General features: G+C 42.7%; 4 protein-coding genes across 5 annotated transcripts; 3 read left to right on the top strand and 1 right to left on the bottom strand.

Moving 5' to 3' along the window:
- Positions 1–26,633: 26,633 nt before the first annotated feature.
- Positions 26,634–76,670, top strand: FAM83B (family with sequence similarity 83 member B). Its single transcript, XM_083431542.1, has 5 exons — positions 26,634–26,868; positions 38,791–39,294; positions 66,057–66,221; positions 70,437–70,561; positions 73,915–76,670. Exons 2-5 carry the CDS (start codon positions 38,851–38,853, stop codon positions 76,340–76,342), a joined length of 3,162 nt encoding a protein of 1,053 aa, XP_083287668.1. The 5' UTR covers positions 26,634–26,868; positions 38,791–38,850; the 3' UTR covers positions 76,343–76,670.
- Positions 76,671–112,740: 36,070 nt separating this feature from the next.
- HCRTR2 (hypocretin receptor 2) lies at positions 112,741–135,794 on the top strand. Of its 2 annotated transcripts, none has more exons than XM_083431703.1 (7): positions 112,741–113,201; positions 123,549–123,709; positions 126,327–126,570; positions 131,103–131,218; positions 132,614–132,834; positions 134,128–134,249; positions 135,159–135,794. In XM_083431703.1, the coding sequence occupies exons 1-7, from the start codon at positions 112,907–112,909 to the stop codon at positions 135,401–135,403; spliced, it is 1,404 nt and encodes a 467-aa protein (XP_083287829.1). In that variant the 5' UTR covers positions 112,741–112,906; the 3' UTR covers positions 135,404–135,794. The 2 variants fall into 2 exon arrangements, with proteins under 2 accessions (XP_083287829.1, XP_083287828.1); XM_083431702.1 differs by having other exon boundaries at positions 123,549–123,727.
- A 1,066-nt stretch (positions 135,795–136,860) lies between these two features.
- GFRAL (GDNF family receptor alpha like) lies at positions 136,861–156,341 on the top strand. Its single transcript, XM_083431670.1, has 10 exons — positions 136,861–137,547; positions 141,318–141,452; positions 144,166–144,315; positions 145,457–145,855; positions 149,633–149,683; positions 150,088–150,418; positions 152,072–152,325; positions 152,874–152,969; positions 153,338–153,419; positions 154,474–156,341. The coding sequence occupies exons 1-10, from the start codon at positions 137,526–137,528 to the stop codon at positions 154,598–154,600; spliced, it is 1,647 nt and encodes a 548-aa protein (XP_083287796.1). The 5' UTR covers positions 136,861–137,525; the 3' UTR covers positions 154,601–156,341.
- Positions 156,342–157,040: 699 nt separating this feature from the next.
- Positions 157,041–216,006, bottom strand: HMGCLL1 (3-hydroxy-3-methylglutaryl-CoA lyase like 1). The gene is made up of 9 exons (XM_083431726.1): positions 215,771–216,006; positions 206,380–206,457; positions 205,709–205,816; positions 198,862–198,957; positions 196,384–196,532; positions 186,365–186,428; positions 182,300–182,488; positions 166,465–166,590; positions 157,041–163,215 (listed from the first exon to the last, which is right to left on the bottom strand). The coding sequence occupies exons 1-9, from the start codon at positions 215,885–215,887 to the stop codon at positions 163,114–163,116; spliced, it is 1,029 nt and encodes a 342-aa protein (XP_083287852.1). The 5' UTR covers positions 215,888–216,006; the 3' UTR covers positions 157,041–163,113.
- Positions 216,007–240,725: the final 24,719 nt, after the last annotated feature.

Here is a 240,725-nt window from a genome sequence, read left to right as displayed (position 1 = left end):
AAGCTAACTTCCAGAATGTCACTAATTTGCATGTGGGATTCAACCACACATCAGCAAGTTAAGGTTATACAATTACTCTGGTTTTTGCATTCTTGCACAACAAAGCACAACATTCCAGCCAAGCAAAAGCACTTGAGGAGGAGACAGAGGAGAGCTGGTGATAGGCATGTTGTGAGATGGGGCAGGAGAGAGGCCTGGAAGGCTGTGTCTGGTCCCTGACGTTCTCCACTCCTGGGCTAAAGGTTTATTCCGTCAACCCACCTGTACACATGTTCACTTGCTATGCCAGAGACCCAGGGCCGGATTTAGTTTTGATGAGGCCCTAAGCTACTGAAAATAATGGGGCCCTTTATATGTCGAGCTGTCCTTTGTCAACAACAAATTGTCGCTGTTTTTTGTGTTGAATATATGCTATATGGTAATTTATGGACCTAATAGGTATCTAAAGCCATTTGCACATAACAAAATATGTATTTTATCAAAGTAATTGTTGAACTGAAATTACGAAGAAGTATATTAATAGTGAAATACAATTAAGAAGTATATTAATAGTGAAATACAATTAAGAAGTATATTAATAGTGAAATAATTATTAAGCTAGGGATGCGGGTGGCGCTGCGGTCTAAACCACAGAGCCTAGGGCTTGCTGATCGGAAGGTTGGCAGTTCAAATCCCCATGACGGGGTGAGCTCCCGTTGCTCTGTCCCAGCTTCTGCCCACCTAGCAGTTTGAAAGTACGTCAAGTACAAGTAGAGAAATAGGTACCGCTCCGGCGGGAAAGTAAATGGCATTTCCGTGCGCTGCTCTGGTCTGCCAGAAGCGGCTTTAGTCATGCTGGCCACATGACCCGGAAGCTGTCTGCGGACAAACGCCAGCTCCCTTGTGAGCGCGCAACCCCAGAGTCATCTGTGACTGGACCTAACGGTCAGGTGTTCCTTTACCTTTAATTATTAAGCTCTAACTTAAAATGATTTTTTATTCATAACAAACTTAATAATGCAAACACATTGGCATTTGGCAATAACAAAAGTTCCTTTAGAAACACAATTTTTGGGAGGCCCCAAGAGAGTGGGGCCCTAAGCTATAGCTTGTTTAACTTATACGTAAATCCAGCACTGCAGAGACCACAAGCTTTGTGGGTGTTTTTACTGCCCTCCGCTACTTGTGCATTGACAAAGGGGGTCAATGCTAGGAATATCCGGAGTAAAAACACACCATCAACAAAGGATTAGCACATTCGCCTTCCATTGCCTTCCCCTTCTCACTTCTCAAGAGGCAGTCACTATGTCTTCTGGAAGTAGTTCATGGATCTAAGTATCCGTGGGGCCCAGTGAATGAGAGCAGTGGAGCAGGGGCAGGAGAGGAGCTGCTGCTTCACCCTTTCCACCTCCTAGAGGTGTCAGAACCAGAGAGTGGGAGGAGAGAAGGGCCAGCCTCTTCCTGCATCCCGCTGGCTGTTTACACAGGCATTCCTGTGATCTCTTGAGCCACTGTCTCCTGCTTTAATTGGCGTGTTGTTTAGCAGGATTGTTCCTCTGCACATTTTAATCATGTTTTAATGAGGTTGCTTTATTGTTTATTTTAATTATAGTGCATTTTTAAATTATTCTGTGTTTTAACAATGTCGTGCAATGGGTTTTAAAAAATGCTTTGTAAATTGCTTAGGAGGCATCTGAGTATTAAGTGGAATATAAATTATCCAATGCCACTTCGTTCTCCCACATTTCCTCTACACCAATGGCACAGGGAAGATCTGTTCCAACCAGCCTAAGACCATAAGACCATTGTTTATTTGTTTCTTTCCTATTGACCTTTTGGTACCTGCTCTCACATTTTCAGGTCCATCTCTGCGAAGGGTCCTTGAGGGGTTGAACCATGTCACCATAATGTGTTTTTCTTTTAAAAAATTAAAATTGGCATGCTCGTAACACTAGGAGCATCAACTGGGCTCACAATGAAATTTCAGTTTTTGGTATTTTATGATGCAATCAAGTGCAAAATGCAATCAATCAATCAATCAATCAATCAAACAAACAAACCCAAAAGATCAATCAAATTAGTCTGCATCTGCATAACTGGCAATCCTACCTACCTGAGTGCAGCCCACTAGGGTCTCAGAAAACCCCCTGCTTCCTGCCTGGGACTTTTTGAAAGGGTATGTATACATTCGTGCACCAAGTAGCTGCCTGCAATATGTGGCTGGAAAACGATGTTCTAGTTTGTGCATTAACAAATAGCTCTGATGGCAGATGAGCAAGGATGCATCTTTACTGCCATGCAGTAAAGTCTACCCCCAGAGAGATATCCACCAATGGCCCAGATATTGACCCTGGAGTTATTCCCTATTCAAATATGGATTGCCAGTAATTTGGCTGCTATTTAGCCATTTGTCCACTGATTCGATTTTTGCCATTCATGTTTACAAAGCAGTCTTACATACAATTCATACATGTCATTAATGGATGAAGCACATAAAAAAAAGCGCACAGATTGTGGTGGTATTGGTTGTTCAAACAGAATGTTATGTGTCCCAAACACATTGTGGTTTTAGGTTCCAATCCTTTACACACTTACCTGGGAGTAGGTTCCAGAAAACACAGTGGATATCCAGTAAAGGTGAATGTTTGTTGGAAGGTTCAAGGTGGAGAAAAGTAAGTGCCTCTTGATGCAGCAAATAGTTAAATGATGGAGCTCTCTCCCATAGGCAGTAGTGATGGCTGCCAATCTAGATGGCTTTAAAAGAGGATTTGACAAATTCGTGGAGTAGGAGAGGGCTCTCAATGGCTACTAACCCTGATGGCTATGCTCTGCATCCATCCTTGAAGGCAATAATGAATACCAGTTGCTGGAAACCAGAGGAGGGCAGAGTGCCCTTGGGGTCAAATCCTGCTTGTGGATTTCCTGTAGGCATCTGTTTGGCCACTGTGAGAACAGGATGCTGGACTTGGTGGGCCATTGGCCTGATCCAGCAGGCTCGTTCTCAATACACTGTCATAAGATGGAACTACTCTTGATTTTAATCTCAATTGCTAAAAATGCATTGCTAAAGACAGACGTCATACACTGGGCTTGTATGTTGTGCATTGAAATTTGCCTGGCCATTGTTATCTTCATAAAGTTATAGGGTTGCCATCAAATGATGCACCATGGCATGGTAGCATTTATCCAAAATGTTCTGTTTGATGTGCTTGTTACCAAAGCTTTTTGATCATATGTCTTATTTAAGCACTAAAATTAGCATCTGGGGTAATATTGATAGCTGAATTAAGCTGCCTTTGATCTGTCTCATTGCTCTAAGCACAAGAGCAACTTTAATGATAGTTTAATCTGTTTTGCTGGGAAACCATTCATTATTTTCTTTCACCGTGTAAGCCAGTCTGTAATTTTGCACTATACTACATGTCTCCAGGGTAATTTGAAAAGGATAACATCATGCTGGCCATTGCCCAACTCCTTTGGGCTACTGTGTGAGTGGGGAAAACTGTAGTTAAACTTGAAGTTAGGAAACACACTGATTGCACATAGCAATGTAACTCCTGAATTCACTTTGCAGAAGATTGATCAGTCTGTCTTCCAGTACATTGAGAATGAAACACTTTGCTTTTTCTAAGAAATACAGTCTGCCGTAACAAACGGGTGAGCTTTTCACAATAACAAGCCCAATTATAAAGTGTTTGACATGTGTAATTCTTTTTCCTTTTTTATGACATTTTCTAATGCTACTTGTGTTATTACCCCATTATTTCTACTATTTTCAAGAATCACAGAAATGTAATAATGATTCTGAAAATTTTTGAGTTTGGCAGGGAGGGGGAGACAGTTTGGCGCAGTGCTGATTATGTACATTGGTACCTTGGGTTACAGATGCTTCAGGTTACAGATGCTTCAAGGCTACCGACTCCGCTAACACAGAAATAGTACCTCGGGTTAAGAACTTTGCTTCAGGATGAGAACAGAAATTGTGTGGCAGTGGCGCAGCGGCAGCGGGAGGCCCCATTAGCTAAAGTGGTACCTCAGGTTAAGAACAGTTTCAGGTTAAGAACAGACCCCAGAATGAATTAAGTTCTTAACCCGAGGTACCACTGTATTTTAGTTTAGCATAGTCTGACCAAACTAAGTCTTCTAGAGCAAATTATACATCAGGATGCTTAGTTTGGTCAGAATCGAGTATACACTTCCAGAGTTAACACGGTAGATAAATTTAATAAATACTACTAATAAAAATATATGTCACAAAATTAGACACAGGAACACCTATATCAACCTTAATTGTCTTTTCCAAGGATACACTTGAAGATTCACTGTATGCCTGTATGCCACACATTCTCTCTGTCTTTGAAATACAAAACAATGCAAATAATTTCCCTGTTAAAAAACACTCCTCTGGGGTCATTACAAAAGGCTAGTGAAGTTGTTTTGAGTGTTTATGCCTTGACACCTGCTTTCACAGCAAAAACAACAACCAATTCACAGTCTCATCAGTGTCGCTAAACAATAATAAAAAAGCCTGCACTAGATATCAAAACAGCAGTGAGAGAAATAAAAGGCAAATGTCATTTTAGAAACTCTAAACATGACATCTCAGGAGCTTGTCAAAACACTAACTGAATCGTAAAGTGGTTGTTAAAAGGGCTGTTTTTCATCTGTTTCCTTTATGTTTGCTAGATCTGTTGTAGCCTTTTCTGACATGTTTTGTGATTGGCTATTTTATTGCAATTTTTCATGGTTTGTTTGGTGTACTGATGAAAAAAGAAGTCAGGGAGCAGCTAAAGAGGGGGTGGGAGTTGAGTTCATCATAGATTAAGGCTAATATCCAATATTATGTATCTGGAAGTAAGCCCCATTGAATATAAGGAGGCGTACTTCTGAGAAGACATGTATAATATTGCACTGCAATTCATTTGAATTAGGCTGGGTACACATTACTGACTTAAAATTCAGCCACATTGTTCTTTTTTCTCAATTTGAATCGAAGCTGGTTTTGTGGAGGGAAACACATCAAAACACACTATTTTATAAGGAACGACATGACAGATACAGAATACATATGGATTATGGTTAACATCATGTGTAGACCAGTTCCCAAACCATCAGTGGTGGGAGAGCAATAGCTGCAGAGTAAATGGGAGTGTGTCTAGCCACTTAGTAGCTGAATGGTGATGGCAGAGAAATTCTCCTATCCAAATTACTCCCTGGTTTGGGGTTGTGTGTAATGGTTCTGAATTTCCTGATCCCCATCCTAGTGATATCAATGCATAAGTGACCACCTGAAGGAGCATCTCCACCCCCATCACTCAACCCAGACACTGAGGTCTTCCTCCGAGGATCTTCTGCTGGTTCCTTCACTACGAGAAACGAAGTTACAGGGAACCAGGCAGAGGGCCTTCTTGGCAGTGGTGCCTGCCCTGTGGAATGCCCTCCCATCAGATGTCAAGGAAATAAGCAACTATCTGACTTTTAGAAGACATCTGAAGGCAGCCTTGTTTAGGGAAGTTTTTAATGTTTGAAGTTTTATTCTGTTTTAGTGTTCTGTTGGTAGCCGCCCAGAGTGGCTGGGCAAACCCAGTCAGATGGGCAGGGTATAAATAATAATAATAATTGTTGTTGTTGTTCACTATTTCCATATGATACTCAGACTGCTGCACATGTTCAATTTGCAGCAGTTTTTCTTTGATCTCTCTCCTCACCCTTTGTTGTTGTTGTTGTTTAGTCGTTCAGTCGTGTCCGACTCTTCATGACCCCATGGACCAGAGCATGCCAGGCACTCCTGTCTTCCACTGCCTCCCGCAGTTTGGTCAAACTTATGTTCGTAGCTTCAAGAACACTGTCCAACCATCTCATCCTCTGTCGTCCCCTTCTCCTTGTGCCCTCCATCTTTCCCAACATCAGGGTCTTTTCCAGGGAGTCTTCTCTTCTCATGAGGGGGCCAAAGTATTGGAGTCTCAGCTTCAGGATCTGCTCCTCACCCCTTCTGATTACTAATGTGTTGGTATGTGTTTGCACATTGATTAAAGCCAGTGCTATTTTTCTAGAAAAAGAGATACCGGAACTCATGGGCGTAGCCAGCACTTTTGTTAGGACGGGGCTAGACTTTGTTAGGGGGTCAGGGCTTTTGGTAGGGGGGAGAACTGACGTGATTGGTCAGTTAGTTAAGTATTTCTTTTTTCTTTTTTTACTTGATCTAGGGGAGGCATGCCAGAACTTATCTTATTCTCTTAGGCTAGATCTAGACACTTCAAAGAAGCTATTCGGTTAAACACGTTGTAAACTCATACAGGGAAATCCAGTAGGGAAAGACGGAACTCCACAGTGCCATCTGGTGTTATATCACATATAAGGTAAAGGTAAAGGTACCCCTGCCCGTACGGGCCAGTCTTGCCAGACTCTAGGGTTGTGCGCTCATCTCACTCTATAGGCCGGGAGCCAGCACTGTCCGGAGACACTTCCGGGTCACGTGGCCAGCGTGATAAGCTGCATCTGGAGAGCCAGCGCAGCACACGGAACACCGTTTACCTTCCCGCTAGTAAGTGGTCCCTATTTATCTACTTGCACCCGAGGGTGCTTTCAAACTGCTAGGTTGGCAGGCGCTGGGACCGAGCGACGGGAGCGCACCCCGCCACGGGGATTCGAACCGCCGACCTTTCGATCGGCAAGTCCTAGGCGCTGAGGCTTTAACCCACAGCGCCACCCACGTCCCATATCACATATAGGTCCAGAGAATGGCAATGACGTCCACCTGAGAGGTGCCAGAACTGAGTTCCAGTGAGTTCTGGATGAAACAGGTCTATATTTTCTGGGATTCATGGCACTAACCTGGGATTGTCAACACTGAATAGTCACTGTGTCATAAACAGGAACTACTTTGTGGTGTATTAGTGTAAGTATGTTTGTGGTCACTAGAGGGCTGTACAGTTAAAAGAGCCACATGGGATTAGTGTTGCTGAACTTGTCCTGCAGGCTGCAATCTGGCTTCTTGCTACCTAGAAAGCAAGTGTTTCATAAACCCACTATACTGAGCACTCCAACAATGTGGGTGAAAAGAGAAAAGAGTGGTAAAAGCAGCAATACAACAAACAAAAATCAATAAAAGACCACAGAGTCAGAGCATTTCAACAATGCACTATATTCATCCATGCCAAGGGGAATTTTGCAAACATTTCTGTAAGAAAAAATGCTTGCCAACCAGACCCAAAGGCCATCTTGTTCAACTTCCGTTTTTTTGCTGCAGCTGACTGGAAGCTTCCAGGAAGGAAAGCAAGATGAAGGCCATGGGCCCTTATGTAAATGGTATCCTGTGATACAGTGGTACATCGGTTTAAGAACAGCCCTGTTTACAAACTATTCGGTATATGAACTCCGCAAAACCAGAAGTAGTCATTTGGTTTGGAAACTTTACCTTGGTCTACGAACGAAAACCGAATGGTGGAAGGGCACCGGACGCGGGAGGCCTCATTAGAGAAAGCGAGCCTCGGTTTAAGAATGGCCTTGGTTTAAGAACGGACTTCCGGAACGAATTAAGTTCATAAACCGAGGTACCACTGTATATTGTTTCTGGACAAGGAAGCTTCATCTTAGCTAGCATACCTAATAGTGTTGACAGATCGTTCCTCCATGAAGTGTTTGAAGTCAGCGGCAACCATCAGACTGATTTTGTGTTCACTTCTTGAAAGCCTGTTTTGAGCACGAAGGAAAAGGAAAATGTTTGTCAAGGCTGGGAAACCAGTCTTCTTCAAGAAGTAAAACATGGACTGCACAGAAACTGAATCTCAAAGCAACTCATTTTACAACCAAGATAAGCCATCACAAGTTACTTGCTGCTGTATGACGAAAACATCTCAGTCCTAACCTGCAGGGAGTGCCCTGGGTGTATCTAGAGGCCTGCCTCTTTCACATTGCTTAACTAGGCAGAAAAGTCTCTGGCAAAGAGAAGTTTTACCAGTTCTAAACAATAACAGACCCTCCAACACTGTTAATTGTTACAATTTATCGTCCATTAACAATTTTGTTCAGAAGGTTTGCCAGGATCACTTCAGTTCAGGTCATATACAATGGTATCTCAGGTTACATACGCTTCAGGTTACATACGCTTCAGGTTACAGACTCCACTAACCCAGAAATAGTACCTCGGGTTAAGAACTTTGCTTCAGGATGAGAACAGAAATCATGCTTCGGCAGCGCAGCGGCAGCGAGAGGCCCCATTAGCTAAAGTGGTGCTTCAGGTTAAGAACAGCTTCAGGTTAAGAACGGACCTCCGGAACGAATTACTTAACCCGAGGTACCACTGTATTTGGCAAAAATGTGAGGGGTAGAAAATCATCAAGGAAATCGGAAAACAATGACTGAGGCACCATTTGCACCATACATTTAAAGCGCTTTTATACTGCTTTAAGCAGTCACTGTTTCCCCCCAAAGAATCCTGGGAACTGTAGTCTGCTAAGAGTTGTTAGGGGGACGCGGGTGGCGCTGTGGGTTAAAACCTCAGTGCCTAGGGCTTGCCGATTGAAAGGTCGGCGGTTCGAATCCCCGCGGCGGGGTGCGCTCCCGCTGTGCGGTCCCAGCGCCTGCCAACCTAGCAGTTCGAAAGCACTCTCAGGTGCAAGTAGATAAATAGGGACCGCTTACTAGCGGGAAGGTAAACGGCGTTTCCGTGTGCGGCTCTGGCTCGCCAGAGCAGCGATGTCACGCTGGCCACGTGACCCGGAAGTGTCTTCGGACAGCGCTGGCCCTTGGCCTCTTTGAGTGAGATGGGCGCACAACCCTAGAGTCTGTCAAGACTGGCCCGTACGGGCAGGGGTACCTTTACCTTTACCTTTAAGAGTTGTTAGGAGACGCCTGCTTCCCTTACAGGGCTACAATTCCCAGAGTAGTTTAACAACCAATCCCTAGGAATTGTAGCTCTGTCAGGGGAATGGGGGGGGGGGGCTCCTAACAACTCTCAGCCCTCTTAAACAACGACACTTCCCAGAATCCTAGAAAATCAGGGTTCTAAAATCTCATTGAGAGTCTCCATAAGTGCAGCTCCTCACTTCACAAGTTCAGCTTATGAACGCCAATGGAAGCAGCCGTCTGAGAGAGAGGCAAGGGCATGGCTAATGTGCTTCTCCCCGAAGCGCCCTCCCCACCACGGCTGCTTTGAGTGTCAATTCAGTTCCTAATCAGGATGCTGAAGAGAGCTGATGCAAACACTCCATTACAAATTTAAACATACCTTATCTGGGATTGCGCAAAGTTTTGCAGAAAGAAAACCAGCCTTTCTCAGCTATCAGATAATTGCCCTAAAATATTTTGTGTTTCACTTCCATTACAGTGGTACCTCGGGTTAAGTACTTAATTCGTTCTGGAGGTCCGTTCTTAACCTGAAACTGTTCTTAACCTGAAGCACCACTTTAGCTAATGGGGCCTCCCACTGCTGCCATGCGATTTCTGTTCTCATCCTGAAGCAAAGTTCTTAACCTGAGGTACTATTTCTGGGTTAGCGAAGTCTGTAACCTGAAGTGTATGTAACCCGAAGCGTATGTAACCTGAGGTACCACTGTATATTTTTTCAAGATTAAGAAGCAGGAATATAATGCCTTTGATTTCTTCCTGCCAGATGTCATACTCTCCAAATGAGTTGCAATTGGGAATTCAAACTATGCTTAAATATACTGCTTCTTATTACTTATCATCTTTCTTCAGATACGAGGGTTTGCTTCCCTTTATTTACGTTGGAGGCGGCGCTGATGTCTGACAGCTGCAGGTCTTAAAGTTTAAGACTTTAAAGCTTTCTCTGGCGTTTCACAAAGGGCTGCTGCTCAGGGTGTAGGTTGCTTGTTTTGCATTCAGAATGTCCCAGAATTAATCCCTGGAATGTGCAGGCCAGAGTCTGGAAGGAAAGATTCCTCTCTGAAGCCTTGGCAACTCCTGTTAGTCAGTGCAGACAATACTGAACTAGGTGAAGCAATGGTCCCTTATGTTCCTAAATTTGATGCTGGCTGACTTGCAACAAATCAAATGTGTCAGAAGCTGGAAGTCAGGGCTCTGAGGCAATAACACTTTAATTCTGTACTCAACAAAAGCAATGAGTAGCTTGGGAGCAGATTAGTTGAATGGCCCTCTCTTCCAAGATGATACTAGGGAGAGACATTACCCCATATCCTGCCGCTATCAGATATGGGACTGACTAGAACACAGAAGAGAGTCCTCTCAAAGGTTGTGAAACAACTTGCACCATGAGATCAGCCCCCTTCCAGATCACGCTGAGATGACCGTATAGCGCTAATGTACCTCTGGTCCAATGGGCCAACTCTTAAATGGTTTCTCCTAGCTCTGTTGCTGTTGACCAAATGTCTTGTTGATTCCTTGCTGCGATGGCTTACACTTGTAACATTTATTATGTGATTTATTTTTAAAAACAATTGTTGATGTTCATTTCCCAGAGTGCCTTAGGGCTCAGCTACACTGGACTAATTAAAACGTTATATGTGCGTTATAAACATGTGAAAAAGGTGCTGTAAAGCTGCAATATGTCCCAAAGAGAAAATGCTGTAAAGCTGCAATATGTCCCAAAGAGAAAATGCACTGAGAGCTTTTTTATAGAGAGAGTTTTTAAAAAATAGTGTTTTCCAATTCAGTATAGGGCTGGATCTACACTGATTGTAAAGATGTTTAAAAAAGAAACATTAGTGCAATTTTACATTGACGATTTTACACTGCCCTACAGCGCCCTCTGGTGTCATAGGCTTATAATGCATTTATAACGTTTTAAGTCGACTAGTATAGATTAGTCCTAGATCAATCCTTAATCTTAGATGGAATATGGCATGTATATATTGGGGAAAGCTCTGTAGCTCAATAGAGCAAGTCCAAAGTTCAGTCACTGACATCTCCAGGTAGAAAACCCTAAAGTGTCCCACCACTAGTCAGTGTAGATAGAACTGAGCAAGATTGCTGGTCTGACTCAGTATAAGGGAACTTCCTGTGTTGGTACGTTTTGAATAAATACGATGTCAGGGACCAGGCAGAGGAGGAATAGTGGAGACTGCCTCTTCAGCCCAACCCTTCCGGAGAAGAAGAAGACAGTTCAGAATTACAACAGAGGTTTGAGGGAGATCGCAGCTCAGAGGCAGATGAGGGGAAAAGCTGGGAAATAATGGGAGAAGAGGAAGAAGAAGCACCAGAGCTGATGGACACAGTGTCTTTAGAAAGCATTCCAAACTCCCCCTCTCCCAGAAGCCGGCAGGCATTGAAAGTTGGAGAGCAGAGAGCTCAGAGGTAGAAGGCATATCTCAGCACCCGTAGTGATGACACATGAAGGGAGAAAGTGGAGACTCACTCGAAGCAATACCACACCATTACTCCAAGAGGCTGTATTTCTAAGCTTCTCTCTGTGAATATTGAATAAATAGCATTGGTAAAAACTTTCCTTGTCTTATCTGTTCCTGGCAACCTACTGTGGGGGGTTGGGTCCTCTCATGCCTGGCTTACATATATAAATAAACAGCTGCCACTTCATTGGAATAAATAACTGATAACTGCTTTCATTTTATATAAAGTGAAATACCGTATTTTTCGCCCTATAGGACGCACTTTTCCCCCTCCAAAAATGAAGGGGAAATGTGTGTGCATCCTATGGGGCGAATGCAGGCTTTCGCTGAAGCCTGGAGAGCGAGAGGAGTCGGTGCGCACCGACCCCTCTCGCTCTCCAGGCTTCAGGAAGCTATCCGCAAGCCTTGTGCGCCCGGCGGGAGTTCCCGCAGGCTCCCAAGGCTTGCCGGCGGCAGCCTGCAGCCCGGAGCATGAGGCGCCCTCCAGATGTAGCCCCGTGCTTCAGGCAAGTGTCCGCAAGCCTTGCGCAGGCGCGCAAGACTTGTGGGTGGCAGCCTGTTCTGCGGGCTGGGGTCGGGGGAAGCTCGGGCTTCCCCTGCCCCAGCCCCGCAGCTGGGGGGGGGGGAATATATTTTTTTTATTCATACCCCCCCCCATAAACGAGTTGCGTCCTATGGGCCGGTGCGCCCTATAGGGCGAAAAATACGGTATATATAAAACTGCATTGCAATCACTTTAGGGAGGTTTTGGGGGGGGGTTACTTCAAAGTACTTCACGCATGATCTGAATTATAGGATTGCTGGAGGCATCTCTCTTATAGTTAGCAGGAACGAGGAGGCTCGTTCTTTTTTCCAGAAGAGAATCCCAGTCTTTTGAAACTGCAATGAAACTAAAGCAGGACAAGCCCAATGGTACCTAGCCTTACCTCAAGGATATGGAGACAGCAGCCAAACGAGTCAAACCTGTCTGCTTTCCCATGCTGCTGAGATTCATCTGGCAAGATGGGACCTCAACATCAAGGAGTCGTCCGGATTCAGTGCTAACTTTCCACGTTAAGAGTTTGAGACTGTGCTAACAGCGAGGGCGATTGAGAAATAGTGTTTCAGTCCCATATCCACACACCCTATTCATTGCTGTATAATTCAGCTTAACTGGGAGAAATACAAGTGCTGATGAAATATTAGTCCAGAAATCACAGACGTTACTTGGCAGGTAACTTTTCCAACAGCTTAGTGAATGAAAACCCACAGAAACAGGCACTCTGTGGGGGCTTAAAAAATAATAATATTCTACTACGCACCTAGTGAAATTCTTTGTTCTTTTGCACCACAAAGGATTTTTACTACCTGCAACTCATGTGGCCTTAATTATGCTAATTTTTTTAATTGATGCATTCAATTCTGTTTAGCATTAATTTTAGAGGCAGTGAAAACTGTCTCAATGGATTTTCTCCCTGTGTGGAGTTAATTTCCTGCCTTCATCATCCTGTTCATAGATACGAGAGCAGATGTGATTTTTTAAGAGACTCTGAGAATCTTTAATTTTTCACCTTACAAAGGGGGAGCTCTTTGATATGTAGTGGAATATCCTGAAAGAAGCCACGACCGGCTTCAGTGCTGAACAGGAACATTCTATGCTGCAACATTCTGTTGGAGGTCCCGCTTGTTACGACGTGTGTGTGTTTATTATTTGTTCCTCCTGCAAATACTGCTCTTTCTTTGGAAAGTTCAGAGCAATTTAGACAGGCTTCCAGGGCTTCCCATCTAGACATAGGTCAAGTTCTCATTTCCCTCTCAAATCATTCTCATGAACGGACAAAGGGAATTTATGTTCTGCAGTAGACTGGATATATACTTTGAACACCTTATCTCTGGTTGGTAAAATAGATTGGTCTGCATTTTTTGGAAATGATTTTACATTGCTGTTATCTGTCTCTTTAGGGATAGTAAATGTTAAGACAGGTTTCCTTTAAATAGTTCAGCTTTAGAGCAATTGGTTTACTCATGTGTAGGAGCCACTTACGGGAATAACAGCTGTTGAAGATACATGGATTGGCAACTTGATATAAGAGCTCAGCCAAATGTCATTGTGTTAAGAGCAGTACATGAATATTAGTATGAACAAGGAGTATTTGCTCCTTGCCTACAATTCAGAAATGGTTCACTTTTGGACTACAGGTTTGAATTTGATTTTTTTATATATACAGTATGTTATCTAAGAAAGTTTGGAGAACTAGTATTTGTGTATTGTAGTTTTGTATCTTATACATGTATACCTATATATATTCTTAGACGTGTAGCCTTTTTGTGTTTAAAGAATCATTATTTCTGGAAACACTTCATTGTCAGTTGGGTTACTGTAACTTTGTCTTTTACTACCTGAAATAGACTGTAGGCGTATTTCCTTTTCCCAGGAGTTACTAATCTATAGTTCAGTATCGGCTGCGGTAGAATAATTCTTATAAAATATATAAAGTCTGAAAGCTTTTCTTGGTTTTTTTTAAAAGATATAATGAACAGAAAATGATTCCAGCTAGCTGATTTGATAATTTCAACCAGGAAGTCTCACTGTTAAATAAAAGCTGGCAAGGATGACTTGAAATGAAGCCAATCCATGAAAATCAGACACACCCTTTAATCTATCGCTTCAACGTATTCAGTATTTCACAAAGTCCCTCCTTTAGTGCCAACAGACTCCAGTTCAGGTGATTACATGTTCTGGACATAAAGGGAACTTTTTTTGCTTTGTGGTAGACAACTGTTTTATCCTGCAGTGTATTATGTTATTAAATAGCCGTATCCTAGGTATGGACTTAATTTCTGTTTTCTGATTCTATTATTTTATTCATTTGGTGGCTATAACAGCGTTTGGATCTGTAGACGAGAGAAAACGAAAAGAAGCAATTTGTGTGATCTAGACGGGCACCAATGGAAAAACTCCCTATGTGTAGCCACTTCCTGTGTACATGGGTCTGTGTACACACACACACACACACACACACACACACGATGGGTGCTGTTTGCTTTGCTATTGCCAGGCACCTGTTGGAAAGGGAGTAGCAAAGGTAGCAAACGCTGTCACAAAGTAGATATGGCCCACTTTGGGCTGAGGTAAAGGATGTGGAGATTCAGCCAATGAGAATAACAGACACATCATGTTTTTGCGTGTTGAGTTTCCATTATGGCAGGTGACCTATTTCAGTGCTTGGGTCATTCTTGCTGGACTAGAATGATGGTGTCTAATATTTTGTTATTGGGGTCAGGAATGGGGAACTATTGTGTGAGACGATGTAGAAATATTGATGAAGTCATCTGACCAGTAGTGAAACTGACAGGCACGGAGCATCAGAATAATATTATTGGAGTTCTAGAAAAACAAATGATCCACTTCCATCGCAACATGAAATATCATAACTTCCAGCAGGGAATGAACCACTTGGCAGTATGAAGCAATTTAAAATCCAATCAATATGACACAATATATCTAATGATGTGAACAGCAGATGATCAGGAATTATTTTCTGTTTTTCTTTAACAACTGCATAATCAAGTTTTTTAAAAAACAAACATTTTCTTCCTGTTTCTCAATCCATCTTCAGCCCATGACAAAATTTAGGAATACAGGAAAGACATGTTCAAATGACCAAGCAGGAAAACTGGCTATTGTCTTGGGGAAATTCTGTTGTTCTTTTACAATTGCAGCAACTCAGGTGGTGGTGTTTTTTAATGGTTTGGAAATGGTGAAGAATGCCTTTTGTGTCTATTTACAGTAGTTTTTATATATGGTAAATAAGAGTAATTTAATAAAATAAAATTCATTTTTGTAACTTTTCTTTACATCCTACAGCCCCCCCCCCCCCCCCGCAATATTTTGTCAACCTCTGTGAAGTTGGATGGACAGATGATTACTGGCCCAAGGCCATTCAATGAGCTTCATAGCTGTGCAAAGAATAGAACCTGTGTTATGCAGATCCTAGTCCAAAATTGCAACTGCTACACCACGCTGGCCTCTCAATAAGCTTTATGGCCAGGCAATTGGGTACAGGATTGCAGCCCACATATCTTTTTTCAAATGTTTTGAACGGATGTTATACAATATGTTGAAATCATGCAATAGATCACTCCAAACTATCACAATTGGTTTATCATTCCAAATTAATATTTTTGTGCTTTACTTCTTGATCATATTTACAAGAAGTATGTATGTGATGGAAGTAACCACACATTTTCTTTTTGATAGTTACTACTTCTGTTGCTGCTTGTTATATATATATATATATATTTAAAAAGTTGCTTTCACATCACAGAATTTCTTGAACTTCACTCCTAAATTAGGGAATCGTGTTCTCTTTGAGATTCTGTGAGGCAAGAATTTCTGCTTTTCATTAGTTTTTTTTTAATGAAAAAAGCAACAACAACAAAAAAGGCTTGAAGTCTTTCGGTGATCACAAGTACCAATAAGATTGTCAAAATACTAGCAAGCATGTCTGTACATGAATGTTTAGAATAGAGCTGGCATAAAACTGGTTAATATTTGCATTTATCAACTTTCCTCTGTTTGCCTAAGGAGGAGAATTTTGCAAAATACAGATAAGACAGCTTGAGCTTACATAAAAACAGAAATGAAAACGGGCAACTGGTGTTTCTGTTAACCTGAATTTCCAGTGGCTCAGAAAAGCCTTATAGGATACATCTGAAACAGTCTTTCAGTGATGGTTCTTAAAAATAAAAATATCAATATGTTCTGCTACATTTCCAGTTCAATCATAGGAGAGCAAGGATAAGCAAACATTGAACTGGTTGCCTCTCTTGTGTTAGCTTCTTCATTTGGCCTGAAGTCAGATATTATCTCTTTCCTCACTTTTTTTTATGCTGAGAAAACAACATATGATTTGCGTCACTCTCATAATCATCCTGATTCAGGGCCCAATGAGATGGCGTGTTAGCTACCTATCTGTGTACCCTAATTCTCAGTGTGGGCCCCTATCAAGATCAAAATACTACTGTGGAGTTAGGGGACTTTGACTCTCCCTTCCCCCTAGTCCTGATCAGCGGTAGTTTACATCAAATATTCACAAGAAAATGGCAGTGACATCAACAGACTTCAAACACATGTAGTCATTACAAAATTATGGAAATATAGATAAAACCCACATTTTAGGAAACAAATATGTAAGTTGTTACTAATTTATTCCCAAATTGGTGGCATTTAAAAAAAAAGCAGTTGCAGAACATTTATCTCCAGTAATAGCAGGCAAAATGCCCCTGAGTCTTTTAGGGGTTCCTGTGCCTTTCATTGAAAGATTCCTGTTTATAAGACAGTCCACTTTATTCCATTGTGTGCTAAATAGACTGGGAAATTAAATTACTGATTTCCTTCCATTACATGTTCAAACAGAACTCATGTGATGATATAAGGAAATGATGTAAGGAACGAAATCATTACCTGCACCAAAGAATCTTGGAAACAATTCCCAGCACCCTTAAAACTAGTTCCCAGGGTTCTTTTGGGGAAGCTGGATAATTTAAAATTATGGTGTGGATATGAGATATGTTGCTGAATGAGCACTCCCATCATCTCTGACCATTGCCAATACCAGCTGGGGCTGAGTTCAACAACACCTGCAGTAAAAGGAAGGGGATGAAAGAGATAAAATGAGTTAAGCAATTGTGGGTGCCATGCATTTGTTATATGAAACAATACAGCATGGGTGTTAATAAGTACAGAGTATTCGCCTTATTCATCTAATATCTTAGATTATGCTGGTGTGTCATCATGCCTGCATTAATCTTTATAAAAAACAAATTAAAATAATATAAATGCAAATTAAGGAGGTAGCACCCATCAATTATATGTTATTAAGACTATTTTATCAGTTAGGATACAGTGTGCATTTGCGATAGTTTTGTGTGTATTATGTGTATTTTTTAAAAAACTGAATTATCAATGTAGATGCTGGGCAAGAGACTTTATAATATATGCAATGCAGTAACAGCTATTTACCTATTTTTGCTCCAATCAAACTACTTTACCACAAATAAGTCTTGTGATCATTCTAACCGCTTCCCTTTGTATAGGTTTTCCTTTGATTTCACATTCCGAATGGGACTTTATTACTGATTCATAATCTATCCAAAACTTCATGACATTGGTTGTTAAATGATTGCCTTGCTAATCAACCAGGAGGACAATAGTCTTTGGGGGGGGGGCAATCCTGTGGCATACTTGCCATTTCCCAAGCCTCACTATAGCTGTGGCAGATGTATGAACTGAGGTGAAGTGGAAGGTTTTCCTGTTGTTGTTTTTAAAAAATATCATTCCAGTAGGAGGTATATTACTGCCCTCTTGACCCAGGATTCTGGGCCCTTTTCAGAGGCATATCGGGGGAGCAAAAAGGCTTGGGATCGTGGATCCTGTCTCATAGCTGTCAACTTTTCCCTTTTCTTGCGAGGAATCCTATTCGGAATAAGGGAATTTCCCTTAAAAAAAGGGAAAAGTTGACAGCTATGTCCTGGCTCCATAATGCCGCCATTTCAGTCTCTGCTTGCAACAGAACATTGCCAGCAGGACACGATGGCAGTGGAGCTTCTCACTGGTGTGTAAGGTTCTTCTGGCACCATAAGTGGTGTTCTAATGGCACCACTTCTTCACAGGAGAAGTAACCCTTGCACAGCTTCCTAGGCAGCTGAAAGGCAGCTGTAAGGTTGTTGCGTGCTGAGGTCCCCCAAAACACCCTAACCCAATAACTCACACTTCACACATTATTTTTGTTTAAGGGTTTTGGCATAATTTTGGCCACAACTTTATTATCATACAAATTGTGAGTGGTTGCTTAGGCATTGGTTATGACTAGCTGTCCCCCCCCGCCTTGGGGACAGCACTGACTCCCGGACTCCGGCGGGAGCCAGTGTGGAGGAACAGGACCCAGGGATATCTGGAGCTGCGCCACAGACCCTCAGTACCATCCCTGCCTGCTCCCAGGAGCTTACTCGGCCCGCACCCTGCACCAAGGGTTTGGACGAGGGGGATGGTAAGCCCCTGAATTCCTTTAATGGAATTCCCGTGCAGCAGCAGCATTGGAGGGGTAGGCACAGCCAATCCACACCCCTCCACCAACCAATTTTAACCAATGCCTAACCGCCAACCTTACAAGTTGTGACGATTTGCTACGCAGTAGGCAAAACCCAATTGGCACACACTAATCAGCCAAAAGGTAAATTCCTACCAGGCCCCCACACCAATGCAGGCGACCCCTAGACAGGCATAGCAAGGTCAAAGCGCAAGCCCAATCAAGGGAGGGCGGGCAGGTGATCCGGTGCCCACAGCGAAAGAGAAAGAGAAACGCTGTGCCCCTTGCTTAAATAAGCACTGATCCCACCCCTAAATTTGCAATATCAAATTTACCCCAGTAACACCAACCGCCAATCAAGTTCCAACCCTTTGAAACTAGCCTGCCTGATAACCCTGGGTGCTTTGTCTGGCCCCATCCGCAACACGTGCTCTCCTTTATTGAGAACATGCTTTCTCCAGAAATCCCTCTCTTATTTAAAGGATTTATGTACCACCTTTCAGAAAAACTTCTGAAAGCTTTACAAAAAAAAACCCACCACAATAAAATACAAAAATCTTCAGGCTTACAGATTAATAAAAAACTAGGAAAAGTTACTGTTTTATTTCAGATGAATAGTCCAACATGTTTTTCATTCAGTCGATTTTATATCTTGCATATTTTAATGGTCTTCGATTTTTAGGCAGTTTTGAAAGATACAGTTGCATGGTATTTAAATCCTTTCTACTAACTTGACATTTTCGTATCGTCTTGGTGTTCTAGATTTATTGATTTAAGCCCTGCAGCAGAACTGTAGCTGTTGCATTGTATAACACCGCTTTTAAAATGTCTGTTTCTTTGCTTGCCTATCTCATTAAAACAACAACAACAACTGGATCTTATGTTTCACTTATTATCCTGTTTCTCTGTGGCAACTTATTTACCATGCATTAAATAACTGGCGGAACATACCAATATAGTTTTCTGAATGAACAGAATGTTGATCCAGCGAAGGATCTTACTTTTTATTTTATTTTTTGCCTTTTCCAAGGACCAATGTAAACATTACAGGCTCATAAAGTGCTCCTGTGTAGTCTGAGCCACTTAAATCATTTAGGGCTTTTTAGTTTAATAATAATAATAATAATAATAATAATAATAATAATAATAATTCATTTATATCCCACCCTTCCAAATTTAAAAACTGGGCTCAGGGCGGCTAACAGCAAATATAAAACATTGATTAAAATGTGTCTTAAAAACAGCATAGAATACAACATATAATGTAGCATCGATATCAATAAAATTCAAAAATTCAGGGGTCATTTTTTGAAAATAAAAAACCCCCAGTCAGTAGACATTGAATGATCACCAGGGCTAACTGGCCAAGTTGGTCCTACTAGGGCCAGCAAGGAGGTGTGTGAATAAGAATTTAAATGTGGGGTCCCAGGAAGGGTTTCTTCATAGAAGAGGAAAGGGAAAAGGGAACAGAGGATCAGGCTAATTCAAATTGAAGGCCAGGCAGAATAGCTCTGTCTTACAGGCCCTGCAGAAAGAGATCAAGTCCTGCAGGGCCCTAGTCTCATGGGACGGAGCATTCCACCAGGCTGGAGCTGTCACTGAAAAAGCCCTGGCCCTGGTGGAGGATAGTCTGGCTTCCTTAGGGCTAGTTTAGAGAAAAGGTAAGTGGTGACAGGTACAAAATTATCCACGGCAGGAAAAAAGAACGCTTTCCTCCATCTCTCATAACAGTAGGAGCTAATGCACCTCCAAGGAAGCTGAATGTTGGAAGATTCGGGACAGACAAAAGAAAATACTTATTCACAGAGTGCATAAATTATGGAACATATTTGCACAGGAGGCAATGATAAGCACCGACTTGGTTGGCTTTAGAACCTATACTTTGCCTTCATGGTTACAGGCAGTATGCTTCTGAATACTAGTTGCCAAAAACTACAGGAGAGGGTAGTGCTGTTATGCTCCAGTTCTGCTTGCAGGCTTCCCATAGGCATTTGGTTGGCCACTGAGAACAGAATACTGGTTTAGTTGGGCCACTGGCCTGATCCAGAAGGACTGCTGTTATGTTTTTCTGTTGTCCCAAATGTCAATTAGATCATATGTCTTTTTGTAGTTTTTTTTTAGTGATTGAATTATTGGAAGAATTGTAGAGTTGGACCATGAGGGCTGTCTAGTCCAACCCTGTCCAACGGGGTCTTTTAACCAACATGGGGGTGGAAGCCAAGACTATGAGATTAAGAGTCTCATGCTCTACTGACTGAGCTATCCTTGAATACATAGGAACCAACTCCTAGGGCCCAAGGGGTCTTCAGGGGGCCCATAAAACATTTGAGGGGGTCACCCAGCCTAAAGTTGATGGGCATTGCCATTCCAATGGTGTGCATGTACTGTATCATGTGATCAACTATGGAGGGCGGGGCTTACCTGCCCCCCCCCACGCAAATATTTTATTCAAGTTGGCACCCCTGCTTGAATGCATGATATTGTATTACTTTTACAGTGGTACCTCAGGTTAAGTACTTAATTCGTTCCGGAGGTCCGTACTTAACCTGAAACTGTTCTTAACCTGAAGCACCACTTTAGCTAATGGGGCCTGCTGCTGCTGCCGCGGAGCCAGAGCACAATTTCTATTCTTATCCTGAAGCAAAGTTCTTAACCTGAAGCACTATTTCTGGGTTAGCGGAGTGTGTAACCTGGAGCGTATATAACCCAAGGTACCACTGTAGTTCTTTCTTGGGGAGGCAATAAAATCAGACATCCATCACTATTGACCTTATTTACTGTGGATTGTACAACTCAAACTCTGTTATAAAAACTTTGTGCTAACATTTTTGATTCTTTGATGATCATCTTGATCATTGCTTTTTTCTGGGGGTACTCAAAGGTATGCAGTACCGGCAACCCCCCCCATTTTAAAAGTGTGGCACTGTAACAATTTCATGATGAGTACAGGCACCTTTATAAATGCTTGGTGTGTAAAAACTGACTATATGGTCAATTATTCTTCAGATGCATGGGGTTGTAAATGTTGTATCGAAGAAAAACAAACTGTTGCATGTATAGATTAGCAGTTTCAGACCCCTATAGCTATGTTCACCTGACCAAATAAATAAATAAGCATAAATGGCAAATCCATACTCAGAGTATGGGAGGAGTAATTTGTTTCTCTGACGCATTATAGAAATTCATTAACTCAGCTTCAGGCAAAAGTAAAAAGGAATTGTAAAATGTTTGGAATTTAGTAAAACATGTCTGGGCTATAATATTGTGTTGTCAAGAAGGAGGTATATGTAAGTGAAGAAAGCCAAGCAAAACTAATTATGCCGCCTATGAGGACAGCAAAAAAAAACAACCCTGAATGTAACATGAAGAAACCTTCAACTTCATTAACTGCGTTTAAAATAGAAGTGAAAAGGCAGCTTTCTCAGCAACTGCTGAACAAGAATGGATTATGAAATTTTATGCAGCCTAAAGGCATTTTTTAAATACAGGGAGGTTTCAGAATTCTGAAGGTTTTAAAAAAACACTTTGGAGAGGTTTGTTTGCAAAAGATCAAACAAAACTGCCATGCCCTGAATGATGATAATGGCACCGAATTCTGAACTTAGGCAGGCTTGCTGTACGTCAGGAAAATTCCTGACATGTCCTGGTTTTCAGGTGTAAAAATGGCACGGGGGGGGGGGGTATTGCTAAATCTGCAAAATGTCAGGGGAAACCCAGATCTATGGCAACATGATGGAAAAAGCAGCGGAAACAGTTCCCAAAGCTCAGAATCACTGTTTTGGGGGGTGTCAGGAATTTTACTTTTTGAAATATGCCAATCCTATATAAACCTGACCTCACTGGGAGGCAAGCAACCATCTTATATGCATATAAAATATTTAGCCTAAACTAGCACACAGTGATCTCATCAATGAAGAGTGAAGCCCTACAGAAACAATAAAAATATCAAGAAATGAGGGGGAAACAGATGTCATCCACAAGCAACAGACTCAATATGTAGTTAAAAAAATCTGAATTTAACTAGAAACCAATTGAAATGTCATAGCTTGTAGTATTCTGTGACAAGCTCCCTGCTAATAATAATAATAATAATAATAATAATAATAATAATAATAAATTTATACCCCGCCCATCTGGGCAGCTTCTAACAAAATATTAAAATACAATAGTCTGTCAAACATTAAAAGCTTCCCTAAACAGGGCTGCCTTCAGATGTCTTCTAACACATATTACATTTGATGATTCATTTAGAATGGCTTTAAAAAAAAAAAAAAAATTCCCTGCCCTGTTTGTTGTGGCATATTTGAGTATATGAGAGTTCCCAAGATGGCAGTGGGGATCTTTGTCTATGTTTGGCCACCAGACACCAATTTAACTTAAGATGGGAGATCAAATATGACTTTGGCGTGACAGTTAAAAACAAGGCTTCCTGAGTTGGAGAAAATGGCTTCTATGTATGTTTAGATATCATCAGGTACTGTGTGTCACTTTGTGAGTGTGTACACAGCCCCTAACCTCACAAATCACACTTCCCGTTTACACTTTTCCCCCCCCCTTTAAATTCTTGTATTTCTTTGAATCCCCGGGCATACCCTGGGCACACCCTGCTTAAAGTGCAAGATTTCAGGAGGCACTAAAGGGTCAGGAAACAACATTTTCTATCAAAGGATAACTGCTAGAATAAGAACGTTCCCATACAAAACTTTTCTGAAGGAGACTACTAATTGTGACCTCCTAGCCTAGAGATTAAGCAGAATGGAGGGATCCTATTGTGCCCATTTTGGAATTGGCCATGCTGTGCCTGCAGAGACCTCTAGTTGCCTGTACCACTATAAGTTTATGATGACATTTGCCAATAGCAATACACCCTGATATTATGAGCTTTTGATAGATGGTATGCTAGAACTGAGGACACGGGTGGCGCTGTGGGTTAAACCACTTGTCGATCAGAAGGTCGGTGGTTCGAATCCCCGCAATGGGGTGAGGTCCCGTTGCTCGGTCCCAGGTCCTGCCAACCTAGCAGTTCAAAAGCACGTTTATCATGCCTCTGCCATGTGCTTCATTCTCTAAAATGTGGTCTGTTCATCACTGTTACTGTTTAGCTTGGTGTTTCTTTCACTGACTGTGAAATGGGCTTTTGTTAAGCTGTTGATAACACAAACTTGTACCATACTCTGGGATTGCTCTCTTTGAGGCTACAATTTTATACCCATGTTCCCAAGAAGAAGCCTTACTAAACTAAAAGGGATTTGCTCCTGAATGAATGCATAGCAGTGCACCGTTACAAATTCTCGTTTGCTTGTTTTTTAATTAAGAGAAGCGTTTGCTCATCATGGACCAAGAAACATAGAAACTGTAATTTATGGCTTGTGTGTCATCTTCTGTGGCGTGTAAGCTGAACACAGAACAAAGAGAGAAGGCATATATCATTAGAAAAAGGAGGAGATGGAATATAAAAGGTGTTCAGGAAAGTAAGCTTATTAGTCCACTGTGTTTTGAAAGACTCTTTGTAGAGCAAATAACATAATAGAACTCTGCTTCTAGTTGAATAATCAACAACCCCTTTGTGTGCTGGCCATCCTTCCTAAAGCAGAGCAGAAGAATGTCGATCAGATAACCAGGTAAACTCTATCTCACAAAGGGTTTTATAAACAGAAATCCTTCAGAAGCATATCCATAGTTTTTTACCGCCACTGCAAATTCTGAATATTCATCCCTTAAAACTGTTAAAAAATCATCTGCTAGAAGCTTCTTAGAAAACCAGTAACACAGCTGAAAACCTGAGAATGACTGCCTTGCCTCCTGCTCATTGAATTGTTAAGCACCACTTCCTGAAATTGGCTTTGGAAATGTTACATATGCATTTAATTTAATTAAATGGTGCTAGTGCTTTTAATTGGATTGCTATAGATTAAATGTTCCTCTTCACATAAGAATCAGACTGTTAGTAGAAAGTTGCTTTTCATTTCAACATCCTCAAAACTACTGAACTCTTCAACCAAATAAACTTTTTAAAAAATCAAATTAAATATTTTCCCTATTCCCCCCCCCCTCTTCTTATTCCCCCACCTACCCATTGTTAGCTTTCACTTCTTTTTCTGGTGAGAGAGGCATCAAGTACGCTTGTAGAATGTTACTGTTCTAGAGTAAGAAGGAAGTCCTTTAAAATAAATCAGTTCGATGGAAGTGTCTCTGACTTCCTTAATCCAAAACATAAAAGCTTTTATTGAGAGTCCATTTCCCTTGATATATGGTTTTAGGAATGTCATTATCTTTTAGCTTCAGTTTCCCTTTTGTAAAATGGAAATAATAATAATAATTAATAATAATAATAATAGACACAAGTGGTTACAGTTCTCTAATAAATAGAAATAATATGGGCAGCCTAAATTTCAGACAGTTAAAATCCACATACCAACAAAGTGCTTTCTAAGGTGGCTTTTTTGCATAAACTTTAACTCCGGGTGTGCAAATCACTTTCACGTTTTGTGTACACATTTCAGGATTTCCACATGAAAGAGGTTTTTGAGCAGTACTTACATGTGTGCATCATGAGCACAAACATAACCTGGGAAGACAACTTGTGCATGTTTCTCCATTGTTAGCAGACACGAAAGAATTCTTGTGAGACTTCATTCATTCTTGTATGCAAATATACGAGAACTCAAGCTTGGTGCAATCATTGCCAAAACCATGATCACAGATGAGCCAGTGCCAAGGCCCCAGTGCCTTGAGAGGACCCACAACTGCCAACTTATGACTAGTTGTAACTGAAAAATGCACCATTGCTAGTGTGAGAGAACCCATTGGGAGATTTGGGCCCTCACAGCTAGTTAGTCTTCACTCCACCTCAGAGGCAGGAAGCAGGCAGTGCAGTCACCATTCACTTTGCTCACTCTTTGTTATCAGTCTCTTTCACCACAAGTCTTGGAGACACCAGATGATGAAGCAGCAGCGGTGACTTTATTTTTCCATTGGCAAATAACCATTTGAACTGAATCAATATAAACCAGAGGAATTTACAGATCACCCTGAAGTGACCAGTGGTGGCCTGACCCATTTTGCCGCCTGAAGCGAAACAGGAAGGTGCTGTCTCACCTGGCAACTGCCACCTCTGCCATTCCCTCACCCCTGAACCCAAGGCTGTGCACAGGACTTGTTTTTGAGACGGAACTCGCAGGAACTTGGTTCTGGCACCTTTCAGGTGGGCGCCATAGCCATTGTAAGAGAAGAAGGCAGGACTTCATGGTGAGTTCTGGTATCTCTTTTTTATATAGAGAAAAATAGCACTGGTTGCACAGCTTCCAGCGGTGAAGACACCACCAACACAGGAGGAGTGATAGTAGCTTCTCCTCGCTTCGCTTATGACGCTTCTCTTATGGTAGCAAGGAGCATCTCCACCCCCATCTTTCTGCCTGGACACTGAGGTCCAGCTCTGAGGGTCTTCTGGTGGTTCCCTTCCTGTGAGAAGCAAGGTTACAGGGAAGCAGGCAGAGGGCCTTCTCGGTAGTGGCACCCACCCTGTGGAACACCCTCCCATCAGATGTCAAGGAAATAAACAACTACCTGACTTTTAGAAGACATCTGAAGACAGCCCTGTTTAGGGAAGTTTTTCATGTTTGATGTTTGTTGTGTTTTTAATATTCTATTGGGAGCCACCCAGAGTGGTTGGGGAAACCCAGCCAGATGGGTGGGGTATAAATAAATTGTTGTTGTGGAGGCAGAGGCAGTAGAGGACTTCTCTGGCACCACAATAAGGTGCCTCCTGCCCACCCACCCTCACCAGAGAGACAAGGAGAAGCACCTGCAGGTGACTGGAACCTAGAACTTCTCCAGTGAAGGGGGCACTAAGAGGGTTGCCATACGTCCGGAAATATGGCAACCCTGGCAGGAGGCACGTATCGTGGAGCCTTAAAAAAATGAGATGAATGCCTGGATGGAAGCCAATTCTTGTGAGAGCTGGCTTCTCTGTGGGAGGGGGCCGTCGCCTGAGGCAGCTGCCTCGTTGGGCCTTACAGACGGGACGGCCCTGGTGAGACCCTAAGAAGTCTCCCACTTCCTCTGAGGCCACCTTCTTGCCCTCGGCGCCCTTCCAGCACCCGCCCCTCTGAAGCCGCAGCAGCTGCTGAGCTGACAATGGAAAGGAGGCATGTACTTTGCTCGGGAAAGGGCTGGGTCTTTTGGGTTCAACCAAGCTCTTGCTCCACTTCTGCTGCTGCTGCTTTTCTTTTCTTTCCTTTTTGGCGGCGGCCGCCAGGGCTGGGTTTGCGCTTCTCGAGCATGTTGGAACTGGTTTCCACGCCCATCCCTGCCCACAACGCTCCTGAGAGCGAGCGCGAGGAGGACGGGAAATACCTGCGAGGAGGGGAGCCGTGTTGCAACTTGAAGCTCGCCACTTTTCCCCCATTGCGCGCAGTTGCCTCCGCGCTAATTCCCATGCTAGGCGAAGCTTCCGAGGGGACGGACGGCCAAGCGCGCGGGGACGCAGCAAAGTAAGTGGTCCCGAGTTTCTTTTCCAGCCTTCCCCTCCGCCCTCTCAGTTTGGGCGAGTTTCTCTTGAAGGTGCACGGCAGGCAACGGAGGGAGTTTCCAATTTGCCAAGACACCAGCCTAGTCCCCCCCCCCCCTTTTTTCCCGTTCTCTTTTTGAACAGAAGCCGATGCGCGCCTGGTCATCTCACATTCCACTCCACTGACGCCCTCTTTCTGTCGACAGGGGGGAAATGTCTGACTCCGGTTTCTAGTGCTTTTTTGTTTGCCCAAGTGTGTAGACATTCTCATGGCTCCTAGTTTAAAATGGATGGGGCTGCTCTTCCGACGTGAGGAGAAAATAAAACCGAGGACTCCAAGGAGGCTTTTCTCACTCCAGCCCATAACGGACGCGGCACAAGCCCTGGAGTTAATGGTCTTGTAAAAGGGAAGGACGTTGCTTTGTAAGGAAAGGACACCCGGTTGTATATCTTAGAGGGACTTGGCAGGACAGGAAAATAAGAGAGCTATCCAACAAAGTTTTGACTAGGGCTGTGTTCTTCAACCTTAAGTTCTCAGGTGTTGGTGTACTACAACTCCCATCATCCCTGACCATTGGCTAAATTGTCTGGGGAAGATTGGAGTTATAGTCCAAGATCATCTGGGCACCGATGGTTGGAGAGACCAAGGAGTAAGGATAAGGTGAAGAGCTACCACATGATGGGAAGGGCAGAGTTGGTGTGATTTGGTTGTCTCCCTTCTCACCAGATAAAAATCATTCCTGTTTCAAGTGCCACAGTAATATTTGATGTGTTTCATGTGGAAGAGAACAGGGTTAAGAATTCCAGGCTATTTTCACCTGTTAGGCTAACATTTGTCTTTTTTTGTTTTTCGTTTAACTGATCTGGAAGGCAAATGCAAAACCTACATGGTTAATGGTGTACATTCAGGTTGTAAGGCTACTTGGGAGTAAGTCATTCAAACATGGTGGGCTTGCTTTCAGCATCTGAGTCTAGCTTTCAAGCAGTACTAGTAGAAAGACTGGACAGGTGGAAAGCAACCCTCGTACATCAAAAATGAGAGCCCAGTGGATGAGGCCAATGGCCCACCTAGTCCAGCATCCTGTTCTCACAATGGCCAAACAGATGTCTTTGGAAAGCAGGCAGGCCCAACCTGAGTGCAATAACACTGCCCACCTGCGATTCTTAGGAACTGGTATTACAGTGCATTTGTTTTGCTCTTAAAATCAGATTCATCCACCAGCTGCACGACAGGAGCAGAAGCAGAACTAGTCACAGAGTTCAACCTCTGTTAAATCAATAGTCTCACGAAGGCTCTTTTATTGAGGTTTAGATAATTAAAAACCACACAATTAATCAACCCAAAAAATCTTTACTTGGTTGCTAGCATGCTAACAGCCATCTAATTTTGCAACACATCATTTGTTCATCTATAACCAGGCTTTGGCGGATTAATATTGCATGACCTCTTAAATGTGTTGGGCTATTTTTTTTTGGGGGGGGGGTGTTATTGCTTTGTTTTTGTTTTATTATGGATTTTGTGTTCTTGTTTTGTATTTTTATTTTGTGAACCACCCTGGATCTTCAGATGATGGGCGGTATACAGATGAAAGAAATAATAATAATAATTTGTTTTCATATTGCGTGATAGTGGATAAATTAACTTCAATAGTGAAACCCTTAAGGTCAAATGGGTAGAGCAATAGAATGCCTAGAATTGGGGGGGGGGGGGCTGGTGTCCTTAAAGTTTTTAGAAAAATAGCAGTAATGTAAAACCAAGGCTGGCTGATGAGAGGCATACTGTTCATTCAAACTTGCAGTCCACTTATTTTTTCTCAAGGTGCCTTATGTTTTGCACACCTCCTTTTAAGCCATTTCTCAAGGCGACTGTACATCTTACGTGGGCATTTATGTACATGCATACTTTTAAATCACATGTCCCAAATGTCATGGATGCTTGGAGGACAGAGTCATCTGGAAGCTAAACAAGAACTGTGTTATTTTTCTCAAACACAAAAAACAACACAGCCACAGGAAACACCCAACTCTACCTCCATCCTGTTTCTTTTCCACCCGACTCTACCCCAGTACAATTAAGTCTAGTGCCTCCTAGAGAACAGAGGCAATATGACACTGTTATGGTTATACAAAAGGGCCTGATTTATTTAATTTTTTTTAAAAAAAATTGTTTGGAGGACATCAGTATGTACCCAAAATACCCTCTTTTGGGTGTTACATTAATACTGAACAAGACACAACAAACTAGGGGAGTGTTGGGTGTTGTGCTTTTTTTGCTCCTGGGTTCTTTTAATATTTCCCATATACAATATTTGCTTGCACTTTTAACCTGTAGCTAATTGAGCCCGTAACAATGAATTTCTATTATTCATATCAAAGAACTATATGTATTAATGAGATGAAATCCCTGATTCAAAAGGTAAGTTAATATGGCTTCAGTGGGGGGCGGGGGGGAAATGTTTTAGACAGTGATCTTAGTGTGATCTCCATTAAATTCAAATGCCTTGAGCAACTTCTCCATGAGCAGTTTGATTCAAGAATACATTCCCATTAGACACCTAAGCTTCAAATAAAACAACGTTGCGTATTAAATTTCAGTTCTTTCTTTGGATTTGTTCCCATCTGCTATAAGTGGTCTTTGCAGCTTGATCACCAGGCAGTAGCCTGTTCTGCATGCTTACTTGGAAGTGGGTCATACTGATTTCAGTAGGCTCCACCTCCTACTGGAGCCTTACAGCACGTTCTTGTGCATGTTTATAAAGAAGTCCCTCTGTATCCACTGTGTTTATTCCCAAGCAAGTAATATAATAATAATAATAATAATAATAATAATAATAATAATAATAATAATTTATTATTTGTACCCCGCCCATCTGGCTGGGCTTCCCCAGCCACTCTGGGCGGCTTCCATAGAAACAAAAATACAGTAAAATATCACAGATTAAAAACTTCCCTGAACAGGGCTGCCTTAAGATGTCTTCTAAATGTCAGGTAGTTATTTATTGCTTTGACATCTGATGGGAGGGCGTTCCACAGGGTGGGCGCCACTACCGAGAAGGCCCTCTGCCTGGTTCCCTGTAGCTTTGCTACTCGCAATGAGGAAACCGCCAGAAGGCCCTCGGAGCTGGACCTCAGTGTCCGGGCAGAACGATGGGGGTCTCCTTAGAATTGAAGCCATAATATTCAAGCTTTTAACGTATATGGATACCTGTGCCTAACAAAATCTGATTACATTTGTTCTCCCTTTTTGTATAAATGGTAGATAATGTATTAATATACATGTTTAAATATAGGGCAGTAGGTCTTTTGCATCAGAGTTTTTGATACTTTCCTTGCTTTAAACCAGTGGTTTTCAGCACTGTGGCGTGGCACCCTGGGGCGCCTTGAATGATGATCAGGGGTCCCGCGGGCAACACAGGCCTGTGTCTTCTGATGCCCTCTCACAATTCTGTCTGCCAAAGGCTTGCATGACTGTGTGTTACAGCAGCCCTGGTTCCAAGCTCCCCAGGCAAATGGTGCCTCTGGGGCTGGTCAGAGGCTGCTGGTTGCCAGAAGCTGAGGCATCCTCAGAATAAGCAAGGAAGCAAGCAGGTGAGGGAGGCCAGCCAGCCAGCCAGCCCTTGCTGTTGGGAATGGACACACAAGTCCCAGGCCCTTGTGGGGCAGTGTGAGAAGGCACCTCTCTTTGGGGTGAAAGGGGGGCAACTGAGAGACCAGGGGCAGCAGCAGCAGCTGCCCAGAGGACTCCCAAGAAGATGGGAGAGAGGAGGAGGCTGAGGAAACACTCCACAAGGGAGGGTGTCTGAAAAAGGGTGAGAGGCTGGCAGCTTTGCATGCAAGGGGTGACATAACTGGGCTCCTGAGCCCCACAAGGGGGGCACAGAAAGAATGTACTTGGTCAAGGGAGCCGTGGACTCAAAAAGTTAAGCCTCTGCTTTAAACAGATATTACTAATCTGTTTGTTTTGTTTTAGAGATATTTTTTAATGACCTATATTATAAAGAACTGTTTCTCTTTTTTAAATAACAAATTATGAAGAAAGACAGTAGGGATGAAATAACACTTGTGGTACATTAGTATTGGTGTTATATAGTAATTAACTCAACAGTGCCATAGGTGTGGGTAGGTCTTAGTAGACATTTATTTGTTGTGTTATTAATGGCATTCTTTTGCAACAGTGTCTGGAACAGTTATTGTTGCTTAATGAAGCATTGTTTTAGCAAGACTCATAATGTCCTAATTGGGTGGGGTATTATGTTTCAGAAGGGGATTTGAGAACGTGCTAATCTGCGTGGATCACTTAAAACTGCTGCATTTCTTGTTTGGTCTTTCATGAAGAATAGGCAGGGATTTTCCGAGGTGTGGGTTTTGGAACAAAACAGGTGTGCTGTAAATCAGTTTTAACAGGGATGCATACATTTGTTTTCTGATCAAAACAATGGTGTTGGTCTCTGACCCTATGAAAAAGTCCAAGTTTATTTACTATGACCATTGAACCAGCTATAAAAGTACTTATTGGTTCCGTTCAGCTTCTTCCAGGGATCAGCTACAATGCCAAAAGTTAAAAGACACTGTAATTTAACATTTTGATTTTCTATAGAGGATTTGTGTGTGCGTGTGTATGGGTTTAATTATTATTATTCCCGTAAAGCAGATGGGATACTAGCCTGAGACCTAGTAACTTGCCTAAGGCCACTGATGAGCTGTTGCTTCCAGCTGTTCCACACACCTCCCAGAACCCAAAGAGGTGGCAAATGTTTTTATTGAACTGTTTTATAATGCAGCTGTGCTCTGTTCTGTAGTTTCCATTTCATTCATTATTGACACTTCTGGAGCCTGTACTGATGAGTGCCTTAGAAATGACTGGTAGATTGGGTCTAAGCATAACTTGATTTTGTTGGATTTTTGTTGTACTGTATACTGTTTTGGGCAGTAGAATCTTCAGCTAATTTAGTTAATGATCCATAAATAACCAACACCAATCTATGAGGAAACTGTTGGATTTAATTCAGTGATTTTAATAACTGTCACATAATTAATTTTTCTTCACATCCCAGTTTTTAACCACATGCAGTATAATGTGGGTAACACATCTGCCTACCAGATCATGTGTGTGGGATTGCTGCCTTAAACGTATACAAATGCGATTCATTTACATCTATATTAATATCTGCTTGCTTTTTGTATTCTGTGCACATTGCTTATTATGGGGTGTGAGGCACAAAATACAGCCATCGGTTTGCACAGATCTGTTCATAAGCTAAAACATTTGTGTATTCAATTGCTAATAGATAAGCTGATGTTTTTGAGGATCTGTTTGATGTCAGTAATGGTCTCTATAGAGTCTATACCAAACCAAAGTGAGGTGAAATTTAAGTTTGCTAGAACTGTATTCTGTGTAAGAAACATTTACTTCTCACACTTATAGCACAACTTTCCCCCAATAAGATAAGAGTGGCATTTCCCCCTGTGAAGTAGGATAGTCTTGAATGTGCTAAAGGATTACTTTAGCAAGCTTCATGGCTGAGCAGAGATTTAAATTAGTTCCACCTAGTGCACATCTGTCTAGGCCCTATGTTACACTCTCTCTAACCACTGAAAAACCACACTGGTATTAAATCTGAATTTTCAGCCTGGGTAAAGTAATAATTCTATTTTCCTACACTTTCTCACTAGGTTCTGTCTAGGGCTGGGCAATATATCAATATATCCTACAAAACTGGTTTGAAGTCTATATGGTGTTACTGGTTTCGGAGTTTTGGACCTGGCAATACATCGCGAATAATGATGTGTATTTCAGCTGGGCGATATTATCATCCAAATCTGGTTTCAAGCCCATATCATGATAATTGGTTTCATGATGTTTGTTTGTTTGTTTGTGTGTGTGTGTTATGTAAAAATCACAATGTGAGAAAAAACATGAAGCCAATCAATGCCTCTACATAGCTCCATCCGTATTTCAGACATTGTGATATATATCGCAATGTTTAGCTTGTGATATATCGTGATGTTGAAAACCAGAATATCGCCCAGTCCTAGTTCTGTCATGGAGACTACTAGTAGCTCTTCTGTCCTACAAATGCACACTCTTAAGGACAGTGGTGGGGTACCTGTGGCCTGCCAAATGTTGCCAAGCTCGCTTCCCATCATCCTTGACCCACTGGCCATGTTGGCTGAGGCTGTTGAGATTTGGAGCCCAGCAGCACCGGGGGGGGGGGGCACAGATTATTACTCATGGTTGTAGATGGATCTGTACTAAACTGAGCTGAGTGTTCTTATAGTTGATTGCGCCATTGACCAAGAACATAAGAAGAGCCTACTAGATCAGGCCAGTGGTTCATCCAATCTAGCAACCTCTTTCTCGCATTGGCCAAACAAATGCCTATGAGAGGCCAGCTGGGAAGACCTGAGTCCAACAGCACTATTCCCACTTGTGATTCCCAGATTATGAATAGATAAACATGTTGGTAGGTGGGAGCAGGATTGGGGAAAAGGTGAATTCCAACTAATCTACAAGTGTCCTCACGGAATCTGTGAAGAACTGGAATAATGACCAAAAGAAACTCTCAGTTTGATGTTTTGTATTTTGTTTTTGAAAAAGGACTGCCTCACTGTGGTTAGAGATTTTGTGGCTGGTGAACAAATTGAAAGTTAATCCAGAGAAAACTGATGATGTGATACTACAGTGCCTGCCATGTTAGGCTGTGTTTATTTAAGATATCTTTGTACTGTCTTTCAAAGCCAAAGGTACTCTCAGGGTAATTTAAATAATAAAAAGTTAAAACATAAAGCAATTAACCATGCCACATAACGCCGTAGTGAAGGCACCAGTTTTATTCAGTTAGAAGCAACTTGGAACAGTCAGGTAAACAAGGTCCATTGAAAGATAATCACGGAAGGAGCCACACAATAGAATTCCACAAGGATGGGGCCATTACTGAAAAGGCCCAATCTCTTGTACTTCACCCCTCAAACCTTCAGGGTTGTAATGGTGAGCTGGTGAGCAGGGCATCTGTGGCCAGTTTTATGGCCCAGAAAGGCTAGTTTTTAACCAATTAACTGAATAATAATTATTTTTTACATTTCTAGTTATGTATTACAAATCATTTGAAGATCCTGATAGAATGAAACAGTTTGTCTTATATGTAAGAACTCCTGATGTAACAATTAAAAAGTTGTTGCACATGCCTTTAAAGAAAGGCACTATTTAATACCGGCATCCCCAAACTTGGCCCTCCAGATGTTTTGCGACTACAATTCCCATCATCCCTGACCACTGGTCCTGTTAGCTAGGGATGATGGGAGTTGTAGTCCCAAAAACATCTGAAGGGCCAAGTTTGGGGGTGCCTGATTTAATATATCAACAGTGAAATTAAGTACCCAATACTAAACACATTTTAAGATGACATTAGTGTAAAATATGTGCTGACATTGGCTTTGAGGAAGAAATATCTTCATTTGCTTTTGGGTTTTATTGCTAAAAGAGATTTTAGAAGAGTTTCGTGTTAAGTAGAAAATATTTCCCAGCTTTGTAAAAAAACAAAACAAAAACAAGACAGAAGAGAGAGAAAATCATTAAACTCCATCAAATTTGGCTTGGGGAGAAGAGAGATGGCTCTTCTTGTGTGGCCTTTACAGAAACCAGCACTTCTGTAATTGAAAGTGCTGAAGTCTTAGCTTGTTGCTAGTCTCTCCGGTTAATTGGGATGCAGATCTTAAATCTACAGCTAAAGCTTTTCCCTGGGTGAGTTATCTTCATAAACTGCCATTCTGAACCTAGCCCACCCAAGATGTCAAACAATATAAAGGCTAAAAGCAAATAATAATAATAAATTTCAAAAGCTGAATGAACAAACAGTTGATTAAAATAAAACTCAACCTGTATAATTATAGTAATAAGTAAAAAAAATAAATTGTCATATATAATACAATGTGCTCAGATCATTCTAACCAGTCAATGCATATTAATAAAAAATACCTTTACCCCATGTCTTCTACAAGAGGGTCTTTAGTATTTAAGCACTCAGCTTGCCATGCATGTAACAATTTGGTTTCTTCAACCTGCAGAACTTGCACTTCTGCAAGTACCCCACATAAGGTCTATTTCTGAGGAATCTATTGTTATGTTCTGGAATTCCCTACCAATTTAAATCAGCCAGGAATCCTGGCTATATTGTTTTAGGTGCCTGTTGAACACTCTTTTTCATTTATTTTTGTTCCGCCGAGTCTACCCAGACACATATATTATTGGATATTTGCTTTTTATTGGTTTGTGGAATTTCTTTACAGTTTTATTTGTGCCCTTCTTGGAGTGACCCTTTGATCAAGTGGTACAGAGATTCTCTACATGAGTAGGGTTTGGCTAGGCTTTGACTGCAGGCTGAATGTATCTCATAAGGGAGGAAAGTGATGGTCGTTAAGAAGATGCTTTCAGGGCAAGAGGGTTCATAAGAGAATGAATCATAAGGGAATTCTGCTGGGGCCTTTCAATATGGGAATACGGAGATTATAGATTGAGTTATATATATGCAAAACAGTTCCTTGTATTTGAATCAGTCAAAGCTTGCTCTTGGGTCCCATGGGTGCTTCACGGGGAAAATGTTCTAAGCCAGTGGTTGCTGCAGTGACTATTGGACTTGACCTGTCCTTCTTGGCTACTTGTATGTTGGTAGAAGGAAGTGCTATCTTGAGAGTGTCCTGCATGTACAGTGGTACCTCGGGTTACAGACGCTTCAGGTTACAGACTCCGCTAACCCAGAAATAGTACCTCAGGTTAAGAACTTTGCTTCAGGATGAGAACAGAAATTGAGCAGTGGCAGCAGCAGGAGACCCCATTAGCTAAAGTGGTACCTCGGGTTAAGAACAGTTTCAGATTAAGAACGGACCTCCAGAACAAATTAAGTTCTTAACCAGAGGTACCACTGTATCTTGGTATTCCACTGAAAGATGGCAGCTCTGTTAAATTACCAAAGCTAATTGGTCCTCCACAAGCACTGGATCTCATTCTCAATGGGTGCACAAGACTAGCCAATCAGATAATTCCCAATGGCCAAGGTATGCATTTACTAATGTGCCAGATCATTAGCAGAAGGATTTAGAAGCTCAGCCAAACGGAGCTCACAGGATTGTTGTGAGGATAAAATGGGGAGAGGCTGAACCAGGTACACTACCTTGAGCTCCTTTGAGGAAAGGTATATACAAGATTTATACAGGAAAGAAGAAGAAGAAGAAGAAGAAGAAGAAGAAGAAGAAGAAGAAGAAGAAGAGTTTGGATTTGATATCCCACCTTTCACTCCCTTTAAGGAGTCTCCAAGCAGCTAACAATCTCCTTTTCCCTTCCTCCCCCACAACAAACACTCTGTGAGGTGAGTGGGGCTGAGAGACTTCAGAGAAGTGTGACTGGCCCAAGGTCACCCAGCAGCTGCATGTGGAGGAGCGGGGAAACGAACCCGGTTCCCCAGATTACGAGACTACCGCTCTTAACCACTACACCACACTGGTGACCAGCATGATCAGCGATTTGTATATGTTTAGTAACAAATGTAGCACAGTGTTATTTTCTATGCATTTCTCTTTCTCAGCAATTAATTTATCAAGTGTATTGTCGTCATAAGGGGTGGGTGTGGGTGTGGCTATGTGTGGAGTGATAGAGAAAGTTGTAGCCAACAAAGTTGTCCTGTTGGCACTTGTTCAACAGAACTCCCTCTCCCTCCTTCAAAGGCAAATCACACGAATGTAGACTATTTCTTAAACTCTATAAAAGATTAGCAACGAATGTAGGTTTTACATTGAACCCTAATTGGTATCTCTTCCTGTGGCAATACTGAGCGGCTTTTGCTTGTAATGCAAGACTTAATGAACAAGTTTTGATATCGCTACAGATATATGTTGCTGCTTTCGAGAGCAATCAGGGTGGATACCTGTAACCACCTTGCTGATTCAATGTCTGATACAAGGTGTGGGAGAAAAGCAGTTCTTAAGCGTTTCTCTGCTAATTAGTCATGAACGAGATGTAGGGTTGTTGTGGAGGCAAGCAGAAAATGGATTAGATCAGCATGGGAAAAGAAAGAGGAATGTAGTAAACTCAAGGGCACGTTCTAGGGAGCAGTGGATGAGTTGTATCTCCTTTCTATAAACTGTGTGCAGGAGGCATGAGAGGTGGAAAGTGTTTGAAAAGGAGAAGGCAAGGATGGGTTTTTACAATGCTATTCTGTGCAAAATTATGTAGAAGTTCTGTTGAGTTCAGTGTGAAAAAATCACAGAGAAGTATACATTCAGGTGCTCTTAAGTCCAGCCCATAAGGCAAGATGAGTCAGTCACCTCAAGCTGCAGATGTGGTGACTGAGGAGTATATCACTTGTAGCTCTCTGGTCTTCTTTTATTGGTGGTGTCAAATGGCAAAATGTCCTGGCTGGCCCTGTCTATATCTAATGTTTAGGGACCAGCAATAACCCTGAGGGACTTCACAGGGAATATCATGGATTAACGACAGGCACCTTCCTGTCTTAATTTTCTGGAATCTCTGCACCAAATGTTTCTTAACATACCTGTGAAGTCTCATGACACTGTCATGCACATTTCAGCCACATTAAATGCCACAACTGGGTCAAAAGGGTACAGTTATACTTCCTTATCAGTCTCTAGGTTAAGATTGACAGCCGCTGCCATCTCAGACCACACCACTCCCCAAACCAGGCTGGCAGAGGTCTGGAAAGTTTGATGAGACCTGGGTGTGTCAGTAGCTGGAAGGCAATTGCTCATGCTGCAGACTCGCAGGTGGCAATATTGTTCTCCTTGTTCCCAGCCATCCTACCCATTCTCTTGTAATAAAGTATCTCTGTCTCCATTAACCATTTCTAAAACGCCTTGTCTATTTTGTGTCCTGCCTCATCAGACGGGCATCAAGTGCCACTGCAGTTCTAGACATTAACTGGATGCCATCTACTATTACTTGCAGCCATTGCTAACTGTTTGAATGCCTTCAAGCTAGTCTTCTAAGAAGCAGGTGCTTAGGGTGATGGGAGATGAGGCTGGACAGGACAGTAATGGAGCCAACTTAGATCTGTGAAGTGGCCTTGATGAACATTATAATCAAATGATGATAAACTCGTAATAAGACAACAGTGATGGTTGCAATGTGCATGTGTTAAAAGCGCCATCAGTGAGAGACTAAAATGGTCAGTCTGTCCATGATATGCTCTTAGTCACTGTGCAAAGAAGAAAATGTTTAAAATGACATTTGTAAAAAAACAGCAACACCAGAAGCATTTTTGTTAGGGATTGTAGGACAAGACCTGCCAAGGAAAACAAAGAACTTATTTATGTATGCTACAACAACAGCAGCAAGAGTCTTAATAGCACAAGGATGGAAGAATGAGGAAACCCCGACAAAAGAACAGTGACAAGAGAATTTGATGAACTATGCAGAACTGGCTAAATTGACATATAAACAGTGAGACAAGGACAACTGTGACTTTAAGGAAGAATGGGAACTTTTCATAAATTATTTAAAAAGACAAAATGAATTGGACTCCTTGGCAGGTTTTGAATAAACATACACAAATTTATTGGTTGATAACATCGTAGATAAATAATTTAAGGATCTGTGTAATTTTATAACAGCAGATAATAATATGTGCTGAAAAATCAGAGAGAGGAGTTGAGGGAAGTCTCAGGGGGAGGGTTTGATGGGCGGGGAAGGGGGGAAATAATGAATATGATATGTTTTGATATTTTGGTATGTTGAAATTGCTAATAAAAACATTTAAAAAGAAAAAGAAATGTGATGATAAAACAAGAGAGGTCTTTTCTCTCGCTTGGCTTCATATTATATCTGTACAGTGCTTAAAATAATGTAAATATTGTTGCACACACTATTGACTGTTGTTTGTTTCTGTTTTGTTCTCAGATACATCCCATAGTGCATGAATGGGCATTTAAGAAGCCTTGCTCCTAAATTACTGTGAAAATGGAAACCTCATCTCTGCTGTCATCCTTACATGATGATTGTAGATCAGACAACTACCTTGAACCGCACTACAAGGAGTGCTACAGGCTTGCCATTGATGTGTTAATTGAAAGTGGTTCAGAGGCTTACCAAGAATTTCTTTCCAAGGAGAGATGTGCAGAGTTTCTAGCCGATGATGAAATCAATTATATACTGAACACAGTTCAGAAAATCCCTCAAAACACAGTTTGTGCTACTGACAATGCTGCTGATGATACCTCTTCCTCAGGAACTTATTGGCCGATGGAATCAGATGTGGAAGCTCCTAATCTTGATTTGGGTTGGCCTTATGTAATGCCTGGAATTAATGGTGGTACAAATATTGAGTTGCTCTTCCATCCCCCTCGAATACAACCTTTTACAATAAAGGAAACTATTAGGAAGATGGTAAAAGAAGCAAGAAAGGTAAACTTTTATAGTTTCTTTTTTAAGCATCTAATTTATAATAGATAAGTGACATTTTTATTTCATTATTCATATCAATGTGAAACTGAAGTTCATAACAATGCAAAGGGACACTTTTATCTGCCAGATTACTTAAAGTGCTTCCACTCAGATTTTGAACTTCTGTGAAAGAATCATAAGAATGTAGCCATCATGGCCACATGGTCATTGAGATTCTTTTTTTTCTTTCTTTCTTTTTTGCAATTTCAGCCGGGCTTTTAAATTTAATTCTGATTTAATAGTTAAAGCTCATTTTTACTGTTATTGTACTGGACCTCCTATACATTGCTTTGAGATGACAATGATTAAGCAGCATACGAATAGTTGAAATCAATAAAATAAATTAGGAATGTAGTAGTAAATATATAGAAAACCAAGAAACAGAGAAGCAAGCAGAAAAAATAAACTCTAGAGCAAAACATCACCAACTCTGGTGTTAAAACTTTCAAAACGATTTCCTTTTTGAAAAAGCAGCTTCTGATATAGATTGGGGTGTGTGTGATCTAAATGTTTAAGCCCACAAGTTTCCCCCCTCCATAGGTAAGCTGTGACTAACTACAGCTCAATGTGGTTGCAGACTATCTAGATAACATAGCAGAGGAATGGTTAGACTGTCCCATGTACTGTGCCCCCAGTCTAACATGAGGGGCCCATGGGTGCCTTTAGAAAGAGAAAAATAGTTGCGGAGCTCCAGAAATGGATCTCCAGTATAGCTTGGCATTTGGCCCCAGTTTCTTTATTTTCTCAAACTATTAAACATATTTTTAATGCTGGTGGATTTCAGTGAAGGAAGTTTACCACTTCTGTAGCAAAATCAATGGGATTTAATTGTGATTTCCTTTGGATGGGTTGCAGAAGTTTGGAACATGAGAACCACCAGTTGTACGAAGCAGGAAAGCAATATTTGTAATCATCTACATTTTTGTTCCTTGATTGTGGTATGTTTAAATTCAGTGTGAACTAATTTTGGAAGAGACGAATGTTTGTGTATTTAGACCAGCCTCCCCTCTGCAGTAGTATTAGTAGCAGATAACCTTGCAGGCAACACAGATGCATTGGCAATGGCTGTCCAGGTTTGGCTTTGCAACATAAACTTGAAATACCAGAATATACCTAGCTAAAAGTGTAATGTCTCTCTCAAAGGTATTACTAACTCACTCGCACTCATTTATAGCTCCTTCCCACCATAAGCACCCACAGTATTGACAGATGTGTGCAAAATTTATGTGTGTTCCCCTCCCCACTGTATGTCATCTTTTTGCATTTTTGTTGCTACCTCCCTTTTTCCTCCTGGCGATTTAAAATTTAAAGGCATATTCATTCCTTCTGTGCTGCTTTGTGCCTATTTAGCATTCCTGTGCCTTCTAGGGAACTTTTATTTGTTTCGGGAGAGGTGAAGAAGTGATTTTCTGCTTGTGCCGGATACCTTGGGATGCAAACCATGGGTTAGATCAGTGGTTCCCAAACATTTTCAGGCCACAACCACCTTCGTTCCATATACTCATGCCTGGTGCCCCATATTCTATTCTGTAAAAAGCATTATTAAGAATAGCAGGTTTCCCAACCCACTAAGGTGACACAATAGCCATTTTTAAAACAGCAATTAATTGCCACATTTATTCAAAATCCAGTTGAAACCATTTAGCTTAATAAATTCAACAACATTGAATTTATCAACATTCACTTGATCCAGTGATACCAGCTTTTCAAAGTTTGATAGCCATTGACACCCCATTACTCCCCTCCTGCCCCCTTCCTTCTTAGTGGAATGCCAAGTAACCCCAGTGCCTCTGAGAAGGTGCTACCACCCACTGTGGGAACCACTGGGCTAGATCTTTCCTGTGAAATAAATGGCACTCGCAACGTTTTTGAACTCAGATGGAACTCGGGATTGAGTCATTGTTTTATTAAGCCGCTTCTGTAGGATTTAAGAGGACAATTTATTTAATGACCTCATTACTAGCTGACAAGTGACTACAGATGAGACGGCACAAAGGTTGTTTGGCTACTACAGTATACCTCAGTCACTACAACACAAAGTGAAAAACATTGTCTTTAAGACCATTGTCAATGTTGTGTGGATGGATTGACCAACTGAGTTAATCGCTCAGACTTGAAAGTGGAGAAAGAGGCTTATTTGAGTCTTGTATTGTAGAACTTTCCTATGAAATTATCAGTTGCTCTGATTTACAGTTTCTTTTGGGTACTGTGTCAGTGCAGGTTATAAACTGTGTAAAGAAAACTTCCCTTTGAAGAACTTCAAATGAGTGAATGGTTATAGGTGAACTAAAACAGTGAAGTCTGTTTTTTGTAACCCAGCTCAGAAGAGCACATGTGTCACCTTAAATGAGAACTGGAATAAGATCAGCCCCCTCCAATGACTATTCTACATTCTACATTCTAGCTTTATTCAGTAATTTAAGAAACTGTAACTTGGGCTGAATTAGATACATGTAGGATTACATTTATGCAACTATGTGTTTTGTAAATAGCTACTGCAGGGAAGGCTGAGTTGCCTCAAGATAATGGAGATGGAATTTTAACTCTTACCCTGCCAGGGTTTCAAGTAAAATTGCCCCTCAGAAGCTGCTATTGGCATTTCATTTAAAATTTAGAAAGCTTTTTGTAAAAGCAATAATAAACATCAGCTTGAGTACAATCACACAATTATCCTCTTTCCCAGTACCACTTGTTCATGATGTAGAGCTTCACTTACCCCTTCCTCCCTGACAGGGAGAGGGGAACCATTTTGGGGGTTACCTTAGGTGCCAAAATGTCTTGGGCTTTATTGACGCTGTTAGAGCTTCTACATGGCCCCAAGATCTATACCTTAAGATGTCCATCAATACACTTGTTGTTGTTTAGTCGTTTAGTCATGTCCGACTCTTTGTGACCCCATGGACCAGAGCATGCCAGGCACTCCTGTCTTCCACTGCCTCCCGCACTTTGGTCAAACTCATGCTGGTAGCTTCGAGAACACTGTCCAACCATCTCGTCCTCTGTCGTCCCCTTTTCCTTGTGCCCTCCATCTTTCCCAGCATCAGGGTCTTTTCCAGGGAGTCTTCTCTTCTCATGAGGTGGCCAAAGTATTGGAGCCTCAGCTTTAGGATCTGTCCTTCCAGTGAGCACTCAGGGCTGATTTCCTTAAGAATGGATAGATTTGATCTTCTTGCAGTTCATGGGACTCTCAAGAGTCTCCTCCAGCACCATAATTCAAAAGCATCAATTCTTCGACGATCAGCCTTCGGCGATCAATACAATACTGACCTTTAAAAATGCCTTGAACTTACACTTGTTACAGTTGGCTTTTACGTGAGGTAATTTCTAGGTCACGGCTGTTTTGGAATATAGGCTTTAATCTGCTGGTTTTCAGTTTGTTTGTTTTTTCATATGAGGTTATTTTATGCTGGCCTATCATGTTCTGGTAATCCATCCTTGCTGCTCATTGACCTATAGAGTGCCCTAGAAATCTTTTAAGTACTGTTTTTTTTTAAAAAAAATCTTTGAAATACAGATAGGAATTTCTTGACCCATTCTATAAACATAGGCTTTGTGCCAGCACAGAGGCATGTTTGGAACTTTATGAAGCTAAAGCCGTTGAATTTTGTGTAAAGAACTCATTTCCTTAAGGGGAATTTGTGTCTTCACCCACATACCTAAAGGAGCAGGGCAAGCACCATCCTGCTCTGTTTTCTGTCAGCTGACACAGCAGCAGCAGCATGCAGGCCTGCTCTTAAAAGGTAAAGGTAAAGGTACCCCTGCCCGTATGGGCCAGTCTTGACAGACTCTAGGGTTGTGCGCCCATCTCACTCAAAGAGGCCGAGGGCCAGCGCTGTCCGAAGACACTTCCGGGTCACGTGGCCAGCGTGACATCGCTGCTCTGGCGAGCCAGAGCCGCACACGGAAACACCGTTTACCTTCCCGCTAGTAAGCGGTCCCTATTTATCTACTTGCACCCAGGGGTGCTTTCGAACTGCTAGGTTGGCAGGCGCTGGGACCGAACGACAGGAGCACACCCCGCCGCGGGGATTCGAACCGCCGACCTTTCGATCGGCAAGCCCTAGGCACTGAGGCTTTAACCCACAGCGCCACCCGCATCCCTAAGCGCCACCCGCGTCCCTGTTCTTAGGCCTGCTCTTAGGAGGCTTTGAATTCTTCTCTCTTCAGCAACCTAAAGGCTTATTTTAAGACCCTTTCTCCCCTCTTCATTTATTCTATTCCCCCATTGTGTATCATTGCATTTTCTTTTCCCAGTTTTCCTCCAAACCTCATTCCTATTGTGTATATGCATATAGCATTTTTGATAATAAAAAAACAAACCTAAGGTATTCAAGAAAGGGTTGAACCCATCCATGTCCTTTGATGAAGCTATGAGAGACTTTAGTTTAAATTGGTTACTTTTCTCCATATAAAGGTTGACCAAAAGAGATGGCATCTATCAAGAAAAAAAAGGGGGGGGGATTAATATAAAGCAGTCTCCTCAGGGTACTTTGCATAAAAAAGCAAGTTTATAATTTTAGACTTCCTAACTTGAAACAAATCACATACTTTTGTTCTTTCATGTTTGGAAAAGGACACACAATAACAAATAATAAGTTGAAAAACTGACCTTGAAACAATATAACAAATAAATTGAAAACCAATGAGCACAGTTATACCAGAGACCACTCTGAAAAGGCCAGTACTGTCTGCCTCAAGGTAAACCTTTCCTTAAATCTTTTCAACAGCAGTGTTAATCGCTGATCTGGGAAAATAACAATTTATACCAGTGCAGGCATTTTCATCACCCCTTTGCTTGGAAATGCCATGAAGATGACAGCTACTAAAATACTGTACTGACTGGTGGAGAGTTTTATACTACAAAGGTTGTTTGGGGTGTTTTTGGTGCCTTGGTTATATCATAGCACAGATCTAAGGAGTTGTGGAGGAGATATACATTCCTGAGAGTTCTTGACTGAATTTATTGAAATACATTTTCAAGGAGAATTAGACAATATGTTGCCATCAGCGCTCTCTTTGTTGCCTATCCATGTTGGAACTCCATAGTGGTAATGATTCACAAATGGGGTCCTCTTGATGTTGGACGAGTGAAATGGATTGCAACATGTTTTCAATAAAGTAACATCAAAGGATGCAACTATTGACCAGGATTCCACTGGACAACACCCAAATAATTTTTTTTTTATGACAGAAAAGCAAATTTAATGAAGGTTAGAGCAGCAATATTTGGCTTCTTACATGGACATCATAGGAATATTGTAAAACTGGCCCTGTAGTTGCTGGACTACAACTCCCATTATCCCTGACGACTACTTATTTTATAAAGATATTTTTATATCACCCTTCACAACTGTCACAGGTGTTAGGTACCATCCAAAGATAAGTTTCATGGTGAATTCCCTTCTTTTGGTTGAGGTGGATTTAAAGGGAGGTTTAGAACATTGTTCCATTGGGTAGGGTTTATTTCGTAGCCTATGCTATACTTCCATTGTTTTTAGATTGCGATGAGAGGTTTGGTGGGATTCTGGAGCAGTGTTTTTTATATTGTGGATCCTAGTCTCTCTGATGTCAGAAGAAGCCGCCCCTCCTCTCAGTTGTAATGATAACTAATAAAGAATAGAAAGGGAACCTTTCCCACATGACGCCAACACAAAAACCTGGCACATATACCATGTAAAAGAATGAAAGTTTACTACCCCCTTCTCTCTCCCCACACCACGCTGTCTCCCCAACTCTCTTCTCCCCCAACCTTATACTGTATAAAACATCAAAGTCTCATATTGAATATAACTGATCTGTACAATCTGAAAATAGTGGCTATGTATGTACTTTTGTAACCCCAGAAAACCTTTAATAAAAAAGCAGTTTTAAAAAACAGTCACAGGGTAGAGTACAACAAAATAAAACACAGCAAAACATTAAAAAAAAAAAAGATTCACATGAAATTGTCAAGTAATAACAGAGTAAGTTGCATCATACGTAAAACTGACTTCACCTAACACAGCTCTCCAGCTCTAAAAGCCTAATGTAAGAGGTTTCTTCACATGTTGAAGTGAATATACTGTGGGTTCAAGGCACACCTAGGGAGATTATTCCCCAGCCATGGAGCATCTACTGAAACATGCTAGCTTGTTCTGTAAATGTATTTTTGACTGGGGCTGATGAGAGTTGGGGTCCCAGAACATCAGGGGGGTCAACACAGGTTACCATTCCTTCTCATAAAGGTTGAATTCATAGGACTATGAAAACTATATCTGATTGCAATTTCACAAAAGCTGCTGTCTTTCTGCTTGTGGTCACACCAAATGCACAAATCGTTCAGAATGTGGGTATGTTTGCTGAAAAGCACTGTGGCATCTATTAATCATTTGAAAATGGAGACATGTCACACTGCGAAAAGAGAGGTGTTGGGCTGAGCCGTCCTTCCACCATATAATCGAATTAGAGCTAATGAGAAGTCTGAAAACAGTGGGTGGACAATGAGTAGTAGCATGGCAGCGTTCATTATCAGGGCTGTTATATCCAGTTGGTTCGGTAATTAATATTCTAATGGGGAATATGATGAAGGCATACTGTGAACAGCATAAACTGCTGATATAAAGGAACAGTGTGACTCCAAGCTCACAAAAACTGTTCTGATTTTTTTTTTTTTACAAGATGAATCTCTCTTTTTTAAAGACCAATATCATTTAAGGAACTTGTGATGGCTTTGGCCGCTGTTACTATTGATGCAGCTATGGAAGTTAAACAAAAAACTGGAAGCTGTGAGTGGGGAATTCTTTACTCCTAAGTGAAAACACTTAACACCAAAATGGCAACTAAATAAATGTGGTATGTGCTTAAACTATTGCTTGAAGAGTAGGAATCTCAAGTCCTGAATGTCTGCAATAGATTTTCACCTATCAAACATTGTTTTGTGAGTCCATGACAATTCCAAGCAAGAAAGAGTTCTGTTGGTTTCTTTTGGTTTGTTGCAAGTTTCCCCCATATTTCCTCTGTATGCCTTCTATGATAAGTTATTAAGTTTGTAGTCTGGTATAGATGGGTGCTATTACAGAGAGTTAGTAGGGTGATACAGTGGTTTTAGGAGAACTAATGTTTCTTTTTAATTCAAAAACCAGAGGCTGTCCCCCCCCCCCTTTATTTTTATTACAACAAAGCTTAATAAAAATCTGCTTTCAGATCGGAAAAAAGCATTAATCAACTTCCAACTAATGATAAATATGTTCTATTATAGGAAGAAAACAGTAGAGCAGGTTTTGAGAGCATGTGTGTAATTAATGATCAGTAGTGTTCCCTTTATGTCAAGATGTTTAAAAAGCACCACTGGACACAATAATCATACCCAATAAATGAGAGACTGTGGCTGGAAAATTGTTCCAAGAGAACAAAAATGAAAGTCAATATAAGCCCTTGACTCGACTCAGCTCCTGAGATGAAGTAGTATTGCAGGGATTGTCATCTTTATAAAATTGACTCCACATTTTCACAAGCCCCTTGGATGTGCACAGCTCTGGAGTGCAATACTGGATGCACGTGCTTTGCAACTTTAATTCTGCCCCCCCCCCCTGGAGTAATTATGACAAAGTGTACAAACATCTGCTGTTGCTGCCCTCTGTAGTACCGGTAATTCAGATTCTGGAATAAGGTCACTGTGTCTTCTAACTGGGATTTTCTCTTCTATTTGTTTGAGAACAAATGTTGTAAAATTGCGCATGATTCTGTGCCTGCCCTGAAGACTCTCTTCTTGAGGTCTCTATTAATATCTGCTACAAGGTTACAGCACATTTGGCTTGCAGACCACGTAGTATTTCCAAAGGCACATCAGTTTAGCTTTCTTGATTCCTCCAGACAACTTCAATTTTCAGTGTGAATCCCTGGCCCTCTCTCCCCCTCTGAGTGATAGACAGTGATTGGTACAAGGGCAGCAGAAGTTCTCAGTCTTCTGTGCTCTGCTATGGAAGTGAATTCTGCTTTGCAAACTGGCCACCTCACATGTGATGAAAATTGGCACCATTTAGCAATAACAGCATGCCAAGAATGATGCACCTCCTCCATTCGGGCATAGCATACCTACACACATGTACATCTTGCCTACAAGCCTTCAAAGAGACATGCAACATTAAATAGTTAAATATTCCTTAGCCACTTATTAAAGATTGGGTCTATCCTTGGAGGATAGGCTTATCAGTGGGCATCAGCCATTATGAGCATAGGGAACATTCATATTCAGTATGCTTCTGAATACTAGTAGCTGGGGAACCACACTGAGAAAGGGCTATTATTTTTGTATCTGTCTTGTGGACTTCTAAGAGGTATCAGGTTGGCCACTGTGGGAAAGAAGGATGCTGGACTAGATGCTGGCTTGATCCATTAGGGTTCCTCTTATGCACTTAAATATCCCATCTGCTCCTTAGGAGTGGGAAACTGGGTGAAAACATTTCACCATATCTTGATTAAAAGTAGGCCTGGTTAGAATCATAGAGAATCATAGAATCATAGAGTTGGAAGAGACCACAAGGGTCATCGAGTCCAACCCCCTGCCAAGCAGGAAACACCATCAGAGCACTCCTGACATATGGCTGTCAAGCCTCTGCTTAAAGACCTCCAAAGAAGGAGACTCCACCACACTCCTTGGCAGCAAATTCCACTGTCGAACAGCTCTTACTGTCAGGAAGTTCTTCCTAATGTTTAGGTGGAATCTTCTTTCTTGTAGTTTGGATCCATTGCTCCGTGTCCGCTTCTCTGGAGCAGCAGAAAACAACCTTTCTCCCTCCTCTATGTGACATCCTTTTATATATTTGAACATGGCTATCATATCACCCCTTAACCTCCTCTTCTCCAGGCTAAACATGCCCAGCTCCCTTAGCCGTTCCTCATAAGGCATCGTTTCCAGGCCTTTGACCATTTTGGTTGCCCTCCTCTGGACACGTTCCAGTTTGTCAGTGTCCTTCTTGAACTGTGGTGCCCAGAACTGGACACAGTACTCCAGGTGAGGTCTGACCAGAGCAGAATACAGTGGCACTATAACTTCCCTTGATCTAGATGCTATACTCCTATTGATGCAGCCCAGAATTGCATTGGCTTTTTTAGCTGCCGCGTCACACTGTCGGCTCATGTCAAGTTTGTGGTCAACCAAGACTCCTAGATCCTTTTCACATGTACTGCTCTCAAGCCAGGTGTCACCCATCTTGTATTTGTGCCTCTCATTTTTTTTGCCCAAGTGCAATACTTTACATTTCTCCCTGTTAAAATTCATCTTGTTTGTTTTGGCCCAGTTCTCTAATCTGTCAAGGTCGTTTTGAAGTGTGATCCTGTCCTCTGGGGTGTTAGCCACCCCTCCCAGTTTGGTGTCATCTGCAAATTTGATCAGGATGCCCTTGAGTCCATCATCCAAGTCGTTGATAAAGATGTTGAATAAGACCGGGCCCAAGACAGAACCCTGTGGCACCCCACTAGTCACTCTTCTCCAGGATGAAGAGGAACCATTGATGAGCACCCTTTGGGTCCGGTCAGTCAGCCAGTTACAAATCCACTGAGTGGTAGCATAGTCAAGACCGCATTTTACCAGCTTCTTTACAAGAATATCATGGGGCACCTTGTCAAATGCCTTGCTGAAATCAAGGTAGACTACATCCACTGCGTTCCCTTCATCTACCAGGCTTGTAATTCTGTCAAAAAATGAGATCAGGTTAGTCTGACATGACTTATTTTTCAGAAATCCATGCTGACTATTGGTGATCACAGCATTTCTTTCTAGGTGCTCACAGATTGTTTGCTTAATGATCTGCTCCAGAATCTTCCCTGGTATTGATGTCAGACTGACTGGGCGGTAATTATTTGGGTCCTCTCTTTTCCCCTTTTTGAAAATAGGGACAACATTTTCCCTCCTCCAGTCTGCCGGGACTTCGCCTGTTCTCCAGGAATTCTCAAAGATGATTGCCAGTGGTTCTGAGATCACATCTGCCAGTTCTTTTAATACTCTTGGATGCAGTTCATCTGGCCCTGGAGACTTGAATACATCTAAACTAGCCAAGTATTCTTGTACTATCTCCTTAGTTATTCTGGGCTGTGTTTTCTCTGCTGAATCATTTGCTCCAAATTCTTCAGGTCAGGCATTGTTTTCTTTATCGGAGAAGACTGAGGCAAAGAAGGCATTGAGGAGTTCAGCCCTTTCTGTGTCCCCTGTTTGCATTTCACCATCTTCTCCTCTGAGTGACCCCACTGTTTCTTTGTTCTTCCTTTTGCTACGAACATACCCATAAAAGCCTTTTTTGTTGCTTTTAACCTCTCTAGCAAGCCTGAGTTCATTCTGTGCTTTAGCTTTTCTGACTTTGTGTCTACATGTGCTGGCTATTTGTTTGAAGTCCTCTTTGGTGGTTTCCCCCCTTTTCCATTTTTTGTACACATCCTTTTTTAATCTTAACTCAGTTAAAAGTTCTTTAGATAGCCACCCTGGCTTCTTTAGGCACCTTCCATGTTTCCGTCTCATTGGTATTGCCTGAAGTTGTGCTTTTACTATCTCCCTCTTAACAAACTCCCAGCCATCATGAACTCCCTTTCCTTTTAGTATTACTGTCCATGGGATCTCACCCAGCACTTCCCTAAGTTTTATGAAGTCGGCTTTCTTAAAGTCAAGAAATTGAGTCCTAGTATGCTTGGCTGCTCCTTTCCGCTGGATAGTAAACTTCAGAAGAGCATGATCACTCGCGCCTAATGATCCTTCCACTTCTACCCCATTAACCAGGTCATCAACATTGGTTAGGACCAGATCTAAAATGGCTGTTCCTCTTGTTGCTTCTCCCACTTTCTGGACAATGAAGTTGTCTGCAAGGCCAGTGAGGAATCTGTTTGACCTTATGCTCTTGGCTGAGTTTGACATCCAACAAATATCCGGGTAATTGAAGTCCCCCATTACTACTATCTCCCTTCCTTTTGCATGCTTGGCCATCTGTTCCAGGAAGGCATCATCTATGTCCTCCGTTTGGCTTGGGGATCTATAGTAAACTCCCACAATGAGGTCACTGTTATTCTTCTCTCCCTTAATTTTGACCCAAATGCTCTCACTTTGGCTTTGAGGTTCTAAATCTTGGATCTCTTCACAGGTATACACATCCCTGACATATAATGCCACTCCTCCTCCTTTCTTGTCTGGTCTGTTTCTCTGAAATAGATTGTATCCCTCCATTTTTACATTCCAATCGTGGGACTTATCCCACCAGGTTTCAGTGATGCCTATTATGTCATATTTAGTTTGCTGTACCAAGAGCTCAAGCTCATCTTGTTTATTTCCCATGCTTTGTGCATTAGTGTACAGACATTGAAGTCCATTAGTCATTCCCCCGTGTCTCTTATTTAAGGATTTTTTCCTCCCACCACTAGGTCTGCTCGCTGTTTGCTCCATTTGGTCTATGACATTTGGATGATCATCTTCATCAATTGATAGACTCCTACCTTCAGGAGCACTGTTCAGGAGCACTGGTTCTCTGGGCACTCAGGAAAAAACTATCTCAAGGACCAGATCCAGTCTTCATATCTCCACTCACATACCCTACTTTGCTAGAAGCAGCTTTTTGATTCTCCTTGAGATAGAGACCACAAATCCTAAAGATACCCAGCTGCTTTCTCCATTGTTTTCCCCTCTTCGGATGGGAAAAGCTCTAAGTTCTGCCAAGCCTAACCTGTCTTATGATCCTAGCCTTAATCAACCTCCTGCCCTCCTGCTGTGCTGCCTAGGACTGATGGGAGTTGTATTCCAAAGCAGCTGAAGGTCACCAGTAGGGCTGAGCAATATCTGCTTTTCAGCATCGCGGCATATCACCAGCTAAACGTTACGATATAATGATATGCCACGATGTCTGAAATAAGGATAGAGGCATTGGCTGGCTTCCCAGTTTTCCCCATTTCATGATTTTTGTATATATCACCCAGTCCTAACGCATATCATGATTCACGATACATTGCCAGGTCAAAAATGATGAAAATGATATCACCCTATGGACTTCAAACCAGTTTTGGATGATATATTGATACATCTCCCAGCCCTAGTCACCAAGTTGGCAAGGTCTGCTTCATCCTATGAATGTTTTTTCAGAGCAAGTTCCATTAGGTTCAGTGGGATTTAACTCCAGGGTAAGTGTTTAGGATTGTAGCCTAAATTAGACAGCCAGCTTAACAGTATCTGAAAATACTGTTTCTTGTTTCAAATGCTTTTGCGCATGATGAAATTGCTAATGGGTTGCTAACATTTTATCTGGCCTTTAGCTATCCTTTTTAAACAGTGACACTGAGATCGGCATTTACCTCCATTCTGTGAAAACTTTCATCTGTTTATTTCTACACACCGAGCTGCTGAGAAAAGCAGGCTAGGTCAATTTTTCTCTGATCAGTTAAGAATCTCACTGATTGCTAGTGAAGATTGTGAATAGGCTGGACCTGCATTGAACTTGTCTGTAAAAATAAATGTGTATGTGTGTTTTTGAAGTCATGACAGAACTTGTGTACTGTCAGTTTGATATGACTTGAAAGAAATGCAAGCCCTTGCAAAAACACAGCTACTTATGCGTGCCTTAATTTAGCTGGATTTAATTAGCCAGATCTAAGTTTCAGCATAACAAGCCAGTAAAACAAAACCTGCTTGGGTTTGTGTGTTTTTTTTGGGGGGTGGGACTTATTTCCTTTTGCATTTCCAAGACCTAGGCATTCAACTTTCTGAAGTCTAGTGTATACTAAATATACGGTTTTAATTTAAGCACTGTAAATTTCTGCATCTGTATTAAAAGGAAATGTTTTGTATGTAGAAGGAAATGTATTGCAGGAGATGGGTGTGGAAGACTGGATTGAGAAATTCCTTTTTTCATCATCTCAACAGGATTCTTTGCCAACTCTCTTGAATATCACTTAAATGCAGACCCAAAACTGTGAGAACACACCTTAGCCTAGTTTATTTACTGATGCCCTCATATGTGTGAGAGAAAAGAGTCTGCAGGAAGATTTGGTCTGGAGGACCTCCCCCCATCCCACCAACAAACAAACACAAATGTGGAATCTAAACCTGCTGTGAAAATGCTTTTAAAAAAAGTTTTAAAAATATATTGAATTTGCCATAAGCCAACCATCACCATCTAGAGTCACATTTGTAACGTGCACTTAAAACGCACTTAAAACATTATATTTGCAGCTCTGTAGCTGAGTCCATATTCTGCTGGTGGTGTGGTGAACAAGGAGCTGGTGGGTGACTCTCCCAAAACTGAAAGGTAGCAGTAATAGTGGGAGTTCATGACCTTTCCAAGTCAAAACTTCTTTCACATCCCCCCCCCCAAAGTTATTTCTCCAAGTTTGTAAACATTTTTTAAAAATTGCTTTGCCTAGCACCAATGCGAATAAAGTCCATCATTATTATCTCATATTGCAAGGGATAGGGTTGTGGCTGAGAGAGGTTATATCAGTCCTGTGGAGTATTTAACTGGGTGGAGGGGGAAATTAAAATAGTGTATGTCAACAATGAAGTCCAGTCCAGCGTTGTTTATCTTGGTGTGTGGATGCTGGGTAAATGCAGTGTGGGCGTTAAGTTTATTTTAGCAGCAGGGCAATTAAGGACTGGAGGGTGTCAGGAGGTAGGTCAATTCATAGGTGAAAAGCAGTTCTACCCAATGAAAAACAACAAAGGACTGGGAGATGGGGCTAACCTGGAATACTAGTTTCTCAGAGGCCAGGTCTACTCAGACCTCACTGCAGCTCAGTCATCACTTCTTCCAGCAATGGTAGGCCAGTTCTCGGATGCTAGTGATGAATGTTTGCAGTATTACCCCTCCCCCCTGGAAAAAAAATCCGCAGGTGTCCATGCTAATACCTCATTGTATCCTTCTCTTGTCGTCCTGTCCATGCTACTCTGTACGCAGAGCTGCCAAAGGCCTTGCTCGTGCATGTACAGTGCTTTGTATATCCACAGGACTGAACATGTGCATCTGTCACACATAGGGAACAGATTAGACAATCCCCATAGACAAGGATGATAGGAGCTGGTGGTTACATTCTTGGTTAGGTTCAAGTGAGCCTGTATTAAACTGGAGTGCTTAGCTCTTTAAAAAATAAAATAAAAATTGCAATTAGATGAGCCTCCTAGGTACTGAAGACATCTGAGTATGCTAAAATTATAATCAGAATTCAAAATATTCTTCACACACTATATGAAAATTATGTGCTTGTGCATTCTGGGATTTAATTTAGCGTTTGCTCTATGCACCAGTAATAAACATAATTGAACAAGTTCAGCAATATGGCACATGTCTTCATCTTGTGTAGTTATTTCATATTTGAAAATAAATTAGTGAAGTGTTTTAAGTGTCCCCCCTCCACCGCAAACAGTGGAATGGATTTGCTTGGGAGGTAATGGACTCTCCTTCATTGCGAGGTTTTTCGCCCCCCAATATAATTTGGGGGGGGGGGGTTTCCAAATGTTTACAAATTAACTTCAAATTAAATAGTTATATTGCTTTAAGTTTTGAGATTTATACAAGTTACTTTCTTTTCATATATACATTTATAATTATGTGTGTTTGTGTGTGTATTTATAATATATACACATACATACATTTATAAAGCAATGAGCCCATTTCAATGCATCATTCCATAGAGAATGATGTATCTGCACTCCCAGGAGTTTGTCAGTGATTGTGTTGATAACACAAGGAAAGAATGCTGCGAGATTTGAACAACCGGTAACCTATGCAGTCTTATTGTCCAAGGAGTCATCCTCTGTTAGTTTTTGGATCAGCTTGCATCACTTTAAGAATATGCAAGTGTTCAGCTTACATACGACCGGACCAGTCACTTAAATCTTGCCTAAACACAAGGCTAAGCTACTAACAAATGGAAAAAGTTTAATTGTTGCTGCTTCACGGGGGCCCAGATACAATATTTAAGTTCTTAAGTCTATTGATCAGTGATGGCTCCATGTTGCTGTGATTACCCCTAAAGCCTGCTATCACTGTTTAGCCAATTGTGTTTTGTTCAGCTGTTGATGATTTTAAATTCCTAGATATGCTTTTTTAAAAAAGATTGCACCAGTTCATTTTTTAATGACAATAAGTGGAAAGCAATGTCACTTAGGATTGGTCGGCTAGACTTCTAGTTAGCCACCTATTCTTCTGGCTGAGTAGATTACAAGACCTGTACTCAAGGCACCTTCTGACTATACAGTGGTACCTCGGTTTAAGAACAGTCTGATTTAAGAACAATTTGGTTTACGAACTTCACAAAACCTGAAGTAGTTTCCTGGTTTGCGAACTTTACCTCAGTCTAAGAATGGAATCTGAATGGTGGAAGGGCACTGGCAGCGGGAGGCCTCATTAGGGAAAGTGCTCCTCGGTTTGAGAACAGTTTTGGTTTAAGAACGGACTTTTGGAACGGATTAAGTTCATGGGATGCGGGTGGCGCTGTGGGATGCGGGTGGCACTGTGGGACACGGGTAGCGCTGTGGGTTAAACCACAGAGCCTAGGACTTGCTGATCAGAAGGTCGGCAGTTCAAATCCCCGCGACGGGGTGAGCTCCCATTGCTCGGTCCCTGCTCCTGCCAACCTAGCAGTTCGAAAGCATGTCAACGTGCAAGTAGATAAATAGGTACCGCTCCGGCAGGAAGGTAAACGGCATCTCCGTGCGCTGCTCTGGTTCGCCAGAAGTGGCTTAGTCATGCTGGCCACATGACCCAGAAGATGTACGCCGGCTCCCTCGGCCAATAAAGCGAGATGAGCGCCGCAACCCCAGAGTCAGCCACGACTGGACCTAATTATCAGGGGTCCCTTTACCTTTACCCTTGTATGTACCACTGCACATACAAGTAGGCGGTAAAAATGCTGATTAAAAAAAAAGTTACATTTTATTTCGTACTTACCTGTCATGCTGTTACCATTATAGTCTGTTTGTTTTCCAGATACACTGTCCACAAATGTAAGACTTTGATCTTACTTTGGAATCCATGAACATTTTCTTTTAAAAACTAATAACAATCCAAGCAGTTCCACACTGCAACTCTGTGACCTATGAGTACCAAACACTGAGATTTCATGTTAGCAGTAATTTATGCTCAGTGGGGAATAAAACGCCATGAGTTATTGAATTTCAATAATTAAGTCCAGGCCGGTGGCCCCTGTACTCCATTTACAGACGGTACATGCCCAGGCTGTTTTTCAAATAGCACAGCCCATTTCCAACCCATGCAATTTAGCATCTGTGTGTGTTTTCCTAATCCAGTTTCTGTCACCTTTGTGAATTATTTCCAGAAATGTTTTTCATTTTAAGCACGTATGCTCCTATCCACTCAATTTCCTTTCGCCTCTGGCAATATAGTCCCTCTGAGGACACATATTTATTTAGGGAGGTAAACACTTTCTGGCAGCTTCTTTTTAAGCTTGGTAGCTAGTCTTTGTTGAAAATACTTTGAGAAATGCACTGTACTTTTCCTTAAAGCCAGCCAGGGGTGAGGTGGCATTGAATACCTGCTAGTTTAGTAACCACCATGCATATTCATGACACCATCTTGAAAAAAATGGCCCTTAGTTTCCATTTTGGAGATGACTGGCGATTTGTATAGATTATGCCTTGCCAAGGAGCTGCGAGCATAAGCAAATTTGTACCTTGCAGTAATGTTTTCTTCTTATTATTGTTGTTGCAAATAAGTGGCATTGGTTTCCGTTCTGTCCCCTTGGTCTGTGCATGATAGATAGCAAATTGACCAGGTTTAGCTGCATGAGCTAAGGCAGCTAAACCATCATGGCAAGACTTCATAGGAGCAAATCTGACTGCTATCAGATTCGTATCCAGTGATATAGATTAGGGCCAAACGGTGGTGCTGTGGGTTAAACCACAGAGCCTAGGACTTGCTGATCAGAAGGTCGGCGGTTCAAATCCCTGCGACGGGGTGAGCTCCCGTGGCTCAGTCCCTGCTCCTGCCAACCTAGCAGTTCGAAAGCACGTCAAAGTGCAAGTAGATAAATAGGCTCCAGCGGGAAGGTAAATGCGCTACTCTGGTTCGCCAGAAGCAGCTTAGTCATGCTGGCCATATGACCCGGAAGCTGTATGCCAGCTGCCTTGGCCAATAAAGCGAGATGAGCGCCGCAACCCCAGAGTCGGCCATGACTGAACCTAATGGTTTACCTTTACCTTTAAAAACAGTGTTAAATGTTTCTTTGTATTTAAAATTAACATATTTTTAAAAATACAAATAGCTGCTGGGGAATGGGTATATTTGGATTGCAGCCAGTTGGGGTGGGGGGGGGAGTTTAATCCCTTTGCCGCTCCTGTGGTCCTTATGAATATTGCTCCCTTGCAGAGCCTATTTACATTGGAAGAAGTCTCTCACTGGCACCAATGAAGGGTAATATTATTCATTATTATTATTTCTTAAATTTATATACTACCCTTCACCCAAAGATCTCAGGGCGGTTCACAACCTAAAAATTGTAAACCACCTTGAGTGCGTTGCCAGAAGGGCAGTATGCATTAATACAGTGAACAATCAACTTTTACTTCTTAATTATAAAATAATCACAATACCCAGACCTTTCCCAATGAAATAGTTCCAGGAGAGGAAAAGTTAACCCACTTGCCCACTTCCTGCTCTTATCCTGATACCTGGCAGGCAATTCAACTGCTACTCTTTGCATTTCCTCTTTTGCATTTCTGTGCATATTAAATACCAAGATGTGTTGAACGTGGTAGCGTGCTTGGCTCTGTGTCTGGGTCCCTAGGAAGCATTCCTTTCTCCTGTACTCCACTCCTTGGAGAGGAGAAGCATCTCTGCCCCAGCCTGGTAGGTAGTAGCTCTGCAGGACTGTTTCACAGTATGGAGTAGCACTCCCCCCCCCCAAAAAATGTGTGGGGTACCTCTGCCCCACCCCATGTTGCTGGACAAGGACTGCCATTGCATATCATTGGCAATGTGCTAAATCATGTGCTAAATCTGCTCCTACTGATGGGATTGGCTCTGGCGGCAACCACTGTTTTTACCTTTGCAGCTTGGCTTCTTCCTGGGTCAGAGCACTGTGAAGGTGGCTTCATAGGAAAAACACACAGTGTGAATGCTCTCTATCTCAGTGAGGCCTTCCTGGTTGCCCTAGATCTACAGATAGTACGTTCACAGTAAGGGCGGAGCCATGCAGCAACCGCTACTGACTCATCATATGTAGGGATGCTAACACATTTAGGGCATTTAATGAAATTTCACAGTTTGTTTTGAATAAGGCATAAGGGATCATAAGGTTTCTTTTCAAACTTTCTGTTGTGTGATGTGCACAGTTCTAGACAATGCAAAGCCTACACCAGAAGGCTTGAAATCCCAATAAAAGTAAAAGACAGGAATTTTATGTTTTTTCGCTTGATGCCTTTTATGAACTTTGGAACTTTTCTGAACAGTGTATACACAATATTGTGTTCAAGTTATTTTATTTTATTTTTTAAAAGAAAGATTGCAGTGTTCGAAAATGCTGGATTACTTTTTCAATAGTGGCAAAAGTTCACTCATACATGCCAAGGTTTTCTTTTTCATTTTTCAATAATATTGAGCTGCTGGATTCAGATCTCTTTTCCGTGAATGTCCTGTCCTGTTCTATAAATAAGTTTCCCCCCCTATACTATACTTATCTTTTTTCCCTTTATGTACACAGAAAATGCTTCTTTGAAACATAATGTCCGATGCTCACAGATTTTTGGAGGAATGTATTAAGATGTAGAAATACTACAGTCGTACCTCGTGTTGCGTTCCGCTCTTGTTACGAACTTTCAAGGTACGAACGCAGCAAACCCGGAAGTGTTTACTTCCGGGTTTGCCACTTGTGCAGTAGCGATCTGCGCACTTCACGCATGCACAGAAGCACTCGATCACGCCACACACATGTGCAGAAGAGGTGCTCTAGTTTTGGACTTTTTGGGGTGCGAATGGCACCCCGAAATGGTAACTAGAGGTACCACTGTACGTTGTGGGAGATTAAATTGTCAGATGATAATATTATCCTACACCACATACCAACTATATGTGGTTTGACAGAGGGTCAATATAAATGGTCTCTTTGTGCCCCTACTTCTGCCAAGAGACTGATATTTAAAAATAACACCATGGCCCCCTTTGAACAACGAGTAGAAGATATGACAACTTTTGCAGCATACAGACGGATTGCTTTTAGATGTAGATTGTATATGGCTAAATATCAGGGGTTGTCAACCTGGTCCCTACTCTAGGTGGGCAGTAGGGGGTTCTACGGCACAAACTGAATCCTCCTTCCATCGAGCACTGGTAAGGAAATTTTACCATCAAGAAAGATGCATTAGTGGGCGGTAGGTATAAAAAGGTTGACTACCCCTGGCTAAATATAATGATATTTGGAATTCATTTATAAAAAGCACAATGACTTGTTAATAATTTTATACCCACTAGAATAATCATGCTACTTATATACAGTACCCATATTTTGTACTGTATCAGTTTCAAACACATTTTTCTTTGTTTCTTTTTTATTTTTCTTCACCTTTTCCACCTGATTTCTCTACTGATTTTTTTCCAATAAAATATAAATATAAATAAAACATACATGTTAAATCTGTACAGTCCCCAGAACACCATTAATTAGTTAAAAGTGATTGAACACTTACTTTACAGCACTTTCTTTTCCCTTGCTTTACAATAGAAGGCTCTTGGGGTGGGCATGATTTGTTTACAATTGGGGAGAATCAGGATGTGGACTTGTGGATTTCACAAAGGCCTCTCCTACCCTTTTCTTCAATAAATTAAACATTTATTGTTTATCTTAATATTTATTCAATAGTCCACCCTTTCTCCCAAAGAAGCCCATTTGTATTTACTTTATCTGCTGTAGCAATAATGACAAAACATTACTGGTTTGTTTGTTTTTAACTGCACAGGGTAGTTGTTTTGCTTAAGGAAAAGTATATGCCTCGCCCCAAACTGTGTTTAGAATACTTAGGACAGAGAACTGGTTTCTAATGGTGATCCCATCTTCATCCCCAGACCCTGAAAGCATGAGTCTTCTTGTGAAGATGAGGCAACCCATGGGGGGTGGGGAGTAGTGACAACATACTGTAGAAATGTAAGGGTGGGTAGGGGACTTTTTAAGCAAAAGTTGATGTCAGGAATTGTATTTATATCTCTTGTAAAATAAGTGAGTCATAGGAAGCCTGCAGCTCTGAAGGTGCAACAGTGAAGGTGGGGTGGATTGGCAAAATGTTTGTAAAATCAGGGCTAGCACAGGGCAATAGCCAGGGCTTTTTTCCAGCCAGAATCACCTCTCAGGTGGACTCTGTTGCCATTCTAAGAGAACATAGTGAGTTCTCTTTTTCTAGGCGGCGGGGGGGGGGGGAGCACTGGCAATAGCAATGTAACAAGCAATGCCTATTTCAGTAAGCCTAATGCCTATTTTAGAAAGTGTTGAGTTTTAAAACCATCTGTAACAACAGAGTTCCCATCAGCATAAATAACTGTGTGTTGAGGTTCAGGATTCCTTTATTGGTTTGTTTGTTTGTTTGTTTTTGTTTTAAGTAACTTGACTGGCACTCCTGGTGCCCCTTTTCATTTTGATGCGTATCTTTCCCGCTGGCACTAAACACTTTTTCTGCTGTGTTCCAAGGATCTAAGTAAAGCTGCTCTCTGCAGTTCCCTTGCAGTCTGTTACTAGAGTAATAGTACATTTATAGTCCAAAATGGAAAGCAATGATAATTTACAGTCAACCAGGGATCCAGAACTGGTGGGCTGTGCATCTCCTGAGGATCACAATCTCCTGCACCCCTTAAGGAGGGGTCTGTGGGGGATGTGGTGGCAAACCCAGGGAGCAATACAGGTGACCTGACCCACCGCTCTGTACCTCTGTACCTATAATATATATAAAAAATAATAATACATTTTTTTAAACTTCCCTATGCAGCACTGCCTTCAGATGTCTTCTAAAGGTTGTACAGTGGTACCTCAGGTTACATACGCTTCAGGTTACATACGCTTCAGGTTACAGACTCCACTAACCCAGAAATAGTACCTCGGGTTAAGAACTTTGCTTCAGGATGAGAACAGAAATCGTGCTCCGGCGGTGCAGCGGCAGCAGGAGGCCCCATTAGCTAAAGTGGTGCTTCAGGTTAAGAACGGACCTCCGGAACGAATTAAGTACTTAACCCGAGGTACCACTGTATTGTTATATATCTCCTTGGCTCAGGGGTTGCATGACTCCATACCCACCAATATTTCTCTAATGAAAATAGGGACGTCCTAAGGAAAAGCAGGACATTCAGGGATCAAATAAGAAACTGGTATGGTTTCTGTGAACCCAGGACTTTCCTTGGAAAATAGGGACACTTGGGGGAGGGTCTGTCATTGTATTTGGCAGAACCACACTGCAGAATTATGTTCTGTTTTTAGAGGGCAGAAACACCAGAACTTTTTTGCCGTTTGACAGAAGATTATTTTCTTGTTTAAAGGTTACAGTCTTTCCTGTTAAATGTTGCAGCTGCTATTGGGAAATCTGCATGGCAAGCTCTGTATTTCCTTGGGGTTTTACGCTGTCTCTTTCCCCATTTTGGCTAATCAGTCCACCGTGCTACATGATAGCAGAAGTAATTCCACAATGTGTTTACAAGCACATTTACATGCCTGGAGACCAGGGGCTTTTCCAACTGCAGCCTACATTTCAGGTTTTATCTTATGGATTCTCTAGGTGGAATGTTACTCCATTATGGTAGCTAGAAGACAAGGTCAGCAGCTTTGCTTGACTAAGTGGAATGAGTAAGATAATAGGATTTTGACTGATGTGTGTGTTGTCCCAAGGGCTTAGAGATCATTGGTTTCTTGATGTTGTGAGTCATGACCGACAGTCAGTCATGCAGTGAACACTGATTTCAACCCCTGTAAATTATTTTGTTTTGTTTACAAGTCTTTTTCCTACTGGTTTCCCGAAAATAAGAAGCAAATGAATATGGTTAGAACCTACAGTTGGTAATTGCAAATCACACCTTATTGTTGTAAGGTCAAAGAGGGGGAAGAAGGCTGCTCTACAGCTAAGCACAGTAACGGCAAGAATTACTACTAGTACAAGAACAATTACATTGATGCTGCATAGTTATAGACACACACAGGCAAAGAATTCCAACCTCTCACACATGTGCCGTGGTTATTATTTGCAATCAGCTGATCATGACCAAAGGTGTTAAAGCTGTAGGAAGGTCCATTCTACCTCGTATCAGACCCTTCTCAAAATAAATATCATGGAGGAAAAGTCCAGGAGAAGCTTTACATGTGCAAGTTCTCAAGTTCAGTCCCTGGCATTTCCAAGAACTGGCTCCCAAGAAGCCTATCTGAGACCACAGACAATTGCTGCCAGTTGGGGTAGGCAATACTGGGATCAATAAACCAATGTTCCGACACTCAGTATCATCGAATGATGAAAATAGGACACCAAATAACCTTACCTCCCATTGAGAATGATGTCCATCATATATGGAAGCTTCGGTTGGTGAGTCCATAATGTGACAAAAATGGATGCATCTTTCCTGGGTCTGATCTGCTGCTTCCCTGGCACCAAATGTCATTGTACTTTGTGTGTTCACTGTATAGGCCAGGGGTGAGGAACACTGGACCTTCCAGATGTTGCTGAACCATAACTCCCATCATCCCTGGCCATTGGCCCATGCTTGATGTTATAGTTCAGCAACATCTGGAGGACCAAAGGCTTCCCACACCTGGTACAGGAGGAATATAAAGTGGTTTGTTGTTTGTGTATGACAAAGATATGAGTAAAATGGAGCTATCCTATACGAACCAGAGCTGAACTCTATGAACAGAAGTCGCTGTATATATTTTTCTTGTTTAAGTTCCTTATTACTATCAATGAATGTTCTGGGAGGGGGGTGTAATGAAAAATGTTCATCTTAAAAACTTTTAACAAAATACTTTGTATATTTTAGAGCTTGATGCATAAACATTTTGTTCACTCAGACTCAAAGCAATAGCATTGGTTTTTGTTTTGTTTATTTTTACATATTTCCACAAGGAGCTATGAAGAGACAAATCTAGGGTGCTGAGATGTTGTTACTCTGCAAATCATTCAATGTAGTCTTAATTATCCCTAATCTCTCATTTGTTTCCTTCCTGGTTTCTCATGACATGTCTCCTGAGATGCACTATCACCTATCTATCTATAATCTATCTATATGGTGCAAGGTTGCTGATCATATTTGAAGAATGGGGTTTGCTGAACTGCTTCACCCAAGTCATTTTCTCAGTTTATACCTCAGGTTGACATGAAGCTAAAATCTTGCTCTAATCCTTGGAGGGATATAATTACACAAATAAATGAATAATGCTTGAATCTTTTGCTTTATTGCTCTTTCACTCCTCCACGCAGACTTATATTGCAAACTCATGCGGAAGATGCAGGGGAACCATTCAGATATTCTTCCTGCTGTTTACAAACAACCAGTCAGAAGTCTGACTAATAATCTATGCTGTGTTAGCTGGTTGTGATTTTCAAATGATTAAGAACAAGCTCCATTAGTTCCAGAGAGGTTTCAACAGAGTTTTTAAAGTGGATTTTCCAGCTTCACAAATTCCCCATCCATCGCCCCACATTGAAAAAACCCCAAAGCCAAATTAACACAAAGTGTTCTTTGCTCCTTGCTTGCACCCTGTACCAGTGGCGGTTTCTACACAGGAGCCAGTCATTCTTATTGACTATGCAGTAACAAATAAGGCAGTCCGGTGGCCCTTGCAGCAATGAAGATCGAAACTCAGTGACACACCAATACAAGGACCATTGGATCATCCTGAAAGCTATCTTACCTATTCCTGCTGATTCATCAAATTAGTGCTGCCAAAATTGATACCTCTCAAACACTTCGCTTTTCCAGTTTTCACCAAGATTGCCTGTTAAGTACAACTCTGCTGGTGGGATATGCGTGTTCATTTTATGCTGCAGTCACTTGGGCCCACAGTGCAGTCTTTCAGTATTGACTGCCATCACGGTAGCTCCAGACATCACGTGGTATTATTCTTTGGGTATTTGTAGGCTCTATGGTGGAGGGCATACATATGAGTAAAGAAAGAGCAAGGTAACCACTCCTTCCCCTTCCTGACTAAAAACATCCCTGTATCATTGTGTCAGACACAGACCTTGACTTGTGCTTGTTCTACCCCAGGCTATTGTTCACCTCTGCCACCTGGCATATATTTATGCAACGCCCATGAGGGTCATCTTGCTCAGCCTTGGTTCTGCTATGTTCTTACAATGATGAGTCACTGCCCATTCTCTCTCAGTTTAGAAAAATATCACAGGACAGGCCTCAGCTTCAGGGCTTCCAGGTTCCTCATCTCTCCTCCTCCAACCCATCTCCTCTCAGTTTACAACAGCTTGCAAGCACAGCACAAGCTGAGAGAGGCTCCCAGGCTGACGTCAACTAGGCCAAACAGACGGAGGCCCACAAGGTTTCCAGGCCGCTTATCTGAAAAATACCTTTGAATGAGATAAGCTTACCGATAAACTGGCCTTGCAGTGGATTTTCAAAAAGCATTCCTCAGCAAAGCAATAAAGTTGCTGCTTCAGCCAGGTGACTCAGTGGCGTCAAAGCACAGCCAGAGCCAGGGCAGCAGTAGGGCTCTCCATTTGGCAGAATGGTCTGCTCAGCGTCCTCTGCCAGAGTATTTTGTCTATGTCTGCACAGTCCAAGTTGTAAGCCACTGAAGTATTCTTTTTCAGAGGATTTCTAGATTGTCTATTCAGACTTGGTTCATGATGATTGGTCTATCTGAAAGGCCTGGCTAGCAGACAGAGCGGGGTTAGTGGGCAATACCATATGGATTAATAAATTAGTAGCAGATTTCTCTGCCTCACTTACTGAATATCTTCTGCCTCTTGTACCCAGTAGAGCTTCTCTCTCATATTTATGTGTTGTGGTATGGGTGGATGTGGAGAAAGGAAAATAGTGTGCATAGCACTCTTCCAAGAAAGCCAAAGGCAAACGGAACCTGTTTTCATTGGTCATATTTTGGGCATTGAATGTGTTGACAGTGTGTTGTACAGTGGTACCTCGGATTAAAGACGCTTCAAGTTACAGACTTCGCTAACCTAGAAATAGTTACTTGGGTTAAAAACTTTGCTTCATGATGAGAACAGAAATCGCAAGGTGGCGGTGGCAGTGGCAACGGCAGCAGGAGGCCCCATTAGCTAAAGTGGTACCTCAGGTTAAGAACAGTTTCAGGTTAAGAACGAACCTCCAGAACAAATTAAGTTCTTAACCCAAGGTGCCACTGTATGTACAAGCTATACATTTTAAGTGTCTCAAAAGCACACCACCATACCCCAAGAATGAAGACAGGAATGCCTGGCATGCTCTGGTCCATGGGGTCACAAAGAGTCAGACACAACTAAACGACTAAACAACAACATACCCCAAGAATCTTGGCAAGGGTAATTAACCTTCACAGAGCTACAAACTACAATTCCTAGGGTTGTTGGGTTTTGGGGGGTGGGGGTGGAAGGGAGACTTTAAATATACAACTATAGGCAACCAATGTCAAATTCTTTGCAGGGCCCCCCAACGTATTGTCATGATCCTCACCCATACTTGTTGCCAAGCCCCATTGTTCCAACCTCAATACCGTAGACAACCAAGTCTAGACATCTAATTTTTATCTAACTCTGAGACGTGGGTCACCCAACCTTTGCTGAAGTGGGTTGCCCACTCAGTTCCTGAAAAAAGACATTGAAGGTGATTTGTTCAAAACCAAAGTCCTTGGCTTTTGCCAATGTTAGTCCTTTTTTTAATACAAACTAATAGTTTTAGGAGCAATCTACCTTCTTGCCTTCTTTGGGTTGTGTATATTGCAGTAAGTGGAAAACTGACCTCCACTCCAAATCTTCCACCCTCTCCATATCAACTATACTGTGTATTATTGTTGTATGTGTGAGAGAGAATTCATTAGTGCGTCTTTCTGTAAACTCCTGCATTGGCCATTTCCCCACAATGATCACCACCTGGTGGCTGTGAACAGCAAAAACTCCCTAATGTGAAGTTTTGTCATCTCAGTCTTCCAAAGAAAATTTTACAACACAGTACAATTTGCTCCAGAAGAGTGGCTGCACTATTCTATTGCAGCAAAACAAAACAAAACAAAAAAAGAGTCTTGTGAAACCTTAAAACTATCATTGCCACAATAATATGTGCTAATATTTTAAGGTGCCACAATACATCAACTCGCCAGTTAGGTGTGCAGTGCAATGCTTATGTCTTTCTTTATAAGTAAGCCCTTCTGAGTTCTGTGGGACTTGCTTGGAATAAGTATGAGGGGGTTTAAAGTCCTATGACTTAAGTAAACATATACTTTACGGCGCTGTTTTTCTAGAAAATAAATGCCAGAACTCACCACGAATGCCTCCCTTGTTCTCTTATAATGGCAATGGCACCCACCTGAGAGGTGCCAGAACTGAGTTCCAGCAAGTTCCGGCTGAAAAAAAGCACTGCTTGTGAATGACATTTAAGCACAAGAATTTAGAAAATAACCAGTTTCCATTTTCCTGTATGAGGAAGAAATGTTCAGTACATAGAGCTTATGGTTCATTGCAGATGTCATTAGCAATACTATGTGTAGGGTGCACATTTTAAATTCTGTAATGTTTCATAATGGCTATCATCATCAGTACATTAAATGCCATCAACACTTTTTGCTATCCGCAGGTTGTTGCCATCGTTATGGATATGTTTACAGATGTGGATATTTTTAAAGAAATTGTAGAAGCATCTACTAGGGGAATTTCAGTGTATCTTCTACTTGATGAATCTAACTTCAACCACTTTCTGAAGATGACAGAGAAACAAGGCTGTCAAGTTCAAAGGCTCAGGGTAAGTAATTTGTTCGGTGAGAGAGGAAAATAGTTGGCACACAAGTGCTCCAAAATAATAAATTGACATGTTAGTTGCAAAAACTGAATATAGCAATGTCTGTAAGGGAAAACTTTCTCTGGGGCTTGCAAATATCCTACTGCACCTTAAAATCTGCCTTTGCAGTGATACTGACAAGAGAGCGAGATCTTTCTAACAGCACAATCCTATCTGTGTTTACTTGGGAGTAAGTCACACTGTGTCCAATTTGAGCTTTACCCTCCAATAAGTGGGTTAAGGAGTGTGACCTGGCACCCTTTCTCAAGTGCTCATTAGTAAATTCCATTGAAATTAATTGGATTTCTTTCTGAGCAAGCATGGGCAGGATAAAGGTGTGCAGCTGTAATTGCTTGCAATCTGATGGGCTTTATCTGGGACGTGCAGACAGTGCACCCCAGGATCTCCAGGGAGCGAGCTGCTTAAAACTGTTGATGCAAGGAAGTGAGCAATGATGGGAGCAAAAAGAAGGAGCCACGGGCTTTCATCTCCTCCTGGAAGTAGTGTGTGTTTAGCCCAGAGGGAAAGAGCAAATGAATGGGCAGGAGAAACAGCAATGAAGTGGAGCTGGGGCTGCCGTCCTAAAGATATCTTGCCCAATAATATTGAGTTGGAAACGTGGATAAAATTATGGAAGGAGGGTTTGAGATTTACTGGATGTATGGCTTTGAAAGAGAATGTATTAAAAATGATGTATAGATGGCATTTAACGCCAACAAAATTGGCTAAAATGTATAGAAAGAGAGATAGAAGATGTTGGAAATGTAAAGAAGTAGATGGCGATTATTTTCATATGTGGTGGACCTGTGATAAAGTTAAACAATTTTGGGAATCAATTTATAATGAACTTAAAAAGATATTTAGGTACACCTTTCCCAAAAGACCGGAAGCTTTTTTGCTAGGTCTATTGGGAAGGGAGATTAAAACAAAAGATCAGAATTTGTTTATGTATGCCACTGCTGCCGCAAGAACCCTACTGGCCCAAAAATGGAAAACACAAGATATACCAACCATTCAGGAGTGGCAGGTGAAGATGACAGACTTTGGAACTTGCCAAATTGACAGGGAGGATCCGGGACCAAGAAGACCAGAGATACAAGAATAATTGGAGTAAATTTATTGAATACTTAAAGGAGAACTGTAAAAACTTAAAGACACTAGCAGGACTGGAATAATACCTTCAATGTAAAATAGTAGTGATATAAGAATAATATACACGATAAGAATGTGACAAATATACCAATTGCAGGGAGGGAGGGAAGTCAAGACTCTGCAGAGTCAAAGGGAATATATGGTAACAATAAGGATTGTTGAATATTTAAAGAAAATAATAAAAAAGATATCTTGCCCAAGAACCAAACAAAACCTGGAGTCAATAGCATGGGTGAGAATAGCGAGGAGAACTGGGGGTGGGGTTTTTTTGCCCCCTTCCATCCATTTGCATCCATTCTTTTGAAGACACGCAGAAGGTATTTCCTTCCTTAAAGAACTTTAGTAACCAGAATCCAGTGCTGTGTGATTAGAACAGCAATTGCATGTTCTGCTGGCTCTCTGATTTTAAAAAGAAATGCTTTATGATCTTCAAATGGAACATTCCCTAGGATACCAGCTTCAAGCTGCCACAAGGACATTTCACAAATACAGGTTTTATACTGGCAAAGAGATAAACAGGCTGTATCTCCATGCGGTCAAATTTTAATTGGCTACTGTGGTATCATTGCACTGATCTGACCCAACTGCCCTTAACAGAGGGTGTTCCTGTTTTGTTTTTGTTTTTTAATAGGTTCCTGTTTTCCCCCCACACACTGCTGTGTTGGTTTTACTCCTATAAGTCACTTGTGTTGCACCTCTTATAGCAAATTGTACGCAATTATAATGTATCAGGGTGACTTAGGCTGGCTTGTAGTTGACCAATTATTTGGGTGGAACCCATGAAGCAACACCAGCTGCTGCATGAAGCTCCTTAGTAGTGATGCAAACCTTAGTAAAATAATATTTTTATTTTATGCTGCAAAAAATTACATACCACAGTTCTAGGGTGGTTTACAAAGAAAATAAAAATAGAAAATAGAAAAAAAAGTTATCATCCCTTTGCACTCTCTGAAAATCTATCTCAGAAGGTTAAGAGACTTTCTGGGACAGTGTCAGAGGTGTTATCTGGAGCTGCTGAGGAAGGGAGGAATTGACAAAAGTGACAAGCCCTCTTCCATCAGCAAGATCCCTTCATTTGATCAAAAGACTATGGTAACCAAAAGAGCAAATACGTTTTGCCTATCAAATATATGCTGTACAATGGGGTGATTAACCAGGAAAAGCATATATGAGGGTCGCTCATTGTTGGTTTAGTATGTGGCAGTGAGAAATTCCATGTTAGAGAGCCCTAGGAGAGGAATTGAAAATAAGGCTGGTGATATGGCGCTGTGGGGACGCGGGTGGCGCTGTGGGTAAAAGCCTTAGCGCCTAGGGCTTGCCGACCGAAAGGTCGGCGGTTCGAATCCCCGCGGCGGGGTGCGCTCCCGTCATTCGGTCCCAGTGCCTGCCAACCTAGCAGTTCGAAAGCACTCCCGGGTGCAAGTAGATAAATAGGGACCGCTTACTAGCGGGAAGGTAAACAGCTCGCCAGAGCAGCGATGTCACGCTGGCCACGTGACCCGGAAGTGTCTCCGGACAGCGCTGGCCCCCGGCCTCTTGAGTGAGATGGGCGTACAACCCTAGAGTCTGTCAAGACTGGCCCGCCCGGGCAGGGGTACCTTTACCTTTAATAATGCCATTATATAAATCGATGATGTGACCACAGTTGGAATTATGAGTAATATCTGACTAAATCAAGGTAGAAGTAAATGGATTTACTTATCTGTATTGATTTTAGTGTGTCTGCTCTGAGTACGGCTTTTCTGAATATCACTAACTATGGCCAGTTCTGGTCACCACACCGAAAAAAATGATATTGTAGAGCTGGGGAAATGGCAGCAATGGGCAACCAAAGGCTGAAGGGTGGGACTGACACTACTTCTTCACTTAGTAACTAACTAAACTGCGGAATTTGCTTCCGAAGATGGCTCTGAAAAGAAATTAAACAGATTCATGGAGGGTAAAGCTATCAGTCTGCCTACAAGTCATGATCATTCCAGAAATAGATGCAGTATGCTGTTGCCTTCATGCCTCAATTACGGGGTACCTTGGACCACTGTGGGAAATGGGTTGCTGGCCTAGAGAAGCCTTTGATTCAGCAGGACTCTTCTAATATGTTTCTATTCATATGTGTAGTACCAGAGCACTATGGGCTTACCTACACTTACCTTTTCCCCTACTCTTTCCAGGCAGAGATCTGGGTTTTAATGCTCAGTCTGTGAGCATTGTCTTTTTGTTGTTGTTTCCCTAAACTTTCTCTGTGGAAACCCACTCTCTAATCAGAGCAAAAGTCAATTTGGGTTTTGCACAGATTGATGCTTCCTCTGATAGAAGTTTAAAGAGTGTTTTTTGGGTTATTTGTGAGGAAAAACTCTGGGGCCAAAAAAAGGAGGCACTTGAAATTGCAGCCTGGAAAGAGCAGAGGAAAGATAAGCATTGATAAACCCTGTGATCAGCCTCAGCTATCGGTAGACACAGTGGGTTTTTTCTAAAAAAAATGTTTAGGGGTACTCTCATTTTGACTCAAGAAAACCACCATTTTATAGTTCAAACCGGGGGAAATAAATACAGTTAATGGACAAAAGTACAAAGATTCACAAAATGTTTAGGGATATGCGTACCCCTGCATACCCCCAGAAAAAAAGCGCTGGGTAGACAGATACACTCTTTCGCTCTCACTTTCTCTTTCCCAATCTTTCTCTCTCACACACTATTTTATGGTTCCATCTTAACTAATATGGATATGAAAACCTCTTTCTGTGGTGTTGTCTGGATTAAAGAGATTAGGGTTCCTTCTACATGTAATAAGAATGGTGAAGTGTTTTAAATCCAATTACTAGATAGTTAATCCAATTAAACAAACTAGGTTTCCCCCCCTGCATTAACATGCTTTGGATTTCTCAGCACAGGTAGTGTTTAAAGCTGCAACTCTCTGTACCCTCTGATTAAACTGGAAAATAGGCATAAGACCGGGTTGTAAATTGTTCTGTATTTGTTTATATTAATGCATTCCGACTTTTTCATACAATTTCTCATCTTTTTTTTCAGAACATGAGGGTGCGCACCGTAAAAGGACAAGATTATTACTCCAAGTCAGGGGCGAAATTCCATGGGAAAATGGAACAAAAATTTCTTCTCGTTGACTGTAAGAAAGTCATGTATGGTAGTTATAGGTAAGAAGCTATGCACATGTTAGATATAATTTATATATCTTCAGTGTAATGTTGCTGTGTGTTCTTGTCCACAGGAGGAACATGTGCTAGGGTGGTCTTGGGCCAAGAGACATGGTGTGCCATGGGGACAACTGAACCTAAGTAAGGGGGTTAGCAATGGAATGAAGAGCCGGGATCAGGGTTATTACAGGAGTGAAAGATTATTTACAGAGACCAGCAACTGTGAGACTGACTAACTCTATAGAGGGGATGGAGATAGATGAGTCAAGCACAGTCATAGGCAAATTTGACCCTCCAGGTGTTTTGGGACTACAACTCCCATCATCCCTAGCTAACAGGACCAGTGGTCAGGAATGATGGGAGTTGTAGTCCCAAAACATCTGGAGGGCCGAATTTGCCTGTGCCTGGTCAAGCATAATCAATGTCCTTGCCCAATGTAAGAAAGCTGGAGAGTACATATTGAGTTACAAATATGAAGAGATGAAGGTTGTATGTGGCAGATAAGAGGAACTAACATTTGGCTGAGAGAAAACATAGGTAATTTAAAAGAAGGGAGTGAAGTCAGGTTTTTTTAAGGCACAGATTTTTGAATCCCAAGAACATCCTCAACACAGGGGCTGATTTACCTTTGGAAATCTGTGGTTCTTTGTTTTGTGAGGAAAGAAGCCCTTCGGGTTAAGAACAAGAGGAATGTTGTCAGAGCAGACCAAAGGCTCTGATGTACGTTGTTAGAAGGATGTACATTTTGTTGCCATGGGTACTTTGTGTGAAATGTGTGACTCATAAGGGTATCCATGTGCATAATTGGGACAGTGGTTTATGAACTTACAGCTTCTACACGGGAGCACCAGAAACAGAAGCATTTTTGATAGCACACTGAGAGGAGGAGACATTTGAAGCAACCCATTGGTATATGTCACTTAAAGACTGAGCTCTTAAACCAGAGAGTGCTTAGATGAAGTAGCCAGAGAAATTTATGTCTTCACCCAAAGATTCTAGTCCCTCTTTTTTCCTGTTGGCTGCAGCTTACATTATACTGTCAACATGGGTGCTTCGGGGAGCATTCATGATTATTATGAGAACCAAATAAACATCAGTAACAGCAGCATCGTCTGAGAAAACTCATAGTGGCTAACCTAGAACTTTCCACAGTCTCTTATGCAGAAATGGATTACCGTATTTTTCGCCCTATAGGACGCACTTTTTCCCAAAAATGAAGGGGAAAAATGAAGGGAAAATTTGTGTGCGTCCTATGGTGTGAATACAGGCTTTCGCTGAAGCTTGGGGAGCGAGAGGGGTTGGTGCGCACCGTATTCAAGAAGCTATCAGCAAGCCTGGGGAGCCCTGCGGGAACTCCTGCAGGACTCCCTAGGCTGCGGATAGCAGCCTGCCGCCCGGCTCGCAGGATGCCCTGAAGCAGAGCGCCCCTCGCGCCAGGCAGACATCCGCAGCGTAGGGAGCCCTGCAGGAGTTCCCGCAGGGCTCCCCACGCTGTGGATAGCAGCCTGCCGCCTGGCACGAGGGGCGCCCTGAAGCAGAGCGCCCCTCCCACCGGGCAGACATCCACAGCGTGGGGATAGCAGCCTGCCGCCCGGCGCGACATCCGCATGGAGTTCCCGCAGGGCTCCCCATGTTTGGGCAAACATCGGCCAGCCCCACAAGCTCGGGGGACAGCGGGGAGGCGCAGCACCGCCATCCTGCTGTTCCTCGACCTGGGTTGGTTTCCCCGACCTGGTTTTAGGGGGGGGGAAATAAAGGGAAAAATTTTTTCCTTTATTTCCCCCCAAAAAAACTAGGTGAGTCCTATGGGACGGAGCGTCCTATGGGACGAAAAATACGGTAAGTCCGCATCTGTTTTGCCTAAACAGCATTGTAGCATTGGGTGCTCCCAGCTCATTCACCAGACCTATTGGATAATCTTATGTCTGCCATCTGGAGTGATTTTGGAAGAAATAATAATAATAATAATTGTTATTGAAATTAATGATATTTAGTGCCATCTCATGGTTTATAAGAATAGTTCATTCTCATTGAATCTAGTTTATTGTTGGAATAATTACTTAATGGACAGATTTTTAAAAAATAAACTGTGTTACATCATTATATTCGTAATAGCCCTTGAGCTCCATGATTCTTAATTTCTTCTTCTTTTTGTTACATTCAGATGTGACAGAGGAGGTAAGGTAAATTATGTTTTCTTATCCTCAGATTCATCTGCAGATTGCACTTTGGCATAAGATGGATTGTAAACATATGACCATTTGTGGATGCAATGCATACTTTACTGAAGATTTCTGGCAAAGCAGTGATTTCCAGGGTTGTGTTTTCCAAATAAGTTGTTTCTAGAAGTGGTTGACCAATATATGTATTTGTTAAATTATGTGAATGCAAGGGATTGTCTTTGGTTAGAAACATCCCAGCAAAACATAGAATATTTTAAAACATGATAGTCAGAACTGCTATGTTTGAGCAGCATGGCTATGTGAAAATATTAGTAAGGTGGTGTTGATATCTGTAAATACCTATCCTACAGGCTCATGGCAAATAACTATGAAAATTAATGTAAAATATATTTGCATGGTTTCACTTTATGCTACACTAGTAATTATACAAATATAAAATACTATTCTGGTTAACTATGTGATATAAAATTATTTTTTTCCCATTCATGAAATTATTTACTCATGATGATATTGTGTCTGAAATTCATTTCAGCTTCTCTCAATTTATCAGGGATTGTGTTTGGCTACTGGGACTCTCCTTGAAGAAACTTTTCATTGAGTTATTTGAGGAGCTACTTCATAAGCCTCAGTTTAGGGCTTTTGCCTCCTGTGTGGTTTCCTTATCAAGCAGAAAGACACACGTCTGCAAGATATAATGCTTACAATTGTCAACACGTGTTACACACACACACACACACACACACACACACCACTAGTGAAAAAGTGGTTCCATGTCTCCTATTAGTGAACACTGTGTGTGTGTGTGTGTGTGTGTGTGTGTGTGTCTTCCTTCCCCAACATGACCACCTTCAAATGTTTTGGACTTCACCTCCCTTAAGCCTTAGCCAGAGTGGCCAGTTGTCAAAGATGATGGCAGGTGCTACCTACCTCTACTTATAGCTTGTGTTGGTAAAAATAGGTATCATTCTCAATATGCTTCTCCAGCTTTAATCATCAGTGACTCATCACTAAAAAAAATCTGATTGATCATACGATCCCTGTGCACATTTCTGAGGAGAATAGATTTCGTTTCTTATGCAGAAACGTATCACTATGTAACTTGACCACAAGTTAACAAGTGTTCGCCTGTTCCTGGTTTGGATTACTAACTGTAATTTCTTCATCTTTCAGCTTTATGTGGTCCTTTGAGAAAGCAAACCTCAGCATGGTCCAGGTTATCACAGGACAACTGGTTGAATCTTTTGATGAAGAGTTTAGGACACTGTACGCCCGTTCTTCTGTTCCCAGCTCATTTGCTCCAGAATTAGTTAGAATTAATAGCCGCCGAGCACTCTGGGAGAACGATGCCTACCAGCATTCACAGTCTTCCTTAGCTTCAGCTTCTAGCCTGCGTAACCCTTTTGGGAGGGCCAACAAAACCCACAACTTAGACACCAGCTTTCTGAAGAAACAAGGCAGATATGGAATAAATGACAATGACACATTCACTCCTAGAAACCACATCTTTAAGAAACCACAGTTTGCTCCAGGTTTTCATATGCAGAGTAGAATCCAGCAGTACCAGCCCAACGATGTAAATGAACATTGGAAAAGGCATAGCTATGCAGGGGAGAAACCAGAAAGGACTCCATACATGATGCTCAACAGGGCAATGAACCGGGCAAATAATCAACCTCATGGTTGGCAGGTGCCATCTGACAGTCTCAGCGTTGTATCTTCGTTGCACGGAAGTTACAAAAACCTCAATGTGCCTCAACAGAGTCTGGTTGACCGGCTTCCACAGCCAAAGCTGAATATTGCAGACAGGAACTCAATTGTACGGAGATCTTTCAATGGAACAGACAGTCACATCCGCTACCTACAGCAGAGAATGCCGACCCTTGAACATACCACGAAATCTTTCCTGCGCAACTGGCGCATTGAATCGTATTTAAATGACCAGTCGGATTTTCCAGCAGACTCAAATGGCTCAGGGATAGGTGATAGGTGTGAGGGCTTTGATGCAGCAGAAAATATCAAGGCCCATGCCCTTTATGCTCACTCTCGCCTGCGCTCCTCCTTTGTCTTTAAGCCAACTTTGCCAGAGCAGAAAGAAGTAAACAGCTGTGCCAGTTCTTCTAATTCGACTATCATTGGTTCAGATGGCAGTGTGACGCCCAAAGGAACGCCCAACCATGTTCCCAAACCAGAAGATGCAGCTGATGACATTGAGGCAGAACCAAGCACACACGTCCCACTGGAACCTGAGGTAGTCAAAAACAACAACCTGCCAATTTCAGAAGATAAGAAACCTAGTGTAACTCCGCCAGTTAGTCAAGAGAAGCCTACCTACCTATACTCAACTCTGAGCACAAGCAGACCAGTAGAATTTCTCAAGAATGAAAGCATACTGAAAAGGCGAAGTTTTCCAATGTTTGACAATTCAAAATCTGCTTTGGATCTTGGGAATAATAAAGATGCGGCCAGCTACGTCTACAGCACACTAAATAGGAATAGACTTAGACAACCGGCTGCTCTAAAGCCACCGCTAGAGGAGGACCTACAAAACTCTAAAAGCTTGTACGATGTTGCCAATCATCTATCACCTGACAGTAACAAGCTGAAAAGTGAACAGGCCAGGTCTCCCACCACCCCGAAGTCCATTTCTGTGGCTGCACTAGCTGAATCGAGCAAAGACGACCCTGGGAAAGATGCCTCGCCGAAGAAAGAGAACAAGAATTCCCCAAGTTTCCTGAAGAAGGGGTCGCAGAAACTGAGGTCGTTGCTGAACCTCACACCGGAGAAGAAAGAGAGCCTGTCCAAAAACAAAGCGCCTGCTTTTTACAGAATGTGTAGCAGTTCTGACACTCTGGTGTCAGAAGGTGAAGAAAATCAAAGACCCAAAGTGGCAGAAACAAAGGTGGAATGTTCTCCCAGGAAAAAAAGAAACTCCTCATCTAATTCACAGGGGAGCCTACATAAGAGTAAAGAGGACATTACTGTCAGCCCAAAGTCCCCCAAATCTCCAAAATCTCCCAAGTCCCCCAAGTCTCCAAAATCACCAAAGTCTCAAAAATCTCTGAAACCTCCATCAGAAGAAAACATGAAAAGGGGGCCTGTTGTGAAACCAATAGAAAATATGCTGTTAGAAGTACCTCCAGGCGACCCATCTGCTCCCAGATTCAACACCGAGCAAATCCAGTACCAGGATGTCAGGGAGCTGCGTGCAAATGCAGGCCGGGATCGGGTTCCCCCACCAACTGCTGCCGCTATTCCTCCGCACAGGGTCAGTGCAGCAGCGCCTCGTCTATCGAGCACCAAGCCAAACGATGAGCTAATAAGACCTCGCTTGAGCGATAGGCGTATTTACAGTCGCTTTGAGCCGTTTTGCAAAGTGGAAAGCTCTGCTCAGCCAACAGGAACTCAGCAACCAAGCAGCACCCAGAAAAACAGCGCTCACTATCCGGAGACAAATAGCAAGGCCTCTAGGAATAATTATGGAAGGAGCAACCAGGTGGCGAATTACAACCCTGGTGTCTACCACCCATTGCACCCCAATGAAAACAAGTTGCGAGGAATTATGCAAAAGTTTGGGAATTTTATATACAAAAATAAATGAAACCTCCTTATGGAATTTTTTTATTTTATTTTTTAAAATATACCTGCTGTAAATACTTAAGTACAGACTGCTGGACAGCTTTTGTAAAGCTTAACTCAAATCGCTACAGGAGTTAGAACACTGCTATACATGTATATAACTTTGGTTCAGCATAGGTTTCAGAATCCGACCTGTTGATACATATTTGCGTTTTTATGTCGTTTGAGGTGTAACTCACCTCAGTGCTGGCAATAAACATTCTTTTATAAACCCTGCCAAAACATGCAAGGTGGAGCCACTCTTTCCATAAAATTGCTTTCATGCACAATAAATGCTCATTGGTTACTAATCTTTTTACATGCAGTCTGCATGTCTACTCTCAAGGTTGTGCTTCTGTTGGGGGAATATACTGTTTTCTGAATGCTGGACTTGCTATATTTTTGTAAACGAAAGAAGCAATGCTGCTCCCCTCCAATACAATATCTACTAGGCTTCCATTTTCAGCAGCAGCTACATGTATATTGTCACATGCAGTGATAGTAATATGCATACGCTAAAGTAACACGTGACTGGAGAAGACTGTAATTGCAGTTGTCCATAACACAAGTGCAGTATTTGAGTTGGCGCTATTAATCTGAAAGCCTATCCTTTAAAAAGTGCAAAAGAATGAGCTTAAGTTAACATGACCAGTCTAGCGGATAGGTAAATCTGGATCAAAATCAATACGATGTAAATATGCTTTATTGGCACAGTTGAAATATCGCAAACCTGATTTTTCCAACAGTGCCTTGAAGCTCGCAAAAATGTGGTAAGCTCACCATTCCTCCTTTCTCACACATGAGCCCCCCCCCCCCAGTTTTCTCTAACCATATTCTGTCATCGCATCCCAATTGGCAACTATTGTTTTATTGTTATGTAAGCCGGTATGAGGAGGTTTTTTGTTTTTTTAAAAGCAAACAAACAATCAAGCATTATAATTTTTATGAAATATATAAAAACAAACTCCCTGTTACTGTTTGATCCCACCCAATTCAAACCATGGTTTCAAAATACAGTTTAAAGGCAAGTCATTAGCTATGGCTGGCCAGTTGAGGCATCGCATCAAAATGTGGCTAAGGGAAAGAAACAGGAAATTAGAGAGTCGGAGAGTATAAACATCCATAACACAGGAGAGGGGAACCTCAGCTCTAAGGGCCAAATGCAGGCTTCTCTGTCTGGCCTTTCGATCTTTTTCTAGGCCATACGCCTCACCTTCAAAGACAATTGCAACCACTATCTATTCAGTGCAGGAGATGCTCACATACATTATTAGCGTGTTCGGATATTGCTGCAGGCAACAGTCTCCGGATCAGAAAACCCACATATCACTGTCTTTTTTAATATAGTAGCTGCTTCAAAATGATGATTGTGCTCATTTATGGAAGCAGAGAACAACTGTATTTCAGTCTGCCCATTCTCATACTTGCTTTATTATATTCTTATGTTTAACAAACCATTAAGTTATTACTGTTTGCTGTATATATCTAAAGATGAGGGGAGGCAGACTTTAGAGAATGAGAATTTATAGGCAAGAGCTTGCCGGCCTTAAAAAGCCCTAACTTGCTTTGTCATAAAATTGTATTTTATGGCCTTCAGCATTTTTTTTAAAAAAAGAGATGTGAAAAATAAGACCAATACAATCTTGCATAACTATGCAGCAATAAATTTTAAAGCCATGCCATTAAAGTGAAGTTTTGTTCATAGTTTGGTGATATAAAGGTTTTATTAGCAATCATTTGGTTTACATCCTTAATCCACTTGTGATTTTTCAGCTCCAAAAAGGAGGGAAGGGGAGCCTTACATTATGAATGAGACATCAAAGTATTTTTGCCCTGAAGTGAACTTTATTTCTGAGTTTTATTAGATAATATGAACATGTGCTAGCATCCCATAATGTGCACACTAATTAGTGGCTCTTCCTTGTTTCCCTCCATGGGGTAAGCAATAATGGTCATGCTCACACACAGTGCTAAACCATAGTTTGGCATAACCATAGTTTAGCATTAAACTATGAGTGACTTGGGATTGCTCTCCTCCCACTGTGTGACTGCGAGGATTTTGGTACAGCATAGCTTCACTTTAGAAGAATCCCAACTTGGTGTTATGTTCAAACTAGGGATCCTGGTTTAGAACAAACACTGGTTAACAAGCCAGCACCAATAGCTCACGTTTAGATGTTGGCTTCTTCTGAAACCTACCAGAGTTTGTTTAGGCTCATGCACCATGGTTTAGTGTCATGAAGACCAATTTTCAGCCTATGTGGACAAAGTGATTGGTCATGGCTGCCTCCAGACAGGTTAGAGAGGAGGAGATCTCCCTAGTTACCAGGGCTTAACTACCCATTGCACATAAATGTATGCAACAAAAAATGAGCACCTGCCTTTCCTAAGTGGAAAAAATTCTCCGGTGTGTGTGTGTGTGAAGCAGAGATGTGGTGTCTCTCTGTGTTTAACCTTTTCCTGCTTGCCACTTCTTTGATTCCACAAACTAATCAAGAAGCCACTCAGTGGCTGAATTTGCTCACAGGATGTGTTTAACTTAAAGCCCTTAAGAGCTCGAATAGTGCTTTGCCTGATCACACTAGACACCCTGTATGTTACATAAAAATATAACTCGGGTATAGAAAAGTATAGGGGGTTGGACCAGATGCCCCCCACCCCCCGGGTACCTTCCAACTTTACAATTCTATGATTCTATGAACATGGAGAATGCAGTGGAATAACAACAATGTTGTTTGGATGTCTGTAAAATGAGGGGAGACAAAGGATGGCATTTCCAGAGAAACGATGAAAGCCACTAAGGAAGGGAGATCATTCTTTGTTTTTAGAGAGAGTGGGGACCATGTTATGTATTTCATTTCATCTTTATTTCAGCCTATATATATATATATATATATATATCAGATAATCAGGGGCATTTCTAAGCAGTGTGCAGGAGGCTCGGTATAGTTTAGCAAGACTAAAAATGAGTTAAAACTATAAAACCAGAATTTGATTAAAAGCCTGCTGAAATAAAATAGAATTCAGTTAGAAACAAGAAGTTCAACAGGAATAGGTGCCACAAAATTGGGTCACCAGTACTGGATGCACAACTCCTTGTGACTGCATGCCATGAATCTGAGCCCTAAGGGAATTTTATTTTCTGTATAAGAAAAAAGGGACATGTTTCTCCTAAGATGTCACTTGCCACCTCTATTTTTTAAAAAAACATTTTTCTCATCCTCCATTTTTTAAAAAAAACTGTTACCCAATTAATTAAGACCACTTTTTAATTACTAAAAAGGCTTTCAATTAATTTGTCTGATGAATAGACTAGATGCAGCCCTATCATTGCAGTTCCTGTTTTTGCTGGTCATTTGGTGTATCCAGTAATTGACAGGCCACCCTGGTGAGTTGCATGAGGTTTGGTGGGTGACTCACAAACTGTTCTGTTGCCGTTCTGAAGGAGTTTGTTCCATCCTTTAAATGTCACATTTTAAAAGAACCAATCAAAACAACTCTCCATAATTAAGCATCTCGATTGAAATGTGTAATCAAAACATTCCAAAGGCCAATCGTAATGAAAATAAATGAGCGAAATTATTCCAGGTGGTTAAAAGCAAGTTTGCAAGCTAAGTCTAATTGCGTAGACCCAGGAGCAGTCCATTTTATTATTCATTTGAAAGAGCTATCCCTGAAGTAGTAGATCAAAATAAAAGGTTGCATTGCTATCAACTTATTCAATGTCTTCCACATCTAAATCCCAAGTGTTCAGGAAAGGTTTTCTGCATATCACTAACCCCAGACGTTTGCAGTGTGTTGCCCAGTCCAAATGGGAGCTTTATGATTGGGCAAGAGTTCAAATTTGTGATTTGTACTGTACCGTTAATTGAGTTGAAAATTCATTCCTTCAACAAACCTTATAGGTTTTGTACGCGCCATGTATTTGAAGCACACCACCAAAGAATCATGGGAACTGTAGTTTGCCCCAGTGTTTCTGCCAGCCTTAACAAACTACAATTCCCAGGATTCTTGAGGGGGTGCTTTAAATGTATGGTGCGTATATAGCCAAAGAGATGGCATGGATATTGTAAAGAAAATGGAAAGTTAGTTATGCTTGGATCACATCCATTTGTTTATTCATTATTCAGTTGTAAGCTGGTTTTCAAGGCAAAAACACTTCACAAAGCAGCCTACATAAAATCATAAAAGCATACAACACAATTTCAATGAAATTCAAACAAAGCAAAATCTAATGTTCCAGCTAAACAATCTCTCAAATTGATCATGCTGTGTAAATCAATCGGACTTCAGTTAGTTGTGACTAATTTTCCCTTTGATATGTTTCAATAGGACTTAAGTGCTAATGGCTTTTTCTGAACTAGGACCAATAAACTCTAGATTATAGAGATGTACAATTGAAAAGAAAATCATTCCATTTGCCGTTTCGCTTCTGACAGCCTGACGTTTAATTTTCATTGTTGTCATATTCAATTCATTTCTCCCTTTTAACCCTCTAATTTGCCGTTTTTCTTCAGTGATCACAGTGGAGACTCTGCTTATAGCTCTGCTGTTTAGAGCTCTGGAGTTTTTCTTCCACATGGTGTTATGATTTTCCCCAGTGCTGGTTTGCCCATTCATTGTTTGTTTCTAATATACATGGATTGCAAATGAATAGGAGAAGGTGCATTCACTTCAATTTTTTAAAAAGAAATAAATGCACACACACTCTACTAGGTTCTTTGAGCACATTGGTCCAGTTTATAGACCAAAGAAAATGTAACACTGAACAGATTTACTCTTCATCTTGCCTCTCTAATGCGCTGTTAGTATACTAACTTAAAGATGCAGACAATATGAAAATTTGCAAGGGTGAGGCCTGTGATTTAACTGAGGGTTGAAGCAGCTTCCAGTGATGTAGATCCTCACTGAATTCATAGAATTGGAAAGGATCCCAAAGGATCCAACACTCTGCAACACAGGAGCACAGGAGAGCAAGGATGTAAATTCAACTTCATGCTTTTGTTTTCCATCTCCCTATTGGATGCCGTGTTTCTTTCAATCCCTGCTGCTGAAGCAGGGGAGTGGGCTGTGAAAGAAAACAGTAAACAAATCCAGAGCTCTCCAGATCAAAAGCAAGAAAATGATTCACTGTTTCACTAATCAAATCATGCATTTTCTACCCCAGAGCCTTGCTACACATTACACCGAGTGCCAGGAAACTCAAACCATAGGGGCTGAAAGCAGCCATCCAGCCCTCTCTGTTCAGTCCTCCAGACTCTTCCCCAGGTCACATTCCTCATTGCCCCAGCTCCAAAGCCCTGGGTGGACAGTGACAATGCCTTTTGCTTGCCTGGATAGAGAGATTCGGGGGTACAGAAAACTCTGGATTTTGCATGGCTGGAATGTAGCCGACTGTACGAAGTTAAGAGTTCCATTTGTAGCCGTGTCCCCGTTTGTATCTGACGATGCCTACTTTTGCCTCTTGTCCTACCCATCACTGGACTGGTTGCTCATGAGGGAATACAGCCATCAGGCTGAAAGATGTTCTCTCCCCCGGCACTGTATCCATCATATAAAAAGTAGCAAAGAGTAAACCAGGCTCTGACTTCTGGAAGAAGGCTTCTTTGCAGGAAGTTGGAGGGGAGCTTGCAAGGCTAGTTGCCTTTTCTTGAGGTCTTTATCTCTGGTTCTCTTGTGTATCATTAGCAGCTAATTGTCTTGCTCCTCCCCTTCCAAGTCCCTGGGGATTTGTGTTCGCATCTGTCATATCCGCTCTTAAAACATGCATCCTGTGCAATGCAAGGCATGACTCTAATGATGACCGAAACTGTTTTCCAACTCCAAATGAAACTATTAAAACAAAGATCAGATATCCATGATTAGGAGGTGTTCACAACCAGCCTGTTGTTCCACTACTCATTCCACCCTACTTGTACAGGGGACATGCCATCTGCCATCTTGAATGGTGGCAACCTTGACCTCTAGTAGGAAGTGTCTAAGGGCCATGAGTGACTAGATATGATGCAGCAGAACCAGGTTCTTATAGATATAGATCTGACCCTGTTAGGGGAGAGACCACAGTTCAGTAGTTGAACAAATGTTTTTGCATGCAGAAGGTCTCAGGTTCAATCCCTGGGCATCTCCAGCTAAAGTAATCAGGTTGCAGGTGATGGATAAGAGCTCCACTCAAGGCTCTGGAGACCCCTTGCAAGTCAGAGTAGACAGTGCTGGCCTAGATATACAGTGGTACCTCTGGTTACGAACTTAATTCGTTCTGGAGGTCCGTTCTTAACCTCAAACTGTTCTTAACCTGAAGCACCACTTTAGCTAATGGGGCCTCCAGCTGCTGCCGTGCCACCGCCACGCGATTTCTGTTCTCATCCTGAAGCAAAGTTCTTAACCCGAGGTACTATTTCTGGGTTAGTGGAGTCTGTAACCTGAAGCGTATGTAACCTGAAGCGTATGTAACCCGAGGTACCACTGTACAAGTAAATTGACCTGGTATAAGGCAGCTTTCTGTCTTGTCGAGGAAAAGACTGCCATCCACCCCTGCCACTGGGTGGCTCGGATTCTTTTGGTGAAATTGGGGAAATGGTTCACAGATGGTGGCAGCAACTCTTCTCAACAGCTACTGTGCAGTGACTGCCAGCCTCCACCTCTCCCAGGACATCCTCTATGTGGGTCATATGAGGCCACCACCTTGCTGAAGCTAAGCAGGTTTGGTTCTGTAGACGGGTGACTGCCTAGGAACCACATGTATGCTGCCTTGGGTTCCATTGCAGAAGAAATGCAGGGCATAAATGTAATAAAAGTATTTTTTTAAGTGATGTTATGTCCTGAAGAGATGCTGCCGCTGCCACCAACTGCCCACAAAATCCTGGCAGTGGCTGTGAAGCAAGTGAAAGGGACCCCATGTGGGATAGTGGTTCGAGTGATGGATGAGGACCTGGGAGACCACAGTTCAAATGCCTATTTGGCCACGAAGCTCGTTGGATAATCTTGGTCTTCCAGCCTAGCCTACCTTGAGGGTTGTTGTCGGGATTAAATGAGAAAAGGGAGGCCACGTGCTCCAGCTCCGTGTACTTGGAGGAAAAGGTGAGATAGAAATGCAAATAAATAAAGACATCTCAAGGCTGCCTCCAATTCAGACAATTCTAATCCTTGGAGTAGGCAAGCCCTCCCTATATATACACAGCATCTTAATAATACCAATTTACTAGTTATAAAAGTCGGCTTTAGTTCCTTAGCGTAAACACCCAAAATAATCTCGGAGGCTATTTGTGCAAATGAGAATCTTTCTCAATGCCTTCATGTGCAATCTTCCCTCTCAAGTACAGAGTCACTATGGGAGGCCCTGGAAAGTGCGTACGGTATTTGTTTATTCCAGTTTGGGTTAGGTGAGCCCTTAGCTATTCATGTGGAAATTTTGCCTGTTTTCCTAAGATGGGTTCAGATGTTGGAAAAGAGCTCCAGGAGATGAGTCTGATGACTGCCCTTGTGCAGCGAAATATAAGAACAGAAGCACAGACCTTTGGAATTAGGCCAAAGGCAACTATCTTCTTTCACATGGTGGCCAGGAAGCCCACAAGTAGAGCATGAAGGCTACTGTTTTTCCTGATAGTCACAAGAACATAAGAAGAGCCCTGCTGGATTAGACCAAGGGGCCATCTAGTCAAGCTTCCTGTTCTCACAGTGACCAACCAGATGCTCATGGGAAGCCTGAAAACAGAAGCATGAGTGCAACAGCATTTGCCTCGACTGTGGTCTCCAGCAACTTGGATTGAGAAGGCTATTGTCTATGACAGTGGAAGCAGAACATAACCATCATGGTTATTAGCCAGAGGTAGCCTTATGCTCCCCACAACTGGTGTTCATTGGCAAACTGCCTCTGAAACAGTTGGTTCCCATTTTATTTCACATTTGTTCACAGACAGACTTATCCTCCACTGATGTAATCTAATCCTGCTTCAAAGCCACGTAAACTAGAGACCATCAGCATATCTAAGTTATCTTAAGGCAGCCTGTTTAGGGAAGCTTTTAATGTTTAACAGACCACTGTATTTTAATACTTTGTTGGAAGCCGCCCACAGTAGCTGGGGAAACCAAGCCAGATGGGCAGGGTATAAATGATAAATTAGTAGTAGTAGTAGTAGTGGTAGTAGTAGTAGTAGTAGTAGTAGTAGCCAGCAGCACTGAATCCCATACGTTTCATTAGGCCTCGTATGAAATTTTCACTTCCCTGTCCTTAATGTGATGTCGATCAGTTTCATGGTATATAACACACACATTCTTCAGGGAAACAGCAATTATATACAGGATTGCTCCAACCTGTTTTTTTCATCTGTTCTATATAACAAGATGGCTCTAGAAGGGATCCTTCCATTTGCACAGGGATCCAGGATCCAGCAGATGCTTCCCACTGGAAGAAGTGGTGGGGTAGGTAATGTTCACTGATTCCCATTCCCACCCCTCTCCATCCTACAGTGCAACATCCTGTGCTGCTTTGGAGGGTCCCCAAACTCTCCACTGCTGCTTTTCAATGGATCACAGGGGGGGGAATTGCCAAAAATTGTCTTCTCAGCTCACCCTCTTCCTCCAGCATGAGCAGAACTCCTCTTACTACCAGCCTGCAACCCAATGAAATTCCTGCTGGGAAATTGCAGGTGTATCGACTGAGGCTCATTTCACATCCTACAGTTCTCCATTTCAACGTGTTCTCTGTGCAAGTAGAGGTATATTTGTGCAGGATCGTAGATTTTCACCCATTTCCATGTAGATGTATTATTGACTAGCACTGGGAATGGCTGTATAAATTCTCACATGGGATGGTGCACCTTTTAGCCTGCTCTAACCTTCTCAAAGGGACGTGGGTGACGCTGTGGGTTAAACCACAGAGCCTAGGACTTGCCGTTCAGGAGGTTGGCGGTTCGAATCCCGTGACGGGGTGAGCTCCTGTTACTCGGTCCCTGCTCCTGCCAACCTAGTAGTTCGAAAGCACGGCAAAGTGCAAGTAGATAAATAGGTACTGCTCTGGCGGGAAGGTAAATGGCATTTCCGTGCGATGCTCTGGTTCGCCAGAAGCGGCTTAGTCATGCTGGCCACATGACCCGGAAGCTGTACACCAGCTCCCTCGGCCAATAAAGCGAGATGAGCGCCGCAACCCCAGAGTCGGTCACGACTAGACCTAATGGTCAGGGGTCCCTTTACCTTTACCTAACCTTCTCAAGTATTACTGTGTGCATGGTACTTCATGTTTTTGAGTTTTTATACAGGTTTTAGTTACTATTTTAACGGTCGTTTAATTGCGCTTGTGTTTTGTGACTGCTGTGTGCCACCCTGGGCTCCTACAGGAGGAAGGGTGGGACAGACATCTGCTGTTGGATAGAAAACCAGTAATAATTAATAATAGTACAAATACACATAGAGATACAGGCAGAGACTGGCAGAACAATCAAACCTTGCTTATTCAGCGTTGGTGTGTGTGTGTTGGATTAGGTGGAGGAGTCCTTCCCCCGACAGCATTTGTTGTTGGTAGGGAACAGCATAAAGTCCAAGGGCAGAGAGGGAATGTGGTTTCTGGCAGGGGTGGGTGGGAGTTAGGATTCTTCCCTAAAAGCTAAAGTCAGCTTTCCAGCACTGTTGTGCGTGGCTGACCAAATACCGTAAAAAGAGTTAGTATCCTCTGCAAGGTGGTGAAATATAAAGCCACATTATCCCCACCCTGTTCAAAAGGGCTTTTGTAGCACCACACCCTTTGCAGCTAAGACTCCAATGAACCAAGGCTCCTGTTTACAGGCATGACTACATAAAGCTGAGGAAACTCCCTGCTGAGTCATCGGAAAACGCAACTTGCAAAATCCCAAGAGCTTGCTTGGGCTCCCCAGAATGTTAACCGGTCCTACTGTACAAGCTAAGCTTCCCTTTTCTCATCCCACACGGAAGCGCAAGGAAGTTGCACAACTATGTCTGGACAACAGGTATAGATTAGGGTAATCCCGGGAGCATACTTTTAGTTTAACCTTCGTACTGAACACATCAGTACAAGACGCAGAGCGCTTCAGAATGACATTCTTTCCTGATACGGGCACTATGATCTTTAAAGTTTTCAGACCTTGCAACACTTAATGGCAGAATTACATGTTACAAGGCAATTCACCCCTTCCTTTCTCTGCCCCCATCTTCTCATTCCATTAGCAAATGCCTTCTGGGAACATGAGTTTGCTGAGGCAACGCAATAAAAATATTGGATTGGAGCCAATAGCCCATTTCATTTTGTTCACAGGAGGGACCAAGATCTAGCAAAGGTTCCTACCAGAGGGGAGGCAATTTGAGGCGATTTCCCCTACAACCCCATGGGACGTGGGTGGTGCTGTGGGTTAAACCACAGAGCCTAGGACTTGCCGATCAGAAGATTGGTGGTTCAAATCCCCGCGAGTGGGTGAGCTCCCGTTGCTCGGTCTCTGCTCCTGCCAACCTAGCAGTTTGAAAGCACGTCAAAGTGCAAGTAGATAAATAGGTACCGCTCCGGCGGGAAGGTAAACGGCGTTTCCATGCGCTTCTCCGGTTCACCAGAAGCAGCTTAGTCATCCTGGCCATATGACCCGGAAGCTGTACGCCGACTCCCTCAGCCAATAAAGCGAGATGAGCGCCGCAACCCCAGAGTCAGTCATGACTGGACCTAATGGTCTCCCTTTACCTTTACCCCTACAACCCCACATAACATTATAGAGCTCTCCACAACCTCAGAATTCATTTTTCTTTGTTTCTACTTATATATTATATCCCACCTTTCTTCCAAAGAGCTCAAGGTGGTATATATAGCTCTCCCCCACCCTTCCCCTGTATTTTATCCTCACAATGACCTTGTGAGGCAGGTTAGGCTGAGAGATAGTGACTGGTCCAAAGGTCACCCAGTAAGCTTCATGGCTGAGTGTGGATTTGAACCTTTGCCTCCAAGGTCCTAGGTGAGCAATTACTAAGCTTCCTATATTTAGCTTAGTAATTAGAAATGCAAATAATTTAGTCAGTTTAGTCAGCTGAAGCAAAAGACACGGATATTGCTTTATTATTGCAACTCTGATTCTTTGCATATAGAGCATGCCTAAAGTAAAAGATTCAATCTTCAAAAAAACATAAAATGTCAATTTATAATCATGCTCCAGGGCAATCTCTGACTCTATTAGGAATAAAACATTCTGGATGCATGAATTATCTTTTAACTGTTTCATACAGCTTCCTTTAGCTCTGTTCCCTTCCCCCTTTGGAATATACCAGGGCCTGCTTCACATGAGATGGGTAGGGAAAGGTCCTTTCTCTCATTCTCCATTCACACATTATCTGAGCTTGTGGTGGTTGGGTGGGGTTGGGGAGTTGACTACGCATAAAACGGCAAAGAACATCAAAGAGAGAAGCTCTTTTCATCTCTCTTCTGTTCAGAATAGGAGGGAGGGAGGGTGTCTAGTTCTGGAATCCAGTTAAATGAGAGTGTTGCTCAGTGCATATATGAACTGAGGAGGAAGAACAAACAGTCTCCTGCTTCCCATTTTGGGAGTGGATATTTCCTGAGACCTTTTGTGGGCATCACAGGAGGCACAGTTGGGCTTCCTGGCACCTGCAGACACTGTCTTGCGACAACTCCATTGTACACCTGTGCAAATTAATGTTTCAAAATGCATTCCCCAAAGGGAAATAGAGTTGGCAACTTGTACATTACAAAAAAAGGGGTTGGGATTGTCCTGGTGAACGGGGGCAGGTCGATCATATACTTGACCATATAATAATCCTACAGCTACACATTGTTGCCAGATAGCTGAATTTTACCAAATGCATAGATTTGAGAAGTAAATAGCCAGTGTAGAAAATTATATATGAGTTACTAAATAGCTTGGACATCTTGCATCCTTTTCGTTTCTGCTTTCCACAAAATCTTTTTTCAGTCACCAAGAAACAAAGAAAGAGACCCCAAAGGTGGTGAAATATTTAATGTACAGAGCACTGTTAAATGTAATTTGTTTACAATGAATTATTCCTGAAGTTTTACCTGACCTACTGTATATTATTTTGTTGCGTTTTATTCTTTTATTACAGAAAGCTCCTGAAAGCTTTAGCTGAACAGCAAGATAATAAATAACTTAAATAACCAACCAAATAAATAAAACAATGTGCTTACCTTATGTAATACAATTTTCCTCACAAAATTCACAGTCAACCAGGAGTTTGCCTTCTGGTAGACTGCAAATTCACATGGGCTTTGCTAAGGCCAGAGATAAATTGACAGTTATTCCAATCATGGTTCTTTTTCAAAGTATCTGGGTGTGTTTTTTAGCATTACAGAATTTTGTTACCTCTTTATTTATTTATTTATTTATTTATTTATTTATTTATTATTTTTGTTATCTCTTTCCCATGTCTCAAAGATCACAGTTATTATAATTGTGAAATAGACGTCAACTGCATGAGTAGATTTCTTAGTTTTTCTTTACTACCAAAACCGTTTTGTAGTTTTAAAAGATTATTTTCATTATTATTTTATTAAATGTGTCGGTGACTTTATCTTGACCAAGGCAACCCAAAACAACTTAAAACCAACCAATGAGACAATAAAACCCACATAGATACATTAAAACCAAGTACAAAGTGAGATGCATTAAAAACACCCTGCCCACATCTAAAAAGTCACAGATAGTAAAAATGTTGCCTTCACCTGTTCTTTGACACTGAGGCTGTGTAGACCAGGCATAGGCAAACTTGGCCGTCCAGATGTTTTGAGACTACAGTTCCTGTCATCCCTGACCACTGGTCCTGTTAGCTATGGATGATGGGAGTTGTAGTGCCAAAACATCTGGAGGGCCAAGTTTGCCTATGCCTGGTGTAGACTTTTAACACACACACACACAAGATAATTGTAATAACCTGCAATTTTAGAAGAGTATATATTTATAGTAGATAAATAAATGAGCAAGTTAAATGAATTTGGATATGCAGAAGATATTTTAAAAATAAATTTAACGAACCACAGAAAGAGGGGGAAGGAAGTCAGATTTTGAAATGATAAATGAATTGTAAAACTAATGAAATGTATAAATTTGAAAAGTATAAATAAAAATCTCTCTCTCTCTCTCTCTCTCTCTCTCTCACACACACACACACACACATCCTGGGAACTGTAATTTACCTCTTGCAGAGCTAAAATTCCCATCATTCTGAACAAATTACAGTTCTTAGGGGGTGCTTTAAAAGTCTAGTGTGTATGCAGTCTGGAAAAAGGAGACCAAGTGTGGGTGTGTTTTCTGCCTTCTGTGCTCCATCCAACCTTTCTCTCCATCCTTTCCAGAAATCATGATGTCTTTAATGCAAGAATTAGTTATATGGGTTTGTTTCATTACAGGGTGGCCACAATCAAGCAATTCATGAGCTAGGTGTTTGTCTCCCAACAGTTATCAGTCGCATGCGATCAGCAGTGCATAATGGATATAGTTCAATTATCACTTTGAATGAGGTGTCACAATCAGATGCTGGGAATGTTTCAATAGCTGGTTGCACTAATTTATTTATTCGCTTATTTCTGAAGCTGAGATTTTAACATTTGGAACCAAATTTCCTGCCGGTATGCATGGGGATATCTTGCTACATAAATCGGGACAGACTGCCAGTTAATTATACTGGCAAAAATGTTGAAGTCAAAGTGGGCCAACCTTTTCATTGTGGAATCAATCTTGTGTATGGTTCCGGAAAACCCACAGTAAAACTAATGTTGCAACCACTAATTGGTTTAATTTGAAGATTAACCACCTGATTAATAAGCCTTTCTTTAATCAACAGGAGCAAAATTTAATTGGTGCAGCACCGAATTAAGCACTTGTTTAGTTGTTAGGTGGCTATTTTGTTGTATGACTACAACAGATGGTGAACAAAATATTTAAAATGTTTCCTTCTGATAAGGTAAGTTGCAACTCTTGGTTATTAGATGATAGTATCAATATTTTAAAAGGCATATATAACAAGGTTTAGAAGATGTACAAATTTATTTAAATTCAAGGGATGAATTAAGTAATAAAAAGGCACATGATTAACCCACTAACAGCAAAATCCTGTACTTGCCCCACTGAGTTCAATGGGGTTTACTCCCAGGTTAGAGAGTATTGGATTGCAGTCTAAAATTCTTGAATCAGTTGATGGCCTAGTAAGTAGTCAATAGGTGCAAAGTGAGTTTATCACTTCAAGGGAAATAGATGTTTTAACTGTAAGCAACATTATTTTTCTGTTTTAATTATTTTAGGATGATAGTTTTTACTAAACTTAATTGTCTTTGATTTGGTATATCTTTTGCTCACATCTCAGCACACCTGGGGAAATCCTAGAAATTGGCTCTCAGGTAAACCCCCTGAGCCATAATATTAGGTGTGTATTCAAAAGTAGTATTGATAAAATAAACAGGATGAACACATAGTCATAGTAAAACATCCAAAAAGCTGCTGTGTGTGTAAGTGTGTCAGAGAGAGAGAGAGAGAGAGAGAGAGAGAGAGAGAGAGAGAAAGAAAGAAAGAAAGAAAGAAAGAAAGAAAGAAAGAAAGAAAGAAAGAAAGAAAGAAAGAAAGAAAGAAAGAAAGAAAATAAATCCATCTTGGGACCTGGGCATGCATGGAACAGATTACAACCCAGCTGCTAATTCTGCCAGTTGAAAAATATGTGTGTTGCCCTGATTCCACAGCTTATATCTGTGAAAATTTACAGATAATGGTGTATTCATCTACACATCTCCTTCATTATCTAGGATGGTCCTCAAAGGCTTGATTAAAGTACTAATAATATACTCAAGGAAGCGTACAGAGGGTCAAGGTAGAGACTGAGATCACAACCAATTTTAATTATCAGGGGACTGCTCAGGGCTTGACAGTTCCTTCATGTTTTAAAAGCCTGTCTAGAATTGGCCCTGAACTTTTGTACCCAAGTGTTTGCTCAGTCACTGCATCCCAACATCCTTTCCATTATATGGATTACATGACTCTTCAGGGTGTAGCTTTTATTATGTCCAGCATCGAGAGAGGCTGATGGGAAGACGAAGAGCCTGTGGAAAGACAAACCAATTACAGCTAGTGAAACAAAGAAGCATTGAGGGCGGAAATGCATCTCTGCTTGATGACCTAATAACTAATAATACAAAAAAAGGCAGCAAACACTGATTTGTTTACAACCTGCCTCCCCCCCCCTTTTTTTTTTATAGAATCACCTAGTAGCTTTTTTCAGGCATGGACACACTGAACCCATGTGGGGAGGGTGAGCATCCGTCAGCCTCTGTCTTACACAGTCATTGGAATGTTTGTAGAGGTTCCCTCTCCAAGTGGCCATGTGGATTTGCATAGGTTGGGCAGCTGAGCTTGCCATCCTCCCACTGTAGAGTCAGACCTCATAGATAATGAACATCTGAGAAGGGCTGGTGCCTTAGGTTCAAATGAGACAGGATACAGGAAATCCATGATTAGGATTGAGCCAGTGTTTGAAAGACAAACAGATACAAAGAGACTACATAAGAAGCATGGCACTGGAAAGGGGAATATTTAATGCTTCCTGAACCTTTCCCCCATTCTTATGGGGCTTATATGAAATCACTTGATCAGATGATCTAGGTTGCCTGTGAGGAAATCATGTAACCACTATGTTGTGAATGGCCCTGAGATCTGCAGATGAAGGGTGGTATATAAATTAAATTGGGGAAAAGGAAATATCCCTCAGCCTAGCTGTACTTTTCTTCCATTGGACTCTAGTTCTCTCTCTCTCTCTCTCTCTCCTTCACATCTACTTTTAACGACATCTCCTCTCACCACCACTGTACCATAACTTCCGTCACAGAGCTTCAGTATGCTGATGACAACTCAGATGCACACTCAGATGATAACCTCCAAACCATCCTAAATATCTTTGCAGAAGCTTACGAAAAGTTTGGCCTATCGCTCAATATCCATAAAACCAAAGTGCTGCACCCACAAGCACAAAACAACCCCTCTGCAGCACCACAAATCCAACTCAATGGTGTAACGTTGGAAAGTGTCGATCATTTCATCTACCTGGGCCGTTATCTTTCCACAAGGGCCAACATTGATGCCGAAATCCAGCATCGCCTGAGCTCTTCGAGTGCAGCTTTCTCCCAATTGAAGCACAGAGTGTTTGAGGACCAGGACATTTGCAGGGAAATCCAAATTCTTGTTTACAAAGCTATTGTACAAAGCTATCTCCAACTCTTCGAAAGATTCCATCAACGATGTCTCTGAAAAATTCTACATATCACTTGAGAAGACAGGTGAATTAATGCCAGTGTACTGGAAGAAGCAAAGTTCACCAGTGTCAAAGCAATGATTCTTCAACATCAACTTCATTGGACTGGTCATTTTGTTCAGATGCCTGATTATTGTCTTCCAAAGCAACTACTCTATTTTGAACTTAAAAATGGAAAGTGTAATGCTGGTAGTCAACAAAAGAGCTTTAAAAACTCCCTCAAGGCAAAGCTTTAAAGAGTAGGATAAACACCAACAACTGGGAAACACTGGCCTGTGAGCGCTCGAGTTGGAGAACAGCCTTTACCTAAGATGTCATGGACTTCAAAGACGCTCGAACTCAGGACAAAAGGGAGAAATGTACTAAGAAGAAGGCATGTTTGGCAAACCCATACCATGATCAACTCCCATCCAGAAACTTATGTCTCCACTGTGGAAGGATGCGTGGATCCAGAATTGGCCTCCACAGTCACTTACAGACACACACACTGTTAAGACCGTGTCCGTGGAAGACAATCTCACTTGGCTACAATAATTGCCTAAGAAAAAGAAGACAACTCGTCAGCTTTTCTTCCACCCTTCCTCCACTTCTGTTTCCCACCACTATTTGCAGTTCTCCTCTGTACCTTCCCACTTCCTCCTCTTCTTGCTTCTCCTTGCTGCCTCTTGCCATTCTCCCCTAAGCCCTTAGCCATGTTATACTTGCTCCTGTGGCCTCCCTGGGCCTCACCAGCCATCCATTCTCTCTGCTGCCTAACCCTTCCTCAGCTTCATGCCAACTTCCCAGTCACTACACATGTCACACATGAGGGATGGGGACACAGCACTCCATATCACCTCCTCTTTGGCTTACACCTTCATGCTACCAATCTCCTTGCTACATTATCAAGTGTCCTAATGATCTATAACCTTCTGGTTCTCTCATGTAGCTCCAGAAACATGGCTGCTGTCACTAGATATCAATCTAGAAGAAGCACTTGAGTGATCTCTCACTAGAAAATGCAGGTTGTGTGCAGGTTGACTTAGGTGTCTAAAAAAGAAAAAGAAAAAGAAAAAGAAAAAAAGACAGAGTATCAGTTGCAAAATATATAATGACAGAGGGGGAGCACATTAAAGACCATGCAATGGCAGAATGTAGAAAAGTGTGGTACAAGTTGTTACCAAAACCAAATCATAACCCACAATTTCAAACCAAGAGTCCTTCTTTGGGTGAGAAAATGGTTCTGTGATGGGTACTTCAGAATTGACTACAAACCAGCAAGAGAAAGAAAAAGGGCAGGTGTAGCGAATGTGATGGTGTGGGATATGCATGTGAATTAACAGAAAACTGTCAATGGCAGGTGGAAAGGCTACTTTATTTATTGTCGTCATTTTTTTCCATTTCTATCCTCAAGTTGTGTAAGTGAATATCCCCTACTGAGCAGAGCAGAATGTGAAGGCCATTAAATATAATGTTAGAGAAATGAGTCCAGGAACAGGCTATTAAATGTAACCTTCTTGTCATGAACGTAAGACTGAAAAACAGGCAGATTTCAAAATGTGTCTTAAATGCTGACATCTAAAATGCTGACATTTAAAAAAGGGCTATTTTCTGAGACTCTGCACTTAATGGAAAACCACGGTTGGTATATCCAAAGGGGTCTCTCAATCCTTTCTGCCAGCTACTGTTGTCTCCATCTGCTCTTGGGTATTACACAATATACTTTTCCAATTATTCTGCAGTGGGATATTCTCCAAGTTTCTCTTTGGGTACTTTTTATCTCCCTAGCTGGATTGCCTTTAACATCTCCAAATTTTATTATATTTTGGCATCATATCATATGTTCGTCAGCTTGCTGCTTCAACTGTTCCTGCAGATATTCCACTGAGTAACTGTGTCATTCAGTGCTTGGGAGAGAGGGCAGAATGAGATCTATCAATGAAACAAGCGTCAACAGAATATTTTGAGATCCTTTTCTTTACACATTTAAAGTCTTAAATTAACACATCTCATCAAAGTGACATCAAGGTTTTTGGGAGTGTTGGATTGATTTCATAGGCAGGATAGGACATATTTTGCAATTTATCTTCCCTACTATGTGTGTTAGCAGAAGGTTTAAAGTAATCAGTTTAGACAAGACAATTAGTAGAGTTTAAAACACCATCCCTTGCAGTATTAAAGTGGGATCTTTGGGAATATTCTGTGTAATAATAATAGAATAGAATTATAGAGTTGAAAGGGACCACGAGGATCATCTAGTCCGAGTCCCCGCAATGCAGGAATCTTTTGCCCAACAAGGGGCTTGAACCCATGAACCTGCTTCACTGATTGAGCTATTATAATATTAATTATTACCTTGCTCCTCTGACTGGTTTGCCCCAGCCTCTCTGGGCAGCTTCCAACAGAATATAATAAAACACAACAAAGCATCAAACATTAAAAGTTTCCTGTAGCCTTATTTTATTTGTTTTTCCCTTTCCCCTTCTTAATAAAAGAATCACGCAACAGAATGTAAATGAAGCATAAAAATTAGCGTTTAATCACATAAAGTCTTGCACTCGATTCCAGCAGTAACAAAAACAAGGCATGCAAATTCTACTTCTAGATATACAAAATGCATAGCTGAGTACAAAAATTGAGTCTCCGCTGGAGCAGAGATTAAACAGACATCTGTCTGCCTCTGAAACATGGTGGGAAAGGGAATGAGCTCTGAGCAGGGAGAAGTAGAAAAGATTAAACTCTAGCAGAGGGAGAATCTGCTTTCTCGTGAGTGCACCTCTTTATCGAGAAGTCTGAGTTCCTAACGTTTGTGAACAAGGCCTAATAGAAGGCCCCCAATATCTTGACAGGTGTTTGTTTTTTAAGAGTTTATAAAACAGCTGTGGGTATGTATTTTATGTGATGACCACTCCAATAAGGGAATAAGGTAAAGGTAAAGGGACCCCTGACCATTAGGTCCAGTTGTGACCAACTCTGGGGTTGCGGCGCTCATCTCGCTTTATGGGCTGAGGGAGCCAGCGTACAGCTTCCAGGTCATGTGGCTAGCATGACTAAGCCGCTTCTGGAGAACCAGAGCAGCGCATGGAAACACTGTTTACCTTCCCGCCGGAAAGGTACCTATTTATCTACTTGCACTTGGCATGCTTTCGAACTGCTAGGTGGGCAGGAGCAGGGACTGAGCAACAGAAGCTCACCCCGTCACGGGGATTTGAACTGCCGACCTTATGATCGGCAAGTCCTAGGCTCTGTGGTTTAACCCACAGCGCCACTCGCGTCCCTAAGAATAAGGGAATAGATGAGGTAAATAGCTTTGAGAAGGCTACTTGATAGATGGATACAGAGAGAACGTTCCTCATTGTGTTGGTGATGTATTGCACTTGGTCTCTGAGGGGCTGGTGCCACGGCAAGCTTTGTTATTTTTCTTATCCCAGTGAGACAAAAAAAGTGGAGTGAATAAAGTTGTCAAACCCAGTATGTGGAAAATATAATGCCGTGCCGTATTTGCTAGCACAACACCCTGCTAGTTGGTAGGCAGGAGAAAAATGAGCATTTGGAGTCCTGGCGTAAGCAAAGTTGACACCATACCTCTTCTGTTCATTGAATTTAAACCTAGCAAATACCTCTTTAGTGTCACAGAATGAATCAGCAACAGACTATTTCTACAGAGACAGAGGTCAACCTATTGTGTAAATTTATGTTTTGCAAACCTCTTTCCCCCTCCATGTGGGTTCTGGACACCTGGTTTCAGTGCACATTCACTGCTCTAGTATTTGACAAAAGTATACAGAAGCAGAGACCCCGGCTTCCATGTATTTGGCCAAGAAAAGCAAATTTCAATGTTATTTACCCAACTGTTACTAAAAGCACAATTTATTTTTATTTTAAGCATACGTGGGGAGTTCAACAATTGACCATTGAATCATAAACACTAATGAGACAGTTCTGATCTCTTTCTCTGTTCAATATGCGTTCATGTAACAAAAGCAAACACATTGTTTTTCTGTGTCTGATAATAATGAATCCTTCTGTCTCACGCTGACTTCGTTGGATGAATGCCTAGACTGCACAGTCTTTACCTCTAAGTTAAACTATTGGAGATGCAGCGAAGAACAAATTGCACACTAATCATTCATTAGCATTTCACGCAGACCAAACCCAGTTGCATCCTTGGTCAATACACCTCCCAAACAAAGCTGGCCTGCTGGCCACCTCATTCACATCAGCTCATCTTCCATTGTATTGTGGTATACCATGAATCGCATGCCATTCTGCTTTGATGTTGCACACAGAGAATTGAATATAACTCTAAATGACGGTATTCAAGTATCTACTTTTATCAAGGTACAGTGGTATCTTTAGTTACAAACTTAATTTGTTCCGGAGGTCAGTTCTTAACCTGAAACTGTTCTTAACTAGAGGCGTGCTTTCGCTAATGGGGCCTCTTGCTGCCACTGCACTGCCGGCACACGATTTCCATTCACATCATGGAACAAAGTTCTCAACTCTTCCAGGTTAGCGGAGTTTGTAACCTGAAGTGTTTGTAACCTGAGGTGTTTGTAACTTGAGGTACCACTGTATACAGTACCATCTGCACATACGGATTGTCAGCTACCCTTTGCTTTCCTCCTCTTCTTTTCCTCTGTTGTCTCTCTCCACCATGGTCAGAATTCAGACTGTAAGCTCCTTGAGACAGGGATCTGTCACTGTATGTTACTTTGTAATAGTACCATATAGACTGATGGCACAATATAAACAACAAATAACAATCAGTAAGGAAAATACATAGCTGTCAGCCTTCCCTTTTTTTGCAGGAAATTCCCTTATTCCAGCCCCGTTTCCTGCTGCTTCCCACTGCTATCCCGGATTGTTAGATATCCCATAGACTGTCCCTGGGACAGGTGAGGCTGCTGATCCCTTATTTACAAATCTGAAAGTTGACAGCTATGGGAAAATATGACAAGAGGGCTGCCTGATGGCAGGGTGGGGAGTGGCTGTTAATGTGTTGCCTACCATGACCAGACTTGGCAATCTCTCCCCAGTCTACACCTGAACGTGGGCTACATCATATGAGTGATCATGCTCTGAATCAGCATGCTTATGGGGTATTTAAAATGCAGCCAAACCAACAACTCATGTTTTGCTAGATAGGCACATGATAGGGCCTGAAGCTCACAGAGTTTTACCTGTAAGTTTGCTAGAGAAAACTCCGTGAGAGACACTCCCACAGTGCCTTGATTGGGGAAGGGCATAGCTATATATTCTCCTACGTGCCTGGGTACACTTTCTCCTCTTTGCATCCTTCCAGCAATGTGAGAAGATCTGCTAAGTCTGAGCTCTACATTTAAAGCTAGACTTAAGTATGCCTTTCTAAATGAATTACCATACTCAGGGAGCTGGCAGCAATATAGAAAGCGGAGTGGCCCACAAAACAAATTAATCAGATGCTGTTTTGCCTCTGTGTGACAGCATCACATTAAGGTGAGCCACTCTGGACTAGCAAACAAAGCAGGGTACACATTTTGAGAATAAAATCAACTGACAGTTATCACAAGTGTTGATAGATGCATTTACCCCATGCAGTCCTGATTATGCACTTCCAACTGCACTCTGGTTATGTCATTCAGCATATACGTAAAGAGGCAAATAAAATACAATGGGAAATGATTTGTGTTTTACTTTTGTGTAGCTGTAGCCTGACACAGTCAGCATCTACGACAAATGGGGCTGGGCATTTGAAGGACTCCAGAGACTGCTGGCTGGCTCCCCTTTGCCAACGATCTCCCATGAAAACTAGCAGCCGGAATCTTTTGGTGTGACCTATGTAATGTATGTTAATGTATGTAATGGCCCCTTTAAAAGAAATAGCTATGACCCCCAAAGGCCACCTCCTGGAGAGCTGACTCAGGTGTGGCCCAGATGGAGGAGGAGGAGGAGGAGGAGGAGGGGGAGAAGAAGAAGAAGAAGAAGAAGAAGAAGAAGAAGAAGAGGAGGAGGAGGAGGAGGAGGAGGAGGAGGAGGAGGAGGAGGAGGTGGAGGAGGAGTTTGGACTTGATATCTCGCCTTTCACTCCCCTTAAGGAGTCTCAAAGCGGCTAAAAATCTCCCTTCCCTTCCTCCCCCACAATAAACACCCTGTGAGGCTGAGAGACTTCAGAGAGGTGTGACTAGCCCAAGGTCACCCAGCAGCTGCATGTGGAGGAGCGGGGAAGCAAACCCAGTTCACCAGATTGTGAGTCCTCCGCTCTTAACCACTACACTAGCTTCTACTCTGTGCAAGCACCCAGCCCTCATCGAGAATAAAGCTTAATTTACCATTAACTCAGCTTGTAATGTGTTCAGCAGAAGGCAAGTCAATCTGCTGCTGTGGATTTCATTAAGAGGTGGAATGATTTGATTTGGTGTGGTTTATTGTATTTCTGTGCTGCCTTTCATTCAAATGAATCCCAAAGCAGCTTACAACCAATAATTAACAGTAACATAATAGAACATCACAAATAATATAAAATCAATAGAACAATTACAGACTATAAAACATTAGTAACAAAGCAGCAACTGAAAAACTAAGCTAAACATTACAGTGACAGCAACAAAAGGGAGGGGAATCAAATCCTGACTGATTACTTGAATATTCATGTTGTTTTCAGCAAAGATTGACTTTGGTGTTACTTTGCAGCTACAAGCTTTCTGCATTTTCGTGCTGTCAAGCCCTTTGCTATAAGGGTCCAAAAGTGTCTTGATTATCCCTAACAAGAACTGTCAGCTGTCAACTGTCAACTGTCAACTGTATCAGAAAAGTCTAGTTGTGTTTTATGAAATAATAAACATCATTTGCATATGCATCCAGCGTTATAGACAACATGCCAGCAGGAACATCAGATAAGAGAGGATAAGTTTTTGCAAAGAGGGTACCCCATGGTGAAGCTGCTGTTCTGCCCTTGAAATTCTTTGAGTGGTAAGGAGAAGAGTTGTTTTTGAGGCCGACTGAAGTTTTCGTTATCGTTGTCTTCAGTGATGGGGGTATAATGTGTATGAAGAGCTTTCTGCTTATCAGTTGGTCATGCTGGGCTTTGGTGGGTGGGTGGCTCCTCAGTCAGTAAAATCAAAAATAAAGTGTAGTGGTTTAAGCTCAGAGACCTCAGATCATATCCTTAATGCAATTCTTTTGGGAGAGAATGAGACCTGCTGCCTGAACGTTATGCCCTTTCCTGATATCAGATGTTTTTAAATTGGCTGTAGCGCTTTGCTGCATATTCTGAAAAGAGCATCTTTTGGTCATATGTAGGAATTAAATTGAGACCACGAGAGCTTCTTGCCCAATAGCCTTCAGAAACCTAAAGCAAACTCTGCAGCTTGTTCCTCTTCCTGTATATTCTCTCTCATTACTGCTGTGTCAAATTTTATGCATTGAACTGTAAGCTTCTTACTGGATCTTGTCATTTCTGTTATCTGTAGAATGCCTTGTAGAGGTGGGATGAGATGTAAATGGAAAGAGTGAGTGAGTCATTTTTCAATCTGAGATATCATCCAAGGGGATATTTCATGAGCCCACCCACCCCCTCACTATTTTATTTTGTTTTAACTTCTTCAAGCTAGCTAACTCTCTTGGAAGAAACTGCATGAGATGGGTGGCAACTCTTTCCATCTGTAGCACAATCCTATGCACGTTCCCTTGGAAGTAGATCTGGCTGAGTTCAATAGTACTTCTTAGAATGCTTGCATAGGAAGATGGTTGCAGCATGTTGTTGCTGTTATTCATGTGACCAATAGCACCCTTCCATCACCAAACTAGTGTGCAGGACTCTTTGGAAATTAACAAGTACTGTATTAAAATAAATTATTATCATTATTATGGCACTTTATTGCTGGCACATCATGACAGAGTGATTGTATTGCATTCGCATCTTGCAAAGTGCCTTAAGTCCCAGTTCGATGAAAAGGGGAGTTAAAGAAATGCAAACATTTTTTAGCCTCTTTGTTAGTCCCAGTGCCCACTCATTAGCTCCCAAGTGGAATACTTGATACTGCAAAGGTGTCTATTTTTAACAAGTGTCTCACAATTGCTTCAGAAATTGCTAGTTATATGGCAAGTCTAGTGAATGGCAGCCTTTCCCCCTTCACTGAACAGGCACCTGGGGCATCTTGGGAACCTTGAAATGATTGTGAGTAATAAAACCATGCTGTTGTGATATGATGGCATTGCTCTGCACTACTCAAAAGTTAGCCTTGTTGAGGTAAACAGGACTAGCTATAAAATAAATGAATACTGTACAGTACTTCAGCACTACAGTGCAGTCCTATAAAACGGATTTCAGCAGTAGGTTCACGGGGCTTAGCACAGGTAAGAGGGCATAGAATTGAAGCTCTAATATATTATCTCCACCAAGGGGCAGAGACAGAGTCTACATGCAGAACATCCATCCTTGTTTTGTTTTCTGACAACACATGAAAAACAGAAAGGCATAATGTAGGCACCTAATTTTCCCCATAGGCTTCAGAATGGGACTGTCCCCAGATTGTAAATGATTTGGCAGAATACACGTCCCAGGGAGGCCAAGCGCTTTTGTGCATATTGTTCTGCAGACACTGTTTTTGTTAAAAGAAAACCGGTGTGTGCAGCAGCAGCTTAAATGTCTCATCCATGTTTACTGGGAAGCCTTTTATGAATCCTAATTTATGAGCAATGCACATAGAAGGAGGAGACAAAGGGACAGGAGAGGGAGGAATTAGCAACACAACTCTTTTGCTCTGGCAACCGGGGTGATTTTCCATGAGTAGGAAAGAGCCTACCATCTGCAAATACATTGTCAAAGAGGCAGGCAGTAGTATTAATTAGTATTAATGATAAATAAAGCCAGAAATAGTAATTATTATCAGTGCCATACAAAGGGAAAAAAGCATTGCGTGAGATGAAAGAGAGATTTGCCCAGTTCTTGGGTGAGAACTGCAGGATGAAGTAGCATTCTCTTTAACTTTAGTCAGGATACAAAGAATGACGAATCACAGGGGACTTTAGACCTCTTATTTTGGGGCAGCAGTTAGTCATGCTGCATTGCACCACCTTCTTGAAATTTGTGCAGACTTTCAAAAGCACTGGGTGACATGGTATGAGGATTAACGATAAGAAGAAAAGTTAACGCAAAAAATAGACTGAACTGGTGCAAGCTCCTGTAGGGATGGCTGGAGGAAAAGAGTACATGCATATCTGTAGTTCACACCACTAGACTAATGATACGAATTCCTGTAAATTGCTTTATCATCCCCAAGGCAGGTGTTGAGTCTTTCTTCCTCCGGCCAAGCAAGTGCAGAGAAGGGAGGACTCTGGGGCGTTCTTGACTCAGACTGTGACAAGATGATTAATTTACCATGTAATTGTGTCTCCTGAACCTTCCTCCCCCCCCCCCCATTACTCATTACAGCCACAGGAGTCCCAGAATGAACTTGAAATGTAGAAAGTCAGAGAAGGCCTGCTCCAGTTCAGTATTGTCTACACTGACTGCCAGTGGCTTTCCAGGGTTTCAGGCAAGGGACGTACCCAGCCGTACTTGGAGATGTCAGGAATGGATCACGAGACCTTCTGCATGCAAAGCAGGTGTTCCACCACTGAGCTATGACCCTTCCATGATCTATCAATCAGTCTTTATTGCGGTCAAAGACCAGACAGCAAAGTGAACAGCAAGCAACATATGCCAGATCCACATGGAGAAGCGGACGTAATTAAAAATTCCCTTAAAAACTTATTTACATTAAAAATAACACTCCTTCAGCTAAAGTCTGTATTCCAGAGATTAAAATCAGTACTCATTTGCCAGCCATCACTGTCACCGCAGCCTGCCTTGTCCTTGTTACTACTGATCTGGCTTACTGGACATTTTCATTTAATATACTCCCTCCACAGACACCTCTGCAATGATGATGGCATTAAAATATCATGTTTTTTCTACAATAAAGGAGAGAAAAAAGGAGACCAAATTTGTGTCAGAGGTATCTTTTTTGGAGATGCCTTTGATTATTCGCCAATGGTATGTGAGAAAATGGGAGGGACGCGGGTGGCGCTGTGGGTAAAAGCCTCAGCACCTAGGGCTTGCCGATCGAAAGGTCGGTAGTTCGAATCCCCGCGGCGGGGTGCACTCCGGGTGCAAGTAGATAAATAGGGACCGCTTACTGGCGGGAAGGTAAACAGCGTTTCCGTGTGCTGCGCTGGCTCACCAGATGCAGCATTGTCACGCTGGCCACGTGACCCTGAAGTGTCTCCGGACAGCGCTGGCCCCTGGCCTCTTAAGTGAGATGGGCACACAACCCTAGAGTTTGTCAAGACTAGCCCGTACGGGCAGGGGTACCTTTACCTTTACTATGTGAGAAAATGCTCTGCGGTCTTTTCTTTGTCCTTTTTGTCTTTTTTCTTTTGTCCAGAATAAAGGATCACATGGCAAACCTGCCGTCTATTCCAGATCTCATTGGAATGTCAATGGATAGTGAGGCTACCAAATTCTGTCTCTTTCTCCCTGCCTGCTCCGATTTTCACTGGCAAGGTGCACTATCCCTTGAGCCAAGTCTCCTCACCAGGCGGCAGCAGCTAGACAATCTTTTTGGTATGTTCAGGTTTACATCCCACCTTAGATTGTAATATGAAACACACATTCACCAAATCCTTGCATTCAATGGCTCTTGCTCCCCTGGGCAGTAGACATGGCCAGAATGTGTTTTCTTCATGCTTGGAGGAAAGCATTCATCATCTTCCTAGGTTTGTAAGTGGGAAGATCCTAAAAGCTTCTGGAAGTTCCTGGAACTACTTTCCTGCTTTTTCTTCTTGCTCATCACCGTCTTGGTTCTTTGTCATTTAATCAGAGCTATTCGCTTATATCTTAATGTTCCTAGATGACATCTCATTATAACTGGCAATGAGTTACCATGCTTGATAAGACATGTCAATTCTGAGATTTCCTCCCCCCCCCCCTTTTTTTTTTAAAGGAAAGAGATTACTTATTTCATGAAATGGCTCTTTTCATAATGCTGAAATTTAGTTCAGGTGTGTATATGGCAGGCAAACTGACAACATATAAAAGTGTGAGTCTAAGCAGCTCTTAAGACAGCATCCTACATGTGCAAAGCAGCAATATAGCAACTGCCCATTTTAATTCTGTCTTTAGTTCTGTGTATTTGGGACCATTTCAACATTGCATTTTTTGACCTAAGGTAAGGTGTTTTAACTGTTCGCCTCCAAATAGGAACCCTACTTTCTCCATTGCAGGAACTCTTATCAGGAAGTTCTGAACTCAGCAACAGTAGTCAAAAAACAACATTTTGAATTCGTTATAAACATGCAACACCAGATGGTGCCAGAGAGCAGGAAATTTTCATACTTATTTTCCATAGGGTTTTTTTCTTTTTTTATAATGATCTAATTTCTGACTTATTTATAGCGTTCCCCTCTCCACCCCCATGTGTAGATCTACCCCTAGTGTACAATGTCCATTGCAGGGCAATTGAAAGAGAGCATGCTTGAGAAGAGGGCACAGGACTCCATGAGTAAATCTATGCCTCAATTCTGTTTGGTCACACCAGTCCAGCTATCTGCTTCCCTCCTACTCCAGAAGAGGAAGAAACCTTACCAAGGGGAAGGTGGTAGCTGACCAAGAGAAGAGGCCCATCTTAGGCCCCTTGGCTAGTTAGAAAAGACACACTCATGATGTCTTTTCCCACTGGGGATGTTGGAGCTAAACTACAAACCCCTCATTCTCAAGTGAGATTCAGAAGTGGTTTAGGGTTGGAAATGACATTTCAAACATTTTTTCCCCCCAGAGATGGTAGGACTCATAATTCAGCTCACCATTCCTAGTAGGAAAAGACATTATGCCATACATTTCCCCAGTGCTTTTTTCCTGGGGGTACGCAGGGTTACGCATACCCCTAAACATTTTGTGAATCTTTGTACTTTTGTCGATTTTCCATATTTATTTTTCCCAATTTCAACTATAAAATGGTGATTTTCTTGAGTCAAAATGAGAGTACCCATAAACTTTTTTTAAAAAAAGGAAAAAGCACTGCCTTTTCCTGAGGGACACAGGTGGCGCTGTGGGTTAAACCACAGAGCCTAGGACTTGCCAAGCAGAAGGTCGGCAGTTCGAATCCCTGCGACGGGGTGAGCTCCCGTTGCTCAGTCCCTGCTCCTGCCAACCTAGCAGTTTGAAAGCACGTCAAAGTGCAAGTAGATAAATAGCTACTGCTCCGGCGGGAAGGTAAACAATGACTATCATCTGCACCAAGGCAAAGCTTTTCCCCCCTATTTGTCTGTGAGGAAGAGAGAGTAGCAGCGGGTGGAGGATTGGCCAGAGCTTGTGCCCTCTTGAGAACTGAGCAAATGCTTCCCAGATGACTTCAAGGATTTGAAAACATTGACTAGAAAGGCTTTCAATACTTAGCAGGCTTTTGGTAGGAACCCAGTTTGTGCTTGCCCACCACCACTGTGTAATAAGCAGCCCTTAGCCCATGCTAATTCAATTATTTCATTTGTTGCAGTCGGTGCCCCCTTGGACGACTTTATACCAGCCTAAGAGACAATGTATAAAGGGTCTGGCACATAAATGTACTCACAGCACACTGCAAGGGACTGATAACCTCCGCAGTTCAAAAGGCAGGATGAATCATTGCAAGTGAGGCGGTTGCCAAGCCGATGCTCGAGGCAGGAACCTGATTTGATGCATACATTTTAAATAAACACTTTAAACTTCCTTTCAGTCGTTTTCCAGTCATTGTTGCAAAAGAACTCACTTCCAGACAGCTGATCATTTGTAAGGATGGGCTAGGATTGGCCCTCCGGAAAACTACAAGTCTCATCAGCTCCAGCAAGCATGGCCAATGCCCTGGGATTATGGGAATTGTAGTTCAGCTAAACACCTGCTCTTACACTAGATAGGTTTTAGTTGCCCTTAATCTATCAACAAATAGCCCATTGTTTCCCAAACTTGGGTCTCCTGAGGTTTTCAGACTACAGTTCCCATCATTCCTGACTACTGGTCCTGCTAGCTCAGGAGGATAGGAGTTGTAGTCCAAAAACAGTGGGAGAACCAAGCTTGGAAAACCCTGAAATAATCAAATGTTGAGTGTCTACATACCACATGCCATTCCAATGTCTTCAGATCCAAATATATGATATTGGTGGCCTGGGATCACTTGAGAAGGAAGGAAACAGCTGTCAAATCTGCAGCCAAGTGACTGTGAACAATGGCAAAAAGCCACAAAAGATTGGAGAGGGGCCCAACTAGCCTAAAGATAAAGCACATAAAAATAATCTCAGTTGTCATTAATAGACCATAGTCTGTACAGCTTTCAAATTATTGGTCCTAGCATATATATATAGTGGTACCTTGGGTTAAGAACTTAATTCGTTCTGGAGGTCTGTTCTTAACCTGAAACTGTTCTTAATCTGAGGTACCATTTTAGCCAATGGGGCCCCCCGCTGCCGCCGCTCAATTTCTGTTCTCATCCTGAGATAAAGTTCTTAACCTGAAGTACTATTTCTGGGTTAGTGGAGTCTGTAACCTGAAGCGTCTGTAACCTGAAGCATCTGTAACCCAAAGTACCACTGTGTGTGTGTGTGTGTGTGTGTGTATATATATATATATATATATATATATATTTGCTTTCGTAGATTCCTTATATCAAGGGCACTACAGATAAAATTAGCAAAATCCTCCATAAACACAATATCAAAACAGCCTTTTGCACCAACCAAAAAATAGCCAATATCCTCAGAAACCCCAAGGATAAAATTCAGTTGGAAAACCAAGGGGTCTATGAAATACCCTGCAAAGTCTGCCCAGCCACGTACATTGGACAAACAAACAGACGAATAAATGCACGGATCGCAGAACACAAGAATGCCGTCAAAAAAGAAGAAAAAACTTCCTCCCTTTTCCAACACATGAAAGAAACAGGACACGAAATTAATTTTGCAGATTCCAAATTGCTCTTTAACATGGAACATCACCACAAGAGAATAATCATGGAAGCCATCGAGATAGAGAAACACCCTCACAACATGAACAAGCGTGACGACACATCCCGCTTGCCAGACATCTGGAAATTAGCCCTCCCCACAAAATCTGACACCAGATCCAGAGGCACACAGAACGCCATCACCAATCAACCACACCAGACCCAAACCCAGACCCTCTCCACAGATAAATTACAGACACCATCCAGTAGCCAAACCAGGGTGGCACCTCCGGATGCTGCACCCCCCTGCAATCCCTACACAGATCTGGCTGGCACAGGCCACAAAACCACAGCTCGCCCCTATACACGAAGCCAAGCCAGAGCACAACCAAGTGCAGTACAGCCATCTTCTCAGAAAAACTCTTCACAAAGTTCAAGAGTTCAAGACACGAAGGCTTTAGCAACTAATCCACACCTAATGACCCACCTAAGTGGGATTCAGGAAATCACTCAAGAAATCACCCAAGATATCCCTCAAGTAATTAAGGAACAAAAGAAGAAAAGGCACACTAGCCTGGGAACCTCCTCTCTGCCCAGAACATTGGAGGCTATACACCACACCTCCTCAACAGTATTTATAGGAACTCAAACACTGAGATCCTGCTCTGTTCCAGTAACAAGAAGCCGAAAGCACCAGCCTGAAGATGACGAGTGAGACCTCGTCGAAACGTCGCCTAGACACCCCAACTTTTACACGGGAAGACACCCGAGGACACCAAAACCTGCATATATATATATATATATATATTCTGATGCTGACACAAGGTAATGCATTGTAAGTACATTGCGGTTCCAACAAACTAATTTGTCTCAGGAGCACCCTGTGCACTGATAGCGCTGTCATTTTTATGCTGTAAGAAGCATAGTTCCTTTGCTAGCTCACTTGTGGTGCTCTGTTCCTTTACATAAAAGATAAATGCCTCAAGCAAGCCAGATGAGGTTAAGTGCTCCCCTGTATCATCACCGGCTACAAATGTCTGAAAGCACAAAAGATTAATTCCTCCACTATAAAGCCCATTTTGTTTTCAAGCCACATGGATTATTGTTGCAACAAACAAAAGGAAGGGAAGATGGGATCAAATTGATGCCCACTGAATGGTCTGTTTACATGCATTCCTTTCCATTATAAAGGTGATTTTATACACTGATTGGCAGTGGATTTCCAAGGTTTCAGACAGGGTTTTCTCTCAGTCCTACCGGGAGATGTTGGAGAAAGGACCAGAGGCCATCTGTATTTGAGCAGGTGTTCTGCCACTGAGCTACCTCCCCTCCCCGTTTAAAATTTATTTACCGCACCCTCTGCTAGAAAGAGATTCTTCCCTTAGCTCTGTTTGTTCCATGTTTTTATGATTGCTAGAATCACAGATGCGATAACTGTACATTCCCATTGTCAAACTTGCAATGCCTGCAATCATAAAAGCAATCAAGTACCTATCAGCAGCATAAAACCCAGCTCTAAAAAATCAGCCCAAATGACATAAAACCCAGCAGCAAAACTAACCATGTAAGAGCCATGTAATCAGAGCGGACAAGGGAGCTTTCGCTCCATGAATGCCAGCAACAATTCTGCAACCTTTTCTTGACATAAGTGGTGGGTTTATTCTGCTTTACTTTGTGTTCTGCGATGCCACAGCCCAACAAAAGTGGGACCACAAAACCCTCCCAGGACATTTATGGTATGAAAAGTTTCAGCTGCGAGTTACGAGGCATGCTCTGATTGGAAATGAAACAGTGTGATGTATAGGAAACAGGGCTGTGTGTAACCACCCCAGGAGCATCAAGTGCACAAATCATGGACGTGCGATAAAATGGATGTCACCCTAATGTGCCTCCATGTTTAGAGCATGGGTACCACTACAGAAAAGCTCCAAACCCATTCAATCCTTTGAGAATGGCATATTGAACCCCCACCCCCTTCCTGGCTCATCCCAATGTATGGGAGGACATATATGGGAGAATGCACTCCGCAAGTGCTCAGATTGTTGATGGCTTCAAATCACCTGCAATTTGGGCTGGCTCCAGGAGCCTATAGGAAGGCGGTGCAGTTGTGCCACACTTGGAGTCATATACGCCCTGTGGCCTGTCAATATAAAGAGAAGAACCATAGCATTCTGCACGAGCAGTTTTTAAAAGCAGCTCTACCTAGAGCACCTTTGCTATAGTCAATTCTTTTGCTGATGGTTGTCAAAAATTACGTTCTTATGTGAGAGAAGCAGTCACCTGAACCCAGGAGTGGTGTATAAAGGGTAGGGATGGGGCAAATCAAGAGCAGCACTCTCCTGCCAGGACTAGAACAGGGTGGAGAGTCGTAGCATGAAGGTTGAATGAGCTCTGAGGAAACTGCTGGAATGCACCTTGGTCTACTGGCACCATTGGAATTTAAGTGGAGTGTACCCAAGGCAGGTAACACCACACAGAATAGCTGCCATAGACTAGAGCTACAGTCACCCAGTGCTGTTGCTGGTACTGGTCTGTCAGGTAGAAAAGATAGCCGCACCAAACAGCACCTTAGCTCATATCAGGCATGATAGAATATTCTGTTAGTAGAAGAGTTTGGATTTGATATCCCGCCTTTCACTCCCTTTAAGGAGTCTCAAAGCGGCTAACATTCTCCTTTCCCTTCCTCCCCCACAACAAACACTCTGTGAGGTGAGTGGGGCTGAGAGACTGTGACTGGCCCAAGGTCACCCAGCAGCTGCATGTGGAGGAGCGGAGACGCGAACCCGGTTACCCAGATTACGTGACTACCGCTCTTAACCACTACACCACATTGGCTCTCACAGTGTCAACCAGGCCAATTTAAGGCATTTTCTCATTGGTGCAGATCTAGAAAATCCATCTTAGCCAGTTGGGTCCAAGTGAAGGATGATCAAAGTTTTATGAAAACAGGCAAATATATTCAGTGAGAATTTGACATTTCTCTTTCCTTGTAATGCTCTGGAATAATAAATCTCAAGTTCACACAAGGCCGTGCCTTTCGTGTTTCTCTTTGTGGCTGGTACAATCCGTTCAGTCTGCCCCAAACATCCATCTCTAATAGTTATAGCAAGCGCATCCTCAACGGAATGGATATTTACTTTCATTTTATCCTCCAAGGATACTGTATGTTTACCGTGACTGTTACAAACAATTATCCTTTGGGCATTTTGCTGTCATTTAGGGTGAAGCTGTTCATTTGTCTTGCATATAGGTAGAAGTCCTTCTTTCCTTGGCATTCTGTACAAGGTTTTGGTGCTCTTTGACTTAAGGGCAAAGTGCACAGAACATTTTGTGTGTGATCAGTACACAACTGATATGTCTGTTGTTTAGGGAATGGCCAGGCAAAGAGGGAGAGGAAGAAGAAGAAGAGTTTGGATTTGATATCCTGCCTTTCACTCCCCTTCAGGAGTCTCAAAGCGGCTAACAATCTCCTTTCCCTTCCTCCCCCACAACAAACACTCTGTGAGGTGAGCGGGGCTGAGAGACTTCAGAGAAGTGTGACTAGCCCAAGGTCACCCAGCAGCTGCATGTGGAGGAGCGGAGACGTGAACCCGGTTCCCCAGATTACGTGACTACCGCTCTTAACCACTACACCACACTGGCTTTTGCATCTTTAATTGTATAGAAGACGGAATTTCAACAGGCATATCTCGTCATGCCCTCTTTTCCACCTGCAGCTGTTTTTTTTAAATAGTTAAGGGATCAGGGCTGTGGCATGAAGCAGAGTTAGCTCTTTCCTTGTTGGAGAGCTGTGAACTTTATTCTAAAAGACTAATATGTTGGCAAAACTATGATTCATAAAGGTATTTCAGTGCTTTAAGTTGCTTCATTATCTTCTCGTTTTATGATTTCTTTATCATCTAAATGATGATAATAATAATGTACTTTAAAGGAAGCATTGTACACCATTAATCCAATTTATTCATTTCAGTTGCCATTCTCCCGAGTCTGTTATTATTAACTCCCTGTCTCACTGGGTTGCTAATGAGCAAATTCAAACCCTGATTAGAGGATGCAACTGACATGGGCACATTCGCCAGGAATTGGTTGGGTAAGTGTTAAGACTGATTCAATTCCCCAAATTAACCACATTCATGTAACAAATTACATCTGGATGAGGCACCAAAGGAAACACACTTTCAAATAAAACCATTTTGTGATTACCTTGCTCCTGCAGCTGGTGCATTTGAGATTAGTCACACTGGTCTTCCAACTCTAGTGGGTTGGGACCAGCATGAGCCCTACCACCATGCAAATATATGTTAAAATGTTAAGAAATGGGCCCCCAAATGAATGTCTGGGTTAAAAGTGGGTCCTGGGTCCAACAAAGGTTGAAGATACCTTGCCTAGACCATAGGTTCTCCTTGTCCATGTTAGTGTGGCAGTACTTCTGTCAATATAATACAATAGTGTGGCAGTACTTCTGTCAATATAACAATTCATGGGTTCAGGTTTTGTAGATTTCTGCATATTCCCTGTCTACTCTGGAAGTTTCATCTGCAGGTATCTAGAAACTTAACATGTGAATCAGTCCTACTTCAGGAGAGTTCGGGATCACCGTATATTTCATTCTGCTGAAAAAAACAAAGACTGCTGTTGCCATAATCGATTATAGAATTGCAGAGTTGTGCCATATGTTGGTTTAATTGTTGTTAAGGACTCTGCTCTGGGTTCTGTTTGCTGGTTTCTCTTGAATGCAGCTCCTCTTCTGAGGTGGCCAGCTACATTTGGCTGTTTCCACTGTGGCCACTGCTGCAGACCTAATGAGGCAGCAATGCCAGCAGGAGAGTTTAGAAGAGGATTATATACCTCGCTATAAAATCCTCTTCTGGGCTTTTTTGCTGGGTTGGAGCTGAATTACTATCTCCCTAGGTCCGGGATGCCTAACTAATGGTCCTCCAGATGCTGTTAGATTACAGTTCTCATTAAACCTGGCCATTGCCCATGCTTGTGGGAGTCCCAGTATATTTGGAAGGCTACAGCTTCTCCCTTCCTGCCCTAGCACCCAAAACAGCCACCATTCCTGAGAGTTCTGCGACGGGGTGAGCTCCAGTTGCCCGGTCCCAGCTCCTGCCAACCTAGCAGTTCAAAACATGTCAAAATGCAACTAGATAAATAGGTACCGCTCTGTCGGGAAGGTAAACGGTGTTTCCGTGTGCTGCTCTGGTTTCACCAGAAGCAGCTTAGTCATGCTGGCCACATGACCTGGAAGCTGTACGCCGGCTCCCTCAGCCAATAAAGCAAGATGAGCGCCGCAACCCCAGAGTCCGCCACGACTGGACTTAACTGTCAGGGGTCCTTTACCTTAAAAAAAAAAGAGCAGATGGGGGAGGGGGGAGGTAATTAGCCAAGTCTGGATTCTGCAGTGGACTGGCATGATCTAATGTGTGGATTGAAACACAGTCCTGATTTTGCGATTTTGACTCCAGCAAATTTCATGAAGTGCTCAGTGAGGGCTGCCATTATTTTGTATTCTTTTCAATAAGTATTTGTTGCTCAGTGTTGAATGGAAGGCTTTGTGTGGTGGCCACGGGCAGTAAAAAATAGTCTGAAAATGGCCCCTGGAACATACAGGATGTGATGGCATCCGCTCACTTACACAGAAACTGTTTGTCAAAAAAAGAAAGAAGAAAAAGACATAAGGACAGCCATATTCCCCCCCCCCCACCCAAATACACTGCCCATGTGAGTCTCCCAGAAGGCCACTGGTGCTGGTGCCCAGGAGGTAGGTTGTTCCATAGAGTGGATGCAACCGCAGCAAAGTCCCACCCACTGGTTGCTATCAAGTTGAAATCTATCACCTTGGGGAAACAATGCTAGAGAGGTCCTGGAGAACAGGAAAGAAAAGGCATGCAATAAGAAACGGGGGGGGGGGGGGGGTTAGATGATTTGTGTAATCAAAGAACAATTTTCCACATGGTTGTCAAATACCCTGTGCAAATGCAGATATACAGAATAAATGTGTAATGTGTTAGAAGTCCTTACAGGGATAATGAAATAAGGATTACTATAGGAGGCAAACTGTGTCCATATGTATGTGTGTGTGTGAAAGAAGTATTCAGAGCATTCTCTTCTTCACTGCAATACTGTGATTTGCACATCCTGGTTGAATGAAAAAGCTGGAAGCATGTGCTGCTTTTGTTGCTTGCCTCTGTGTCGCTGCAGCCTCTGAGTGTTTCCTCCTCTCTCCTGGCACTGCTGCATGGCTCTTTCCACTGGGAAATCTTTGCTATGAAACTGGTCATAGAAGTTGCAGTTGGCACTGGGCTGTTTCCTCACTGCCCACCCCCACCCCCTTCTTTCTCTTTTCTCTGCACATTCTTCTGTCACATAAACTATGGATGGATGGGCTTGATCACAGCCTGAACTACTGGATGGTTGGATTCAGATCCAGAGCACAGCAAATTATGTCTTTAACTCAAGTGGAGGAAAGCTTCCCATCTTGTCGAAACGGGTCATCTAATATAGAGCTGAATGACACCCAGGAGGCTTTTGGAAACCCCTCTGCAGACTATGATGAGGAGGAATTTCTGCAATACCTTTGGAAGGAATATTTGCATCCCAAGGAATACGAATGGGTTCTGATTGCTGGATATATTATTGTGTTTATTGTGGCTCTCGTTGGAAACATCCTGGGTGAGTAACATTTTGCATACTAGACTCCTATAGCTATTATTATTGTTGTTATTGAATTCTTTTGGTTTATTGTTTTTTTTGTTGCTCGTATGGGATATATATATATATATATATATATATATATATATATATTTAATGTTGTGTTTTTATATATGTTGTAAGCTGCCCAGAGTGGCTGGGGAAACCCAACAAGATGGGTGGGGTGTAAATTAAAAAATTATATTATCATCATCATCATTATGATAATGATGTTTTCATACCATCTTTTTCACACCACTTGTATACTGTACTGATAAAACTTTAAAAACCAACCGTACAACACTGAGATTTAGAAATATTATTTCTTTTTCTGACTGTGGAAAAGATTTCTATTTATTCTGAGGGTTTTGACATGCATAATCTTTGTTCTTTTCTGTTGGGATATGATTGAAGGTGGCATAGCCACCTGAGACTGTTAGAAATGCAATTTCCATTAAAAAAAAAATCTCTGATGGTAAATATATTTATTTGAAGGATTTCAGTAGCCTTTAACTTGTTGAGGCAACAGTCTTATACTTAGTTAGATGGAGTAAACATCATTGAACTCAACAAATATTACTTCTGTTCAGATGTGCATAGGATTTCACTGTAAGTGTCCATTTCATTAGAAAACATGTTCCTAAATCCAGACCTTGTAACAAGTTAGTAATAAGTGAGGAACACTTTGACCTGAAGCAAATTACATGGAAGTAAGTCATATCAAGTTCAGTGAGTCCTCAGGCAACATATTCAGCAATTTTGTTTCTTGGTTTACAGACTGAACTGCTGCCTTGCTTTCCAAAGGCAACTGGTGTGTTTTTTTATTGCTATCCACAGAGGAGGGGTGCTGAATTCTTCAAGCCTCATTCATATAACCAGAACACATCTTTCTTCATATGACACTTTACTCTAGTGGTTCCATTCATACCAAGAGAATTTTGAATGACGAGTTCTACTTCATTCAACAGAATTCTGAATGAAATTCTGAATGAACATTCAGCTTGAGAAAGAGAGCAGCTGTTCTTCACAGTTCTCGATACTGATGGTTCTTGTATCCCATAGTCTTGCTGGTGTTATTTAAGACAATCTCAGAGCTTAAAGCTGCCATTTGCCACATGCCAGTTGCAGTTTGCTGAAGTCAGTGACAACAGTATGAAAAACTGTATGGAGCTTTGGCCCTCCGTGCGAACATATCAATTGCTATACACATATAATGTGTGGGTTTTGAGGATGGGGAGGGGAGATAAAGTTAAACCCATCCCTTCTATATCATCCAGCGCCTGTTCAGAAGGGACGGAAGAATTAATCACTGAAATTCTGCACCAATCCAACTCACGGCCCTTAGGGGAAGTGCATCTGTGAGAAATGGGAAGATGAAAGTGAAGTTGGGTAAAGCATGGCAGGTAGGGTAGAGATAGTATAAAAATCAGGAACTGAGGGAAGAAGCAAATAGGAACAAGAAAGGATGAAGCATTAATTCAGGCATTATAGAAACAAAGGAAAGGTGCATGTAAATGGGAGGTAAGGGAGCAGATAAAAGCTGATAAAATGATAGATAACAAAATGTTGCTTAAAATGCATGGGATGATTTGAGGGAATGATTGATCCACATGGTTTGTGGCAGGATCAGGAAATACATAGGAAGAGCAATGTCAAATAGAGGTGATGAGGAAAGAAGTTTCAGAACTCTCCGATGAGCTAGAGCTGTTGCGAACATTCCAAAAAGCATGCTCAGGAATGTGTTTGAATACTCCAGTACATTTGTGAAGCAAGCATGACCCAGCTATTGAAATGCAAAGCACCCACTGCTGCTACCCCCTCCCCCTTAGCTAGTGCCTATAAGGACCACAAACCAGATCAAGGGAAGTAATAGTAATACTCTATTCTGCCTTCGTCAGACCACACCTGGAGTACAGTGTCCAGTTCTGAGTGCCACAATTTAAGAAGGATATTGACAAGCTGGAATGTGTGCAAGAGGAGGGAGACCAAGAGATGAGGAGAGGAAATGTGGAACCAGGCATCTGGCTGAGTTCAACAGGTGTGAATCTTGAGAGGCAGAGCTACCCACTCCCCTCATCCACCTTGTACAGAAGTCATAACTGAATTCTGTAAAACAGGTTAAGAAAGAGGACATCACACAAACATCCCAAACTAATCCATTTTTTGAAACTGATCAGTTACAAATCGGTGTCAGGGGAGCAGGTTCACCAACAGGTCAGAAGGGAGACTTCGGAGACTCAAAGTAAAGTCAGTTGTTTTATTTAGGAAATTAGTATGCAACAGAGATCATGCAGGCATGAAAATGTTGCCAAGACTTGCTCTTAGCACTTCCTCTTCCTGCTACACCTCCTCTTCTGGATGTCTTCCAAGCAGACACAAACTCTGGCAGGGAGAAAACATGAGAAAATCCAGCATACCTAAGACAGGAGAGTCCCTAAATATCAGGAGTGGCTCTTCAGAGGACATAAGAGATTGTAACAGGAAAGAGGAATCTGAACAATCTCAGTGCTCACACAGAAACCTTTTCAGTCCAAGACTCTGTCATTGTGAAGCTTAATAATTTGCAACAGGTGAGCCCTAATGTGCATTGTTACAGATAAAGAGAGACAGACATTCACTCTTGTCTTGAGTCTAATCATTTTGAGCAATATTTTCTCATATTATTGATTTAGGCTGCAGTTCTATACACACTCACCTGGAACTAAGCCCCACTGGATTCAACAGAGCAGCTAACACAACCAATTTGCTAGCCATTAAAACAATGAATACATTTCTCATTTTAAAACAGTGCTGCACTTCTGTTTTCCCTTCAGGATTTTGAAGGCCAGAGAGGAGCAGATTGGTGCTGCCTAGGCTTTAATCCCATAAAAGCAGTGAGACCTTTCATCAGCAAAATCCTCAGTAGATCAATAATTTGCTTTTGGTTTAACTGGATGCATGTGCTTTGTGGATTAGATGATTAGGTCAATATTAAACTGCACGGCACCAACACAGCACAGCGTGGTTTAATTAAAAAGTAATCAAATCTATATTAAAAGCGTGAGTGCTATAACCCTTCAAAGAAATGTGAGCATTTCCACACTAGGAATTCACTGGATTGGTATCATCGCCTTTATGTCTGATAATCTGCTTACCCTGTTTTGGACTATAACTCTATCGTTGTGGCCAATGCTAGTTGTGGCTAATGGGGTTTGTCCCCCGAAATGCCTGAAAGGCACGAGGCTGATGAAGGCTGCTCTGTGCGAAGGACTGGCCCAGGGCAAAAGACAAGATGGCAGCCGCCACCGTTCCACCCACTGAAGCTGGTTGGACCTTAATAAACCTTAATCCCAACACTGGTGATGGGATGGCATAACCCACTGTAACTGAGGCAGCAGCACAGATTAGAGGGCCCAGGATATCTACATGGCAGCAAATGGGTATGGTTGAGGATTCAAGATAACTGCGAGGGGCCAGCAACTGCTACCTCAGGTAGCTGTCTCACTCTGCCTAATGATAGGGCCAGCCCTCTTTAACAGCTGCCATTGACAGCTTGCCACACACACAGTTTTCCCAGCATGGAGATGCAATGATGAAGGGCTATGCTTCTGCTGAATTATTTCTGGCATATAAAGACAAAGGTTTGTCTCTGAAAAGTATGGCAAGAGAATCACAAAGTCCTAGCGCATGTAGCGCATGGGTAGGCAAACTAAGGCCTGGGGGCTGGATCCAGCCCAATTGCCTTCTAAATCCAGCTTGCGGATGGTCCAGGAATCAGAGTGTTTTACATGAGTAGAATGTGTCCTTTTATTTAAAATGCATCTCTGGGTTATTTGTGGGGCATAGGAATTCGTTCATTCCCCCCCCCCCAAAAAAAAAATATAGTCTGGCCCCCCACAAGATCTGAGGGACAGTGGACTGGCCCCCGGCTGAAAAATTTGCTGACCCCTGTCCTAGTGGGTGTGGAATTACCATAGTTTATCCTGCACATTTACCACTGCATTTCCCTTGACCCCATTTCCTTTTGAAAGAAGCTCTTAGTTTTCTTTGAAGCAGCATTCCTAAAAAGCATGAAATTGGTACTCCGGCAGATATCTTTTCATTCTTCCCATTGAATAGTCCAAGTGAGGTAGCTTTATTAAATCCTAAGGGAGGGAGGTTATTTCAAGGGCGGCTGAAGATGTTTTGCTGCCCAAGATGAAACAGTAAATCACAAGGTAGGGACCTTTTAAAGCCAGGGGGACATGTTCCCTTGAGGACATCTTCTAGGGGACAAATTCTAGTGGTTGATAGGACAAGATGCCAAAGTGGACAGAGCAACAGATGTGACTTTCACCTTTGTGCAGCTCCATCCAGACATTATCATCATTCAAGGACACATTCTGGTTAGGCAAAAGCCTTTGAGGAGGGTATGGAGCAAGGCCAGTGAATGGTGTGACCTGGGGAGGTATGTATCCTATGGAGAATCCTGAGAGTCAAGCAGAGAGACCTGGAGGCCTCAGTTGTCCTCAGGCCTGAGAGTCCCCATCTCTTCAGTAAATAGTACTTCCCAAGTCAAGGTACATAATGTCCAGGAAAGCCAGTTCTGGAACCTGAGGCAAAACAAATATCTGCAAGCAGCCCACACTTGCATCAAAAATACAATGATAATAAATTCAGTAACCAAAAATTCCCTGCCCTTTCATGAAACCCAAAACCAGTTACTTCGGGCAGCTTCCTCAATCTGTCTAATGGTAAGTCAGGCCCTGATCTATGTGCTTATAGGAAAGAACTGGTTTAAGTTGCACTGCATTCTTCATTCAAATTCTTCATAGGAAGAATTTGGGCAGAAACTGAAAGGGAAAAATGCAAGAGAAGTCCTATAAGTCAGTATATGTTGACATCAGTTATGAGGATGAACACAGCAGCGACAGCCAACTGCCAGATTGCAATGATGCAAAGGTATCAGAGCTTCTGATCTGTTGTGGATGCTATTTTCCTGCCTCTCTTGAGAGGGTATCTTTGGGTTATCTCTTTTGTCCTCCCTCTCTCTGAAGCCTCTCAGATTTCATATCCTCTGCAAATGCAATTTATGGCTTCAATAAAATCAGCAACGATTATACAGAAAACTTCATAGACTTCTAAAAATGAAAGTTCCCTAAGGTGATCACTTGAGACCAGAGGTGGTTAAATTGTGGGTCTCCAGATGTTGAAGGACTACAACTCCCATCACCCCTGACCATTTTGCTGTGCTGACTGGGGCTGATGGGTATTGTAGTTCTACAACATCTAGAGGTCCATAGGTTAACCACCCCTGCTATGCTTCTGAATAGCAGTTCTGAATAGGAGAAGAGGTAAACAGCAGAGGACTTGTGCTCATGTCCTGCTTTTGGTTTCACATATGCTTCTGGCTGGCCAATATGGGAAGAGAATGCTGGACATCTATTCTGGATCATATAAAAACATCCATAGGTCTGCAATCCACAGAAGCAGCAATGGGCAAACTCCCTTCGGACAGTCCAGTGTTGGGGAAATGTGCTGTCCACTTGAAAGGGAGCCTCTCTTATGCAAACCAACTTGCACTTTCTGTCTGGTGGTGCAGGGGAAAGAGGGCATGGGGTAGGAGAACATGACAGTGAGGTTGGAAGTAGCCTATGAACCACGATCTGACCATCCATATTCTACAACTTTTTAATGCTATGAATGCTCTCTCCCTCTTTTATGTGTGATGTCTCTCATTTGTAGCCCATCCTTTCTCCAAGGAGTTCAGGGGTTTGTGCAGCTTATCCCATGTACAGGACTAGCCATGATGGATATGCTCTGCCTTCACATCTGGAGGTAGTCTGCTTCTGAATACCAGTTTCAGAAAAAATGGTGGAGAAGTGTTCTTGTGCTCAGGACCTGCTTGTGGGTTTCTCACAGGCATCTGGTTGGTTGCTGTGAGAACAGGATGCTGGACTAGATAGGCCTTGGAGTGGTCCAGCAAGCTTTCCTTATGTTCTTACAGTAAGTTGATGGCAGAGGAAGGTCAAGCTGATAAAGTTAGGGCTTCCCCCAATGAGCTTCATGTTAAGCAGGGATTTGAACTCCTGTCTAGGAGACGATAGATAGATAGATGATAGATAGATAGATAGATAGATAGATAGATAGATAGATAGATACGGTTAGAGACCAGCTTATAAAACGCACTTGGGGATACAGTCCCAGAAGGAAAGCCCCACACCATCTGGGATCATGTTTAGAACATTCCACAACTGTGAGGGTGAAAGTCTACAGTGGAGGGTCTTCTCTGCTTGAGAATTTAGAACCCTGCTCATGATTCTAAATTAAATTCTAAATTCTGGGAGCCTTGACCAATAGAAGCAGCTCCTCGCTGCTGTGCAGAGCTCCACCCTCACTCTCATGAGATGCTCTAGACATGATAATGGTAACGCACCAGATGAAGTGAGGCTTGAGGTCAGAGAGACTAAATATACCAAATTAACATTCATTTCCAAACCTCCTGACGTTGCCGTATGAAAATTCATGATCCATGTCGAGTAGAAGGTCACAATAAATTTTCCAGTGGCCTTTTGGATCTGCAAATTAATTTCAACTATGAACTTTCCTGAGTTCTGTCAGCTGACTGGAAACTCATAACAAGCGATTTAACAACTGGTGTACCCAAAGGTGACTCCATTCGCTTTGCATGTTAAGGAAGATGAGAATGTTCCATCATCTGCACCTTGCACCAGTTGCTCTGTCCAATTCTTGTATATGTGAATTAACTTGCATGGACTTTGAATTGCATCCTGTGCTTTATATACCCTCCAACATTTCTCTGACAAAAATAGGGATATCCAAAATAATAATAATAATAATAATAATAATAATAATAATAATAATACCCCACTCATCTGACTGGGTTGCCCAGTCAACGTATATAAAAACGTATATAACGTATATAAAACGTTATATAAACGTATATAAAAACATAATAAAACATTAAACAATAAAAAGCTTCCCTATACAGGGCTGCCTTCAGATGTCTTCTAAGGTTGTAAAGTTACTTATCTCCTTGGCTTGAGGCTTGCATAACTCCATGCCCTCCAACATTTCTCCAATGAAAACAGAGACATCCTAAGGAAAAGTGGGACACTCTGGGTTCAAATCAGAAACCAGAACAGCTTCTGTAAATCTGGGGCTGTCCCTTGGCGGGTCAGGCTTTGCAACCATGGTTGACCTCTTATGCAGGTGTCAAGAACCATTTGCCACATAGAGCAAAGAGAAAGGCATGATCCAGAGAGATTTACAGCTGATATAAAAAAAATTCCATCATAGACCCTGCCAATGTGCTGCTATGATTTTTGTTAGATGGAGCCTTGAAGCAGCCAGTGTTTTGCAAAGTGTGTGGTTACTGCTCCCTTGGAGAAAGGCCTGCTATGTCTGTGCTCCCTACTCACTTCCGATCAGCACTTGGAATTTATCATGCACTCAGTCAGCAGATTTAATAATGGTTCACCTCTCACCTCACTTGAAACCTGTCTAACCACAGAAAGAGTGAGTGGGCTTTTTCTTTTGTTTACCGTTTAAGTGCACAGGCCTTTATAACTCAACAGGCTCTTAGTAAGATGTCCTTCAAGAATGGCCTTCATTTCTTCAGTAGATGAATAAATTTTTAAGTGTTCTATTAAGCTAGATAAAGAGATCTACGCTCCCATTTCACAACTGGCTCATGGATGATGGCATCGCAATACAGCTGACTTGGTCATGGTTTTTGCCAAGCTAGCTGGGCATTTTTGCATCCATCCCAAGCCATGTTCAGAAGCCATATGCTGAAGCTAAGCAGGTATGGGCCTGGCCTACACCTGGATAGGGGGCCACATGGGAAGTGGGAACTCCATGCATGTGTCCTTGAGTTCCAGGAGGGAAGAAAGGCAGCCAGAAAAGTCATAAATTCATCAAATCTACCCAGTGGCAGCTGGTGTCCACTAGACCTGGTAGAGCAGCTAGGATGCCATGGAGGGAGTACGGTCACAGGGAAGCAGCTACCTTGTTCTGGTTTTCTGCCCATCCATCTTCCTTGCAGACACTTCAGAGGACACTTGAGCATTGCAATTTTATAAATAGCACCTGACAAAACTGAAAAGGGTCTTACTTTGGTTCGGGGGGGGGGCTGTTGCTTTTTTGCTGTTGCTGCTGCTGTGGGTTCATGCCAAAGAAGCTGCACATTGCTCCAAGAATGCCATGAACAGCTTTATGCTCTTGCCCAGGCTGCAGTTGCTCACCTGCCTGACCCACCATGGCAGAAACTGCCCCTCTCCACATCTCTTTTGGCCTGGCCAGGCAGCAGCTGTGCACAAGGTGAGGAGTGCAGCAGGTCTCTGACCCGGACACAGTGGAGCGGTGCATTGCATTGAAAAATATTGTTTAAAAACCAGCTATGTGTACCTGTGGAATCTGTGTTTGTTTTACCCTGTGAGTTTAGATATTGCACACAGTGCTGTAATGCATGCAGCAATCCGGCAAAACTCTTGCCCAAGACATGCCCTCCGACATCTTCTCACACAAATCCAGGGCACACACACACACCCCACATCATGTTGCCTCCCCACCGCAGCCACCCCCTGCCTGCTACATTCACTGTGGCTACCCCCCCCCCATTGTCAGCTTATCTTCACAGACTCATTCTCTTCCTCCTCCTCTGCCAGCAGAAGTGTGCTTCCGGATGTGCTGTGCCTGTTCCTGGGAGTATGGTAGCGGGACTGTTGGGTGACATGCATCTGAGTTATTCGCGCATTTCTTATGCTCTGTGACAGCTGGCATTTTATTGCCCTTCGGGAGGTTTAGTATTGGGTATGCAGGTGGCACTGTGGTCTAAACCACTGAGCCTAGGGCTTGTCGATCAGAAGGTCAGCGGTTCAAATCCCCACAACAGGGTGAGCTCACATTGCTCAGTCCCGGCTCCTGCCAACTTAGCAGTTCGAAAGAACACCAAGAAGTGCAAATAGAGAAATAGGTACTGCTCTGGCGGGAAGGTAAATGGTGTTCCTGTGCACTGCTCTGGTTTCACCAGAAGCAGCTTCATCATGCTGGCCACATGACATGGAAAAACTGTCTGTGAACAAACGCCGGCTCCCTTGGCCAGTAAAGTGAGATGAGCGCCGCAACCCCAGAGTCTGGGACTGGACTTAACTGTCAGGGGTCCTTTACCTTTTACCTTTTTAGGTTTAGTATAAACCTATTCTTGAGCCTGGGATTAAGGAGCAGGGCTGGACTCCTCACCATCCTTGAATATGTGGTCTGGTGGTGATGCTGGTGGAGAATGCTCTTCCATCAAGCACATGGGCACCTCTGCTTGTTATTTTGTCACAGAATCTGTCTCAGTGGTGGTATCTGTGCAGCAAAAAAAAATGGTGGAGAAAGAAATATAGTGGTGGTTTTTTTGCACATGTAATGCTCCTTCTGTGGTTTTGGGGACGACCCACTCTTGAGATCCGTTCTTAGAAGCCGGAATTCCCCTAGTCCAGGTCTTTGCTAGAGGCAAATCCTCACCATTGTTTTATTGCCAGGATGAAAAGGAGCAGGCTGACACATTGTGGCAAAATGAATGAACTGCAAACACTTCAGATGTTCTTCAAGCAAGAAAGTGATGAATCAAATTAAGTATTTCCCCCCCCCACACACACACTCCTCCAAACTACAAAATAAATCCTAAGAGGGAGAATAATATTTCTGTTGTCATGATTTTGCTAGTCAGATGCAAATTAGAAAATCTGATGCCAAAACCCCTCCAACTATATGCAAAATTGTCAGTTATTTGTCGTCTGTTACGTTCACTGCTATATGCATTTTAATGCATACTCTCTTCCAGTATTGGTTGGAGAACTGCCTCTCAGTATTTGGATAAGTGTGAATTCCACAGGACAGCTATATTTGCATTCATGTGTTGTATTGGAAAATGTGAATTAAGTGTGATAGCCAAACCAAGTTCCTTCCCCATCCCTACTCATGAGTAAATCCCACCAAGTTCATTGTGGCTTCCTCCATAGCTCCCCTATCTGTAGATTCGCTTCTTTGTGCCTTCTCCAAGAATGCAGGCAGTTGTTCTTTCTCCAAGCCAATCATATGGCTTGGGCATCCCAAGCAGATCCCTCCTTTCACGCCACAACCCTGAACTGATCCTGAGCACTGCAGGAGACGTAGAAACTGTCTGAGTGTACCCAATGAGAGGATCTTAAACTGGGAGAAGGTATGAAAGATTAGGTAATGCTTAGAAGGCACAACTTTGAGGAACTTGGATCCCAAGCCTTGCCTTTTCTGGACCAAGATAATTGCATTGTTCTGATTTGTTGCTTCCTGATGTCCATATTGATTCTTCTTTGCAAATAGTTTGTGTTGCAGTATGGAAAAACCACCACATGAGAACAGTCACCAATTACTTCATAGTCAACCTCTCACTAGCTGACGTCCTTGTCACCATCACTTGTCTTCCAGCAACGTTAGTGGTGGATATCACCGAGACGTGGTTCCTTGGGGACAGCCTGTGCAAGGTGATCCCTTATTTGCAGGTATTGTTTTCCAGGTTGGGGGGGGAGGGGCGGGCTACACTTTAATATAAATATGTATAGTGTTATGCATTGAGGTCAGGTGCCTGACCCCTCTAATCCCTGGATCCAGCAAGTGTTAAAAGTTAATTAAACCTTCTAATTCTGGGAAATAGCCAAACTAGCTTCCTGGTGAGGTGATGGGGGGTTATGGATCCCTCAACAGAAAAAGGCAGAGTTGGGAGCAGAGGTAGCAATGGTGTAAAAACAGCAAACTGGGAGAGGACAGACAGAGCAATGTTTGGTGCCTGTTTACAATCCAATTCTGCAGCTATGGGAGAAACAAGCCCTTCTTGGGGTGTTAACGCATTCGTCTCATTTATATCCAAAACTCTCCCATCATTTTATTGGCCTTCTTCCACATCACTCCATCATAGAATTTCTCCCACCACATCAGGCCTTTCCTCTAAAGCACCTGCTTTAGTGCATCCTTTCATTAAATATAATGTAACATGCCACCCCAATCTCCAGAGCAGTGAGAGATTCCAAGCACAAATTTCCCACCTGGGCCTGTGTTTCATTGGGAAAATGAAGCACGGTGAATACTGTGGTTCCTTTATCAGATATGGTTTATTTACACACATATACACACAACTTGAGCCTGTGGGGGTGGGGGTACCCAGCATTACACTCCAAGGGGGGTTTGCCTTCTCCAGAAGCACAGCAATTGATTCAACAGACACTAGTCATTTTTCTCTGCCTCCTGCACTTTTGCTTGTCACTGCTGTTCCAGAAAGTGGTGTTGGGGGATGAGTGTTCAGATCCCTGGGCTCTCACTTGTGGGGTGCCTTAAGGTTCCGTCCTCTCCCCCATGCTTTTTAACATCTACATGCAGCTGCTGGGAGAGATCATCAGGGGGTTTGGGCTGGGTGTTCATCAATATATAGATGACACCCAGCTCTACCTCTCTTTTAAATCGGAACCAGTGAAGGCGGTGAAGGTCCTGTGTGAGTGTCTGGAGGTGGTTGGAGGATGGATGGCAGCTAATAGATTGAGGTTGAATCCTGACAAGGCAGAAGTACTGTTCTTGAGGTACAGGGGGCAGGCAGGTGTGAAGGACTCGCTGATCCTGAATGGAGTAACTGTGACCCTGAAAGACCCAGGTGCGCAGCCTGGGAAGTCATTTTGGACTCACAGCTGTCCATGGAGGCGCAGGTTAATTCTATGTCCAGGGCAGCTGTTTACCAGCTCCATCTGGTACTCGGGCTGAGACCCTATCTGCCCGCAGACTGTCTTGCCAGAGTGGTGCATGCTCTAGTTATCTCCCGCTTGGACAACTGCAATGAGCTCTATGTGGGGCTACCTTTGAAATTGACTCGGAATGCGGCTGCTAGACTGGTGACTGGGACTGGCCGCCGAGACCATATAACACTGGTCCTGAAAGATCTTCATTGGCTCCCAGTATATTTCCGAGCACAATTCAAAGTGTTGGTGCTGACCTTTAAAGCCCTAAATGGCCCCAGTCCTGTATACCTGAAGGAGTGTCTCCACCCACATCATCAAGCCCAGACACTGAGGTCCAGCGGCGAGGGCCTTCAGGCAGTTTCCTCACTGCAAGAAGTGAAGTTACAGGGAACCAGGCAAAGGGCCTTTTCGGTAGTGGCATCTGCCCTGTGGAACACCCTCCCAGCAGATGTCAAGGCAATAAACAACAATTTTACTTTTAAAAGACAACTGAAGGCGGCCCTGTTTAGGGAAGTTTTTAATGTCTGATGCTGTATTGTTTTTAATATTCGATTGGCAGCTGCCCAGTGTGGCTGGGGAAACCCAGCCAGATGGGCTGGGTATAAATTAATTAATTAATTATTATTATTATTTATTATTATTATTATACCACCTCACTCAATTTCTGGCCCACATTACTTCCCCTCCCTTCTCTAAGATCTTGGCTTTCATCTCTCCGGTCAAAGGGGCTTATTTCTTTGCACTCTATGGTAAATTTCTTCAATCCCTTATACTGTAGTTGCTAATGACTCATTGCTAACACCTCACTTGCAGTAGGCCAGTTCTGACTTAATTAGCTCTAACACTTAGATTAATTAAAGGATTAGCAAGATCTAACATGGCTCAAATACACACTTGATTGATACTAAATACACATGCGTCTGGCCATTTCCTGTCTTTGATACTCCTGGCTTAAATTAAAACCTACCACTAGCATAATCAAGAATTTAGTGTGTCTTGCACTCCCAGATTCATAACAAGAATGTGCTTTTTTTAAAGAAAAAAGAAAAAAAAACTGCTTTTCATTTGCAGATGATTGGCACTCTAGATGGCATTTACCTAACCAATCCTGTGAAAAGACTTCCCCCTCCCCCTCCTCCTCCTATGCACCCCACCCCCTAAATAAATTGGGTATGGGAGTCAGGAAAACCCCTAAACAGCACACGGGTGGTCCATTCCTTTGCTTTTAACAGGACTGAGAGGTGACTTTTGTTTGCTGGATTGTGCCCATGGTTAATGTGATTCTGAAAGAATCGTTAAAAGTGTCAAAGCAACATTTCCCTCCTCCTTGTTTTTACTGATGCTTTGTTGCCCTTCTGTTCCTTTCCCCCCTTCCTAGACTGTGTCGGTCTCTGTTTCCGTGCTAACCCTGAGTTGCATCGCCCTGGATCGATGGTATGCAATTTGTCACCCTTTGATGTTTAAAAGCACAGCCAAGCGGGCCAGGAACAGCATTATCATTATCTGGATTGTGTCCTGCATTATAATGATCCCCCAGGCGTTTGTCATGGAGTGCAGCCATGTCTTGCCAGCGTTAGCCAACAAAACCATCTTATTCACGGTTTGCGATGAACACTGGGGAGGTGAGTGTTTTTCACCACAGGACTGGAATTGCCCACATGGACATTATGGAAGGAAAACTATACAGTTAACAAACCCACTGTATGAACATCTTATCTCCTGAATTATTGGGTATTGGTTGAAACCAGGACTTTGCATGATCTTCTCTGGCACTGGCTTTTAGCTGCCTTTAATCTCTAACTGGATTTCTTAGGTACAAGCAGTAGCACGCAGTGAGGTGGAGTGGGTGGGTCAGTATTGCTTGCGTTGCTTCCTATAACTGGGGGGGGGCAAGGTAGGAGGGAGGTCTCTGCGGTGTGGACGCAGCAGCGGGAGCATCAGATTGGTTCCACCACTGCATTCACACAATGCTGACCTCCTCACTGGTTCCACCCTTCTCCTCTGTGTCTCAGTTACCAGAAATGATCTCTACATTGTGAAACTAGGTGAGCTGTTCTCCACCCCACTGACCAGCACTGCTGGGTACAAGTGTTGGGTACAATGTGGTCATTGTTAAGAGGAAAGCTCTCTACAGTCCAGAAGTGTGCCCTTTGACACCTATGTTGGTGTCTGTGTTGGGCCTGTATTGTGCCTATGTTGACATAGTGCACGACTTGAACAAGTGAACATAGAAACGTGGGATGAGTCTGCTCTTTTCACAGGAACTGGTCAGGTGCCTATGGGAAACATGCAAGCACTCTCTCCCTCCCAACCACCACCTCATCTGTGAATTTCACAGGCCTTTAGATAGCCCAAAATAACCAGAGGTATCACCAGAATAACCAAGGGTAACTGCATACCTTAAGGACCGCCATCTTCCACAAGACCTTGCAAGCCCATGCATTCAGAGCAGTTTCAGAAGCACATCAGAAGGTGGCATACAAATAAAATGACTGATCGTTCGGATGGTCTCTGTGTCTCCCTGCCATTAGAAGTCAGGTGAAGATAGGGCCTTTTCGATGGTGGCACTCCACCTTTGGAATTCCCTCTCCTAGGAGGTGTGCTTGGGACCAAGGAGGAACTGTTCTTGGCTCTGGCATTTTTAGTTGCCCAGGCCTTTGGGCTTTTGGTGTGTGGAAGACAAGAGTGCCTGGCACACTCTGGTCCATGGGATCACGAAGAGTCGGACACGACTAAACAACAACAAATATATTACTTCTGCTGTTTGCTATGCATTTACTATTTACTTTGTTTTGCTATTGTGGATTTAATTTACTTTGGACTGTCAGGGGATTGAATGATTGGATTCTTCAGCAGCACACACACAAAATGCACCTTACATATAGAAAAAACAGTATGTGAAGGAAAAGATTGAACCCTTTATCCATTTGCTTGGAAGTCAGTCCTGCTGACATCACAGCGACCTCAGCTTTTAAGTCTCCCCTTGCTCCTTATTTCGCAATTGGCCAATCCGAGAGGAAGAAATTTCTCCATCCCTGCCAGAAGGTGATGTCAATCATACTTTCACTTCCCTGGAAGAATATTAGAATTAATTTGCTTTTCAGGCTCCCAGAGATGAGTTCTGTGAGGAAGCTGAAATGTCTCTGCTTTTCCAGTGCTCCATTTTCCAGCTATGGCGGTCAACAAGGTTCAGTTGGTGGCGATACTTAGACCAAAGTCAATAATACCTCACAATTTCCTGTTGGGAATGCATGGGACTGGCAACGCGATCCCAACTCAACATGGAACGTAACCTAGCAAAGAAGGAACTCCCCTTTAGGGGCATGCCCTGATTTGCTTGATCATAGTATCACAAAACAGGGTCTGCAGTTACATGATCAGCATGTAGTAACCGTTGTGTCAAGAATCCTGTGCCTCCCATATGCACAGGAGGAGGAGGAGGAGTTTGGATTTGATATCCCGCTTCATCACTACCCGAAGGAGTCTCAAAGCGGCTAACATTCTCCTTTCCCTTCCTCCCCCACAACACACACTCTGTGAGGTGAGTGGGGCTGAGAGACTTCAGAGAAGTGTGACTGGCCCAAGGTCACCCAGCAGCTGCATGTGGAGGAGCAGAGACATGAACCTGGTTCACCAGATTACAAGTCTACCGCTCTTAACCACTACACCACACTGGCAATCACACAGCTGAATCAAGGCACTGAGAGCCATTCAGCAATTTCACCGATGCTTTAACACAGCACCCAGCATCTAAGGATTTGGGGCCCTTGATGATGAAACCTTCATCTCTCCCACACCCCTACCCATCCTGTCAGTCAGATGTAATAATTGCTACATTGGTGGAATCTTTAGTTCTACTTAAAGCACAAAGGTCCTTAAGCAACTGTTATGTGAAGTATGTGCCCTGGGTTTTCTTTGAAGTTCTGCCTCCAAATGCATCCCACCCTGATTGAGACCACTTCAAAGGAAAAGGCTCGTTCTTCGTCCATCTTGATCCATCATCGACTTGTACACAGCCTGGCAGCTTCAACATTTTTCTCCCCCCCCTTTTTTTTTTAAAAAAAAGCTAAAGATGTTAAATTAGAAGCCATAAACCTCCAATGGTTGTTGAAATAAATGCTGCAATTATACTTGCACTACACTGCCTGAAGGTCACCGTGCAGGCAGGTGGTGGACTCTTTATGAGCTTTCTTGAGTCCTGCCGGTTGAGAGCTCAAATACTTAAGATAATGGTAATTTCCCCTGCAGTAAAATTTCAATTACAGTTCTGGCTCCCTGACACAGCAATGTTTCTTTTCAGACCTAGACAGTTACTGAACCTTCTTATATATTCTGTGCACTAAGAGAAAAACCACTCCATCTGGTTCATGTGAAAGATACAGATTGACCCAGACAACATCACAGTTGCAGATGCTGGAAACGGGTAATTCATGAAACCGTGGGAGATTGACACCATTGAAGAATTCTGTACAAAGCACTTAAAGCAGGACTACCAACCACTTCACTGGTCTGACCATCAGGAGGTAACAGGCACTGGGCTTCAAAAGCCAGTGACCTCCCAATTCTGTCTGGCACCACCCCATAACCTGCTATATGTATTGGCTGGCTTTTTCCACAACCCATCAGATTTGCTGTGGCTCAACCCCTTATATGCCAGATTCCATCCTAGATCCTCACCTCACAGTTCAATACTTTTCCTGACTCCACAAGGTTCTGACCAGGCTGCAAGTGGTGAAGGTAGAGTGGTACTCCAGTCCAGTCCACTGGTAGAGCATCTGCTTTGCATGCAGAATTTCCTCGGCTCAGTCCTCAACATCTCTAGGTAGAGTTGGAAGAGACCTCCTGTCTGCAACCCCAGAAAGCTGCTACCAGTCAACGTCAACAATACTGCAGATGGACCAGTGGAAAGCAGTTTCCTGTGTTCCTAACAATCCTAGTTGACCTTCTGCCCCATACCCCAGGGGGCCAACAATTTTGGAAATCTAAGCTTCGCAACCTTGATTTCAGGGTTGCTCTCCATTGTTTTCTACATCCTCATCTTTTAGCAAGGTCTTCAGGCAATGGCGTAACCAATGACTTCGGATGGCTAGGTGCTTCCAAATGCTTCTGAACATTAGTTTAGCAATCTAGTCAGCTGCAAAGTCAAAGAGACTTATTCTATGCCATGCCACTTCCAGTTACTGTTCCTGACCTCCCAAGACATGATCTCCCGCTTCTTTGGACTTTCATCATATACCATCAAGAAGATCAAACCAATCCTTTCTTAAGGAAATCAGCCCTGAGTGCTCACTGGAAGGACAGATCTTGAAGCTGAGGCTCCAATACTTTGGCCACTTCATGAGAAGAGAAGACTCCCTGGAAAAGACCCTGATGTTGGGAAAGATGGAGGGCACAAGGAGAAGGGGACGACAGAGGACGAGATGGTTGGACAGTGTTCTCGAAGCTATCAGCATGAGTTTGACCAAACTGCGGGAGGCAGTGGAAGACAGGAGTGCCTGGTGTGCACTGGTCCATGGGGTCACGAAGAGTCGGACACGACTAAATGACTAAACAACAACAACATACAAACACACACACACACAAATTTGCATAGCCCAGTTAGGAACCCCATTATGCTAGGGAAATGCCTATTACCTGTTTTCTTGTTACTAAGATTAAATAATCCTGTAATTAACTCTCAGAATGATGCTCTGCACAATTCTAAGTAAAAGCTTGTTTTATCTTACTCATAAAACACTCTTACTTTGCTGCAGCAGATTTTCATGGCTAACTCTCTGGAAATCTAATTTAGGTGAATGTTAACATGCTCTAGTGGACCTTTTGAGTGTTTGAAAATTCAGGAACCTACCTCGGATTAACAACACCTACATACTTGAACACGTGTGACACCCTACCTATGGAACACCCTACCCTAAAGACTTGACACCATTTGCAAAACATGCTAGGATCTGAGTGGCCTTGGTTAATAATGTGCTTTGAATGTTTTGGAGGAAAGGCTCCTGTTTTGAAACGATCCTATCTATTCAGCCCTTTAATTTTACAATATGTTTGTTGCATGCATTAACAATTACATAGCAACTAACAACTTCAAATGAGGGCACGTAGAGAAGATCAAAAGAGATGTTATTCAAGTCCTTTTTGGTTTTCTTTGCAGCTGAAGTCTACCCCAAAATGTATCACACTTGTTTTTTCCTGGTTACATATATGGCCCCATTGTGTCTGATGGTGTTGGCCTACCTGCAGATATTTCAAAAGCTATGGTGCCGACAGGTAAGCTAATTTTGCTGTGAGATCCATCTGTGAGATCCATTTCATGATGCCTCTTAAAGACTGACATATTTATGTATTTCAGTAATGGATACAAAAACGTATTAGTGGTACAGAGTAGAATAATTGTGTATAATTCACATGCAAGCAATCTTTCACACAAAAAAAGGAACACCATGTTGTCCAAAACCATCCAAGCATATGAACTGATATAGCAAAGTAAATGCTTGCATCCAGTCCACAAATTCTTAGCTTACATTTTCACCCTACAGAGCTGAAATGAAATTATTCCTGCTAAGATAGGATCATTTTCTTCTCTAGCTCTTAGTTTACATTCAGATGAAGGCTTGATAAAAGAAATGGAAAAATCACCTAGAACAGAGAAAGAAAAATGTTGTAAACATTTCAGAAGCATTTACATTGCACTTCAGCAGGATACATATTATAATGTATTCTTGTTTCTTATTTCTGTTGATAGAGTAGATTTAATACATTAGCAGAAGCTGTTTCTACTCCCACTCATGGAAAATAACATATCTCTGTTTTTCAAGTGCAGTTGCCAAAGTGAACAAGGTGTTATATTAAGGAGAATTAACACAGCAAGCCTACTTAACACCTATTAGCTAGTGTGATTTGACTCTTTGCTCAGGTACGTTACATCAAGTAGAGCAGGTGTACCATAGTTGCTTTTTAATGCCATTGAAAATTGTTGGGCACAATTTTTCAGCTCATTAAGAGAGCCAGTTGTTCATCGGTTATCCCTTGTATTTGCCAACTTGATTTTATTTATTCATAGAAAAGTTCCATATTTTGGACCAATAATCTCTCTGAACATGTTTATGAATCTTTGGCTAAGTTAGCAATATGCTCCCACAGAGTAGATCCTTAGGTGTGTCTTATGGATGCACTAGTATAGCAGGTATTAAGTTTAAGTTTGCTAAATTTGTAACCCGATTTTACAAAGCCATATACAAAAGAAAATCAAAATCAAAACACAACCAATACAATACAATTGAAAACATCATTTTAAAATTCTGCTTTTAATACTCCTAGACGAACCATCATCATACAAAATGTCACACGAAGCACCAAAGTTGGCAAGGTTGCCATCTGTTACCTCCCAGTTTTCATCAATTCAGCATCTTTACTGAGTTCCCTCTTCAGGTCTCTCTTACATCTAACAAAAGGGGGTTCACATTCAGAATGGAGATGCATAAGCAAAATGAACACAATTCTGGAAAGGCATCTTTCATTTCAGCCATAGAAAAGAGATTGCATTGAAATCAACATGTGTGTCTATTATTATTATTATTTTACATCTCTGGGCCAGTGAGCCTAACAGATTTTCCCTTTGGGCAAATGCAAATAATTAACATTCTGTTTACTATGCTCTGCTAGATTCCAGGAACTTCATCTGTGATTCAGAGAAAGTGGAAGCCTCTGCAATCCACAGCACAAACCCAAAGGCAGAAGCCATCGGCAAATTTTAGGATTAGTGCTGTGGCAGCCGAAATCAAACAAATCCAAACCCGGAGGAAAACAGCACGTATGCTCATGGTTGTTCTCTTGGTTTTTGCCCTCTGCTATCTCCCAATTAGCATTCTCAATGTATTAAAAAGGTAACTTTAATGCACAATGAGTAATAATATGCATCTGTGTGTGATTTTCTAGTCTTTAGGTAACAGGATGATTCCATTTTGCAGTTTTAAGTCATTGACTAGCCCTAAAGCAAAATTAGCATTTGTTTGTTTGTTTGTTTATGAACTGCCAAGTCAAAAAAATTAATAATTAGAACATAAAACTTTAAAATAATAAAATCAAGAACAAATGGACAACAGTGACTCAGATCTCTACAAGGTCTCAGGCAGAAATCCTTTCCAGCTCTGTCATGTGAAATCCTTATTTGCTGAAGATGTTGGAGAATGAACCTCGAATGTTCAATGGACAAGAAATGAGCTTGAGCAATGAGCTACGGCCTGTCCCTGATATTAGCATGTGGTTTTTAATTTTGCAGAAAGGCAGGCAAAACTGGAGCTGATGTGAACATGGCTGGCTTGACTAGTTGTCAACACAGCTGAGCAAGAAGTGTTGAAACACCTCTCTGCTCCTTCAGCTGCTGCTTAAGGCTCAGAAGCAGAGGAGAAGGAGAAAAGAGGCAGGATGGTAGAACCTGCTTGAAGAACAAAAGTGTTCTGGGCACAGCAAGCCCACAGTACAGCCCATGCTTGACATCTTGCAAGAGGCAACATTGGGAACAATCAAGAACTGCAGGATACACTTAAAGACACTAGAGGGCACTCCAATCTTAGGGACTTGAGTGAAGGGGCTTAGGTGAGTTTAGTGTTTATCTGTAAACAGGAAATTAGAGCACAAGCAAATATTAATGTTGTCTCAGTGATAAGCCAGGTTCCTGAAAGAATAATGAAAACAACAGAACTAGAGTATGCACACCCAGCAGAGGAGGAGTGCAGCTTTGTACTGTGAGGGCAACCAAAGTAGCAAGATTCACGTACCTTCTTGACTCTAAGCAGGTCTTCTTGATCAGGGCTAGTCTCCAAAGTGTGGTAAGGACCAACATTTGCCTGGTCCAAGACCAGAACAATCCTTATTCCCCCCTCAGCACCACCATTCTGACTTTACACAGAGCATTCAGGCCAGAGGTGACCAGAAATATTTCTCAGTGTGTGGTTATCTGAATCAAGGCATGCGGTAAACTTTAGAAGTCACTTATAAGATTTGCACTCCCTTGGAGAACATGCACAGGCCTTTTACTTTAATAATAATGAAACCGTTGTGCCCTTGTGGTCCTCTGCATTTTGAGATACATATTCTTTAGAGCTAATCAAACTGAAAGCTAGTTTGCGATTTAATCAGATTTCTAACGTCTTCTCATTTCTTCTCTTCTTTGTAAGGGTGTTTGGGATGTTCAACAATGCTAATGACAGAGAAACAGTGTATGCCTGGTTTACATTCTCCCACTGGCTTGTATATGCAAATAGTGCAGCAAACCCAATTATTTATAACTTCCTCAGTGGTAAGTCATTCAGTTCTGCTGCCTTTTATCAATGCTCCCCCCTCTCCGCATGGTTTAGCTACACAGCTCAGAACTACTAGAAGTCTTTCATTCAATGTAATGGCCTCGAGCCCATGGAACTCTCTCCCAACTGAGATTAGCAGCCACCCTCCTTGTTACACTCCAGGCATGTGGCCAAGCCCTTTTTGTTCCAGCAAGCATTTTAAGACAGTATTCAGTATTACGACTTTAAAAAAAAGAAAAAGTTTTATTGCCCCATTGCTTTGTGTACACCACTTTCAAATGTGAACAATTACGCAATATAGAAATGTCTTAAATAAAAAAACAGTAAATAAATGAGCCTTTGGGCTTCCCTTATCTTCTTCTTGGGGATGGGAATATTTTGTGCCTCCAATTGGCTCCCCTGCTTTGAGTTTCAGGCTGGTGCTTAATTTCCTATCAGACTACCTGCTGGTGGCTGGCTGAGGGGGTTATGCTTGCACACTACCCTTGCTGCCAACATCAGGACAAGACAGATGAACTCCCTGTCTCTACTGGGTTTACTGGTAGAACATGAGACTCTTAATCTTAGTGTTGTGGGTTTGAGCACATTGGATGAAAGGTTCCTGCATTGCCAGGGGGTTAGACTAGACGGTCCTTGTAGTCCCTTCCAACTCTATATTCTCTTTGCTACATGTGCCATGAATCCACCCATTTAACCAAGAGGGGGAATAATACTATGATTTTACAGGAACCGGTTTTTAATGAAGCCATGTCATTATCTCTTTGGGGTTTACCCAAATTGTATCAGTGGCATTTTAAAAAAAATCAATGAAGTTAGGATTCATTTTTACACATGCATTGTTGGTAGAAAAATAAATCCAGTTCATAGTATACTATCTCATGCTTCTGGTGCTGTTTGATTGGCAGGAAAATTCCGAGAAGAATTCAAAGCTGCTTTTTCCTGCTGCTGCTGCTTTAGCCACCACAATGAGGACCGGCTTCGAGGACGGACAAGCACAGAAAGTCGGAAATCCTTGACCACCCAGATCACCCATTTTGACCATGCTACCAAGTTATCAGAGCACGTTGCATTGACCCATATAAGCACACTCCCAACAAATGGCACTGGACCTGTTCACAGCTGGGAGCATCCCAGTTTCTCTGCGGTTTAATACTTTTGTAAGTGGAAATCTGTGCATCCAGTTGTCTCAACCAGTAACCAGAGTACTGCGGACTGGAAAGGAACGATAGTCAATGAACACCTCTTATTTTCTAAAAGAAACCACAGCTTTGTTTGGAAGCTTGCGTGATTTTAACAGCCTTTGCTTTTTAACTGTAAGATAAGATTGTTTGGGAACACATTAATTTTTTTATACACCTTAACTGATCAGAGCTTCTGACGTATTTCCTTTCTCAATAAAGAGTGGGTGCATCTTGTGTTTCAGTCAAAGCTGGCAGTAACCAAGGGGGAAGCATCATGATGGAAATCACATTAGGACCAATTTTGCCTCTACCAAGTTGTTCATAAAATAGCATAACTGAACCCTATATTAATATGGCCATACTAATTGATACTAATAGAGTGACATCATTTGTTGAATGTGAATCCAAAAGGGCACCAGCCATATCAAGGAAGATATCTGCAGCAGAGGTGGATTTAGGAAAGCACGATTGGTTCTGCCTTGCTGGACATCAAGCCTAGGGGGCGCTGCAGGGTGTCCCAACTATGATGTAGTGAATTGAGCAAAAAGGGAGGTGAGAGTTTGGGTGGGTGCCGAATTTTGGCCTTGCACAGGACACCACTGAAATCTGAAAGACTAAAGTCCACCCCATCTGCAGGCTTGGGAAAAATGGCAGAATTTTTTTAAAAAGGAGGGAGAATCCTAAAAAGGGTGGGGGAACATACCCCAAAAGAGTTCAGCAAGGGCTACGTATGCTCAGTGCCATACAATGCTAATGGGACACACACAGAGAGAGGAATGGAAAACTGGGGAATGGTGTATTCTGGAAAAACCTGGCAGCAAAGGGACTCAAAATGGAGCTCTGTATACAACTGCCACCCATCTCTAGGCTGACCAAAGTCTTAAGCCCAGGAGCCAGGCTTGAAATGCATTGCTTGAACAGGTTAGCTTTCATAGAGGAGTTTTGTCTTAGCCTCACTTTGCTTTCCCATTTCCAGACCTGCCTCCTGACCATATGCAAGGCATATTCTATAGGACATCTGACTTCACAAGGAAGTCATCTGATGCCTCCCAACTTATAGAGATGAACAGTCAAGGACACTCAAGGAATCCAATCCTTTGCTCCAAGTTTTGTGCCATCCTCTCTCTTGGTCTTTTCTTTGTTTCCAAAGCCACAGCTGTAGGTCAGAACATCTGCTTTGCATGCAGAAGGTCCCAGGATCAATTTCCAACATCTGCAGGTAGGGCTTGGAGAGCCACTAAAACCCTGGAGAGCCACAGTTAGCCAATATCAACATTTCTGAACTAGATAGTCCAATGGTCTCCTTCTCCTTATCTAATGCATTATACCTCCCTCTTTCTCACAGGTGGGCTCCTGCTACTCAGCTTCAGAAATGTTTGTGTTTCCCCATCTCCCTTTCCCTGTCACCGTGAGCCCATCTTTATTGAGCTGTGCCCTCCCATTTTGGTATGCCCCACACAGCTAGAGCATGAACTCATCTTCTCATGTCACCAGGGTTTCCTGGGACCCCAGAGAAGCAGATACTGCAGCAACTCCCAGGTTTTAAAGGTCCTTAGAAGGTACGTTGAAAAACAGCAAAGACTCGCCTGCAGGTTTCCACCTGCAAGATTAGATTATCCCTTTAGCTTTGAAGGAGTGGGAAGCCCAACCCCTCTAAGAATAGTAACTTCAGAAGGAAATTCTGCTTATGATCATTAACTTGGTATCACGACTGAACTATTGCCTCACCAGGCATTTGCTCAGAAGACTATAATTCATCTGGACTCGCAGGCAGCAAGGTATGTAGTAAGCGACTGTCAGGGCAGCTTTTACTATACTCCGGAAATCTGCAACAGGTGTGAAATGGAGGGTTGGCTTTCCTATCTCTCTGGGATACTTAAAGCAAGCGAGAGCGGGGGGGGGGGGGGAGTCCCACCAGAACGGGCTCACTCTTTCAGCGCCAAGGTGGACCAATCGCACGCAGCCGGGAGAGAGCTGTCCAGCGCGGCGTGGTGCTGAAACGACTCGGAGGTTTTGAGATTTCAGAGAGCATCAGGCGATAACCTGCAGCTTACTGTGCTCCGCTTCAATAGCTCAGGACCGCCTTGCGCGATGAACTCCATTCTGTTGCTGGGTAAGTTCTGCAGAGTTCTTCCTCGTGGAACCCAATCCTATACACGCTTACTCTGAAGTAAGTCGCACTGTGTTCACTGGGGCTTGTTCTGAATTAAGCGTGCCTATGGGACCGCAGTCTCATCTGCTTGTTGGAGGGCACAGAATTGGACATTGCATATGGTCCCTACCACTTATTGGACTGCTCCCTCCTATTGTATGCAATATAAAGGACAGACTTTGTACTCACACATTTGCTATAAGTTAAACTTTATTTTCCTCCTTCTCTGCTCCTCTCCTATTCAAACATAATAAACTTGTTGAAATGGCAGCTGCTTTGTTTGCTTTTAGAAACTTTGCTTTTAGTCTTTGGGACTGTAAAGGGGAACTATTTTCTTTAAAAAATATATAAGCAATGTGCTAATTTAGAGCTCTGTGGTCCTCAGACGAAGGGTGGAATAAAAATTTAATATATAAAATTGAAGAAATGAATATGATCAAATAAAGGTCTGTAGTGAGGAGGGCAGTTTCCTATTCCACCACAGCCCACTGTTCTTAGCATGAGCAATTTTGTTCAGTAGATTCAGATAGCCACCTATTCTTATTCTTATTTTCAATTTTATACATTTCAATAATTTTACAATAATTTCAACATTTCAAAACTTGACTTTCTTCCTCCTCTTTCTGTGGTTCCTTAAATTTGTTTTTAATATTTTCTGCATATCCAAATTAACTTAATTTGCTCATTTATTCATCTACTATAAATATATACTCTTATAAAACTGCAGGTTATTACAATAATCCTGCCAATGTTCCTATCTGTTTACAGTTTATTTGTAAATATTCAATAAACCATTTCCATTCTTTTATAAAAAGTCTGTTTTCTAGTAAGTTTTGCCATTTCTGCATATTCCATATGTTTTTGTATCCATTCTTCTTTTGCTGGGACTTTTTCTTCTTTCCATTTTTGGGCAAGTAACATTCTTGCCACTGTAGTTGCATACATGAATAAATTTCTGTACAGTTTGGGTAGTTCTGTCCCTATAATTCCCAAAAGGAAGGCTTCTGGTCTTTTTACAAATGTTATTTTAAACATCTTTTTCAACTCATTATATATCATTTCCCAGTAAGCTTTAACCTTACTACAAGGCCTATGATAAAAAGAACCTTCTTCCTCTTTTGTCAATTAACTCGGTGTTAGGTACCATTGATATATCATTTTCATATAATTTTCTCTTAGACTGTAAAGTAAAGAGACCCCTGACCATTAGGTCCAGTCGTGACCGACTTTGGGGTTGCGGCGCTCATCTCACTTTATTGGCCGAGGGAGCTGGCCTGTGGCCAGCATGACTAAGCCGCTTCTAGTGAACCAGAGCAGTGCACAGAAATGCCATTTACCTTCCCGCTGGAGCGGTACCTATTTATCTACATGCACTTTGACGTGCTTTCGAACTGCTAAGTTGGCAGGAGCAGGGACCGAGCAACGGGAGCTCAACCCTTTGCAGGGATTCGAACCGCTGGCCTTCTGATCGGCAAATCCTGGTTTAGACCACAGCACCACCCGTGTCCCATTCTTAGACCATAGCATGCTGTAAAATTATATCCATATTCCACATCGTTCCCATGCTTCCACATTTATATTATATTATGACCAATATCTATTGCCCAATGTATCATTGAGTCAGAGAGCCAGACTTTATCCCCAATTAAATTGACATTTGCAGTTACTAAGAAAATGTAATCGAAGTGAGATGACTGAAGGACCACATAGTTGTCACATGGCTGACCGGTCTCTACGACCATATTGCAGAGCAAAACTTCATTCAGATTTCTATTACCAGTGGGAATGTATTGTGTACTGGGAGGCAAAACTGTTTGTCTGACTCAGCCCATTCTGTCCCATCTCTTTAGCAGTGTGTTGCTCCTTCTTTTGTGCCCAAGGTTACTAGTGCTCTGTGGAACATGGCTAATCCTTTAAATGCTCATGACTGTTGACGCTTCATGAGTCGCGTGGCTTCTTATTCCCAGAGGCAATGTGTGATTGGAACATTCTTCATGCACTCCTGGCATGGCTGGAAAAGAGCAAGCTGTTGAAGAGCAGGTGCCAGCTTCACACTAAAATGCTGTCTCTATGGTGGTAGATATTTAATTTTATTTCATTGATTGCCAAGAGTGACACCTAGCCAATGTCTTTAGGCTTGAGTGATGACCCGTTCCAGTCCGTAGGCAGTACAGCGGCAGATCACCTTAAAGGTACTATGAAAGGTAACTTATCAAGTAGATCTGAAAAAGGGAGGTTTTGTTTAAACAAACACATGCTCGTTTGCTGAGTGGAACGTCTAAGTGCATGTCAGGCCACAAGAAAAGCTATTGTTACTACTGTTGACTTTTCCCTTTGGCTTGAGATAGGTAGGTGAGAGGAGGAACAGAGAAGCAGGCCTATAGGAAGCTGCAGAACAAGAATAAGATGTTCCCATAATACCCACTTTTTTCAATCCCATTATTTTTACTTATTAACTCTAATCTTCTGAGGAAGAGGAAGAGATCCATTTCACGCAGCTGTCTTTGTTGCTTCCTGATGAAACTGCAATTGCAAGATGACAGCTGAGAGAGTGGAGAAGTCAGATGGAACTGCTGGCTTCCTGCTGCTGTTGCCTGATGTAACAGCTAGTATACCTGCACCTCAGCACTCAAAGTCCCATTGTTTGCAGTGGGACTTTTAAGAGGGCTGTCTGTGAAATGGATTATATCTGCTTCATCTCCCCAGGCACCAAAATCTTAATGGACATATTAACAGCAGAACCTTCCACGTAGCTAGGCTTACTAGAGGCATGAATTGCAAGCTGGTTTGAGCCCTAGCAAAGCTCATTTTAGAACCTGTGCTCTGTGCAAGTTAGCTTGGATGTATACAATATAACAACACATGTGTGTGTGTGTGTATATATATATATATATATATATGTTGTAAAGGTACCCCTGCCCATACGGGCCAGTCTTGACAGACTCTATAGGCCAGGAGCCAGCGCTGTCCGCAGACACTTACGGGTCACGTGGCCAGCGTGACAAGCTGCATCTGGCGAGCCAGCGCAGCACACAGAACACCATTTACCTTCCCGCTGGTAAGCGGTCCCTATTTATCTACTTGCACCCGGGGGTGCTTTCGAACTGCTAGGTTGGCAGGCGCTGGGACCGAACGACGGGAGTGCACCCCGCCGTGGGGATTCGAACCGCCGACCATGCGATCGGCAAGTCCTAGGCGCTGAGGTTTTACCCACAGCGCCACCCGCATCCCTATACATATATATATATATTCTGTATATGTGGTATATCATATATTGACATATTCAATTTTTTTCTTAATTATTGATAGTCTGTTACTATAATATGTCATTTTTTCCTGTATTGAAAATCCCTGTAAAATATGTTTTTCAAAATAAATTAAAAAACAAAACTAATTATGCACACACACACATTTTCAAAGCCATGAGATTAAAAGTTTGCTCTAGAACCTCCCTTTGAAATAGTGAAGCTCAGACTGAAGCAAGAACAATGGCGATTGGAGTGAAGCGCAGAATGGAGAAACACCAAACGTGAAAGAGAAGAGAGCTTAGTCTGCTTAGAAAAAAGACTGAGTTCCTTGTTCCTTGACGGATCTAAACAGGGGTATCTGAAATTCAGCATGGGTAACCTTGTGTATCTCCTATACCCTTCCATGCTCTCTACAATAAAACATTGGGTAGAAATGCAAAGGATCTACTGCTTATCACGAAAGTTATATTATCTGTTTTGCAGTGCTGGTACTACATTCCATGCATGTAACTGCTTTCCAGACCTCCAAATGCCAAGAGCTGAGAGAGAGATGCGAAGCTGCAGGAAATGGATGTGAAAGTGTCTGGGCTTTGCTTGAAGAAGTTTGTTGCATTTCAGGTAACTACAGAGAAGCCATAGATTGCTCTATGATTTCAGAGAAGCGGCATTCCTTGTATAATCAGTTTCCATTAAAATGAACACTGAACTGAATTTTAAAAGGCAATTCTTCATTTCACCTTTTCCCAGAAAGGTGGTAGGAGAGCTCATTCCCCGTACCCCTTTAGAGGTGGGCATCATCACCACACACTTAAATGGAGGGAGCATTCCATAGAAACACACCCTTCCATGCCTAATTCCACATTCATTGAAGTTAACGTGAAAGATCTTATAGACTGAGAGGTGCATATGCCTGCCGGAGCTCCTGCTTACACAATGGATTACTGGGCAGGTTGCTAAACTCGACTTCTTTGCAACTGACTACATACTCAATGAAAACAGGGACTGGAGTATTAAATACAGTTACTAAGGAGAAAATGCCATTGCATATGGGCTAATTCTGATCATACAAAATAATGTTCAGGGGTGGAGAGGGGTGGACAAAGGTGTGCAGATAGCCTCAGGGATCTGTTTCCATGGGGGGAAAGTTGTTAAAGCATTCCCTATACATTTTGTGAATACAGACATCTCCCCAGTTAAGCAGGGGTTATGTTCCTGGGTACCATGTGTTATACATGAAATCACACATAGTGGGGAACACCGTCTAAAAAACTTGTAAATTCCCTCTAAACCTCTGGAAACCCTTAAAAAAAACCCTCTGCTTTGTTTCAAAATCCACCAAACTCCACTACAATTGCTCCCTCCAAACCTTCGTTCTCAATCTCCAAATTTCCACAGGCCCCAAAGGTCGGTGCAAAGGCTCCTGGGATTGCTAGTGCAGTTTACATTGATTTATTTATTTCCTGGCGCCACACATATAGACATAGTCACGTGGGTGAGTGGGAAGATGCCTATTGTTGGGAAATTTATAAAAGGAGGCAAAAGGAATACAGAATTTCAGCAGGAAACTACGAGACATGCACCTATTACAAATCAAACTGAGCCTGCAACACTTTTGCTGGCACAAATGGTTCCCAAGTAATGCATACAATTGACCTGATAACATCATGAGCACAAAGAATAATGAATGTTCAACAAATAGACTATCTGGAGGTGCCATTTGTTTGCAGTGGTTTGGAGTTAAAAGCTTTGTAACAGAGTGAGATCATACATAATTACTTTGTCAAAAAATGGGGGGGGGGAATCCAAGTGTTTTTAGGATGAGGATCCGTGGCTCTGAACCTATGGGTTGCTCCTTAAGTTCAGTAATACATTTGAGACTCCATCTTTCCCCATCCCCACCCCAGAATATAGCTCTTACTATAGCTATAGCGTGTCAGACTTAGGTGTTAGGCTAAGATATACAGCCAGTTTAAAGTTAATAGAATCTATACTAAATCCCCCAAGTAGTAGTATCTACAGTATAATATATACAAAGGGGAAATCTCATACTTTTCATTTGAGTGAATCTACGTTGCTAAGAGTTACTCTGCTCAACAATAACAGGAAACTACTATTTTTTAAAAAAAATCCAACTCCTACATAAATGAAATTCTGGCATTTTAATTGAACAGCTGAATCAACAGACTGAATCAGCCTCATGAAACTTGTAAAAGAAATGTACACCAATTTAGCACATGTCCTAAACATGCACAGATTACATGAAAGTCTTGTGACTTTGATAATTGAATTCTCAGTAGCTGCTGATCTTACTCCTGGAGGCCAGATGTTAACACAAAAAGTGAAAAGATAGGGGTGGGGGTGGGTTGGCACTTATATTTTCAACAATATATTTTCAACAATAGTTTTTGCTTTTTTAAAAAAGCAAAAACATAATGTCCCTTTCTTATTTTGATGAGCAAGTACATTTTGCATCCTTTCCAAATGCAACCAACAGGCCACAAAGCAAGTGATGCAGTACGAAACAGCATCTATCAGGATGGTGTCCATGACCTGGGTTTTCTGAGTGAGAAAACCACCACTTCATGTGTTTGCCATTAGTAGTCACATAGTAAAATGGTCTTGAAAAACGTGAGAGTAAATAAATAAATAAATAAATAAAACAGCAACCAGAATGTTCCACGCTTCAGATAACAGTGAAGCAAACCCCCCCCCCCCCCTTCTTTTAAGTAATCCCTCTTAGATATACACAGGCACATTTACTGATGATTGGAAACCATTTGATCATCCACAGAAGAAATGCATATACACTGTTCCACTTTTCAGTTCAGCAGACAGGACTGAACATGCAGAGAGCTCTTTCTTAAAAGCTACACCCAAGGAATATGCTAGCCCAGAGGTGGAGTGTGGAGTTGAATCAATAGGATTTTAACTTTGAAAAAAGAAAATGGGGGCATCTACACGTACGTGCTCACAGGGACATGTTCTGTTGGAGTGTTCTTATTTTGTGGTGGTCTAGGGTTTTATAGACTAGAGATGACTTCATCCAGTGAAATGGTACCTAGTCCATGAAAGCTTTTGAGCCACTCAAATTTCAAGCCTTTAAGGTGCTACGGGATTCCTTTCATACAAACTACTTCATACCGTAGTTTATATTGGGTCACAATGTTTATTCCCACTAGACCCATTGAAGTGAATGCCCATGACTAATCAGGTCCATTCATTTCAATGGGTCTAGTCTGAGTAAAAGTTTGTTGAAAAGGTGGTATATAAATAAATAGATATAATAACATTAATGAAAGTATTAAGACTCATTCTTGCGTTTGAAATCCAGGCAACAACTACACAGTAAAAGATTCAACCAACTGTAATAAAACGGTCAAGTTCTTAGTTGACCAGTTCCCAGAATTTAAAGACTGCACCTGCACTAACGATAACTGCAGCACTACAGCGTTGCTTGGCAAGCAATGTTTTGGGAATAAAGGTAACAGATTATTTTCTTCTCTAGAACAAAATAATGTAGTGTAATCATGGCCCTGATAAGGCTATTAACAGCTGCTAGAAATGGGAGCCGTATGGTACTTTGAGGATCAGAGGCTCTCAGCCATTTGCTGGGGAATGATTGAGAGAGAGGTCATGTCTTGCTTGCATGATGGTCCATCATTGATGGACATGGGCATCTGGGTTACCACTGAGGGAAGAAGGATGCTGGGCTAGAAAGATCTTTGGTCTGATGCAGCAGAGCTCTTATGTTCATTGTGGCTTAAAGGTTTAGCTTTGACAAACTATCAGATTCAAATATTATATGGATCTTTGGCCTCTAATTGGGAGACTGTGACTTTTCTAAGCAATTACAGTTGTCATTGGAGTCCAAAATTCAAGACGAATAAAGTACCATTCAAAACCAGTAGATTATTCCCTTCTCCCCAAGAACCCCCCCACACTCAGATTTTCAGGTTTTTCAGGGGGGTACAGGAAGCTGCAGGGGGGGGGGGACTTCCTCCCATGAACTTCCCTTAGGATTGAAGCCATCAGCCATTTAAGACCAGCAATGAACCCTGCAAAATGACAAGGTTATGGACTCCAGCTACCGCCTTGATTAACATAAAAAAGCAGAGGAAAAGACTAGTCTTCAGTTAATGTCTGAAGGAAGAAAAAGTGAGAGCTAAGAGCACTCCATGAGGCATAATTCCACCCTTAGGTGCTGCTGTAGAGAAGGTTCTATCCTGGATCAGCCTCACAAATGGGCAGAGTGAGGCATTCGCCTCAGGCAGCAGATGCTTAAAAATGCAGAAATGTGTGTTTCGCATGACCAGTCCTGCACTCCCATAGCTAGCCTGCTATCTTCAGGTGCAGTGCGGAGGACAGTGTCAAAAGTCAGATTCATTTTCCAGTTTAGTTGGCTTTTTGTAAATATCATCCTTCGCTTCAGCCAGCAAAATATCTTGGGTTGGCCCTGGTACCATCCCAAATAATCATTTGGGGGGAAAGTATTTACAAAGCACAATTCATGTAGCTGCTCCTTTGCTTATCAGTTTTTACAGTCAGCCTGATTGCATCTGAAAGATGCAGCCGCGAGCATGATCTATCCAACTGACGTTGCGCGCAAATTCTCTTTTGCACAGGGAAATCGAAGCTTTACGCGAGCACAGATGTCCAGTTAGGATTCCTGCCACAGACAAAATTGCAAGAGACGGTGCACCCAGGCATGTTAGGAACCGACTGCGCGGTTGCAAAGGAAATATGCCGAGGAGATGACACCTGTTTCTTGCCGTACAAGAAATTCCAGAGAATGTGCAGAACCAAAGTAGCAAACTGTAGCCTCCGTGTGGTGGTACAGCAATGCCTCACAGCATGGAAGGAGTTAAGGAGAACAGTCCTGGGGAGCTGCATATGCCCAGAACCACTGCATAAAAGATGCACTAAAATATGGAAGCATATATTTAACAACACATGCGTACAATACACCCAGGAATACCAAGCTTCTGCCATTCAGGAGGAAACCTATGCAGGCTTTGATGCAGGTAAATGATGAAGTGTGATCTCTTCAATAACACCAGTTCAAAGATACTGTTCCTAGCAACCTTGAAATGAATAGGTTTGATGGCACAAAGCGCCACTTTTTACATTTTAATTTTTTAAAAAATGCAGAAAAACTGGTGGTGGGTTGGGTTGGGGTTCTCCCTGTTGACACCACTGCCCACAAATCCAAGCCCAAAGTTATCATGCTTATACGGAGTCCCAGTGACCTCTGTGTGCATTGCTTACAGGTTCTCATGCATAAGACTTGACTGTTGAAATTGACGTGACTTGCTTCTGTGCAAATATGTGTCAAGGTGTGGCATCACAACTAACTTCTGCTGCATTGTTCTCAAGGTCTTCCATGCAGGATCAAACATAGTGAGCCACAAAGTGGCAGGAAACACCCTAGAATCCTACAAGAGATGTAGAGATGGCCACTAGCTTGGACAGGAGTAGATACATCCATGGAAGATCAGGAGCTACGAGCCGTGAAGTCTATGTTCCACCTCCAGTGTTGGAGGATGTAACCAAGTGCATTGGTTACATTTTCCTTCAAAATTATAGAAAGGGCTTTGTATGCCAGCTTCCTTCATTTGGTGCAAGTATTTTATTTTTGGTATAAACAGGACTCTGTTTTTGCACCTACAGACACACAAACACACACCAAAGGTTCCTGTTTCCAAAAAGGACAAAGGGGTAGTCTGATCTCTCCAGCACTTATAATTGCTCTCCAAGACATGGAGGGAAGGAAAAGGGAAAACCTGGACATTCTGGGGTCAAATCAGAAACCAAGATGGCTGCTGTAACTCTGGGACTGTCCCTGGAAAATTGGGACACTTCAAGGATATGTCATAGGCAACTGGTTGGGCATGGATAGAACAGATTGCAGGAACAGATTGGTCTTTGGCCCAATGCAGAAGGGCTTTTCTCATGTTCTTGTGTTAATCCATTCTTTTTATAGATAACACTGGGCAACAATTTTTTACTTTTTGAATGTTGTCTAGATTTCTACAACTGATTTAGGGTATTTTTGCACTGCTGAATCAGGAAATGGCATCCGTTTCTCTCCATCAGGTCAGGTTTTCTGTAAACTGAATGGTGGGCATTGATAAAGGTAAGTACATGTAAATTGCATGTTGCTTCACCATTTTTCAAACTTCAGGGCTTGAACTTCTGTTTTTTGGAACTCCTGGAATGCTCAGCTGCACGGAGGTCTCTCTTCAGAGTCCAACGGTAGTCAGCCATCATGACTGCGTCCCAGTGACCCTGATACCTGGTCTCCATCTCTTTCATGTCCGGATGGAATCTCTCCCCCTGCTCGTCACTCATTGAACTCAGGTTCTCAGGAAACCGGTCCATATGTGAAAATAGGTAGTGCATCTTGACGCTCATGTTGCAGCCCAGGTTTCTGAAAGCAGTCAGCATGTTGTTGACAAGTTCTGTGTAGTTTCAAGGCCTTATTGTTGCCAAGAAAGTTCTTCACTACCAGAACAAATGCCTTCCACGCTTTCAGTTCCACTTCATTCATTGAATTTCCGAACTCTGGATCTCTGATGAGCTGACGGATCTGAGGACCGTCAAAGATGCCAGCTTTCAACTTCTCCATGGTCAATCCTGGAAAAGCCTGGCACAAGTAAATGAAGCAGTCACCATCCTTGTCCAGAGCCTTGGTGAACTGCTTGATTAAGCCGAGCTTGATGTGCAGCGGTGAGAAGAGTATTCTGTCTGTCCACCAGAAGGTTGTTGATGACGTTCCTTTCTTTGCAAGGCACCAATTCCTCTCGCACAGGCCAGTCCTTCTTCGTGTAATGCTGAGCACGGTCCCTACTATCCCACATGCACAGAAAACATGGGTACTTGGTGAAGCCAGACTGTTGTCCCAACAAAAAGTTCACCATCTTCAGGTCAACACAAATAAACCATTTATGCTGATCATAACCAATTTTCTCCAGCACATACTTCACCGCTTCATAGTTCTGCTTCAGTGTACTCGAGTGAGCCAGGGGTATAGAGGCAAACTGGTTGCCGTTGTGTAGCAGAACACATTTCAGTGATCGCTTGCTGCTGTCAATGAACAGTCTCCAATCTTTGGGTTCGTAATGTGGCACTCCAAGCTTGAGCGGAAGCTGCGGAATATCTGCACAGTACACCAAGTCCTTCTCTTCCGAGAAAAAACGGAGGTACTCTTGATGCCTGTTGCGGAAGAAGCTGATGCGAGCACTGTCAGAGAGGAGGTTTTTTTTCTTCAATCTGGATGCCAACAGTTTGGCAGAGTCCTTTGACAAGCTGAGGTCGCGAACTAGATCATTCAACTCCTTTTGGGAAAATGGATGTGTAGCATCATCTTCAAGAACCACTTCTTCTTCTTCATGTCCTTCAACACTGGAGGCATCTTCGTCACTAATGTCAGGAAGTTCTCCGAAGATAGGCACGGGAATTTCATCACAATGAGCTACAGGACGACGTGCTGATTGAAGATCAGGATACTTCGTGGGGCGGCTGCCCCATTAACTTAGTTTTGATCCCCCAACTTTATGCTTTGCTGCACCAATTTATGGAAGATTTAGAGGTTTTATGACTTCAAACTGATCCCTTTTTGACATAATCACCCAGAACTATCGGACCTGAATACTTCTTGTCATTAAAATAATCATTTCCAATCAAAACAATTATTTGACAAGGCATTTTACCCCCACCAACTTCTTCTAAAATGCTCCACACAAGCGTACATGTGAACAAAAATGTAAAAAAGACATGTGGCCATAGCTCAAAAACTTGACCTGATTGAGCAAAACCAATGTGATTTTTGGATTCAGCGCATCAGTTTCGTCCTAAATCAGCTGAAAAAATGCAGACAACAAATTTGTTGTTGACCAGTGTAATGGTTGTTGCCTCAGCTAGATACCTCCTCAAATAACCATTTAATCTGGACTGTGTACCTAAGCCCAAAGACAGAGAGTTATTTGCCTTCCCTCTGTTTTTAATTCCACGTTGCTGTAGCTCGCTGTAACTCAAACATCATTTACTCAGTTATGTTGTTACTCCTATGTTTGGATTTCTTCTAGGCAATTCAGATAAAATTGAAGCTGATGTGTAAATGCTAAGAGGAAACAGCAGGTGCAGGAGTCAGCAATTGACATGAACAACACTTGTCCCAACACTTGCAGCTGTTGCATTATGCAATCAGTGCATGTGAGTCAATGTCAGACAACGCTTTAAATTCATATGGTTTGCATCTATTCTCCTGCCCTGTTCACTGAATCAGGAGCTATGGCAAGCTACAGTTCCCATCCATCCCAATGGCAATGCTCAGAAGTGTTTAGCCTTTAAAAATGAAATATAAAAGGCCTCATCTGACCATGCAAACAAGATGAACAAAGATGGTAGTGAGATCATCTTTGCTGCCACCAGCAGAAACCAGCAGGTAACAGTCTGGTGTCTGCAGTCTATGGAGGACCCCTCCCCATCCATGGGTCCTATCAGCTGTCTGAATATACTGATTACTGACACCAAGCCTGGTGAAACTGTAAGGTTGATGTTACTCTGTGCTCCACACTCCATCGTTGTCTTTGGCTATTGGGGTTGATGGAAGCTGGAGTCAAACAACATGAGCCCCACCTTTGCTCTAAACTAGGAATGCCTCTGCTAAAGGCCATCAAATAACCTGATCATCATTTTTTTCTTAGCGTTGGGATTCATTGCAAACTGCTGCTTCCATTTCAAATCTACAATTAATTTACAACATGTAATCTGTATAATATGTATCTCCTTCGTTGTAGATCACCTGAAAATAAAATCACAGTGGAAGTCGTCATCTCTTTCAAACTATGGTAAGCAGTAGCCTACTTTTTTAACGTTTCTATACCCTGTATCAATTTCAACTTTGTGGCCCACATAAATTATGAGTAATGCAGCTCTCTGACCCCGTGCAGAATGAACCACTGCAAGCACATTGCAAGAGCTGGAAACAGTAATGGCCTAGGGAAAGTTACAAGGGCTAAACTGAGAGGTCTGGAGGGCCATATTAAGCCCCCGGGCCTGAAGTTCGCCACCCCAATGTATGACAGAATGAATGTTTTTTTTCTTCAGAAAATGCAAATAGAAGTGGGTTGCCTATAGTAGAGTGACCGCCATGTATCAAATTCAAGGGAGAGTTTGAGAACTGTTGTGCTTGCAAAATCACTCCTCATACGCCTATCTCTCTCGTCTTGTGATCACTTTGCTGTTTCCTCAGAATACAAACACCTGCGCTCCTGCTTCCAAGTCAAAGTGGACTGTGTCAATGACGGAGTCTGTAACAGACAACTATCTCGCTACCTTCAAGCCTGCCAAGCTAATGCAACACAGTGCAATTGGAATCGATGCCAAGCGGCTCTGCGGTCCTTCTATGAAAACATGCCTTTGAACGTAGCCCTGGTGTTGACCTTTTGTGATTGCATGCCGTCAGATGAAAACTGCCACCAAGCCAAGGGATTCCTTCATGGCACACTGTGTGGAGTCAATATGGTCCCAGCTCCTTCATGCCTCAGTGTAATTGACACGTGCCAAAGAAACGAGATCTGCTGGTAAGTGGAAATACACATTTTTGGTTGACTGCTGGAACATGTGTGTTTAATATAAAAATGCACAAGGAGCCCAAGATTTGGTCATTCACAATGTAGCAAATAATGTTTGCTTTCCAACCTACACCACAAGCAAAAGCTGTAAGAGGGTTTTTCTGTGATTTACGCCTTCCTACTAACCATCTCTGTCATTCAGGAAATTCATATAGATCTTTTGCAGGACATGTACATTTTAACTGTTCTTGAATGTGCACCCTATAATCCAATCACTGCAAGGTGGTCTTACCAGCAGATAATGCACTTTAAGACTGTGTCTTAAAGGCTAGGCATGGGACTTGGTGCTTTTCAATAGCATTTTCATCCTGGTCCTGGAGATGCTCAGAGGAGTAAAGGATTTGGGATCTTAGCAGGGGCTTCAGAAGGCTGATACACTCTTCCCTGCTGCTGATACCTCTCCAGCTGTTCCTGTTGCCTCTCCAATGACATAACTCTAATGCTAAAGCACATGAGCATATCTACACAGATGTAAAAATAATCAATATGCATAATATAACATAGAGGTGCATAGAGATTAACACTGAAAACACTGCAGGCAAATAAAGCCATAGGAGATGGCAGGACTGGGCCACCAGTAGCAGACAGGACTATTCAAGGTCTAAAAGTTCTAGGCTTGCATTGAGAGCAGAGTTAGGGTCAAGGTACAGCTTATTTTGTGCCATTCACCCAGCAATGTCTCTTGTTTATCTTCTATTTTGAAGATCATAGCACATGGGGGAGGGGGAGATGTTAAACCCACCTCCCCGGCTTCAACTTCCCAAACATTACTCCCCATTGAGGGTATGAGGCTTTAGGGTATGGACATGTCTAAGCTACATGTCCCTTGTTTTGTCACTTACAAGAAATTCTTCATTTTTCTTTCATTTTGTTATTTGCTAATCTATCCTTCAGCTCTCCCTGAATAATACATGAAAGGGAATAAAGGTAAAGGTAAAGGGACCCCTGACCATTAGGTCCAGTCGCGAACGACTCTGGGGTTGTGGCACTCATCTCGCTTTATTGGCCAAGGGAGCTGGCGTACAGCTTCTGGTTTTTTGTTTTGTTTTGGTTTTTTTATTCAAAGTTATAACAAAACATATTATCCAAAAACATATCCTTATTTTCCCCATTTTTCCTCCCCCCTCCCCACCCCCCGACTTCCCTCAATTCCAGTCTTTGGTTTCTCCAATAATGCTATTTTCTGCATGTTACAAAATTGTATAGATCCGCAAACTGTTTAGCTGATTATTATCAGTAAAAAAATTGTGAATGTTTATTCAAAACCTGCCAAGGAGTCCAGTTCACGTACAGCTTCTGGGTCATGTGGCCAGCATGACTAAGCCACTTCTGGCGAACCAGAGCAGCGCACGGAAACACTGTTTACCTTCCCGCTGGAGCGGTACCTATTTATCTACTTGCACTTTGACATGCTTTCGAACTGCTAGGTTGGCAGGAGCAGGGACCGAGCAACGGGGGTTCACCCAGTCGTGGGGATTCGAACTGCTGACCTTCTGACTGGCAAGCCCTAGGCTCTGTGGTTTAGACCACAGCACCACCTGTGTCCCAGATGAAAGGGAATACCAGGAAGAATAAAATACATACACATTTCGCTTTCCACAGGGCCAAGTATGAAGAATTTACATCTAAGTGTTTAAAACCCTTCGCCCGACAATGCCTTGAAGATAAAGCTTGTTTCGAATCTTTGGATGCAAATGATCTGATGTGTTCTGACAGTGATGAGTGCCGAGCTGCTTATGTCGGAATGTGGGGGTCTGTCCTTCGAGGAGTTGAGTGTACCTGTGACACAACGCCACTAGCTAAGCAGACTGCATGCAAGTGGTTCCATCATGTCCTCCACAGCAAATCCTGCTTCAGTAAGTTGAAGGAGCACCTCTCTCTTAATCAACCTGCCCAGGCCTTACAATTTGCCGTGTACTTTTGCCACGAGGTCCCATTCTGTGGTAACGAATGAATGAGTCAACCAGTTAACCATTTACAACTTAAAGATTGCTTCATCTGCTAAGAGGGGGTGGGGAGAAGATTCCTTATGATAAAATGGGAATTCTAGCAAAATTGGCACCAGGCACACACAAAAACAAGGCATCAGCAGGTTTAGAGGATTCCCAAGAGTTGCAGAAGTACACAAAATATTTAAGGGGGGGGGAACTCTACAAGAGTTTGTGTTTTTTTAATTACCCAATGGGGACTGAAGATGCTCCGTTGGCACAGGTTACTGGCTGGCTGTTGCAGCAGTGGGCAAAGGGATAGAAATCTGAGAGGAGGTGGAATGAAGTATCCTAAAAAAGGGCCCAGATGACAGGGTGGAATCCTGGACAGAAGCACTTCATAATCCAGCGTTTTGTTGCAGGCCCTGCTGGCTTTCACACAATTGCTCTCTTTTTATATCCTCTTCTATTTACAGCTCAGATATCAGGTGGAAAAGCTGACCTTTACTCATCACATATGGTTCTACCTGGAAAAATACTTCCTGTAACTGGAGAACGGTCTTCATTGTACAGTAAGTTTGGCTTTTTAAAAAAGAATGAAAAGGCTCCCATCAAGGTCATTGGAGAGCCACAATGTTATGAGAGGCATAGGCTCCCACAGAACAAAATTTAAAAAAATCACCAATCAAGGGGTCAAGGAAAGGAATCAAACCAAACTTTTAAATATCATTATTAAGAATCCTGGAAGCAAACTTAACATAGAAACCTCCTTCAGGGATAGTTGTTAGAAGCCGAAAGAAAAAATAAAATATGGTGATCGAGACCCTAGGAGATTTTAAGCTGAGGACAGTGAATATTTGGTTTTAATTTGTACTATAGTGACTGCATAAAATACTCTTTGACCAATGTTTTAATTCTGTTTCCATGATTTAATTTTTAGCGGACACAATCGTTATAATGATATACACCTCTTGCATAATCTTGGTGCTGGCGATAATCCTGCTGACTTTGTTAAAGACCAGGTAATTGCAATGTTTGTGTGGGGAATGCAGGGCTTCACAGGAAATGTGTGAGAACGTCCTGTTTCCGTAGTGTGTGGCTTCTGAATCCTGCGGAACCCTTTTCCTATTTGGTTCCAAGACAAACGGAGAGTTTCACGATTGCCAGTAAAACAGACAAGACACATGAGGAATGCACATGAACTGAATAAGAAATGAAATGAATTGTGTACTGCATGTATCAGACAAGGCAGTATGTGCTGAGTCAAATTGTAATCTTAAATGTAGGGGAAAGTGTTATTTTATACTGTAAAATAAAGTTCAGAACCATAAGACAGCCCCCCCCCCCCGGTGTGGAATGCAAGAGAACATGGGGGTAGCCAGGATTTATGTTGGGGGTGGGGGCAGGACACCCACCTATCCTGTTCCAGAACCAAGCTACCTGCAATGCGATTGGTCAGTTTGTGGAAGCCATGCCTGTCACTCAGTTGGGTTGCCAATCATCCAAGTGACCTCAGTGAGCATTTCTAGTTGAAATATTCTGATTATTTCTACTTTTAGTTAACTCTTTTTATTTATTTACTTGATTGGGTGGCAGATACCCCCACCCCAGCTACACCCATGCAAGAGAGAAAATTGGGTTGTATAGAGAATATTTATGCAATCCTTCAAGCTCCACCCATTTCTGGCTTTGGCCCCACCCACCATAAGTATGTTTACTGACAGAATAAGTGGCCCTCAGCAGAAACAACCATTCTCCACACTTTAAAAAAATAAAATAAAACAGCAGTTAAGGAGGAACACTTACAATTTATGACCTAAAAGACTCCAGCTGCCCTGAAACAGAAGGCGCACCATCCAGTTAATGTTCAGTGGATTTATTTCAATGACAGGCTGTATGTTTAACTTTCTTCTGGGAATCAAAGGGAGCTCAAAGTGCGTAACTGCGACTGGGTCAAACCCAACATTTACACAGCAAGTGATAATGGCTATTGATTTCGGTCAAGTAGATTGTGTAGCTCATGTTTCATGGGTATAGAGAATGATGTTAATGCAACACACACGTGTTTGTTTTCAGAGCTTGCACAACTGTGTATCAGGCCAAGACTGTTTCGCCAGCCCATTTATCCGAGAAGCTCATGATGCCTCGACGACCGTGGATCACCGACTGCGTCGATAATGCTATTTCAGGCTCTTCTCATTAGCCAACCTGGTGCTCATATGCCATGAAATTTCTCTTCAGAGAACACATGGCCTATAATACTGCTGCTCAACTTCAGCAAACACTGGGCCACTTACTACAAGAGAGGACACCACTGGAGTTGTAGTTGCTTTATTTGCCTCAGCACTGTGTTGTTGTGTTGAATTTAAGATTGAGACATATGATATACTACAGGATGACATGTTTGGCCATGACATGTTTCCAGCCCAGCATTTGCCATACCGCTGTGTTGAAAATTTCCTCTCCATTTTTTCAACCATTCTCGAGCAGTCAGTGAGGAAAGAAATTGCATTTGAAAATTATCACAGGGAAGAGAAAATGTCAGTGAAATTCTCATGGACAGGGTACAACATTAGGGTGTACTTCTATTGCTTTTGAGATGGCCAAGGCATATTGAAAGGGCCCTTTCATTCCTTTCACAAACCCCAGTTCCAGGTCCTAGTTTATTAATACCTATGAAGGTTTTTAACTCTTTACCGTGACAAAGTCTATTGTCCATTAATACACAAAAAAGTATTTTGCCAGATTGCATCTCTTATTTGCTCATATTTGCAGATCTAAGCTGAGAGAGTGGGTCACATTTTAGTCCAATGCACAGAAAAACAAGTTGCGAAACTTACCAAACGCCAAAACCATATAAATATCTACATTTGAGGCCCAGCCCAAATGTGCATTAGCCCTGCATGTATATCACATTGCAGTTGGAATGCAAATGCTAAAACCTAAATCCCAGGACTTGTGTTACACTTCTGGCACAGGGGCTGCTGCAACCCTGCTCCTTCCTGCACCACAAGGAAATCTGAGAGGCGCAGCAGCAACTTCCCCCGGTAATGCAATTTCCTAAGGTTTTATGCTGGCATGCAAATAAACCATGGCATGAGGATCCTTTGGGGTGGCCCAAGTCACCTTCTCACATCATACTAGTGGCATGGAAAGGAGTGGTGCCACTGTGGTCTTCATATGGCTGGGCTAATTTTACTGCCCCTTTGCAGTTCTTCGTTTGATATGCTATTTCATGAAAGCACTACAAATCTGCTCTGTCTCCTGCTGGGATTGTAATGAGGCCTTTTCAACCAACAAGCCTTTCTAAGCATTAGGACCCTTTCAAGTATTATGCTTTAACACTGGTGTGCAGAATCTCTTTTAGCAAATCTGCACCAGGATGCTTTTCGGATACAGGATATGTGCTATCTTTGAGCTATGGGATTTTTCCCATAATTCCCTCCTTCCACCACCTCTCCCGCTGTGTACTGTCTGCTTGATAATTGGTTTGGCCAAACACCTCCTGACTGTGCTTTGTATCTATTCTACTAAAAGGGGAAAGGATCCTTAATCTGAGATACAGGTTTACTTTGGGAAATAGTTGAAGCAGCAAAATACACTTCTTGTAGCATTATTGAGTTTTCACTGGTGTAGGTTTTTTTATTGCTATTAAAAATAAACAAAAGTGATCTTATAATGATGTATGAATTCATCTCACAAGCGCTGCTATGGGAGTGGTGGATCCTTTCTAGCTGTGGAAACAAAGACTAGACAAAGAAATGTTGAATCTCTTCTAGCTATGTAGCTCCATTGGCACAATCAAGTAAGGAGAAAGCAGACACTAAGCAGAAAGGCAGCACCCAAGAGTCAAAAGAGCAGAGAGGCAAGATTATCCATTGTGAAATTTTCCCCACAGGGTGGGGGACAAAAGAGACTTAGTATATCTAATGCTGGTGACAACTTAAAACAAACAAAAAAAAAACCACTTAGAAGACTACTTTGACATTAAGCTCTCTCTCTCTCTATCTCTCGTGTGTGTGTGTGTGTGTGTGTGTGTGTGTGTGTGTGACAGCTAGGGAAGATGTCATCAGAAGAAAATGACCAAAATGTGCTGAGTAGATCGCATTTTAAAACCACAGGGCAGCATCCAATGGATTTGTTCCATTAGTGCAAGGATTTACATTTGTTGAATGAAACCTTCCTTGCCTCTTCTCTTCCCACAAACACCCCCATGCATGCCCCCAAATCTGCTCTGGAGGGTTGTATGAAAACCCAGAACAGATTTAGGAGGCACACAAAGGAATAGGAGAGGGAGGGGAAGTTCTGTCAGGCAGCCCAAAGTGCATGTGCTGACAGAATGCGTGCATTACTCCACAGTAAAGTCTGAGGCCTTTTCTGTTTTGCTGAGAGGGAGGGGGGAAAGCACTCCCACCAATAATTTGAGTGCAGGTTTCCCACTGCAACACAAAACATAAATCCTAGGAAGGTGGTGGGCTCTCTTTCATTGCGGTTCTTAAAGCAGAGGCTGGATATCCAGCTATCAGGAATGTACCTGGTCAGGCTTGGAGTAGGTGGACCCTGAGATCGTTTCCAACTCAATGGTAAAGGTAAACTCAATTTTCCCATTCCGCTTAAATCAGCAACCAAGTTTGACACAGAAATGCTAATCAATCTTAATTCATTTATTGAAGCTGGCACAAGCCAGGAAGCTACAATGCTGTTGATTCCAATTGACAGTTTTCCCCACACTTAATTGCATTGTCAGTATCCACAGCGGAAAAATAAAGTCAAGAAGCCATTTAAATGGAAAATACAGCATCAACATTACTCAGAACACATGCCAGGTTTCTATTGATTCTGTGGCGAGACTGCTTTTTCTTTTTCTTCTAGATATACACAGAACATAGCTTGAGTAAGAATACACTATTGCTGTAAACCAGTGTAAATTCACATTAGGAACCAGTTACGCAGGAAACTTTATATTCTACCCTGAAGTTCTTATAGGCTAAATAAATAGTCAAAAGGTGCAAAGTGAATTTTCTGGAAAATGTGTAGTCATTGTACACTGAGTTTGCCCGTTGAGATCTTCAGATTGTACATGGCTATCTACTTTGTCACAGTTGTTTAGCTGATTCATGGAAATGGCAGCGAAACTGAGACACTGCTCTGAAGCAAGTAGTCAGTTGTTCTAGAAGAGTAGTCCTTTGACCTGATCTAGGGCCATGTTCGCACTTGATGCATACTTGGGAGTTCCTACACGAGTGGTTTCTCCATTCACTTACGTTGAAAGTGACCGGCTCTGAGTGTGAATCTCTTTGCACACAGTTGCCCCATCCATTGAAATGAAAGGGCAAGTTCTTGCAGAAGGAAGAGCATCGCCTTGAGCGCTAAAATTCTGCAAGAGTTTGAAGGACCAGGACCTCTGCAGCTTTGTCTGTCTCTTTCATAACATAGTCCACAAATAACATAGTATGAACCATATGATAGCATGCACCTGAGTGACTTTTCCCTATCCAGCAGGGAAGAGCTGCACAGAAGTCTGCAATCTCCACATATTGTGCATGTTGGATTGTGGTGCTGTGGTGCTGTGGTGCAGGCTCCTCCGGATAACCTGTTTATTGAGCATTCATCCCGATTTACTTATGCAAAGCTTATGCAAAGGCTAGGCTATGTGTAGTCTTTACTGGGCATTTGTTCTGATTGGTTTGGGTAGCGTTTACCCATCTTCCCATTAATTTGCCACACTTTTTTTTTTTTTTTTTAATGCAGAGGAGGGTGACCAATTGGGGAGGGAGAAAGGAAGGAAGGAAGGAAGGAAATGATTGCCAATGAACTGATGCTTTTGAATTATGATGCTGGAGGAGACTCTTGAGAGTCCCGTGGACTGCAAGAAGATCAAACCTATCCATTCTGAAGGAAATCAGCCCTGAGTGCTCACTGGATGGACAGATCCTGAAGCTGAGGCTCCAATACTTTGGCCACCTCATGAGAAGAGAAGACTCCCTGGAAAAGACCCTGATGTTGGGAAAGATGGAGGGCACAAGGAGAAGGGGACGACAGAGGACAAGATGGTTGGACAGTGTTCTCGAAGCTACCAGCATGAGTTTGACCAAACTGCGGGAGGCAGTGGAAGACAGGAGTGCCTGGCGTGCTCTGGTCCATGGGGTCACAAAGAGTCGGACACGATTATACGACTAAACAACAACAACAACACCACCAACAAGCTTGGATAAGAGAAGACTGAGAGGTGGGTATCTTCAGATATCTGAAGGGCTGTCACAGGGAAGAAGGAACAAGCTTGTTTTCTCCTCCTCTGGAAGTTGGGACCTGAACCAATGGATTCAAATTACAAGGAGATTCCAATTAAACATTAAGAAAAACTTTCTGACAGTAAGAGCTATTCAATAGTGGAGCAGACTCCCTCGGAAGGTGGTGGATTATTCATTCATTTATTTTATTGAATTTATAGCCTGCCCTTCCTCTCAAATGACACAGGTCAGTGGGCATAGGCTTGCAGCCTTGGAAATCCTTTTTAAATAATAATGCTGGCTAGTTATTAAGCTTTGTGTGCACTGGGGACAAAGACACGAGGTGAAAAACAAATATTAGAGCTTAAGAGACTCAAATGATAAGAGAAACAGGCCCAGCTCCAGGAACGAGGGGGCTCAGGGCAGAGTGGATCCCCTGGTGGATCCCCTCCTGCCTTATATTGGTAGCAGGCAGCATTCTGAATTGGTCTGGCGGCCATTTTAACTTCCCAAAATGGCTGAGTCGTTATGTTGCATCAAGTGCACTGCAGGAAGTTAAAATGGAGTCCTCCCCTCCCGGGATGCCTACCCTGACCCCTGACAAGGGGTCAGGATAGGCATCACCAGCACAGAAATGGATCCTGGCAGCTGCCTAAAGGCACCATGTGCTGAAACCAGGCCTGCTGAGAGCTTTTTCTAAAACAGGTTGGATGAACATATTTTGAATTGGCCAAAACAGCGGAGAGAAGAAATCGATCTCCCCGGTTACATAAAAGAGCTCCATCCGTTGTGAGTCATTAGCCATAAAAGCTGATGGAAGAACTGATTTTTTTTGGGGGGGGGGGAAGCAATCAGAGGTAAATGTAACCTCTCAGTATGGCTTATTACAGCCCAATAATGTCAACACTAAATGGAAAGACAAGCAGATATTTACTAATGCTTTTATGTGTAGGTGGGTCACCGGTAGGTAATGATTGTACTATTTTGTAATATTATCAGGCCTTCTCCTTGTGTTCTTTTTGATTCCTAAGATAAAAGTCTATATACTGGTGCAAGGAAATAACAGATGCATTCGGTGAGATATGCTACAACTTTTCACATGACTTAGTAGTCAAAGAATGGTATAATAAATCAAAACTTTTGTTTGTACTCCTGGGGTGAACAAATGCGAAGCAGCTTGTTGTACGTTGGCTGAAATAATTCGAGTGGTGCTCAGTTGTAAATAGACTTTACAATTCCTTGTTCATTATATCTGACTGACACTGTTTCTCAGGTGAACCAATAATTCCAAACGAAGAACACTTTTTGACAGAAAAAGAACCAAATTAAAATACGTAGAGATGAACAATTATCCAATCTTCTATTCACAGTACTAATAAAGCAGAGCACTATGAAATATCTTAGGGGCATTTGGTTTTGTTTTATTATACCTTTACAAATATAATTTGAATCAATGCAAATATTAACTGATTCTTAGGAGAGTTGTTTGGAAAAGATAATTTTACCAGATATCATCTGTTCATGATGATAATGGTGGCAATGAGCTACTTCGCCCTCCTCTGCCTGAAGGTGGGTTGCTGTCAGCTCTGAAACTTGTTTTGCCCCTCACTGGCAGGTAGCAGTCCCCTCAAGTAGGCAGAGCACATCACCTGCAGGAGAGGCAAGGCAAGCCCGCCTTCTCGCCTTGCCCTATCATTTGCTGAGACTTCAGTGCCACCTCTCCAGATTGCCTGGGAGAAGTTGGGACGAGCACGTTGGCAGAAGAGGAAATGGGCAGGGAAGTAGAGTGCTGTGGCGTTCTATGTAGGCTAACACAAAATGTTAAGTGCTAGTTTTCAACACAATATAAGCAAATGTTTTCTGATGTCCCAGGGAATTTCTGGTTCCCCTCCTTTGCCTCCCAGGCCCTGTTTTTGACCCCAGCCAGGGGTATGATATACTCCCTGCACCACCTATCCTGGTCCCTGTCCCAAAGCACACATCATGATTAATGCTCGATAAAAAGGACATCCAGAGGGCTAAGAAACACACTTCTACTGAACAAAAGTTTGCACTGTAAAAAGTACTGAGTTTTGGGGGTTCAAAAAGATTAAAACTAGATTGTATTAGATTCTATTATTTTTCAAGTGGCTTTCACTGATTTATATATGATTGTGCAGTTCCTTTGATTGCGCTCAAATGCACTCCACTGTAATATTCATCTTACAAAAATCGACAAAAGAGGAAGTCTTGAATGGTTAGGATAGTTAAGAGGCACTTTCTTGACCCAACAGTGGATTTATGCTAGGTAAGAATGACAGATTAGCAGCCATTGTTAGTTGCAGAGTAGACCCACTGAAATCAGTGGACTGAAGTCCATTGTGGTTTTAATGGGTCTACTCTATGAATATGACCTTGTTGCATATCACCTACAATGTGCATAAATGCAAAAAAAAAAATTCCCCAGCAAAAAAAAAGTACTGTGGGGACATTTCCGTTTGCTCAAGGCGGGTGGCAAATAGCAGATGATGAGGGGCCGCAGTGGGTGCAAAGGGTTAAAGTTACACCACATCCCCAAGTTGTGGCTGAAATTAACATTGCACAACTGCAAATTATGTGACTAACATAACATCTAGTTTGGCCTGAATTGTGCAATGGAGTGATCCAACAAACACAGCTACCGTGCAACTTCCATTATTTCAATAAGCTTGCATACCAGCCCCGTACTCTCTTACCGAAAAGATGGAAATTGGACAGCAAGAAAGAAAAACAGATTGCAATGAATTTAGTGTATGTAACAACTATAGGAGGGCGCCATAAATTTGCAAAACATGGCAGGCTGCCATCCCCTACAAAAATTCTTGGAACAAGATAAAGTCATTCATATACTTAACAGATGTCAACTATAGTAAAACATTGCAAAAATGCTACTCATAGCAAATCCGGGTTTGGCTCCCTGCTCGCAGCGTAATTGACTTGGCAAATGAAAAGAGGTAATCTGGAGTAATAAAATGTACAACAGCAAGACCACACACAACGATGGACCTCATTGACGGCTGCAAATATTTATACAACACTAAAAAAAAATTGGCTTGATTAAGATGTAAGAATATACTTGCTACCTTTAGAACTCTGAAGTCAGTTTGCGTCCAACGTGGATTGAAATAACAGTTGAAGATAGTGCAACTTGCGACCTGCCAAGCTAAATTTCAACTCAACAAACTCCCTTGCTTTTGCCCGTCCAAGGCAGGCAACAAAGTCAATATCAATTTTCAAAGAGTGTCCAAATTGTTTTAAAGTACATGACTGCTGGCCTGGCAGTCAGCTTTAAAAATATGTAGCACACACGCAATTCCACTGCTGGTCATTCTGTTCCTGACAGGCTGTACTTTCATGCGTCGCTATCACAATACATACATACATACATACATACATACATACATAATCAAAATCGTCATACTGGGCATGGTCACAGCTGCTATCAAGGTTCAGCACAGCCTGGGCCCCTGCCGAACAACCATAACCCAGAAGAGGGTTCACCAAAAAGAGATGTTTCAACCTGCTCCCCCTTTTGGCCATTGGAAACTGCTAATTTACCCACCTTTTGCCTCAGCCCAGAGGGAGCAAGCAAGCAAAAACTAGCTGTGCTGATAAAGGGGAGGAGCAGCTGCCACTTCCTGGATCCCCATTGGCTCTCTGCCTGACAAGCAAGCCGATGGCACCAAGGAAGAGGAAGAAGAGGAGAAGGAGCAGTTGGTGACAATATTGGTGGAAGAGGAGTGTCCCCCCCCCCACTAAGTGTCTCACCCAAGGGCCCCCCAAAACCTGGAGCTGGCATTAAAGCATGGGGGATATTCCTTATGAAATACGATCCTTACGTGCTCAGAGCTGCCATTTATCATGTCTTAGAAGAAGCTTATGAGTCTCTCAAACGAAGGCTATTTAGTCAAAGCTTTCTACCTTTCTTGGTCAGGGCGCATGTCTTAAAGCAGGATGACACCAGAAACCACCCACCTACACAATTGTGGAAACAAACCTGTGGCTTCTTAAAGATGAGCATGTCTGACATTGGTTTTTGTGTTCCTCTCTACAAGAACCTCACCTCAAGGTGTGCTCAGATGAATACACAGGCATTTGGATTTTCCTCCTCACTCCTGTAAACCAACGTGCATGTCTTTACTGACCTCTCAAACACTTCTTTGAGGTGGCCCCACGGGCAGAGTGTTAACATCACTTCAGGAGCATGATGGGGGCCAATTCACAGAGGCCTTGCACTTGTAGCTGGGAAATTTCCAGGGGCCCAGAGAAAATACGGAGAGGGTTTCATCAGGTGACCAGGCCCAGGAACTTACACTGTGATCTTAAATTTTCTGCCGCCATGGACATACAATATTGACTATTCTGCACCCCCCCCCAAATGGTTTGATTTGTCATATGCTATAGGTTTACCTTATGCAGCTATAAACAAGGTAGCGCATATTGACAGACAAATAGTTAACTTTACAGCTCAGCTACTGAAAGATGCTTGCGCAACTTTAGAATTTGTTTGCTTGTTCAAGGCAGTGCAGATGAAGTGACCGGCTTCCATAACTTTGAAAAGATTCACACCCTAAAAAAGAGACAAACAGACAGAGATTTTATGCCTAGTAATTCATTCTAATCATTCTCGTGTGTGTGTGTGTGTGTGTGTGTGTGTACACACATGCATATGGGGGGTGTTAGCAAACTCTACCCTAAGACTAAAATGGGTGAGCTGTTCAGAGAATCCAAAACGCAACCTACTTAATTCGGATTTAATTTGGTATTCCATGCACACTTACACTCGGAGATGAATATTACTGAAATTGATGAGCTCATTTCTAAGTAACTGTGCTTAAGTGTGCGGTAAACACTCTAAAAATCTGGGAAACTTTGAAATCGTGAAGGGATTGTCTTCTCATAGTGTCACAATTTTCTGAGATATGCTGTGTAGCAACTCATGAGAAGGCACCCTCCTGTCAGGGACTGGGCGGAGGAAGAATGGTGGAGACCACCTCCTCAGCCTGACCCTTCCAGAGAAGAAGAAGACAGTTCAGAATTACAACAGGCATTTGAGGGAAGTCACAGATCAGAGACAGATGAGGGGGAAAGTTGGGAAATAATGGGAGAGGAGGAAGAAGAAGCACCAGAGGGGCTGACGGACAAAGTATCTTTAGAAAGCATTCCAAACTTCCCCTCTCCAGCAGGTATTGAAAGTAGGAGAGCAGAAAGCTCAGAGGCAGAGGGCACTTCTCAGCACCTGTAGTGATGACACATGAAGGGAGAGAGGGTGGAGGTGGAGACTCACTCAGGGCAACGCCATTACTCCAAGAGGCTGCATTTCTAAGCCTCTCTCTGTGAATATTGAATAAATAGCATTGGTAAGAACGTTCCTTGTCTTATCCGTTCCTGGCTACCTGCTTGGGGGGTTGGATCCTCTGACGCCTGACACCTCCATAGGATCACCCTGACTTTGGAATGCCCTCTCCTCTCAGGTGCAAGCAGCACCAAAACACTGATGGGAGTTGTGATGACAGTAAAAACACAGCTGCCCATTCAAGCATTTGATTCAAGTAGTACCTCTTGCTTGGATGATGTAGTTATGTTGCTAGAATACTGTCTGTTTTCTACATTAAAGCTGTTTTTAAATGAAATATTGTTTTATTGTATTTTAATGTCTCTTGCTCTGGGGTTGTGTGAACAATGAGGAGAGGTTTATAAATTATTCAAATAGATAACATGTGCTTCAGTTTGAAGTGTAACAATACCAAATACTATTTCTGAACCCTGTTGATTTTGGTACACAAATTTGACAGGGTTGGGAAAGCACTTAAGCCACCTCAAATCATATTTTTGCCTCCTGACAAATATCCCCAGATGTTATAGATCTGTGAGACCAAGCTGACCTTTGGAGCACTGCACACTCTGCCTGCAGATGTTCTCAACATTTCAGTTTTCCTTCAGCTAACTGACACCTCAACGAATCGTTTTCAATGCCTTTCTAAAACAGGCATTAGCCGTCACCCCAATGAGCAGAGCCCATTGGAAAACGCTGGCAGGGATTCAAAAAGCATTTCGTTCATTGTGTCCCTCTCAAACCGGCTTCAGTCAACAAAGCAAGAACAGGAACATAGTGGTGAGAGGAAGCGAGGAGATAGAACAGATCAAAGGTAAACATGAGGCAACATTCAGGATTTGTAAGTGGTGCCTGCTGTCAAGAGAGAAATGCTACAGGACATGAAAATGATAAATTCTCAGAACTCTCAAATCTGGTACTAGTAGTTGTTTGGGGAACTGGTGCTCTGGGTTTTTTGAATGGGGGTTCTTTTATTTTGAAGGGACAAGCTTGGGTGTGTTTCCCCGTCCTGAATATATTGACTGGACGTGTATGCAAAGTCATATCTTTATTTACATATTGTTATTTGGGAGCTTGTTGAAGACTTTCCTTTTTCAGCAAGCCTTCTAAGTGGAGATTGATACCCCATATGGTATCTGTAGTAGAGGATTTGAAACTGATTTCATTCGTTCATTTTGTTGTGGCTTGTTTAATTTGTGATTGTTTTTCGCATTTGCTTTGAATTTGTTTTAATATGTGCAATTGTTTTAACTGTTTTTAGATACGTGGTCCTTTTATATACGTATTGCTAACCGCTTTGAGATGCCTTGTGGGAAGTGATTCGTTGATAATAACAACAATACACGAGATGGGGAGAAAGATGAAATAAACCAAAGAATGAGAGCTGATTTCACACGCCTTTTCCATGGGACTGTCAGTGTTCCGGAGGAATCAGTTCCAGGGGAAAGACCCATGTGAGTGGCCATGCTCACATGTCTGAATCATTTAAATGTTTTCCCAGCCATTGCATGGGCAATGCATGGATAAGCAAGTTCTAATGCAGCCAGGAGGATGCCCAAAGAGAACCTTAATGAATCCACATCTTGGTCGGCTAAGAAGCATCCAGTGCTGTTCCATGCGCATAAGAAGCACAAGAGAAGCAACTCAGCGGTAAACTATTTATAGGGGGAAAATCAAATTTTTATCTCTAACACACCCAGGTAATTGAATGGTTGCAGGTGGTGCTTAAAATAAATTATTGGGAGGGATGGAGGGACAACTATTGTCTTAAAAGTCTATGGGATCGCAGGACTTGTCCCCAATCAAGGGCCTCCTACCTTCCTCCCTATTATTTGATTCATGACTGAAGATAGTAGATTCATGACTGAAGAAGCCTTCCATTGCAAGGTGGAGTCAACAGTACAGAACTACATAAACCAATGGTCTGATTCCATATAAGGCAGCTTCACCTGCTCACCTTTTTGTCATTTTCATGCATGTACTCCAGAGTCCAGTGTGTGTTCACATGTATATACCCAGTGCCTTTTTTCTTAAAAAAAATGTTTAGGGGTACTCTCATTTTCCTACTCATATTGAAATACTGCCCCTCAATGAGGCCAAACTTAGATTTGCAAAATGTTTAGGGATATGTGTACCCCTGCGTACACCCAGGGGGGAAAAGGGCTGTACATAGTAGCTACTCTATGAATGCTAGCCGACAACCATTGTTAGAAAGCACCATATCTAACTACCGACAGAGAATAGGATCCCACAGCAGCCGCTTGATGCAGATAGGAGGCCTTCTGCTAGCAGCAATAGGATTCCAAGCAAGTTTATTTTCTCGTAACAAATGCTTGCAAAGTCATCCTTTCGATAGGATCAAAAGCAAGCTAAATGGTCTGACATTTCCCCAAAATGTCTGAAATCAACATAGCGAGCAAGACTTCCAATCCATAGTTTTAAGAAATCTGCAAAAGTTTAAGAGGTACATGAAAAACAGCTTACCGTATTGATTCCCAAGCCATTCAGCATATATAGCACATCTTCTGTGGCTACATTGCCTGTGGCACCTTTCGCATAGGGGCAACCTCCTAAGCCGGCAGCAGCAGAATCCACAACATGAACTCCCATCTGCAAAACAATCAAAAGCAATAATTCTCAATTCAATATGCTCACTAGAGTGGGCAGAACAAAAAAAAAAAAAAAAGGCCAACACACATAGAGAGCATTTTCTGCATTTTCAGGCAATTTCTCTTCACTTTCTATTCTACATTTAAACTTGTGTTTTATTGTGGCTTATTTTAGACAATAATTTGAGTTATCTGGGAAGGTTAACACATTCCTGCTTTGTTATACAGTCGTACCTTGGACGGAATCCGTTCCGGTAGTCCGTTCAACTTCCAAAACGTTCAGAAACCAAAGCACAGCTTCTGATTGGCTGCAGGAAGCTCCTGCAGCCAATTGGAAGCCTCGGAAGCCCCGTTGGATGTCCAGGTTCCAAAGAATGTTTGCAAACCAGAACACTCACTTCCGGGTTTGTGGCATTCAGGAGCCAAAACATCTGAGTACCAAGGCATTCATGATCCAAGGTATGACTGTATATTTGAACCTACCATTTGTTAAAAAATCATAATTTTTGAAACATATTTGTACATTCTTTTACTACCACAACCTGCTGTGTGACCATAGGATGAAAGAGATGGGTAAGGAATCCAAATGATGATGATGATGATGATGATGATGATGATGATATCAATAAGCTCTGGGAACAGTAGCTTAAGCTGATGTGTTCAAAAGCGGGGAAGGAACCATCCACTAGGTGGAAAGCAATCACTGGAACTTCAATGTTCATATATATATGCTATGAATTGCAGCTGTGGACAGAACAGAGGTTTCAAGCTTTTGATCATAGATGAAAATAATTTTCCAAGTGTTTCTCAAACAGATCATCCCAGTCATCAGCATCCATCTTCTCTTGCATTTGGCATGTTTCCCCCACTGCAATCAAGCAAAATGGATTTTTTGGCACTCAGTTTCAGCTTAATCATTGTGTGGGCTCCTTCAAATATCTGCAGACAGTGTAATTTGAAGTTTCATTTGAAGCTAACAATTAAACACATACACCCCACTGGTCTGAATAGCTTGGAGTCAGCAAGCCAAGTGCAGCCTGGGCTGTATTCTGGCCTGCCTGGTGTTTAATTACTTCCACATTTTGGCATGCAAAGACACCCAAATTGAAATGCTTATGGAGTTCATACTGGACTTCCCATGTATGGACTGTGGTTTTGGGACACAGTACTATAAATTAAATCTAAATTATTATTCTTTATTAACTGCCTTTCACCCTAAGGTCCCAGGGCAGGTCACAACATTTAAACACAATGTTAAAAGCTGATTAAAACAGCTTACAATAAAAAATAAGGTGGATATGCATGATGTGAATAACTTATTTTGCTATGACGCTTTGTTAAAAAAGAAAAACAAGATGAAAACTGTTCCTTCACTGACCACTTGGGGTCACTGTTGCCTCAAGATGTGCCATTTTCTGTTTGTGCTACTGATAACTGGACAACTTTTTCTGTTTAAGCTGCTGGCTAAATGGACAGTAAGATGTCCCCATTATTCAGCATTGGGTTTTTTGAAGATAGGATGTTCAAACTAGCAGAGGGGGGAATGTGCCACTTCTAAGGGCATAAAAATGGCAGCTTAAATGTAAGCTTGCCATATGTCCTAAATTTCCCAGACATATATCCGGAATGCTGCGGTCTGTCAAATGTCCAGGAAAACCCGGATGAATGGCAGCCCATGTTGGCAGTGCCATTTTTGCTGATTTCCCTTTAAAAAATGGCATTTATTTATTTATTGCCGCCCAGATTTTCACTGTTTGAAATATGGCAACCCTATCTAAGAGCCAGTGCTTTCTACAATACAGAATGTTATAATGAGTTTCACGAGCCTCAAAATTCCACATTTTGTTGCATCTCTCTGTGTGTTTAGATATAGGTATATAGATCTAGATGTAAAACGTGCGGAGTTCTACATTTCTCAGCTCCAGACAAATGCTATAATTTTCAGCAGGACTGAACCAAGATCAAGAGGGCCGGTGGCAAAATGTCACATTCAGGGATCGTCTCCTGTCAATAGCCCCCATCAGTGATGCAGGCCCTGGGCCAATTTTTCATATTTAACAGCGCATCCTCCCTTCTCCCCAGTTGTTCCAATGTTGAATGACATCTGACCGCAGTCTTGAATTTTCCCACAGTGACCCAGAATTCAAGGGCCCTGATACTGAGGGGAATGTAGAGAGATGGACATCACTCTGTTTTTGTGAATAAGATGGCTGTCACACACAGAAAACATGGCTGCCGTGGGGTGGGGCTTTTGTGGCATTGGCCATCTTCCTCTCCCCCCTACTTGCCGGCCCACAACAAATCATTTTGTTCTTCAAATCAACACACTGAGAAGTGTTTCACTTTGACTCAATCTTGAAACATTTGATGTAGTACTGATAGAAAATGCAATGTGTGAAGCGCTGCAAAACCTGCTCTGCCCCACCAAAAGGAACGTGTTACCAGCCACTAAATTAAGTATTAAATGAAAAGGGTGCAACTGTTGAGATTGGGATCTAGTCTGCATACACACCAGAAGTTGAAAACACATGTAAAGCACATTATTCCCCTCACCAAGGAATCCTGGGTAATTTGTTAAGGGTGCTGGGAATTGTAGGTCAGTGTTAGACAGACTGCACGTCTCAGGAATCTTTGGGGGAAAATAATGTGCTTTAAATGTATGGGGTGTAACTCGGGGCTTTCATCATTGGATGGCTTAGAAGTGCACCCCATTTTAAAATGGCAATAACTGGCTCTATTCATGAAGCTGTTATAAGCAAAAGTTTTTACAAATTCCTACAAAACAAGGGTAAAACCTTTCCAAAGTTTATGCCTGCTTGAGTCCCATTCAGTTCAGACCGAGTGTTAAGCAATCCCCATTCAAACTAATGGGACAGCTTTAAAAGTCCAGACTTCTCACAGCAAAGTCCCCAAAACAGAGTAAAACCTGGCAGCAATATCTTAGCCCCACAACACTTTGTTGTTTTAGCCCAGGGGTCAGCAAATCTTTACAGCAGGACGCCAGTCCACTGTCCCTCAGACCTTGTGGGGGGCTGGACTATATTTTGAAAAAAAGTAATGAACAAGTTCCTATGACCCACAAATAACCCAGGGATGCATTTTAAATAAAAGGAAACATTCTACTCATGTAAAAACATGCTGATTCTCGGACCGTCCACGGGCCGGATTTAGAAGGCGATTGGGCCGGATCCAGCCCCCAGGCCATAGTTTGCCTACCCATGTTTTAGCCTAAAAGCTAAAAGAAATGTTACATTTCCTCCCCCTCTCCCCATATTAATTGGCCTGCTTTTTATGGGGGCTTCTTTCCAGTGTTTCAAGGCAACAGCTGAAAAAAACCTTATTTTTCCTTTTAGGAGTGTCTAGATGTGCAACCTTGCCCTGAAGATCCAGTCTTGGTTGCAGGTGTTTGGACAAGGCCACCTTCAACATTCACAGCGTTATCGTACTAAAAGTTCTTCTGGATTATTTATCCAGCAATGAAAAACTGCACCAACGACTCCAAGATATATTCTGGTAAACCTTCACTGTGGAACAGACAGATGTTAAAGCAATACAACTCATGGCTTAGACCCTGTGTTTTCAGCTAATCCATAAATGCATCATTTCTGGTTCTTTTTCTACATTGTTTTTAGGTAGAGATTATTTGGAAGCACATTGCAGAGAAAAAACCCCACCACTCTTTATTTATGTGATAAACAATAAAATATAATAAAATAAAATGTTATACAAAGAATAAATACTAATACAGTATGAAGAGTACATCAGCACGTTAGTGCAGATTTTTTTATGTCTCTCTGGTTCAGGTTTTCACTTCATCAGAACTTAACAAGGATCAATGTCACCTGAGACTAAGGGACCAAAATGAACCTTGTATCATAAACAGTGGAACCTCTATTCACGTACGGAATCCGTTCCGGAGGTCCGTTCGTGAGTCGATCCTGGTCGCTGGTAGAAGCACCGTTCTGCGCATGTGCAGACGGCAGAAGCCACTTCTGCGTGCGCGTGAATTGCAGCAAACCCGGTATTTACTTCCGGGTTTGCTGCGGCCACGAGTCAAATTGTTCATGAGTAAGGGTGGTGGTAAGTTGAGGTTCTACTGTACAAGCTATGAATGTGAAACAGTGACTTCTACATCTTAACCACATTTTAGTCTTACGATCAACAGCAGCCTTTCTTTAGCTTGGGTCCCCAGATGTTGTTGGACTACAACTCCCATCATCCCTGACCACTGGTCCTGCTAGCTAGGGAAGATGGGAGTTGTAGTTCAACCACGCCTGGTTGGAAAAGGTTGATCTTGAGGGCCCAAAAGGGAGGGGGTCGTAGCCTCAATCCATCAAACAGTGTCAGTGCAGAAGACCTAAAACATTGCAAACAACTTTCACTAATCTTTTCTTCCTTTCATTCATTTTACAAGGATAAAAATAAAGTTGTCCAGCTATCTGGCCAGACTAAACTCCTGGCATTTATTGCAGCAGGAGAGCTGCACAGGTGCACTCTCATTTTCAGCTCCATTTGGGGAAACAGAGTCGACTGTCTCCTTTCCAGTGCCATTAACTTATTTACAGCTGGACCTGGAGACATTCTATTCATCATCACAAAGTATAAAGCCAAATGTCCCTTCCTCCTCCCTCCTTATTTCTTCCCCCTTTTTTTTTCAGGAGCACCACAGATTAACAGGTTAGAATGTTTTCCACATGTCCATTTTTACTGTCAGGAGAATATTAAAGACGTTTTCCAGCTTCCGCAGCTCAGCCAGATGTCCGCGGATCCCACGGTGAGAGCAAAATTGGCAAAGTAGCCTTCTCATGACCCCAGCATTGTTTTATCAAGGATCGGTTTTAAAGTATAAAGGGCCGTTTCTTGCTGAGATCCGTAATGTTTTGCAGCCCTTTCCCCTGCAATTACACAAAAGTGCTGACTTTGTTGAACTACTGATACGCGGCAGTATTTCTTATGACTCCTCTCACACTGTGCTGTAATTGATGTTTGCCTTGGCACCCGAAAGGTACCAGGTCTTATTTCCACTGTACATTTCCGGACACTGGTTTCAGTAACATCAGCGTAGGATATTGTACTGGGCGTATGTTTTGTTGTGTAAACATTCGCTGGTGATTTACCCTGTCAATCTCCGCAGACTAGCCTCTAATTACCAGGGGCCTCAGACGGACAATTCCTAACATATTTTCTATAGCTGCACCAGTTGGTTTGCCCTTCACTGATGTTGTCAGGAGGCAGAGGAACCAACCCCCAAGGCAGGTTGCCAGGAACGGATAAGACAAGGAAAACTCATTACCACCTGCTTTTTATTCAATATTCACAGAGAGAGGCTTGGGAACTGTAGAGATGCTGCTTCTTCCTTTTTTTTACAAAAACACCAGAAAACCATGATTTTTCAATGGACGCCTGATTTTTCCAGGGCAAAGCACCCTGTTTCGGAAATTCCCTCTGGACATCATTTCTGCCTTTGAAATCTGAACATATGGCAGCCCTAATTTAATTTGTTGTACAAGCATACAAATACCAGCTGATTACTACAACTAATAAAGCACCCACACTGTAAAGATTTTTTTTCTAAGCGCTTCCTTTTAAAAAATTAAAATAAAAAGCAAGGAGTTTGATTCCATAAATCTATGAAACTTTTGGGAAAGGCCTTGTTCACAGCATTTGGAAGAAATTTTCTTCTAGTCCAGAAAAAAAGTGTCTGCTTCTGACCCAAAGAGGGAGAGATGGAGAGGGAGAAAGAGAGAGAGTCTAGCCCTGATCCCTTTGGTACTGGAGGATACCAGCTCTTAACATAGTAATTTAAGCAGTCAAGTTAAAAAAGGCACAGTAAGATGATAAAAGGAGATCTATAAAGAGGCTACTGCTGCGATTGCGTGGGAGGGTGGCTATTAAAACAGCGTCGGGGGGCCCTTTCCACACAACAATCTGCTTTTTCCCTTTTCTTCTAGTGCTATACTTGCACTACTGTGAATCCAGCATCAGATCCCACGTAGCAAAACAAAGGTACCCTAGTTATAGAATAGATAGCCCTACTGCAGAATACTTTCATCATCATCATCATCATCGAATCCTTAAAATTAAAAAAAAGGAAATTGCCATAACATGTTGAGGAACTGCTAAGGAAAGAGGAAGCCTTGATGATGCTGGCTACTTCTGTTTGTTGGCTTCTTTAAGGGCTATATCAACATTCACCAACCGGGTGCCCTCCAAATATTTTAGACCACAACTCCAATCAGCCCAGGCAAGGCTGGGCCATAGGAGCATGTCTGCCTTGGAGTAAAATTGCAGGAGCGATCAGTCCCTAACAGCATGATCCTGCACCTGTCTGCTCAGAAGTCTACATGAGTTTAGTGAGTCTTACCTCCAGTAAGATTGCAGCCTAAAGCACTTTAAATATATACATTTTTAAAAACTTTATAAAGCTTATAATTAAATAATAACAAGGCACTGGAGGATAGGACTTGAGTTTTGGTGCTTCTCACTAGTAAACATCATCATATCCAATAGAGGTCTACAACACTCACACAACCTTATTCCAATATAGCCAACTCTTGGAACTAAACAATGGGGTAAAGAGGTGGGGGAAGGAAAATGGCATTTCCCCAGAAGGACTAAGGTAAGGTAAAGGCAAAGGACCCCTGGATGGGTAAGTCCAGTCAAAGGCGACTATGGGGTTGCAGCACTCATCTTGTTTTCAGGCCGAGGGAGCCGGCGTTTGTCCACAGGCAGCTTTCCGGGTCATGTGGCCAGCAGGACTAAACCGCTTCTGGCACAATGGGACACCATGATGGAAACCAGAGCACATGGAAATGCCGTTTACCTTCCCGCTGGAGCGGTACCTGTTTATCTACTTGTACTGGTGTGCTTTCAAACTGCTAGATTGACAGGAGCTGGGACAAAGCAACGGGAGCTCACTCCATTGTGGGGATTTGAACCACCGACCTTCTGATCGGCAAGCCCAAGAGGCTCAGTGGTTTAGACCACAGCGCCACCCATGTCCCCAGAAGGAATATTGGCACTAAAACTCTGGCGAGTTTTCATGAGGACTTTTTAAAAATGCACACTGATGTGGAAACATGAAGAACTGAAATTAAGACTGGAAAAATGGGAAATGGGAGAAAACAAAATTGAGAGATTCATCCATCTAGTACCGGAGCTCTGCCTTGAGAAAAGGTACCTAGAGTCTGTGTAGCACATGGATAACAATTGTACACTTAGTGTACACACACACATATTAAGAAAGGCGCCAGGAAAACAGCAGTGAATGATAGAATTAAAGGAGACGAGGCATCTGTTTGTTATATTTTCCATTTTCCTGTGGAACTACCAGCCTAATCCCCACTTCGCTTATGCATTAAAGCGGTCAATGTTAAGGGAAAAGGGTGATTTGAGGAAGCCATCAGAGCCAAAGTGTAAGCAGAAAACATGATAATGCACACATAAAATTAAGGCTTAACAACTCATCTTGTATGACATGGATCCTACTAAAAGTTTTTATACAGCTGAGCTGCAGTTTAACTTGAACCTGAATGGGCCTCAGATGGGATATTGTATGTAGTTTTGGTCACCACTTTGGCACATTGAGGAGAATCTAAGAGGCAAAGAGCCCAGAAGAGTCCCCCCCCCTTTCTTTCTGTGTTTAAAGCGGGGGGAGTTTAGAATGCCAGATGTATGAAAAATAAGACTTTAAAATGAGGGGATTTTTTCCTAGAATGGGGTGCTCAGAGTATGGCCTAAACAAAAACAATAAAGTGTATTCAAAGCATTTCCAAATTTCATGAAGAAAGCAGAAATGACATGGTGATGGTCCTGAGATAGGACAAATGATGGATGCTTCTTCTTCGTATCTGATCTGAGCAACCAGCTAGGTATAAGACCAACCTGAGTGACGTGTGCTGAGAGCTACAAATGATTTCCAAATATAGAAGCCCTCCTCTGACAACTTATGAGGTGTAAAATGCTTTTCAAAAACAACACAAGACTCCTGAGAAGGCAAAAGCGATTCCTCGTGCTAACAGAAAGGCAGTGATATATGTGACAGATGATGCTGACTGGCTATGAAGAGCTGAAAAATTCACAGTGGAGGAGTTACATATTTAATTAAAAAGCCTGAAATACAAATTACCTCCAGGAGAAATCGATTTAATAAAGCCCAGAGGAAACCAGAGGCAAAAGAGCCATATAAAGTGGTAGGCCCAAATCCATCTCTCATCCTTCCCCTTTTCTTCAATGAAATTAAGGCTTCTGAATTTTACACAACTCTGTAAACACTCCATAGATTTTATCCCTGGTTGACGCTGCAACTCCCTGCGGGCCATTTGTTATATATTTTTGAGGAATGCTTATTTCCAAAATAAGAACAACTCTAGGGAAAGATCGCTGAGGTTCTGAACTAAGGGCACATTTGCACCATCCATTTCAAGATCTATGACACCACTTTAAACAGCCATGGCTTCCCCCAAAGAATTCTGGGAGCTGTAGTTTCTTAAGGGGGCTGCAAGTTGTTATGAGACTCCTTCCTGAAACCCTGGAGAACTACTACCAGTGTAGACCAAGGGATCCCAAACTTGGGTCTCCAGCGGTATTTGGATTACAATTCCCATCATTTCTGACCTCTGGTTCTGCTAGTTTAGGATGATTGGAGTATTGGAATATTGAGCTAGGTAGACCAGTTACGTGACCCAATATAAGACAGCTTCCTATGTGTCTCAGTTCATATTGTTTTCTTGGAAGAGTTCAAAAATGAGTTGGATGTTTGGCAGGGAAACCAACCCAGTAAATGTTATGGACTACTGGATCTCAAGACAAGGGCCTGGTTCCAGCTGGGTGCATGAGCAGGAACTGGGCAACATATGAAGAGCTTTCTTTAAAAACAACTGTTGTAGCTGATCAGCTGCTTGATGGGGAACTTCATTTACTTGGCCCTCCTCACATTCCCTTTCCTGTGCCTATTAGCATGATTCCTGCTTCCAAGAGAGCCTCTGACATGGCCGTTGTAGAGTGCAGGGTGAAGCTAGAGGCCCCCTTTCCAGTCCCTGACACTTCAGAACAGCGCAAAAGCCTCATATATTCAAATATTACTCAATAAGTGGTAACGCTAGTAAGAGCAACAGTGAGTAAACACATCATTTCAAAAACTCTTTGCAGAATTTGTTAAGACTATCTTAAAGGAAGCACCGTATTGTTTGATAGCATTCCAGGTTATATAATTCTAAGATAGTTTCTTTGCGTTTTGCATTGCAAGGCCAAACTACACATTGCACAAGGAGATCCAAGTTTCCAAATCCTGATATTTTGAGTTTAACTTTAAAAGCTGCCAGGGGCAGGGGGCTTCCAAATTATCCTGTGCCATTCTCTTAATCTAACACCACCACCCCCAAAGTTGCTGTTAGCTGCTGCAGAGAGGACACATACAAGCTCCTAGACACACCCGACAACCATAAAAGGCAAGAATGCCATGATTCAATTCTATATGTAGCATCAGACTAAGCACCATGTGCTATTGATATGGTTTTCCAGAAGATGCAGGTCTGGGGAATTGCTGGACTGAAAAAAACCTGTGTCTATTTATAAAATAATTCCTGTTACACTTACCGTTTTCCTCCAAAATTCACTCTGCTTCCTGAAGGATATATTGGCCATATAAGTAATGGGGATCCAAAAATATCTGGACTCCATTGTTTCTCACGCTAGTCTACTTCCCCACCCCCTGTTAAATACATGGAAAATTGGAAATCTTATCTTCATTTTCCATGGTTCTGTAAGACATATGTTAAAGAAATAGAATCTGGGAACTGGAGACTGAATCTCCCACCACCTCGTTGGTATGATCACAGCAGGAAACCTTTTTTTATATTTATTTATTTCAGCCACTTAACAAAAATTGTTTATTACTCTTGTCTAATCCTTAAGATTAAGATTTCTAATACAACACTCTGAAAAATCAAAGCACAGAATGCTCACTACATATTTGGCAATTTTCCATATAGAATTTAGAAGACCAAGCCGTGTGTGTGTGTGTGTGTGTGTCTTAACAAGTATATACAATTGTTTCTCCTAACTTGGTTTGTGAATGCAGAAGATGCTATCAAATCCCAATAAATGATGTTTTCACTTTTTCATCAAATAATCCACTATTATTCTATGAAGTCAACACAACATATATCAAATGACACCTATGAATGAGACAGATAGTATAAAAAGGTGCCAGTGATACAGATCACTCTACATGTATATATGTTGCTACAGCTGAATACTACCACTCCTTTATCATCCTTCTCCCAAAATCCTTACCAGTTGCCCCCTTCTACATTAGCTCCAAGGTCCTAATGCAGGTCTTTCGAATGATGTCCTGGTACAGTTTGTATGGATTCTACCTTAGAGCACTTCTTGACATTGCTCTCAGCTGCAACTTGAAGAATTTCAAAGAAAAAATACCTCCTCTCATAAATCTTTTGACCTACCACTGGTGCAGTGGATAATCTCTGTTGATTCTACTAATATAAGATCTTGGCATTCTACATGTGTTGAGTGTGGATGATCACCAGCACTTTGGCTGAGAAAACCAGCCAATCATGTGTGAACACTGCATCTGGGTTGAAAAAAAATGTTCTTAAATTGGCCTACACAGAGACAGTCATAACCCACAAACAAATCATAATATACACCCAATGTTGTCAAATCCCCCTGAAAGCGGATCAGGATTAATGGCCAATAAACAGGTAGTCTGGAAGCGCCCTGAGTTTCTAGGCAGAAACTATGCCATTTTGGGCTCTGTACAAGCCTCCAGCAAGTTGTTAAATCCAAATGTTGAGTTGTTATGGTAGAAGCAGTAACAGTACTGGTCATGACAGGAGCAACTAGTATCAGTTATACATCTTGTTGGTCCAGATTGTTTCCTTCTCCCTTGGAGGTCGCACAGTTTCCTATAAAGAATGGTTTGCCATTTCACATTGCCTTTGACATGTTATCCAGTCTACACATGCAGTTTTACTCAAAGCACTCTTTTTACTCAAACAGCCAGCCACGCCTCCTCCTTCTTGCTGACTTTGTCACTTCTATAAATTCTATAGTCTGATATTTTAATATCCCAGTTTCTGGGTTCAGCCAAGTTTCACCCACCAAGCAAAGACTTAGCCATACTTCTGTTTAAAATCTTATTGTTTTGAAACATTCCTTCATATGCTTTTTTCATTTGCACCAAAAACACACTATTTAGAAAGACATCATATCCCAATTTGATGCCTGACATTTATTCCTTTCAGTGGCATCAACAATTAGATCAGGCTTCAAACTACTTACTCTGGAGAAATCTTTTTATTTTTATTTTAGCAATGCCTCTTCAGGGTAAATGGCTTGAGCACTGTAATCTTAACCTTTGAATGTTTTGGCTAAGCAGTCAGCCATCTTTCACTACTTACTCCTTCCCTAGAACAACCCTTATAAAACCTCTTAGGTAGTTTCTTATGCAGATTCAATGACTTCATCCAATATTATTTGGAGTAGGGCACAACTGAATGATGGAAAGTTTCCCCCATCAAAATATTGTTATTTGCGGGAGGGGAGGGTTGGAGGCTGAGTACTATCACTGCCAGAACAGGGGAAAAAATAGCGGGCACAAACATGCTGAGCAGAAGAAGACAGCAACAATCTAGAGAACTGGTGCAAGAATATTACAGCCCACAGTTCGCTAAATAATAGGAGACAGAATGTTGCTCTGCTTTCATTCATTCAGGAATTGTCTTTACAGGAATTGTCTTTATACTTCTCATTGTCATGCTAGTTGTTAAATTTACTCAGGCAGGGGTCAACAATTTTTACACACATTTAAAGCCCGACTGTATACATACCCTACCCAAAGCTTAGAGCTTATGCAGGTACATTGCAGCCAAACACATACAACTAAGGGAGCCCCTTTTAAAGGGCTGGGTAACAAAAAGACTTTTCAGAGAAGTCACAACCCTTTCTTGTCTACCATTTTACCTCTCGAAAGAAAGAAAGAAAGAAAGGACAGAAGGAAGGAAGGAAGGAAGGAAGGAAGGAAGGAAGGAAGGAAGGAAGGGAAAAGCTGTTTACTATAGCTTTTCAGACGCGTGCATTGTTCAACTCCGGAGAAAGTATAATTTTGTCAGGCCAAGTGCAAAGTTGTAATGTGCCCCAACTCCTACAATCCTGTTTTGAAAAAGTGGAGGACTGACTTATGCCCTTCCACTTTTTCCCATTTTCTTTAGGTTCCCTGCATTTCTAGGTACCCACATTGTATTCCTAGTCCCAGCAATACGGTATGTTTGCATGTATGTATATACCTATGTATATTATACACACATGACAAATGGCCTTTCAGTGATGCTCCCTGTCCCTGGGAATCTGCTGTCAGTTCCCATATCAATACGCTCCAGGGACCAAAGGGCTCATTCATTTACTGACATGTGTTCAGGGGCCTGTAAATTCGATCAGCAGCACTGGCTCCCACTGTCCTTGGGATTTCAAGGTTCCCTGATTTATTCTGATGCTCATCCTTTCCTCCTGCTGCCATTCCCTGTTGGCCCTGCCTGCCTAGAGGCAATGCCAACAGGGATCAAGGAACCTGGATCTTCTAGTTCATAAATATCCTCTGGCGCCACCTACAATTTAGCCTCATCTCCCCCATCCCACTCACTGCTAGTACAAATGTACTCTCCCTCTGTGCTAATTGAGAAAAGTGTTTTATTCCCAGCCACTGAATTAGCTACAGCAGCAGCTGAAAGTAAGCAGTATCTTATAATGAAGCAACATTTCAATGTAGAAGCTCAAAGGCAATATCCAGGCAGCATAATCTATTGGTCCAATTCAAGGGATGCAGGAAATGGTAATTAATACTTAGGTTGGGGCCAGCTCATTCTTCTCTTCCTTTCTCCCAGTCTTTTCTGGTCTCTCCCAGTCCTGCTTATCCTCTTTCAGGTTTCATGTCTTAAATCACAGAAGAAGAAGAAGAAGAAGAAGAAGAAGAAGAAGAAGAAGAGGAGGAGTAGTAGTTTGGATTTGATAGCCCACCTTTCACTCCCTTTAAGGAGTCTCAAAGCGGCTAACATTCTCCTTTCCCTTCCTCCCCCACAACAAACACTCTGTGAGGTAAGTGGGGCTGAGAGATTTCAAAGAAGTGTGACTGGCCCAAGGTCACCCAGCAGCTGCATGTGGAGGAGCGGAGACGCGAACCCGGTTCACCAGATTACGAGACTACCCCTCTTAACCACTACACCACACTGGCTCTCTCTGCATTCTCATTCTTCTACTTATAGCTATCTTGCCTCTGGGGACTTCCCCGCTTGACTCCTATTTTGTAGGAGCATCATCCACTCAGTTTTCTACTGGTCCGCAGCTTCCTTTACTATACCCAACTCCTGTTTTCAAGGTCAATTTTTGGATTGCCTCACAGTTAATCTCATCTATCATCTATCATCTATCTATCATCTATCTATTATCTATCTATCTATCTATCTATCTATCTATCATCTATCTATCTATCATCATCTATCTATCTTATCTATCTATATCTATCTATCTATCTATCTCTCCACCCATCCACCTCAATCTCCAAAGCTAGGCTGTTTAGGTCAGGTATTCTGGAAGGTTCCATTCCCTCACAATTTAGACATTGCAGCTCAATTAACGGCCATCTAGGATTCCCCACTGCCATATTTTGACTCAGCCATAGATAGCATGATGCACATTGCCTTTCATAGTTGTTCATCACTGCAATCACACTGCCAGAAAACAACACACATAAGACCTCTTTGGGCATTCAGTCTGTACATGTGAGGGGGGGGGAATATGTTCCAGCCCTTGACCCCCTATGCTTCTGGGTGTGTCGGGGGAATCCACTCCACCTCGACCTTCCCACATTGAGCTGGAAGGTCTTCTAAGCACACATGGCTGAACACACCTCCAAGTCTTTGGGGGAAGGGCTGAAGCTCAGTGGTAGAGCACGTCCTTGGGATGCAAAAGATCTCAGGTTCAATGTCCCAGTTGCAGGAAGACCGCTAAGCATATTCAGCCAGTTCCCATCAGATTTCTGTGCTGAACATGTCAAGACTGGCACTGGAGGGGGCAGCGTTGACATATGGCCCCTGCTCCACTATATACCTTTCCCCTCATATGTTCATGAACATCTTAAGAGGGCTACAATATCCTGCATTTATTTTTTTAACATGTTGCTATGAAAAATTATAGAACAGAGCTAAGATCTTCAGAAAGAAATGTGGTTCTGTTAGGGAAAATGCTTGGAGTATCCCAGTTAATGAATTCTACAGGCTTTGGGGGTTTTTTTGTTTTTAAGTCTCCTTTATCCACATGCAGATTAATTCCTGTCTTTCTAAGTTAAGAGGCACCACAAATGTGCACTTTGAAACTAGTTAGCGTCAGACTCTGACTGTTGCAGTCAGTAGCAAATGTCGGAATAAAACCCACGTCCCCATCATTTCATTTGGAATTATAATTTAACAGCACTCTGCCTAAAAGGAAGCATGTCTAATATATTAGTGAGTTTTCATATAGTAAAGCTCGGGCAATTCATCATGCAGCAGGTTTTCAATACGACAATTCAGTAGTCACCAGCTGGGACCAGAAAAAAATATTTTCCTGAGGACATTTCCAATTTCCACTTTTCCTAAAGCCTTGGAAATAGCACTTAAAGTAGCAATATATTATGATATGATGCAGAGTGGTACTGAAGAAACTTCTATATTTGTTGCTAGACGGCTGGGTTACTCTTGAACTGTTAAGAGTCTAACAGCACAATCAAGCCCATGCAGAGCATCTAAGCCATTAGACTGCAGCCAACTCGGCTACAGATTCATTTGCAATGTTTGGGTGCAAGATGCTTGGTAGGTGAAGAAGCACACAGAAAGGCATAAACAACTCAAATAGTCCATATCGTATGCATAATAATTCACAGGTTGCTATATTTTGCACCGGCCCATGGTGTTCTATCCATTTCTGTCCACTTGTGGGATCTTTTCCCGTTATATATTTTTCTACATGTGCAACTGAACTCCTTGTTTTCGAAGAAGATTGTGGACAAATATGTAAAGCGTGCCCATCAATGACAGCCACCCGCAGATTGATGCAGTACAGAAATGTGCGACTCACTTTAAGCTATAGCATGTGATCCTCAGCTCATGACTTACACCTGGCCTGGACCCAACCCAGATCATACATTAACATCATACATTAACATCAGCAGTGAGAGAGTCACTGCAGGCAGCTACAGCTACCTGCCTATCTAGGTAACCTTGGAGGGAAACTGATCACATGGGTGGGGCAGCAATACGGTGGCTTATGAGCATTTAAAATAGCCTTACAGTGAGTCGGAGCACAGGGGCACCCAGTCTAGTACAGTGGCATCTCCAGGTAGGGCAAAGAGATAAGTTTGTCTGCAATCCTGAAAAGTCATTAGCAGTCTGTGGAGATAACACCAAGCTAGATGGACCGATAGTCCGACTCTAACACCGACTGACAGCAGCCACTATCCAGGATCCAAGGCAGTGCTCTTTCCCATCAACTGCTACCTGATCCTTTACCTGGGATTGAATCTGGGAGCAATCAAAGCACACGGTCTACCAATGAGCATCTCCCTAGCATGGGCACAGCCATGCCCAAGAGGATGCAAGGATGAATGAGGCTAGCGCCGAGAAAACTGTATTTGGATGAGACCAGAGACTGGATCTTACCTGCATCGCTGTGAGGATATTGGCTAAAGCCTGGCCGTAGGTGTCATGGCAATGCACTGCAATTGCTGCCACGGGGAGCTCCATCATAACAGATTCCAGCATGCGCTTCATGCTGCCAGGGGTCCCCACACCTATGGTGTCTCCAAGGGATATCTCATAGCAACCCATGCTGTATAGCCGTTTGGAGACCTGGGGAGGGAATGGTAGGAGAACCGAACATAAGCAAAAGAAGAACAGGGAAAAGAGAAAGCAGTTTCAAGTGACTTTTACCAATGAATAATTTCTGAGGAAAGGAAAAGACTAACACTAGGATCCTAGTCATCTCCTTTTTGTGTTTTCCCGCATTAAACCTGAGGGGGCCTATTTTCAACAGGTGGTCCTTTCCTATCCTTTCTAGAACAGCCTTCCCCAGCCTTTGGATGTTATTGGACTACAGTTCCCTTCATCCCTGATTATTATCCATTCCAGCTAGGGCTGATGGGAGTTGTAGTTCAGCAACGTCTGGAGGGCACCAGGTTAGGGAAGGCTGTTGTTCTGCTCTGGGATTTTTCAGGTTATGCCTCTCTGCACAGGGCCGTATTCTTTTTCTGATTTTCAAGCTTTTCAGAATTAAGTTCTTTTGTTGAACATTAACTTAAGACTGTCAGGTGTTTTCAATGAATTAAACAAATTCAAAGTGAAACGAACACCTGGCATTTATTTGCCTGCTTAATACTTCCATGGAAGTCAAAGAGAATTTCTGTTGCAGATGAATTACATGCACTATCTCGCCGCTCCCCTTTGCTTATGTGTGCTTGGGAATCTGAAAAGTAATATGTATTTACAGAAAAAAATTCAGGGAGGCGAGGCAAATGTAGAATGAAGGGTGCATTGGACGCACCTAAAAGGTATTTCTCTGTGCTGGCACCCTAGGCCCAGGTGGCATGAGCATTGTCTAGCGCTTGAAAGCAAGGCTGCAGTCACCATTCAGGAGCTTTTAACCAGTGGTGTTCCTGGAAGCCATCCAATTTTCACTCCTGCTGTTCAGCTCAAAGCAGCAGGACTGGGGTTTTCTCTCTGCATTTACTGCATTCAGGCCTGCATCCTAATCCCACCTGGGTCCAGCATACAAGCACAGGAGAAAAGCCCACTAAAAATATACAGTGTCCTCCAGGACATAATATACCATTCAGCTTTTAGAAATTTTACAATGCGGAGCCAGCTATTAACTATAGAGAGCTGGTGTAGACCCCGCAATTCTTAAGCATTCAAGAGCAGGCTGTGGAATCATGCATTCCCTGAACCTACCCCTTTCTTCCTGGACACTGAAAACACCTATATATTTCTTAACAGGCCATATAATGTCACTCGGAATTTGCAGTGTATAACGCTTTTGCCACATACTTTTGATTCAACAGATGTCCTACAGTTTTTCCTATTGCACTTTATTGCCGACTGCACCGTGGTCCCCAAGTGCAGACGAGATACACGAAACAGCTACAGATGGATGACAAGTGCTAAATTGGTAAAATACCAATGATAATAATGGCTTTTGCTGGTGGGACGAGTGTGATAAAAGTTGACAGGGTGCAAAGCTGCTAGTCCCTGGTGTCCCACATGATTATATGCTTAATCTAAAGGCCAGAAGATAAATGACACAAGCAAGATTTAAAAGTCTGCAAAGAGGATGTGAACCCCATGGCTATTTCATTTAGTTTGGCATAACTCTTCCATGACTTACCCGGGAAAAATCAGGCATACTGTATACAATTTCTGCTGAATCTCGGGAACGGGGAGATAGTTCATAACTTTCCAAGGCCTACTAGTAGTATTATTTATTATTATACTATTTATTGTTATGCAACTTGTATGCCACTTTTCAAAATTACGGTGCTCCCGAAAGCAACTCATAATGATGATAATGAGGAAAACTCTGACAAATCTTCTGTAGAAGAAGGCCTTAGATAGAAAAACAGAGGATATTTGTGGAATCAAAATGAAGAGTTGCATTCCTGCTGAAATGCTGAAAGGGGCTTTATTAACAAGGGGGTGGGGGATACGGGAACTTGGCCTGAGCATCATATCAAGGTCTTTTGGAGAACAGACTCCAATATGGTTTTGCAATAGGAAATATGGGAACAGCACAGCTAAACCTGTCACCATCAATATATCTAAACATATGTCACACGCAGCTTGACGGGAAAACCAACTGAATCAGAAAATTGCTATTCTTAATAAATGAAAGTTGTATCTGCTCTGGGAGAAGTACCGTGATAAACTCCATGTAAACAGATACTCAGGGCTAAGAGGCAGGATAAAATGGAAGATTTTTGAGGGGGGGAACTACCATAAGTGGAAACAAACTCTAGCACTGTAATGGCAATAACAGAGAAAAAGAAAACATTGTTCCTGGATTTTTGCAACGTGGCTTGGAGCTGATGATGATGATGATGATGATGATGATGATTTCCTGGTTACCCACATTTTTCCTATCTTAAAAGGTAAAGGTAAAGGGATCCCTGACCATTAGGTCCAGTAGTGACCGACTGTGGGGTTGCGGCGCTCATCTTGCTTTATTGGCCGAGGGAGCCGGCGTACAGCTTCTGGGTCATGTGGCCAGCATGACTAAGCCGCTTCTGGCGAACCAGAGCAGTGCACGGAAATGCCGTTTACCTTCCCGCTGGAGTGGTACCTATTTATCTACTTGCACTTTGACGTGCTTTCGAAGTGCTAGGTTGGCAGGAGCTGGGACCGAGCAATGGGAGCTCACCACTTTGTGGGGATTCGAACCACCGACCTTCTGATCGGCAAGTCCTAGGCTTGTGGTTTAACCCACAGCGCCACCCGCGTCCCTACCTTTTCTAATACTGTGTTGTAATTGTTGTACTCCACCTAGACCATTCAAGTATTGTGCTTCACAAGCATACCAATTGCTCTACAGTAGACTTCTCTACGGGATGCGGATGGGCTGATTTAAATATTGAGGTACATCATTTGACAGCGCTGTGAGAGGTACTGAGAAGTATTGCATTAAGGTGGATGCCACGTGAGATGAAAACTCTGTCATGAGGTAACTCTAAGTTCCAATGGTGTTTTTATATATGCAAGCCATCACTTGATGCTACAGTTATCAAGTGATGAGCTAACAACATGTACACACACCCAAAGTAGGCCAACATTTTCTTAGAAATTTTCAACTTTGATCTGAAGTCTTGGGTTGTGCAGAAGTGTTTCACAGTACATGCTGCAGATATGAGTGATGCTATCAAGTGCCATCAAGTGAAGAATTTAGAATCTATTGTGTAACCTGACTGCTTCCTCAATCAGTTGGTTAGCCAAAGGTGGTGGTTATTCTATACTTCTAATGACCACAAAATGCTGGTGGCTACTAGCCATGACACACTCTGTATGCATGGGCAGGAGCAGGAGAGAGACAATTAAGAACTGCAATGCAGGAGGAGATGCAGAGAACTTAATGTGCGGCTGGGGTGTAAAGGTGGTGAGAGGTCTGCTTTTCACTGTGATGCGAGAAATTGATGCTATTTCCACCTGGCCTTTGGTTTGGACTCAGTCTGACCCTTATGTTTCCCTCCCCTTATGGGCTACTTTTAAAATGAGGCTGCATTTTAAATTGCATTTTAACCTGTATTTTAAATTGGGACTTTTTTTCGCTATTATGTTTTTACTTTAATTTTACTGGTATTAGCCATCCTGAGCCTGGCTCTGGCTGGGAAGGGCGGGGTATAAAAAAATATTATTATTATTATTATTATTATTATTATTATTATTATTATTATTATTACAGATTAGAACTGTGGAGATTCCTGTTCCATGCTCAATGGGCATTATTTCTGCTAAGGCTCCGAGTTCTCCTGTTTTGATATGGGGATATTTTATGTTGGATTTTTATTTTGTCTGTCTGTTCTCTATATAATCCAATAAAATCATACAAAAATGAGAATAAGAAAAACCTGTGCAAATAAAAAGCATGTCCTCAAGTCTCCAGTGCTTTCCCTTCACAAGAAAACGGATCCCCAGGGAAGTAAAGATTTCTGGGCTGTTTGTTTTTGTTTTTAAGTGTCTTACTTCTGCAACTTTCGCTGGCTCAATATTTCCTTCGTAAGGGCATCCCAACGCACAAGACACATACCTAAATGAAAAAAGAATACATTGGTAATATGCACACATCGGTGCCCCACCAGAAACATTGTTCAAATACCAGGATGAACAATTAAGCCAGGAAGAAATCGGGTCCTCCCTTACTTAAAGTGGGCATGTGTTGCAGTGAGACCTGGCAACCAAACCCTGTGTTGTGGGTGGGTGGGGATGACTGAATAGCCACAACACCCAATTGGTAGGTCCCTTGATGCAGGGTTTAAACAGGCCAATGGGACACAGGCTAAGTGGATAAGGGACCTATATATACCTATGCATGTGACCCAGAGCTTCCTCTTTCAGTGCGTGCATCGGAACACCTGCCCACCTCTCCCTACTTTTAGGTCTTTGCGCTTGACCTTGCTATGCCGTCGTGTGTCATCTGGGACGGGGGCACGGCACTTGGCTGATTGGCTGTTGCCATTTGGGTTTCACCTGCCACGTAGCAAATCGTCACAACTTGTAAGGTTGCGGATAGGCTCTGGTTCAGGTGATAGGGATGGAGGGACGCTCTCGCCATCCCTATGTGAAGGGTATTCCGTTAAAGGAATCCAGGGACTCAATGGTTTGGTCAACCCTGTGAGGGGGTTGTGCCCTTGCCTGAATCCAGGGGGACATCTGGGTGGTGGACATAGCCTGTTCCCAGCTTTCCACCTATCCCAGTGTTCACCCTATGCTTGTGTCCTGGGTCAGCGCTACCTGCAACGGTGTAGGGAGCTAGTCAAACCAGAGCCTATGCAACCACTCACGTGCTGTAATCAATAAAGTTGTGGCCTAAATTCTGCCAAAAACCAAACCAAAATTTGAGTCTTGTCTGAATTTATTTAAGGGAAAGGTTTAAAGGTCTGAACACGCAATAGGAGAATCCTTTAAAAAAACAAGTTTTAACTGAGCATTCTAGCACAAGAATATTGGGCACAATCAAGAACATGATAATTTCGACCAAGTTACAAGCAGTAAACTTTAGACATTAAAACCTTTTTCACACCAAGGGCCACATTGTCCTACTGAGAAGCTGCTGGGGGCCACACTCCAGCAGTGAGCATTGGAAAGATTCTCACACATGGACATTCCCAGCTATCTCCCATGGAAACAGAGGCACATATTATTTCTTAGTAACTCCACCCCAAGTTTCACTTTCCATTTTCTCCATAGACTTCTCCATTGCAGGGTTCAAAACCACATTGATAGTCTCCATGACTAGAGAAGATTCCCTGCTTCAGACCGTTACCTGCAAATTTACAGAAGGCTGTAAACTGGCCAAAGGTGATGTGTCAGCAAGGGAAGGTTTCACTGCATGCAAGTAAATTAATCGCCCAAAATGGGCTAATAAGTGTCTCTTCACAACTGCGCCTCTTACTGCAATTGTGAGCCTCTTAAACATACGTCCCTCCTGTTATGTACTGAAGTTCTCACCCAGGGCCACCAGGGGGATACTGTAGATAGTTTTCACTCAGGTCCACATATGCAAATAAGGGATTGAAAGTGACGTTCAGTGACTGGATAGTTACAGAAAGTGGTTACTTTTGCGTTGTAGTGGAGCTCTATATAAGCAGGCTGGCTGAACCCTTCAGCTCAGTTCTGTTCTGGCCTGTGAATAAACAAGAGCTGTTTGAAGAATCGCTGTGTCGTCTGATATGTTCACCCACAACTTAACACCTCCTATATTTGCTGCTGACTTTTCCTCACTTAAATTAGCTCAGTACTGGTCAGATCTGGAACTATTAACGTTGTTGGGGGCTTTGTGTTTTTTTATAAAAATGTAGAACAGGGATTAGATCCAGACTTGCCCTTCCATTTAAAGCACTCTTGTATCACTCTAATGATCATGGAGAATCCTGGGATTTCTAGTTTCTTTTTAGGAATGCTGGGAACTGTAGGCCTGCAAAGACAGTACCCTAAACAAATTACAGTTCATATGAACAGCTATGACTTTTAAGTGGCATAAAGAGCGTTTTAAATGTATGACTTGGATGTGACCTCATAGAGGCTGCTGCTGAAGGCGGGAATTCCCCACCCCACACACTGATTCTCCCATCCCCTCGCAGACCCCAGCATCACCACCCCCAAGTTGTTCTGGAAGGTTCCGCAACTCACCAAACCAACTTTTTAAGGCAAATGGGGAAGCAGCAGGAAAAGTACCCAGTTTGGGCCTTTCTTTTCGTTTAACAAAAATACTACTTAAAAACAAACACTGAAAACAAGTTACATGAAAAAATATAAAAAGAATTCAGCCATTTTAAAAAAGACTTATCCTTGCAAAATTAAAATGTTTTTTGCAGGTGCCAAAAGCAATACAGCGAAGGCACTATATTCCTCATATGAATGATGAGGAAGGAATTTGTAAGCGTGGTGTCATCATAATGTAGGACTGTTAAGACGTGTTAGTTATTCGCCTCCCCACTTCCCCCATTCCCTCCTAGCCATTGAACAGTTATATCTTGAGTCTGCAAGGCCAAGCCAAAATATTTTGTCACTTTAGAATCATAGAATTGTAGAGTTGGAAAGGATCCCAAGTTTACAAGAATGGAAGGCAACAATCAGAACAGCCTTCCCCCACATGGGAAATCACCCCCACATTGAAAACTTATTTTTGGATCTCACAGAAAGTCCTGACATGTGTTATAATGCACCAACAGTATTCTTTTCTCGACTACAGTAGAAATGCAGGGCATAATGAAGAGCTAACTTACAAACGATCTTGGACAACATCTTGCTAGCATCTGTATTAACTGTGTCCATTTTGCCTTCCGTAAAAAGGATGAGATGAAACTAGATAAAACTCCCTTTGATAATACAAGCAAGCCCTTTCCTCCTTCCTCCAGTATCAAAGTGCGCGTCGGCTAAATTTGTGCATTAATTGGCAAATGTAAAGGTCTTCAGCATTTTAAAGGATGATCTCAGATGCCCTGAAGGGAAGGGAAATGAAGCTGTTGCTAGTCTTCTTCATTCGGAAACAACTGCGACAGAAAATGATGCTTTTATTGTGATGTGGGACTTGGAAGGAGAACTTGCACGGAGGATGCATGCAGCTGAGGATAGCTGTACAATTTATCACCATCAGCATTCGGCAAAAGCGCAATCAATCCAAGGAGAAACTCAGCTCTGCACAGGAGCCAGCCTCTTGTAGGAATCTGTCGGAGATGGCTACAAAACCATACACACAGAGAGAGAGAGAGAGAGAGCTGCTAGCACAGCTGAATGCAAAGAGCCCTCTGAGACTCTTGCCATAGACACAGATGCTGCCTGCTTCCTGTTTATTATTACATTGCATGTTTGCATGTAATTTACACTGTTCATTGCAGAGTGATTCAATTGCATTGGAAGTTCATGTCAGAAGAACAGGGGATCTATCCCCAAAGCAAATTCTTAAATATAGCAGTTGATGTATCCACGGAGGAAGCCATATTTTAAAAAGGGGCCAAATGGTTGCTAAAAATGATGAGAATTGGGAAGAGAGAAATGTGACTTGTAAAGGGCTAGAATACTCAGGCAAACTCTCCTAATCAAAGTCAAAATCAAGGACTTTGAATTGCCAAGAGTCCGTTTCAAATCTGTTCTTTGCACATAGTACTCAGCACATAAAGGTAAAGGTAAAGGTAAAGGTAAAGGGACCCCTGACCATTAGGTCCAGTTGTGGCCGACTCTGGGGTTGTGGCACTCATCTTGCTTTATTGGCCAAGGGAGCCGGTGTACAGCTTCTGGTTCATGTGGCCAGCATGACTAAGCCGCTTCTGGAGAACCACAGCAGTGCACAGAAACGCCGTTTACCTTCCCGTCGGAGCAGTACCTATTTATCTACTTGCACTTTGACGTGCTTTCAAACTGCTAGGTTGGCAGGAGCAGAGACTGAGCAACAGGAGCTCACCCCGTCATGGGGATTCGAACCGCCAACCTTCTGATAGGCAAGTCCTAGGCTCTGTGGTTTAACCCACAGTGCCACCCACGTCCCTACTCAGCTCATAGATTACCATTATTAATAATGAAATAAGAAGAACATAAAAACACAAGAAAAGCTTGCTGTATTGGGCCAATTGTCAATCTAGTCCAGCATCCTATTATCACAATTGACAATAAGATGCTGCTTTTTTTTTGTTTCTAATGTCTTATGATGGGTTACATTTTGCTTTTATTGTTATGTTAACATTATTATTATTGTGCACCATCCTGAAATCTATCTAGATGAATAAGTGGTTAAGAATTTTTTTTAAAAAAAATAAGCCTGCCTACTGCTTTTTTGCTCTACCTCTTCAATCAGCGGCAACAAATGTGAGATATTACTGACTTCAACAAAATATTTAAAGAGGCTCTTAAATCCTTTGGATTTCATTGGCCTTCAAGCATTGGTGAATGTGTGCTGGATTGTAGCCATTATGAGTAACCATTTATTTGACCCAAAAATACCTAACAGTTGCTAAAGAGATGCAAATAACTTTGGTTTCCTTTAGGCAGACTTGATGTTACATATTTTCATTGGATTCCATTCCATTTCATGCCACAGTGAATTCTAGAAATGAGGGGAGCGTGAATTGAATTTTACTGTAAGTAAATTAAGTAAAATCATTGGTGTGAACCGCAGGTGGATCAATTCTTGTTAACATCCACACCATCCATTTAAAGGACATTTAAAAGTCATCGCTCACCCCCAAAAAGAATCTTGGGAACTGTAGTGTACCCCTGTCAGAGCTACAATTCCCAGCACCCTAAGACAGCTTCATTCTCCATGATTCTTTGGGAGAAGCCATGTGCCTTAAATGTATTTTAAATGACCAATGTATGGTGTGGATGTGAATCTTGACCTAAGGTGGGTTACACTAATGGCAACACAGTTTTCTTTTTACTTTAGGGTTTTGTTTTGTTTTGTTTTGTTTTGTTGTCTTGTCTTGTCTTGTCTTGTCTTGTCTTGTCTTGTCAGAAAGAAGAAATGTGGGGAAGACAAAAGAAAATGAAGAATGGCAGAGATAGAAGAAAGTACCATAGAAATTAAAACTACACCCCAAGTTACAAGCAGGGCTGCTAGCTGTGGGCCTGAGTCACATGGTCTTGGCCCTGGGTCACATGGTCAAGTTAAAGAGAGTTTGGAATAGGTATGTATCTCTTCTTGCCTCTCCATGCCACATCGCTTTTGAGGACTTATGCTGCTGGTATAGGTTTCACTGGCATAGGTTTCATTGGCAAAGCTATCTCCAGCTATGTTGGGATTAAGGGGCTTCCCCCAACTGAGCTGGGAAGCCTCAAGATCTTCCAAATCCAAATCCTAGAGGATTGCACTCTTAATAACTCAACAAGAAAATCTCATGTTCCAGTGAGCACGGGGCTTCCTTGTTCATTCCAAGATAGATAAATAGCAATTAAAAATATCAAGCAGATTTCTTAAATCTTCAGCTGCAGTTACATATCTGTTTTTAGCAACAAGAACCAGCTGGTTTTAAAAGACATCGGAACTTGCATTACAAAGCAGCGTTTCAAAGTCAATGTAAGTATAAAAGACTCTTAAAACTGAATCTTGGCCCAGACATCATAAACAGGGAAGGGGGACATGCAGGAGTCCAGATTTTGCTGGACTAAAAGTCCCATCATCCCTGGCCATTGACACCCCTCCCCAAGTGCTTTTGCCTGGCTGGACTCTGTTAGAGTTTGTTGTTTGCTTGGGTGGAGGATTCAGAGAGGCTGCGAGGGTGTGTTGAAACTAGCCTACTGCACAAAAGTAAAGTTTACATTTGTTGCTTCAACCATTTTTGCCTCTGGCTTCAGCCACTGCTGGAATGCAGTCCTCAGATGATGATGATGATGATTTATTGCAGGCTTTCTACTGGACGGTTGGATCAGAGACCAGCAAGTCGTCATAGGCACCCCAGAAGTATCATCCTTTATGTGGCCGGGATAACCTGAGCTCTGAAATATGCTCCATTTTCATATTATGGGCATCTTATCTAGAAAAACTCTTCCAGCCTTTGTTCTAAAGCAGGTCAGCTTTAGAACAGTAGGGAACAGTATTCAGTAGGGAATAACCAGCTCTATGGCATCTGTCCCCAAACAGCTTTTCAGTGCTCTACTCTAAACAGACAGGAAGTGAATCTCATGAACCCGAAGGAGTGGGGTGGGAACCATCAAGGAGCTATGGAAAGCATCCTAGCAATCAGTAAATGTATTTACAAAAACCAGAAATTGTGCTTTACAATTCTTAAGCCATTTCCCCTTCATCATGCTGCGAGTGAAACAGATTAGACAGAGAGATGCAGTTACTTGCCAAGACCACCCAGGGAGTTTCCTGGCTAAGCAGGCAATTGAATTTACCAAACTATAACATTTTATCCACCTGCACTGTCCCGGCCCCTGCCTAACTGCAAGATATTTACTTAACCTTTTCTCTATTTATTACATTCACATTTCCTAATAATAATAATAATACTCATAAGCGAGTGACTCCAATAACATGCAGTCTTCTACAGGGAATGACCCTGGTTGGTATTTAATGAATCCAAAAGTATACTTGGGTTTTTGTGCACATTCTGAATTACACCTCTGAACACCAATATCTCAAACTGAGAGACTTAAATGCAATTTAATGTGTAAAATAGGAGCAACTACACTCATCAGATTCTTCTGACAGCATCTATTGTCATCTAATAGATGCTATTAGAAGAATCTGATGGAATGTTCCCAAATGTTAATAAAGTAGAGAACAGCCCCTCTGAATCACAGCTCACAATAGCCAATTAGTGTCTTTTTATGAAGTTCATTCATAGAACATTCATATAATTCTCGAGTTGGAAGGGATCCTATGGGTCATTTAGCCCAACCCTCTGCAATGCAGGAATATGAAGTTGTCCCATGCAGGGATCGAATCTGCAACCTTGGTGTTATTAGCACCACACTCTAACCAACTGAGCTATCAGAAGCAGGGCATGAAGGCAACAGTCATCTCCTGCTGCTGCTGCACCTCCTGGGCAATGGGTATAACCATGGAGGCATAATGCCTTTGAATGTAGAGGCTCCATATAACAATGGCAAACAATAGCTGTTGATAGATCTATTTTCTATGATTTTCCTAAAACACATTTTAAGGGAAGAAACCAGCTGCTGTTCCTCCAGATGATTCCAATTGCCATCAGCCGCAGCTGGCAGAATCAATGGCCAAGGATAATGGGAGTTGTAGACCAGACATCTACACCAGAAATTTATAGCACTATCATGTCACTTTAACAGTCATGGCATTCCCCCAAAGAATCCTGGGAATTGTAGTTTGTTGTCTGGAGTTTGTTGTTTGGAGACCAACCACCGAGCTACAGTTCCCCAAGATTCTTTGTAAAAGTGACTGTAAAAGTGATATAAGAGTGCTTTAACTGGATGTGACTGTAGTCTCAACAACATCTTGAGGACCACAGTTTCCTCGTTCCTGTTTCTAAGCTACCTAAGCTATTGGTCACCACAATTTCTTGCTGCAGTGAATACTGTCCATTAAATATGCACTACAGGTCCAGGTATTGTGCTCCCCAGTCCCCAACGCCACAGAGAATTAAAATAACATGGAGACTGGTTTGGGGATCGAAACAGGCCACAACTTTCTTGGATACAGATGAAAGAGGTTTGGCTTGGGCATGGGGCAATCAAAACACTACCGGCCTGCCTGCCGGAAGTGACACATAGGTCAATCTGGGCGGGGGGTTCCTAAGACTTACATCAAATAGGGTGATGCCTGCAGGGACCACTGTCTGGGGGAGTGTCATTGGCCCTGGATCCCAGCTGGGCATGAAGACATGGCAACACCCCGCACCCCTTTAACGGGATACCCCAACATTTGGAGGGGCAGGCAGAGACTACAACCTCCCCTCCATCCAAGACAAGGATTGCCACAATGCCCAACCAGTTGTGACGACTGCTATGAGGTAGGCAAAACCACCAGGACAGGACGCCGATGTCGCGATTCCCTCACCAGGGCCTTGGGGGAGTGCCTGTTCTACTTCTTGAATCTACTTCTAATCAACTTCATTGGATGTGTCCCTGTAAAATCATGGAGTCTGTATACATAAAAATTTATTCGTGGAAATAATAGAATTAAGGTATTAGTGAAGGTATTTGATAATTACTTAATTAGAAAACTAATCAGTAAAAGTACTAAGGGAACATACCAGCTTGCTTCCTTTCTTTTTAAAATGAGCCCTTGAATTCTTCCAGTAAATACTTAAATATTTTAGTGCGACAGCGGGCAACACAGAGCGCTTTCTGTGATGATTTAGTAAATGCTGCTCCAGCTGTAGCAACACAACAACAGAGTGAAGCTTAAGTTCTCAGCGAAGTTTTCAAGTACATTTTCCATTAATTTCACCCACTGCCGTTGATTTACGCTTACTACATACACATCAGGTTGCCAGTGAAAACAGAAAACCAAAACTGAAACCTTTAAAATTATTTCTGAAAGTAGCTCTTTTTTTTCTTTTTCTTTTTTGCATCGCTCCCAATGGGCCGTTACGTGGCAAATGGGAACGCCACCGGGCATTTCTTATGACATCAGCGGCAAAGCTTTTTCCCTTTCATGTTGCTGCGGAACACAAATTAAAAGGACAAAAGCCTCTGCCCTCATTCCCTTTCCCTTCACTTATTCCACCTATTGGCCGTACGGGCCAGTCTTGACAGACTCTAGGGTTGTGCGCCCATCTCACTTAAGAGGCCGGGGGCCAGCGCTGTCCGGAGACACTTCCGGGTCACGTGGCCAGCGTGACATCGCTGCTCTGGCAAGCCAGCACAGCACACGGAAACGCCGTTTACCTTCCCGCCAGTAAGTGGTCCCTATTTATCTACTTGCACCCGGGGGTGCTTTCGAACTGCTAGGTTGGCAGGCGCTGGGACCGAGCAACGGGAGCACACCCCGCCGCGGGGATTCGAACTGCTGACCTTTCGATCGGCAAGCCCTAGGCGCTGAGGCTTTTACCCACAGCGCCACCCGCGTCCCTGGCAACAGCTTACGAACACAATAAAGAGGGGGTGACAATAGCCCTCACCCCCTTCCTCTTCCACATCTGAAACAAATTTCCAAAAAATACTGTTGGGGCAACAAAGCTTGGGCATTTCATAGAATCATAGGATTGATTCTATGGGGTCATCTAGTACAACCCCCTGCAATGCAGGAATCTCAGCTAAAGTATCCAAGGTCCATGATCTTCTGAGGGAGTCAGTTCCACTGTCGGACAGCTCTTACTGCCAGAAAACTCTTCCTGATATTTAGTCGGAATCTCCTTTCTTGTAACTTGAATTTGTTGCATAGAGAGGTTGGGTGGCAAAGTGAAATAACTGGAGCTACGGTCCTAAACACACACTTTTTGAGGCTATGGAAGTAAACCCCGGAACGACAGTGTGGTGGGGCTGTGCCGTGGAAGAACACACACCCCACAGCAGCAGCACTACAGGGGCTTCTCTGGATGGGCCCCGACCTTGGTTATAAGTCTCCAAGGCCAAAATTTGACACAGAGAGAGAGAGCCCTCCTGCCTCTTTCCCAAAGCTGGGCAAGTGCCAACTAGGCTTTGGGAAGGAGCGTTGGGGACTCTAGGACCCAGTCAGAGCCCTCAAGGCTCCTTCTCCAAGCCCAGCGCTTACTAGGCTTACTTGGGAATGAGGGGGAAAGGCAAAAGCGTCCCTTCAGCTCAAGTGAACCAGACCTAAATCTGCCTCTGATCTGGATGGTGTGATTACAGGTGGCGAGATCAGGGCTGTGCAGGCATACCAGCAAAGCCCATTTGGCCCTACCAGCTGTGTGCCAGTCCAGCTGTGGCCTAGCCACCCCCCAGGCCACTCCTGAATTGAACACAGCAAGCGAGTCCTTCCTCTGTTCCCCCCATCATACGTGCCACAGTCCATTTCTGTTTCTAAAAAAAGCTTCTCAACATCATGAACTTATAGGCAGCTTTCACAAATTTGCTAGCTTGGTTAAACGTGGCCTTTTTCATTTTACCCTCGCACTGGAATGTCCATCTTCCTGGCAGACTTCACGACGTCTTCAAATCTTTCCATGCTTTCGTTAATGCTGCAGTTAATATTCATTTTGCTGAAAGACTCAGAAGCTGCACCAAAGACGGACACTTCTGTTGCACCGGCAGCAATCTAAAAATCAAACAGGACCAAAAAACAGAACAAATGTGGTTGGGTTTTGTTTATTCCCCCTTCCCCAGTAAATAACTTTACATCTTTCTTTCTTTGTGCATGCTATGTTTAGCAGTAAGCCTACTATCTGAAGCATTAGCTAACAAAGGTTGGTCCAGAAGAAATCATTCCCAATGATTTAAATGGAAAATGACTTCAACTGGTGTCACGCCATACTTGTATGTTTACTTCAAAGCAAGTCCCACTGTGTTGCATGGGATTTACTCTCCTGGAAACGTGCATTTGCACTGCGGCTGTAATAAACTAAACTCATTGCCTCTGTTGGTTCATGACGCTATTATCCTAATGATCACTCCAGGAAGCAACACTGATTTTGCTTTACAGAAAGCCTCTTTCTCCACATGTTTAAAATGAGTTACGAAAGCACAAGTGAGGCACCGGCCCTAAAATTATCTAAATGTCCTTTCGAGCAAACCTGTGTCATTGAAATAAATGGGAGTCCTCTAGATGATGAGTTTCCCACATGGAAGCAAGTGAAGGTTTTGAGGCAGAAGGCCATGCACTTTGCACAGTCACTACGGGGCTCACAGAAAAGCCTTAACTGTTTATGTGAATTAAATCTCTTTTCTCCTCTAAAGCTAGGGTTGCCGTATTTCAAAAAGTGAAAATCTGGACACAAAAGTTGTTGAGCTTTTGTAGTTTTGCTAATGAAAATTGCCACAATCTACACTACCGGCAGGGGCTGCCATATATCCAGAATACCAGCTATGTCTGGATGTATGGCAACCCTACTAAAGCAGAATTCTAGAAATAAGACGGTCCTGTGCCTAGATCACAGAAAGCTGTCAAATGCAGGTAGAAAGCAAAGATGAGGTGTAACAGATTGTTTTTTGGCATTTCATTTTTAAGAAGACACCAGAAACCATAATGTCAACTTAGAAAATGTGTAGTTGACATCATTCCCTCTATTACCAATTCAAGTCTTCCCACACCAGGGGTGGGCGATTCTGTCAATTTCATTTTATCTCAGTTTCTCATTTGACCAGTCTCCAAATAAGTTCCACATTTCCACATCAGTTTCCATGTTGTCCTCATTAGAATTTGTCAGCATTTTATTGTGCATTTATCCTGATTTACACATTTTTGAATGCAATTTTGCCCAATATATGTAATTTTATAAGCCATTCCCTCTAATAGAGGCATCGGCAAACTCGGCCCTCCAGATGTTTTGAGACTACAATTCCCATCATCCCTGACCACTGGTCCTGTTAGCTAGGGATGATGGGAGTTGTAGGCCAAAAACATCTGGAGAACCGAGTTTGCCTATGCCTGCTCCAATACAATGCATTTATGCATATATATATTTTACTAATATATGCACACGTCCCCTCTATTTTATGCATTCTTAAACAATTCTTCAGTTGCAGAACTGCACCTCAAAATTCAGGGAAGTGCAAACTTTGACAAGCAGCTGTGTTTCAGCTCACATGTTGTAAGAAGAGCGAATTAGAAAGATTAGTATTTGAATGGAAACTGAAACTAATTTCTTCCTCACATTTTGTTTCAGGACCACACAGATATAGACAAAGGCACAACATCCACAAATAGGATTGAAGAAACCCTGAAGAGCTACAAATCTGTTTTTAGGAAAGGGACTCCAAAAACAGCCCAATGAGGACTGAATGTGTTCAGAGACCATGCATTGCTGGTAGCAAAGAAATGGAAAGGGATGTGTGCAATTGAGTTGCTGGAATCCTGAACAGCAGCACTCAACACAGCCCCATTTTGTTGCAGACCCCCCTTGTTATCCAGCAAAAGTTGTTGTTATGTACTGAGTTGAAGTTGTTCATGTGAAATTTAGCATAGATTTCTGATTGTGCTTATTTATTTCTCTTTGTTTGTTTCTTCAATTTGTATACTGCCCTTCATTTGAAGATCATAGGGCAGTCCACAACATAAAAATGCAAAATGAGAACACAAAATACATAGTAAACCAAGAAGAAAAGCAAACCAATAACCCCCACTCCCACAAACACTTTTTAAAGGGCACAGAATGTTCTATCAGGTTGAAGGCCTGTTACAGAGAAAAGCTTTTGCCTGGCACCTAAATGAAGGCACCAGGCGAGCTTCCCTGGGGAGAGCATTCCACAAGCAGGGAGCCACCACAGAGAAGGCCTGCTCTAATGTTGGCAACCCTCCAGACCTCTTGAAGCCTGATTTATGCCACGGATAGGGTTAGATCATGCAATCTTGACCTCTGATAAAAATAGCTAAATATTTTTAAGACCCTGGAGCTTCACTGAAAGATAAAGCCATGCAGTATACGTACAGCAGAATGGAAGCCTTGAAGATTAGGGGTAAGGACTGGATAACGGACTCCAGGATAGCATTCTATTCCTCTCATGACTTCTGTGTGATCAGCCATCTTAAAAGACAAAATGTAGCTTTAGTTTCTTAAAGTCATATGACAGTATCAGGTACTTATTCATTGGTTACTGACGAGGTAACTGAACCAGGGTTTTTTAAAAAAAGATGTAGAAACACAGCACTGAACACAATTAAATATCAATAAAGTAAAACTTTGTTCATTTCACAAGAAGTCACATAGAAGTGATCTTTGCACCAAAATGGACTGAACTTCCATGTCCAATTTTTCCCTTTATGCAAGCGGTTCTCAACCTGTGGGTCCGCAGGTGTTGTTGGACTACAACTCCCATCATCCTTGAGCTCTGGCCTTGCTAACTAGGGGTGATGGGAGCTGTAGTTCAACAACATCTGGGGACCCACAGGTTGAGAAAGGCTGCTTTATGCAAAGGACTGGATTGTTTGGATCTCTGGGTACCTATGTTTAGCATGAAAACAATAGCATTTTTTAATTTTTTAAGAAGTTTTTTAAAGGAAAAAAATAGCTTATTTAATGGCCTCATCTCGTCTTTTTTTGTGTGTATTTCAAAGCCATGGGTGAGGAAAGATTATACATGCTAATATTATTATTATTATTATTATTATTATTATTATTATTATTATATTTATTACTTCATTGTTAAGAGACTTTGGGCACTTCTACACAGCAGCGTATTGTGTGCTCAGATAAGCTGATCCCTTTGCAGTTTCGTCCTTGTAGGGAGGTGAATAAATGTGGCATTTTAAAAGGCTCATGACATCATCCTCATCAAAATGCCACCCCATATTAGGTCCTATTTAATCTGGATTTACCATTTCTGTAGAAAACCCCAATTTTTAAATGCACACACATACACCTGCCCCCCTCCTTCAGTGGAGCATCCCATGAGTAGATTTTCAATCATGGGGGGGGGGGTCCTGGATTCAACTCAATAACTGCTTTTATGTTGCATAAAAACCTTCACATTTTATCCCTGTGGCACTAGGTGATTTCTCATTCCTGTTTTTCCCCCCTCTCCAGCCTACAGAACCCTTGTAACCTAATATTTCCAGGCTAAAACCCTATGTGCACTTATTTGAAAGCAGGGCTGCAAACACACTATAAAGCACATTCCGACCCTCTGAGAATTCTGGGCACTGTAGTTCATCCCTCACAGAGTTACAAGTCCCAGCAACCCTTAACAAACCACAATGCCCAGAATTCTTTGAGGGTGTTGGAGGGAAATGTGCTTAAAGTGTGTTTTGAAGGCATCATATATACATAGCCTTAGTTGTACCAGATTCAACGGAGCTTGCTTCTGAGTAGCCGTGTATAGGATTGCACTGTTCCTGTTGTTTTAAATATTTCTGACGCTTTATAGGATTGGTATTATATTATTGCTACCTGGCAGGGTATCTATTTGCATTCTAAGAAAGCAGGACCGAAGTGGGGTAAGTAAATAATCACAGAAATGAACCCTGACTACTGCTTCCCAAACCTTTAATCCCTTAATTAAACAAAGAATGTTGCCCACACTTCCTAGGCTAAGGAAAACCTTTGAAACCAAATAGTTAACGTAATGGTACACCAATGTGACAAAATCCTGCACTTTTTACAGCATAACTGAAAATACAATTAACAGGCTAAAGTGAAGGTGCAATTCAAGCTCCATGAAACTTAATCATTGCAAATAAGGTTTATATAATGTATTTGTCCCCTCAATATTTTCCTTGTAAGCAGACTCTTACTTTAACATGTACTTTTAACATTTAGGCAATTAACTTTCAAAGTGCAACAGGATACTTAAGCAATAAGCCTTTCAATGGCAGCCCTTTATCATTCTTGGCGATTTCGATTATAGGTGTGGGATCCTGTTTTAGATGGCACCTTTGCTACTGCAGAACTTTTTTTTTCTCTCTACTTCTTCTGGCTTTTTCTAGTCAGAAGGTCTCTGCCAAACAAAACATTAGCAGGGAAATGGTGAAAGGGCTTTAAAATGCAAGGCAGACAGACAGAAAGGAGATGGAAACATAACTAGTCAATCTATTCTCAGGACCAGAGAAAATAATGTGCGCTAAGAATTTTGAACTCCATCTCCAAGTTAACATGGCCATGGCATATAAACAGAATGTAATCTAAATATCAACTAAGCCATTCAAACAAAACACTCAGGCTTGAAATGGGAATAAAATCCCCTCTCCCAACATCCAAAAAAGCCCAGGCCAAATTTGCTACCCAAAAGGGCTCACAGGAAAAGGAAGAAATGAAAAACACATTTCCAAAAAATAAAAAATCAGGGGAGGGGATGAAAAGGGAGGTATGTGGTTGCTTTAGATTGTAGATATTCCTTGAATGGAACAACCTTGTCCTCTGTTCTGATTCAGCTTTCCCTGACCTGGTGCCCTCCAGATGTTTGTGGACTCCAACACCCATCAGCCCCTGCCAGTGTAGCCAATGATCTGGGAAAGTGGGAGCTGTAGTCAAAAACAGCTGGAGGACATCAGGCTGGGGAAAGATGGAGTAGAACATGAGCTGGAGTAATTTATTCTAGCGTAGTGAGCTAGGCAGTGTTTTTAGTGTGAGCTTCTAGGAAAATATGGAGAACACAAGATAGCAAGACAGTTCACCGGGTTTGGCAGATTTCCCTCCTTTGCGTGGGCCAAACTATACAACTATACATTATGACAGAGATGCATGAATACAATGCCATACCCCTCAACTGTCCCGGGAAAACACCCCGTTTTGTCACGCAACAGCATGGTAGTCATTTTTGGCACCACAATCTTGCCCCAAAAAAGTACTTTGGCCATGGTCTTGCATGGGTCACTCACCCAGGAGCATGGCCTGGAAGACGTGCATCCCAGTTTTTGACCCAGACATGTTAGAGAGTGTGCAATTCCGCCCCCTTTTTCAGATAGTGAAGGCGTGGTGATGTTGACTGGGACCACTGCATGTGTGCTGCGGGGGTTGATTAACTCTTCCTGAAAACCAGGCATTGGCAAACTTGGCCCTCCAGATGTTCTGGGACTACAACTCCCATGATCCCTAGCAAACAGGACCAGTGGTCAGGGATGATAGGAATTGTAGTCCCAAAACATCTGGAGGGCCAAGTCTGCCTATGCCTGCTGAAAACTGTTTTAAGCACTGCATACAACCAAGATTTCAAGCTAAGACCAGATTTTCTCCTGAACTGTTCTGAGTCATCATGCTTTATAGCTGGGGGGTCAAGGGGCTTGCCAGCCCCATGATCCCTCATTGCAAATGTCTGACAATGCTGCATGGCCCCTCCTGCGCTGCCCAGAGCTGCCTGATCTGCTCTTCGCCAGCTGTTCCTCCCGTTAGGCTTCCCAGTGATTGGTTTCATCCATTGTTTGCAGTTCAGGGTATTAGGCAATAAATCTTGAAATACTTGGATGGGAACCTCATGAAAGGAAACCAGTCACTGAGAACGTCCTCCTTTGTGCAATCATGTTATAATTTCGCAACAGAGCCCTGTAGACACTGGTTTGGCTTAACGGGGTGGGGCTTTTTCTACAAGCGGCACTCTATCCATCTTCTGGCGGCAGAGGTTTAAATAACCAGGTGAACAAGAATGATTCCAGATCCTGTTCTCCCTCCCTCAACCCCCTAAAATGCAAAAAAACCAAAAACGTTTTGGATCAACTTAAACTCTCCAGGTCCTCCAACTTTCACCTGATATTTGCCGTTCTTGGCCTCCATTCTGAAAAGTGAGATTGAGCTCTAGAGCGCAGTCTGCAGCAGCAGCAGCAGCCGTCTCTTTTAAGGTGGCTTTCATCTCAGGCAGGAGGGCACTGAGGTGAGTTCTTTTAATTTAAGATAGATTACCATGGCATCAGCTAAGATCACTAATATGCTTTCGGAGGTCTGCTTAGTTGCTGCGAAGTCTGGGGCTGGAGAAGAGCTCAAGGGGCAGGGTCTGTCATATTCTCTGCTTTCAGTAGGACTTCCTTGGCCTTGTCGGCTGTAGCTTCCTGCATCTGAGGTCAGGAAGAAGTATCTTAGGTTTTTAGATGGGACAAAGTAACCATGTGCTTTACCGCCATCCCTACCTGCCACTTTCATGTTGTGCCTGGGTTTTGAAGATTATTCGGGCTTTTTATTAAAGCAGCGGTAGATAACTTCTATTCTGCAGGACTATTTAGGCCTGCTAGTCATCCCCATTTGGACTGTGGCATTGTTTGGTCCAAACCAAGTTCTGTATTGAAGTTTTAAGAGTAGAGCAACTGACCTAACTGTATGCCAGGAAATGGAACTCTTGGAATTCCCATATATTTTCCCCATTTTAGGAATATTTGGGAATGTAGAATATCCCTCATGGGAGCAACACACCAGAGACACCTTTGCAGTAATATAAGTTCAAGCTCCATCAGTGTAGTGAAAAACCGGTGGCCTGCAAAGCCTTCATTATTAGAAAGACAGATGTAGGCATTTCCATCTGAAAGGCAAATTGCCCTAGTAGCTTTATACTGTATACAAATTTTTAAAGTCTGTTTTTCTTCAAATTTGGCACACTGAGGAAAGAGTTGGGATACAGGTGCAGCTTGCATTTTAGCTCTGCATTGAATGACGCAGCTGTCAAACTGCGCCAATTAAGTAACTAAGACACCAAATTCAGGCCACAATCTTCACCAACAAACTACCTAAATTCAAACCCATTCTGGGATCCTAATATAGTTAACAGACACAGACCTACCTAATTCAAAGGCCGTTCATTGCTTGGCAACTTTATGATAAAAATCAACATTTACTCTATAGATTAATCTCATGAGGGGTGAGGACAGGAAACTAACACAGAATCTCTCTGTGGCATGACACACACTACTAATACTAGGCTCTCCCCAGCACAGTGAAACACCAGGAATATTTCTGTTTCACCCAATTAACATTATTGATACGGAAAGGGCTGCCAAGTCCCATTCAGTCCAGGAAATTGTCCGAAATAAATGAAGGCTTTTGGTATATTGAGGATCACTTTGGTCAATTACTTGCTATTATAAGCTTACTGAAGACAGATGGATTTGATATCTATAGCGGCTGATTGCTTTTGCACCTCCACTGAATGAACATTTAATTCTTATTCCAACTCATTGGGCCAGCTGATTTAAACCAGGCTCTGCTCCCTTGTTGCTACAATAGTAAAATGTGAGATTTGACATCAACTGAGCACTAGAGGCTCCATGGAGAAATATGGAATGACAACAGTGGTGTCTTGCCAGCAGAAGACCCTGAGTTTAATGCCCATCATCTGCAGGTAGAGCTGGGAGACACTCCCATGTGGAATGCTGAAGGACCACTTCTGGTCAGTGTAAACAAGAATGAGCTTGATGTGTCATGTGACAAAGGTATTTGAGAGCAGAAGCAGTAAAGGAGTCTAGAAATGTTGTGAAATGCTGAAAAGCTGCAGAATCATTTAGCATACTGAATCACTGTGACTCATCTTGAGGATGACTCATTCTCTGTATAAGTACAGTCAAACCTCGTTTTGCAGACGGGATCCATTCCGGAGGCCTGCCCGCAAGCCGAAAGCGACGCATGTCGAAGAACGATTTAGTGCTACTGTGCATGCGCAAGCGGCAAACCTGGAAGTAACCCGTTCTGGTACTTCTGGGTTTGCTGCGGACGTTCGCTGAAGTGGACGCAAGTGGAAGCGGATGCAGAACGAGGTTTGACTGCATTTGCTTGCAGGAAGACTCAGTCAGTCTGTGTGTCTGTGAGTGGGGGAGCCTGTGCTCTGTGAAGCTTGTGCTCAATGGAGACTGTTGATGCGTAATGTGTGACTCAATAACTCTGTGTATGCTCTGAAGCTCTGAAGGAGCGTCTCCACCCCCATCATTCTGCCCGAACGCTGAGGTCCAGCTCCAAGGGCCTTCTGGCGGTTCCCTCATTGCGAGAAGCAAAGCTACAGGGAACCAGGCAGAGGGCCTTTTTCGTAGTGGTGCCCGCCCTGTGGAACGCCCTCCCATCAGATGTCAAAGCGATAAACAACTACCTGACATTCAGAAGACATCTTAAGGCAGCCCTGTTCAAGGAAGTTTTTAATGTGTAACATTTTAGTGTATTTTTGGTCTCTGTGGAAGCTGCCCAGAGTGGCTGGGGAAACCCAGCCAGATGGGCGGGGTACAAATAAATTATTATTATTGTTGTTGTTGTTGTTGTTGTTATATCATCTGTTCACCATGCTGTTATTTGCAAACAAGTTCATTTTAATTCAGTAAAGCTTTTATTCTTTTACCTAAGAAGACTCTGTGTTATTAATTTACACTGCACGTAATGATGGACCAATTGAGCCAGTATGGTGTAGTGGTTAAGAGCACTGGACTCGTAACCTGGTGAACCGGGTTTGCGTCTCTGCTCCTCCACATGCAGCTGCTGGGTGACCTTGGGCTAGTCACACTTCTTTGAAGTCTCTCAGCCCCACTCACCTCACAGAGTGTTTGTTGTGGGGGAGGAAGGGAAAGGAGAATGTTAGCCGCTTTGAGACTCCTTCGGGTAGTGATAAAGCGGGATATCATATCCAAACTCTTCTTCTTCTTCTTCTTCTTCTTCTTCTTCTTCTTCTTCTTCTGACTTGGCATAAAGCAGCTGCTATGTTCCTCTGTCCTGAGTGCCCAGTGTGGACAAGGCAGGGCAAAGTCAGGTGGGAGGTGACTAGCAGGTATAAGGCAGAAGGTGTAGGGGGATGATGGTTCAGAAAGACATTCCTGCTATGGGGAATCTACATAGCATAAGAATGCTGGATCCTTCTGTACGATGCGTTTTTCATTTTACCTACCTGAGGTACCCATTTCGAAGAAACAAAGCTCGTCACTTCTATGACAGGCAAGCCTGTTTTGGAAAGTCGGTTGATGAATTCAATTTTGACATCTGTAGGGACTATAGCCTGTGGGAAAGTAAGGGGGAGACCTGTATTGGTACAAAATTTAGCATGTGGCAAAAGTGTTTTGAACAACAAAAACAGGTATTTTTAACGCTATAAAATAAAAATGGCAGATATCGCAGATGGGTGCTATTTTTTTTTTTTCCAGGCAAAAGCAAATTGGCACACCTACAGGGATATGAGTTTGACAGGGAGGTGAGGAGGTCAGGGCAATGTGAGCACACCAGCAGTGCCCCTGGCCCCAAATTTGTTCCCATGATGCCCTCGCAACATCCAGGTACATGGTAACAATGAGTGTGCTGGGAAGCCAAGTCTGTGGTGGCCCCTGCTGCCTGCCAGTGCTCCTGGCTACAGCTTCCCCCTGCCTGCTGTAGAAATGCTGTAGAAAGATATTAGAAGCCCTCCATAATCAATTAACTACACATGTGTTTGTGTGCGTTTGAAACCAAAGTTCATGCACACACTGAAGCACTTCAGCCATACGTATTTCAGAAGATCCATTTCATGCTTTAAACTTCCTGGCTTTCATGCGTAACTCAGCCCTTCAGCTCACATTGTCCACTTACCTTTTCATTCTGCAATCCATCTCTAGGCCCGACCTCTACTATTTTAACAAATTCGGGAAATCCACTTGTCAGCAGTTCCTGAAACAGAAAAGTGTGTAAATAAATAAAAGATAATTTGTGCTAGGGCTCCCACTCTGGGGCACTGCCCCAAAGAGTTTTGTTTCAAGTACTGAATTCGTTCTGGAGGTCCGTACTTAACCTGAAACTGTTCTTAACCTGAAGCACCACTTTAGCTAATGAGGCCTCCTGCTGCCGCTGCGCCACCGGAGCCCGATTTCTGTTCTTATCCTGAAGCAAAATTCTTAACCTGAAGCACTATTTCTGGGTTAGCAGAGTCTGTAACCTGAAGCGTATGAAACCTGAGGCGTATGTAACCTGAGGTACTAGGGATGAGTCCAGGAGTGGGCAAGTTATAAAAAAGAAAAAATTCTCAGAATATGTGCAGAGTGCTTTTCAAACCACCAATAATAACCACAAGGTGTTCCCACAGTGTTAGGATTAAAGAGTAGATATTTGTCAGGAAACATGTGGGCCCAGTATAATTTCCCCACCACCACTACCACTTTGGGAAATTAAGAATAATTATTCCGTGATTACTCAGATAGATCATACCTCCTCCAAAAATAGTTTACACAGCCAAAACACATATTTGTTAACTTATTATTATTATTATTATTATTATTACTATCTAAAACTGACTGCTTTGCATGGAGAATGCCCCAGGTTCAATCCCTGGTATCTCCTGTTAGAGACCCCTATCTGAAACTTTAGAAAGATGCTGCCAGCCAATGTAGACAACAGTGAGCTAGATGGACCAATGGTCTACCTCTGCAAGGCAGCTTCTGTGTACCTAAGGCTTGGTGACTGGTAGCACCTGTGGCAAATCTGCTCCAGAGTTACCAGTCTAGAGGGGATGCTTGGCTATGACCATCTGTTTTGTTGGCAGGCTACTTTGAGAAGTGTGGTTTGGCCAATGACACCTCACTATCATTCCTTTCTTTAAACGTCCCTTCAGGAAAAACCCATTTTCAACCATTTCCTTAGACCAGAGGTTCAGAACTTGAAGTTCTTCAGATTATGTCCTATAGGCCCCAGCCAGCATTGTCAATGAAGGAAGTTGTAGTCCTGGGACATCTGGAGGATCACAGCTTGCCTTATATCAGAGTTTCCCAAACTTGGGTCTCCAGCTGTTTTTGGACTACAATTCCCACCATCCCTGACCACTGGTCCTGTTACCTAGGGATGATGGGAGTTGTAGTCCAAAAACAGCTGGAGACCAAAGTTTGGGAAACCCTGCCTTAGACAGAAGCCAATTGGGTAGGGGCGGGGAGAGAAACTAAAACTGTGATGGCCTGGAAAACTGATTCAGAGTCTGAACCTGAAGAATCCCAGCCTGCACAGGAGTCCCCGCCTCCAGGGCCGGCTGAGCCGGAGCAGGGCCTTTAATCTGAAGGGCCCGCACCTATGCCAGATCCTCAGGAGCAGACACCAGATGAATCCACTCTGGCTCCGGAGGTGATTGAGGACCCGTTGCCTGCAGGTGCTCCTCTCCGAGCCCTGTCAGGGGAAGGTGAGGTTGCCTCTGGGTCCAGTAACCCTCCAGCCTCTCCTGAGCTGCAGAGGCTCAGGGCAGAGAGGCGGAGGGAACTAAGTTCTCTCAGGAGGAGTGCTCGCCTTAAGGCCAGGAGAGGTGAATCACCTGTAGGCCGGGACCACCCCTGGCCTCAGAGGAGATAAAGGCCAGTCAGGCCAGTCCCAGGTTGCGGGAGCAACATTGCTGGAAACCTGTTCCTGCCAGCACCCTGACCTGCTCTTCAGGAGTTCCTGACCACGCCCGGCTCCTTGCCTTGGACTCCGCTTCGCCCTTGACCGATAGCCTCCAGACCCTCGACCCAGGACCGGACTCAGACCACACCGCACGGTAACCCCCCCAGGACCAGCACAAAAAACTTGGGAAATTCAGAAAGAAAACGAAGATGGGCATATGACAAGTAAAGATTTCAGATTTGACTAATAAGGCTATCCAAAGAATTCAAAGAGCCATAGGGTAGAATTAAGCTATTGTGAAGTAGTTACCACAAATAACCAAGCCAGTATGCTAAATTCAAACATGTCACAAATGAAGGGAGTTGTAGTTCAGCATGTGAAGGACCACAGGTTCCCTTCCCTCTCCTCGACCAGAGCAACGTGAGCAAGCAGACTGTAAAAGTTGCTGTAGCATGGTCAAACATAAGGTTCTTGCTTCAATATCTGAAGCTCTAGCCATTTAAAAGGTCTATGCCTTCATAACTATGACCTTCATTTCATTAAGTCCCAATTAACCATGGAAGTATCAATGAGGAGGGGAAGATTTGTGCAGACAGAAGACAAGACTTGCAGCACAGGTGCCTGGGTAGGAGTCAGGAACTGCTTTCTGTAGGAGAGGACACTGACAAGCGTTGGGAAATAACTGGGGAATATTAGTTAATCCTGAAGTCCCACGTGTGTGGGAAACTACAAAAGAATAAACTGCTGACTGCCTGAAATTCAAAAGAGCCGGAAAAACCCCCAGCAGAGTTTAAAACAGAAATATGTGCAGAGTTTGCAAAGTGCTGAAAATATAGGTTGTTGGAGCTCAAAATGTCCCAGTATTAAGTGCTCTCAAATGTGCTCCCCCACCTCTACCCTTCTCTGAGTGAATAGTCCACAACCTTAAGTAAGTTTAAATGCTTTACTTACAATAATCAGAGCACTGTTCAACCCTACAGCAGAAACAACACAGGGAAGGTACTCCTGGTTATAAAATACATTAGTTGGTCTCAAACATGTGGTCTGAGTCTGGAGCCCCAGCCTCAGATGTCTGCTCAGTTACGTGGTTCAAAGTGAAGAGGGGGGAGAGAGAGAGAGAGAGAGAGAGAGAGAGAGAGAGAGGAAGAAGCCTTACTTCCTACCTCCCCAAAAGTGAGGGAGCATGACCTAGCCATGCCTTCTTTAGCAATTCACAGCTCTATAATCTTTAACACCCTTAATTTACTAAAAAGCATAGGCATGCACTGTTATGTTTGACTGCAAAATCTTCCACAAGTGGAACTCTCGAAATGCACACAACCAAATGCATCATTGTTTACCCAAGGCACATATTTTGACATGGCTCACACTGGGGGGCTGGGGGCAGGTGTCTTAAATTTTTGTCTCTAGAATCTGAAGGGGAAATGAGCCTCACAACACTGTGCCTTTGGGTATATCTCTCGCATCCACCATCGTGGGTGTCACCTCCCTTGCCACAAACTGCTTTGCAAGTTAAATTAAATCCCATGTAGTAACATCCTTCAATGACTGCTAAAGTACAGTTAAAAAAAAAAATCCAGTACAGTTACTATGCATTTATGTGAGCGGTGTAAAAAGAAATGGGAAACAGCTGCACAACATCTCTGATCACATACGGCATCTGGCAGGCTAAACCTTCCTTGGACCAAGCTAGGCCCACACTTGCGGAGAACATAAACCTATTTTATTTAAATATAAAGGCAAAACTTTCACATCTGCTAAATAACATCCCCCACCCCTTTCGGAAAGTGCTTTTTCTTATAAGTGGAAGCCCTCCTGACAAAAGGGCATTGCATTTTGAGGTTTTCCATGATTATCAGATAATTGCGCTTACAAGGCAAATGCCACATTCGTGATATAAACACATCTGTGAAAGAAGCAAGAGGATCTGAAGTGTGCTAAACGTATCATACTTTAAACAGGATGCGTTCAAAACGTGCATAAAGCTTTTATTGTCATAATAATTTTCAACCGTTATGAGCCAAATCTTGTCACATTGACTGGCACAGGCACACACCCGTAAACCTGCGTGTACAAGTGGAGTCAAAGGTCAGGAACATGTTATTGCATATTGTAGGGGGTCACCAATGTGATGCATTCCAGATGCTGCTAGACTACAACCTATAAATAAAAAATATATCCAATATTCTCTCATCCAATGGTTGTATCCAATGGTAGTCCTACCCAGAGTAGACCCACTGAGAAACAACACATGCTGTATATCTAATGGACATTTAAAGCACATGACTTTAAAGTATTGTGGGAACTGTAGTTTAATGGTGCTAAGAACTGGAGCCCTCTGAGAAGCAAATACAGTTCCCAGAATTCATTAGATGAATCCATGTGTTTTTAATGTGTGTTGGATATTCTTAAATGGAGTGGATCTGCAGTGGAATCAAAATGGTGGAGCCAGTGTGGTGTAGTGGTTAAGAGCGGTAGTCTCGTAATCTGGTGAACCGACTTCGCGTCTCCACTTCTCCACATGCAGCTGCTGGATGACCTTGGGCTAGTCACACTTCTCTGAAGTCTCTCAGCCCCACTCACCTCACAGAGTGTTTGTTGTGGGGGAGGAAGGGAAAGGAGAATGTTAGCTGCTTTGAGACTCCTTCAGGTAGTGATAAAGCGGGATATCAAATCCAAACTCTTCTTCTTCTTCTAGTTCCATTAATTTAATGGGTCTACTCAAGTTCTAGATTGAAGACAACCTCAAATCTTGCTGTGCTGCCCCTGAACTTCTCACTGCTCAGGAAACTGGAGTGTAACACACTAGTGCCTGTAGGATCAGAATAGCAGGAATTTCTTACACAATATTAAATAACCTCTGTTCCTTGAAAAGCTCAAAGCGGCACTCAAAATTTAAATACATAAACATCAAAATGTACAATTGGCAAAAGTAGAGAACAAACCTGAGGAAAAATCACTCCTGTCAACCAGAACTTAAATTTTAAAAATCGCATTTAAACTTAAGCCAGAATTTAAATATGAAAATTAAAAGCTAGAGGAAATGTCTTTTAAGAAAAGGTCTTAATTTGGCAGTTAATGCTGCACAAAGCTGTTGTCTGATGGGCTGTCAATGTAACATTTCTTCCTAAATTTGATCCAGCAAAAATGCATGTCTGATGATTAAAGATAATGACTGGTTATTGAATTAGGTATTAGCTCTGTGAAGTGGTGAGCACTATGGCTAAATTATGTTGACCATCAACAAGGAAACAGTTTACATGAAAGTCTAAGAGCCTCAAGCATTTTCCATTTATCAGGTGTTGCCAAAGAAGAACAAACAGCTTGTAAAACCAGCCATTCCCACCCTCCCCCCAAAATAAAAAAAAGTACTGCCATGTAAATCGGAAAGTAAATTTCAGTTCCACACCCCTCTTCTGCTACCTCATTTGAGCAAAAGAGAAAAGCACTACCAGGGCCTGTGATCATGTTGTTTGCCAAATACTTCCATGAAAACATTCCCCTACACACACACGCATGCTTAGTTATAAATTGATGAAAATAGAGGTTTATAGCAGAAAAATGCCAGTGACCTTTAATCATGGAATTACAGCCTTCTTTAAACTTATCCCAACTGTAAGCGAATAAAGCAAACAAACTTGAGACACCCACATGCAGAAACAAACAAGCACATGCAGCTGCCTGCTAATCACTTCCTGGGATGTGAGATCTGGCATTCAAGGAAATCAACAGATGATCCACCTCATGGGGAAGGACCATCGCTCAAGGTACAGCAACTGCTTTGCATGCAGAAGGTCGCAGGTCCAATCCCTGGCATCTACAGGCAAGGCTGCCGGAAACCCTGGAGAACCATTGCCAATCCAAGTAGACAATACTGAACTAGATGGTCCAAATGCCTGACTTGGTGCAAGACGGCTGCTTCTGGTCCTATCATCCTTGCCCATCACGGCTTGTAAGGTCAAGGGGGTGGGTCAAGGAAGCGATTAATGCCTCATTGCAGGAGGGGTAGTGCTGCCCCTTCCTTGGCCTCTGGGGTAAATGGACAACTACTACCCTACCATGAATGTCCCTTTCCTGGGCAAAGTGATTGAGAGAGTGGTGGACAGCCAGCAGTAGATGGTCCTGGATGCAGCAGTTACGTAGTCCCATTTCCATCTGGCTTCAGCACTGACACACCACTTGGTCACCCTGATTACCATTATCAGGAGATAAATAGGAGAGTGCGTCACCCTGTTGATTCTCCTAGATCTCCCCACAACTTTCAGTAGCATTGACTATGGAGTCCATACAGAGCAGCACTGCGAGTTTCCAGTCAGGGACATTGGGTTACAGTCGTTCTGCTCCTTCCTACAAGACCACTCCCAGAAAGTAGTGTTAAGGGACTGCTGCTCAGCAGGTCCTGCAGGGTTCCTAGCTATTGTCCTCCTAGTTATTCAACGTCTATTTTTTAAAAAAATCACTGAGATGAGTCATTTGTGGATTCGGATGGTGGTGTCACTTGCATGAGGATGACACACATTCCACCTGGCTCAGGAGAGGCTAAGCATGGGATGGACCAATAATCAACTCCAGCAACTTGGATCCCGGAATTAGGGATATGGCCTGTTCTGTAAAGGATGACACTACTCCTGAAGGAACAGGTGGGTAGTTTGAGGATAATTCAGTGCCCAAGCTCATTCACCATCTAAATGGACTAAAAGCTTGTCTACACTTCTGATTGTCCCACTGCATTGCCCCAGGAAAACCCACTATTTACTGTTGAATCAAAGCAAACATCAATTGGGTTTTCAGTGGATTAACATTTGCCCCCAAGGAAAGCAGTGGGTCACATCCCAGTCCCATGCTTTCTAGGCACAGAATAAGCAGAAGTGTGAACCCCTAAAATAGCCTTGTTCTAGTAACCTCATGACTGGATTATCGCAAGGTGATACAAGGTGTCAGTTTAATAAACATTTCAATTATATTTTTGATCTGTTGTTTCAGGATATTTGTTTCAAGGTATGATATTTTAAATGTTTCAATTATTTTGTGATTGGTTATATTTTATTATCCTTTAAACCTCCCCGAGATAGGGGTGGGATATCAAAATAGTATAACAGAACAACAACAGTAACAATGATGGAAGTACTACAAGAGTATACACAAGAAGAGAAAGAGAAAAATAAATATGTGGGGACATAAACAGATAGCAAGTAGCAGCCTGAGAATGAAAACATGATGGAAAATACACAGCAATAAAATGGTTCCAAAGATCTAAGACTTTTAGCAACCTTAAAATTAAAACCATACTTTTTAAGGACATCTAATGGTAATAAACTGATTACCAGAAGTAATAATGGCTTCTAAAATCCATTAGATCAAAACACTTCTGAAATAATAGAACGCTCCAAGGGATATTTGCCAATTTGAAAACTACTTAATTTGGAAAATTAAAGTCCTCCAAGGACTGAAACTCATCAGGAATGTGTACATAAGAGGAAGCAGATTTTCCTCTGATGTTTAAAGCTTGGCTTATCTCTGTTTTACTTCCTTGTGTACCAAAGAAAACCTTCTGCAGATCTTCTAAGGGCAAGTTCACACACACACAATCTATATATCTATATATGGTGTGCCTCTAAAGTGCTTTACAGGTACCCTAAAAATGTAAAGACTCAATGTGTGTCAAAACAGTCCATTACAGAGCTGAGCCAAAATGTCCAAAATACTTTTTTCCCCTGAGAATATTTCTAGATTATTCTTTTCCTTACTTTCTGCCCCTCTGGAAAAATCACTTTGCATAGTGTTCTCTAAATTCTCTTTTTTGTGGAGTCCGCACCACTGAGGCCACTTGAGCCTCAAACAACAGCAAAGAATCCACAAGTACCTCCAAGCTACATGCCCACTCCTTCAGAGGGAGTGTAAATCCATCAAGAGCAGGCAATCTCCCATCCACCCAGTCTAGGAAACCACCCACTAACAGTGTCTCCATTTTACCTGGATTGAGCTTCAGCTTGTTGGCTCTCAACCTTAAAAACATCCTCTCTATACCAAGCCAGTGCAGACTTGCTGCCTTATATCTGCTTGTGAAAAGGGAGAGGGCTTTGGGTTTTTGTTTTGTTTGGGTTTTTTTGCAACTTTATGTCAGTCGATATACCCCTTTCTACACAACTCAAATGTCCCAAAAGCTATGCACTTCTGTCCACCCAAAGGTTAGACCTTTGTAACTGGAGGCTTGGATTTTTCAACAGATGTTTTCTATATCACAATGTTCATATTGAAGAATATTCAGTAAGGCAGAAATAATGATCCACACCATATGGCAATCCTGTCCCATTAGCTAATTTTGGGAGGAGCTGTCAAAGTGGCTTTACTGACATTATAAGAGGTGACAACACACCGGGAGCAGGGTGGATAATGACTACTCTGGGCTTTAGCTACCTGCACAGTGCAAGAGATAAAAGGAAAGTATAAATTATAATTGTCTCTCAGAGATGAGTCAGGAAGTGTGGCTTCCTGACTGCTTTGGGATAGCTGGAGTATACATGGTCCTGCTCAACTCAAAAGAGGACTAGCTATCAAACAAGAGTAGTGACCTCTGGCCCATATCTCGCCTGGCCCAAGTCCCAATTTGGCCTGTGGGTCCGTTTCCCCCAAACTATGACCATTTACCTCCAAATGCCTAACATCCAGCTTGCACTTGGGAAACTGCACTAGAGTTTTTGACAGGTGCATGTGCCAACCTGATGCCCTCCAGATCTTGCTAGGCTACATCTCCCCTAATTCCTGACATATGGTCATGCTGGCTGTAGCTGATGGGAGCTGGAGGCCCACAACATCTGGAGAGCCACAAGTTCCCCGGCCCAGAAGGTGAGGGGATGCAGTGGTTATGGCTGCTGCCTCTGCTTCCTTGCTCATCTCAGTCTCTCTGGCTGGGTGGCACACCAGTGAAGACTGGGCCTGCTGGTCCCCAATTCAAGCTGCTGCTGCCCAGAGAGACTGGCAAGTGATCAGATAGGCAGCAAGCGGCCACTTCCAACTCTGCTTCCTCCTCCTTACTGGGGGGGCAAAGCAAGAAGCTACCACGCGATCCAACAACTGCACTGCCCAGAGGGAAAGCACAGGTGAGCGTTTAGAAGCAAAACTAACAGCTAAAACAAGAGAACCTAATGGTGTCTGTTTTATGGAAGTATGGAATTTTTTTCAGACTATTTAAACAAATATTATAGTATGATGAATTCACAAGCAGGATTTGAACCATGAGCAACAGAAAGAATGAGACATTATTGTATAATGGTTATGATATTAAAGCGTGAAGACAGGGTGAATAAAAAAAAACCACCATGGAAAATGGGATGGGAAGTCAATAAAACAAAAGAAAAATGTATTATGCAATTTTATGTGACATTTGTGGAAATTTAATTATATGTATGAATGCAATATAGAGGAGGCACCTCCAAGTCCCAAGTAAGTAGGGACCCCCACCCACTTGACGGGGCCTAAACCATCCATGGGGGCTTTCCCACTAACTCGGTGGTGGTCAGGGTCAGGGATCGGGTGGGTCCCCCCAAGAGGCAGGGGTGGAGGGGTGAGGGCACCTGCTGCCCTACATCACCGCCGCCCCCGTCCCTGCGTGGCGCTCAGGTACCTGCCCGGGATGCTGCAGCGCTGTAGGCTGCGGCGCCGCTTCTCCGATCCACAGCTGCTCCTTGAGGAGATGCTGGTAGCTGAGGCAGTGCTTCAGCGCCGACGGCATGTTGCCCATGGCCGCTGCTTTCTCAAGGTCGCCCGCAGCGCCGTCTCCTCCCCCCGCGGCCGCGGCCAGCCATCGCCGCTGCCGTCGCCGCGCAGAGACCCGCGCCGGAACCGAGGCCCGGAGAGAGCGGAGGCAGCGCGCCCGTCTCAGCCAATCGGAGGAGTCGCCGTCGCTAGCGGCGGTGCTCATTGGCCGAGAGGGGCTGCCGGGAGTTCGCTGGGTCGGCGTCGTGATGCTGATGCTGCGGATGCGGATGCTCAGGCAGCCTCAGCATCCTTCGCCAGGTAACGCAGCTGGGGGATAAGCGCATCCCAGCAAAGGCCAGGCTGTGCTCTCCACCGCGGAAGCCGCGAGGGGTTGACGAATAGCTGGATCATGCCATGCAGAGTTAGGTGGGACTGCTTCCTTAGATTGCCGTCTAATAAGGAAGGTTGCAACCGTTCTGAATTTTAACCTGGGGCAGACAGAGGGTGCGCGCAGTATGTGTGGTGGTGGGGAGTCAGTTTAAGCAATATTTAGTTCCTGTTCCAGTAGGTGGCGGTCACAGAGCCTCTTTAAGCGCTGCTCACGCCATTAAGAACTACGAGAAGAGAGAAGCAATAAGGACCAAAAAGACAAGAGTATTAAATTTCCAGCAGACTTGACTTTGGGGCACTATCATACGGAGAGAGCAGCGATCTGGGAGCAAGTGATGTCAAAAAAGCAGGGATTTTTTTGAGCACACTAAGAGTGCCTATGCATCAGGACTGATACTGTATTGCAGAACGCTGCCCATCGGCCCATCTGCTTCAGAGTTGGATGGCAGCAGGTCTTTGGTGTTTCAAAGATTGGCATTGAGTTCAATACCTTGGACTAGGTAAAGAGCAGGAAGGGTAATGTCAGTGGCGAACCTTGAGCTCTCAAATTTCAGCAGCACACTCTGCAACACCAAAATTCGACACACGCACACCACACCTCTCTCGCTCCATTCTAAAGAATAGTTGCAGCGTCCCCTGTGGTGCCCCCAAGATTGTGGGGGGTGGGACTTCTACTTCTTGGCAAGTCCACACGAGCTTCATATTAACTCACTGTTTATTAGTGTAAACACGTTCCTTACTTTGATTCTGTAAAATCTGCAGGTTGACAATTACATTTTAAAACAAAATTAAATGTACCAAAACCCCTGAGAGGACTTGGATGTTTTAAATGATACTATGAAAGTAGGACTATGAAAGTGTTTTGGATGTTGTTATATCTCTGGACAGCATCTTAAAAAGCAGAGACATCACCTTGCTGACAAAGGTTCGTATGGTTAAAGCTATGGTTTTCCCAGTAGTGATGTATGGAAGTGAGGGCTGGACCATAAAGAAGGCTGATCACGAAGAATTGATGCTTTTGAATTATTGTGCTGGAGGAGACTCTTGAGAGTCCCATGGACTGCAAGAAGATCAAACCTATCCATTCTGAAGGAAATCAGCCCTGAGTGCTCACTGGAAGGACAGATCCTGAAGCTGAGGCTCCAATACTTTGGCCACCTCGTGAGAAGAGAAGACTCCCCGGAAAAGACCCTGGGAAAGATGGAGCGCACAAGGAGAAGGGGATGACAGAGGACGCGATGGTTGGACAGTATTCTCGAAGCTACCAGCATGAGTTTGACCAAACTGCGTGAGGAAGTGGAAGACAGGAGTGCCTGGTGTGCTCTGGTCCATGGGGTCACGAAGAGTTGGACATGACTAAACGACTAAACAACAATAATATCTCTGGAATACATCATAGTATTTGGAACACTTTCTTGTCAATGGTTTTAAGATGTTTTTTGTGTGCATGGGTATACACAAGCATAGATATAAATCCTTAAGTTATTCACAAGTCTTGACTAACTTATGCCCCAGTTGCTGTCAATGGGTTTACTCTAATGCAGCTATGCCTGGATCCGACTCATTAAAATGTGATGAATTATATTAAATAAGAACAGCATGTGTGTGTTAAACAATGTAGTGTACGATTTCCTGAATTATCCTAGACAGCATGATTTTTATTTATTTATTACAGAAATATTACTTAAGCTGGATGTAGAAGTTTTGTCATGCAATCATTACAAGCAGGATGATCAAAACAGTGGGATTTTTACTCTCTCTGTTGCTAGCTTCTAGCCAAGAACAGCAGGGTAAAAATAGATTTATTGTTTGCAAGCTCCGTTATATCAGAAAACAAAGCACAACCCTGGGGTGTGTGAAGGGGCAGGGTGGCTGATGACAGTGGGAAAAGAATCAAATAAGGGAGTTAGATGCCAAAATTGGCAAGTGGCCAAGGTACCTACTAAGCAGGGATCAAAGCTACATATGGTCAGTCTCAAGCAACAAAAATAAGCCATAGGATTTTGGCAAGCATTGCAAGGGTAACAAAGTCCAGCCTTGTAGGAAAAAGAGAAAACAATGGAGCTCACCAATGCTTCATGGGACCTCTAGGGAGAGCACAGCTATCATCATCATCTCTGTTTTATTGGAGCAAAAAAATGTAAATAATTTCTCACATATGTTATGTCTGGCTGATCTGAATTGATGGGAACAAGAAGACAGCACTTGAACACATCTTGCAAGTCATGACAGTAAATTGGTGGTTCTCCTGTTAGCTACAGTGCAGTTCAGTGACAGGATTCTTTTAAGGGTGACTAACAGCTGCCAGTTGCCAAACTCAGGCTCCAACTTGTGCCTGATGGACACCTGGCATTCACATCAGATCTTCTCCAAAGAGACCCTATCCAGATGTTGATACGTAGGCTTCTGCTCATTTTTGTCTTTATAGCAGCACCTAAGAGCCCACAGTTATAGGAAAGTGGCTTGCGTCTTCAACTACTCATAGAAAGCAAGCCTGTCAGGAAGAAAAAATGCTTTGTCCCTTACATCTAGTTTTCTTTATGAAGGGAGTTTTTGTTAGTTTCCCCCCATCTCCACACCACATGATGTCCACGTAAGGAAACTCCGTACGTTGTGAGGACATTGCACATCACATCCTGCTGATTCCTACACATCAGTTAGGCTCCTAAGGTCAGTTAGATTAAGGAAGCTTGTGGAAGGAAAGTTTCCTATCCACAACTCCCCAAAATGCCAGCCCTCTGCCGGAACCATGTGGAATGGAGTGTGGACCATGGGGAACTGCTGGGAGAAGGAATGGGAAACTTGCATTCCAGGGATTTCCTTATCTTACGATACAATACGATAATCTTTATTGTCATTGTCCCATATAGAACAAAGAAATTGAAAAAAAATCTATATCAGACATTCGAAAACCAACAAGCCTGCTATCCCAGCCTGGTTAACCCCCTAAAAACTCTGATGTCCCATAATTAACTACAATATACTGCCATAGAGACCACCTTACACTGCGTTTAAAACCAAAATCGCATTTGGATAGAAACTGTTTCTCAGGCGGCTAGTCTTAGTCTTTATAACCCTGTACCTTATTTCGGGGACGCGGGTGGCGCTGTGGGTTAAAGCCTCAGTGCCTAGGGCTTGCCGATCGAAGGGTCGGCGGTTCGAATCCCTGCGGCGGGGTGCGCTCCCGCTGTTCGGTCCCAGCGCCTGCCAACCTAGCAGTTCGAAAGCACCCCCGGGGGCAAGTAGATAAATAGGGACCGCTTACTAGCGGGAAGGTAAACGGCGTTTCCGTGTGCGGCTCTGGCTCGCCAGAGCAGTGATGTCACGTTGGCCACGTGACCCGGAAGTGTCTTCGGACAGCGCTGGCCCTTGGCCTCTTTGAGTGAGATGGGCGCACAACTCTAGAGTCTGTCAAGACTGGCCCGTACGGGCAGGGGTACCTTTACCTTTACCTTTTTACCTTATTTCCAGAAGGCAGAAGCTGAAAGAGATCATTTCCGGGGTGCACACTATCCTGCGTTTCTCTGCAGCTTTCTTATAGCACCTGGAAGCATAGATTTGATCCAAGTCTGAATCTGGTAATTTCCCCTCACCCAGCAGCCCCCTGTGTCCCATCTGTCATTTGTGAGGATTCCTTGACCCACTAGAGAAGCTTTCCAGGGTGCACAGGTGGCTGCAGGAAGGAAACAAACTTGTATTATTGGGGTAGAAGCAGCTGGAAATAGGATTGGGCAAATTCATGGAAAATAAGACTATAAATTGTTATTAGCTACAATGTTCCACCTCCACTGTCAGAAGAAGTATGCTTCTAAGTTCTGGGAGTCACAGGTGCAGAGAGGTCTGCCGCTCTCGGTTTCTGCTTGTGGGTTTCCTGTGGTCATCTGGTTAGCTGTTGTAAGAACACGGTATTGGACCAGATGGGCCTTTGGCCTCATCCAGCAGGGCTCGTTTTCTTAACCTTGGAGTGGGCAATTCAACACAGTTGCTTGGGGGCCAGTTCATTCATGCCCTTTGCAAGGGGAGACAACAGTAGCCTAGTAGGTGAAGGGTTAATGTCTCTACACAGGGCTGGGAAAGCCTCCTCAATCAGTTTGGACAATACTGGGCTAAACATTGGCTTGGTATCCTTCCTATCTTTCACAGGGCTGGTGGAAGCTTGTTTTTTTCATGTATGAATCACTTCCCATGAGGTATCCCAAAGTGATTCATAACACAATCAAAACTTATATAGAACTGTTGTACATACAAAAACAGTTAACGTATTTGCATGTGTAAAAACAATTTAAAAACAATTGCACACACGCACACAATTTGAAACAACGTAAAATCTATTCAAATTCAATACAGATACCAACTGAGTTTTGTTTTTGTTTTTTAACACTTAGGAGGCTTGTTGAAAGAGAACATCTTTGTCAGCCACGGAAAAGACAATAGTGGAGAGGTGGTTGCTGCAGGATAAGGGATTAACTTCACAAATGTATTCTTGCCCAGAATAATGAAGCCTTCAGTCACACATGGTCAATCCATTGCTGAAGAATATTGTATGCATGTGAAATGAAGTATATTTACAGAATGGTCGTGTTTATGGAATCTTTAGAATCTCTTAAATATTTTTTGTGTAACAGCAGTGATCTGTACTTTTCATGACTCAAAAAACGGAGCATTTTAACTTAATACTTGCTTTTGAAATAAATGGTACATTGTATCTCAAACCAGCCACTTTACTGGGAATGGAGAACAGAGTTCCTTTAAAGAAAGCATCTTCCTGAGAAAATTAGTATGACTTGTTAAAATAAGTTGTGTGGTTAGTCTGAGAGGAAAAGGGTGGGAGATAATTGAAAACACATTGCCAGAGGAATGATATCTGAAAACAGTGATTCAGCTTTTGAAAACAAACTGCAAATTATATTCCCATACAGTTAACAAAGCAAGTAATTCCTTTGATTCCTAACACATGGAATCATGACAAATAAGTAAAATATGAGTGTGCATGGTTTTTTTAAAAAAATCAGTGTTCAGATTAAGTATATCACTTCTTCATACAACTGTACTTAATTTAATTTGTGCACAATGTGCAATTCACCTGAAGAGGGTTTCAGGAGATGAAGGTTTACAAGACAGAGCAGCATCATATGCAGAGTAAAGCTGCCCATAATATAAATAATGAAAATATCTAAGGGTATATTATAGAGGATTTAAAATATATACAAGGGATATGAACTTCCATGCTTCAGGAAATAAACCAATCACAAGCTGACAAGGGTTAAAGGGACTCACGCTATGGACGATTAATTTGATATTTTTTTCCCCTACAGGCAGGGTTTGGGTTTTGTTTTTGGGTTTTTTGCATGAAACATCTGGTTATTGAACACTGTCATAAACAGAATGTAAGATAACAGGGCCAAGATTTTATTCAATTCGCCATTCATGCTTTGCATTCCTGTTTTCAGAGTCAATACATCTATTATGTGCTCCACAAGACATAATGGAGGAGGTACTTCATTATGCTGGCTAGGAGCTCATAGAGCAACTCAAAACCCCTTACACCAAATTAGGGTGGGTTGGGGGTTGGACTGGACAGAACTATGATTGGCTAAGCTGGCCTCCTGCTGGCCACTGCTCTGTCAGTGCGCACTCCTCATTCCACCCACTGAATGGGTTGGCAGAAGTGGTGGTGGTGGGATCCTCAGTGCTGGTAGCCATGGAAGGTCCAGAAATGGGGCATTCCAGAGGTTGGAGGCAGGGTCTGAGCAAGTCCAAGATCTGTTGGATCCCAAACCAGTCTCAGTGCTGTTGCTGGATGGGATTGTGACTAATTTGGACATGATGAAGTTGGCACAGCAATTTCACACTCCCACCCTGTGAGTGGCAGGCCTCTGAATCCACAACAGCCCTGCCAATCCATAAAGTCCCAACAGTAGAGGGCGAGGGGGGGGTCTGAATCACACCCCAAGTCCCATTGAGCTTAGTGGGACTTCTGAGTAGATGTGCTTAGGACCGTGCTGTAAGCTTGCAGGCAAAATAGTGACTATGTTGTTGTGCTGGCATGCCTACTGGGTTTTCTCTTTTGTTGGCAAGCCATTTTTCTCCTTTGCTTTGCTCCATTCTTTCTAAGCAGCTTCTCATATCTATCTCATTATTTCCCACACTGTTCTACTTAGAAAGCTACTGTTGCATGTTACTCTTAATATTTTACTTGCATGCAGTTGCTGTGTCCAGTAAGTAAGGACTCACGTCTTCCCACCAATTAATTGTTATGTTTCATTATCTCTCGCTTTTGCTAACAGCAACAGGGACTTCCGCCCACATCGCCTGCAGTTTGGAAAAAGAGAGAGAGAGATTCCGGCTTCCTAAGTCTCAACTTCCAAGCTCCCACAACTTATTCCCATGGTTGAAATCATAATGTGAGAAGGATTTATACCCATCTAATGAATATTCCGAAGCATTCCCAGATTCTTGGCATAGCTGTGTCTGATTCATAGTTAGGCATGCAGATCAACCCTTCCCACATTTTGAGTTCAGTCATGGGAATGAATTGTTATTGCTGTAGAGCCTTATGGCCACAATGTTCAACACATTTCTTTTAAACTGACAGCTTATCCACGCCAGTCCAAAATCAGCCCTGAGCACATGGCAAATCCAAGGTGTGCGCTACATAGTTGTGTGGAAAAAGCTGCTGTCTGATTGTCCCATCTTGGGAGAGGGGGAATAGTTCTCAGCATATTGTCATCTCTCCTCATCTTACCCTGAAAACTGGTGTGGTGGCCCTGAGATGGAGCCATGAGCTCTGCAGCCAGCTGCAACATCCTTGGGATTTTTTTTTACCACAGATTCCAAGACAGTTTGGATCTTGTGACTGCTGTTGATCTTAATCCCACTGTAATCAACAGAACCAATTTCTGCATTCATGCGTCAAGGCTTGAGCTTCCAGTCTCAGATGGGAAAGTTCTCCATTCCCCGTGCCGGATCATCTGTTATTAAGGTATCGAGCCCAACCAATGCACTGCAAAATATTGTCAACATCACAAGGAATGGTAGCCTGAAAACACTTTGCAGCAAGAAGAAAGGCAAATAAGGGAGAGCCATGGCTGAGTCATGGTAACAGAATGAGGCACAGTAACAGGATTTAATCAATTTGAAAGATTTGTGCCCATGGTAAAACAAATAACTCTTCCGGATATCTGCCAAGGAGGGCTAAAGCTGTAGAAATACTCCAAAGAACAGAAAACAAAGACTTGAGGATTCTCACTCTCTTCTTCATGATCTTCCATCATAAGTTTCTTCCAGGCGGTCACTATTTTCAGGTGGGATTCAATCACATACAAGCAATTTCAGGTCAAGTCATTCAAGTGAATTTGCCACACTTGTGCAACACACACACTCCCACACACACAAAAACACTCCCCCCCATTGACTTTTTGCAACAAGGAAAGTGATGGGAAAGCACACTGGGAAGTGGGGGACAACTGCTTGCAACCATTCTGCAAACAAAACTTGGGATGAATGCTCAGTAAATAGCTGACAATCAGGATGAGTGCTCAATAAGCCAGTTGTGTGACAGTGGGCTAAAATCCACACAAAAGCTTTGCTGAATCAAATCAAAGGCTGCATATACACCATACATTTGAAGCACATTTGAAGCACATGACTCCCCCCCCCCCCCAAAGAATTCTGGTAACTGTAGTTTGTTAAGGGTGATGGGAATTGTAGCTCTGTGCAGGGCAAACTACCGTTCTCCCGCTATTGCTTCCTACATTGGTATTCAGAGGCATGCTGTTTTTGATCCTGGATGTAGCATCCCCTGGCTTGGTTGTGGTTGTATTCACCATGCAGAAGGCAGCTTCACACCACTTGGGCAGCAGACTGAGATGTAGGCTGACTCTAAGGCCCATGCAGCCCTATAGGAGCTGGGACTTCCTGCTCCTCTCTAAGCATCCCACTTATAAAAGAGCCCTTCTTAGGTTGCCATTAATACCACACAAATGTCTGGGGTAGGGCAGAATGATTAGAATAACAGCAGAAAGAAAGTGTTCAGCCTCTCTGATGACCAGCATTGCTTGTTTTTCGTTTGAATAATATAACTATAGCTTGCATAGGTTGTGTATCTAGTTCAGTATTAAGGTACGTACAATTGCTTTCTGGCCTTCCACAGCTGGTCTCATAAGCCGAAGCTGTTACACTCAACTGGAAGCTAAATACTTGATGATCTAGATTCCAAGTGTACGGATTCATATTTCCAGCCCCGAAGCAAAAAGATGTTGCCTTTGGGGACGGTTTTTAAAACAACACATGCCTAATCCATCTGCTGAGAATGTGAGTGAAAGAGGGGCCACAGGTCCACATTAGGTCCCCAAAGCCTTTTTCTCATTACTCTTGCAGACAACACCGAATCATATTTTAAAAATTCAGTCCAATAACAGAGAAGGAGGCTTGGGAAGCAACTTGATGAACTGCTTAACAAATTTAATAAAAAGAAACAAGGCTGCAAGACAAAGAAATTTGACAGGATTTGTCCTGGCGACATTATTTATGTTTGACGGACCCACCTGCGGTGAAAGGAGATACAAGGAACTTTCCTGCAGAGATATAAACTTTGAAAACCCTGATCAGGAGGGCTGCACCATGTTGAAATAATGCTGGCAACAGGACTGAAGACTTGCTGCTACACTGCTAAAATACCAACTCTGGCGCATATGGTGTCATATTAATGTTTATATTTATTAAGTGGGAGGATTCTATTTATTTCAAGGAGTGGGGAACCTGCGGCCTTCACGTCATTCCTGATGTGAAGTTCCCATCATTCCTGACCATTAGCAATGCTGGCAGGGGTCAACAGGACCTGGAGTCTAACAACACCTAGAGGACTACACATTCCCCCATCAACAAGAAAATCGGCATGCTTGTTAAACCAGAAAACAGAGCAACAAGGTATAGATGGAGCTGAATGTTCAGAATGGGAGGGTGGGTATTCCCACCTGGCATCCAGCAAAATATGGGGATGTTTATGGGAAACTGTGCAGTGTCATAGAGGTTGAGTCAGTACAAGCAGGAGCAGAGTAGGAAGAGCAAACAATCTCTCCTATACGCATAGCTGTCAAGCATCCCTCATTTGGAGGGACAGTCCCTTATCCCAGCGCCATGTCCCGCTGCTGTCCCTTATTGATGGATGTCCCTTAAATTTCCCAGGTTTCAAAGGAAGCAGCTCCTCTCCCTCCCTCCCTGCCGGCCAGGGAGGAGGGAGGCTCCAACTGTGTTGCTTGGCTGCCCGGCCCGCCCCCCTCCGGCCTCCTCTCACCAGCCTCGGACCCCAGGAACCCCTCTCCACCAGGACTGGGCCCTTCCGCCACCATCCTCCTCGTGGCCACTGAACTGGGCGTCTCTGCCTGGGGCCTCCACTCTGCCCGCCACCACCGCTCCTGCTCCCACTCGGCCATACTGCGGCTGCGCCACCAAAGGACCCGGATGAGATGGGCAGCCTGGCATGGCCTATGAATTGATGAGGAGCCTTGAGAGGAGAGCGAGGGCAACCTTAGAGAAAGCAGTTCAGAGAGAGGAGGAAGAGGAGGAGGCGGAGGCATGGGCGGGTGTTCCAAGGGCTACAAGGGAAGGACCGCAAGCGCTTCTCCCATAGATTTGTAGTGGTAGACTAGCATAGATGGTCTGATCTGCAGGTTCACTTCGGGTGCTATTCCCCCCCCCCTCCTCCTCCCACCCCACATGATGGAATTGAGAGCTGCAGATGGAGCTCGAGAGAAAAGATACAGAACTGCAGCTTGGACTTTGTTTTGTGCAAAAAGTGGTTGCTGCTTGTAGTCATTTAATTGCAGTGTTTCATCGGCTGGTGTCTTGAGCAGCAACCTCTGGAAACGAAGGGCTAAAAACCGGCGCTGCTCTCCAAAATTATCTGGTCCCTTTTAACTGGTTGACTAAAATCCCTTATTTTGGCTGCTGGTCCCTTATTTTCAAGGCTGCTGGTCCCTTATTTTCAAATCTGTAAGTTGACAGCTATGCCTATACGGTGGGTTTTTGAGGGAATACTTCCTGAGACCTTTTGTGGATGTTGTTGCAGGCACATTGGCGACTCCTGTTGTAGATTAACCAGGAAGGTACCTACTACACTTTCTTTTTAAAAAAAGAAAAAAGCCATTGGGTAGATGTGTTAGGGGATTAAACGAAAAGTTTAATCCCGGTTAGCTGTATCAAACAAACTAAACTTCGATTTCCAGATAAGATCTCCCCCCCCCCCCCCGTATAGTCGCCACAGCCTATTGTGCTAATTCGAGTAAACATATATCCACAAACACACAGCCACATAAATCACAATTTGTCAATATACATATACCAGAGGGGGGAAATTAGAAAGGCAAACCATAGCCCTGAGGACACTCTACCATTTCTTGTACCCACTCAGCATAAGAGTACAAAATTATGAAAGAGTGCTCCTTCTCAAGCCTTCGCTAATTTCTTTACTGTGTAATGGGATACCTTTGAAATCGCTGAAAAAGTGCAGGAGACTTAAAGGCGGAAAATAACTCTCATGTTGGCACAAAGTGGGAGTCTGTGCCACAACCTGAAAGGCCCGCTGGTTTCATAGGACTTTTATTGGTAGGGAAAGTAACAGAATTTCCCAGTTCCCCCACACCTCAATTTCCTTCCTCCATACCATTCCAACTCTTTTTCAAGTCTCCCACATGAACAGCATGGCATATGAACATTCCTTCTGTCCCTGGCCCCCCAACTCAAAACCAGTATTTCTTACTGACTGTTATGATCTCATCTGGAAGTGTTTTAGCAGTATATCATAGTGTCTCCTTTTATTAGTCACATTTCGCGGCTTACTCAAAATAGTAGTCAAAAATCAAATCGAAGCTTTCCCTCAACTAACACCCCCCCCCTCTCATTTCACAGTGCATATTATGTATATAGGCCTAAAGATTTTTTAAAAATAAAATACCTGAGTTCAGAATTCCACCCTATTTAAGAACACACTTCGCTCTGTTCATGGTTACTACTGCAAATGAAGCAGGGTAGAGCAAAGGAACTGGAAAATTTACACCTATATACTTGCTTTAAAAAAAATAATATATCAACATTGATCTTTAATGAGAACAGACTGCCTCACTGTGTTGGGAAATAACTCTTATGGCTGCAGAATTTTGATGAGTTGTTCATACCTTGTGCCTTTGAAGATTGTAAAATCTTTTCCTTTCTCCGGAAATTTTGCTGAACCATTTGTCCTCTCTGTAGAGTGAGAAGGCAAGAGAAAGGACATGAAACCCAATCTTGCTCACCTTTATTCAGAAACAAGTTATGCTCATGCGGTTAAATGTTCACAGGATCACAGCGTTAACGTCTAGGTTATTTAGATCAGGGCTGCAGTCAGGGTGGGGGCTGAAATCCACCAGTTGTTGTTGAACACCTATCACCTCAGGCCACTTAGGTACATGCTGGCTTGGACTGGTGGGAGATGGAGTTGAGCAACTTCTGGAAGGTGCCATGTTCCTCATCATCCCTGTTTCAGACTCAAGACCCAGTTGATATGAATGAGAATGATATGAAGACCTTCCTCTTTCAAGAAGCCTTTTAAGTTGAGATCCTTCCTAGTCTGCATCATGGTATTTGCAATTATTTTAAAGATTTTTTTAAAAATTGTTTTGTCACTACTTGTTTGCCACCCTGCACTCCTTTGGGAGGAAGGGCAGTGTAAAATTTTAATAATAAAAAAATAAAGAAATATTTTACAAGTGCATCATGGGAGTTGCTTTCTCATTCGCTGGTTCTGACTTGTGCTTGCTCTTCACCACGATTCTTAATCTCATCCAGAGTCAATCCAGATTCCTGGGGCGATGCAAGCTGTTCTCATAATTCGACAAGAGATTCGTGCGATATTGATTTCAGGTAAGATGAAGACATTTAGGGCAAAAGGAGTATAAGGCTGCAATCCAAATCCTGTTTATCTGGGTATAAGCTCCAGAATTACTTCTGAGTGGACACAGTTATGATTGCACTGTAAATCAACTCAAGTATCTGCTTGGGCTTCCTTTTCTCCCAACACATATGCACCCCTTTGTTCCAAATCTCACTCATATGGCTCTCGACAAAGAATCATTTTGCAAGGACAGTGCAAGATCATGAATGCTCTCCCATAAACTGGACTCCCTCCCTCCCTCCCTCTCTCTCTCTCTCTCTCTCTCTCTCTCACACACACACACACAGAACCCATGATCTTGGTTTCCCTAACTTGGGTCTCCAGCTGTTTTTGGACTACAATTCCCATCATCCCTGACCACTCATCCTGCTAGCTAGGAATGACAGGAGTTGTAGTCCCCAAACAGCTGGAAACTCAAGTTTGGGAAGCCCTGCTTTAGCCAGTGTAGTGTAATGGTTAGAGGACTTGGGAGACCAGGGTTCAAATCCCCGTTCATCCATAAAACTCACTGGGAGACCTTGGCTCAGTCCCTGCCTCTCTAACCTGTCTCACAGGGTTGTTGTGGGGATTAAATGCAGAGAGGGAGAATCATATATTCCACCTTGAGCCGCTTGGAGGAAAGGTGTGATATAAACGAAATGATGGAATAATAACATCCCTGATACTATAATGTAATGGTTCTATGGGTTGCTCGTGTGTAAGCCGGTGCAAACACCTGGCTGGATTGCCTGAGTGAACCCTTTCTGTCTGGACAGCCACTCGCCCGTGGCTGTCTCAATCGCTGGCAGAATCCGTCAGTGGGCGTTTCTTGAACTTCTTCCAGCATAAAAGTTCTTTGACGCCTAGTCGCCGCCTACTCTCCCTGCGTGGAAGCCTTCTGCGCAGGGAGGGTGTGGGCATCGGAGGACCCGTGCTCTCCCCACTGGTCCCCAGAGAGGAGTCTTGGAGCCACCTCGCCGCTTCCCCCATCTGCCCCCCTCCTCCACTGGTGCTATGCTGATTTCCTTCCCCAGAAGATGTGCTGCTTCTCTCCCTCCCGGGACGCTCTCCGGAATCCCTCTGGAGCCCTCCCTCTCCTTCTGCCTCCGATGGCAGTTCCCTGACATATAAGGAATAAAAATTGTCATGAATGTACAAAAAAAGGGGGGGGTGTCTGGAGGGGCCCAAATAAGAAAAACAAAAGGAGAAATCCTTAATACTCCCTCAGGAGAACAAAGGTTTTTGTAAAAAGGTTGGCGCTTGTAAGTGTGGTTTCTTTCCATAAACAAAAGGCAGACTTCCCTGGGAAGGGAATTCCAAAGAAAAGGTGCCGCAGCAGAGAAGGCCTTGGACTTAGAGTCAACCTTTCAGGCATCTTAAAAAGAGGCAACAGACAGTCTGCCCTCCCTGGCAGATATTAAAGAAGAAGGGGGAGAATGCAGGAGGCAATGTGCTGTAAGAGCACTCTCAGGCCAGGAACATGCTCCTTTAGGGAGATTGAGAGCTACTTCCAGAACAGGCTGTACCGCTGCTTCCAGATCCACCATCAACATCTCATTCTCATCTGGATTTTATTTCTATTTCATTAGCTCTTATTTGTCCCATCACCACTTCCAGACACCTAGGGATTCTACAGCTTCACCGGCAATGGAGAAGGAAAGCTTTAGCTTGAGTGACAATTAGTCAATGGTGTGCACCCAAATCCCTATAGCAGGTGGTGGCCAACACAATGCTCTCCAGAAGTTGTTGGACTCCAACCCCATCAGCCCCATCCAGCATGGCCAATGGCCAAGCATGATGGGAGTTGTAGTCCAAATCATCTGGAGGGCATCACCTTGGTTGCCCCTTTTGTATCACAGTTAGTATAATGGAAGAGATCTGGGGCCAGCATTTAGCCAGTTGTAGCCCGAGCATTTCTGAAAGAGTTCCACTGCTCTCCACATGCAGTCCATTTGGAAGTCTTCAGCGTCACACCCATTAAAAGATATTTCGAGAAGTACATTCGCAAGATGCAATGTGTTTGTTTTCTGCCAGTTTCCTATGAAAGAAAAATCACTTTCAGAACAATGCTAATAACTTCCTTTTTATGTAAGTAAAAGTACATAAATGCAAATGGTTTCCACATGCTGGGGGTGGGGGTGGGGGAATGCCACAGTGTGGCTTTTGCATTGACTTTGCGCTTGGGACTTATTTATTAGTTGATATACTTGGATGCAGCAGCAGTCGCTACAGAGTTTAATGGCAAAGCCATGCAGCAGTCTCTAAGAAACAAATGGCGCTCTGCAAAAAGCTCAAATTCACATTTAACATCACGGGGCTTGAATTATTATTATTTTTCTACAAAGAAGTAGAATGCCACCTGGTAGCCAATAAGTATCCTTGCATCAATGGATCTTAAGTGTTGCATGGGACTTGCTTCTAAAAGGCATGAATGGCTGCCTTATCACAGACTGCCACAGGTACTGCTACATTGGCAGACAGGAATATCCCTACTATGGCAACTACCAGACCCTCCAAATGTCCCTATTTTCCAGGGACAGTCCCAGATTTACAGAAGCTGTCCCAGTTTCTGATTTGATCCCGGAATCTCCTCCTTTTCCTTAAGACGTCACCATTTTCATCAGAGAAATGTTCGAAGGTTTAGAGCCAAGGCGATAAGTAATTATACAACATCAGAAGACATCTGAAGGCAGCCTTGTATACAGAAGTTTTTTTAATGTTTGATGTTTTAATTTGCTGGAAGCTGCCCAGAGTGGCTGGGGCAACCTAGTCAGATGGGCGGGGTATAAATAATAAAAATAGGACGATAGTGATGATGGAATAGGACGTTCCGCTTTTCATCCGAGAAATGTTTGAGGGTATGTTCTTCACCACTGGTGACAGCCAAAGCTGACACCATCTTGGCCACAGGACACAAATGCTACAATTCCTCTAAAAGTGAGTCCTATCTATCTATCTATCTATCTATCTATCTATCAAGGGACACAGGTGGCGCTGTGGGTTAAACCACAGAGCCTAGGACTTGCTGATCAGAAGGTCGGCGGTTCGAATCCCCGCAATGGGGTGAGCTCCCGTTGCTCGGTCCCAGCTCCTGCCCACCTAGCAGTTCGAAAGCACATCAAAGTGCAAGTAGATAAATAGGTACCGCTCCAGCGGGAAGGTAAACAGCGTTTCCGTGTGCTACTCTGGTCCGCCAGAAGCGGTTTAGTCATGCTGGCCACATGACCCGGAAGCTGTCTGCGGACAAACACTGGCTCCCTCGGCCCATAGAGCGAGATGAGCGCCGCAACCCCAGAGTCGGTCATGACTGGACCTAATGGTTACCTATCTATCTATCATCTATCTATATCTATCATCTATCTATCTATCTATCTATCTATCTATCTATTTTTTTTATTTTCCATGGGGTGCTAGAACACCAAAGAACATGACACCTCCTCCCAGGCCCTTATTAAACCCAGTCGCAAATCTCCATGTGTAGACATGCTATTGGCAAATGTCAAAACACTCTTGTTTGTTTGGAATGGCACAGAGAGCAACTTTCAGCCTGACTTGTATTATCCACGTTAGGGTTCAAACAATCCCTATCTTTCTGGGGCAGGGAAAGGGAAGAGGAATAGGTCTGGTTTAATGCTCTTAGGCTTATTTATTTATTTTATCTTAATCCAGGCCTTTCATATAAAGCATTTCCCCTTCTCTTTGATGCGGCACAAATTAAGTGAAAACATCACCCTTTTGTCCTGGAAATGCGACCGGCATTTCTTCCATGCGCCCTGATGTTCGTGGAGGAGATGGCCTGCATGACTGGAAGGTATCCATGATATTAAACAGCTCATGGGGGCTGTGAAGTGCTGAGAGTGATCATGCCGAGCAACAGGCCACAGGAATGCAAATCATCTGAAACGCCAAAGAGTGGAGCTATCAGGTGGCCTCCCTTATTCATCTGATGTCAACACGCAGCTCAGAACGAGCCCTTTCAACATCTGCGTGGGCCCACCATTGCCTTTAATTAAAGATAAATGCAGGCAGCCGACGGGCTGATGTGCAAAGTAACCACGTTCCTATACTTACGAATGTTTTTCTGTCTATGGAGGGTGGCTATAATTAATATGATGTGTGCGTAAATAACAAAGTTTGTGTAACGAGGATATGATTATTCTTCATTTGAATTCCCTGAATTCCTGTTCTTATTTGGGGTTTTTAAAAATATGTTTTTATATCACTGTTTTACTTGTTTTACGCTGTATATTTGTTTTAATGATATTGTTGAACGTTATTATGTTTGGTTGCTGCTTAGGGTTTTTAAAATATTAAACAAACAAACAAACAAATACATTGCTTTGACTCCCCCTCCCATTATTTTTCTGTACACCACTCGGACTGTTGGTATTTTCAACAGTCAACCATGTTTCAATGGGAAAATGCTCTTATTCCTTCATAGGATTTCTTGTTTCTTTTCTTTTCTTTAAAAAAAAGACTTTATGATTATTATTTTTTATACCTTGGAAACATTTATGATTAATTTTTTTATACCTTTGAAACATTTCCTCTGAGAAAGGTATATGAACAGAAACATTTGCTCTGGAAGAGTTTTTAACAGAGTTAAATTCTTGTTAGTCATGGAAAAGATCGTAATATGCAAAGACATTTTCCCTCTGCCCCTCCATCATGCCAATCAGTAGTTTTTAAAAAAACCATCTGCAAGTGTAATACTACTACCTCAAAAGTCCTAATTGAATCTGTTCAGTAATGGGTAATAAAACATTGCAAAAGACATCCATTTGAGCTGCCACTGCTTTGAAAAATGGAGAGCCTTCGATATTTTTCCCCTCAAGTATAATAAATCCTGAAATAAGGCAAGAGTAATGTGAGCACCAGCAGTGACATTCTTCAAACTATCTTATTAAGATTTTATTTCAAGGGTTTGTGCAATTAAGTTAAATTTCCCTTTTGAATCTTCCTTGCAAAAAGTAACTCTTCACGGGGACCCAGGTACAGAAAAGGCAGAGGCATAGCAGAACGCCCTCGGCATCCCCACCACTTTGGAGCTGGCCAACCCCAACATTGAAATCAGGAGAAAAATTTAAGGTGGGGAAATGGTATAGTGGAGAAACACTAGGTAAGTAGCTCCCAAAACCTCTTGCCCTGGGTGTCCTGAGCACACCCAGCCCAAGGAGAATGAACAGGTGGTAGTTTAATTCTTTATTAGCAAAGAACTTAATTACAAGGTGCACAGGGCATACTTGCCACTTCTGCTACATAGCTAGCTAGGCATCTACTCCCCTGAACTGGACCATTGGAGCAACAGCATGACCACACCTCGTCTTGAGCTGAGATCCCCTTGGCTCATAGGGCGCATGCCAGCCACCTGTGACTTCTCCTGCATGGTAGTTGCTGCTGCACCTGGTGCTTTAAGCTGCTCCTAATCCTTCTTGAGGGATGCGGGTGGCGCTGTGGGCTAAACCACAGAGCCTAGGACTTGCCGATCAGAAGGTCGGTGGTTCAAATCCCTGTGACGGGGTGAGCTCCCATTGCTCGGTCCCTGCTCCTGCCAACCTAGCAGTTCGAAAGCACCTCAAAGTAGATAAATAGGCACCGCTCCGGCGGGAAGGTAAACGGTGTTTCCGCGTGCTGCTCTGCTTTGCCAGAAGCGGCTTAGTCATGCTGGCCACATGACCCGGAAGCTGTACGTTGGCTCCCTCGGCCAATAAAGCAAGATGAGCGCTGCAACCCCAGAGTCAGCCACGACTGGACCTAATGGGCAGGGGTCCCTTTACCTTTACTTTTAATCCTTGTTGACACTCAATGCATGGGCATCAGGAGTGGGGCTGGGAAAGCCATGCAATGTGTGTGCCTTGAGTGTGGGGAAGCCTACACAAGTAGACCTCTATGTTTGTAGGCTACCATGGGAGCTGCAATCCTTCACGGTCAGGCTTCCCCTCTGCAGACATCCACGATCAACACAGGTAAGCCGCATGATGCCACGGATATGGCCAGCAATGCAGCCCTCCTGCTATCCCTTGAGTCACATGGAATGTTTTCTTGCAAGTAGTGATGGAGAAGAGATTCAATTTTTATTTGCATCTTAATGAGGGACTTCCTAATCTGCCCCTCTCAAACCGTTATGCAAATTGAAACCCAGCTGTAATTTGGAATTCACACTTCTCTGAATTTTGTAATGAAGTTCTCCAACCAAACACTATGTACAAAAAAGAGAGAGCATATATTGAGAAAGGAGGAAATGTGCAGGAAAATGTATATATTGGTAAAAACAAATATATACAAAACTGCATATTGCAGGAAATTGCTTCCAGGGGAAATATGTATATTAGTCAAACTACACACAAAAATGTGCTTATTAGGAAAAATCTACAATGACGATTGGTGTGGAAATGTGGAGAACTAAATATAAGGATGGAAAAGCGAGAAACTTAGAAAACCCCAACTGTCTAATTTGTTTGCACCTTCTTGCAAGTAATGCTGGAAAGGGCCTTTTATTTGGGGAGGTGGGATTTAAAAATGAGTGATGCTAAGCGATCACCACACCCAGTCCACAGAGTCCCTGCACTACAATTCTGAAGTGGCATCATGAAAATGTGCATGCGCCAAAGATTATGGACCAAATTATTATTATTATTATTATTATTATTATTATTATTATTATTATTATTATTATTTTAAAAAACTGCCACCCATACCTTCTCCAACAATGCTCATAATTGCAGCCTAATTCCAAATCAAGCTGAAAATAGCTTCCCCCCCTCCACTACTAAAATATGAACTTACATGGAAACGTCATAATTTCACAAATGCCATCACAATCTGAGCATTTATTTTATAGGCAATTTGCACTGCAGTAAGCATTCCTCAGGGCAGGATCCTTTGCTTTTGGTAGGATTCAGTCTAGTGTGTCTAGGATTGTAATTGCATTTCATGGCCTGTTTTTTGGGTGAATGCTGCTTCACTCCCTCCTTCCTGTGCCTCTTGCAAAGCACTCATCTCACACATCCCATCTTTCCATCGTCTTGAAACATCCCAACAGCTAGCTACCAAAGTTTACAATGTGTTATATGACAATTCCCATGCAAACCTGTTCCATGCCTGCTTCAGCAGTTGTTCCTAACCCTTTCTGGAAAATGAATAACATTGGTATCCAGATGTGGTGTGTGTGTGTGTGTGTGTACACACACACACACACACACACACACACACCCTGAAGGAGGGTGTCCAGACATGTATAGTAACTTGCAAGAGCCTATCTTCCAAATGGAGCCTGGGGGATTTTCTTGTGCCCAGCACAGAAATATAAATCTTGAGGGTAACAAAGAGGCTCATGCTGATTCCATTCCAAAGTGGAAGTAGCTAGTGCTGGTGTTAGTCAGTCTGACTCAGAAACATAAGTAAAGGTCATGCCTGTAAGATATTTTCAAATAATTAAGGCTGTTCCTGGTGAAACCTGCTCCCCAAAGATTGTGACTGATGGACATGCCCGCCAGTAAAGCATTTGGGTAAGATTTGCTTTTGTATTGCTACTTCTTTCAATCCTCTCTTCCTTTTGGCACTGCAGCCATGCAAATCATTAATAAAATCATAAAATAAAATTCTGAATTACGAGTCCACTGGATTTCAGTCCGTTTGAAAGCTTAGAAATTCTCCACCAGAGTCCAAGGTGACTATTTATAGCAATCCTGTTGCCTGACATGTGTAGAGAATGCACTAGTGTGATTTCAAATTTGTTTGGGGAAATTTATGAACATGAAATTCATCCGTTCATTCATTCATTGCGTTTATATCCCACCTTTCCCCCCAAGAAACACAAGGTGATGTACAAGAGTCTGATCAGGTCTGGAACCCTAGCTTCTTAGGAGAGGGAGCTTTCACCCTTTGCTCCCTGCTAAGGGCTGTGTCAGGGCAACCCCACTAGAAAATTGTAAAGTTTTTTCCCTTCCCATTCAATCCCATCCTTTTGCAAATCTATACTTCCGTCTCCACCCACACTGGCAATTTGTGGGTTGCTTTTAACTTTGTGTCTAGCTTTGTGTCTAGCAAAACGTCCTAACCAGAAATCCATTGGTAGAACTAATAACTGAAGGCAAATCACATCACTTGGCAAGACAGGCGAACTAATGTCAGTGTACTGGAAGAAGCAAAGATCACCAGTGTTGAAGCAATTATTCTTCAACATCAACTTCATTGGACTGGTCATGTTGTGTGGATGCTTGCTTATCGTTTTCCAAAGCAACTACTCTATTCCAAACTTAAAAAATGGAAAGCATAATGATGGTGGTCAACAAAAGAGGTTTAAAGACTCTCTCAGGGCAAATCTTTAAAAAGTAAGGTAAACACCGACAACTGGGAAACACTAGTCTGTGTGTGCTCCAATTGGAGAACAGCCTTTACAAAAGGTGTCATGGGCCTTGAAGATGCTCAAACTCAGGATGAAAGGGAGAAATGTGCTAAGAGGAAGGCACACTTGGCAAACCCTCACCGTGATCAACTTCCACGCAGAAATCTATGTCCCCACTGTGGAAGGACGTGTGGATCCAGAATTGGCCTCCACTGTCACTTATGGAATCACTGTTAAAACTGTGTTCATGGAAGACAATCTTACTTGGCTATGAGTGATCGCCAAAGAAGAAGAAGACTGCAGACCAGCATTACCCAGCCTTGTGCCCTCATGGTCCTTTGGACTACAACTCGCATCAGCCCCAGCATGATGTAGGCTTAGTGCAGATTTAGGCCAGTGCTTGAATTATTGAGCCATCTTTCCTTTCAGGTGCTCACTCAGAAAAAAAAAACAATGTTAGTTAATTGGTCAATCTGCCCCCGAGACATTTTCCTGGACTAGCATCAGCGTAGAGCTTGTCAGCAGCACTGCACAAAGTCCTTTGGACCAAACAAACCCATAAACATTATTATAACAGGGCTTCTTTATTACATTTCTGGGAATGTTTATTCAGGCGTCCTGGCTTCCATGCTGTTCCCCTCAATGCTCCCACCAACAATGTCCTGCCCACATACCTTCATCTGTTGTTCACGTTCCTATTAACTTTCCCCCCTATTAAAAAAACTACACTGTGAGCCACTTAATGCTGCCTGCTTTGATTTCCCTTTAACATAAAAGGCTAATCTGACGTCAAGCCGGCCCTGCAAGCCCTTCATGAATAGAAGGGTGGTGTATCTTTTCACCAGCCCCACTCAGTCGTGGTATTGCACCAGCAGGGCAAAATGAAACAAATGCTCAAGGTCCCAAGGAGTTTTCAAGGTGGAGAAGAAGGAATGTATCAGAAATGGGATGGTGGAGGGGTGTTGTTAGACAGTGTGAGGTCTTCCCAACTCTGTCCTTAAGTTTAAAGGGGGCCTGCATTTGGTAGGGTTCTGTTAGGTATAGCTAATATGCTAGTCTTTCCTGCAGATGGTTATGCATTAAATGAAGCTGTGGTCTTTAATCCGATAGGCTATCTTGTGTCTTTGTTCCAAAGGGTGGGCAAATAATAAAAGAGAATACAATTGCAGTAGAAGCCGCAATAAAGCAAAAGAACTGAACAAGGGCATAAAACGACAGCCCTATATTCCCATCTGAATATCATGGTTATAGCACTTTCTAAAAGCTATTTACTGCAGAGGCCAAGCGAGCCTCACTCAGGAAGAAGTTCCATAGTCTACCGACCACCACTAAAAGTCTCTGAGCCACTCACTACACATTGAAAGGCAGGCAGATACAGAGAAAGAGCATATTCTAGGTCAGGGGTAGGCAACCTAAGGCCCGTGGGCTGGATGAGGCCCAATCGCCTTCTCAATCTGGCCCACGGAGGGTCCGGGAATCAGCGTGTTTTTACATGAGTAGAATGTGTGCTTTTATTTAAAATGCATCTCTGGGTTATTTGTGGGGCCTGCCTGGTGTTTTTACATGAGTAGAATGTGTGCTTTTATTTAAAATGCATCTCTGGCTTATTTGTGGGGCATAGGAATCCGTTCATTATTTTTTTTCAAAATATAGTCCGGCCCACCACATGGTCTGAGGGACGGTAGACTGGTCCACAGCTGGAAAAGGTTGCTGGCCCCTGCTCTAGGTACAAAGTAGTGACCTCTATCTCTTTGTAAGGGGTCTTCACAATCCCATCCAGTATCCACTGCATTTCAGGGCATTAACGTTACTTGCATTTCTGTGTTACAGATCATGAAGAGTTAGTGCACTGGTATAGAGCATTTTGAAAAAAGAAAAATAGAACCAATTTGTGAGGAGAATCTTGAAACGACGTGGGTTCCAATGCCATTTTTAAATAGCGTTGCACAACCATGTACTTGGAGCAACATTAAGTCATTAAGAAGCCAGGCTTGAGTTCCATGGATGACATTGCTATAAACATTCCCAAGACTAATTATTGACCTCCTACAGACACCCATGCCCCTGTATCACAACATCTACATTTCCAGCTAACTAAAATACACCAAACCAAGGAAATAATTACATGTAAGACATTTCCTGTGCAGGTAGGCTGCACAAACAAACCCAAGTCATCTTAACTGTAGGCATTTGAACCTCTATTCTAATGAAAACACTGGAAGTCGGAAGGGAATTCATCATACTGTTAATGGTAAATATTTACACAATCAAGTTTGGTGGGTTACTACAATGTAGTGTATTTGCTCATGCAGTCTTGCCCAGGACGTGAAGATGGTTGGAGGGGAGGGTGGAGAAGAAAACAATCGTAGCCTAAGAAGATTTCTAGCCAGAGCTATGGGGAAATGCCAGAATGGAACTCTGCAATAGTAAAATCCCAAGGCAAATACCTAACCTAATGACACTATTAGTAGATGCTTAGACTGGTACACTGTCATTACATAGATTGTGTTAAGATGAAAAGGCCATTATCTCCAGTGAGTTGAGTCTCTGAAGTTGAACTGATTAAAGATGCAACTGTTTGTTGTGGAACTCCCAGGTTGCAGAGGAGTGTCCCCCATAGCAAAGAACACAAAGGAAGTGTAACAGTGGATGCAACTTTAAAAAAACTGCACTAGTTGCGGAAGACAATGGAAATATTTCAAGGAGGGATTGACTGGGTGGACCCAGGGAATGGTTAATGCCTCATTATGGCAGGGAGTGATGCTCACCATCTTAAAAGAGGCGGTGAATCAGCCCCTCTTGAAGACGACTTCCTTGGGCCCTTAATGAATTTTGACACAGTTGACCATGGTGTCTTTCTGAAGCAGCTCAGAGGGTTGGAAGATATGTTTGATACAGGGTCCAGGCTTGCTACCAGAGAGTAACACTCCAGGCAGTTGTGGGGTCCTACAAATGTCCACCTTGTTTCCCATGCTGGTCAACATGTAGATATGTTGAACCACGTATATGAAACCACTGGGAGCTGTGATCCAAAGATAGGGAGTCATCAGCACAGCTCACCCTCTCTCTCTATTCCCTCTGTTCCGTCTGAGGCCTTACAGGTGTTAAGCCAGTTCCTGGGGGTAGTGATGAGCTGGATGGGGATTAAGAAATTAAATCCTGATAAGTGAGAGTTCTCATGTCTGGGAACTGGGGAAATGGCCTGTTTGGGGATGGGTTGCATTTCCCCTTAAAAAACAACAACCAGATATGTAGTCTAGGAGTACTCCACAATTCAAACCTGTCACTGGAAGAATAGGTGACTTTGGCTGCTGATGCCCAACTCTGGAAACAGCTGAACCACTTGGGTAAAAATGCCTATACAGTGGTACCTCGGGTTAAGTACTTAATTCGTTACGGAGGTCCATTCTTAACCTGATACTGTTCTTAACCTGGAGCACCACTTTAGGTAATGAGGCCTCCCACTGCCGCCGCGACGCCGGAACATGATTTCTGTTCTCATCCTGAAGCAAAGTTCTTAACCCAAGGTACTATTTCTGGGTTAGCGGAGTCTGTAACCTGAAGCGTATGTAACCCGAGGTACCACTGTAAACAGATTTCCTATGACCCATAATTTTGGACCCTGTTTTGTTCCATTTTAATACTCAAATTCCTGTTTTATCTGTTTTTATATTGCTGTTTTATTGGTTTTACGTTGTACTTTTTATTTGTAAGCCACTTAGAGAATTTTTAAAAAATGAAGCCGTTTATAAATATTTTATAAGAGCGGAGGTGTTGTGGAGATTGTCTTGGAGGGTATAATATACAATTTAACCTACAAGTAGGAGTTAACATATGGGCAGCCGATAACATCAAAAAAGGAAGACTTGAAATGATAATGGGTGAAAGATATACAGCAGATCAAGATTTCCCTATAATGCCACAGAGAGATGGATTGGGAAGTCTTAAGAAAAGAGATAAATGATGGATACTGTACAATGTGTGTATAAAAGTTACTAAAATTTTGCATAAAGAAAGTACACACACACACACACATTTATAAGAATATTATAGCACAGAGAAAGATGTGTCGCCCCCTTTTTGCTGTGTCATCAATACCAGATTTCAATAAAGGCAAAAAGTAGCAATAACAGTTGAGAGCCCCACCACCCCTTTTGTCTGTCTGTTTCTCCTTCAGCTGTGTAATTTGCCCTGAGGAGAAAAGTTCAGCCTAGGGCTTCTCAAACGAACAACAAA

This window comes from Podarcis tiliguerta, assembly GCF_965153285.1.
Source record: "Podarcis tiliguerta genome assembly, chromosome: 3".
Classification (NCBI taxonomy): domain Eukaryota; kingdom Metazoa; phylum Chordata; class Lepidosauria; order Squamata; family Lacertidae; genus Podarcis; species Podarcis tiliguerta.
Note: the sequence above shows the minus strand (reverse complement) of the source record. Positions and strands in the feature narration are given on the sequence as shown.

Excerpts from the sequence above, each read along its gene's own strand:
- HMGCLL1 (XM_083431726.1), bottom strand. The coding sequence starts at position 215,887 with ATGGGCAACATGCCGTCGGCGCTGAAGCACTGCCTCAGCTACCAGCAT. Across the intron at positions 196,533-198,861 it reads TTCAAGGCTTCCATTCTGCT|ATTGCTGCCGGTGCAACAGA; the intron begins GTACGTATACTG and ends TTTGATTTTTAG. Across the intron at positions 166,591-182,299 it reads ATATCCTCACAGCGATGCAG|ATGGGAGTTCATGTTGTGGA; the intron begins GTAAGATCCAGT and ends ATTGTTTTGCAG.
- HCRTR2 (XM_083431702.1), top strand. The coding sequence starts at position 112,907 with ATGGATGGGCTTGATCACAGCCTGAACTACTGGATGGTTGGATTCAGA. Across the intron at positions 126,571-131,102 it reads TTGCGATGAACACTGGGGAG|CTGAAGTCTACCCCAAAATG; the intron begins GTGAGTGTTTTT and ends TTTTCTTTGCAG. Across the intron at positions 134,250-135,158 it reads TATTTATAACTTCCTCAGTG|GAAAATTCCGAGAAGAATTC; the intron begins GTAAGTCATTCA and ends TTTGATTGGCAG.
- GFRAL (XM_083431670.1), top strand. The coding sequence starts at position 137,526 with ATGAACTCCATTCTGTTGCTGG. Across the intron at positions 144,316-145,456 it reads GCAATGTTTTGGGAATAAAG|GGAAATCGAAGCTTTACGCG; the intron begins GTAACAGATTAT and ends TCTTTTGCACAG. Across the intron at positions 153,420-154,473 it reads CTGACTTTGTTAAAGACCAG|AGCTTGCACAACTGTGTATC; the intron begins GTAATTGCAATG and ends GTTTGTTTTCAG.
- FAM83B (XM_083431542.1), top strand. The coding sequence starts at position 38,851 with ATGGAAACCTCATCTCTGCTGTCATCCTTACATGATGATTGTAGATCA. Across the intron at positions 66,222-70,436 it reads GTCAAGTTCAAAGGCTCAGG|AACATGAGGGTGCGCACCGT; the intron begins GTAAGTAATTTG and ends CTTTTTTTTCAG. Across the intron at positions 70,562-73,914 it reads GTCATGTATGGTAGTTATAG|CTTTATGTGGTCCTTTGAGA; the intron begins GTAAGAAGCTAT and ends TTCATCTTTCAG.